This window comes from Myxocyprinus asiaticus, chromosome 33 (assembly GCF_019703515.2).
Source record: "Myxocyprinus asiaticus isolate MX2 ecotype Aquarium Trade chromosome 33, UBuf_Myxa_2, whole genome shotgun sequence".
Classification (NCBI taxonomy): Eukaryota; Metazoa; Chordata; class Actinopteri; order Cypriniformes; family Catostomidae; genus Myxocyprinus; species Myxocyprinus asiaticus.
This window is the reverse complement of record NC_059376.1, coordinates 11,157,931-11,404,878: the sequence shown is the minus strand read 5'-3', so window position 1 is coordinate 11,404,878 and position 246,948 is coordinate 11,157,931. Positions and strand designations below refer to the sequence as shown.

The window sequence follows — 246,948 nt, the reverse complement described above, 5'->3', positions numbered from 1 at the left end:
TGTCATGCATCCACAGAGCCAACCAATGTATTGAGTTGTAGTGGCAAGATTTAGGTAAAGGAAGCTATTGCATTGTTGTCCACAGCAGGCAAAGGCACAAAAGAAAATCAAATTGCATTATTCAAGCAGTGTTTTTACTAGTCGAATATTTAAAGCTGAACAAGTACTTCATTAATCGATTACTTGTGCACATCCCTACTTTCTTCTGTACAGCACAAATGGTCTTCAGAATGTTAGTGACTGACAGCCTCAATCACCATTTACTGTTTTTTGTATAGGGGAAATAGCAGCATCAATATCTTCAAAATTTCTCCTAATTTGTTTCACTGAATAATTTTCATTTTTGGGTGAGCTAACCTTTTAAATCTCATTTGTGTGTATTCTAATGTCAGAGTCAGTGCTTTATCTTAAGAGTTTAAACATTTAGCGCACAAATTTAAATCAGTTAATGTTCTAGTGCGATTATTAAACCGCAAAGGCTGCGCATGATGAACACATAGTTTGCATGTGCTGCGCGCCTCAAATGTGAGCTGCTTGTAAAAAATCCTAATGAAGCTTCCTCTAATTGAGAGCTGCACTCTCTATCAGCAGCTGCATTTCATTGCCATTAATGAGTTGCAGCCTTTATAAGTGACTGTGAGCATTTGCCTGAGCATGGCAGCAGTTCTGTTTGTGGGCCCCCTTGTATTGGCAGTGGTCATTCAAATAAATATTACTAAATGGATGTTTGTCTCAAAAGTGTTTTGACTGTCGCCCCATTGTGATACTCCTCCTACGATTCAGCATGCCTACACCCTTCAAATATTTTACATAGTCCTTCGAGATGGATTTGAGTATTACAAAGGCACAATATCACAATGACCACAGATCCACCAAATCCGTAGCTTCAGTCCAATGCCATTTAGATTATGGCCCAGTGTTTCACCCCAGCCATCCCATTGCTGAGAACCCATTGATGGTAGAGCTGAGGCAGCCCTAGAAGTTCTTCAAGGAATTGGGTCAAGACATAAAGTAGCTCAGTGATGGGGTTAACCAGATATCCTCAAGGAGTTATCAGTCTCTCAGTGGGAGCCGTCAATGGTTCTTCTCTCCCTCGCCTAATGCGGGTTCCCCTGTCCATGGACAAGCCTGCAGCACCATTGACCAAGGAGCTATGTGATTGCTGTCAAAAGAGCCAAGTTAAATTGTCCACCAAGACCAGATGTCACCAGGTCTTCGTAGACAGCCTTTCCCTGTTCGTGTCTAGGCTGGTCAAGAGTCCCCTCCTATTGTCCTGGCTAGTCTGCCTCAACTAGATCAGGAGATTTCCCCCAGTAGTGTCCTTGTTGATCGTCCTCAACCTCCTCCCAGCCCTGTCCTGGCTGACCTAAAGAGTTTCCCTCATTCTGTCCTGGCTGGTCCCAAATAAAGCTGGAAGCAATCTGCCAGTGCAGCCTTTAGCTCCTTCTTCACCCTCTAGTAGTAGCTATTTGCTAATCCATTACTTGCCTTCTAGTAGTAGCCAGCTGCCAGTCCCTTCCTTATCCTCTAGTGGCAGCCAACTGCCAGTGCAGCCTACAATTCATCCTCTGCTCTCTGGTGGTGACCAGCTGCTGATACAGCCTTCAGTTCCTACCTTGCCCTATGGTAGTGACCAGTGCCCAGTGCAGCCTTTAGTACTTACCTTGCCCCCTAGTGGTTGCCAGCTGTCAATCCCTTCCTTGCCCTCTTGTGGTAGCATACTACCAGTGCAGCCTTTAGTCCCTTTTCCCTCTGGTGTTAGTCAGCCGCCAGTGCAGCCTTAAGCCCCTCGCCCTATATTGGTAGCCAACTGTCAGTGCTGCCTACTGTTCCTTTATTTCCCTCTGGTAGTGGCCAGTACCCAGTGCTGCCTTTAGTCCTTACCTTACCCTCTTATAGTAGCCAGCTGCTAGTCCCTTCATTGTCCTCCAGGGGTAGCCAGATACCAGAGCAGCCTTTTGTCCCTTCTTGTCCCTCTGGTGGTAGCAAGCTTAGTCTATGCCTTGCCTCCTAATGGTAACCAACTGCCCTTACAGCTCATATGTGCTACCTCAGCCCCTGCTGGCACAAAGAATCCAGATCAGGCACTGGACCTTGCCTTAGCCCCTGCTGGCACAGAGAAGCCAGCTTAGTCCTTGGACATTGCCTCAATGCCTGCTGGAACAGAGAAGCCAGCTCAGTCCTTGGTTCTTGCCTTAGCCCCTTCTAGCACACAGAATTCGGCTCAGTCATTGGTCCTTGCCTTAGCCCCTTCTGGCACAGAGATACCAGCTCAGTCTTTGGTCCTTGACTTAGCCCCTGCTAGCACACAGAATTCAGCTCAGTCCTTGGTTCTTGCCTTAGCCCCTGCTGGCACAGAGAAGCCAGTTCAATCCTTGTGTCTTGGCTCAGTTCCTACTGGCACAGAGAAGCCAGCTCAGCCATTTCACCGTGCCTCAGTCCCTTCTAGCACAGAGAAGCCAGCTTATTCCCTGGTCCTTGACTTAGCCCCTGCTGGCACAGAGGAGCCATCTCAGTCCTTGTTCTTGGACTCAGTCCCTGCTGGTACAGAGATGCCAGCTCAGCCCTTGTGTCCAACATTAGTCTCTGCTGGTGGTGAGAAGCCAGTTATGGCCTCCTCAGTCTTGGCTACTCAGCTACAGCCTTTATGTCCTATCAAGCCTCCGCCTTGTGCCTCACCTCTTGTCCCAACTCTGCCTTCCCCCTCACCTGTGGTGCTTCTAGACCAGGGGTGTCAAACTCAGTCCCTGGAGGGCCACAGCCCTGCAGAGTTTAGTTCCAGCTCTGCTCCAAAATGCCTCCTTGTAATCTTGAAGCACTCCTGAAGACCTTGATTAGCTGCTTCCGGTGTGTTTAATTAGGGTTGGCGCTAAACTCTGCTGGACTGTGGCCCTCCAGGAACCTAGTTTGACACCCCTGTTCTAGAGTCATTGCCTCCTCCTTGTCCCCGACCTGTGGTCCCACCTCTGCCTTCACCCTCACCTGTGGTCCTTCCAGAGCCTTGGCCTCTGCCTCGTCCCTCGTCTGTGGTTCTGTCAGAGTCTTGGCCTCTGCCTCATCCCTCACCTGTTGCCTCAGCCTCTGCTCTTGCCTGTGGTCTCTGCCTTTGCCCTGTATCATGCTGGAGTTGGCACCTTTGCCATCATTACCTTCCTCATTGTCCTTATGGGGCAACGAGGTATGACAATGCCTCTGTACATTGTGTCTTATATACAGACTCTCCGTTACCTACAGGCACCTAGTCAATAGAGATTTTCATAAAATTACAAATATGTGTTCATATTCAGGGGTGGCTGTAGAAAATCCTAATGACTCTTCCTCTAATTGAGCCCCACCCACTATCAGCAGCTGCATCTCATTGCCACTAATAAGATGCAGCCTTTATAAGTGACTGTGAGCATTTGCCTGAGCATGGCAGCAGTTCCTTTTGTTCTTCTAGCTTGGGACCCCTTTTTGTTGGTGCTAAAACTGCATGAATGATTGGTTGTACCATGCAGATTCATCTCCATGTACTGACATTGGTAATTTAAATAAATATTACAAATGGATGTTTGTCTCAAAGGTGTTTTGACTGACGCCCCATTGTGTTACTCCTCCCATGATTCAGCATTCCTGCACCCTTCAAATATTTTACAGTGCTTGTGAATGTGTGGAGATGGTGTTGTGCTGACATATACCTTTTAGAACTCCTTGACTCATACACGAAAATCACCAACATGAGCATCACACGCTCTGTTTGTAGCAGATGACAGTGAGCAGAGCGTTAATTGAATTTGTAGAACAAGGCACATGCAGACTACATATTTATTAACTTAAATGCAGTCTTTTGCAGTTTAATAATCACATTGGGTCTGTAAAGAGGAGGCGAGAAGCAGCTTTCCTGGTTCAGGTAAGGATTTATTTTTCTCTTTGCAATATTCACTAAGTTGAACTTTAATCACACACCGCTTCACCAAAATAAAACTCTCATCATAACAAAAACTCTTGCTTCTTGTTCGGCTCTGTGGTGCCCAGGCTCTCTCTCTCTTTTCTACTTGCATTGTGGCTCTATTTATCCGCTCTCCCCGTGCTTACTGAAATTAGAGACAGGTGTTAGACATAATTTAGCTCAGGTGTAAGCGCCCTTACCGCTTTCTCTCTCTCCGGAGAGATGCTTGACCACGCCCCCGCTGCCACAGTGTCACTTAGCGATCCTGAAGTGAGAAGCTACCGTCAAAAACACACAGATACAGAAAAGGGCTTCAAATTAAAAGCTTCTGCTAAAATAAAAGCTTAATTTAAATAGAAAAAGTATGATGGAAATATACCAGCATTGTATAGTTATGAAATATTCACTGTACTCCTGCTACTACTAAATCAATAATAACTGATAGATCGATATTTAAGCAATATCTCACATCTATGATGCATCTGTTATGCAGCACTTTATTTGATAAAAATAATTCCAATGTTGTATTTTGGATTGTGCTGTGAGGTTCTTATAAAAGTATTTCATTTGATAAAAAATTATACAATATTATGTTGAAAATTAACTGTTCTATTTTCATTTGAAAATCAAGTTTTAATTAATTCATTTATTTAGTCACCATTTTAATTATGAAATTGAAATAAACTCTTGATATGAAAATAAAAAATAAGAAACAGGTAGCAGTATAGACGAGTACCAAAAAGGAAGAATTGGTACACCTACTAGTTTAAAAAAATAAAAATAAAAGGTATTGGGACATCCCTCATAAAATGTAATAGCTGTTTGTCTTATAAAAATCCCCAATTAACATATCAATCACATTTCCCTTTAGGGTTTAGCTAAAAGTGTGTCATTGGAGCATCTAACTTTAGCACACTGTCCAATCGCAGATGAGGATTTGGAAGGTGAGTTAAATATTCTCAGTATGACATCCAAACAGTACTGTAGATAGCACAAAATGGGTCAAAACTTAAACCAACGTAGGTATTTTTTCACCATCTGGGAGTACATCACTCAAATATGTAGATGTATGAGGAGTTTACTTAAGTCTTTTTATGTGTGCTGATTGTATTTATATTGTGCTAGTGTATTATATTGTTGTAAATGCCACCTCCAAATCATTCGACAACATGAATGTACTTGAAAATAAGAAAAATGTTGATTCTGCTAACCTATTGATGTATTTATTTGTTTAGTAATCAAACTTATTTTTGGCTGTGTGGTTATGTTGTCATTCAGTCATCTGTCAGAGTGTAAAGTATTCCTCAACAATCAAGATTTTACCTCCTGTAATATTACCTGGCAGGGGTAGAGCATATGGCCAACATCATAAAGGTAAATAAAAACTTTTCTTAATGAAACATGACTAATTTAAATTGCGACACTGCTTTGATATTGCATGTACTGTATATTGTGGTAAAAAAGGCAACTCTGCAAGTGTGGTGGTGGTTACAGCTGAATTTTATTACAAATATCATTCATTGTTTTGTTTTTTCTGATTAACAGTTTTTTATTGATTCTTAATATATTGCATAAAATAAATTACAATATACATAAACAGAATCAAACAATTATCCCCTTTTAACTCCCAGAGTATCATTCATTCTTAAAAGTATGCTTGTGAAATAAATTGTCCCTTGTTACTACCTGAGATATAAAAGAGGCAATGCATAGAGCGGTGGTGCTCATGCGGGAGATGTGGTTTGAGTCCAGCCTATTTTTCTTTGTTCTCCCCATCGTTTTCTGTAATCTCTCTACTTTGTCAATAAAATGCCCAAAATTGGCCCCACAATGCAAAACTCAAACATGAGCATGAGTCTCATCTCATGTTTAGCATCAGGCAATGAGGAGGCATAGCACGGCGTGGGTGGAGACTCTGCGCTACAGGTGGGCAGAGTTTGAGGCCATGAGCGGACTGCGCAGGATCACTCTCAACGACAACATTCTAATCGGGGACAGAGGAGTGACGGCACTGACCCGCGAGTTTACAGAGGACCTGTGGGTTAAAGGTTTGAAACACGCACTTAAATACTTAAAGTAAATCAGTACTTCCATCAATACCTCACCAACACTCATGTTTCCACATTTCAAATTTCTGTAGCGGTGGACATGCAGCAGTGTGGCATCTCCAGTGGAGGAGCTCGAGTTTTAGAGGAGATGCTTCAGCCCAATTCTACTCTGTGTGTGCTGGACATCAGGAGAAACCCACTGATTGGTATTTGATTCAAAACACTGATGCACACTTTGACTCAGATGTATTGAAATTCTGTTAAGGAATGCTGATCAGGGATACTTTTTGCCTTCAATATTCTACTACATAAAATGATAAAGGCACCAAGATCTGATTTTCAAACAGCACTAGTAGTTGACCATTGAGGTTTTTGTTTTTCAATGACCATGAGAACAGACAGGCTGATATATGGGTGTTTCTTCAAATTCATGCCCTTTTAGCGCTGGTGACTTCTAGAAAGTAATGGGTTTTTTTTACACTTGCTACTTTTTGAAAATTGTCTACTAACAATGTCCAACAGTGATAGACAGTACATCCATCACTGAAGATTTATGACATTGAATATTTCCACCAGTGTCATTTCCTGGACATCTCAAATTCTGTTTTGTGTTGAATAGTATTCTATGGTGGAAAATGACAGCTTGATTAGAAATTAGGCCCCCCTAATTAGGTGTTAGGAAGTAGGTTAGGAAATTAGGTGTGGTGGAAATGATGCCACAACAGTTGTCATTTTTGAAATAATTATAGAAATCATGTTCACACATTAAAGAATAAAATGGTTCATGTTTATTTGACTTTGTTTAGATAATAGTTTTAAACGTAGTAATTTGAATGTTCATAATGCATTTTCATTCAATATTGAAAGTCTGGGTCTAGGACAAGGCTAAATTACTGAAATCTATACATAAAAGGCATTTAAAAAGTAAAAAAATAAATGTTGAAGGCCTGATAAAACATTTTCAAATCATTTTTAATGTGACCTTCATCTATCGAAAAGTAAAAAGTTCATTTTAATAAAAATCAACCGCAGGGATATGAAATTGCCAGAAGTGTAGGAAACATTTTAATGTCTACTCAAATTCACATAAAAGTATTTCATATCATAATTGTGTACTATACATTGATAAGGCTGTCAGTAGATTTTGTAACTGTTTGTAACATGCAAGCATGGGTAGTAACTGAGGCGAATAAACCCAAAATACCCAAAATTGACTTGTGCCCAGAAACTATGTCTATTTTGCATGATGTTGTTCAACTCTGTGCTTTTTTCTGTTAGATAATAATATGGTGAAGGCCACACTCAGAAGAGTTCTTATGAATGCCAAAAGCCAAGACTCACAGGTCTGAAATCCAATTCACTTTTGCATGTTTAAATGTTTTAGATATTGAATTAAATGCATGTCTGCTATTGAATTTTTTGAGTTTGACATATGCATGTTTGGTAGCCTACATTGACTAATCCTGTATTAGTAGTTTTAATGTAGTAATGTTTTTTCAGAAAAGCAAAACTCATTTCCTGTGTGTTGTTGCTGTTTTTCAGCCAACCTCCTTCCCCTTTTTTTTTTTTTTTTTTTAGATTAACATTGTTTATTGATTCCTATACTAACACATAAAAGCAAGAACAAATACAAACAGAATCAATACTTAACCCCCTCTATTACTAACCCCCATCCCAATCCCCAACCCCACCCATAAGAACATCCCAGTGGTCCCACACAATTATAGACACAAAAACAAATATTAAAAAATACTTAAGTAAATAAAATATAATAATCACACACATAACCTCTACATCTCTCTCTCCACTGTCCCTCCCTGTGAGCCCTCTAAAAATGCCAAATATTTACCCCACTTTCCCATAAACAAGTCCAAATTACCCAATCCTCTAAGTACCCCTTCTTCAAACGCTGCCACCCTCCCCATTTCTGCACACCACTCCGGGAATGATGGTGCTCCGTCGGACTTCCAACCCCTTAAAATGACCTGTCTGCCAATCATAGCACTTGTCAAAATCAAATTTTTTTATAAATTTGTCCCCCAAATTTATGACCGCTCCGTCGCCCCAAAATACAAAGTATGGGGCAAAGCAAAACTTGAGTGCCTAAAACGTCAAACAAATAGCTCTGTACCTTCATCCAAAAATCTTGAATCTTAACACACCCCCAAAAGGCATGAGTTGTGTCTCCAACTTCTGACTGACAATGCCAGCAGTTGGGTGTGTCTTTAAGACCAAGCCTATATAATCCCTAAAGACACTCTTAATCAATCACGCCAGTTAAGGAGGAAGAATACTTGAAAAGCTTCGTATAGAATCTTTTAGATTTCCTTTCTACTAAAATATTCTTTCAGTAATAAGATGTTCAGTATGTTTCGTCTGAGTGTTTACTAACTTGTTCTCTGCAAGATCTCGTTGGTCCTCATCCATAAATTCTAGGTGCAGGCCACCACGGCCTGGATCAGTGGGGTACATCACATGGCGCACTGTGGCCCGGGCCGGCTTACAGAGGTTAGAACATAGAGGCGTTGTTCAGTAGCGCCTGATGAGGTTACATCACAGTACATATAAACTCTTTTTCAGAAGTGAATGACCCCTTAGAAGGAGGCTGCCTATTTGACAGTGCATTTATTTTTCCATTGAAATCAATAAGATGCATGTATATGTCTCTACATAGAGGTGTACCACAGGCAGAGGGGATGACAGACCAGAGTTTTCAAGTAATGAGATTTTTCTATACAAATTTCTTTTATTTTCCAGCTACTGTTGGTCAGTTTTGTAGTGAAAGTACATTGGTAATGAATGCATTTCGTATTGAAAACCATTGTGAATGTTATGGGGTTTTCTTCATCAGAATGCCACTTCTGTGAGGGTTACTGTGGAGACAGTGTCTGAGTCAGAGGAAGTGGAGAGTGAATATGTGCAGAGTCCTCAGGAGAAAATCTCAAGCTGCCAGTTCAGACGACTACAGACAGAAAACAATCGATTATAGGTACCTTAGTAACAACAGCCTCTCCGATTATTGCCTTCATGAGGAAGCTGTCTTGTTAAGTGAGGTTGACAAATAATAGTATTCTGCTGAATAGGATTCTACAGTTAGAACAGCTTGATTGTACAGTTTAACAGTGGCCTCTTGAGGTGAAACCTTATACCTTGTTAAACCTCATCTGGTGAATGAACCTCATCTGGCCACTTATTTTGTTATTAGATCACTGTTTAGGAATGCTGTTTAAAAATGTACAAGGAGGTACAAAAGCTTTTTTACTGTTAAGGATTGGATCTGTTGAACACATGACAGGCCATATTTTTTAAGAGAGCCAACAATGAAAGATAAATACAAAATAAACATTATAAAAAAAATTACAAAAAACTAGATATAACATTATGATTAGTATGAAAAAAAAAGGTTATTTTGTACTTCTAAAACATTTTTGCACGTCTGTTTTTGCAGTTTTAAACAAAAGAACTCACATTTTCATGTATGTTCTGTACATAACATATTCATACTATGCATATGTTGGTCAATTCCACGGAAATGCCAACCATATCATGCGAAAAAAGAAAAAAGGTTGTAATTAAAGGAACAAAACCCCCTTTTAAATTCTATATTGTATTTGTTTAAATGAGAACGAATAATGCCGTCCAGACCGCTAGAGTGCGCCGCTTGCTCACTCAGCACTGACTGAAGCGGTGAGTGCAGACTATTTTTTTAAACCGCCATATTGCGATTTCAATCTTAATTCAATCAATCATGGAGCATTAATGGATATTATACTGATGTGTCGGAAGTCAAATTCTGCTGGTTTCAAAGAGTTTTGGATGGTTTCCCTCATCATGTACCCTGTAGCTAAGTGGTTTGTCCGACTTTTACAATCACAATGGTCACGTGACACGTCCGTCTATGGCGGTTTTTCCCCATGAATGAGAAATAATTAAAATTTAATATTACATGTTATTAGAGCCAACCCTTCTACATATTGGAGATATTATTATTTCTGGATTGTGCATTTGAATTCACAGAGTTTTACAATGTGTGTTACTAATTATAAATCATCGTTTTTTCATATTGGTGTTTTCATGCTGATATGATATGCCTTTTTAATTTGGTCAATAATTGGCTGATAAATATCGGCAGCCGATACATCGGTGCTTCCTTTATATATATATATATATATATATATATAAACCCTTCATCTGGTGAATATATAGGCTTTAAATAAATTTGGTAAATATTTAAATACAGACATTGTAACTGAGCCAAGATTCTGTCATTTCAAAATAAGAGCCCCTTGTTGAGTTTTGGGCTTTTTTCACAGTTAAAAGTACCACACTGTGCACCAAATCTTAATTTTTTATTGCTGGTTATTATTGGGATTTTTTTTTTTTTTAAATGCATCTGGACCTTTTCATGTTTGTCTCTTGTAGTGTCTTTTTTTGTGCCTGTCATAGTTACAATTTTAAACTATCAGATGATTAATTGGTTACCAGCATTTTCCACCACTTTAGTTATTGGTATTGGAGTGGTGGTGGTATAGTGGGCTAAAGCACAGAACCAGTAAGCAGAAGGTTGCTGGTTAAATCCCCACAGCCACCACCATTGTGTCCTTGAGCAATAATACTCTAGGTTGCTCTGGGGGGATTGTCCCTGTAATAAGGGCACTGTAAGTTGCTTTGGATAAAAGCCTCTGCCAAATGCATAAATGTAAATGTAAAATCCACTAGTCAACCTCTTATATTCATACATTTTAAGTGTTCAAATACCTTTTGGTGCTGCTGTATAAATGAAGGATGAAGCGGTGCAGTTCCTTTCCTCACCCACAAGTGGAACTAGAGGAGTGCCGGTTGAGGCCAGCAGAGGAGAGGAAGGCCAGACTGAAGGCCAACTCTTGCCTGGTAGAGGTACAAGAATACCCAGTTGTTTCTTTTTTAATTTATTTAGAAAAATGTATGAGTAAAATGTATGTGACTTTGTTAAAATATCTCCGGCCTGTAGCTGTAACTGGAGAATGAGCGCCTGCGCAGTGTGAATCTCTCTCTGTCTGAAGCCCATCTCAGCACCTCTGTTCTGGAGGATGAACGTGTGCTGGAGAGTGTCAAGTCTTCCTTCTACAAATTCCACAACTTCCTAGACCTGCTGAAAGATGCTGGGTCTGTCTGATCTGTTATTTAATATTTAAAGTGTCTTACATTTTTCAACTACTCAATTTGACAGTGTGATTGTTTTTGGCACCATTTGGAGTAAATTCTAGAAAATCCCAGGCAGTCAGCAGTTACAGAAATACTCAAACCAGCCCACCTGGCATCAACAATCATCCATGCAATTATCTAATCAGCCAATTGGGTGGCAGCAGTGCAGTGCATAAAATTTGGTTTGAGTATTTCTGTAACTGCTGATCTCCTGGGATTTTCACACACAACAGTCTCTAGAATTTACTCCGAATGGCGCTACAAAAATAAATAAATAAATAAATAAATAAATCATCCAGTGTCAAGCAGTTCTATGGACGGAAATGCCTTGTTGATGAGAGAGGTCAACTGACAAAGTCAATGATAACTCAGATAACCGCTCTGTACAATTTTGGTGAGAAGATTATCATCTCAGAATGCTATTCTGAGATGCGGGTTGGCGCTGTTTTGGCAGCACGAGGGGGACTGACACAATATTAGGCAGGTGATCAGTGGATGTATTAGTGTCACAATATGTATTTCCACTTCTATAAATCATATTTTTATGATTATTTAAAAAAAAATGTCATCAAATTGTAGTTTACAATGACAGAATATCTATTTCTTTGTTTGTTACAAGACAAATGATTACTATATTCATACAAATTACTACTATGTCATGCCAATTTTCTGCCGAACACTGAATTATCAGTATTTCATATGCGTGTATACATATTATACATGTTATTTGTTAATCAAGTTGGCACTGTTGTTTCAATTATTAACTTGATTTATATTTGACATTGCTACTTTAAGCACCATGAAAGTGTAACACATGAACAATATGATATGACCATTGTGTACTTCTGAAATTATGAAGTTGTACATCTATTTAGACTCAGTAAGCACCTGAGAAAATACATGTGTAACTTGTGTATATATTGTGTTAAGTGTAGCTCAATACACACACACACACAAAAAACTGCACCACTGTTTTATTGCTCATATCTTAAAAATTAATAAAGGCGTTTGCACGATTTTCGGCGTACTTCTACGATTTATTTTTTTTGTAAACAAAATGACGTCACCGTGAGCAACAACTTACTACAAATAAATTGCGAAAGACGCACCTTAGTTTGCTGCCACTGAAAACGTAGCAAATGCTTTATAGCAAGTTGTCACAGTGATGTCACTGTGGTTCACAAAACGTCGTAGCAATACGCCAAAAATCGTGCCCTGTTGTTTTTTGGCCACCCTGCATGTTTGACAGCCTACTGAGTCTCATGAAATTTCATCGTGTAGGTAATGAATCCCGTTCGGTCATTTGTTGCATCATCTGGTCTTAAAATGCGCTCACACACGCACTTAAAAAAAAAAAAAAAAAAAGACCAAAGGTGTAGCCTAAGGGAGGTTAGGATTGAGGAAATCTCTGGCTTGAGTCCAACAGGGGTGTGTGTAAGAACAGGGTCAAGTAGTGCAATTCCATCTGACCACTTTATTAGCCCATTTAAAGCAGGCTGAATAAAGCAAATGAGGCAGGAGTACATAATGTGTGGTTTCTAGACAAGAACAGAAATACAAACTCTTCAATCAAGATAAATCTTATTTAAAATCACGGACGGGCGTCTCTCAGTCTATTGTGCATCAATGCAGGCATTTATAAATCAGGACCCATTAGCACAATGCTGCAGTAATTGGTTAATCAGCAGAGGGTGAATACAAATCAATAAGCAGCTAATTGGAAAGAAACTAGAACTAATGAGCAAATGAAATTAGAGCATATTGGTAATGCAAACCAGGAAAAGAATTGTAAGCAATGACAAAAATAAAAGGAAATAATAATCTTTAATACAAAAGGTATATATTAATGTTTGGCAAAATGGCAATGCATTTAATGGTTAATTGTCATAAAAATAAAATGAAAACAGAAACATTTTTAATGGACCAAAAATTAGGCTTCATTTTCTTTATGCAAAATATAACTTCTTATTTTTCCCATTTTTGGGGTGAAATATGACCTGGGCAAGTTCCTGACAGTTACTTGAAAGGTTTTGTGAAATTCACCCTAATATTTTTCCATTATTATAAAGGTGGGTTCACGCTAGACTTTGCGCTCCAGTTACGGTCCAGCATATCCAAACGCAGGAGACTGTTGAAACGTCACAGACTGACCTCTTAGCTCAGTACAAAATTACAAATTTCAAAGCTGCATGTTTTTATTGTTGCTGGAAAGTCTATTTTAAATGTTTTATTAGAACATTAATTATTATTTGTGATTTAATGTTTATTCAAATCAAAAGCCCATGAGCATGGCATTATGTTATATGAAATAATTTCACATGCTCAGTGCTTATGGAGGCCGCAGCTTTAGTCCTCTAATGACTCTTGTTGCTGTTGTACACAGATTACAACATGCACGAAGAATGTGAATTACCAAAAAATGTAAGAAAAATGTGAAAGTGGAGTTTGATAGTAAAAAAAAGACTTAAATATTTATCTATTTCACCCACACCTATCATATCGCTTCAGAAGACTTAAACCACTGGAGTCTTATGGATTACTTTTATGCTGCCTTTATGTGCTTTTTGGAGCTTCAGAGTTCTGGTCACCATTCACTTGCATTGCATGGACCTACAGAGCTGAAATATTCTTCTAAAAATCTACGTTTGTGTTCAGAAGTAAATATATTTATTTATTTAAATCCTTTAAAGTCTTCTGTTACATTTAGAATCTGTTTTTAGTTTTTTTTTTTTATTATTATTAATGCTGTTTAATTTCTAGTCCATAAAGTTGTATTTATAGTGTGTTAGCAATTCAATGACACTAAGCTTATTATACAGGGGTTTTATGTTTATTTTTGTATGATTTTGTTACTTTTAAATGAATTATTACTTGATAAATTTCATAACAGGTTATTTTATTTGTTTTTGTGATGAGAAAAACAGTGACATAATTTGCTTTCTACTAATTATTGCCAAATTAATTCATGTTTTTTTCTATACATAAAATTTATTTTTCAAATAAACAATGTTGCAATGTGAAATTAGATAAACTGAGTCTTTGATTTTGCTTTTAAACAAGATTTTGGGGTGCAACCTGGCTCAGAATCACTTTATTTTGTATGTGATTTGATAAATGTTATGCATAGTATAATTTATATATATATGTTAGCACATATACTTAAAGCTATTATAAATTGTTATTTTTTTAATTCTTGTTAATTCTGAATCCACAAATTATTGTGGTTACTTTAGTTATATTTCTACCATATCATGTTGTTTAAAATAATGTATTGAATTCTCATTTGTTGTCAGCAGTCATTTGACTTTCATCTGTTGATAATTGCACAAAATTTCCAGGTTGAGCTACTGTTCTCATGCACTTCACTGTGTTTAAAGGTGTGCTCAAAGTAATTTTTTTATGCGTGTCATGATCTTGGACTTACAGTACACTGACACCTAGGGGCGTATATGCAGCATCATTCAAACACAATAGTTTTCAGTTACTGATGCCATTTAGTCAGCCTTGATTAATTTAATCCATGAGTGAATGTGTCTAATAATAAGGGGGTTAATGAGATAAAGCATATATGGTAGTATTCAGCTGGTCATGTGATTCTAACATGGCAGCCCACATGAGGGGACCCTCTCCATTTAGATTAAAACAGCTTTTATAAGGTTACTGATATGACTGGTGTCTTCCTCTCATGTGAGTACATATTCTATACATATGTTTCAATATTACTACTCCGTTCTCTAGGAGAAAAACTTTTATGTGGAAAATGACTGAGTGCACCTTTAAGAGTCTTATTTCAAATTTTTTTATGTATCCGACCCTGAGGTGTGTCTGAAAATTCGTCTTATGGGATCTGAACCTCTGTATAACACATTTTAGACATACCCCAATTAAAATGGTGGGTAAGGAGAATATTTGAAGAAAAGAATAAGAGGTCTGTAGATAATTAGCAAATCGTCTGAGCAGGTAGATGACATGAAGCCATGGTCCAAGGTTAGTTGTGTTGATTTCATTAAAGGTGCACTTTTTTTGTTTATGTCATGTTGGACTTACACTGACACCTAGTGGTGTGGAATCAACATCATACAAACGCTATAGTTTTCAGTTACCAATGCCATTTTAGAAATTCACTATTCACAGTGAGCCGCGATTAATTTAATCCATAAGTGAAATTGTCCAATAACAGGGCGTTTGCTGAGATTAAGCGACCAATATTCGGCTGGTCATGTGATCCTAACATGGCCGCCCCCATGAGGAGACCCTCACCATGTAGAATAAAACAGCTTTTATAAGGTTATTGATATGACTGGAGTCTTCATCTCATGTAAGTACTTTGATGACGGATTTTATACACGTTTCAAAATTACTATTCATTTTTTTAAGAGTAAAACTTTTTAAATGAGGAAAAAGTTACTGAGAGCACCTTTATCTATGTTGAGTTGTTATGACAGCCAACAACTGCACAAGTTGAGCCTGAAATTATTTGTTACTCCAACTAATAAGTAAACGGTGGTTGATTTACATCGAGATCGCTCGTTTTGGTAGTTTTTACATTGCTTTTTGCGACCAGACACTGAAAACTGTCTATTAGAATCATCATGGCGCCTACCAGTGGTTACGCAGAAAAACTGGTGGAGAAACGTCACTGTAAAAACAGAGTCACGCGATTGGCTCATTTGAGTCGCGCGTGCACTCGCTCGTCCAATCGGAGCGCTTGACACTGACATCATCGCCTCTCCTCCGAGCAGCAGAACATGCGTGCAGCAGGTGAAAGCTCTGCATCAAAACAACATACACATGCAAACACAGAACACGTATCTGCAACTGACTGTTAAAGCATCCGAATCTAGTTGTCAAATATTCAGGAATTGTGGTTTAATTAGCAATGCTAATTGCTAATTAAACCACTCTCTTGGCTCTTTAAAGTCAGCTGTGATGTGATGCTGCTGATAGCATTGTTAGCATGTTATTGTTATTGAATGTGGTTTATGAACAGATACAGCGTTCCGTTATCATTACATAGTACTTACATGCAATAACACTTTTGTTTTGATGTTCAAATCAACCATTTGAAAGGGGTTGTTTCGTTAGGGCTCTTTAAAACTAACAGCTCATACAGGTACACCTATGCTCTATGAATGTGATGGGCAGTAGGAGAAGATGCTCCCCTCAAGAACTTTTCACTGTTGTGAAATTATATATTAAGAGTTTAGCTTGTGCATGATGCATCATCTAATATACTTTTGGGAAAATGAAATGGAAGCATTTATAAATGTAGCCTAGTTGTTATAGCTTAACATTGAATATCATGTAGGTATAAGGGACAATTTACTGTAGAAGAGCCATTCAATAAATCAAATAAGATTTGGTGCAAATCTTTGAAGCATCTTGCTTCACATTCTCATATATATGTATTATTATATAGCAATTGTTACTATAGCATATTATTATCCAATATAGTTATTATTTGGCTCTCTGGAGAACTTGATACTTTGGCAGTTGTGCCATTCTATGGTCAAATATTTTGTGAAGTGCAATTTGTTTATTGTGTGGTAAGAGACTGTGGATATTTCCAATCCAATGTCCATTCGTTTTTTTAAGTAAACATGTAATATTTGGGATCTTGATGATCACCCTGTTGGGGTTTGATTTGTGATGATGATCAGCTCACTGTATATTTTCCTCATTTTCACAAGAACTGTAAATCTACACAGTCATTTATGGATTTTTATTAAAAAAATGTATGACTTTTTGCACTGTGACAGATGCTGATGATCGGAATGAATGATCCTTAATAAATAAGAAAAATGGTAAGTCTCTCTAGATGTTTTATGTTTATAATATCTTGACTTGAGTTAAATCTTTGCATGAGCCATGTGACAGGTTTCTGCTGGGGCTTTCTTGTATTCCATATAGTTGGATGTTCAGTGTGTTCAATTCTAAACACCAGAGAAAACCGACTGTAACAGTACAAATAACTTGCACCGCAATGTTCGCTTTTAATTTTGGTTTAGTTTCACATGTGTATATGAAGTTTTTGAACTTGTTTTAATTTGTGATTCATAAGCTACTGGACGTGAAACAAAGAAATTCATACTCTGATTTAAGGCGGTCTCATTTACCTTTTGCCGGTTTAATTCCATGGGCAAAGAAGGCGTGGGTGGACGTTGAGCACTTGTGAAACGAGCAAAAAAACAAATTACCAAATGGCCTTTTAATGCTGCACTTTATGCTTAGTGAGAGTGAAGTTAAAAATAAACTCACGTGGGCCTGGGTAGCTCAGCGAGTAAAGACGCTGACTACCACACCTGGAGTCGCAAGTTCGAATCCAGGGTGTGCTGCTGAGTGAATCCAGTCTGGCTTCCTAAGCAACCATTTGGCCTGGTTGCTAGGGTGGGTAGAGTCATGTTGGGTTAACCTCCTCGTGGTCGCTATAATGTGGTTCTTGCTCTCGGTGGGGCGCATGGTGAGTTGTGTGTGGATAACACAGAGAATAGCATAAAGCCTCCACACGCGGTAACGCACTCAAGAAGTACGGAGGCAACTGAGATTCGTCCTCCGCCACCCGGACCGAGGTGAGTCACTACGCCACCATGAGGACCTAGAGCGCATTGGGAATTATGCATGCCAAATTGGGAAGAAAAGGGGAGAAAATCCCCCCCCCCCCACCCAAAATAAGTAAATAAATAAATAAATAAACTCACTGCTAAACTGATATCCTTGTCCATTGTAAATTATCAGTGTAGCTGTGTACGAAGCACCGCCCACACAGAGGTCACTGCCAAACCAAAGCAACTTCCGATTGGTCAACTTGGTGAATTTGCCGGTCAAAGTACACCAAACTTGAACTCCACGCGAAATCCGCGAGTGGAAATTCTTTGCCAGCGGAAGTCCATCATGCGGAATTCATAATCGCGCGGATTTCCATTGAGATAATTATATTTCGCCCACCGAATTTCACCGTGCGAAGGTAAATGTGACCGTGCCTTTAGAAGTCGACCAAATGTGGAGTTTGCCGATACTGATAAAAAAGGTGGTAAAAAAGGCAGATAACCAATTAATCGGCCAATAGTTTTTAAAAATGATTTAAAGAATAATAATAAAAAAATAATTATGACATGCACAGACAAAGATGCTTCAGGAGTCCAAAAGGAAGAAAATCCCAAATGAAGTTTATTCTTCAACCAAAATCCTAATAATAACCGGATTTGGTACAAAACGTGGAACTTAATTATTAACCTTACTCTCGTTTAACCTTATTTATAGAACTTAACTATAAATAAGGATGTCACAAACACTGATACTCAGGTCCGATACCGCAGCTCAATTACTTGTTCTCGTGCTCGTAAAAATGCTCCGAGACCACAAACCGATACCGTCTGATGTCCGAATGTCATTCCGTAAACATTCAGCACACAAATTAAAGTCACGTTATGTCCTAGAGTAATTATTAAACTGCAAAGCCTGCAATTTAATTAGATAAATATATAGTTTACATGTGCTGCACGCTTCAAATGGGAGCGCTTGTGAATGTGTGGACCCGGTGCTGTGCCAACGCTAGCTGCTTTTAGATGTTTTTGGCTCAAACACGAAAAACACAGCCTTTTGCAGTTTAATCACATTGGGTCACGTAGCCACCTGCCTATCCTGAAGTGAGAAGCTACCATCAAAAACACACAGAAACTGATAGGCCATTACTCCAAAATAAAAGCTCAGTTTAAATGGAAAATGTATGATGGAAATAGATTACTAATGTATAGTTATGAAATATTCACTGTAATAATACCACTACTAATAATAAATCAATAGTAATTGTATTATATTGAAGCAATATCTCACATCTGTGATGCATCTTTTATGCAGCACTTTATTTGATAAAAATAACTCCAATGTTGTATTTTGGATTGTGCCGTGAGATTCTGTATAAAAGTACTTCATTTGATAAAAATAGTACAATATTATGTTGAAAATTAATTGTTCTATTTTCATCTGATTAAAGTTTTAATGAATACATTTATTTTGACACCATTTTGATGATAAAATTTAAATAAACTCTTGATATGGAATTCAGAAAAAAATCAGGTATTGGTATCAGCGAGTACTGAAAAGGAAGTATCAGTTGTCACTCTCAAAAAATAATTTAGGGACATCCCTAACTATAAACAAGCCCAAAACACACAAGGGACTCTGACACAATGGTTAGGGCTGGCCCCAGAGGAACATGGAGTAATATTATTATTTTTTTTTCTTTACTATTTGCATCAATTTATGCAAATATCCAATAGCTCCAAAAATCAGTTTACCACTACTCTGAATGACTGGATGTACTGTAATGATGTTTCTCTTTCTGTTAATCACAGATCCGGATCGCTGCTCTCAATGCAGCCTCTCAGGCTGCCGAGGAGCATGAAGATGCCTTCAGAAGCACTAAACCAAGTCAAACCAAGGAGGCCCAGGTGAGTCCATCCTTTCAAACAGATGCTGTCCAATGTGACTTTTTACTCTTTATGGTAAATCTTAGCTGAATTACAAAAATGCCAGTATTTCATAGCGTACATAGCTGTTGATTAATGGGATAATTCACACAAAAAAACGAAAAGTCTCTCATCATTTACTCACCCTCATGCCACCCCAGATGTGTATGACTTTCGTTCTACTGTGACACAAATGAAGATTTTTAGAAGAAAATCTCAGCTCTGTAGGTCCATACAATGCAAGTGAATGATGCTTTGAAGCTCCAAAAAGCACATAAAAGCAGCATAAAAGTAATCCATATGACACCAGTGGTTAAATCCATGTCTTCAGAAGTGATATGATAGGTGTGGGTGAGAAACAGAACAATGAAAAAGTCATTTTTTTACTGTAAATCTCCACCTTTGACCAGCCCTGACCAGCAGGTGTCGATATGCACGAAGAATGAGAATCGTCAAAAAACTAAACAAAAGAAGAACGTGAAAGTGAAAGTGGAGATTAATAGTAAAAAAAGTGACATAAATAGTGATCTGTTTCTAACCCACACTTATATCGTTTTAGAAGACCTGGATTAAACCACTGGAGTCGTATGGATTACTTTTATGCTGCCTTTATGTGCTTTTTTGATCTTCAAAGTTTTGGCCACAATTCACTTGCATTGTATGGACCTACAGAGCTGGAATATTCCTCTAAAAAAATCTTCATTTGTGTTCTGCAAAAGAAACAAAGTTATACACATCTGGGATGGCATGAGGGTGAGTAAATTATAAGAGACTTTTAATTTTGGGGTGAAATATTCCTTTAAAGACATAATGAAGTCAAAATTGACTCTTAGAGCTGCACGATTAGTCATTAAACAGATCGCGATCTCAATTTAGACACCCACGCGATCTCATTTCTAAATGACAATGATTCTGCTAGATATTTTAATGTTCCAGTGGCATGCATTTGTAAGGCAGTCAAACTTAAATTTGAAATTCAGTTCAAGAAGCATTTTTAAATGTTGATCTTTTAAGCTTTATATGGCATCTACAAAACACAGAGCTCCTGCACGAGACACTGAATAAACTAAAATGGAACAGCCAAAGACGTTTGTCCAGCACAGTAATTTACAAACTGCAGGGTGCAGCCATGATTAGCTAGGAGTGTGACGGAATCTCTGCTCAGTTCAGTATTTTAATAGTCACAGATGTAAAAATAAATACCGGAATTACCAAGATCTGACTAAATTCACTACCCTTGCACTGTTTGATTACAGCCAGCGTAGGCAGTGTGTATGTCTATGCGATTGTGTCTCGTGATGAATGCAGCTCTCCTGCACAAGACTCTGTGCTGTTTTTAATAAAAAAATACCCCTCTTTATGCAATGTTAATGTAAGCAGAGCTGTTAATGAATTACCGGTGTAAACAGACGGGATTAAATCTGCACTGTCTTGACGAGATATATTAATGCAAACATAGCCGTTAATGTATAAGCAGACGGGACAAATATGTTAGATCTGTGTGTTGTCTAAATGTATATAAGCTGCATGCTGTCTGTTATAAGCATTCAGGCATTCTTACTGCATCAAATCAGTATTAATGCAGATCTAATAATCACACAGTAAAGAGTGTCAAACATTTAAGTAGTTTCATTTTGCATTATACTACTTTTGTTAATGTTTTCACATTATAATTTTTTCATGTTTAATTGCTGATGTTGCTGAAAAACTTAAAGCACTGTTTACACTGTTCTCTATTAAATTACTGGCTCTTGAATAATTCCTTTAGCTTGAAGCAATTTTTACAACAGAAACACTTTGTAAAATAACTGTGTGTTATTGCATACTTGCTTACCAGTGTAACACCAAGTTAACATAGAACTGTTAATGAAGCTTTTTTTCTGCTTGCTTTGCTTTTTACTTAGCATGTTGAGAAACTGGCTAAATCGTTTTATGTATTTTTTATGCACTTTTTTTATTTTTTGTTTTTTTGCAATAATAACAAGGAGCTGTTTTGTTTATAATGTATTTGTTGCGCCCTCTTGTGGACTTAGGACATTTTAAGTTTAAATATTTGATTTACAACTTGATTGCATTTTTGTCAGAACCTCTTTTAAATGACATGTTACTTTGTTTAGTACCCTTATGTCCAGGTTTTGTAAATCACTGAAATAAGCATTTTTTCTTCAGAATCATGAGAGAATCGTTATCTTTATTCTAAGCCAAAACAATCGTGATTCTCAGTTTATCCAGAATCGTGCAGCTCTAGACTCTATTTACTTCAATTCAAAATTTCCCTGGTTTGTGCATGATTTATCAGTACACATTATTTTTCAAAAATGTTTGTGAAAAATGAATTCTCTTCACTCTCATCTTTGTCTATTAACTTTCTTTGTTATAGGAGGCTGAAGCGTTTGCTCTGTATCATAAAGCTCTTGACCTGCAGAAACATGACAGGATTGAAGAGTCTGCAAAAGCCTACCATGAACTCCTCAAGACCGCACTGCTCAAGGAGGTTTAGCGTACTGCTCTATTAACATTAATAGCTTATCATTAGATCAGCATTGTCTGTTATCTTTACCTTTTCAAAGGAATTTCCAGAACATTATTTTTGGTGATTTGTGTTTATTTTTTATTTATTTTGTATTGCACCAGGCAGTGGCATCTGAAGATGAGAAGGTGGGACTTAAGCATCCTGGACTGATGTTGAAATACTCCACCTATAAAAACTTGGCTAGTCTTGCTGTGCTCCGAGATGATATTGACACTGCCATGGACTACTATGTGCAGGTAAATACATACAGACAGCATTTTATGGAAATATGTTACACATCAGCCTTTTCTGTCTGTATCATTGTAAGAGCGGTCCATCATTGAACATAGACTTAATGCATGGAAACAAATATTTTACACCGATCATCCACAACATTAAAACCACCCGCCTAATATTGTGTAGGTCCCCCTTGTGCCGCCAAATAAGCACCAACAGCTATTCTTCTCACCACAGTTGTACAGAGCGGTTATCTGAGTTACCATATACTTTCAGTTTGAACCAGTCTGGCCATTCTCTGTTGACCTCTCTCACCAACAAGGCATTTCCATCCACAGAACTGACCGCTCACTGGATGTTTTTTGTTTTTGGCACCATTCTGAGTAAATTCAAGAGACTGTTGTGTGTGAAAATCCCAGGAGATCAGCAGTTACAGAAATACTCAAACCAGCCCTTCTGGCACCAACACTCATACATGTGATTATCTAATCAGCCAATCGTGTGGCAGCAGTGCAGTGCATAAAATCATGCAGATACGGGTCAGGGGCTTCAGTTAATGTATCAACTACCAGAATGGGGAAAAAATGTGATCTCAGTGATTTGGACCGTGGCATGATTAAGTCTACAGTAACTCAGATAACCACTCTGTACAATTGTGGTGAGAAGAATATCACCTCAGAATACTATTCTGAGATGCGGGTTGGTGCTGTTTTGGCGGCACGAGGGGGACCTACACAATATTAGGCATGGCAGTGTTGTGGCTGATCGGTGTATGTTTCGGATGTGAGTGAATGTTTGTCTTGCAGGCTGTGATGCTGGATTCCACAGATGTGAATATGTGGTATAAAATTGGCAAGTTGGCCTTGAGGAAGGTGAGCATGCCTTTGGCCCGACATGCCTTTGAGGTGGGCTTACGCTGTAACCCGGACCACTGGCCCTGCCTGGACAACCTCATCACAGTCCTCTACTCTCTCAGTGACTACAGCTGTGAGTTATTAAACCTCAACAACAAAACATGCAAGCCCATTATGTCATTCTCATGCTCCACTGGTCCCATGGTTTCATACTTTAATCATGGTCCCTGTTACAAAGACAAAACCCTTTAGATTGATACAAATGGTGTGCTTGCACGTGCACTTTTATTCACAATGTTGATTCTAGATACCCTTTACAAATCATTTGATTAGAGCCATGAACCCATTTGTTTAATAATATTCACCATTATGTATACCTATACTGGCATGAAGGTTTGCAGGCCTTTACTTAAGATTCCCTGCACGCTAGCAGCTCCATCAAATTTTCAGTTAGCAGGTCAGTAACAGCAAAATCTTCCTTCTTGTCGGTTGTCTGCAGGTTGCCTGTACTACATCTGTAAGGCGCTGGAGATGGACTCAGGCTACACTAAGGGGCGAGTACTGAAAGAGAAGATCTTTGAAGAGCAGCCCTGCCTCAGACAAGACTCTATGAAGATGTTCTTCAAACTGTACGTGCACGCATGTCTTCCTACTAATTTTAGATGCATTTGTGCTAATTTGGTAATGAGACATTTACCGAATCAATGAAAGATGATATCATTGCATTTGTCATTTTAAAGGTGGAACTGTCAGTGACTCTGGTATTCATCATTGTGTGTGTGTGTTTGTGTATTTGCTGCAGTGACATGTCAGTGCAGTATGTTGAGGTAGATGAGGAGGAAGCTCACAGTATTGTAGAGGAGGCGCTGGAACTGAGAAGACAGAGACAGGCTAAATTCACACCACACCCATTCGCTGACCTACAACTGGTTCAGCCCATCAAATACTTCACGTGAGTCCACACCACTATAAGCAGATAGCCCACAGTATGCTGCTGGAATTCTGGGAATATCCTGGGTGATAATATAACTATTGTCTAAGGCCACAGCATGTGTGGCATGCTGTCATTCACCACAGACAGTAGTTTGGATTCCAAACAAAATGTGTTCACAGTAAATACACTTACAGTGGAAGCTTGCCAGGCCAGTATATGGAGCACAATTCTTGACAAAATTAGAAATATAAATGAAGAGGTAACATAAATCATTATAACTATCATTATTATTTTCATGGTGACATTGCATCTTCCCTTTTAAATTTATAATAAAAATGCTAATTGCTAAATAAAAGTGCTAAATGGCAATTTGAATGCATGGCTGCCAGTCAGGGCCATAACCACAATATACATAATCAGATATGGCCAGATTGTCCCCTCAATAATTGATATCCTTGTTGCTGTTCAGCTGCAGTCCATTATGCACCGCTGTCTAATTGTCATCAAGTTGTTATAGGAATAACATAATGGTTTAAAAAAGTTTACCGCGCTCAGAAGTCTAACACCGCTCGTCATTGTCATATGAGATAGCCAATCGAATCGATGAAGGTGGGTCTTAAGTTTAAGACGCTAAGCGGGAACCTCGTAGATTATTCCAGCGGCGCGCATCAGCAAACGTTTAAGGTTAAGAGTGTTTGTGTCATGTGAGATGTAAGTATCTAACTAAACATGCAATATTTGACCACTGTTTTATGATTGATATGTTGTACCAACAGACATTAATTTTTAAGGGTGCAAACTATACACCATTTGGCGAAATTCGCCGTTTTGAATTTAAAATGTCATGCACAGTACTTGATTTGTATGTCATTCATAACTGTGAATGTGAAAACATTAACGGAGTAGTTTTCAGCGAATCAGGCTTAAGACAAAGAGCGAATGTGTGTATATTGTAAAGGAATTGAATGAATGTGGTAATCTGGCAGGCTTTTGAAGCAGCTTTTTAGAAAATTCTGTAGACATTGTCTAAGGAAATTAACAATGAAAAAAAAAAAAAACACAAAGTAGAGCATTATTATCACCCAGATCAGAACTAGAACATGGTAAGACCTGTGACTTCTATTGTGCTTTTAGGTTTTGGCAAGGACAGTGACAGATATTCTTAACGCAAATATTATTAGGTAATAATTTAAAATCATTTTAAGATGTTCTAAATAATTTATTTGTCTTTAATTAATTCTGAATTTTGTACAGCATCTCCTAAGAGTCTACTTTTAAAAGTAGTCTTTTGAGTTTAATTTTATTTTGAGGATGTCTTGTCAGGTTTGTGCTCAAAAAATGAGCCACCAGTTAAAGGATTAGTTCACCTAAAAATGGAAAATGTACTTTTACTCACTCATTTACTCACCATTATGTTGTTCAAAACCCATATGCTGGGTTTTTCTTGGAACATAAAAATAGATATTTTAAGCAGCTATGTTCTATAGAATGACAGTTCCTGCTCACTATATACTGTTAAGCTTCATAAAGAACAAATACTATAAAGCAATATAGTAGTTCATATATGACAAGTGCACTATATTCCAATTTTGGGCCTTTATCGCATTTTAAGTCTTTAATCATTTTCTGAATGCATTCAGTGCCTTTACTATATTAAAGGACCAAAGAGGACCATTATATTTGTGACCTCAACACCCGTGATCCCCCACCCCCAAAATGGTTTTGTCCCCCCCAGTGTTCAAAACATGGTTACGGCCTTGTTGCCAGTATTAAAATAAAAAGTTGAATGTGAAAAAGAAATGGATTTTTTTTTTTTTTTTTTTTTACAAATCTTTTTCGTAATCTAAAATCAAGGGCTAAACGAATTTTGACAAAAAAAAAAAAAAAAACGAATTGTGATTATTTTAAGACTACGACTAACAATTATTTTAATAATCAGTTAATCTTTGATTATTTGTTCGAATAATCTGATAAAAACAGGGTTTTATTCCCCCAGTATTTTATTAGGGCCCAAGCACTGAAAGTGCGAAGACCCTATTGTTCTTCTAAGGATTATTATTATTAGGGCCCAAGCACTGAAAGTGTGGAGGCCCTATTGTTCTTGTAAGGATTATTATTTGTATTATTATTTTTAAAAAATTCAAGGTTTCGGGGCTTTTGTGGCACTTAACATGCGTCAGAGTCGTCGGCCCTTAGGGCTTGGCCAAAGTTCATACATAGCCGTGTAGAGGGGGATCTGTAGCGCATTATTTTGAGCTACAGTCACCAAACTTTGTACTTATATAGATCTCATCAAACCGGACAACTTTTGTGCTGACAGTCATAAACTCCGCCCAACAGGAAGTCGGCCATTTTGGATTGTTTGAAAAATGCATGTTCTGGAATTTGAAATACTCCTAGGGGATTCATGTACAGGTACCAAATGTGGGCGACATCATGCCATATCAATGCCATATCGAAAGGTGTTGCCATGGTGACACAATAAACGTAAAAAAAAATGGGAAACAGGAAGCGTCTCATATCTTCTGCGTGCATCGTGTGATTTACATCAAAATTGAGCTGTATGTTTGGCTTTGCGGGCTGATCACATTGATGTGACTATTTTGGGTCACGGTCATAGCACCACCACCTGGCAGCAGGAAGTGTGGCTCTTAAAACAGACTTTAAAATAGTCCCCTTTTATTTACCCAAATTGCTTCAAATTTTTTTAGAATAATGTCAAATGCCAAATGCATGTTTCCACCTTGCATTGTTTTCCGAAAGCCACCGGGTGGAAATGGACCCATGGTGCTTGGGCCCGTCATCGCTGCTTGCAGCTATATTTAAAACTTTATTTTTAAAGAACAGAAGTAATAAAGGGCATAAGGATTTGGTTCTATTGTTTGTTGCAGCACTAGATTATTTTAAAAATATGGCGATTGCGATTTGAACTGCGATATGATTTTTAACATAAAAAAAGAAATAAAAAAAAACTAGTAAGTGTTTCCTTTTGACCAAAATTAAGTAATGGCCAAACATGCTCTATTGCCAATAGAAATACTGTTCAAGAAAGGGTGTTCACACTTGAGTCCTTTTAAAAAGAACCAGTCTAAATAAATTTAAAATGCAGTAAAACATCATCTTCACAATGTATCTGTTCACTGTATACCTGTTTTTGTGGACTTTGTGATAGGGTCTCAGCCCATTTTTTATCATCATTTTTTGGAACTTAATGGTAATTTATTATTAAAGTATGAAATTATTATGGGAATATACTGTATTTTTAAATAATATTAACAAAAACAACTATTATTATTATTATTATTATTATTATAAAACTACAAATTTTATTTAATATTTTCTTAACCTGTGTGCGGCCTAGCTATGCAGGCCTTTATTTTGTCAGAATCTTTTATTTGGCTGTACACTGAAGGAAGACATTTGCAGAGAAATGCTCTCATTCACTCCTTTGTCCACAAAACCTGGTGTTATGAGGTTACTTTAGATTAGGATAATAACTTTAAGCGGCCAAGCATATTTGGGATCACACAGATGTGTAAAAAAAAAAATTCTACCCTTTTCTCCCCAATTTGGAATGCCCAATTCCCAATGCGCTCTATGTCCTTGTGGTGGCGTAGTGACTCGCCTCAATCCGGGTGGTGGAGGATGAATCTCAGTTGCCTCCGCATCTGAGACCGTCAATCCATGCATCTTATCACGTGGCTTGTTGAGCGCGTTACCGCAGAGACGTAGCGCATGTGGAGGCTTCACGCTATTCTCTGTGGCATCCACGCACAACTCACCACGCGCTCCACTGAGAGTGTGAACCACATTATAGAAACCATGAGGAGGTTACCTCATGTGACTCTACCCTTCCTAGCAACCGGGCCAATTTGGTTGCTTAGGTGACCTGGCTGGAGTCACTCAGCACGCCCTGGATTTGAACTCGTGACTGCAGGGGTGGTAGTCAGCGTCAATACTCGCTGAGCTACCCAGGCCCCACAAATGTTTAAATTTAATGCGCTTCGCTCATTATCTTCACACCTGCTTTAAGTATGTGTAACACTACAGTGAATAGAGCTGCGTACATACAGTGAGCACTGCAAGCAGCATGTGCAGACTATTTATTAAATTTAATTGCAGCCCCTCGTGATTTCGATTTTATTTCGATTAATCGTTCAGCCCAACTAAATGCAACAGTAATGTCACAACTCAAATTAAAATGCATTGTTCAGTTTGGGTTTTATGTACTATTGCTCATACTGAATCCAACAAACGACAGGCCATAGACTGGAAATCATTCATTTCCAATAAATAGTCGCGCTGGGTATGCATGGAGTTCCGATCATCTGCGGATGCGGAATTGAGTTTGCAACTCATTTGAGATTAGAATTCATTAAAAAATTTCAGCTTGTGCGACCAGACCAGTTGTAATGTTTTCTATGAACGTGAAGTGAGAAATATCAACACTTTTTTTCTACACTTTATTCTAAACGCCTGCGACTTGGACTGTTATGAATGGAAAAATGTATGATCATTGATGTTTGCAAATATATCAGAAAAGGCTTTTGTAATTTGTTATGTGATTAAATGTGTACATGTGTTATTTATTTCTGGACCTAAATCAAATCTGAATTTGTTCTCCTTATTTGCGGCATTATAATAAAAGTAATTATTATTTGTTGATAATATTGATAAAGTTAATTATTAATATAACAACCACCCAAAACATCCCCTAACATAGTGAGTGGGCAAGCACCTGACATTTTCTTGAGGAAGCGCTGTGAACGGCAACATTGTGAACATTTGTATGATGGATTCATTTCCAATCCTTTTTAGCTGGAAGAGTGTGGGTGAGAGTTTCCTGGCCATGTACAAACACCAGAACGCTTGCCTGGTCCCACGGCCAAACTTTGGCCGCAGAATCGACCTGTCAATGTATCGTGACCCAGACTGCCTCCTCCAAATTCCCACCAGCACTCCAGCTGCCGCCACGACAGTTTTAGACCCCCCTCAGCCCCCTGTGCCTGTCACCCTGCCTCAAGTCCCCTCTACCCCGCCTCCTAGTCCCAGCAGCCCAAACTCCAGTCTGCCCCCATCCACAGAACTCTTTGTCCAGCCGCAGGCCCAGCCGAGCGCTCCTGGAGCGGTACCACTGAATCAGAACGTAATCGAGGTGACCACCACAACCACAATCACCATTGCTGCTACCAATGGAACTGAGGATGCTGCTGTTGCTACGGTTACTTCTGCCGGTCAGTGTGAACGCATAACATATATGCATGTATGGACAAACACATACAATCATTCTCTCACATGTAATCTGTGATTAGATTCTTTTGGGCAAGGTTTTAATGGTGACTTGAATTTATTTTTTATTATTATGAAATAGTCACTCTGGTGTTACAGTGCAGATAGTGGGCTGAAATTCAAAGGAATGTTCTGTACAAGTTACACTTCATCGACAGCATTTGTGGCATAATGTTGATTACAACAAAAATTTATTTTGACTTGCTGCTCCTTTAAAAAAATAAAAAATAAAAATAAATAAATCTGGGTGACAGTGAGGCACTTACAATGGAAGTTTTTTCAAAAGTATAGCCAAAAGACATAAACAATATGCGTGTAAACATGATTTTAGTATGATAAAATCACTTACTAACCTTTTCTTTTGTGGCGGGTGAGCAAGAGACAGACACAGTGGGCGTGGCGTCAAGCCTCGGAGAGGCATTTATTAAAAATAATAATAAACATAAAATGTTCATAAAGGGAAAATAGTATGACAGGGGGAACGGTGTTCAAAATAAAGGGGGAATCTGGCATCCTCACGGTGCGATGGGGCTCTGTGAAGGGCGAAGAAGTGTCCGTGAAATGGCCCAGGCATGAGTGTGGTCTGACGGCCACACGCACTCCCCTCCTGGATTCGTGGCGCGAGGGGCGGTGGTGTCGTTAGGGACCTGTCTTCCCAGGCCTGTGGCTGGTGTGAGGGGAAGGCGGCCTGGCCTTGAGCCCGTCGGCCGTGGCACATGCTGTTCTCATCCGGGGACACATTTAACTCGCGCGGGGTTCAGAGGAGCAGGTCCGGCGACGCATCTATCTCGCCCGAACTCTCCCCGCTCTAATTCTGGGCCTGCGAGGATGCCAGTATGTGCACACATGGAGAATTGAAGCCGGCTCCCCAAGAAGAGGCACGCTCTAAGTTTATTTGGCATATTTGGTGATCGTTCTACCCTGCTGCCCAAACAAGGCTTACTAACTATGCACCTCTTCTTTCTGCTGCCCACTCCTGTTGTGAGCCTGGCTGAAGGACGGCCCTCAGAGGCGGGGTGACAATGACAAGAGGGAGGGGCAGGTCATTCCGCCACAATTTGTAAAATTGGCTATAACTTTACAAATTCATTGCCATAACGATGTAATGTCAACAAACCCTTAAACCCTAAAATGACTAAAAATGACAATTTTAACAACTTAACAGCTCAAATAATAAATTAGTTTTAACAGAAGTATTAATGTAAGTGCTTTAATACAATTATAAGCTTCAAATTTCTGCCTTTAAACCTTCCAAAAAAATTGGCCACATTCACTTCCATTGTAAGTGCCTCACTGTAACCTCAACTGTAAGTTGAGGTACCAGTCGAAATTATATTTTGTGGTAGTCAAGATTATGCCACAAAAGGCTGTCGATTGAGCTTAACTTGTATTGAACTCTGAATATTTAACTCTTATTATTGACCGCATGAAGTAGGTAAATCAGGTTAAGTTTGACTTGATATGCAAAAGGATTCAAGAAAAATCGGACAAAAAAATTACTACGGAAATGCATAACCAGAAGTTCATCCACCTAAAACAGAAGTCGCACTGCTTAATGGGATAGTTCGCCATAAAATGAAAATTTCATAATTTACTCACCTTCATGCCATCCCAGAGGTGTATGACTTTCTTCTGCAGAACACAAATTAAGATTTTTAGAAGAATATTTCAGCTCTGTAGGGCCATACAATGCAAGTGAATGGTGACCAGAACTTTAAAGCTCCAAAAAGCACATACATGCAGCATAAAAGTAATCCAAAAGACTCCAGTGATTAAATCCATGTCTTCAGAAGTGATATGATAGGTGTGGGTGTGAAACAGATCAGTAGGGGAAACAAAATATGAATGTTCAGGTGGACATTTATAGTAATAAAAGGACTTACATTTTGGTCTGTTTCTCACCCACACCTATTATATTGCTTCTGAAGACATGTATTAAACCACTGAAGACTTATGAATTACTTTTATGTGCTTTTTGGAGCTTCAAAGCTCTGATCACCATTCACTTGCATTGTATGGACCTACAGAGCTGAAATGTTCTTCTAAAAGTCTTAGTTTGTGTTCTGCTGAAGAAAGAAAGTCATACACTTCTGGGATGGCATGAGGGTGAGTAAATTTGAGAGAGAGAATTTTCATTTTTGGGTGAACTGTCCCTTCAAGGAGAATTTAGATAGCTTAGCTTAACACACATGTTTATATGAAATAGCTTATATAATTGCTTTAATAAGAGTGCCATCTGTACATTTCAGCTTTTAAATCCTCAAAATGCAAGGTCACGTTTACCTCTATTGCAAGTGCTTTGCAAGTTTCTTTAAAAAAAAAAAAAAAAGGTTTTGAAAAAATAATTTTGGTGGTAATCGAATTAAGCAACAAATGCTGTAAGTGGCACTTAAGGTGTATTGAACATGGAATATTGTTTTATGAGTGTTTTTATCCATGCTGGATGAAAGGTATGGAAATATGAATATGATATTTCATATTTTAAACAGCCCAAAGTAATGTCTAAAATAGTCCCTGATTGCTGTTTTATTCATATGAACTTTTATATTCATAGGCTAATATACATTTGCAGAGTTGCAATCACTATGACAATGATAATGACGTTGCTTAATCCACAGCTGAAGTAAAAAAAGGCACCAAAAGAAAACGTGTGATTGAGGACAATGCAGAAACAGCAAAGAGACGCTCAGCACGTGTCCGGAACACCAAATGCAAGAAAGAAGAGAAGATAGACTTCCAGGAGCTTTTGCTCAAATTCCTCCCCTCCAGGTCTTTTTTTTAATTTATTTTTTTACTTTTACTACTGTTCCACTTTTTTATAGAGAGGTTTTGTTCTAACCAGATGTTACTGCAACAAGCGACAAGCAACATGACATTTTGTTAGTTTTTGTTTAATTTTTTCCACGTTGTGCTGGACAACTCCATTCACAGTAAAATCTCATTGCTCAGAAATCCTTCTCCCCATAGTAGCTATATTAAACATCAAATATGTCTTGATTGGCTATAATTTTGTAGAATCACTGCAGCATTTTGCCTTTAGTGAAGACTTGTGATGTCTGGTTAGAACAAGGTATTAAATAGACATTCCTATGTAAGGTGAGAACTTGCTCAAAAATGATTTGTCATTTTGATTTTCACTTGATTTTTGAGTTTTTTTGTTTACAGACTGAAAAAGTTTGAAGATGAAGATGAGGAGAGTCTCAGTAACATGGATTCTCAGTGTGACGTCAAACCCGATTCCCAGTTGAGTCGTGGCACTGGCTCCAACTCTTCTGAATACATCATCTCTTATGGAGTCAGGTACGCAGATAAGATTATTAATTAAGATTTTCTCTTTTTTTAAATTTTTCATTATGTGTTTTTATTCTGGAGCATTACATTTTTCACATATTCTATCTGTCTTACTGACTGTTACTGTCTGTCTGTCTGGCCTTTATAATCTTCAACGTTCAAAGCTACTCGATACTATTTTATGGAGACTGAGTACAATACCAGTACTTGTTGTGATGTTGCAGCTTTCAAATACAATTCTTTGAGACTGATGATTTGAGAGCAGTGTGTTTATTATTATTATAAAAAAAAAACATTTTCTCCCCTTTTCTCCCCAATTTGGAATGCCCAATTCCCAGTGCGCTCTAAATCCTCGTGGTGGCGTAGTGACTCGTCTCAATCCGGGTGGCGGAGGACAAATCTCAGTTGCCTCCACGTCGGAGACCATCAATCCATGCATCTTATCATGTGGCTTGTTGAGCGCGTTACCGCAGAAACATAGCGCATGTGGAGGATTCACACTATTCTCCGCGGCATCCATGCACAACTCGCCACGTGCCCCACCGAGAGCGAGAACCACATTATAGTGACCACGAGGAGATTGCCCCATGTGACTCTACCCTCCCTAGCAACTGGGTCAATTTGGAGTCACTCAGCACACTCTGGATTTGAACTCGCGATTCCAGGGGTCGTAGTCAGCGTTAATACTCACTGAGCTACCCAGGCCCCCACAGTGTGTTTATTATAAATATTTTTAGGAACTTTTATTTAAAAGTCATCATTCATATATATATATATATATATATATATATATATATATATATATATATATATATACACACACACACACACACAGTTGTGCTCAATGTGAAACAAGTTTGTTTGAAGTCTTTGCAAATTTATTAAAAATAAAAAATGAAAAAAAACATCACATGTACATAAGTATTCACAGCCTTTGCCATGACACTCAAAATTGAGCTCAGGTGCATCCTGTTTCCACTGATCATCCTTGAGATGTTTCTACAACCTGATTGGAGTCCACCTGTGGTAAATTCAGTTGATTGGACATGATTTGGAAAGGCACACACCTGTCTATATAAGGTCCCATAGTTAACAGTGCATGTCAGAGCACAAACCAAGCCATGAAGTCCAAGGAATTGTCTGTAGACCTCCGAGACAGGATTGTATCGAGGCACAGATCTGGGGAAGGGTACAGAAAAATTTCTGCAGCATTGAAGGTCCCAATGAGCACAGTGGCCTCCATCATCCGTAAATGGAAGAAGTTTGGAACCACCAGGACTCTTCCTAGAGCTGGCCGCCCAACCAAACTGAGTGAACGGGGGAGAAGGGCCTTAGTCAGGGAGGTGACCAAGAACCCGATGGTCACTCTGACAGAGCTCCAGCATTTCTCTGTCGAGAGAGGAGAACCTTCCAGAAGAACAACCATCTCTGCAGCACTCCACCAATCAGGCCAGTATGGTAGAGTGGCCAGACGGAAGCAACTCCTCAGTAAAAGGCACATGACAGCCCGCCTGGTGTTTGCCAAAAGGCACCTGAAGGACTCTCAGACCATGAGAAACAAAATTATCTGGTCTGATGAAACAAAGATTGAACTCTTTGGCCTGAATGGCAAGCGTCATGTCTGGAGGAAACCAGGCACCGCTCATCACCTGGCCAATACCATCCCTACAGTGAGGCATGGTGGTAGCAGCATCATGCTGTGGGGATGTTTTTCAGCGGCAGGAACTGGGAGACTAGTCAGGATCAAGGGAAAGATGAATGCAGCAATGTACAGAGACATCCTTGATGAAAACCTGCTCCAGAGCGCTTTGGACCTCAGACTGGGGTGAAGGTTCATCTTCCAACAAGACAACGACCCTAAGCACACAGCCAAGATAACAAAGGAGTGGCTACGGGACAACTCTGTGAATGTACTTGAGTGGCCCAGCCAGAGCCCAGACTTGAACCCGATTGAACATCTCTGGAGAGATCTGAAAATGGCTGTGCACCGACGCTCCCCATCCATCCTGATGGAGCTTGAGAGGTCCTGCAAAGAAGAATGGGAGAAACTGCCCAAAAATGTAGCATCATACTCAAAAAGACTTGAGGCTGTAATTGGTGCCAAAGGTGCTTCAACAAAGTATTGAGCAAAGGCTGTGAATACTTATGTACGTGATTTTTTTTTTTTTCATTTTTGTTTTTTAATACATTTGCAAAGATATCAAACAAACTTTTTTCACGTTGTCATTATGGGGTATTGTTTGTAGAATTTTGAGGAAAATAATGAATTTAATCCATTTTGGAATAAGGCTGTAACATAACAAAATGTGGAAAAAGTGAAGTCTGTGAATACTTTCCGGATGCACTGTAGACAGGTGTGTGCCTTTCCAAATCATGTCCAATCAACTGAATTTACCACAGGTGGACTCCAATCAAGTTGTAGAAACATCTCAAGGATGATCAGTGGAAACAGGTTGCACCTGAGCACAATTTTGAGTGTCATGGCAAAGGCTGTGAATACTTATGTACATGTGATTTTTTTTTTATTTATTTTTTTTTATTTAATTTTATTTACAATGAAATGTAAACGTGTGTGTGTATATATATATATATATATATATATATATATATATATATATATATATATATATATATATAAAATCAACATTTAAACCCCACAACCCCCCTTCCCCGACCCCGCCCCTCCAAAAAAAAAAACAACCCTGTGGTCATATACATACATACATATACAAACATAAATACATATACATATATATATATACACATACATACATACACATAATAATCATACAAACTATAATACATTACTCTCTCCACACCCCACCCGAGAGCCCTCCAAAAACTCCAAATACCTGCCCCATTTCCGAACAAACTTATCCAAGCCACACCGTCTTCTAGATGACACCTCCTCATAAGCTGCCACCTTCCCAACCTCCGTACACCACTCCGGATATGGGGGCGCACCAGCTGTCCTCCAACCCCTCAAAATAACCTGCCGGGCGATCATCACACATGTCAGAACCAAGTTCCCTATATGGCCATCCCTAACATCGATGACCGCCCCATCGCCCAGAACACAAAGTCTGGGGAAAAATGAAACCCGAGTGCCCACCACATCGCACACAAAATTCTGAACCTTTAACCAGAATTTCTGGATCTCGACACACCACCAAAAAACACGGGCCATGTCTCCATCCACCGATTGACATCTCCAGCAGGTGGGTGTGTCTTTAAGACCAAGCCTATACAGTCTAGAGGGGGTCCAATAAGATCTATGCAAAATTTTGAATTGTATAAGACGCACCCTTGCATCACTAGATGCAGACTTAATGTTTTTAAAAATCTTAGCCCACACTCCTTCCTCCAATGCCAAGTTGAAATCTTTCTCCCATACTCTCTTGAGAGAAGTTAAGGCTCCGTCCCCCGTACTCTGAATTAACAGGGAGTAGCACACTGATGCCTCATGACCTTTTCCAAAAGCCGCAATCACCTCTCCCAAAGCATCTGCCTCCTTAGGGGGATGTGTGCTACTCCCAAAAATAGTGCAAAGCAGGTGGCGCAGTTGTAAATACCTATAAAACTGAGGTCTGGGGATCCCAAAATGTTGGACCAAGTTTTCAAACGATCTCAACACACCACTTTCATATAGGTCACCGCGTGTAGCAACCCCCCTCACAATCCATTCCGGCCAACAGAAAGGAGACTTGCCAATACACAGTCTTGGGTTCTGCCATATGCTCAAGGCAGCATTTACATAAGTGTCCAATTTAAACAATCTGGACACTTTAGTCCATACCGAGTGTAAATGCGAAATAACGGGGTGTAACTTAATTTTTCCGATTAGTTTGATAGAGATACTTTGTAATGGCGAAATAGGGGTCGAGAACTGCCTGTTCAATAACAAACCAGGGAGGGGCTCTCTCACGTGGAAGTAACCAATGAGCCAAATGTCTGAGACTGAACGCATAGTAATAAAACAAAATCTTGGGAAGGCCTAGCCCTCCTTTGTCTATCGGCCTATGTAACTTATTAAAATGCAATCTGGGACGTTTACCATTCCAAATGAAGGACTTCGCTATGCTATCAAATTCCTTGAAATAAGAGAAGGGACATCTACAGGGAGAGATTGTAGCAGGTTGATACATTTTAATAACATTAACCTTCCCAATCATCGATAAATGTAATGAAGCTCACCTGCTGACATTGCTCGAAATCCTTTTTATTAAAGGGTCAAAATTAACACTAACTAAATCAGACAAATTTGCTGGGAATAAAATCCCCAAATACTTAATGCCCTGTTTGGGCCACTGGAAGGCGCCCGGCTGGAAAGCCGTTACTGGACAGAAAGCTGTTAGAGCCAAAGCTTTGGATTTAGCCCAATTGACTTTGTATCCTGAGAACTTGGAAAAGGAATTAATAATTCTGTGGAGGCAAGGCAAATATCTAGTAGGTTCAGAGACAAATAATAAAATATCATCTGCGTAAAGCAGAAGCTTATGCGGCACACCTCCCGCCACCACCCCTGGAAAATCATCCTCCTTTCTTATTGCAGCTGCTAATGGTTCCAGGGCAAGACAAAACAATAATGGGGAAAGAAGGCAACCCTGCCGAGTGCCCCTATTCAAAGTAAAATAATCTGAGATTAATCCATTTGTTTGTACCGCTGCTACAGGGTGTCTATAAAGTAACTTAATCCAACCAATAAATGTAATCCCGAACCCGTATATTTCCAAAATCTTAAAAAGATAATCCCATTCTACCATATCAAACACCTTTTCGGCATCAAGTGAGATGGCAGTGATTGGAGATTGATCATTCGCTACTGACCACATGATATTGATGAGACGCCTGATGTTATCAGAAGAGCTGCGACCCCGAATAAACTCCACCTGATCTATATGTATAAGTGATGTCATAACTTTACTTAATTGATTAGCCAAAATCTTTGACAATATTTTTACATCTAGTTGGATCAGGGAAATTGGACGGTAACTTTTACACTCGTTTGGATCTTTGTCCTTTTTAAGAATCAGACTGATCTGGGCTTGTGTCATGGTTGGAGGAAGTTTTCTGTTCTTTAATGATTCAGTATAAACTTCTAAGAAAAGTGGAGCCAGTTCTGTAGCATAGGATCTAAAAAATTCTGCGGCAAAACCATCTGGCCCCGGAGCCTTGTTAGTAGGTAGGGACTTAATTACCTCGTCAAGCTCCTCCAAGGTTATCTCAGAATGAAGAGAGTTTTTTTGCTCAATCGTCAGTTTAGGAAGATCTAATGGTTCCACAAAGTTTCTAATATCTTCATCAGTAGACAAAGACGTGGAACTATAAAGATCAAGATAGAACTCTTTAAAGGCATTATTAATATCAATGGTTGAGGTGAATATTTCACCACCAGCAGATTTCACTGAGGGAATGGTAGAAAAAGACTCTTTCTGCTTTATATATCTAGCCAAAAGCTTCCCTGCTTTGTCACCTGACTCAAAGTATGACTGTCTTGCCCTGAATAACCAAAACTCCACTTTCCGCGACAAAATAGTACTATATCTACAGTATATTTCAATCGGGTCAATTCTCTGAGGCCATCAGCTGACATATGGCGCTTCAGCTCTGCCTCTGCACTTTTAATATTTCCTTCCAACTCCACAAGTTCTCGTGCTTTGGATTTTTTGATGAATGAGGCATACTGTATGATCCGACCCCTTAGAAGCGCTTTAAGTGCCTCCCAAGCCACGCCCACAGAGGATACTGAGGACCAGTTGGTCTCCATATAAACATTGATTTCAGTCTTTAACATTTGTTGGAAATCAGGATTTTGCAGAAGGGATACATTACATTAAGGCGCCAACTATATGATTTCTTTTTCTCTATATGTGGCCTCACCTCTAAACTCACCAGGGCGTGATCCGAGACTAAAATGTTTCCAATTGAGCAATCAACAACAGATGAAATGAGGGATTTGGATATCAAAAAAAAAATCTATTCTAGAATAAATCTTATGGACTGATGAAAAAAATTTATAGTCCCTACCGGACGGGTTCAAAAGTCTCCAAATATCCGAAAGACCAAGATTTTTACACATCCTGTGAAGCTTCAGTGTTGCTCTAGGGGGCTTACACACTTTTGCTTCACTATGATCAAGGATTGAGTCCATCAAAAGATTAAAGTCTCCTCCCAATATTATATCATGAGAGGTGCGAGTGGTTTGCAGCATCATTTCAAGATCTATAAAAAAGCCCTGATCATCAGCGTTAGGTGTGAAAATATTAGACAAAATCAACCTTTGCCCTTGAATTTCAGCTAAAACAATAATGACTCTCCCTAATTTATCTTTAGCCTGTTTGAGACATTTGAATTGTAGATGTTTATTTACCAGTATAATGACTCCCTTGCTCTTACTTGTGCCAGCACTAAAGAAAACATGTCCACCCCATATCTTCCCAAATTTTTCAGCTTCCTGCGGGGAGAGATGTGTTTCTTGAAGAAACACTATATCATATTTCTTACGTTTAAGAAAAGTAATAACCTTCCTTCTTTTTATGGGGTGCCCCAACCCATTCACATTCCATGTGGAGAGAGATAGTACACTTATATTAACAACTGACATATTGATATAATAGAAAAAATAAATTGTGTGCCAAAAACAAAATTATGAAGACCACATTCCCCATTAGTGAAACAATCAAACCCCGAACATTCCCCCGAACAAAACAAACAGAAAAAAGAAAAACGTGCGCATTAACCCCGCACACAACAGCGCCAACCGCCGACAATCCCTCTAAACTCAAAAGGTCCATGAACGCCCACGAGCCCCCACGACAACTTTGCCATCAGATTGCTAAATTTTGCCTCACAAATTGTGAGGCAAAATTAGATAACAGAAAATACTTTGTGAAATAAACCCAGTCAATAGGAAGAATGAACACAAAGAATGTGTGTATTCATTCACAGAACTGTCTCAAAGGTGTGATCATCCACAAAACAAATTCCAGCTGATATAAAACCGTTCAGATTCCTCGGACAGACAAATGATTGTTCAGTGAGCCAGCTGTTATGAGTTCAACGGATGACGTAATCATTCCAATGTCCCGTAAAAAAACAAAAACAAAAAAAAAACAACAACAACAAAACAAACCACAGCCAGCAGGAGGAATAAGCATGAAGAATGAACAGATGAATCAACAGCTGATCCAAAGGAATGTTATTCAACAGAACATGCTCCAGCCGCTAGGCGGAACCAATACAAAAAGAAACAAAACCGGCATCCCTGTTCCCCGGATGATCGAGTCAATTCACTCAGAGGCTGCATAAAAGTATATACCATGACTTACACAATCCGTCAGCTTTATAAATGACATCCTTTGTGTGAGCATGTAGATATTTTGCGGTCATCCATAGTGTACACTGTCAATCTGTCCGGGAACTTAAATGCAAAAGTTTCTTTAAGGAAAGTGTTATTCACAAAACAAGCTCCAGCCGCACGGCGGAGCCAATGCAAAAAAACCTAAAATGTCGCCCAGCTTCCTCAAGAGATAGTACAGCGAGTCAGGCCCACTCACATAAGAAACATCCAATGGTTTACTCAGACATTGATTCTATAAAAGATATTGCCTGATTTGGACATGTGAATACTTTGTGACCGACCTTCGTTTCTATTCTCAGTTTGGCAGGAAACGAGATCTTTTTCTGATGTAAGAGTTTCTTACATTCCTTGAACCGATCGCGTTTCTCTCTTGTTGAACTCGCAAAGTCTGGGAACAAGAAAATATTATGGTTCTTCCAAGAAAGCTTCCCTTTGCTCCTCGCCTGGCGCAACACAAGATCTTTATCGGATGATCTCAGAAATCTGGCCAGAATCGATCTGGGCCTATCTCCCTCAGCAGATCTGTTATGTCGAGCAGACTCGGGAAAAACTCGTCTAGGAATTTCACCATATCTCTGCCCTCCTCATGCTCAGGAATTCCAACAATTCCAACATTATTCCTGCGGTTTCTATTCTCAAGATCTTCAAGCTTTTCAAGGAGATGTTCCAGATTTGGTCGCGGGCGGATTAGCGGTTAATTCCCTCTCCGAAGATTCCAGAAAATTGATTCGTTTTTCAACATCAGTCACTCTTGTAGCTAACTCAGAGAATTTTGTTTCCATCGCTGTAATCGATCGACGTATTACAGCGAGATCCTCCAAATCAGCAAGAATCTTTGTCAACATCACCGACATGTTGGACATCTGACGCTGGATCACCTCTCCTGCCGCGCCATCCAAATCGAGTCCCCGGTCTGTAGGCCTGTCGGGGCTTTCATCCTGAACTCGTAAGTGTCTTTTAATGTCTCCAGAGCCTGAGGATTTTGACTTCTTTGCCATGTTTTACAACAAAGGGCAAATGTGCAACTGGGTGTATCAAATTTTACCAGATTATAACATGAGAATAATCGAAAATTCAGCAAAGTGCGCAGAGCTCGTCGCTCACACGTCTGCTCCTTGCATGGTGTCACGTCTCGTTTTTTATTTTTAATACATTTGCAAAGATTTCAAACAAACTTCTTTCACGTTGTCATTATGGGGTATTGTTTGTAGAATTTTGAGGAAAATAATGAATTTAATCCATTTTGGAATAAGGCTGTAACATAACAAAATGTGGAAAAAGTGAAGCGCTGTGAATACTTTCCGGATGCACTGTGTGTGTGTGTGTGTGTGTGTGTGTGTGTGTGTGAGTATATATAACCAATATGTAAAGGCTGTCTACCAAGGATTATTTGGCAAGTGTAAGAGGCAGGTCCTTTTTCATGAACAGAAGCATCTCTGCATGAAATCCATTTATTTTTATTTTTCCAAATTCTGTTTTATTCTTTCACAAATTCACAAATTTTTTTCTTAGTTCCATATTTGACAGTGTAATTCAACTTAATCATCAAAAGGGTGTCTAAATAAATGAATTCATTAACTTTAATCAAATTAAAATAGAATAAATCATTGTCAACATAACATTTTTAATAAAAGAAGTGCTTTCAAATGGAACCTCAGCACAGTCCAAAATACAATATTGGGGTTATTTTTGTCAAATATTGTGCTCCACAATAGAGGGTCACATGTGTGATATTGTTTAAATACAATACAGTTGCTATTGATTTATTATTATTATTATTATTATTATTATTATTATTGTTAGAGTGAATATTACATAACTATACTGTAGTGATGCATTTCTGTTTCTTTTATTTTGGATGAAAACAGAGTAGAGCCCTTTCAGTTTCTGTGTGTTATTGTAGATAATTCTCACCTCCAGTTTCTACATGACCCTACATAATTATTAAACCACAAAAGTCTGCCATTTAATTAAATGAATATGTAGTCTGTATGTGCTGCACGCTTCAAAGTGAATTAGTGCTCTGCTCTCAGTCATCTACCACACACACAGAGCGTGCGCGATGCTCATGCGCCGGCTTTATAAATTCGCCTTAAAACGCATAGCACATGCAGAACATATATTTATTTAATTAATTTACAGCCTTTGTGTACTGTATTAATAATCACATTAGGACTTATCGCCATTTTAATTTACATTTTTAATTTAAGAACATAGGCTGTAATGATTAGTCGACATTATCGACAATGTCGACAATAAAAATTTGTCAACAAAAATGTTCTTTGTCGAATAGTCGTTTGATCTCAGTTAACATAACATGAGATCACATTAAACTCTAATGATGACATGTGAGAGCAACACTGCAGCTCGTGCCTGATTGAGGAGAAAACACAGCTCACAGTCCAGACGCACTCCAAACTTTCCAAACAGCTTCAGTTGATGTAGATCGCAAAGTAAGAGGAAATTATACAATAAGTGCATACAGAAGCACTCTCGTTATGAAATAAAGCAGAGCCGGAGCTGCCGTTCCGCTTCAGCAAAACTTTTATATCAGAGCATCTTTAAATGAAACACCCTGGCATTATATCTTTAATGCATCTCTTATTAAAGTTCAAATAATAAGGAAGGTCATGTAAATAACTACAAACTCTGAAACTGGCATTTTTCTGTGCGGTCAGCGTCTCTTCTATGAGTTGCGTGAAGAAACCCAATCTAAGGGGGAGAGAAACTGCACCCGGCTGATGCATACACTTACTTTGGGTGCTATACTGCAGAAGAAAAATGTGTTATCTGAGAATGTTGAATATAATATAATTTTTTTTAAATATAAATTTTTTTAAATATATACAAATCCTTTCAAAAAGATACATTCACTTCAGAAGCTGCAAATAAGATACTTAGACTTGCTTTCAGAGAATTTATCTTGAATACTGCACTCGCAGAATGTGAAAATATACACTTATATACAAAATACATTTATATTCATGATACATGTTATATTGCTTTTAAAGTAAATGTATCATGTTTTAAGGATTATTAGATATTTTTAAATGGAAAACAAGACAAAAATACTTGATAACAATAGGATTTTTTGCAGTGAGTTTTTACTGAATTAGTATGAATAAAGTATTTTTTTTCCCCTTTAGTCCAGTGGATGTCATTTAGAGGTATTTTTAAAAGATGATTTTGTCCTCTTTATTGTTAGAAAGTACGTTTAATACAACCTTTTAAGTCGGGGCACAAGCTGAATAGTCGGTTAAGAGCTAATGATTAATCGTTGCAGTAATCGCCCGAATAGTCGAATAATCTTTCTAATAATCGTTAGATTAGTCGATTATTAAAATAATCATTAGTTGCAGCCCTATAAGTACATGAGCGCAGCATCGGACTCAATACTGATGCTGGAAATCCTGAATTAAAAGTTTGTCTAGATGAACTTAATATTTCTTGTTTGTTTCTTCTCCCCCTTTTTAAATGATCTGTTCTTCATTGATCCTCAGAGCGGAAGGACGTGCATGCCTTCCTGCTGGCAAACATGCAAAACGGTGGCATCCTGGAGCTGATGTTGCGTTATCTGCAGGCAGTGGGGCAAAAGTTCCTGGAAGAGTGGCCTGCAGGCCTCAGTGGAGTGGTGCTGGATATCTTCAACTGCTGGAGGAAACACAGCGCTGGGCTGCCCAACCCACTGCTCAGAGACTGCAGCAACAAGCACATAAAGGTATGAGACAGAGACATGTCAGAAACAGTGGTTATTTGGAAAGCTGATAGTGGGGCAGATTTCACCTGAAGGCTTTTTGCTCACAAAAAAGGCTTTTCAAACTGTTGGATGGCTTAAATTACATGTAGAGCCCCCGCAGTATTTATAATCTAACAGCCAGGGTATTCATGCGCAGTTGTAGGTATTTTTGCACATTTACATGCCGCTGTCGACAAGGAATGCTTAGACACAAAGACACGGGCTTTAATAAACGCACCTGATTATATTTTGAAGAACAGACGAAAGAAATGCCGGCGACGAGGGTGTCTGATTTGTGTCTCACGGAACACGCGCAAATGGCGAGTTCTCACTTTTTCCTCTGTCAGTCATCTGGGAGCAGTTTGTAAGAATAGTGTTGTCTATAAGAACGCTGATCTCAGACTATCACAGGATGCATATGCAAATTACTTGCAACGACACTGGTACTACAAGTGAATTGTCACGTGTGTCATAATTCAGTACAGCCCCAGAAATGATTCTTGAACAAAGTTTACACTTTAACCTCCATTTGTATGTTGCAAAATTGTCATTATGATAATAGTAATAATCTATTGTATGTTAAATTTTATGTTTTACATTTACATTTATGCATTTGGCAGACGCTTTTATCCAAAGCGACTTACAGTGCCGTTATTACAGGGACAATCCCCCTGGAGGAACCTGGAGTTAAGTGCCTTGCTCAAGGACACAGTGGTGGTGGTTGTGGGGATTGAACCAACAACTTTCTGCTTACCAGTTCAGTGCTTTAGTCCACTACACCACCACCACTCCATGTAAAATAACAACATTAGTTTGACAAGTTAAAATATGTTGTATATATTTGTTTGTTGAATACAAATGGACATAATGCAGCCTCATGCATGGGATCCTTTGTACTAACTAGTCGCCTAATAGCTCAGACAATGCACTGACTGCTCGAATGGTCATTTTAAATGGGTAGTTTTGCACATCCTTACCTTTTACCTGCAAATTATATATTACAGAGTGAAAAGAATAGTCATTTCAGACTCAACTATCATTCAGTAGACATTTATTTCTGAGAAAAAGGACTTTAAAAAAAATATTTTTATGAAGTTTTTATATAAAAACATCAAATCGCAATACTTACAAAATTGCAATACAGATACAGATACATATCGAATCGGCTAGGAAATATTGTTGTAATATCGTATCGGGAGGTCTGTGGCAATTCCCAGCCATAGTATTCATTGTTCATGTTTGAAATCACATGTACAACATACAAAAACCAAAACAACACACAAAACATCAAAGGTTAATGCACTTTGTTTTTGGAAGCAGAGGTGAAGCAGCAGGTATTTAAAAGTGTCAATTAAATGGATAGTTCACCCAAAAATGAACATTCTCTCAATTACTCACCCTCATGACAACCCAGATGTGTATGACTTTATTTCTACTGCTTAACACAAATGAAGATTTTTAGAAGAATTTTCAGCTGTGAAGGCCCATACAATGCAAGTTAATGGCAACTTTCAAGCTCCAAAAAGCACTAAAGACAGCATAAACGTAATCCATATGACTCAAGTTGTTTAATCCATGTCTTCAGAAGTGATATGATAGGTGTGGGTGAGAAGCAGATCAATATTTAAGTCAGTTTTTACTATCAATCTCCACTTTCACATTCTTTTTTTTTTTTGGCGATTTGCGTTCTTCGTGCATATCGCCACCTACTGGGCAGGGAAGAGAATTTATAACTCTCCTTAATAATGGTCTGTTTCTCACCCACACCTATCATATCGCTTCAGAAGACATGGATTAAACCACTGGAGTCCTATGGATTACTTTATGTTGCCTTTATGTGCTTTCTTGAGCTTCAAAGTTTTGGCCACCATTCACTAGGAATTGAATGGACCTGCAGAGCCGAGATATTCTTTTAAAAATCTTCGTCTGTTTTCAGGAGAAGAAAGTAAGTTATACCCATCTGGGATGGCACGAGGGTGAGTAAATTATGAGAGAATCTCATTTTTGGGTGAACTATCCCTTTAAAAAGGGTTCTTCCTCTAGAATGCTCACTGTAGCAACCTGGTACCTCATTTCTGTGATAACTGTTATGTTGTCTATAAGAGTGTTTTTGTGTTACAGGAAATGATGCTGATGAGTCTGTGCTGTCTGGAGCTGCAGCTGGAGCAGAGGTCCTTGATGAAGGGGAAAAACAGTGAGAACATTACAATCAATCAGGCCTTTGTGTTGTGCTTGGTATTAGTTAACTTATTAAGAATTAATTGCACAAATGTATTCAAACATTCTCCAGTGTCTCAGAGGAAGACTTTGTCTGGTGTGGGAAGGGATTCTGGGGATCTGGATGGTCCAGTGGCTCGCTTTCAGTCTGATCTATTTCTCTTGACCATGGCCTCCTCCCAGAAAGATCTGTTTGAAGAAGACTAGCTGTCGTTTGCTGTCAGAGTTCACTGGCTCAAAGCACGACACCTCGCCATTCAGGCAAGAGAACTTCAGTTGTTATAGACTCAAACATCGTTTCCATGTCATTTTATATTATATACTGTAATATTAAGATTTACATTTGATTTTAATGACTGATGTTCACAACATCATGAGTGCAGACCATAAACAGTATATGCTAAAAACATCTGTTTGTACTCTTGTGTTGTTGTTTTATTTCTTTGTGTGTGCTGTTAATAACATATAGTGTTGTCCAGAAGTCTCTGACCATTTGTGAAATGCTTCTATTTTTCTATGACAATTTAAGTGAAAAGTTGAATCGAAAAATGAATAGGAATTTGAGTATGTATTAGTATGTGGTATGTCTCTTTTTGCTTTAATTACAGTGTCCACTTGAGCTGGTATGGACTTCACAGGATTAAACTTGATGATCTATGTCATCAAGCATTATTTGAAAATGTTGTCTTTTGTGCTTCAATGGAAGCAAGGGAATCTGACCTTTTGTACAAAAGAATAAAATAAATAGTTCACCCAAAAAATGAAAATCAGTTCCTCACATTCATACCAATTCCAGATGTGTATGAGTTTCTTTCTTCTGCAGAACACAAATGAAGATTTTTAGAAAAATATCTGTTGGTCTGTTGGTCTATGGACATTCAATGTTATTCAATGCATGTGAATGGTGGCCAGAACTTTGAAGCTCGATAAGTACATAAAGGCAGCATAAAAGCAATCCATAAGACTCTTAAATCCATGTCTTCATAAGCGATATGATAGGTGTTTGTGAGAAACGGAACAATATTTAAGTCCTTCTTTACTATAAATTCTCCTCCCTCCCCAGTAGGTGGCGTTATGCACGAAGAATCTAAATCGCCAAAAACAAAGAAAGTGAAAGTGGTGATTTATAGAAAAAAGGACTTAAATGTTGATCTGTTTCTTATCCATACCTAACATATTACTTCTGAAGACATGGATTTAACCACTGGTGTCTTATGGATTACTTTTATGCTGCAGGTACAATATGTGCTTTTTGTAGCTGTAAACTTTTGGTGACAATTCACTTGCATTGTATGGACCTACAGAGCTGAGATATTCTTTTAAAAATCTTCGTTTGTATGATCAATGTCACTAATTTGCTTTTACGTTTGATTAGTGACCAAGAAATAGTGCAGAATCTTTTTTTTCTTCACCATTTTACATAGCTTTTTAATTTTTCTGTCCAGGTTTGCATGAAAAAACTAAATTTAATTTTCAATGTGGTCTTAGATCTTTGGATCCACCATATTAGTGTTAATGTGCTGCTTTAGGGTGACATGGAGGAGGCGCTGGAGTGTTACGATATGTGTGTCGGGCTGCTGAAGTGTCAGAGCAGTGAGACAGAAAAAATCACTATCAGCCTGCCCAACCTCAGCTTGGATGCCGCCATATCTATAGAAGAGGTACAACACTGGGACTCATACAAACAAATCTCACAGAAGTCTATGTTGTGTTTAAAAATGTATTTACCAACCGATGAAGTCCTCTGTTTTTGATACTGTACATTTAAGGGGAAAATAGTTAACCCAAAATGCTGTCGAAGTTTACCCTGCAATTGTTTACTTCCGCATTCCAAAACCTGGAGTGTGAAAAAGGTATATTGCGAGAAAACCGTTCCCGTTTACATACAGTTTAAGCGGCGTACTCATTCTCCTGTATACATGTGGCTCCGTCAGTAAGCAGCTTTCGCCACAGCAACTTAATTTTCCCATGCCGCTTGTGTAAACACACATGGCATCCAAGGAAGATTTCACTATTTTACTCTCTGTTGATTCTCTTTTATTTCCAGATATTCCAAAGTTGTTGCTATGTTTGTTTCCTTAACTTACTATCGTGACCTGCAGTTCAGTTGCGATGCAGTAGTGGGGTTTCCCTCTTACGTAAAACTCTGGGATTCCCCCACTGTTCCAGTTCATATATGCGGATGTTAGGAACTGTTGATATTTTACATTTGTGTGTACAAATGGGTTTTATTTGTAGTATATGTGATTTTCCCACTGTACTTCCAGAAATGTTGAATTCTTTCCACTGTTGACATGTTGTTGGGCACGACATGTTTTGTTCCACGCACACGCACTTTTCAAACACTCATCAGAACGCCACTTATGCGTTTACATGGCATCATTAAGCTGCGTTCTCCAGGAGAAACCTAGATGTGTTAAACTGCTTTCTCTTAATCCCTTATACGGCATAAGGAAAGCAGTGTTCTTGTTTACATGATGTTTCAGAATGCCACTTTCTGCTAAAACCCTGGAATAAACTGTTTTCTTAAGTGGATGTAAACATGTAAACATCACTCACTTTAAAGGGATAGTTCATCTAAAACTGAAAAATTTCTCATCATTTACTCACCCTCATGCCATCCCAGATGTTTATGACTTTCTTTCTTCTGCTAAATACAAAGATTTTTAGTAGAATATCTCAGCTCCTTGGGTCCATACAATGCCAGTGAATGGTGACTAAAACTTCGAACCTCCAAAAAGCTCATAAATGTAGCAAAAAAGTAATCCATATTACTCTGGTGGTTTAATCCAAGTTTTCTGAAGCTATCCAGTAATTTTTGAATGAGAACAGATCAAAATATAACTCATTTTTCACTAAAAATCTTGACATCAGCAGTCTCCTTGGCGATCATGATTTTAAGCTCGATTAAACTTTCTAGCGCTCTGCGAATACGTCAGGCGCTAGGAAGTGTAATGGAGCTTGAAATCATGATTGAGACTAGAGACTGTAATGGCAAGATGTGCAGTGTAAAAAGAGTTACATTTTGGTCTGTTCTCATCCAAAACCAAAATCGCTTCTGAAGATATGGATTAAACCACTGTAGTTGTTGTATGGATTACTTGTATGCTACCTTTATGTGCTTTATGGAGATTTAAAGTTCTGGCCACCATTCACTTGCATTAAATGGATCTACAGAGCAGATCTGGGATGGCATGTGGATAAATAAATGATGGGAATTTTCGATAGGTTTTGGTGAGAAACCTGAAATTTAAGTCAATTTTAATTGAAAAACTTGACACACTTTTTCGGTTAAAGAAATGCATTGTCTTGGTACTTGTAGTACTCTACATCTCATTGGATGTTTCAGTGTGTGTACACACTACTTATACTGTAAAATGCTTAGAATACTGCAGAAGTATGCGAATTGGGACACTGCTAATATTTTATTCTCGTTGCTTTATTTAGATTGAAAAGAAACTGAAGTCTCTCGAGCGATGTCAGTCTCTAGAAGAGATCCAGAGACTCTTTGAGTCTGGAGACTACCAGTCTGTGGTCCGTTTACTGCAATCAACACTGAGCTTTGGCCCTTGCTCAGCACAACTCAAACCACTAGATTACATCAGCTCAGCCCCTGACAGACCCGCTCAGCTGCTTTTGCTGCAAGTAAATAACACAAGTGTATTCTGAATAATGCTTTCTGTGAAGCCAATCTATAGAATAGAATGGAACAGAATTATAACATTATCCTTCTTTAATCATAATGCGTTTATTATGCCTAATAATATACCTTTTAATCAGTAAGTTACCTTAAAAGTATAATCTAAAAGATTACGTTACTAAGTACATTTTATTTCTATAGTCTGTAACCAGTACAAGATTACACCTCAGAAGTAATCTACCCAACACTGAGAACCAGAATGCTGTTATTATTAGCTTTACTTACATGTTTTAAAGTGACAGTTCACCTAAAAATGAAAATTCTCATCATTTACTCACCCTCATGCTGGCCCAGATGTGTATGACTGTCTTTTTCTGCAATTTAACACAATTTAAGATTTTTAGAAGAATATTTCAGCTCTGTTGATCCATACAATTCAAGTGAATGGTGGCCAAAATTTTTAAACTCCATAAAGCACATAAAAGCAGCATGAAAGTAATCCTTACAACTCCAGTGTTTAAATCCAAATCTTCAGAAGCGATATTATAGGTGTGGTTGAGAAACAGATCAATATTTAAGTGCTTTTTTACTATAAATCTTCACCTTTGACCAGTCCCAACCAGTAGGTGGCGATAAGTACAAAGAATATGAATCGCCAAAAAAACAAAAGATGTGAAAGAAGTGTAAGTGGAGATTTAAAGTAAAAAAGGAATTAAATATTGATCTGTTTCTCACCCATACCTATAATATCGCTTCTTAGGACATGGATTTAACCTCTGGAGTCTTATGGATTACTTTTGTGTCGCATTTCAATGCTTTTTGGAGCTTCAAAGTTCTGGCCACCATTCACTTGCATTGTATTGAACTACAGAACTGAGATATTCTTCTAAAAATCTTTTTTTTGTGTGTTCAGCAGAAGAAAAAAAGCCATACATGTCTGGAATGGCACAAGGGTGAGTAAATTATAAGATAATTTTCATATTTGGATGAACTATTCTTTTAACCGTGATTCGTTTGACCAAACATTTCATAAACTTTAAATTTATTTATTTATTTATTTTGGATTTTTTCCCCTTTTTCACCCAATTTGGAGTGCCCAATTCCCAGCATGCTTTTAAGTCCTTGTGGTCTCATAGTGATTTGCCTCAGTCCGGGTGGCGGAGGATGAATCCCAGTTGCCTCCGTGTCTGAGACCATCAACCCGCACATCTCATCACGTGGCTTGTTGAGCGCATTGCCACGGAGACATTGCGCGTGTGGAGGCTTCACGCCATCCACTTCGGCATCTGCGCTCAACTCACCACATGCCCCACCGAGAACGAACCACATTATAGCAACCACAAGGAGGTTACCCCATGTGACTCTACCCACCCTAGCAACCGGGCCAATTTAGTTGCTTAGGAGACCTGGCTGGAGTCACTCAGCACGCCCTGGGATTCGAACTAGCAAGCTCCAGGGGTGGTAGCCAGCGTCTTTTACCACTGAGCTACCCAGGCCCCCTATAAACTTTCAATTTTAAAAAGTGTAGCATTTTCAGACACTTAACCTGTCGACTTTGTCCATCATCTTTGTTTTTCCCAGAGTTCCCTGCTGCATCTGAAAGACTACAGCTCGTGTCTGGAGATGTCTGAAGTGTCTCTTAATGAAGCTCTGCAGCTATTAAACTCTGCATTACCCAGCAGCCCCTCTGCTAAGGAAGAATGGGTGTCCACTATCACAGCTCTGCTGAGGGGCATCGAAAGCTGCATTAATGACAAACCTGAACTGCTCAGTCACACCCCGCGCTCCACAAACCTACCCCGATTCGCCAACAACCTCATACAGGTGCGTATGGTTGGGTGGAAGTTTGTGTTTGTGTATAGAGCTGTTCAGTCATGACATCAGTTTGTTGGCCAACAAAAAATGAATCAAACGAATGTGGGCTTCCATGCTTGACGAATGACTTGTGAATAAGCTGACCACCATTTTTAAAGCACACAACCATTTCAAAGTTCATGTTAGAGGTATGACTGTGCAATCTGTGTTGTAAAAAAAAAACATTAAAAAAATGGCTTGAAAATGCTAATCCTGTTACAGGAACAGCTCTATTATGCTCATGCTTTTCATTGTTTGACAGCTGTGTGTGCATGTATTTGTTCTCTGTAGTTGATAGCCAGCAGTATGGTGTTACCCGATGACCCTAAGGAAGCTCATTTCTCATCGCTGTTGCCATGGATTCTGCTTTACCACCTCATCAAACAGGAAGAGGCAGCATTTGACTGCATGCTGCGGCAACACATGACAGATGAGTATGATGATGGTAAGAATAAAGAACCTTCATCGGTCAGGCCTTCAGGACTTATCATAAAATACTCTGAGTTTAGGACACAGCACAAGTTAAGCTTTATGGATAGCATCTTACCAGAAACAATAAGTTCCACTTGTCCCTCAGTTTGTTAAAGCAAACAAAAATTGTGTTTACTGTAATGCACTCACAATGAACCTCTAAGGGGCAAGGCACTGTGGAAAAATATACATTACAATACACCTTTTTGAGTAGGGCTGGACATTGATACAGATTTATCAATTCGATTCCAATTCACAAGCTTTCGATTAGATTTGGATTTGATTCAATATCGATTAATATGGATATATTTCAGTTATAATGCCCCTTTTGCTTACATATGAAAGACATTCTATTCCAGCTAATGCTGTTAATTATACAGGGGACCTTCTAACAAGGTACATTATGAAATTATACATTTTATTTTATTAGTTTTTCATAATTTTGGTCTTATTTTTACATAAATAAAAAATGAACAAATCCATGTATCCAATCAATAAATAGAATATTATATTGTACGTTATATTTGTTATTGCATTTTTATTATTTAATTGCATAATTTGTACCATATACAAGCATTTACATTGATTTTGTTGAACGCCTACTAAAATGGTACTGTCTCTTTAAGAAAACAGGCAGTTCTGTAAAGAGCCTCTGTAAATGAGCGCATATTAATGAGAGAGGACTCGAATGGCTTTTTCAGCTGTGCTGTACATGATTAGAATTAAATATTTATTTTTTGTTGTTTTTGATCAACAACTGACTGTAAAAAACAGAAAGGGTATTAAAACAGACATTGTTCAATGACAAATGGGTCACGTGGATCTCGTCTTTGGACACATTACATGGAACAACTTTTACTCTCAACGCACAGTCAAAGGATCTCGCTGCTGAATACTTCACTACTTCACCACTATACCACACAATCACTGGTGAGTGAAATCGGAACATTTACCAGCCAGTGGCTAATCACAGATATTTTTAGCCGCATAGCATAAAATTTGGTTGCAAATGCGAGTGATTTCCTCTTAATGTAGCGTTGCGCATAGAGTAAAAGATCAATCTTGGGATTTAAGAATTGATATTGAGAATGCGGTAATTTGTGGTGCATTCGGAAAAGTTTGGAAAAATTTACAGATTTTGCTGTTTCGGAAGGAAATTGATACTTTAATTCACCAAAGTGGCATTCAACTGATCACAAAGTATAGTCGGGACATTACTGATGTAAAAAAACAGCACCATCACTATTTGAAAAAAATAATTTTTGATCAAATCTAGACAGGCCCCATTTCCAGCAGCCATCACTCCAACACCTTATTCTTGAGTAATCATGCTACATTGCTAATTTGGTACTAGAAAATCACTTGCCAATATATCAAACACAGCTGAAAGCTATTTGGTTTGTTAAATGAAGCTTAACATTGTCTTTGTGTTTGTTTTTGAGTTGCCACAGTATGCAATAGACTGGCATGTCTTAAGGTCAACTTTAGGTCAAAAATGGCAAAACTCATCAGTCAATCATTGTTTTGAGAAATTAAGGCTATTCAATGCTTGAAATTGCCAAAAAACTGAAGATTTCAAACAAGGGTGTACACTACAGTCTTCAAAGACGAAGGACAACTGGCTCTAACAAGGACAGAAAGAGATGTGAAAGGCCAGATGTACAACTAAACAAGAGGATAAGTACATCAGAGTCTCTAGTTTGAGAAATAGACGCCTCACATGTCCTCAGCTGACAGCTTCATTGAATTCTACCCGCTCAACACCAGTTTCATGTACAACAGTAAAGAGAAGACTCAGGGGTGCAGGCCTTATGGGAAGAATTGCAAAGAAAAAGCCACTTTTGAAACAGAAAAGCAAAAAGAAAAGGTTAGAGTGGGCAAAGACACACAGACATTGGACAACAGATAATTGGGAAAGAGTGTTATGGATCTTAACCCCATTGAGCTTTTGTGGGATCAGTTAGACTGTAAGGTGTGTGAGAAGTGCCCGACAAGACAGCCACATTATGGCAAGTGCTACAGGAAGTGTGGGGTGAAATGTCACCAGAGTCTCTGGGCAAACTGACAGCTAGAATGCCAAGATCTGCAAAGCTGTCATTGCTGCTGTAGGTTCTACTGGTTGTTTAGATCAGTGTTAATATGAGAAATAATTAATAATTATTTATTTAGTTATTAATTAATATTTAAATTTAATAAAAGAATCTAACTCATTAAAACCTCATACGGGGCACCAGTAAATATAGTGCGCTACGTTCAGGAGCGGGTTTGGTTATTAGCAATAATTAATAATTATCAAAGATAATTATCAGTTATTACAATCAATAGAACATTGATTTGAATCAATGTTAGCTCTTTTAATCCTTCACATCACAAAGCAGTCTTTGGTTCTTTAATGGATAAACTCAGTGTGCCGGTCTCACCGCGATGGCGGAAATACACAACAGTCCAATGTGTTTGGACTACAACACAGCAGATCTCATTCGTGATAACAGTACATTACAGTAATACCTTGAGTATTATTAGCAGCAATGAGCGGACTCGGCGGTCCGTAAACTGTACAAGCAATAACCTTGATTCACAAGAATAACACACTATAATATTCTGTCTCTGCCCAGGCGTAAACCTCTTACTTGAATCGTATGAGGACACAGTTGAATGTGTGTTCATCCGTCCTTTAACTCCGACTCGGTTCCTCGAGGCTCGGGTGATGACGGGAGGCCGTATCCTCATTCTGTTGGCAGGCGGTACGGCTGCTGATTCTCGGTGGGCTGGCGGAGAAATCAGCGACGTCGACTTGATTGAAGAGGGAAGAGAAATCTTTTCTCTTCACTTCTGCAGGCAAACGGATGAAGATGCGGATTGCTCGGTGGTCTCCTTCGGATCCGTTTGAGTGTTCGGTGGAACACAGTGTAATCTCAACTCGTCCAGCGAGATGGAGATTGTATGGCCACAGTTTCAATTCGGATGTTACTTCCTTGTGCCACGAGGCACTTGTGCCTCATCCAGTAGGAGCTGAGAGTTCGATCCTTTAGTTAGCAAGGCTTCATGGGATTTGTAGTCTGTTTTGGACCCGCTTTGTTTGATTTTGGCACGGTTTTTATCAGTAAGATTTATGACAGTTTGTGGGCCTCAGTCAGGTTTCACGACTGTGTTAGGCCTGCCTTTGTCTTCTGTCTGAATACATGAGGCCCAACACTGCATGTGGAACTCTTTGAAGTAGTTTAAGAAGTTCTGAACATTTTTTTTCAAATTGTAATAGTAATTTTTCACGTTATTAATGTCCTGACTATACATTGTGATCAGTTGAATGTCCCTTTGGTGAATAAAAGTACCAATTTCTTTCCATAAGAGCAAAATCTGTACATTATTCCAAACTTTTGGCCGCCAGTGTATATTTTTTACCCACCCCTAGTTTTGAAGTCTTAAACATCATACCTCTTTATGTGAGACTAATATGATAGAATCTCTTACCAGCATTGTTTACGCAAAGTTATATCCAGTTTTCAACTCATGGTATGACGACGTAAAGGAAGTAAACACAGTAACTTTTGCATTATATCCATGTTAAGAAGGATACCAAGAAGGGACTTGGAGTACAGTGGCAAGAAAAAGTATGTGAGCCCTTTGGAATTACCTGGATTTATGTATAAATTTGTCTTAAAGTCTGGTTTGATCTTCATCTAAGAATCTACAATCATCTACAGTAATGAACAAACACAATCTGTTTTAACTAATAACACACAAATTATTGTATTGTTCTTGTACATATTGAATACAACATTCAAACATTCACAGTGTTGGGTGGAAAAAGTATGTGAACCCCTAGGCTAATGATGCCATTAAATGCTAATTAGAGTCAGGAGTTGGCAAACCTTGCATCCAGTTAATGAAACGAGATTGGAAGTGTGGGTTAGAGCTACTTTGACTTATAAAAAGCTCTCAAAAGTTTTTAGTTTGTTAAACACAAGAAGCATCTGCTGACGTGGACCATGCCTCGCAAAAAAGAGATCTCAGAAGACCTACGATCAAGAATTGTTTCTTTACGTAAAGCTGTAAAGGGTTACAAAGTTGTCTTGAAGAGCTTAGATATTCATCTGTCCACAGTTAGAAAAAATTGTCTATAAATGGAGACTATTTAGTTCTGTGGCTACTCTCCCTAGAAGTGGCCATCCAGCCAAGATGACTCAAAGGGCAAACCGCAGAATGCTCAATAAGGTAAAAAAGAACCCTAGAGTGACAGCTAAAGACTTGAAGAAATCATTGGAACTGGTTAACATCTCTGTTCATGAGTCTACTATACAGAAAACATTAAACATGCATGGTGTCCTGCCATGGAAGGAAGCCAGTGCTTTCCAGAACAAAACATTGCTGCATGCCTGAAGTTTGCCAAAGACCACCTTGACACTCCACAACACTACTGGGAAATGTTTTGTGGACTGATGAAACTAAGGTTGAATTGTTTGGGAAGAACACACAGCACTACGTATGGTGTAAAAAGGGCAGAGCATACCAACATGAAAACATCATCCCAATGGTGAAGTAAGGTGGGGGGAGCATCATGATTTGAGGCTGCTTGGGCTTGCCATCATTGAGGGAAAAATTAATTCACAAGTTTATCAAGATATCCTTCAGGATAATGTCAGGGTGGCTGTGCGTCAGCTGAAGCTTGGTAGAAGTTGGGTGATGCAGCAGGGCAATGACCCTAAACATCGAAGTAAATCCACTACAGAATGGCTTCAAAAAAAGAAAACACATCTTTTGGTGTGACCCAGTCAGCCCAGCTCTCAACCCAGTAGAGATGCTGTGGATTGACCTCAAGAGAGCCATTCACACCAGACATCCTAAGAATATGGCTGAGCTGAAGCAGTTCTGTAAGGAAGAATGGTCCAAAACTCCTTCTGAACGTTGTGCAGCTCTAATCTGCAGCTACCGGAAACGCCTGGTTGAGGTTATTGCTGCCAAACGAGGATCGACCAATCCAAGGGTTCAATTACTTTTTCCTCAGCACTGTGAATGTTTTATAGGATGTGTTCAATAATGACATGAAAGAATATAATTGTTTGTGTGTTGTTAGCTTAAGCACATTGTGTATCACATTTTATGACCAATTAACCAGCAGAAAACCAGCTAAATCCAAAGGGATCACATACTTTTTCTTTCCACTGTAACTCCAGTGGAAAGCCACAGGAATTACACCAGCAACTTGTAACTCATATGCCAAGAACAGTTTTCCCACATTTAAAAGGATGATTGAGACAACATAGATAACATAATTTTCTATAGAAGAATCAGTAAGCACTTTAACAAAAAATACCTCTTGTACAATTCTATTTTCAACCCTCAGAAAGCCTTGCCCAATGGAATTGCATTGTAAGAGCATTACTGCAATAATGCATAGAAATAATTTTGACCGCATCCATAGAGTCTTGATTGTATTGAATCCAGAACATGCCTTTTGAAGGTTTAGCGTACAAATAAAAAAAAAATTTCAGACCGTATGTGAACCGTGTTGTGTGATCTCTGCATTCTGTAGAGGATAATACTCCATTGCTGCCTTCCTCCCTCATGCTGCTGAACACAGCACATGAATATCTGGGCCGCCGGTCCTGGTGCTGCAACTCTGATGGCACTCTGCTCAAATTTTTTGTGAGTCCCCTTCCCCAATTCTTTCTTAGATGTCACATCATAATTACAAAAACATACTATTCTCTATCCGAACTGTTATCTGCATAGAATGAGCTGTCCCCCATCACAACAAACATCTTGATTCCCCTACTGGTGCCAAATGATTGATTGTTTGTTTGTTTGTGTGTGTGTGTGTGTGTTTTCAGGTGCGTGTGTTGCAGCAGAAGCTCTCGGGAGGAGAGAATCTGCCTTACAAAGAGGATCTGGAGACAGCACTAGAGCAGTGTTTCTACTGCCTCTATGCTTACCCGAGCAAGAAAAGCAAAGCCAGATACCTGGAGGAGCATTCTGCCCCACAGGTAACACACACACACACACACACACACACACAGTGATGTGTTTGACTGAAGCAGAGATGGATCATACTCCACAGCAATGTTGGGAAATTAATTTGACACTGTATTTCGCCAAGCTAGAAATGTCTTATAATTTAAAGTACAAGGGATAATTCACCCAGAAGTGGAAATTCTGTCAATGCTTTAATGAGCATAAACAGTCATATCACACACACATTTTGGGTAAAATAGTCAATTTTCTATCATATGAAATTTTTACCTATACTTTTCAGTTTTGAATTGATTTGTCGTATATTTATAATCAAAATTTATCTCAACTTAGTCCGCCATCTTGGAATTATTTTTTCCACCAAGCTCATCCCATTGCATTCTGGGATTCATTGCTACCCGGGAAGGATACATACGATAATACCTTAGAATTTGTGCCAAAAGCGATATCTTAGGAGGTAGCATAATTAAGACGTCTACCTTTTGGAACAGCCTTCGCGTCAGAAGCGTGCCTATGATGTCATACAGGGATAGTTCACACAAAAATAAAAATTCTCTCATCATTTACTCACCCTCATGACAGCCCAGATGTGTATGACTTTCTTTCTTCAGCAGAACACAAAGATTTTTAGAAGAATATCTCTGCTCTGTAGGTCCATACACTGCAAGTGAATGGTGACCAGAACTTTGAAGGTCCAAAAATGACATAAAGGAAACAAAAAAATAATCCATAAGACTCCAGTGGTTAAATCCATGTGTTTAGAAGCAATATGATAGATGTGGGTGAGAAACAGATCAATATTTAAGTCCTTTTTAACTGTAAATGTACACTTTCACTTCCACATTCTAGTCAGCCACCTATTGGTTGAGGCTGGTCAAAGGTGGAGATTGATAGTTAAAAAGGACTAAAATTACAAAATTTAACCATGTTTTTACTACAGTAACCATAGTATCACCAAAGTATTTTGTAGTAAAATCACAGTGGTTACTATATTAACACCATATTACTGTTGTAACTAGGGATGTGCGAGACTAGTCGACTAAACGGTTCTGAATGCTGCTAGTTGACACTGGAATTACTAGTCGGTTAATATTTCCCCCCATTAAACTGATCATAATTTTTACACATTTACGTTTGGCCTCTATATTTTTACAGAGGCTGCGCTTAAATTACTGTCATACTAATGTTACATATTTTAAATAGAATTAATAATACAAATATTATTTAAAAAAGAGGATATCTGGAGCAGATACAGAGTTTAATTTCACCTCAGGCTGTGCGTGCTTCTTCCCTCTCTCTCTCATGGCGCGCGCAAGAAAATGTCCTCTCACTAGACAAGCAAACTCAGCAAAGTAGTAATGAAATCAATTCGGTGGTGCAGGAATCGGCTTTCCAAACGTTTGAAAGTCCCAATGGATGTTTTCACATTTGAGTCTTCTTTAAATCTGTGCATGCTTGTACGTTATTTTTCCACTAACCGGGCTTTTTCAAGCACAGGATAGACGCCTCAGGTGAGTCAAGTCCTGTCTTTCACTGGACCATGTCGACGGGTTAATTTTGTTCATCCAAAAAATTATGCTTTTGAGTAAGTAGCCTAGAAAATAACTGTTTTAGACTAGGTATGCCATTTTTTTAATCTGCTGATTAAGAAGGCTTTTTTCAACAAGGTGCTGTCTACTTAACGTGTTAAACTATATTTTATTCAGTGTGCACGTCATGTTCAGAATACATTAGGTTTATTGTAGGCTACATCACAGGCCTATTTTTTCTATCCTATACATTTTTTTTTTTTTACATCGTAACTGTTGTTGGTAAATGTTCTTTACAGAACAGCTGTCATATTAGATCAGTGGTTAATGCACGACTGCACGGTGTGAAATACACGCAACTTTTCAGTGCATTTTTTTCTCTCTCGTAGATTTGGCTTAGTCTACCTATTAATTATTTTCAACAATGTCCTGACTGTTTTAATATGTTAAGTAACTTTTACTTGGTGATTTCCGTTTAGTACAGGCTTTTAATGGTTGTTCCATTGATCCTGCACTATTCATTAAATTGTTTTCAATAAATATGTCTGTTAAATATTTGCTAACGTTGATTCAGTGAATGCGTGTCATGTTCTATTTAATGTACAATGATCATAATTCAAGGCGAGCATGTCGCAGATAAATGCCCCTTTTCAGTAGAATTTAGCATCGGATTTGGAATAGATTAAGTATTTTAAATGGGTCGCATAAACACACTTTTTTTTTTTTTTTTTTTTTTTTTTAACTGTTTTCTGAAGGTTGGTTTCTCTTTAGACTAGTCGACTAGTCGGTTACAAAACTTCAGTTTAAATGACAGTCAAATTAGTCGTAGCACACATCCTTAGTTGTAACACCATGGTTAATTACATTAAAACTGTGGATACTGCCAAAAACATGGTTACCTCAATATTACTATAATAAAACCTACTTAATTTGACCTAGATCAAACCTTTTATCTCATCTCTCTCACCTTTACAGTGACCAAATCACTGAAAAAAATCAAGCTTTATATTCATTTTTATTCATTATAATAAGTAGTATTAACAAAAATATTAAGAGTGGAGACAGGAAACAGGATGGAAAAAGTGGAATGAAAGGCAGACTCAAACTGGGGTCGTCCGCACAAGAAAAGCACATCCACACTTTTGTTACCCCCAACACACCACTGCAGCAACACTAATGGTGCAGTTTGTCTTTAAGTTTGTGTTTCCACCGGACTATTGGAGTGCAAAAAGCAGCTGTGTGTTTGATGCACTCGCTGTTCTATGCTTCTGCATGCTCAGTCTACTTTTGTGCAGTCATTTGGTTGTTTCCCCTCACATAAACAACAACTCTATCTGCTGAATTGATCCAGTATAGTGTGACATAAAAACCTTGTAGCATTTGTCACTGTATACTACTACTTGTTTGAAAAAGTGTCTACATTAGTTACTGGAAAAGCTGTAATATTTTGTAAAATACCTGAGCTACTGTCACGTTGCTGAAACAAAGATAGTTTTGATACTTGTATTTAGTTACTCCCTAACAAGACTTCATTGTCTCTTTGGTTCTTCCCTTATATTCTCTCAAAGGTCAGTAGTTAAATAGTGAAGGAGTTTTGTCCCTGTGCTAATGAAGGTGTTGTGTAGAGAATGCTGGCGGACTGATTCGGCAATAATCCACTGATTGATTGTCTTCTGGCAGCCTGAATCACATTGATCATTTGGCCACCCACATACACCCATAAATGCAGCATTGCTCTTCATTTACTCAGAGAAGGATTTACACAGCACCATAACACCATGCTGAGGTGTTCTGCACGTATTTCTATGCATCCAGAGCAAAAGCACAGAAATTAGAGGTCGATCGATAGTGGATTTTGCGATACCGATGACTAAGGTGGTGGGATAGGCCGAAAACCGATTAATTGGGCGATAGTTTTTCATTTATTGATTTATAGAATGTCAAAAAATGTCTTGTTCTTTCCATACCATGACGGGCACAAACAAATAATCCTAAATGTATAAAATTAAATTTTTGCTGCATAACACGGGACTTTTAAGTATAAACAAGCCCGAAACACACCGTGGACTCTTATTTTGAAATGACGAAGTGATGAATAAACTATCGGCAATTATCGCCATAGATTTTTGCCGATAACGATAGTTTCTAAAGCAACTATCGGCACTGATTAATCGGTAAAACCGATATATCAGTCTACCTGTAGCAGAAATGACCAGGAAAAGTAGCCAAGTAAAGGAATTTTCCAGGTTCAAAACAAGTTAAGCTCAATCAACAGCTTTTGTGGCATAATTTCGACTCGTCCAAAGCACAAGTAAGCTGTTTTCACTGCAGTGTTCGAGAGTTTTCTCTGAAACCCTCCTCCTCCCCAGCACCACAGGTCTAGATCTACTACATGGGAATGAATGTATGTCTAGTTTTAAAGCAGCATGTTGTACATGCTTGATGTAGCATGCCTTGTGTTTTTCTAATTGCGCAAATGTCCTCATGCTTCAATCAGTATGTCTGTGTGTGTTCTAGCAGTAGCAAGTCACCGTATTTGTACAATATACTATCAATACGTCATACCCACATTAACATCGTAAATCCTTCCGAGAGCTGTCATGACTGAAATGGCTTTGCTGGATGATCCTTGTTTGCTGAATAATGGAGCCCATCAGTAATTCTCCCTTGAATGTCTGAAATCCAGCTGCCTTTTCTCCTTTCTGAATGAATTAACCCACAGTAACCCATAATCCTCTTTTATTGTCCATGTGTTATGTTTTAGATATCTTGCTCATTTCTCTCATTTAGCTGTCTCTGCTCGTATTAATAATCATTAAAAAGAATTGTCATCTTTCTTCAGCCCTCTTACAGGCACAGAGCACATTTCTCCTAAAAAAGTATTCTCATAATGTCACTGGGGAAATTGCGGTTTCTCTTGTTCATCAGTGGGTTGATAATTCCATCTTTTGTCACTTCTGCAGAATATTATTGTGATATTATTCCTCTGGAGGGAGAGAGATTCTGATCGCACTAAGAGAAAGACAATTAATTCATGCCCCTCACTTTCTCACTTAAAACACTTAAGTTATCTGTACATGCTTTTCTGTACATGCACTGTCCATGTCTTTCTATGTCTCTCATCTGTTCCTGTTTCTCTCTATCTGTCTCTGCTCTAGGTGGAGTTACATTGGAATGATGCCATCTTTATGTTTGAGTACTTCAAGCCCAAGACCTTGCCAGATTTTGACAGTTATAAGACAAGCACTGTCTCAGCTGACCTTGCCAACCTGCTGAGAAGACTTTCTGGAATAATCCCACGTAATGACGGCCCCACACTCACTGTAGACGATGTGTCTGCCTATATAGAGGGTGGCACTATCAAGGTGTGAGCTCACAGACTGTCCAAGAGCATTCTCCAGAGATTTATGTATTAGTATTTTATTTTTTTTTAAGAGGTAAGTAGAGTGTACTAACAATCCCTTTTGTCTTTCTCCAAGGTGCCAGCTCTTCCAGAATGAGCTTTTCCAGCACCCCCTGTGGTAAACGAGTTGTACTACTTGCTGGCAGACTACCACTTCAAAAACAAAGAGCAGTCTAAAGCCATCAAGTTCTATATGCACGACATCTGCGTGTGTCCCAACAGGTCTGATAAAACGGCACACATGCACCCAATAATCATTTAGCTTATATCAGTGAGAGTGATGTGTAAAAACTTAGTGTCCTAACCAGGTGTGATGTGACAAGTTTCCACTGTCAGATAATTTTTTGTCCTCTCTGAAAGTGTAATTGTTTGTGAAGCAACAAAGTCAAAGCCAGTCGGAACATATTTGATATTTAATATTCAGCGTTGTGTGGTGGGATTTTAAGATTTCACTGTGGGCTGACCAACATAATGAAAATGGAAAACAAGCCTCTGATAAAACGTCTTGTTGGGTTTAGATTTACAGAAGAGATTCACGTCTGGTTAGGATGCAGTGTAATGTTATGGTTTAATTATGGACATTACATTGATATTTCGATTTGTTAGTTATTAGTTTTAATGTTATTTTATTAAAGGACTAGTTCACCCAAAAATTTTAATTCTCATCTTTTGCTCACCGTCATGCCATCCCAAATGTGTATGACTTTCTTTTTTCTGTTGAACACAAACTAAATGAAGAATATTTCAGCTCTGTTGGTCCATTCAATGCAAGTGAATGCTGGCCAAAACTTTGAAGCTCAAAAAAAGCACATAAAGGCAGTATAAAAGTAATACATAAGACTCCAGTGGTTTAATCCATGTCTTCAGAAGTGATATTATAGATGTGGGTAAGAAACAGATCAGTATTTAAGTCCTTTTTTTACTATAAATTCTCCTTCCTGCCCAGTAGGTGGCGATATGCACAAAGAATGCAAATCGCCAAAAACAAAAGAAGAAAGTGAAAGTGGAGATTTATAGTAAAAAAGGACTTAAATATTGATTTGTTTCTCACCTATCATATCGCTTCTGAAGACATGGATTAAACCATTGGAGTCTAATAGATTACTTTTATGCTGCCTTTATATGTTTTTTTTAGCTTCATAGTTCTGGCCACCATTCACTTGCATTGAATGGACCAACAGAGCTGAAATATTCTTCACTTAGTTTGTGTTCAGCGGAAGAAAGAAAGTCATACACATTTGGGATGGCATGAGGGTGAGTAAATGATGAGAGAGTTTTCATTTTTGGGTGAACTATCCCTTTATACTTTATTTTGTCTTTTGCTCTCTATGTAGGTTTGACTCATGGGCAGGCATGGCTTTGGCACGGGCCAGTTGCATCCAGGACAAGTTGAACTCCAATGAGCTAAGGAGTGATGGGCCCATCTGGAAAAACTCTGGCTGTGTTGACCTGTTTCAAACGAGCTCTGGAAATAGATGGCACCAACCTATCCTTATGGATCGAGTACGGCACCATGTCCTATGCCTTACACTCCTTTGCTTCCAGGCAGCTTAAACAGTGGAAACGCGAGCTTCCCCCAGATTTGACCAAACAGGTACTTCTGTTTGTGTGTATGTGTATAATAAAAATGTATGTTCCTCTGAAAGTAAGAAGTACTGATTATTTCACAGCCATAACTCAGAAAACAAAGTGGAATATACGGTTCAGGTCCTGGATATCTAGTTAAAGGAATAGTTCATGCAAAAATGAAAATTCTCTCATCATTTATTCACCCTCATGCCATCCCAGATATCCGGGGCATATCTCATTTCTATAGGACCATTTAATGCAAGTGAATGGTGGCCAGAACTTTGAAGCTCCAAAAAGCACATAAAGGCAGCATAAAAGTAATCCATAAGACTCCAGTGGTTAATTCCATTCCTTTAGAAGTTATGTGATATGTGTGGGTGAGAAACAGATCAATATATTAGTCCTTTTTTACTATGAATCTTCACATATTACCAGTCCTGCCCAGTAGGTGGTGATATGCATGAAGAATGTGAATCACCAAAAACAAAAGTGGAGATTTATAGTAAACAAATCTATCATATCACTTCTGAAGACCTTGATTTAACCTCTGGAGTCGTATGTATTACTTTTATGTTGCCTTTATGTGCTTTTTGGACCTTCAAAGTCACCATTCATTTGCATTAAATTGACCAACAGAGTTTAAATATTCTTCAAAAAATATTTTTTTGTGTTCTGCAGAAGAAGGAAAGTCATAAACTTCTGGGATGGCATGAGGGTGAGTAAATCATGAGAGAATTTTCATTTTTGAGTGAAGTATTACTTAAATCTACTACGAAGTGCCTCAAACAAAACTATGAGTACCTTGTTAAAAAAAAATATATATATATATATATATATATATATATATATATATATATTTTTTTTTTTTGTTTTTTATTATTTTTTTATTTTTTTATTTTACAGTTATCTGAATCAAGGCCATTTTTTTGCTTTTCAAATTTTTCTCAAATGGTCTCGTGGGCCCTATGTGGCCCTGAGGCCTGACGTTCCCCACCTCTGCTCTAAACACTTACCTCAGCGTTGTGGCCGGTATCTGAATATTCGCAAACAGTATGTAATTGCACAGCTGTTTCGAACTTCTTTTTGGCTCTGAGCGAAGAAGCACTTCGATGTGAGTGTGCTGGGGCCTTTAAGGAACTTCACCCTACTTGCTTGTACAAGGATACTGCAGTACGGTATATATATATATATATATTAAATATTGATTAAAATATTTTTTAATTATAACAACGCAAAATATTGTATAATAGACAGACAATTTTTGTGTTTTTTCTTGGTGCGTGAGTACGCAATGAAATGCGTGTTCATTTTAACCCACAATCACAACCACAACTTTGGAGGTATGCTTGGGGTCATTGTCCATTTGAAAGACCCATCTGCGACCGAGCTTTAACTTCCTGGCTGATGTCTTGAGATGTTGCTTCAATATATCCACATAATTTTCCTTCCTCATGATGCCATCTATTTTGTGAAGTGCACCAGTCCCTCCTGCAGCAAAGCACCCCCACAACATGATGCTGCCACCCCCATGCTTCACGGTTGGGATGGTGTTCTTTGGCTTGCAAGCCTCATCCTTTTTCCTCCAAACAAAACATTGGTCATTATGGCCCAACAGTTCAATTTTTGTTTCATTAGACCAGAGGACATTTCTCCAGAAAGTAAGATCTTTGTCCCCATGTGCACTTGCAAACTGTAGTCTGGCTTTTTTATGGCGGTTTTAGAGCATTGGCTTCTTCCTTGCTGAGTAGCCTTTCAGGTTATGTCGATATAGGACTCGTTTTACTGTGGATATAGATACTTGTCCACCTGTTTCCTCCAGCATCTTCACAAGGTCCTTTGCTGTTGTTCTGGGATTGATTTGCACCTTTCGCACCAAACTATGTACATCTCTAGGAGACAGAATGCGTCACCTTCCTGAGCAGTATGATGGCTGCGTGGTCCCGTTGTGTTTATACTTGTGTACTGTTGTTTGTACAGATGAACGTGGTACCTTCAGGCATTTGGAAATTGCTCCCAAGGATGAACCAGACTTGTGGAGGTCCACAATTTTTTTTTTGAGGTCTTGGCTGATTTCTTTTGATTTTCCCATGATGTCAAACAAAGAGGCACCGAGTTTGAAGGTAGGCCTTAAAATACATCTACAGGTACACCTCCAATTCAGTACACCTCCTATCAAAAGCTAATTGGCTAAATGTCTAAAGGCTTGACATCATTTTCTGGAATTTTCCAAGCTGCTTAAAGGCACAGTTAACTTAGTGCATGTAAACTTCTGACCCACTGGAATTGTGATATAGTTAATTAAAAGTGAAACAATCTGTCTGTAAACAATTGTTGGAAAAATTACTCATGTCATGCACAAAGTAGATGTCCTAAACAACTTGCCAAAACTATAGTTGCTAATATTAAATATGTGGATTGGTTAGAAAAATTAGTTTTAACGACTTCAACCTAAGTGTATATAAACTTCTGACTTCAACTGTAAATATGATGATGCTAAAGACTATATGTAAAACGTCAACTAGTATTACATTAAAATGTGTTACCAATGACTTCATGCCTCATTCTATGTGTAGAATTCACAAAAGATTAGTAAAAGAAGCTGTTTTAACTATTCAGTGATGATTTCAGGTAATGTATATGCAATAGATGATGTGTGATTTGTAATGTTTACCTAGTGCATTCATGGCGCTAATGCCCTAACATGCTATACGCGGCCAAAATATGCGCTAATTACACTCTATTATTGTAATTTATGATGACACTGATACTGCTGCATAGATGGGTGTATAAAAGAGTTTAATGGGTAGAATACAGACAAAAGAATGATGATTGGAATATCTTGCTCAGATGTCTTAGCAGATGTGTGAATGGCTTTCGGCTGCAGGCGGCACATGAGTGAAGCAGCATATAAAACAAAAGAGTGAATGGGTGCTTAAGAGTATTTGAGTAGATATGATTCCTTTTATAGACTAATTAAAAAAAAAAAAAAATCGCATGACATGGTCTTGGAAAATGTCTCCACACGAACGATCATACAGATGTAGGAGTTTGCACCAGCTCGCTAATAACTCTGCAAGCCCGTGTGTTCATGTTGACTGATCTTACCTGACTGAACATCCTCTACCGATGACGTGGACCCAGGGGCATAGCAGTCATTTTAAAAGTTGGGGGGACACAGCTATCAGTAGGTGGCTCACACAGACCCAACACTTACAGTGCAGTATTTATATATTACAGTTATATGTTATAAGTATTATATTAATATATAAGTATTATATACTTGTAGTATTTGTAGTATTCTAGATTCAAGCATTGCAAATTAAGTGCAAAATTTAGCAACTTAACTGCAAAAATAAAGGGCATCTTGTGGAGCACTTGCTTCTGTTTCACACATAACAATAAAATATTTAGCACAAGCTGGTCCTTAAATAAATTTATTTAATCAATTACAGTTATGCCGGGGCCTGGGTAGCTCAGCGAGTAAAGACACTGACTACCATCCCTGGAGTCGCGAGTTCAAATCCCAGGGCGTGCTGAGTGACTCCAGCCAGGTCTCCTAAGCAGCCAAATTGCTAGGGAGGGTAGAGTCCCATGGGGTAACCTCCTCATGGTCGCCATAATGTGGTTCGCTCTCGGTCGGGCGCTTGGTGAGTTGTGTGTGGATGCCGCGATGGATGGCGTGAAGCCTCCACACGTGCTATGTCTCCGTGGTAATGCTCTCAACAAGCCACGTGATAAGATGCACAGGTTGACGGTCTCAGAAATGGAGGCAACTGAGATTCATCCTCCACCACCCGAATTGAGGCAAGTTACTACGCCACCATGAGGACTTAGAGTGCATTGGGAATTGGGCATTCCAAACTGGGGAGAAAAAGGGGAGGAAAAATAAATAAATAAATTACAGTAATGACAATTGTGCATGTGCATAATTTTATTTTTTACTCTTGCTTGTGTATTGTGGGATTTAAATTTATCCAAGTGGCTCAAGTGCTTTGACTACATTCACCAAAATACCTTCAGATCCATTTAATGATTCGTTCAGTGACCATTTCTGGTGAAGCCACCTGGTGTGATGTCTTGTGTGAAATGAGTTAATCAGTGAATCAACGATCAAAAGAAAATTTTAATCCTTTAAAATGTGTATGTCTACAGAAAAAAAAAAGAGTTTAGTAGAGGTTTTATGCATTATAAGAACAAAGAAAATCATAATTTCCCTACAGTTTGTGAGCTGCTGAGCATGACTTTTATCAAAAGACAACAATAATAGTCTCATAATAATTATGAGTTTCAATAACGTCCGTACGTTTTCATATTTAAAAAAGCGTGTCTACATATCTATTGACTTCTGTAACATGCCTAAGTGTTGTAAGAAAACAGCAGATCTGTCTTTTTTCCTACAGTTTGTTGACTGCACACCAACATAGAAGTAAAAAAACAGGAGCTGATATTAAAAATAGCTTAATCTGCTTAAATTGGCAAAAAGACCTGATCAAACTATTACCTCACAAATATAATGTAAAAAGCATAACTTAATGAAGACTGATATAAACTCCTCTTACAATGTGTGCTTAAAAGAAGGATTGTCCTTTGTTTGTTTTTCTGCAGTGCATTTCACGTAATGCTGCCAACCATGAACGATATGCCGATAAATAACTCTCGTTTGTGTGTTCCTCATCTCTAGATTAATAATGTAGGTTAACATCATTGCGATAAAATCATGGATAAATGAGCATTGTTGAAAGAAAGTTTGGCCTATTACGTAAGGGATGTTTCGGCTCATGAAACTCACCTGTGATTGGCTGGATGGTCTCTCAGTCAGCCCAAAGTAACAAAACGCAAAGAATACTGTAGAAAAAATCCACCATTTGGACTCGGCATGGGTTTTGGAAAAGTGCAGGGGACAAAAATCACCTTTTTTAAGGAGTGCGGGTGACATGTCCCCCATGTCCCCCCTGGCTGCTACACCCTTGCGTGGACCAATGGCAGTAAGAAGGTGTTTAGCAGCCGGTAAGACGTTTTCCTAAAATTTCGCTCTGGCAATCTATTACGAACCACCGAAACAAACTCAAAAACACCCTCTTTTTTTTTTTGGGCCAGATTTTGTTCTAAATGACGTCACACCTGTTTGTTCTTTGATTTCGTAGGAATTGTGCAGGGGCCTTTAATGTGCACCTGAGTTCGGAAAACAGCTTTAACACCAACCAAACAAACTGAGCTTGTTGACGTAAAATACAGTGACAGTTTTGTTGTCCTAATTTATGTCTTAATGTAAATTTCCTTTCAATTTAGTCAGTATTTCATATTTCAGTATGTTTTAATTAAATTGTTTAATTATCATCATGATGCATTTTTTTTGTCTTCGTTATCTGTAACGGAAAACAATAGCAAAGTTTTAATAGTAATTTTGTTGACTAGTTCAACAATGGTCGATTGAACTCTGGGCTGCACTAGAAGCTCTAGAGTGAAAACGCTTCTTGAAAGATGTCCTGTGACTATTTTTGTTGTTCACTGGATTTTTAAATTCTTGTCTCCCAATAGGGAAAAACGTCCCTCTGTTAACGATGAAGACTCTCTCTCCTCATTGGCTGGTGCAAGTTCCTGTATGGCAGCACTGGCCTCCTCATCTGTGGTGGCCGCAGTAACTTCTTTACCTGGCAGCGGTGCAGCAGGTGCGAGTTCTCCCCTGTATGTGGTCACTCCGGTCGACCACGATTACGTGAAACGTAAAAGCCTGCAGCAGAGGCACAGGCAGGGGCAGAAGCTCCAGCAGCAGCAGCAGCAGGACGGTACAGTACCAGGCAGAGAGTATAACTCACTCACTTACTCACTCATTTACTCACTCACTCACAGGGGAATGAGGATGATGAAGGTTCAATCACCACTATACGATTTAATGATGGGCTCTAGTGTACAGTAACATCTCCTCCCCCCCCCCCCCCCCCCATCTTACCCCACACTTACCATCTGCATCAGGCCATAGAGGAGCATGGGAAAATGGGCAACATTATATTTTCCACCAGATTTCTCATGTCTAGCCTATGGAGAAAATACATGCTTTTTTCCTATTTTCTGTTTGCTGTATTATAGAGCACTGCAGGCCAGTTGAATAAATGATGCAGCTAAAATTGTGTGTGTGTGTTGGTATGGATGTCAGAGTGTGTTTTGTATGTGTGTATTGAGACATTTGTGTGTGTGTGTAAAAAAACAAAAACAAAAAAACAATCGTGGCATTATGTAAACAAACTGGCATTTAAAGGGTTAAAATCCTGAAAATGAATGAATATTTGGTTGTTATGATCAGGACTGATGTTGGTTAAAGTCAGTGAAAGTGGAAAATAATATTAATATATAATATTTTTATGGCAGTTTTTTGATGCGGACATTTTTGTCCTGTTTTTTTTTTCTTTTTTCTTTTTTTCCCCTTTTTTTTTTTTCTGATATTGCACAAAAATAATATAATAATGCATCAAAATCTGTGTTGTTGCTAATCATTGATATATCCCAGACTGTGGTAATCCCAAAAAAAAAAAAACAAATTCCCCTTTATAATATGGAAAATAATTCTTTTTTTTTTTTTTTTTCATAAAAAACAATAGTGGCATTATATAAACAAACTGATATTTAAAGGGTTAAAAATCCTGAAAATGAATGAATATTTGGTAGTTATGATCAGGACTGATGTTGGTTAAAAAAATTAACTAATTGAAAGTGGAAAATAATATTAATATATATTATTATGGCAGTTTTTTTGACACGGACATTTTTGTCCTTGAAGGACCTCTGAGTAACTTTTTTAAATTGACGCACAAGGGTTAAAGAATATAGAATCTGTGTTTTTTGTGCAAGTGAGTTAAAAGCGCTGTTGCATAAATCTATTGTTGCATAAAATAGACCTGTGTCTATATTTATGCATGTATTTTGCTACCAGTATATTCCAAAACCGTCTCCCGAACCCAGCGTCTCTTTTTTGTGTCTGGATGATATAACATAAGGTACAATGATATAAATACACATGAAATAATGTACATTAAAGAAAAATGGGTATAGTATAAAATATGATGCACAACGTTAAGAATAACTTAAAAGAAAACACAGCCTTATTGCATATTTGTTTTGAATTGAGAGTTTCTTGGGTGTGGTGAGAAAAAGAGCACTGTTACAGAACATGTATTATACTATCCTTGCAATAAAAATAGCATTGACGTTTGGCAATTCATTTGGCTACACTCGTAGTAAAGTACTGCTGGTAAAAATAATTTGTATATAATATTTTTCTAAGAGCTTAGTCCAAACGAATTGCCAAACCTCATTGCTATTTTTAATGCCAGGAGAATATAACAGGCATAGTGATAAACATATTAAACAGTGAATGTTAAGAAAAACCCCCAGATGTATTATAAAATATGAGGTATCAGCACATTACATAAATATTCTAAATTAATATTATATTTACAGCTTCTATATCATTTATGTACTGCATATTTGCATTGAGCATGTTTTTGTGCATGAGACGAATAAAAGAGTACAGTACCTGTGTTTGCCAGTTGATTAGTGCTGGATTGTGGAGCAGCAGCGACTCAAGAAAAATGACAAAGCTCTTATCTCATTGGTAGGTCTGAAGAAAAAATAAATAAATCTGCTCTCTGGAAAAAAACAAACAAACAAACCTTTGGATAGTCAGCGGGCGATTTGTCAGACCAGGTGTGAATGGCGCCATAGGAATCCATTGTTCCTATTCAAAAGATCGGTCAGAACAAACATTCGCACCGAAAATTCTGGATTGGTGTGAATAGGCATTTAGTGAATAGGCATTTAGTGTTCTGATCTTTGTTATTTCTACTATTTTAACTTAGTAATGTTTGATAATCTTAGTATGTTGTTATTTAATGTAAGTTTCCTTTATTTCAGTGTATTAAGTCAGAATGCAGACGCTTCTACCTACACAAGCTCAACTTCATGCATTCCAAAATGTGTGAGACCGCAATTCATAACTCAAAAGTAATCGTTGCTTTCTCAACGTTGCCACAAGGGGCTCTTTAGCTGACATTAGTGGTAACTGTACACTTCTACAGTGAGTTTTCTCTTTCAGGGTTAAATTAATATTTTTAGAGCACCTTACCTGAATAATCAAACATCCAGTTTAATGGCACAGATTTTGGAAGGACTCTACTGTTACCACCACAGTAACTCAAGAATGCACGTTCATCCGGACCCGTGTTGACAGTGCCTTGGCTAAGCACTCGCATCTGTTTCCATGTTCTTGTGTCAAGTGTGTTTCTGGCCTTAGTGTCTCTTTATTTCAACATAAAAACTTGACTTTATTTCAGGCTTGTAAGTTGTGATGTATTTATTATATATTATGATAATACATAATGCTAACAACAACCATCGAATAAGCCTGAATTATGTCTGTCTTGAATGCTTAAAACTTCACAGTGCTCAGTGTCTGCTTGAAGCCTTCCCATCTTGTGATAACTTCCATCAGTGTTCAGATCTAGCAATGCCTTAAAAGGAATATTCTGGGTTCAATTAACAGCATTTGTGGCATAATGTTGATTACCACATAAATTAATTTCAACTCGTCCCTCCTTTTAAAAAAAGCAAAAATTGAGGTTACATTGAGGCACTTACAATGGAAGTGAATGTGGCCAGTTTTTGGAGAGTTTAAACAGAAATATGAAGCTTATAATTTTATAATTTTCTGTCCTTTTGTAGTTTGAAAGTGTGGGTTGGCTAGTACACTGTATTAAATATTGCCTTGGCCTGTTTTGGTGGAATAAATTCAGTATTTTTGAAACCGTGTCAGATGATGGGTTTGACCTACTTGCTAAAATCAATCTCTGCTTGGTGTGCTCATTTTGCTTCAGTATAGTTCTTATCTGTTCAGTCTTATCAGTCTAAAGGTGGATGTGGTTGTATTGGGGCTAAACTTCTGCTCAGCTCATTTCTTCATTAACATTGAAGTATTTGGCTTGCATGTCTGTAAATTGACAATGTTTTTGTGGTAAAGGCATAAACATACACGAAATCATGCTTTTTGATGGTAAATTATAAGCCTGAGTTTTGCAATCTTGCCACTTTGCTTTTATTGTGTCACTTGTGTTTTTATCAGTCTGTAGTATGGAAGCCTTGAAGTGCATGGTGCAAAAAAAAAAAAAAAAAAAAAAATAATGCGTTGCTTGTTATTTCAGAATCTTGTTAACTTAGTAAGTTGTTATTATAATAATCATTATTATAAAATGGAAAAGTATTTAATAAATTTAGCTGCACCATTATAACGATAGCCTACATAGTAACAAACAGTAATATTTATCTTCACATTTTTACTACATTTTTTGAAACAGCATGCCATGCGTGAATATTTCCGTGTGATGTTGCAAACAAATCATTGAGTAGGTGTTTTGAACTTGTATCTGTAGTATGGAAGTATATTTATTAACTAAAAAAATAAAATAATTTTTTTAAATTATCTTAAAATTAAGGATGACTTTTCCACATCAATTTCAACAAAAACTAGTTTATTTGTTCGAATTTGATCAAGGCTTGTTGCACGAACTTTTATTTAGTCACATCGAGTAGAGAAAATTTGTCAAAGTCATGGTTTTAATTACATTGAAGCAGCTTAATTTGTACCACTTTCTGCCAAACTTTTGTTGTTGTAAGTGTAACAAGGTGTGAACTTGAATAAAATAAAATACATTTTGCAGATGACTTTTAAAACAAGCATTTAAACCTGGAAAGGGGGGGCATCCATCCAACACGCAAACCACAATGACGGTGACACTCAACAAACATATGCGAAAGTTGATGCTCTTACATGAGACTCAAACACACCATTCTCAGTGCAAATACTGCAATACAAAGCAAATATTAAGACATTAATGCACTGTTTATACCCATACCGCAATGCATTCTGGGAACCTGACATCACATGTACTATTGATAATGGCCAACGAAAATAATTTAAGTTGTCCCAACGCAAATGGGTTGAGTAAACTTCCATTTTACACATTTAAATTGATTGCACACAATGAAATTAAGTTGTGATAAAAATTCAAGAATTGTTACATTAACTCATTTTAAGTAACTAAATTCAACAAGGAGCAAAAATTAATTTGAATGTTATTTACAGTAAGTTGTTCTTTTGACTTGGTAAACCAATTGCAAATCAGTCCAGTTTTTTTATGTATTTATTGATTCATCATTAAATCTTATATCTATCTATGAGTCGCACTGTGAGGAAATGAATAATGTAATGAAGTCATGGTTGTGTTATTAACTTAATTATTGCAATAATTCCAAATTCTTTATATAACAAAATATTAACATTCTGAAAAGTTATCAACCGAAAGGTAAAAAACAAAAAAACAAACTCTTTTTCCATAGCAGGTATGGTAAAAAGTAATTTGTCTGTCCGCACTTAAAGCGTAAATGCTGCTCAATGCTTCAATCACAGCCAATTAAAATATATGATGTTTAATATACAGCTACTTAAAGGGATTTTTGATCAATCTACCAACAAAATGTTGTGTTGGTTGTTGTGTTGCTCCTGGTTTGGACAAAAACATGGAAGAAATATCTTTTATCGCTTGCTGCTTTGAGTTGTGCCTGGTAAGGAAACACTGTTGTCACTAGATTTTAAGCGAACAATTTGTGGCTGTCGCATCTCATTGTCTCACTGATACCAACAATGAGCTGCTAAACTGTGATTCGAAAGGTGAACATTGTGACATGTTGCCCACGTTCCCCAATGTTTCCCACAGCCTGCTTTAGTCTCCCTGTCTCCCTGCTGCCTCCTGCCTGCTCCCTCTCTGCCTGCCTCTGACCTGCTTCCCACCTGCTGCTTCTGATTGGATGCATGATGGGTGAGCACCCTGATTCAATAAAGAGTTCCTACAATGCACTGTGCACTGCTCTGTGTGCAAACTGACATCTGAGCAAAGTGTCTGCCATGTCTCTTATGTGCAAGGGAGGTGATGAGGAGTGGGGTGTGTTTCAGACACAAGTTTTCTGGGTTGTTTCTGAAAATATTGGTGTGTGGATAAATTTAGCTTTTCATCAAGTCATTGATCAAAACTGGCTTGAGAATTCAAGAACTGATGATTTCTCTCTCCTCCTGTAATTTGATCCAAGAGCCTCTAAATAGGGCTGGCCGATATAGCCAAAATATCTTTTCAGCCTTTTGATGATATTCAAGAAATATAACCTTATAGTTATGTATTTTGCTCTTAAATTGATTCAGAAGATTACAATAATTGGAACCATCATTTTAACTACACAGCAATCGTTGTCATAGAGATATGGTAAAGGAATAGTTTACCCCAAAATGGAAATTCTCTTCATCAACTCACCATCATGCCATTCCAGATGTGTATGACTTTCTTTCTTTTGCTGAACACAAATGAAGATTTTTTTGAAGAATATCTCAGCTCTGTAGGTCTTCACAATGCAAGTAAATGGTGATCAAAACTTTGAAGCTCCAAAAGTACATAAAGGCAGCATAAAAATACGACTCCAGTGGTTAAATCCATGACTTTAGAAATGATATGATAGGTGTGGTGAGAAACAGAACTTTTTTTCTTTAAATCTCCACTTTCATTTTTTCATTTGTTTTTGGTGATTCACATTTTTCGTACATATTGCCAGCTAATGGGCAGGGAGGAGAATTTATTAAAAAAAGACTTAAATATTGATCTGTTTCTCACCCACAGCTATCATATCACTTCTGAAGATATGGATTAAACCACTGGAGTTGTATGGATTACTTTTATGCTGCCTTTATGTGCTTTTTGGAGCTTTACATTTCAGGCCACCATTCACTTTACGAATAGACGAATTTAGCATTAAATAGACGAACAGATATTCTTCTAAAAATCTTTTGTGTTCAGCAGAAGAAAGAAAGTCATACACATCTGGGATGGCATGAGGGTGAGTAAATGATGAGAGAATTTTTATATTTTTGTGTGAACTGTCCCTTGAAATGCAAGAGTTGTACCAACATACCTAGTAACAAATAGCAACATTTAACTACAACTTTCGAACATTTCAGACTCTATCAGCATAGTTACTGCTTAGGGTAAAATCAGTGATGCTCGTTGTAACTTGCAGAGTGGTTGTGAAACTCAACCACTGGTACAGACTTTAGGAAACTTAACTTCCTCAAACCAATTAAAAAGAGGATGAAAATCACAGCAATTTTCACATCCAACAAAATCATTGTGAATGTATAGGGCTCAGCCTTTCCTCTAACCCTACAAACCTGCCCATTTTTCAGCACAACAGAAAATTAAAACTGTATAGATATGAATGACTTGCAGGTTTTGAATTTGAATGTTCTAAACTGAAATTCCTCTACAGTAAACTTCTCACATGATCATGACTATGCGTGTGTGTCTCTGCTATGCGGCCAGAATCTTTGTATGGTACAGATGTTCAACCTTACACAACCACCAGTACAAAACTGCTGGCTCACCTGTCATTCTTCAAAAAGCAGAGCTTAATTTCTCCAACCAGTGAGCTACAGCTTTTCCTCCATTCAACACTCTAAAGAGCTCAATAGTGGCCTGGATTCCAGAAGTATCTTACATGTTTATTTTCTCTATAACAATTAAAAAATTTCTTCCATGAAGAGTTCTAAGCCATGGACCAAACCAACCAGCTCCAAGATGAACTTTTGATTTGAAGCAGAATAGTATTTTGTAAGCCTCTTTGCAACTTTGGCCCAGTATATACCTGGTTTTAAGATGCATTTTGGGTAATCTGATCATAAGTGGCCAGTCGAAACACATCACTGTTTAAACTTGTCAAATATACAACTCTTTTGACCACTGGTGTTCAGATTTCAACGGGAGGGACTCAGATTTCATGACGACATACATCAGTCACTATATCAATGTGTTACTGCGTGCTAATATAGTGAAAAAAAAGTAAATGAACAAAGGGAAAGCTTGAAAGAAATCGGCACACTGTTTCTCCCAATTAAATTTGCATTTATCTAAGCACAAATGTGACATTTAGAGCTAAATTCTCTGTTATTTTAGTGGAGTAGCTGTATTAACCGAGCTTCAGATGTGTGTGCTTCTTATCTGTCAGCATGTCGAAATGAGGAACACTGAAGATGTTCCGTAAAGTTCTTGTGCATGTATATGTATGCTGTGTTTTATATTATCATTATTATTTTTAATTTTCTGATCGGACTATTTCGCTTTAAAGCCGAGCATTACCGGCAAAGTTTCAACTCGTGTTTTTGTGCAGCGGTTGATTGATCGGTGAGAAGGCGGCGCTTCACTGCAGTTTGAACACGTTGCAGTTTACCATATCGTACGGACAGTGAATATTCCATATGCATGCTGCCTGTGGCTGAGGCAGTGTACTTATTTCATTTGAAATAAGCAATTAATGAATTAATTTAGCAATTAAACATATAATTATTTTTTTTTTGTGACAAAGATGAAGACACTCTACAGACGTACTGTGATGCCTTTGTGCAGCCATACTACGACCGTATTGAAAAGGCATTTCTCAAATGTATTTCCTAATGGAGACTCTGAATGCCTTTATACTTCCGGAACCCTACTATTGAGCTCTGTAGTCAGTCAATGTTTCGACTGGGTTTAAAGCTCATTTTTAATATTCAGTTTTTGGAATAAAAGCCTGGACTGCAGCATCTGCCTTTGAGGAAGGTGACCCCCATATAACAGTTTATTTTGCAGAACTTCAAACTGCAATAAAATTTCACCTTTTCAAAAGAGGAGTCTTTTTCCACTGCGCATTAAAAAGCACACTTCTCCAGACTCTCTTGTTTTATTGGTGAATTCCAGATCAGATCAATCTTTTCTACACTGAAATTTCTGTTGTTTTTAGTGTCCATCGCCTTCTCAGTACATCACAGTGTCAAGCACCTCCCTCATGGCATCTTTAAAGGAATAGTTCAACCAAAGGAAAATTCAGTTATAATTTACTCACCCGTGTTGGTCTTGTTGGTCCATTCATTTTGGGATTTTTCTCCCAATTTGGAATGCCCAATTCCCAATGCGCTCTAAGTCCTCGTGGTCACATAGTGATTCGCCTCAGTCCAGGTGGCAGAGGACGAATCCCAGTTGCCTCCGCGTCTGAGACAGTCAACCCACTCATCTTATCACGTGGCTTGTTGAGCGTGTTGCCACGGAGACATAGCGGGTGTGGAGGCTTCACGCCATCCACCGTGGCAACCACACTCAATTCACCATGTGCCCCACCGAGAACAAACCACATTATAGCGACCACGAGGAGGCTACCCCATGTGACTCTACCCTCCCTAGCAACCGGGCCAATTTGGTTGCTTAGGAGACCTGGCTGGAGTCACTCAGCACGCCCTGGGATTCGAACTAGCGAGCTAGCGAACTCCAGGGGTGGTAGCCAGCGTATTTTACCACTGAGCTACCCAGGCCCCCATGACTTTCTTTTTTTAATGAATATCTCGGTTTGTCTTTTCAGTACAATGGTAGTTGATAGTGACTGTCTTTAAAACTTAAAAAAGGATGCAAAAGTTTCATAAAAGAAGTCCATGCAACTCATGCATCATATTATAAGTCTTCTGAAGGCATAAAATAGGTTTTGGTGAGAAACAACCTAAAATGTAAGTTATTTTTCAGTGAAAGTCTTGACGTCCATTGAGTGTTCATGAATGCATGACAGAAGCTTGTTTACCATGGCTTTGGGTTGTTTACCAAAACCTATTGTATGCCTTTAGAAGACTTAAAATATGACGTACAAGTCACATGAACTACTTTTATGACACTCTTGGGTCCTTATTGAAGCTTTAAAATGAGTCAGTATCCACTGCCTTTGTATTGAAAAGACCAGGTTATTGATGAACATTTTTCCATTTGTGTTATGCAGAAAAAAAAAGAAAGTCATACGTGTTTGGAACGACATCAGGGGGGATAAATTACAAAAGCATTTTTGGTTTAACTATTCCTTAAACTCTTGAGCTCCTGTTGAAAACTCTTGCAGACCAACAAATAAGCGGTTTGGCAGTGTTGGTCTGTAGCTGTTAATGTTCTCTACTGGGGGCTGCAGTTTTGTGCTGACACAAAGTCATTTTTGTGATGGGGTGCGCTAATGATTTTCTGCCCTCTTTGCCAAATGCTGACACCCCCAGCATGCTCAGGGACCTTTTCTGCCTTTTCTGCTTGTTTGTGGGCAGTACAAGAGGAAATATATTATTTTTCTTTTCCAGGCTTCCTGAGAAGCACAATAGTTTGACGCACTTTCCTCTACCTCAGGAGTAGGCTGGTTTTCACCCCAAAACTCTTAGTAAGGCTCATTGCTGAAAGATTTCCAATTCCTTGAAGCCTGGCCCTGAGCTTTGCCCTGTAATCTGTGCCCTCATACCTAGTATAAACCCAATGTCCCTGTTAGTCCACCCAAGGAAAGATTAGTTCAACCAGAAATTAAAATTCTGTCATCATGTTCTCATCTTCTCATGTCTTTCCAAATATGTGTGACTTTTATAACTTTTCCATACAATGAAGAAAAAAAAAAAAGAAAAAAAAAATGGGGGTGGATGCTGTCAAGCTTAAAAAAAGACAAAAAGACATAATAAAATGACTTGTGTGCTATATACCAAGTCTTCTGAAGCCATTTGATAGCTTTGTTTGAGAAGTAGATGAAAATTTAAAGGATTAGTTCACCCAAAAATGAAAATTCTCTCATCATTTACTCACCCTCATGCCATCCCAGATGTGTCTTTTATCTGCTGAACACAAAGATTTCTCAGCTCTGTAGGTCCGTAAGTGAATGGGTGGCAAAATTCTGAAGCTCCAAAATTGCACATAATGGCAAAATAGAAGTACTCCAGACAACTCTGATGGTTAAATCCATGTCTTCAGAAGCGATATAATAGGTATGGGTGAGAAACAGATCATAAATCTCCACTTTCACATTCATTGTCTTCTGTTTTTGGTAATTCACATTCTTCGTGCAAATCACTCCTTACTGGGCAGGGAGAATTTATGATAAAAAAATTACATAGTAATTGATCTGTTTCTCACCCTCACCTATCATATTGCTTCTGAAAATCTAGATTTAACCACCGGAGTTTTATGCTGTGTTTGTGGATTTTGGAGCTTCAAAGTTCTGGTCACCATTCACTTGCATTGTATAAACCTGCAGAGCTGAAATATTCTTTTAAAAATCTTCATTTCTGTTCTGCAGAAGAAAGACAGTCATACACATCTGGGATGGCATGAGGGTGAGTAAATGATGAGAGAATTTCCATTTTGGGTGAACTATCACTTTTAAGTTATTATTTGCTGAAAACCTTGCCCCCTGCTACATCTCTCAAATGTTGTTCATTCAAATATGGTGTCACACACTAGGTTTGACATCACTGAAGCTAAAGGGCATTGGTCCTTGTTTGTTACATAACCGGACATGACTTCAGTATGCAGAAGTGTGAATGAGATTTGAGAGCTATGGTGGAGGAAAAGATCATCTGTGAATGACGACTTAAATTTCGACCTGTTCCACACACAAAGCTGTTGTGGGGCTTCAGAAAAAGAACTGTGTAAACTTTCTTGCGTCTTGTTCCACAGAAGAAAGTCATACTTGTTTAGAACCACATGAAGAGTAAATCATGGCAGAATATTTATTTTTGGGTGAACTACTCCTTGAATTAATTTGTAGAAATCTGGCACACTTATCCTCAGATGAAGAACACAATTTTCCTTTCTCTATGTTGAAATGCAAAACCTTTTTAGTCCGAGACATTTCATTAAGCCCACCTGCTCTTTAGGTGAAGTTCCTTTCCCTGAATTTGCCAGTCTAGCAAATGTGTATTACACAATTAATCTTGGGATCTCTGTATTGATTTGTTGATCGTGTACATTGGGTCACTCTGATTTGAATGAAGGTGACTTTAATTTTATGGATATGACAAAGGAAGGAGGAGGTACGTTTTGTTGAATGTGTGTAACTGTGTGGTATGTTTTTTTCCAAATTAGAGCAAAGTCAGGATAGTGTTGCCATCATGTCGGACTCTAGCTCCTTACAGGACGTCTTCATGGACCCCACCAGTTCACAGGACAGTTGCCACAAAGTGGATTCAGGGAAGTGTAATATTTTTCCAGAAGAATCAAATGCCAATGGAAAAGAGAAACCGGCGACAATAGAGGAAGCAGGTAATAATCTCTAGTTGCTATTGGCCGCATCGAAACAAAAGTTTGTGAGTGAAAAGTGCATTTGTTTGAGTGAAGTATGGAGTATATACCCAAAATAATCACCCTGATAATTTTGGGACCATTTTGTTTTTTGCCTTATGAAATTATGACAGTTAAAAACTGATATATATATATATATATATATATATATATATATATATATATATATATATATATATATATATGTATGTATATATTTATTTTTTTAATTAAAAAAAAAACATTTATTGTAAAGTATTTATACAGCACTGTAGTATTTTTGTTGCCTTTTATCATTGCATTTAATTACAACATTTTTGTACTGTAATAAAGTAAAACAATTTAATCTACAACCCCAATTCCAAAAAAGTTGGGACAGTATGCAAAATGACAATAAAAACAAAAAGGAGTGATTTGTAAATTCTGTTCACCCTGTGCTGTATTGAAAGCACTACAACAACACATTATTTGATGTTTTACCTTGTGAATTTAATAGATTTTTTTGAAAATATACACATTTCAAATCAGATGGTTACAACGCGCCCCAAAAATGTTGGGACAGTCGAGCGTTTACATTTACATTTATGCATTTGGCAGACGCTTTTATCCAAAGCGACTTACAGTGAACTTATTACAGGGACAATCCCCCTGGAGCAACCTGGAGTTAAGTGCCTTGCCAAGGACACAATGGTGATGGCTGTGGGGATTGAACCAGCAACCAGTTATGTGCTTTAGCCCACTACGCCACCACCACTCCGTTTACCACTGTGAAACATCACCATTTCTTCTGATAACACTTATTAAGCATTTGGGCACTGAAGACACAAGTTTGTTACATTTTGCAATTGGAATGTTCCCCCATTCATACATTATGCAGGTCTTCAGCTGTTATGGGGCCTTCATTGCCGTATTTTGCGCTTCATAATGCGCCACACATTCACAGTTGGAGATAGATCAGGACTACAGGCATGTCAATCTAGCACCCGCACTCTCTGCTTACACAGCCATGCAATTGTAATCCGGGCAGTAAGTCGTTTGCCGTTGTCCTGCTAGACAGCATCTGGATGGCAGCATATGTTGCTCCAAAATTTGTACATATCTTTCTGCATTAATGGTGCCCTCACAGATGTGCGATTTACCCATGTCTTGGGCACTGACGCACCCCCGCACCATGACAGACACTGGCTTTTAGACCTGATACTGATAACAGCTTGGATGGTCCTTTTCCTCTTTGGCCCGAAGAACATGATGGCTGTTTTTTTCAAAAAACTATTTGAAATGTGGACTCGTCGAATCACAAAATACGATTCCACTGTTCTGCTTTCCATCTAAAATGGAAAGCCCAGAGAAGTCGGCGGAGCTTCTGGACAGTGTTGATGTATGGCTTCTGCTTTGCATAGTAAAGTCTTAACTTGCATCTGTGGATACAGCGGTGAACAATTTTAACTGACAAAGGTTTACCGAAGTATTCCGGAGGCCATGTCATGATATCCATTGCAGACACATGACTATTTTTAAGATAGTGACATCAGACTGATCGAAGATAATGCACAATTAGAAGTGGTTTTTGGCCTAGCCCTTTACGCACTGAGATTTTACCGGATTCCTTGAACTGTATTACTATTTTGTGTATTGTAGAGGATGAAATGCAAGAAAATCCTGCCAATCTGTCTTTGAGGAACATTGTTCTGAAAGTGCCGCATCTGTTGGCAAATTGGCGAGCCTCAACCCATCCTTGCTTATGAAGGACTAGGTTTTTTTGGAGGCTCCTTATATACTATGACACGATTGCCTCATCCGTTTAACATCATCTGTTTCATATCACCTTGTTATTTCAACTCGTCAGACTGTTATTAGTCTTTTTTGGAATGTGTCGCAGGTATTAATTTCAGAAATTACTTATATCTTCAAAAAGCAATGCAGTTAATTTAGTAAAACATGAAGTATGTTGTCTTTATACGGTTTTTGCTTGAATACAAGTCAAAGTAAATTTACAAATCACTCCTTTTTGATTTTATTGTCATTTTTCATACTGTCCCAACTTTTTTGGAATTGGTTGTAATTAGAATCACTATTTGAGAATAATAGGAAAATAGGATTTGCAAAAAAATATCAAAAGTAAATAATCTGGATACACGAGAGTTTGTGTAGAAAATGTCCTTATTTGTCTCAAAATAATGTCACAATGCAAAAAATCTTAATGATCCTAAAAATAGGCTTAATATACTTGATGCAAAATATTAAAGGAATTGTTCACCCAAAATGAAACTTCTCCCATCATTTACTCACCTTCGTGACATCCAGATGTGTATGACTTTCTTTCATCTGCTGAACTCTAATGAAGATTTTTAAAAGAATATTTCAGCTCTGTAGTTCCATACAATGCAAGTGAATGGGTGCCAAAATTTTGAAGCTACAAATATCCCATAAGTCAGCATAAAAGAAATCTATATGCCTCCAGTGTTTAAATCCATGTCTTCAGAAGTGATATGATAGGTGTGGGTGAGAAACAGATCACTTTCACATTCTTCTTCTTGTGTTTTAATAATTCACATTTGTTGTGCATATCGCCCCCCTACTGTGCAGGGAGAAGAACTTCTAGCAAAAAATGACTTAAATATTAACCTGTTTCTCACCCACACGTATCATATCACTTCTGAAAATATGGATGAAAACAGTTGTATGGATTACTTTTATGCAGCCTTTATGTGCTTTTTGGAGCATCAACAGTTTGGCGCACATTCACTTATTTGGACCTACAGAGCTGAAATATTCTTCAAAAAAAATCATAATTTGTGTTCTGCAGAAGAAAGAAAGTCATACACATCTAGGATGGTGTGAAGGTGAGTAAATGATGAGAGAATTTTCATTTTTGGGTGAACTGTCCCTTTAATTCTCAATTCTTTCTTCAGATTTTTGGGTGTAAAATGACCTGCACATGTTCTTCATAGATTTCTTGACTCTCTCAATATCTGTTTATCCCAGTAGTAGATTATATTATTATATTATATAAGTCAGGGGTTTTCAAACCAGGGACCCTTAGGGGGCCTCAAGGGGGTGCTAGGAGGTCAGTGAAACATTTCAGGGAAAAGAAAGTGCAAACATTTTATAAAAAGGTTAACATTTGAAATAATTACTGTTTCATTCTGCTTTCTAAAGACTGGTCGAAAATCAGGTTAATATGATTATTCTATTAACAGCCAAAGGTTTTAAACAGTAATAAATAAAAACAAATCTACATAGTTTAAAACAGTATTTCTGAAATTTTTTTGAAAAATGTGTTCATCTCTTCTTCCATGCAACATACATACAGTATGTTTGAGAATACTTATGTTGTATTTAGACACTGTCACCTTGTAAAGCAATATTATCTGTAAAGCTGCTTTGGAACAATACAAAAGACAATTATTTAATTCTAATGTTGTGTTGATAATATCACGCTTACTATTTTTCTCACACCGTATGAATGGAAATGTATGCATTAAAATTAATAGCTGGCTTTATATTTTAAGGAAGAGGGTCCTTCGCAAAAGGGGATCATCATATTTGGGGTTCCTTGATGGCAAAAAATAAATAAATTTCAGAGCACCTGGTTTTGATCTCTGTCCCCTTAAAAATCCCACAGGCACCGTAGAGGACAAGAATATTGATATCAGCTCTGCCACTCTCTCTCAAGAGTCCTCGGTCACGCAAGAGTCTTCAGACAACACCTTATCCATCACCTCTCCTGAGGCCTCTGTCCCCAAAACTCCTATCACAGACATGCCCATCCATCCTCCAGCTTTGCCCCTGCACACTACCACACCACACAAATCCCACCCCCTGACGGGTCCCTCCAGCGAGGGCAAGCGCAAACCAGAGCCCCCTCCCCCATTGGAGGTGATTGAGGTGCCCAAGTGTCTGCCGGCTGGTCGGGAAGAGCAGAGGAAGACGCTGGTGGACGTTTGTGTGAGGTCTCTCTTCCTGTGTCTGAGTCGATTTCCACAACACTACAAGAGCCTGTACCGTCTGGCCCACCTGTATGCTTACAGCAAGACACGCAAGGTGCAAACACACACACATTTCCTTAGACTTTCACATGTCTGTTTGTCTTTAAAGGGATAGTTCACCCAAAAATGGTTATATCATTAGCTGGGTTTCCATCCAAATGTTTTGCATTTAAAACGCATTTCTCAAAATTAGACTAAAGAAAATGCTTATCATTTAATGTTTTCATCGACTACATTATGCGCATAATATTGAGGGAGCCTGCCTTATCATAATGGAGCAGCTGACCTCCTTGCTTCGGGGAGAGATGTTTTTGCAGTATTGGAGCAATTGTACATCATTTTATAAAATGCTGCCTGGAGACGCCACCGAATGACTGTAAAATCTCAAATAATTAGGGGTTGAAACAGCTGCTATGCCCATACGCCACTAGCCTCTGTATACCTGGGAACCAGCTTTGGGTTAAACACCTCAGAATCTCAAGGGCTGTGTTTCAAGAATTGTGTTCCTAGGTCTGACCTTTTGTCTGGCTAGTACCATTAAGCTGTTGCATACCTATAACAAGTGCACAAGTGCACAAATGGTCAAAACACATTATTGTTTGGCAAATTGTAAAGCACATTTTAACTAATGCAAAACTTTTTTTTTTTCTTTTTTTTTTTTATTCACTTAAAAATAGTTGGATGGAAACCCAGCCATTTTCACCAGTAAATGTGTCTCTTTGTGTGTGCTTGAAGCCCAGGCAAGGTAACTGGCACAACCCAGAGATAATAAGAGTGTGTTGAAAAATTTGCCCACTCACCTCATGGGTGCTAAAAGAGAAACGGTGCTAAGCTTAATGCCAGAACACCGTGTAACACCACTGACCACTAAACAAACCACTTATATTTGCATGAAGCCTCTAATGCAGCCGCTACAGTTTGTTTTTGTGTTACGGTTGATATGTGGAAGTACATACTGTACATGTTGCCACAGGACCAATGGGGACTTCCCACACTTTGCATTTGTGGTCAAGTAAAAAACCAATGTGCTGTCATGAAACAGGTTTTTACATACTCCTAAGAATAGAGAATTCCTCTCTGTAAAATAAACCTGCTGAATTCTAAGGAGAGCTTAATTCACTCTTCTGACCAGCTATTATAATTAAGCTATAATGTATAGTAGTAGGCCACGCTATATTGTATAGGTATTTAAAAGAGTAGTTCACACAAAAGTGAAAATACTCTCATCATTTACTCACTCTCATGCCATCTCCAAAGTGTATGACTTTCTTTCTTCTGCAGAACACAGAGATTTTTAGAAGAATATTTTGGCTCTGTAGGTCAGTACAATGCAAGTGAATAGTGGTCAGAACTTTGAAGCTCCAAAAAGTATATAAAGGAAACATAAAAGTAATCCATATGACTCCAGTGGTTAAATTTCTATCTTCTAAAGCGATATGATAAGTGCGGTCAAGAAACAGATCAATATTTAAGTCCTTTTTTAGTATAAATTCTCCTCCCTGCCCAGTAAGTGAAGATATGCACTAAGAATGCAAATCGCCAAAAAACAAAAGAAGAATATGAAAGTTAAAGTGGAGATTTGTAGTAAAAACTAGTAGTAAAACTACCATATTCATAATATAGCATGGCCTTGAGTGTCTTATTGCTTTTATAAACATTTATAATAAATGTTTTTAAATAATAAATATATTAAGGACACAAATTGTCATTTAAATATAATTTTATTACACAAATTAAGTGCCATCATTCTGCTAGAAGATACAGTCCCTGATGAACAATGCCTAAAATGTTTAATGTAAATGAGGAAATTATGAAAAAAAAATTTCCCCCTACTAGCGTATAACTGGTTGCTCTTAGTAATGTACAATTCATAAACAAATTATTCTTTTGAGCAGTTTCTATAAACTATTTTTCGAACATATTCACAAAGCATTCATAAATGCCTGGACTGTGAGTGAGAAGTTATAGATTTATGGTGTGGGACCATAAACAATGCAATGTTTGATGGGAGTATTTTCTTCAAAAAATGGTATTGATCTAAGCAAACATAATGAAGATCTAAATTGCGGTGACAGCATTAAATTGACACACATACATTTATATTAAACACAACCAAAACCACTCTATATTATGTAACTTAATTGATAATTGTGATAAAATACCATGTTTTACTAATTATTTGTCAATACAGAAAAACTTATTGGGAACATTTTGAAACGATAACAGCAAATGTTTTGCTAAAATGAATTGAATGTCTCAACTCAAGTTCTTAAAATAGTTGAAATAAGTTTTTTCCCCATATCACATTGTTTGTCTCCAATATTACATTTGCAGTCAATGTAACAATGACACTGATGCCCATTAGTGTTTGTTCGTACAACACATCATAGTGAGTCTTTATGTGCACATATTGTCTTATAATAGTTGTGTGTGTGTGTGTGTGATTTTCTTTTTATTTTTAGTTTCACATTTCTACAGTAGAAACTGAAAAACAGCAGCTGCCTTTGTAGCAAAGAAAGAGCTCTTTAGTGTCTTTTAAAAACCGCAGAAATATTATTTGCAGCACATTGATATCCATGACTGCTTAATGAAAGAGAAACACTCAGAGAGAAAGCAATGCTGTGAGTCTTATCTCCTTCACCGTGTCTGAGGGCAGACTAGAGCCTGCTCTCTGTGATGGTACTGTGCTTGGCATAACATTTAATATCGAGCCTGTTCCTCTCACATGCCTCTTACACACACCATTGCACAGAAAGTTGACTGTAAACCCATCTGTAGTGTATTGTAGTTTATGGCTCTGGGCTTTATTTCAGAAACTCCATTCCTTCTTTACCTTTTAAGTATGACCAAGATTAATAGTAATGGTTGCCTTAGTCTGCACCACTAATGAAACCTTTGCATACTTAAGGATATTCCTTTAAAATCACTTTGGACTTTGACTGAAAAAGCATTTTTGTGCAAAATCAACATTGAAAGCACAGTTTTGACTTTAACTCAGCCCACAGAGTTATGATAACCTCTACGGCAAAGTGTGTGTGTTTTAGTATTATCTATTCCACTAAAAGAAAGTGCATGTTTGTATACCAGGTTGTGTGTGAGGAGACACCCTGATAACATTAACTTCTTTCTGAGTCTCGAAATCACCTTATTTCCTTTCTCTTTGCATTTGAGCTCTTTGAAGACCGTTTCATGCCAAAAGACCCATAAAGAAAGACATATATTTAGTCTCCATCCTGCCACACTGAGATGTTGGTCTCTCTGGCTGATCTATGAGCAGAGATCATTCGGCTCTGAAATGTAATCACCCCGCAATGACAAGCCAGAGATTTCATAACCACCACAATGTGCTTAATCACGTCTGACTTGTTCCCAAGGCAAAAGCGTGGAAATGTAGCTCTCATATTTAATGAATGGGCACGAACTGCATTTGTACAGTGTGAAACGAGAAGTGTGTGTGTGTCCTAATAAAGATGTCAAGCTGCAGTGCTGCTATGTGTTCATTAGTGGTGAATTAATTGTGTGGAAATGGATTTCTCTATGGGATGATGCAGTGTAATTATATTGGAGAGTCACAGGAGCTGTGATTAGAAAGATTTGGTGTCTACTGCTAATCTTTTAGACTCTGCAGTCTAATGGGATCTGTTTCTAGGAGAGGTCGACCAATTTATCGCTTTTGCCAATTAATCAGCACCAATAGCTCCTTTTGGAATTAATCGGTTATCATCAGAAATCAACCATGGTAGTTTGCTGCCTTTTCCCCGTGGATGTCGCTGGAGGGTTCCAGAGTACAACCGCAGCCTCTTAAGGTGAAATATAAACAAACACAGATACCTCGTGGAAATATATTCTGTCTAAATCTTTCATCATTGAATATTTTCTTCTATGTTTATCTTCACTTTAATGCATATTTTATTTTGATTAGATAATCAAGTGTTCTAAATTGAAGCGAGGGCATGAAAAGACAAAATGTGACTATATGGAAATGTGCCCCGTCAGCACATACATCGTGTCTCCAACTTCATATCATGTGAATGGACATTATTGTATGTTTATTTACAGTTAATGTCAAATGTTTACATACACTGAGGTTGAAGTCATTAAAACTAATTTTTAACCACTCCACAGATTTCATATTAGCAGACTATAGTTTTGGCAAATTGTTTAGGACATCTACTTTGTGCATGATATAAGTAATTTTTTTCAACAGTTGTGTACAGATAGATTTTTTCACTATTAATTGACTATCACAATTTCAGTGGGACAGAAGTTTACATACACTAAGTTAACTGTGCCTTTAAGCAGCTACTGATTGGCTAATTGGAGGTGTACCTCTGGATGTATTTTAAGGCCTACCTTCAAACTCAGTGCGTCTTTGCTTGACATCATGGTAAAATCAAAAGAAATCAGCCAAGACCTCAGAAAAAAATTGTTGACCTCCACAAGTCTGGTTCATCCTTGGGAGCAATTTCCAAATGCCTGAAGGTACCACGTTCATCTGTACAAACAATAGTACGCAAGTATAAACACCATGGGACCACACATCCATCATACCGCTCAGGAAGGAGACTCATTCTGTCTCCTAGAGATGAACGTAGTTTGGTGCAAAAGGTGCAAATCAATCCCAGAACAACAGCAAAGGACCTTGTGAAGATGCTGGAGGAAACAGGTGGACAAGTATCTATATCCACAGTAAAACAAGTCCTATATCGACATAACCTGAAAGGCTGCTCAGCAAGGAAGAAGCCACTGCTCCAAAACCACCATAAAAAAGCCTGCCTACAGTTTGCAAGTGCACATGGGGACAAAGATCTTAATTTTTGGAGAAATATCCTCTGGTCTGATGAAACAAAAATTGAACTGTTTGGCCATAATGACCATCGTTATATTTGGAGGGAAAAGGGTGAGGCTTGCAAGCCGAAGAACACCATCCCAACCGTGAAGCATGGGGGTGGCAGCATCATGTTGTGGGGGTGCATTACTGCAGGAGGGACTGGTGCACTTCACAAAATAGATGGCATCATGAGGAAAATTATGTGGATATATTGAAGTAACATCTCAAGACATCAGCCAGGAATTTAAAGCTCGGTCGCAAATGGGTCTTCCAAATGGACAATGACCCCAAGCATACCTCTAAAGTTGTGGCAAAATGGTTTAAGTACAACAAAGTTGTCAAAAGTGGCCATCACAAAGCCCTGACCTCAATCCTATAGCACATTTGTGAGCAGAACTGAAAAAGCGTGTACGAGCAAGGAGGGCTACAAACCTGACACAGTTCTGTCTGGAGGAATGGGGCAAAATTCCAGCAACTTATTGTGAGAAGATTGTGGAAGGCTACCCAAAACGTTTGACTGAAGTTAAACAATTTAAAGGCAATGCTACCAAATATTAGCAAAGTGCATGCAAATGTCTGACCCACTAGGAATGTGAGGAAAGAAATAAAAGCTGAAATAAATCATTCTCTCTACTATTATTCTGAAATTTCACATTCTTAAAATAAAGTAGTGATCCTAACTGACCTAAGACAGGGAATGTTTTCTACCATTAAATGTCAGGAATTGTGAAAAACTGAGTTTAAATGTATTTGGCTAAGGTGAATGTAAACTTCTGACTTCAACTGTGTTTAACCTTTAATGATCGTTGAGATTTTTTAACAATCAATAAATCGGTTTAAAAAACTATCAGTTATCAACCTTTTCAACCACCTTAGGTATCGACAAAATAAACTGTCGGTCGACCACTCGTTTCTAAGTTTCAAAACTCTTCCATATTTGTGCGAGTATGTTTGGAAAAGCATACTATTAAAGTACTTTTAAAAAAACATATAATTCAACCACTGATGTGTACTGTGTAGCGATGCATCGATCTAATATCTAGATCATTATCGACTCTTAAGCACCGTTCACACTGCGGGCGGCATGTCGCTAGACTTTGCGATCTGTGTTGCTGGTGGGCGTTCCTACTGCTGCCGCCATTCTAACGTTATTGTTGGACTGCACAACTGGCCATAGTAGCGTTTGAAGTGCTGTTGACAGATGATACTGCCGATAAAACTAAAGATATCATTCTAATTTGACAAGGAATCAGTTCTTTTGTCTCTAAAAATGCACATTCTGCAGGAGTGACTGTTTTATATAACCTGCTGCAGTGCTTAATGAATCATATCATTAAACAAGACGAATGTTATATTAATATATGAATCAAACTCACTCAGAATGTCGACACTGTTTTCCACGCATCATTTTATTAGACCATAACTATGTATGTGGTTATAGACAAATTATACAGAACAGTGAATTCGCTCAAAGAAACATTTAAATTCTCTTTCTTGCATACACTCGAGTTGACTCCAGTATCTCACACTCACCCTGCCTGGAGACGGATGACGTAAGATCCTCTGTCTTCACCCTCATTGGTTGTCGCTAGCAAATGTCGTTCGTCATTTGCATGAAGTAGAAATTTTCTCAACTTATCTTGTCGCTTCCCATGGCGATCTCTGCCGGCAACAGTTGCGACAGCTCGTGTCTCACGCTCAACAAGTCACGTGATCCGATGGTCTCAGACACGGAGGCAACTGGGATTCGTCCTCCGCCACCCGGACTGTGGTGAATCACTACGCGACCACGAGGACTTAAAAGCACATTGGGAATTGGGCATTCCAAATTGGGAGAAAAAGGGAAAAAATAAATAAAAAATAAAACAAATTTAAAAAATGTTTTTTTAGGAAATTAGTACTTTTTGTCACATACATTGCACGCGAGGGCTGATAACGCACTGCTGTTTTCAGTTCTCAGAGTGGCTCGCAATATGTGAGCGATCCACAAGAACTACATCTCAGATGTAGATGCTCGATATTTTGGTTTGTTTATGACATGCATTGAGATCGGAACTGGAGGAGCAATTGAAAAGCATGTTAAACTATTGTGAACTAGTGCACAAACAGACACTCTAAAGTTGCAAATTTTCATTTTCACAGATACAAGTTGAAAAAAGAAAGAGAACTGGCTTTTCTGCTGAAGACTTTCACTGGAATTACTGTTAATTTTGCTTCTGCATTATCCAGTTGACTAAAAAATGTAAACTTTCCAAAATGAGCAGTATGCAATGTAGTATACTACTGTTATAAAAATTTGTGTTACCTACAGCATACTACAGTGCATCCGGAAAGTATTCACAGCGCTTCACTTTTTCCACATTTTGTTGTTACAGCCTTATTCCAAAATGGATTAAATTCATTATTTTCCTCAAAATTCTACAAACAATACCCCATAATGACAATGTGAAAGACGTTTGTTTGAAATCTTTGCAAATTTATTAAAAAATAAAAAATGAAAGAAATCACATGTACATAAGTATTCACAGCCTTTGCCATGACACTCAAAATTGAGCTCAGGTGCATCCTGTTTCCACTGATCATCCTTGAGATGTTTCTGCAACTTGATTGGAGTCCACCTGTGGTAAATTCAGTTGATTGGACATGATTTGGAAAGGCACACACCTGTCTATATAAGGTCCCACAGTTAACAGTGCATGTCAGAGCACAAACCAAGCCATGAAGTCCAAGGAATTGTCTGTAGACCTCCGAGACACGATTGTATCGAGGCACAGATCTGGGGAAGGGTACAGAAAAATTTCTGCAGCATTGAAGGTCCCAATGAGCACAGTGGCCTCCATCATCCATAAATGGAAGAAGTTTGGAACCACCAGGACTCTTCCTAGAGCTGGCCGCCCGGCCAAACTGAGTGATTGGGGGAGAAGGGCCTTAGTCAGGGAGGTGACCAAGAACCTGATGGTCACTCTGACAGAGCTCCAGCATTTCTCTGTGGAGAGAGGAGAACCTTCCAGAAGAACAACCATCTCTGCAGCACTCCACCAATCAGGCCTGTATGGTAGAGACGAAAGCCACTCCTCAGTAAAAGGCACATGACAGCCCGCCTGGAGTTTGCCAAAAGGCACCTGAAGGACTCTCAGACCATGAGAAACAAAGATTGAACTCTTTGGCCTGAATGGCAAGCGTCATGTCTGGAGGAAACTAGGCACTGCTCATCACCTGGCCAATACCATCCCTACAGTGAAGCATGGTGGTGGCAGCATCATGTTGTGGGGAGGTTTTTCAGCGGCAGGAACTGGGAGACTAGTCAGGATCGAGGGAAAGATGAATGCAGCAATGTACAGAGATATCCTTAATGAAAACCTGCTCCAGAGCGCTCTGGACCTCGGACTGGGGTGAAGGTTCATCTTCCAACAGGACAACGACCCTAAGCACACAGCCAAGATAACAAAGGAGTGGCTACAGGACAACTCTGTGAATGTCCTTGAGTGGCCCAGCCAGAGCTCAGACTTGAACCCGATTGAACATCTCTGGAGAGATCTGAAAATGGCTGTGCACCGACGCTCCCCATCCAACCTGATGGAGCTTGAGAGGTCCTGCAAAGAAGAATGGGAGAAACTGCCCAAAAATAGGTGTGCCAAGCTTGTATCGTCATACTCAAAAAGACTTGAGGCTGTAATTGGTGCCAAAGGTGCTTCAACAAAGTATTGAGCAAAGGCTGTGAATACTTATGTACATGTGATTTTTTTTTTTTTTCGTTTTTTATTTTTAATAAATTTGCAAAGATTTCAAACAAACTTCTTTCATGTTGTCATTATGGGGTATTGTTTGTAGAATTTTGAGGAAAATAATGAATTTAATCCATTTTGGAATAAGGCTGTAACATAACAAAATGTGGAAAAAGTGAAGCGCTGTGAATACTTTCCGGATGCACTGTATTTTACAAAGTAATTTTACACAACTGTTTGGCATATTAAGCCTTAACTACTGCATACTGTTTCACTTAAAATATTTTTTATAAAGCAGTAGGCAGTTTACCACAGGCATATTTATGTCAAGTGACTGTAATGTAGCATACTACAGTTTGAAATGTGTATCATTATATACAGTATACCATTTCTTAGAGTATTTAAAAAAAAATATAGACAACATACACTATATACCTTGCAGTATGCAGTTAAACATTATGCTAATATTCCATTACGAACATTGAGTGTGTGTGTGTGTGTAGTGGGCAGTGTTCCCCCTGACTCAGTTCAAATCATCACACACTCTCTCGCTCTTTTGCACACAGAGCTGACTGAATTTATTTGTGTTTTCACAGAACCTGCAATGGGCACGAGATGTGTTGCTTGGGAGCAGTGTCCCATGGCAACAGCTGAAGCACATGCCGGCACAAGGGCTTTTCTGCGAGCGGAATAAGACCAATCTGTTCAACGTAAGTCACAAACACACAGGCAGTCATTCATTTTTTTGGTAATATCGTAAATTTTGTTTGCTTCTAAAGCATAGTAGAGTGCCTGGAGTTATTAGTGATGTTCAGTATATGTGTGTGGAAGTTTAAAGCAAGTCTGCTGTTCTAACATGTGTGTGATATATATGATCATGAGTTCCTCTGATTCAGTGATGTAAAATCCCTCTACATTACCCCCCCCCCCCCCACACACACACAAATCCATAGAGATTACAGCCTCCTCACTGAAATGCCTAAAACTGGCTGGATTTACTGTTCTCACTGCACACCATGAGGTAGACAGATGGCATCACGAGTGTGTGTGTGTGTGTGTGTGTGTGTGTGTGTGTGTGTGTGTGTTTGTTTTGCATTTTGTTTTGTATTGTTGCTGTTTTTTTGCCTAATGGCCTTTTGGCACATTGGTACAGACCTTACAAAAATAAGACCAAAACATTTGTGTGTGTGTCTACTTTTATGAGTAGGTGCGTTTGCTTTGAGGAAACAGACTGTGGCATCATCAGGATTGGCACATGCCAGTATGAAAACATTTGGTCATCATGTCTAACTGGGCATCAGAGCTCTGCCCACCAGGATACACCAACCTTGTGCCCACCTGTCCCAGGCTTACGGGAAAATACTTGCATGCAAGAGCAGTGACGGCCTAGAGCTCTTGAACAATTTTGAATTAAATTTATAGGGTTTTATATGTTTTTTTTTTAGGGTTCCCACCAGTGTTATCACCGTTAACTCCCATGAAAAACTTTTCTGTTACTGAAATAAAATAAAAACATGCACAATAGGAAATACTGAAACTAAAACCAAATGCATTTTCACGACACCAAAAATAATAATAAAAAAAAATTAAAAATTAATTTTACTGTAATTTAGTTTTTTTTTATTCACAACCATTAATACCCAAAACATGAAAATGACACTAGATAACACGAGATGGTCCTGAGAAATTTAAAGTTAAAAATATTTAAATTATATCAGTTCATGCATTAACTTTGGTAGCACTAAAATAAAAATAAAAAATAAAAAATATACTTAATAAAACTAAACTGAAGCTAAAAAGAAAAACTAACAGTTATAGAACAGAATATTCAGTTTTGAAATTTTAATTTAAATAAAATTATTACGAAATAAAAAAATTCAGAACTATAATAAGCCTGGTTCCCACGGTTATGGAAAACTTGAAATATCAGGGAATTTTGAAAGTTGGATTTCTAGGTGATGCAAATGAGTAACATCGTAAAGTCATGGAAATTTTGACAGGAAATATGTATTTTTGTAGTTTTGCTCTCCTCTAAAATATTGAATCGGCTAGGTGTTGCTTTAAAACTTGCAGTAAGCCACAGTAATAACATCATTCTTACTGTTGAGGGAATTATTGGAGACATTTGTGCACTAATAAGCAATACACCGTGTCCTAACCAGACGTGACACTCAATAAAAGGTACCTTTTCTATGTTGATCAGAGTTTTTGTCCTAACCAGCTGTGACACTTACTAGGCGGTTCAGAACAACTTTATTTTGGCTGAGGACTCCCTCTGACGTGGAGATAACAACAGGAGTACCACGTGAGCATAAACAATGGCAATAGACTGAATTAGAATGCGACTCATAAAGTAACTTTGCCCTGTGTATGTATGCGATTGTATATTTATCCCGTCTGGGCTTGCCATAGAAAGCATATGCCAATATGCAGCTTCAGTGAGAAAATGATTTGTTTAATGAACAGACTGTTCCAACTGACTGTTCTGATTTCATTATAATTTATTAGTATTTTCATATAGGAAAGTCATGTGCCATGTCGCATCCTGTGTAGACAGAAAAATTGCTTGTTGCTGGAAACTTAACACATCCCATCTGGTTAGGACACGGTGTAATCGCTTCCATCTATTAATTCAGAAGCTTGGAAACTGACATACAAATGGAAATCTGCCCATGCAATCTCTAAAGTGATTTTTAAAAATCCTTATCCAGTAATCATGAATGACTGGAAAGGTCAAGGAAAAGTCAAAGAAATTAATTTGTGTTGATTTCATATGGGGAGCCCTGGTTCACTTTTTCTGAAAAATTAAATGGTTTATTTTAATTTTAAAAACATAGTCTAAAAGAGAGAGAATATATAGGATATACTGTACATTTGTTGTGTAGTGAATCATATTTAGGCTATCAGTTCACGTTTTCCTCCTAAAAACATTGGAGAGGCAGCTGTTTTGTGTGTTTGAGTGATATGGGTCAGGCTGCTCTAGTTTGCCCTGGGCTCTGGGTGCATTCACTGGCCCAAACTTAAACAGATCACCCAAACACATTTTCTCTCCCACATCCACACACACTCAGGCATATTTGCTTACGTTTGTAGCCACCTACTCTCCTGCTCTCTCTGGACCACTGACTCTCACCACAGCCATTTGCCCAGCGAAAGCTCAACTCCACTGAATACAGGGTAGTTAATGACAGTGCTGCCTGGATCATGTCTCATGTCCAGCTGTTTTCTGATCATTGATCATGGTACCAGTCATTCTCTAAATTGTTCAACCTTTCAGGACAACATTAAACGGCATTCACAATGCCTTTAACTTACAAAGTGGTGTATGCAATGGTAGCCATTGTGGAATGTCCGCTAGACTAAGCCATTGAATTAGACATGCCCCGGCGGCTTTCGCGCGCTCTCTCTATGTTTATTTCCATGTCTCCCGCTGAATGTGCTTGGATGCGATACACAATATGGAACAGACTTTCCGCCCGGGCCCAGGACGAAAGGTCCAGTTGTCCTTCCTTATCGGCAGCCTTGCTCAGGAAGCACATTTGTGGCGACATCATCCACTTGTGACTCTTGAGCTTACGGGAGCAAAGCATTAACAGCCTGTGCAAGTTTGTCTGGCCACGGCGTTCAAGCAGACAGGATTAAAGCGATAACGAATGCCATAGGAGTATTTATTGCTGCAGATATGTGACCATACTCCGTCGTCGAAAACACAGGATTTAAGCTTAACGTGTTATAAAGTTCCTATAAGAAAACGCATTTCAGTAATTCTGTAGTGCCAACTCTATATAAACAAGCACACGCTGTAATTGTCCAGCAGGGGACATTGTCAGTGCTAACAAAGCCGCACTTTCCTCCGATAATGTGGATATTCTGATATTCCTGAAGAAAAAAAAAACCTTGAAAAATACATTTACATTTAGTCATTTAGCAGAAGCTTTTATCCAGAGCGACTTACAAATGAGACACATAGCAAGCAATTTGTCATACAAAGTTTAACAACATCTGCAGTATAGGACTACCAAGTTCTCACAGTGGCTGGAGTAGTAAAGATGCTAGCACAGAAGAAAGAGACAGACAAGGATGTTTTGTTTTTTTTACAGTTAAGTGCAGTAGAAAGTGCAGTTAGTGTGGGTTGGTTAAGTGCTCGCGGAACAGATGTGTTTTCAGCTGGTTCTTGAATGTTGAGAAGGTAACAGCAGATCGTGAGGAGGCTGGAAGTTCATTCCACCACAGAGGAGCAGAGAAACTGAACGATTGTGAAATAGACTTTGAGCCTCTTTGTGATGCCTTCGTTCATAGACAGCAGTGAGCGAGTTGAAGCATAGACCTGAAGAAGTGAATTGAAGTAAGAGGGTGCGGTTCCATTGGCTGTCTTGAAAGTCAGAGTCAAAGCTTTGGATTTGATGCGGGCAGCTACAGGTAGCCAGTGGAGTGAAATCAAGAGTGGGGTGACATGAACCCTTTTTGGCTGATTGAAGGCCAGATGTGCTGCTGCATTCTGGATCATCTGCAGTGCCTTAATTGTGTTAGCTGGAAGGCTAGCCAACAGAGCATTGCAGTAGTCCAGTCTTGAAATGACCAGAGCTTGGACCAGAAGCTGTGTAGCACAGGGGTCTTCAACCATTTTCAGGCCAAGGACCCCTTGGTGGGCAGAGAGATGGAGCCAGGATCCCCATTACATATTGTATAAAATTGAGTGTTAGAGCCATATAAATAATCATTAAATGTTGCCCTGCTGAAAAGACCAGCTAAAACCAGCATAAGCATTTAGCTGGTCGCCCAGCCTGGCCTTAGCTGGTCAGGGTGGTCTTGGCTGGTCAGGATAGTCTTAGCTGCCTCCCAGTCTGACCAGCTAAAAAGTGTTCAAACCCCCTCTGAAACCAGCTAACTCAAATCAAATCAAATCACTTTTATTGTCACACAACCATATACACAAGTGCAATAGTGTGTGAAATTCTTGGGTGCAGTTCCGAGCAACATAGTAGTCGTGACAGTGATGAGACATATACCATTTACAGTAAACATCAGATTTACACAACACAATTTAAAATCTAATATACACATAATTACACATAACACAATATACAAATAAAAACATACAATGTACAGTATACAATACATACAATATAGAATACACATTATACAATAAAAATAGTATATATAGTATATATAAAATGTACAGTAGGTTGTATTTTACTCTATTGATATTCAGGCTGACGGTTGATAGTAAGTTGCCAGTGTGTTGTTAAGAGATAATATAATTATGACAGTCCAGTGTAAGATTAATAAAGTGCAGTGCTGATGTATTTTGATCGTGAGAGATCAAGAGTTCAAAAGTCTGATTGCTTGGGGGAAGAAGCTGTCATGTAGTCGGCTGGTGTGGGTGCTGATGCTGCGATACCACCTGCCTGATGGTAGCAGTGAGAGCAGCCCATGGCCCGGATGGCTGGAGTCTCTGATGATCCTCCGAGCTTTTTTCACACACCGCCTGGTATATATGTCCTGGAGGGAGGGCTTTGTGTTTGTGGGCGGTGCTATTGCCGTACCAGGCGGAGATGCAGCCAGTCAGGATGCTCTCTACAGTGCTGGTATAGAACCGTGTGAGGATGTGGCGGTTCATTCCAAACTTCCTCAGCCGTCTCAGGAAGAAGAGGCGCTGATGAGCCTTCTTCACAATGGCCTCAGTGTGGACGGACCATGTGAGTTCCTCAGTGATGTGGACACCGAGGAACTTGAAGTTGCTGACTCTCTCCACTGGTGCTCCATTGATGGTGATGGGGCTGTGTTCTCTATCTCTTCTCCTGAAGTCCACCACAAGCTCATTTGTCTTACTGACGTTGAGGGAGAGGTTGTGCTCCTGACACCAGTGTGTCAGAGTGTGCACCTCCTCTCTGTAGGCTGTTTCATCATTGTCAGTGATCAGACCTACCACTGTCGTATCATCAGCAAACTAACTGACCAGCCTGGCTGGGCTGGACGACCATCTAAAACCAGGCAACCAGCTTAAGCTGGTTTTAGCTGGTCTTTTCAGCAGGGATGTACAGCAAGGGTCTGCAACATTTTTGACATGAAGTGAGATTTTTAAATTCTTTGTAAATCCCTGTGCCAAACCTCCTCCAAAAAGAAAGAAAAAGACAGACAGATAGATAGACAGACAGACAGAGACAGACAGACAAAAAAACAGACAAACCCTTTCCATGCAGAATAAAACAACTTTTATAATGTTAATAAAATGGAGTCTTCATCTCATGTGAGTGATCGATTTTATGCATATATTTTAAAATGACTGTTGATTTCATTGAGTAAATATTTGTAATGAGGAAAACAATGACTGAGTGCACCTTGAATTATGTTGATTTGAGAGTCACCTTCTTGTGTGTGTGTGTGGAACGTTAAGGACCGTGTATGCCAGCTTGATAATCTCAGCAGTAACAATTTATTTACACCAGGCAATTACGCTATTGTTCTGAAAGCAGGCTGTTCTCTGCTCAACCGCACAGCATGACCAACGCAAAGTAGGCGCATTTACTCACGCGACCCTCCACTGCAGCGCTGCTGAACTTGATGTCTGTCACGCATTGAGCGGCTCGTGATAAGCAGTGGTCATGTGAAGGGGTTGTCCGGGCTGCTCGCTTCTGCTGACTAGCGCTGTTTAGTCACACATTAATATTTGGCATGCAGCTGCGAAGGACTTCAACATGTCGATAATTCATACTCCTGTCTCTCACTGTCGTTCGCTCGTGTGTGAGTGATTACTACAAATGCCACCAATGGTGGATCAAACAATAATTTGTGGACCCCCTGCGTTACCACCGCGGACACCTGGTTGAAGACCCTTCGTGTAGCATATTCAGACAGGAAATGTCTGATTTTCCTGATGTTGTAAAGCGTGAATCTGCATGACCGGGCGGTTAATGAGATGTGTGCAATGAAATTAAGCTGGTCTCTACCACCACTCCAAGGTTCTGGGCTGTTCTGGTTGGTGTTAGTGTAGTTGAACCAAGATTATTAGTGAGGTTGTGGTCAACAGATGGGTTGGCTGGGATCACAAGGAGTTCTGTCTTGGCAAGGTTGAGCTGAAGGTGTCATTCCTTCATACAGGATGAAATGTCCGAGAGGCAGGCAGAGATATGAGCTGAGATAGTAGAGTCATCAGGCTGGAACGACAGGTAGAGCTGTGTATCATCTGCGTAGCAATGGCAGGAAAAGCCATGTGCCTCAGTGACCGGTCCGAGTGATGTTGTGTATATCAAGAAGAGGAGGGGTCCAAGCACGGATCATTGAGGAACCCCAGTGGTTAGCTGGTGTGTCTTGGACACCTCTCCTCTCCAGGAGACCTTGAACGACCTGCCAGTCAGATATGATATAAACCATCTAAGCACAGTTCCTGTGATGCCCAGGTCAGAGAGGGTGGACAGAAGGATCTTGTGGTTCACTGTGTTGAAGGCAGCAGAGAAGTCAAGGAGGATGAGGACGGATGATTTGGAGTTAGCTCTCGCCAGTCGCAGGGTTTCAGCTACTGACAAGAGGGCAGTCTCTGTTGAGTGCCCTTTTTTGAAGCCAGACTGATGTCTGTCGAGTAGGCTGTTCCGTGAGAGAAAAGCAGACAACTGGTTGAATAAGACCCTCTCAAGAGTTTTAAACAGGTCCCCCTTGTGCCATCAAAATCAGAATAGCATTCTGAGATGCTATTCTTCTCACCACAATTGTACAGAACGGTTATCTGAGTTACCGTAGACTGTCAGTTCGAACCAGTCTGGCCATCCTCTGTTGACCTCTCTCATCAACAAGACGTTTCCGTCTCCCATTCACTCCCACTGAAGTCCCGCTTAGAACTCCCACTCAATGGATGTTTTTTTGTTTTAGGCACCATTCGGAGTAAATTCTAGAGACTGTTGTGCATGAAAATCCCAGGAGATCAGCAGTTACAGAAATACTCAAACAAGCCCATCTGGCACCAACAATCATGCCACGGTCCAAATCACTGAGATCACATTTTTCCCCATTCTGATGGTTGATGTGAACATTAACTGAAGCTCCTGACCTGTATCTACATGATTTTATGCACTGCACTGCTGCCACATGATTGGCTGATTGGATAATCGCATAGATGATTGTTGGTGGCAAACGGGCTGATTTGAGTATTTCTGTAACTGCTGATCTCCTGGAAATTTCATGCATAACTGTCTCTGGAATTTTCTCAGAATGGTGCCAAAAACAAAAAAACATCCTGTGAGGGGCAGTTCTGTGGATGGAAACACCTTGTTGATGAGAGAGGTCAACAGAGAATGGCCAGACTGTTTCGATCTGACAGTCTACGGTAACTTAGATAGCCGCTCTGTACAATTGTGGTGAGAAGAATAGCATCTCAGAATGCTATTCTGAGATGCGGGTTGGTGCTGTTTTGGTGGCATGAGGGGGACCTACACAATATTAGGCAGGTGGTTTTAATGTTGTGGCTGATTGGTGTAACTGCAGCATATAACTTGCAAAATCTGAGATTGGTATCGGCCTCAAATTTCCTGATTGGTGCACCACTACTGAAATCTGCTTATAATATTTTTCATTTCGGTTCTGCTGAAGAAGGAAAGTCATACACATCTCCAAAACAGCAAAATCTGTACATTATTCCAAACTTTTGGCATGGAAGAAATTGACTGGCCTGCACAAAGCCCAGACCTGAACCCCACTGATCACTTTTGGGGTGAACTGGAACAGCAACTGTATGTCAGGCCCCATCGACCAAAATCAGTTCCTGACCTCACTGATAGCCTTGTGTCTGAATGAGAGCAAATTAAGGAAATTCATACACAAAGTTGCACACATGTGGCTCTGCGCCCAAATTTTCAGTAGCCTGCGATGGTTGAACCAGACATCAGTCCTAGCTAAACAACATGTGAATAACATGCAACCTTACACAATGTTAGCCTTTAGAAAAAATCACTGTCACAAAAGCTACTAAACATTAAACACTAAGAGGAAGCAACACATGCTAACTAATTAGGTTTGTCCCGTAGTTAATGGCTAGTTATCACAATTCAGTAGCATTAAACCACGGTATTTAATAAAAAAGTTCATACGGTAGTGGAAAAATAATGACTGGATAAAAGAGCAACGTAAAATTTTGGGGTCACTCACCTTGATACCTTGTCCGTCCCACCCGTAATTCCGATTCCACGCAGTGGTCCTCTGCAAGTCTGGGGCAGTCGTGGTGTGTGCGCTTGATTCAAAAGTAAAATGGAGAGCGAGCACAAGAAAACGAAGCGGGAAACCCTTTTCGAGCAGCGTGCGGACGGACAGTCCACGCCGACTCTTCTGATGACGTCACGCATGATGCGCCAGTGCGGCAACCGCAATGATGGATTTGTTTTTTGGTTTGTTTGTTTTTTAGATATGTACATAATATAAATAACTGCATTGTATCTTAAATGTGTAAATCTTTCATTACATAGTCAATTTTGACTACAAATAAAACATGCAGTAGGCTAAATGCTACTGGATATCATGCTCCCAGAATTCAGTACAAAATACAATAATACTGTAATTTGCATAAAACAATTTTTGTTGTAAATATTACTGTAAAATTGACAGCAACTTTATATTATGCTACCAGAATTCATAGCAAAATACAATAATACTGTAAATTACAAAATACAATTTTTTTTTAATTACAGTTTTTTTACTGTAAAATTACAGCATTTATTTTTGCAGTGTAAACTAATGGAAACTATACTAAATGAAAGAACAAATTGAAAATAAAATGGAAAATAAAAAAGTATATATAAAAATTCAAAACTATTATAAACCTGCACCCTAGTAATTGTATAACAATGTGCTAAAAGCCACTATGAACACCTTAGCAACTGTATAGCAACATGCTAAAAACAACTCTGAATGCCTTAACAACCGCTATGCAACGCCCTGGGAACCACCCACAACACCCTGGATAGTGGCAGCAGTTTTTGCACAGGCAAGCAAAACTGTAAAAAATCTAATGGTAAATATTTTTCCCCACTAAGACCTTTGTTATATGAAAGGAATGTGTTGTAATGTTAGATCATAATAGGAAAGGGCTGTTTCGACCATTTTATGTTTTCACAGATTTAGATTTTCATGAACTTTTTTTTTTTTTTTTGAAAGGCACATTAACAACTAACTTCATACATGCTGCCACCTTTGACTGTCCATGCTGTTTTCTTTGCTGGTTGCCTGAACAGTTCTAATATGCTGTAATTTATGGCCATACTGTTTTAAGAAGCTATGTGTTCTCTTCAAGGTTTTGTCATTCTTCATGCTGCTCAGTGGAATGTAATGTGTAGTTGTGTAAGTTAAGGCAGGAGCAATTTAAAGCAACAAGCCTTTTGCAATGAAACACTTGACCTTAAACTCTGACCTTTAGTGGATTGAACTCTGCCTGAAGCTCTTCCGAATGAAAGACATGTCTGTCACTTACAAGATCAGGAGTGTTTGACAACATACTAAATTACATGTAAATGTTGTGCCTCGTTGTTGCCGTGTGAAGTGCTGGTATGTGAAAGCTCAGTATGTGAACATGGTCAGCATGATTTGCATGTAGATGTTCCTGTTAACAGCAGGAGGTTGAAAATGCCAGATGTGTGTTAACGCATGTGTGTGTGGTGTTGTCACAGTAGAAAACCACAAACATTAACAGAGGAGGAAGGGGAAATGAGTGCTGTTTGATGAAGGTACAACCTGGGTAACTGCACTTGTGTCTTCTCTGAGTCTGTGTATCGCTGCCTGCAGAAAAAGGGTTTTCCCTGAATAAAGGCTGATTTATACTTGCTGGGTGAACAGGCTTTGCTTAGTTCGCCTACAAATGATGACAAAATACAGTGACATTTTTGTTCTGCCAGTGTGTTCGTTTGCTGATATTTCTCCTGTTCGCACACATCTCTGAAATTCTCAAACCTAGGAGAACTCGTCTGGTCGAAGAGCATTGATGATTGGTCAAAACCAGTTGTGGGTGTGGTTTGGACGTGAGGATTTTACAATCGTGTGTGCCAGCTGAGTAGTTGTTACCTAGGTTACTGTCGTTAAAATGGATAACTTTGAAGCCTGTCTCTCAGAAATTGTGCAGAAGTATCCTTTTTTATATGATTCACTGCACAAATTCAACAAAGAAAGCGTGGCCACGACAAATGCGTGGAGAGAAATTGGAGGTTATATGAACTCGGGTCAAATAACTCGTCACCAAATGTGGAAGGGGCTCCGTGACTAGTTTAAAAAAGCAAAGCGATACAGTGCTAAAAGTGGCGATCCACGAAGAGAAAAACCTGCATTATTGGCATTACTTCCGTGGCTGGAACAGTACGTTAAACACTGTGACATCACCCTCAACAAATTAATTTTAAAACGACATAGTATAAACGGCGGCTTCGTTCGTCCAGGAGAAAAAAGTTTGGTGGCTTCCATAGTATAAATCGGGCTTTAGGGTCTCGTCTTGTCTCATCTCTGCTCATCTCATCTTGTTCACATCTCATTCTGTTACTTGTCTCGTATCATCTTGTCATTTCTTCTCTTTCATGTCTCGTCTTTTATCAGTTCTTGTCTCATAACTTCTCATCTTTTCTTATCTCTTGTCTCATATCATGTCTTATGTCTTCTCATTCACGTTTCATCTGTTTTCATCTCATAGCTTTCTTCTCATCTTTTATCGTCTCTTGTCTTGTGTTGTGTCTTCTCATTCACATCTCGCCTTGTCTCATAACTTCTTGTCTCGTAACTTCCCGTCTCATGTTGTCTCATCTTTTCTCGTGTTGTCTTTCATTTTGTATCATCTTTTTCACATCTTATCTTTTAATGTCTCTTCTTGTCTCATATCGTTTTGTATTTTCTTTTCGTTTTGTAACAGGGTTACAAAACCCTGTTTCGTTTTCTTCTCGTAACAGGGTCACCTTTTCTTATCTCTTGTCTTGTCGTCATCTCATCTTTTCTCACCTCTTGTCTCATGTCATCTCGTTATGTCTTCTCATTCACATCTCATCTCTTCTCATATTGTAACTTTTCTTCTCTTCTTATCTCATCTTGTATAGTGCTGTTGTGTGTTCTCATTCATGTCTCCTCTCTTGTCGTAACTTCTCTTCATGTCTCCTCTTGCTTTCTCTAATTTATTCTCATCTCGTATTGTCTTGCTTGACGTCTTGTTCACATCTCAAATTTTCTCATCTCTTCTTGTCTCATATTGTCTCGTCTAGTCTCATCTCGTATCATCTTGCTCGCATCTCATCTTGTCTCAACTTGTCTTCTCTCATCTCTTCTTGTCTTGTATTGTCTACTTGTTCACGTTTCATCTCTTCTCATTGCTGGTGTTTTCTTGTCTGTTCTTGCCTCATAGTGGTGTTGTTTTCTCATTCACATCTCTTCTCGTAACCTCTTCTTCTTGTAACTTGTCTTGTCTCTTCTTGTCCCGTGTGGTCTCATCATTTCTTCTCATTCATCTTTTATCATCTCGTGTCTCTTGTCTTATATCATCTCGTCATTTCTTCTTATTCACATGTCAGCTTCTCATCTTTTCTCATCTCTTGTCTTGTATCATCTTGTCTTCTCGTTTATGTCTCTTCTCGTAACTTTTCTTGTCATTTCTTCTGTTTCTTGTCTCATAGTCTTGTAGTGTCTTCTCTCTTCTCGTAACTTCTTGTCTCCTCTCATTTCTTCTCATCTTGTATTGTCTCCTCTTGCGTCTTGTTCATGTAATCTTTTCTTGTCTCATAACTTCTCTTCTCGTAACACCTCGTTTTATATTCTCGTTCTCGTCTTTTCTTCTCGTTCCTGTGTCATCTCTTCTCTTGTAACTTTTTTATCATCTCTTCTAGTCTCTTTTTGTCTCGGTCTTGTGTTGTGTTGTCTTCTCGTAACTTCTTGTCTCCTGATTTCTTCTTGTCTTGTATTGTCTCTTGTGTCTACTTGTTCATGTCATCTCTTCTCATCTCTTGTCTCATATCTTCTCTTCCTGTCTCGTAACATCTCGTTTTTTATTTTCGTTCACATCTCATCTTTTCTTATCTCTTGTTTCATCATCTTGTCTTCTCGTTCGTGTCTTTTCTCATAACTTCTTGTCTCCTCATTTCTTATTTCATTTTGTCTTATCTTGTGGCTTCTTGTTCATGTCTTCTCTTCTTATCTCTTCTTGTTTGATATCATCTTTTCATGTCTTCTTGTTCATGCCTCTTTTCTTCCTCTCTTCTCATCTCTTCTTGTGTCATATCTTCTCTTTTTGTCTCATACCATCTTTTCATGTCTTCTTGTTCATACTTCTTTGCTTCCTCTCTTCTCATCTCTTATTTTTTGTCTTCTCTCCTCCTCTCCTCATATATCTGTTTGTCTTCATGCACACCCTGTACCCTCTGACCCACACCAACATCCTGTTGCATGTTCTCTCTCTGTTTGTATGTATGTTTTGTGTGGGTGTGCACTGCTGGGCTGAGAAACAGAACTATTCTCTGATTTGCTGGCTGCATTCTAAAGGGGCCGTCTCTCCGCTTGTGTTCAGAGAAGGAGAGAAAGCACAGGGGAGGAGGGAGAGAGAGCACGAGCGAGTGCGTTGGGGCCAGAGCAGAGAAAGAGAAGCGTGGGTGTTTTGTTTTGCGATGGCAGGGCTGGAAAGAGAGGATAGAGAGCACACGACTGTTTGAGGCACACTTGTTCAGCTATCTCTCACCTTTTCTCCTCTCTCCGCAAGCGTGTAGCCCACTCCCTTGAGCCTGGACTATAGCTAGCCTTCTCTTGTTGAAAAAAATAAATTAAAAAAAATAAAAACAACCCACTTACTCACTTTATACTGGCGGAGCGTGGAGTAGCTCTCCTCGGTGATGGTAAGTTCCTTCCTATTATTTCCCCTCTTTGGTTTCCTTTTCCTGCTCCTTTCCCTGGTTTGTCAAGATATTCTTTGTTTTTTTTATAAGTAGGAATTGGAGGAAGAAGCTGGGAAAAAGGAATGCTTTAGAGTTAGAGTAGAGAGCATAGTGACAGAAAGTGTGAGCAAGCTTTGAGTGTTGATGCATGACGCAGGCAATAGTTAGCTAGTGCTCTTGTTGGCACCCTGCGTTTCGTCAACACGAGCAGCGGTAATGACCAGAAATGGAGTGATAAAGTGTGCCGTGTGAGTCAGAAAACTGGGAACCTCCTTGTTCCTGCTTTCCTTCTTTCTGCTTTTCTCCTCTTTGACATGCTGTTCTACTACCACGAGCAGTGCAAATGCTGCCATAGATGAGTGTGTGGAGTTTTGAATGCTTACTTGACACTTTTAGCAGTAGGTGAGGCTGGGGTTATGAGAGGGAATCCCTTGAAGGAGCACTCAATGTTCAGTCTCAATGTACATTTCTACAATTACACAGAAAATGTATCTGTTCAAAAAGGTTTCGCCCTGTTTGTCAAATGTAAAAAGTGTAAAATCTGAACTGTGTGACACAGCTGCTAATCAGAAACATGTCTTCTGGTGTTGCTGAATTCTTCCCGCTTGAAAAGCTCTTTGTATCGAAGGCAACTGTGTATTTTGGTCTTTAGATTTTTTTGCCTGTATAATGTAGGAAATTTCCACCATCTTAAGACCTTGTGGGTAATGAAAACAGACTTTCTTTGGCACTCAAGCTCAAAGGACTGGGCTTGCTTGTTGAGGGAAGACCCGTGTCTGCTGTGTTCGCTACAATTCAATGATTTTGCTGTCAAATTATATTGATCACATTAGTTGCAGCTGTAGGCCTGCAACGGACATGACAGCTTTTCTTCTTGCTCTGGACATTTCAGTTTACTCATTTGAAGGCTGATTGAACTGAATTTGTATGGTTTTAAAGCTTTTTTTCTGATAGTAGAGCTTCAATAAATAAGCACATTGAGCACGCCTGAAGTCGAGAAGTTTTCTTCTTTCATACTAATGGATATAATCTAATCAGATTATAATTCCAATGATTAGCTGTATTCAGCGTCTTTAATCGTCAAGGCATTTTATTTGCTGTGGAAGTAATGCTTTTAACTTCCTTTTATGACTTAAGACAAATGTAAACAGAGCTGTTCTTTATTTTCCTATCATCATGTTTTGTTGTCCCTCAAGTTATAGCTATTCCCAGACAAAAAGAAACTGAGAAATAATGAGACAGTCTCCACATGTATCAAATTCCAGGGTTACCCCTTAGACATTGTGTAAAACCAATAGTTATGAAAGAGAGAGGGATGTATTATATCTCTCCATTTTATGAATAGCTGATTCTCATGAACACATGGAAACTACATCGACTGCAGACTACTCAGCTAAACATAAAACTTCAGTATGTGTTATGATTTGGGTTGCCAAAAGTAACATTTTAAGCAATAATCCAGCAAAAACTAAAATTATTTTATACTGTAATTTACTCACCCTCATTTCGTTCCAAACCCGTTTGATTTTCTTCTGTGGAACACAAAAGGAATATTGAATAATTTTGAATATCTCCATACAGCAAATGTGTAGTGAACAGAGGCTGTCAAGCTCCAAAAAAGACTGAAGTTCACTATACAAGCATCATGAAAGTACTCCATACAACTCATGCATTATGTTCTGTAATAAATGTTATACATACTTTTGTGCTTTCAAGCATGTTGCCTCAGGATCAAACATCATCGGTTTTTGTGTCTTGTGACCAGTCAAATGTCACATTTGAAAGTTTTGAACATTATAATGGCATTTTGTAAAACAAACATTATTTATCATCAACATGAAAATACGTTTTATTTGTAATGTACTGTATATTATAGTATTAAAGTGGTCATGTCATGCATTTTTTATTTATTTATTTTTTTACTTTTAATATAGGTAAAGTTGACATGACCACTTTAAAAAATGCAAACCCATTTTATTACAAACCCATTTTTCTCTTACCAAAACATACTGTTCACAACAACAGTGCTGCTGTGGTAATACAGTAAGCTGCATTGCAAGAATGACCAATGACTAATGTGTTTGTGTGTGTAATCTGGCTGTAAAGCAGTGTTATTTGGACTGTAGTACAGCGGTTCAAGGGTTTTGTGCCAGAGTTACATAGAGTATCATTCCATCCACTGATCCACACCCCCTCCTGCCTCTCCTGTATCTATCCCTCAGGACAAGCTCGCTCCCACCTCTCCCCGTATCTGTTCATAAGGACACGCCCTCTCCTACCTCTTCCATATATGTCCATCAAGACATGCACCCTGCTGCCTTACTCCAATATCCATCCATCCTGACACGCCCCCTCCTGCCTCTCCTGTATCCATCATTCAGTACACAACACCCTCCTTCCTCTCTTTTGTATATGTCCTTCATGTCATGACCCCTCCTGCTTGTGTCTTGTTTATGTCCATCAGGACATGCCCGCTCCTGCCTCTTTTGTACACTCACCATCCACTTTATTAGGTCCACCTGTACATCTACTTATTCATGCAATTATCTAATCAGTCAATCATGTGGCAGCAGTGTAATGTATAAAATCATGCAGATATGGGTCAGGAGCTAAAGTTAATGTTCACATCAACCATCAGAATGGGTAAAAAATGTGATATCAGTGATTTAGACCATGGGGTTATTTCTGTAACTGCTGATCTCCTGGGATTTTCATGCGCTAAAGTCTCAAGAATTTACTCAGAATGGTGCCCAAAACAAAAAACATCCAGTGAGTGGCAGTTCTGTGGACGGAAATGCCTTGTTGATGACAGAGGTCAACAGAGAATGGGCAGACTGGTTCGAGCTGAAAGAAAGGCTACGGTAACTCGGATAACCCCTCTGTACAATTGTGGTGAGCAGAATAGCATCTCAGAATGCACAACACGTCGAACCTTGAGGCGGAGGGGCTACAACAGCAGAAGACCAAGTTGGCTTCCACTTCTGTCAGCCAAGAACAGAAAACTGAGGCTGCAGTGGGCCAACCATTTGTGTAACTCAGCAGAAATCCAGATTTTTCAGACCAGGCGATGTTTTTCCAATCGTCTACTATCCACTTTTGGTGAGCATGTGCCCACTGCAGCCTCAGTTTCCTGTTCTTAGCTGACAGTAGTGGTACCCGGAAGGGTCTTCTGCTGCTGTTGCCCATCCGGCTCAATGTTCGACGTGTTGTATGTTCAGAAATGCTTTTCTGTATAGGGCTGTTGTAACGCGTGGTTATTTGGGTTACTGTCACCTTCCTGTCAGCTCGAATCAGTCTGGCCATTCTCCTCTGACCTCTGTCATTAACAAGTTGTTAATGCCCACGGAACTGCTGCTCGCTGGATGTTTTTTGTCTATCTGCATGCCACACGATTTGCTGGGTAGATGATCACATGAATAAGTAGATGTACAGGTGTACCTAATAAAGTGGCCGGTGAGTGTATATGTCCATCAGGACATGCCTCCTCTTGCTTCTCTCTTGTGGCTCTCCATCAGGACACGCCCCCTTCTGCCTCTCTTTTGTATATGTCCATCTGGATACGCCTCTTCCTGCTTCTCTCTTGTATCTCTCCATCAGGACATGCCCCTCCTGCCTCTCTTTTTTATATGTCCATCTGGACATGCTTCTTCCTGCCGCTCTCTTGTATCTGTCCATCAGGACATGCCCCCTCCTGCCTTCCTCTCAAATCCATCCATCAGCACATGCCGCCTCTTGACTCTCTCCCATATCTATCCATCCCCTGTGTCCTGCTGGATGGGCTTTGGGTAATACCTGCAGTGAAAGGGCAAAATCCTTTTAGACACAAACACACACATTCTCAGCAAGCATCTCTCTCTGACTGCTGTTTCACATCCAAAGCTATGTGTTATGGCAGCCACTGATGCTGGTCTGTAAAATGTAGTGTTTATTGTTCAGAGGTGGAAAATCTGTTCTAGACAGAGCATGCCACTATTGTTATTCTTTCTCCGACAGGGTGCCGATGCCCAACCTAGAACTGTTTCGCAAGTTTCCACTGCCAAAAAATGCAGATCTGGGTTTGAAAAATCGACTTTGCACTGGCTCCTTAAACCAGTCTTGCCAGACTGATGCAAAACAGAACTAGTTCGTTCCCATTGTTATCAACAAAGCTGTCAACAATGGAAGCACCTCATGTGGCTATCTGATGTGCATTCAGATCCCATTCTTATGTTGCATAAAATAAATATAACATAACATAAACATAACATAACTAATGGACATTGCATCACAATATTATGATTGTATGATCACATTGAATCAATTTACTTTGGAGGTTAAAATATCTTTGACTTGAAAACAAAGACTGTTATGTATGTTTATTTTTGGGCTGGTTATATCGTAGCAGTCATTTGTCATTGTTCGTCTCTGAAGTCAGACAGCTTAAGCGTAATTCCAAAAACATTTCCAAATGCATTTGTATTCAAATACATGTGACGCAGATTATGTACAGATCATGTGATCCACTATTAGTCGACCAATACCCAACCCATCAACTAGTGACATAACTAATCGACTAGTAAGTGCGGGCAGCTTTTCACAGCTGACTTCCCAATATACAGTATGAAGTTCAGTCACTGCTTCTCATCAACCTACCAACTACAGCCCAAAGTTCTCCCCATAACCCTACTCATCTCATCGTCCTGACATGTGCTGATTTGGTCTTAATATGATGAATAGCAGATGCATCACTAGATGATGCTGCATGCAAATAAACAACCAGATCTATCTTTCTTGCTTCACATTCCTTTTTCCCTCTCCTTTTTCATTCCTGTATATTCTCTCCCCTACACCCACTGCCTCAATTTCCAGTGTTCTCTGTGCTATTACCTACATTTTCTGGAATGTCCAAATGTCCAAACATGGTTGTCTGCCAGCTCTAACTCAATCAGTCTCCCCTTTCCCCCTCACATTCCTGTTTTTAGGGCAGTCAGAAAGATTCAAGCACTACGGAAAACTGGGCTTCACTGTTTTGATAATTTAAATGAAAGACTGTTGAATGGATGCTTGCACCAAATTTTAACTTCTGCATGATTCTGTTTTAAAACTGACTATTTTCTTTAATTGATGTTTACTCTAAGAAGTTCTCTGCTTGTTGGAGACACAGCTGGCTACTTTGAAGGATGCATTATGCCAGAAACAAACTCTATGCAGTAGGGCTGCAGCTAATTATTATTTTGATAATCGACTAATCAAACGATTATTAGAACGATTATTTGGGTGATTATTGCAATGATTAATCATTAGCTCTTAGACAACTATTGAGCTTGTGCCCCGACTTAAGGTTGTATTAAACGTGCTTCCAAACAATAAAGCAGACAAAATCATCTTTTAAAAATACCTCTAAATGATATTCACTGAATTAAAGGAAAAAATTATTTTTATAAAGTTTAATTCAGTAAAAGATTATTAAAATTATTAAAAAATTAACTGCAAAAAAATTGTTCTCAAGTGTTTTTGTCTTGTTTTCCATTTAAAATAGTCTAAAAATACATTTACTTGAGAAGCAATGCATAAGATATTTAGACTTGCTTTAAGAGACAAATATAAGTGTATTTTGTCACTTGGTTATACTTCTGCGAGTGCAGTAAAGACAAAATATACTTGTATTCAAGATCTATTCTCTAAAAGCAAGTCTAAATATCTTATATGCTGCTTCTCGGGTGAATGCATCTTTTTTTTTTAAAGGATTTTTAGATATTTTAAAATATTTGTATTTTTAATATTATATTCAACATTCTCAGATAACAATTTTTTCTTCTGCAGTATAGCTGCTAAAGTAAATGTACGTTGTTTTAAAGGAGTTTTAGATATTTATATTGGAAAACAAGCCAAAACAAAAACAAATCAAAAACGTATTTTGTTGTAGTGTATAATGGGGCGAAGACTACCCTCTCTCACCTTTCTGTTCACTTCAATCCATCTTTAACTCTCAAAAACAAACTCTCTCTTATTAATAAAGGTGTGTATTGCCAATTTTCTTCACGATAAGAAATGCACAGTGACACACATATTATGATACAATAAGACGCGAGCCATCGCATTATAATCTAGCTGCATTAAGCGTGAGCACTCGAGGGATGAGCGTCCCCGTGCCAGAGTGTGCATCAGCCGGGTGCAGTTTCAGTCTCTCCCCCTTAGAACGGGACACTTCGCGCAACTCATAGAAGAGGCGCTGACCGCACAGAGAAATGCCAGTTTCAGAGTTTGTAGTTATTTACATGACCTTCTTCCTTATTATTTGAACTTTAATAAAGCTATTACGCATTAAATATAACTGCATTTAAGATGTAACGCCGGGGTGTTTCCTTTAAAGACGCTCGACACGCAAGTTTTGCTTCAGCGGAGCGGCAGCTTAGGCTCCGCTTATTGCACAACGAGAGTGCTTCTGTATTTACTTATTTGGTATTTTGGTATAATTCCCTCATACTTTGCGATCTATATCACCTGAAGCTGTGAAAGTTTAGAGTGCATCTGGACTGTGAGCTGTGTTTTCTTCCTCTCCTCAGTCAGGCAGGAGCTGCAGTGCTGCTCTCGCTTGCCATCATTAGTTTCATATGATCTCATGTTATGTTAAATGACAATTTTTGTTGACCATTTTTTATTGTCGACAACGTCGACTGATCGTTTCAGCCCTACTATGCAAGTATGCAAACACAGATGTGAATGCTTGGCCAACACATTGGAAGCGTACAGTTCTGCTGTAGGTGCTTCACACCCGATTCGCTAAAGGAATTATGCAGATCAGGTAATGATGCAAATGCGCCCACAAAATCAGTCCTGAACGAATTTTGCATGTGCAGTTCCGATCTTGCGGGCTCTAGCTGGACTGTGCAGCATCACTCCACTACTGTGATCCAGACACCTAAATCATCTCTTTAACATGCTGAAAGTGCACTTGACTACACTATGCGTCTGAAAATATGTCAGTTTCTTACACTCTTCTCCATCATTTGATCATTATCTAATGAATTACTCTTGATATGAATGATAAAAATGTACACCAACATTTTAAGTAGCCTCCATCTGGTGGTAATTGCACAATGTAAATTGCAGCAGGCAATTTTTGTAAGATGAAATGCAATCTACAATAAGCCTAACACAGAAAGGAGACGTGTTTGAGACGCGGAGAAAGGAATGTCAATGACTTAAAGTAAATACTCAAGACTCAGCACAATTTCAGAGCTGATTGCGCCTGCCTAAACTAGATTACGGGTGGTTAGTGAATAAGACGGAGAGTTCTGCGCTAATCTACCAAGCGCAAGAGTAGCGTAACTGTTTTGTTAATTTGCCCATATATGTTTATCTGAGTAATCTTTCATTCAATGTATAAGCTGCTCTGCCTCTGAAACAACTTTCTTTTTGTGCTCACATTACCAAGCCCTCTTATTTTCCAACCGTTCCCTGACTCCATTCTAGTCAATTCCTGATGGATAAATTCCAATCCCGTTCAAAAAATCTTTTCTTGTTGATTGTCTTCTTTCACTCAAGAATACGTTTGATTGAAATGATGTTTTATGTTGACTTTAACATGCGTTCTTGTGTTACTGTTCCTGTAACACATTTTTGTACTCAAGGGGCAGATTGAGCTACCTTCAAAATCCATTAAATCGGAGTTGTTGTTGTTCGGGTACCTTTAATTAACTCACTCAGGAAGGCTGTCTTCAAACTGTTGCTCCGTAATGACAGTAGTTGAATTGAAAGAGAACAGAGTTACACTAATGCCCGCTCTATCCCCCTTGTGCCATCGCTGGCACTGTATCCTTACCAGACACCAAATGAGATTCCTGTGACAAGCAATTTGTCTGTCCACACTGAACGTGACTCCACTGCATGTCGCGCACAGTCCCCGCTAGAGGTCGACCAATTTTCTCGAAACAGAGAAAAGTTTGGAAAATTTTATAGTCAAAAAACTATAAAACAGAAAACAATAAAACTGTTCCTGTGCACGTGCATTCACACAATGTACTGTGCTCGCGCTTGATCTTCTGAAGCAAAAGAACGGCTGAGCAAAAGCAAAAACTCAGGCAGCATTTTCACATAAGCTTGTCAATAACATGAAATGTATTTATTACTGATGATTAACTTATTAATCTCAGGGCTCCAGACTGTGACCAAAAATAATTTATTGCGACTATAATTTAAAATCTAGTCACCATTTGCGACAGTCGGGTTGTGTGCGTTCATATGTGGTTTCGTCAGATATCATCTTGTGAGTTACTGAATACATCTATAGAGCATCAGTGTGTCTCACGGCGCTTTTCACCCGTTCTGTTGTGATGACGAGCTCGCTGCACCACACGCAACAACAACAAATCCAGCGCGAGAGAGTTGTGACCAAATGACTCTTTTGAACCGGATCTTTTTCATGAATCACACGAAAAGAACTGAGGGTTTGCATCAGATTCACTTTCTCAGCGAATCAGCCGTCAGTGAGCTCATAACTGGGAGTGCAGACATTTCAAAATAAGAGTCCCTTGTGTATTTCGGGCTTCTTTATAATTAAATGTCCTGTATTGTGTACCACTTTTTTTCTCCTGGTAATTATTGATTGGGATTGAAGTAGCACAATAAACTGCATCTGGGATTTCATTCAGTTTGCACTCTTGTAGTCTCTGTGTCTGAGCCATCCGGTAACAGTAAAGAAATATATATATATATATATATATATATATATATATATATATATATATATATATACATACACAGGCTTGGGGAGTAACGGAATACATGTAACGGGATTACGTATTTAAAATACAAAATATAAGTAACTGTATTCCACTACACTTACAATTTAAATAATTGGTAATTAGAATACAGTTACATTCATAAAGAATTTTGATTACTGAAGAGATTACTTTGCATTTTATTGTCATTTGTTTCATTTAATATTTAGTCCTTTCAGATGGAAAACATTTATTCATATAAATGATGCGATCTAAAGTGCATTTGAACAGCGGTGAAATGCTTTCTTATGATGTGTTACATTCATACGAGCAGACAGAGAAGTAAGTTTGAAGTAAGTTTGGAGCAGAAGAAATAGAAATAAACCTTGTGTTCTATCTTGTTTCTGAACAGCAATCTAAATCGAGCAATTCTGTGATTTGGTGACTAAAAACAGCCAGTGGCTCCTAAGTCATTTTTTTAGTCTGGAGCCCTGAATTTACTTAGCAACAAAACCTCTTTGGAGCCCTTATGTTTATAACCTGACTTGAACAAATTGGATGCCCCTCTACCCCGAGAAAAAAAAAAAAAAAAAACGGATCTGCACGAATTCATAAGGGACTATTTTTTTAATCAAAACGGTAAATTAAGAGGAAAAGTTGACATTCTTGACTTTGGAACATTGTTCTAACTATTGGAACAGCTATTGTTAGCATCCTCTCCACCTTTTCAGCAATGCAGTTCTCCAGTGCAGTAATTAGTTGTAAACAAATTAATGATCACACCATCTTTGTTTGTTTTAAATGATAGATTTGTTTTGTACCATGACAATAATAAGAATGTGTTGATGTTTTAAATCCGCTTCTGAAGTGTCTGTCTCTCTGCATAGCCTAGTCACGTTGCACAACAAACTCCACGTGGAGTCAGTGATTGTTTTTATTTCACCTCTAGATTGCGCCGTTATACTGTAGAACCAAGGAGTTCAGACTGTAGAACCCTCCAGTGGCGGCCACAGAGAAATTAAACCAAAAATAACTATTGGAAACTATCGGAGTTGATTTGTTCCGATAGCCGATAGTTTAAAAACACATCTAATGGCCCCGATTAATCGGTAATTCCAATATATCAGTCGACCTGTAGTCTCAACCAATCAGAACATATTTGAATGAGAGTGCACTGTGTGCAGGGCTACCCAATGCATCGTCACAGAAATGGAAACTACCCGTTCTGTAAAATGTCTAGTTGTTGGTTGCAGTCACCCTTGGTCAGGACAAAGACTCGGATTAAAACAGAAGAGATACCTTTTATTGTCTGAGGCTTTATTGCGTCGTGTGTGGTAATGATACAGTGCAAGAATATGTACTTGCATTGCATTATGAATTGCATTATGAAACTTTACGAAATGCAACAACCCTTGAAATCGCCCTTGCTGTGATTGTTTTAGGACTTTACTAAAACCATCTTTACTAGTTCGTTGTATATTTGCTCTTCACCAGCAGTACCTCCATTTGGTCTGCCATTTTCCAACCATTTACACTTCACACACTATATACAAGTGATAAGAAGGAGAGAAGAACAGATTGAGCTGAAGGAAAAGGGTTAAAGAGATGGATTGCAAGAGGATGTATTGGAGAGAGAGAGAGTGGGTAGAGGCAGATCTCTCATCAGTGGGCAGATTTTCATCATGGCTGGAGCCCAACACTTCAAGAGTCAGGAACAGATGGCCTTACAATGAAAATATTATGCCTCCACCTTTCTCCTTCTCTCCTTTCTTTTCTCTTAAGCCAGGTTCACACTGTGCAATTTTTGTCAGGATTTTGGCATTTTATACAAATTTTGGGGATTGCAATTGGCAGATCTTGGATCGCCTAATATGATATGCTCACCAAAGATTAATTAATTGCCTTTATGATGTCTCTTGGCCTCTCTTGAAGATCTGACTGAGTCAGAAATTTTTGAATCGCAGTGCGACAGCTCTTATGATGGGCTTCTAACAAAGAACCAATAGGGGCACAGCAATTGATGATGTAGATGCCCAGCCACAACTCCAGACACACTTTGTTTTTGTTTGTTTTCTTTTTCTTTTTCTTTTCTAGGCAGAATATTGCCAGCATTAGCACATTGAATTTCACCTACAAGTATTTGAATAAACATCCACTCATTCCCCCAACCCACGCATTTTCACCTCTCGTCACTCATCATCACGCATTTTATGTTAATTGATCTACCCAAAGGTTTGTTTGGCACAATGAGAGATTTTTAATCCATGTTTGTGGGCTACTAAATCGTGCTTGTCATAATTGGCCCCTGTGTGGGTTTTTTTGGGGCAGTACTGTAAAGAGAAGCTCAACAGTAGCCTTGGTAGAATCAGTTTCCTGTGGAGATGCTGTTTGGGAAATGAGACTGAAGCCAGACCTGACAGCCAACTCTGGTTTTAAGGGTGTCCTGATACATGCCAGCCATACGCCACTCCTCTCTGCTAATGGATCTCTTCTTCTCTTCCTCAGGGCATCTGGCGTATTCCAGTAGATGACATTGATCGTCCTGGTAGTTTTGCATCTCATATGAACAGATCTATTGTGCTGTTGCTAGATGTGCTGTCTCAACTGAAAGATCACCACACCTTACTCAAAATCTCCCTCATGCTTCAGAGAACCCCTGACCAGGGAAAGTAAGACCACTGCATCTCTTTTTGTTGATTTTTATTTTTTTTATTATTTTTTTTATTGCTTTGTTTTTTGTATAGCTTTATTTTTTTTTATTTTGTGTTTTGTTTGGTTTTGTTTAGATTGGTTTGGTTTGTTTTATTTTGTTTTGTTTTGTTTGTTTGTTTGTTTGTTTGTTTGGTTTTGTTTGGTTTGGTTTGGTCCACAAAAAGTATCTGGACTTAAGCATTAAAATGTATGCACTTCATTGTATAGATAACAGCTTATTGATTCCCAACAACCAGATTGGGAAATGAATGAATACAAAAGCTGTTTCTAGACCTACCTAGACAGCATTTTTGGGTGTCATTCGAATGTTTGGGTAATGTTAAAACAATCTTTGGTGGCTTTTGGTTTAAAATGATTGGAGTCACAAAATTGATGAAGCCACACAGAGAGAGGGGGATGATAAACCCACAATAAGAACTAGATGCAAAAAGGTGGACTTGATTAGCCTTGTCTGAAATTGTTTATTGTTTTATGATTGTTGTTTGAAGTCCTAGAAAGCAGAATGGAAAATCCTTTCTGAAAATGCACAGCATTTCATGCTGAATTTGTTGCTTCATTTAGAAAGAAGCTGATTTTTCTTTCCAGTAATAAGGTTCATAAGAGCTGTGTTTCAAAATGGGCATGTCTTAAAGTGCATGAGCCAATCAGATGTAACCTCTTAAGCTGATGTAAAACAGGTTTACGTATGTGTTTCTGTTGTCTCCAAGATTTCTCCAAGATCTGTCTCCTCTTCATTTCTTGCATCATGGCCTTTCTCTTTTTTCCCTATCTTTCTTTTCTATAAAATATATTTGTGCAGTGTCACATCTGTTTATATATTGTGTATTATAGGAAGTACTTGCGAGATGTGGACCGGCAAGTTTTGGCCAAGCGAGCGTTTTTCTTCACTGTAAAAGTGCTGGAGGACAATCTGGATAAACTCACAGGGGTAAGACACCTACATTGTTTTCTTGTTTGTTTTTAAGCTTTAGTTTCACTTTGTTTTGTTCTCCTTTGCTTTTTGTTTCACATTTTGTTTTGCTTATTATTGTCATACCGCATTAGAAATAGAAGCTGAGCCATGGCCTTGGTAGCATTTGTTCGTGTGGAGACACTAGCGTGTTTAAGAAAATGTGACTAAAGCCAAATGTGATAGTCAAGGATAAACTTACATTTGTGCTAACTCATGAGCTATTGCCATTCTCACTGCTCAAAGACAGAGTGATGGAATCACTCAGCATACTTACTTTGCTTTCTTTCTCAAGGTATCTGTACTCTCCAAAGTCAAGGTAGTAGCTCTGTGCCACTTCTAAATTATCGCTTTGTTTGTGTAAATTCAATGCTGCATCAGAGCTGCCTTAAACTTTGCCATTATCATGACAATCAGTGTTTTTTCACCTAGTCTCCCTTTCTTACATCTGTATCATTCTTTCTCTCAGGTTAGTGATCCCCCTAAACCATCCACCACCTCTATGGGTGAAATGACCACAGCTGATGTGTCCAACCGACCCGCTGCTGTGGAGGACCCCAAATGCCCTCACACCACCCAGCCTAAAGCAGCTCTCCCTGATCCCCTTACCATCACCAAAAGTGAGACTGGACACCCTAGCATGCCACAGCCCCATCCAGCCACACTCCGTCTCTCAATGGATCCCTTGCCCCAGACTCCTGTGACAGGGGCCACCACTCAACCCAGCGTAGGTACTTCTGGGCTTGTAGAGCCTATGGAACTTGGTCCAGGACCATGGCCTGGTGCCTCAAAACTCATAGACCCTCAAACCCCCACTGATTGTGCCCTGCAAGAGCAAGCGGGCATTAAATCAGCAGCTGAGGAAGCCGAGAGGATTCCAGAGAGTAGTCGGGCATCTGAATTGTCTTTGGAGGAGTTAAGCATTAGTTCGAAACAGCAACAACTACAGAATCAGGCCAATCCTGTAAAGGGAACACTTACATTGGTCACAACACCAATGGCAAGCAACCCGACATCTTTGCCCAGCACCCCTGAGCTGGGCTTACCACAGCGACCCAACAGGAAGAGGAAACTACTGGATGAGGTGGAGTCGGGTAAGACACTTCTATTGGATGCGTACAAGGTCTGGCAGCAAGGTCAGAAGGGCATGACGTACGACCTGCAGCGCATCGAAAAGATTATGTCGGAGTCGTACATGCTGATTAAACAGGTGAGAAAGGATGTGAGAGAACCTGCTGTTGTTGCAATAACAATTATACAAGAGTTATTTCTGGTCCTCTAATCTGATTGGACAAGCAGCATTCCAAGAGTGCTGATATTTAATATAACAGCACTGGCACGCTTCACTCTTTCACTCCGCTTGTCTGTGTTTGCAGGGTTGCATATAGGCTGTTGCTTGGTTACACACAATAATTGGTCCTGCTTTGGCTTCATTTTGAATTATATTTGTTAGAAGAGCAAAAATAGACAAATAATCTGCCCATATTGTCTCTTAGTATGAATTCTTACTTTTTCCTGTAGAAAACAAAAGAAAACATTTTTAGAAGTATTCACATGTTTGTTTGCCTTATAATGAAAGTGAATAGTGACTCCAGGCTGTCAAGCTCCAAAAAAAACGCCATAAACCACGGTAAAGGTAGTCGATACGACTTTTGCAGCTATATTCCAAGTCTTCTGAAGCCACATGATCACTTTGTGTAAAATGCACATTTTATTGTCTCTAAAATCAAATCTTCGATGAGCGGAGTATACAACGGCCAAATCAAATATGGTGACTACAGCGTAGGTTGGATGTTAAAAACATCAAATCTCATTATTCTTGCTTATCTTGTGACCAAATGACATAACGTCAGACTTGCCCAGTGGTCACCGTATGGTTTGGGTGCTGCGCACTCGGCTCATCAATTATTTGATTTCAGAGTGAATAATGACTTAAATTACGGTCTGTTCATTACACAAAGTGATCGTATGGCTTCAGAAGGCTAGGAATATAGTGCATGAGTCGTATCAATCATTTTACTGTTGTCTTGTAGTGTTTTTTCTGTCTTGTTCAGTGCTTGACTGCCCTGAGTCACTATTCACTTTCATTATTCGGCAAAAAGGCGTATGCAGAAAGTTTTTCCCTTTGAGTTCCATGGAAGAAAGTCACATGGGTTTGGAGGAGTGTCAGAAATTTTGCATGAAGGGGCAATATTTGCCCTATGGATTTGACTTTTAGGGGCATTTTTTACAGTTATGAGGGCAAATATTTTTCTAATAATTTAAAACATAAGCTTTATCTCATCTGTTTATGGTCAAATATGTTAATTTAATTGATTCCTTAATATAAATTCTCACAATTGAATTTTCAATCTCTTACCCTAAGAATTAAATCAACACCAACTCATATTTATGCCACGACATATAACTAGGACTACATAGAACTATATCAGAATCATTATTTCATTCCTTTAACTTTTTGTTTGCAGACCTGTAATATAAAAGCAATATCACACTCATGCTGTTCATGCTACTGTACAAAATATCAGCATGTCTGTAATTTGGCCTTAGGCATGATTTTAGACAACATGGTCAGATATGTAGTCTGTTTTTGTTCCGCTTACAGAAAAAGTTCCAAACTTAGCCGTTGTCACCATTCAACGTGCAGACTGACAGTTGTCTGGCGGCATTAAGTACAACACATGCTCATGCTCGTGTTTCTGTTTAATTATAGTTTAAACATGACATGTCATGACAGTGTTTCTGCTGACAAGCATTCTCAGACTGGTGACACAAGGTTTTGCCCATGCAAAAATCAATTCCACAATGCTAGGGTTTTGTGGACTTACTAGCCTAAGTCAAAAGAGCCCACCCCCATGTCTCTAGATATGTCTCAGGTACCTCCTTCAATGTAAGTATGGAATTTATATACCCATTTTATTGTCTGCCAAATGAAAATCCCAAGTCTGGTTGCTTAGAAAAGCCATAGCACACCTCTCCTCAACAAGCTTCATGTTTTGAGGTGTCATTGAGCAATAGGATGAGCAATGAGCAATAGGCTTGTCTTAGCAAGCAGCACTAATTAAAGTATTCTTTTAGTCACCAAGCAGGCTGTAAAGTGGGATGCTTATTTCATGCATGATAAAACTATACAATGTTGTATTGCATAGACTTAAGCATCCCTGGGGAGAGAGAGAGAGAGAGAGAGAGAGAGAGACAATTGAATAAAAATGGAACTGTAGAAAATTATTAGTGTTGCTAATGATAGTGTAGCACACAAGCTCCATTACATTTGTCATCAATGTGGTGATTCAAGTATGCTATTGTATAAAAATCTGTAATGTCTTAAAAGAACAGTTTCTGCTCTATGTTGCTCACAGAACCTCAAAATACACAGTGAATATATAAATCAGTGTATGCATTACATGTTTGTGCTATGAAAATGCATTATATTGTTCATGCTTGGGGTTTGGGATTCGAACAAACCCCTCACCCTAAGTATTAAACTTGAATGCATAACTCATGCAGCTCTGTATCTCCTATGAATTTGAATGATACCTCAAATTGTCTTGCTTGCTGAGGAGAGTTGTGCTAATGCTTTTCTAAGCGATCAGACTTAAAATTTTCAGCATGAAGGCAACGAAATAGACAAAAGAAAATCCCTCACATTGAAGGAGGGACCCAAGCCACATAATAAAGACCTGGGGAATGGTGTCTTTTGATTTGGGCCAGTAAATAACCACCCATAACACCCTAGTAACCACATTGCTATGCCCTAGCAACCACCCACGACATGCTATCATCATGGCAGTAACTTTTGCATGGGCAAGAAGCACTCACTTTTCTTGTAATTGAAAAAAAAAAAAAAAAAAAAAAAATTTGGTTCTTAGTTAAAGGAATGGTTCACCCAAAAATGAAAATTCTCTCATCATTTACTCAATCTCATGCCATCCCAGATGTGTATAACTTTTTTCTTCTGCAGAACACAAACGAAGATTTTTAGAAGAATATTTCAGCTCTGTGTGTCCACACAATGCAAGTGAATGAAAGCCCCAAAAAGCATAAAAGTAATCCAAAATGACTCCAGTGGTTAAATCCATATCTTTAGAAGCGATATGATAGGTGTGAGTGAGAAACAGATCAATATTTAAGTATTTTTTACTATAAATCTCCACTTTCACTTTCACATTCTTCTTTTGTTTTTGGCAATTCACATTTTTCATGCATATCCCCACCTACTGGGCAGGGACTCAGGGACAATTTATAGTAAAAAAGGACTTCAATATTGATCTGTTTTGGTCACCATTAACCTGCATTGAATGAACCAACAGAGCTGAAATATTCTTCTAAAAATCTTCATTTGTGTTCTGCAGATGAAAGAAAGTGATTCACATCTGGGATGGCATGAGGGTGAGTAAATGATGAGAGAATTTTCATTTTTGAGGTGAACTATTCTTTAATTGGATTTCAAGAATTCAGAGGTACCCTGACAATTTGCAACATCTTTGTTTTGGAAAAAAACAAAAACAAACATATGCCTATTTTTCTCAATTCTAACATCTAGTGTCGAACTCTGTTTAATTATGTCAAGGTAAAAAACAAATGAGGGAAGGTGTCATTAAAATATGTTATTAGTCTGAGAGGTTAATGTCTCTAGCGGGCAGTGCACACACACACACACACACACACATGTTGGTGTGGCTATCCTTATGAGGACTCTCCATAGACATAATGATTTTTATACTGTACGAACTATAGATTCTATCCCCTAACCCTAACCCTACCCCTAAACCTAACCCCCACAAAAACTTTTACATTTTTACATTTTCAAAAGAAAACAAAATGTAACATTTAACGTTTAGTATGTTTGTTTTTTTTAAGCGATTTGAATTATGGGGACACTAGGAATGTCCTCAAACCACATTTATAGCATAATACCCTTGTAATTACCAGTTTGTAACCTAAAAAAGTCCTTGTAAACCACCCGCACACACACACACACACACACACACACACACACACACACACACACAGCACTCTTCTAGTCTATTATCAGCCTCTAGCTCACTAACAGTGTATCAGCTCTCATTTCTCCTGTCTCTCTCTGTATGTGTGTGTGTGTGTGTGTGTGTTTCTCATGCTACCTGAGTCTTAATGTAGTGCGCCTGCTGGTCTGTGCATGTGTTTGCATTTGAGAGTGTTTGTGAGTGTGTATCCTGTGGTTGTTTGTAATGAAGCACTGTTTTATATTCCCGGTGAAGAGCAGATGTCGCTGACTCAATGATTGAGATGACATTAGAATGGAGAGAGATTTTAATTCGGCCCCTGGACACTGACTCACGGATCAAATTGGCCTGTCTTTACCTTACTTTTTCTTCTCATTGAATCTTCCTTAGTGAGGAAAAGCTGTACTTGAAACATTTAACAATTCGGCAGCACTTGAAGCCTGCATATATAAAGCATGATAAAGTATAATGCATTCGGAATGCCTTTTAAAAATACCTTATTATCAGTTGTATGTTGTTATCAGTTGCTTGAACACTGTTTGAGCATCCCGACTAGACCAACCGAGAAACATTGATGCAACCAATAGACACTGATCAATTAAATCCCTATCAGTGTAAATGTCCCTTTACATTGTTATAATGGGTTGTAATGCATTAAACGTCAAAGTAAAGTATTACCAAATATTCTTTACTAGTTTGCTAAATATGAAAGGTATGTTGCAGACAGTAGGATATTGTAAACTTGCTGATGTGATTTGTTTACACACAGCTACCATAAACCAAAACCTTTAGAAATCAGTTGTCCCATTTGAAAGCAGGTCTAGAATTCAGTTTTACAGCATGTGATTGTGATTTTGTGCCTTAAATGTTTTCCCATGTTAAATCCACATCACAAACATTGATTTACTGTAAGCTCCAGGAAGTCCTGGATTAAAGCTTTTTGCAGCATCCACATAACCCTCAGATTAAACACCATAAAACATCACTTCAGCTCCACTACTGCTTCCTCTAGTGATGTTGACTAATGTCAACTGCCGAGACATAATCACCATAAAGCTCTTGTAAAGCAGTGTTATTTTATGATGTTGGCAAGGAAAGAACATGCTTGCATCCCAATTTGCATATTAGCTGTCCTATGTAGTATGCAAGATTCGGATTAGTGCACCCTTAATCATAGTGCAGACCTCTTGGTATGCCAAATACTAAAGGGGTGTGTAGTATTCAGTTACAATACTGCCCCAATTCTAGTGCACAGTACTACATATTTAAAGGCATGTACTTTCTCAATATTAGTGAAGTACATTCTTTTAGTGTTTGGTAGAACACAGTAAACCACTTGACAACTTGATTACAGTGCATCTGGAAAGTATTCACAGCACTTCACTTTTTCCACATTTTGTTATGTTACAGCCTTATTCCAAAATGGATTAAATTCATTATTTTCCTCAAAATTCTACAAACAATACCCCATAATGACAATGTGAAAGAAGTTAGTTTGAAATCTTTGCAAATTTATTAAAAATAAAAAATGAAAAAAATCACATGTACATAAGTATTCACAGCCTTTGCCATGACACTCAAAATTGAGCTCAGGTGCATCCTGTTTCCACTGATCATCCTTGAGATGTTTCTACAACTTGATTGGAGTCCACCTGTGGTAAATTCAGTTGATTGGACATGATTTGGAAAGGCACACACCTGTCTATATAAGGTCCCACAGTTAACAGTGCATGTCAGAGCACAAACCAAGGAATTGTCTGTAGACCTCCGAGACAGGATTGTATTGAGGCACAGATCTGGGGAAGGGTACAGAAAAATGTCTGCAGCATTGAAGGTCCCAATGAGCACAGTGGTCTCCATCTTCCGTAAACGGAAGAAGTTTGGAACCACCAGGACTCTTCCTAGAGCTGGCCGCCCGGCCAAAATGAGTGATCGGGGGAGAAGGGCCTTAGTCAGGGAGGTGACCAAGAACCCGATGGTCACTCTGACAGAGCTCCAGCGTTTCTCTGTGGAGAGAGGAGAAACTTCCAGAAGAACAACCATCTCTGCAGCACTCTACCAATCAGGCCTGTATGGTAGAGTGGCCAGACGGAAGCCACTCCTCAGTAAAAGGCACATGACAGCCCGCCTGGAGTTTGCCAAAAGGCACCTGAAGGACTCTCAGACCATGAGAAACAAAGATTGAACTCTTTGGCCTGAATGGCAAGCGTCATGTCTGGAGGAAACCAGGCACTGCTCATCACCTGGCCAATACCATCCCTACAGTGAAGCATGGTGGTGGCAGCATCATGCTGTGGGGATGTTTTTCAGCGGCAGGGACTGGGAGACTAGTCAGGATCGAGCGAAAGATGAATTCAGCAATGTACAGAGACATCCTTGATGAAAACCTGCTCCAGAGCGCTCTGGACCTCAGACTGGGGGGAAGGTTCATCTTCCAACAGGACAACGACCCTAAGCACACAGCCAAGATAACAAAGGAGTGGCTACAGGACAACTCTGTGAATGTCCTTGAGTGGCCCAGCCAGAGCTCAGGCTTGAACCCGATTGAACATCTCTGGAGAGATCTGAAAATGGCTGTGCACCGACGCTCCCCATATAACCTGATGGAGCTTGAGAGGTCCTGCAAAGAAGAATGGGAGAAACTGCCCAAAAATAGGTGTGCCAAGCTTGTAGCATCATACTCAAAGAGACTTGAGGCTGTAATTGGTGCCAAAGGTGCTTCAACAAAGTATTGAGCAAAGGCTGTGAATACTTATGGACATGTGATTTTTTCAATTTTTATTTGTAATAAATTTGCAAAGATTTCAATTATGGGGTATTGTTTGTAGAATTTTGAGGAAAATAATGAATTTAATCCATTTTGGAATAAGGCTGTAACATAACAAAATGTGGAAAAAGTGAAGCGCTGTGAATACTTTCCGGATGCACTGTATTACAACTGTAAAAAAAAAAAAAAAAAAACGATTGTCATAATCTGGTTGTCTTAATTAAACATTACTTGAAATTTCAGGTTTTGGGCTCATAACTCAAATACCTAATATCCTTGTGCTTATTTTTCTTAAAAATCCATAGACTTGTTAGAAATGTTAAGTGTTAATTACCCAAACTATTGAGTACAAAATTGAGGCTATGGGGAATACCCACAGTGCCTTGCACTTGAATGATTTAATTATGTTTCCTTAGTCAAAGGGAGTTAATCGGTTGTTGGCCTTTTCCACCAGCTTAGTTATCGTTACCTGCGAAATCCACTATCGGTCAGCCTCTACTTCTCAATATATGTTTCACAGAAGAAAACTGTAGACAGCTTTGGAAATGATGAGTAAATGATGGCAGAATTTTCATTTTTGGGTAGATTAACCCTTTAAAGTCAAGCTGTAGAGACTCAAATGGCGACGTGTGTGTACAGTATGTGTTTGTGTGAGTGTTGTTGTCTTGTGCATTTGTGAGTGGTGTGCAGTGTCAAGGTAGTTCAGTGTTTTCAGTCACAGGCCTGAAATCTCACACCACACCGACCAGACGAACAAGTCCTGACAGTGAATTCTCTCTCACACACACACACGCACACCAGATCTCAAACCTGCAAGAAAACACCGCCTATAAACTCTGCTAGATTGTTTGGGACAACTTGCTGTGGGTTTTTGAACATAGCTAATGAAACAGATTAATTTTAGCATTACCAAGCATATACAGTATTTAATGAAGGGCTGTCAATCAATGTAATTTTTGGATTAATTATTTTTAATTTGAATGAATCACATATAACAGTATTTGCTGAGAAATGCCTCCAAATAAAGACAATTCAGATATTAATTCAGAGGACATTATTGTGGCGAAGATGAGTAAAGCAGTGAACAGTTGTAGTAGTAGTATACTTGCATCTTTGGCCATTGCGTTGCATCTCGCGTCATTAATTGCTTGAATTAAAAAAAATAAAAAATTATAGCACTAAATTGTTACTTTAAATTGACAGCCGTAATTTAAAGGTGGAGTGTGTAATTTATGCTCCACTAACATTACCAAACAGAATTGCAAAATTCGAAATAAGGTTTCTCTAACACTCCCCTTCTTCCATTGATTTTACTGTCAGATAGTCCCAGCCCAAACTCAATGCTCAAACAAACAGAGCATGTTTTCATAGCAACACAGAGACACAGTGTTTTCACTTTTCAAGAAAAGCAACCTACCAATAGCATACTTCAAGTTTTCTCTGCATTTTATACTTGAGTAGGTAAGTGTTCGAACTTAAAAATTCACCTTTAAATACCTCTCCTTAAATTGCATAAAATCACTAACAGCTGTTTGATGGTAACAACATTTTTTGGCATTCAATACAATGCGCTGGATTTGTACCACCCACCGCCACCCCAATTAGCTTCCTAATAGTTGAGTCACAGATATTAAGTTATTTTCAGTCATGTAAAGGGGACATGTACAAATGATTTGGATCAACAAAGGTGCCTTTCACTCTCCTTCAATCTCTCTCTCTCTCTCTCTGTTGCTTCTGTTTCTCCCACACACACACTCTCAAAAAAAGAAAGCACCGTGCTCCAAGTATTTGACATAAAAACAGACACCAGGGATGCCCAATCTCAGCTTGCTCCTCTGGTTGCCATGACCACAAGCACTCCAGTGAGAGGTCTTTTTAGGTCATTTAGCTCTCCAACTCGACAACCTCCATGTGTCAGAAAGTTGGGAAGATAAAAAAAATCTACACTGGCGGCCAAATGTTTGGATAATGTACAGATTTTGCTCTTATGTAAAGAAATTGGTACTTTTATTCACCAAAGTGGCATTCAGCTGATCACAATGTATAGTCAGGACATTAATAACGTAAAAAATTACTATTACAATTTGAAAAAAAAAAATTCAGAACTTCTTAAACTACTTCAAAGAGTTCTCATCAAAAAATCCTCCATGTGCAGCAATGACAGCTTTGCAGATCTTGGCATTCTAGCTGTCTAATTTGTCCAGATACTCAGGTGACATTTCACCCCACGCTTCCTGTAGCACTTGCCATAGATGTGGCTGTCTTGTCGGGCACTTCTCACACACCTTACAGTCTAACTGATCCCACAAAAGCTCAATGGGGTTAAGATCCATAACACTCTTTTCCAATTATCAGTTTGCCAATGTCTGTGTTTTTTTGCCCACTCTAACATATTCTTTTTGTTTTTCTGTTTCAAAAGTGGCTTTTTCTTTGCAATTCTTCCCATAAGGCCTTTACCCCTGAGTCTTCTCTTTACTGTTGTACATTAAACTGGTGAATGTCTTTGAGTGGCCCAGCCAGAGCTCAGACTTGAACCCGATTGAACATCTCTGGAGAGATCTGAAAATGGCTGCTCCCCTTCCAACCTGATGGAGCTTGAGAGGTCCTGCAAAGAAGAATGGGAGAAACTGTCCAAAAATTGGTGTGCCAAGCTTGTAGCATCATACTCAAAGAGACTTGAGGCTGTAATTGGTGCCAAAGGTGCTTCAACAAAGTATTGAGCAAAGGCTGTGAATACTTATGGACATGTGATTTTCTTTTTTTTTTCTTTTTTTTTTCTTTATAAATTTGCAAAGATTTCAAACAAACTTCTTTCACGTTGTCATTATGGGGTATTGTTTGTAGAATTTTGAGGAAAATAATTAATTTAATCCATTTTGGAATAAGGCTGTCACATAACAAACAAAATGTGGAAAAAGTGAAGCGCTGTGAATACTTTCTGGATGCACTGTAAGCTTCATTTAACAAACCAAATAGCTTTCAGCAGTGTTTGATATAATGGCAAGTGATTTTCTAGTACCAAATTACCAATTTAGCATGATTACTCAATGATAAGGTGTTGGAGTGATGGCTGCTGGAAATGGGGCCTGTTTAGATTTGATCAAAAATGACTTTTTTCAAATAGTGATGGTGCTGTTTTTTACATCAGTAATGTCCTGACTATACTTTGTGATCAGTTCAATGCCACTTTGGTGAATTAAAGTACAAATTTCCTTCCGAAACAGCAAAATCTGTACATTATTCCAAACTTTTGGCCACCAGTGTATATGTGTTCTGAACTTATTCAGAACCGTATTTTAAAATGTGTGGCTACAATTGTTTCTGATAGCCAGTTCTGTCTCTATAGCTTGACTTTATTAGGATAGTCTACCCCAAAACGAAAATTATGTCATCATTTACTCATCATTTCCAAAGCTGTATACAGTTTTCTTCTGTGAACATACATTGAGAAGTAGAGGTCGACCGATAGTGGATTTTGCAGGTACCGATAACAAAGCAGGTGGAAAAGGCCAACAACCGATTAGTTTTTAAAATCAGAATGAAAAAAAATAAGCCTTTCCTTACTATGACACAGGAAAGAATATATATTTACAAAATACAAAATGCACAGCACAATTCACATTCACAAATCTGATTCATAAATCCAAAATACAATTCATAAATACACAAGTGATAGCACAAATAATGCCCTAATTGCCCACACAAATACTTCTCACTTAAATTTAAAACGTTTTTACAAATACGTATCTATCAAGTTCTTGCATCAAAACATTTGTGAATGTTGTTGCATTTATTTTTAGATCAGCGAATCTGCATTTGCAAGTTGTCATGTGTGTGGATCGCTTTGGATTTGTGTGGCTATTTTGAGACTTTCTTGCCAGGTTTCGATTCACAAATTATTTATTTATTTTATTTATAATTTTGTTTGAGGAAGTCCTCTTTACCCAATCGCATTGAGCTTTTAATCCACCAACATGCTTCGCTGAACTCTGGTGTATGTCGCCTCATGTGCATTCAGTCGTGGTTTAGTATGTGGGTAATAGATCTTTTTACCATAGTTATTCCTTCCTATGAGAAAGACGAGGAGAATTATCAGATAGATTTGGCTATTTTAACAATGAAAAACGCTCTTTCTAACACTCGTTAGGGAACGCCTCAGGCATGACCGATTGCGGAAGCTCTAATGAACACAACGTCTGTCAAGATTGACAGACCAATTGCTGCAGCCCTTAAGGAGTCCCACCTCCCAAATATAAACCACAGCTACCTGTTGCTGCCTCATTCCCACTCTCTTCCTGTGGAAGATTTTTGGAAGCTGTCCTCCGCAGATGTATTTGTGGATTATTGCTTAACAGTTTGTCGACGAAGCCACAAGGTAACGTCTGAATGCAATTTTTCTTCTGCGTTTTTGTTGAGTGGCAATTTAATTGTCTCTCCTCTCTCATGGGAGAAGAGATTATGGAGTAAGCCCGTACACATGGGGGGAGTTGATGGACGAGGCATCCTCAGCTCTTCCCCCGCTGTTTGAAGACCAGTTAGCGGGAGAGGAAGACGATGGCAAGGATGAAGTTCCCCTGTGCAAGTTGATCTGGATCTCATTGAAGTCTCTAGCAGAGCCGCAGCCAGACTGTCGTTAGAGTGGCCAACCCAGCTGGCAGGCCCAGGAGCTGTTTGAGATCTGTATGATGGAAAAAGGCTCCAGTCACATCTCCCGCCAGCGAGGCAATTTATTCCGGCCGTACCAGATTGTGTGGTTAAAATGAAGATATTTTGGGACCAACCCTTCTCACACCGGGTGCCCGTTAAGGGTTTCTCGAGACTGGATGTTCCCTCATGTAACTGTCGGTTGCGAACCACTTGAACCCATGTCGCTGGTCAACTTTCTCTTCCGCCGGGGCTTCATTGCTGGCAAAAACAGAGTGCTTCGCAGCCTCCATTTTTCAAAAAGTATACAGATTCTCAGCATTAGTGGTTTGGGTTCTTGATGCGACGTCTCTCCTCACGGCCTACCAGGCTGGGTTATTAGAGGTTATGGGACATCAGTTGGATTTGGGATCTCCCATCCCAGCACTTTTGGAGGTGATTTGCATAATCACGTATCTGAATTTGTGTTCGTCACGCAGCGCAGTTCAGAGCTGTGGGTGAAACATGGGCTTGGCTGTTGTGTGAGAAAGAGCTTTGTGGCTGAGTCTGTCGGGACTTTCAGACAATGAAAAATTTGAGTTTTTAGATGCCCCCATGGATCCGGATGCTCCACAGCTATGCGCCAACAGTACGACATTTGGAAGGAGGGAGAGACGTTTGACGTTTTGTCTCCAGAGAAAGCCCACACCACGATCTTACCAGCCAAACCAAGGAGGTTTCAGGGCCTCCGAGAGAGAAGGACAGTCTGTCTACCAGCCTTCTCGTCCAGCCCCAGCTCAATAACCGGGTAATACGGCTCCGCAACAGAAACCGGGCCACTCTAAACCCATAAATATACAGTAGAAGCCAAAAGAAGACCACTGTGGCTGCATGCTGTTGACCTGCAGAGTCATACAGTTCAGCAGTCTCAGGACAGAAGTTTACACTTTCGATTTTCACATTAATGTTTTATTTGAATGGTATCTGCAACATTTAATTGTCTTGTTTACATCAACACATTTATTTATATCTTTTAATATGATTATTAGTGGTTTGTCCAAAAAATAATGATAATTTACGATATGTTTCTTCTTAATAATTACTTTGTGTGGTATTGGAGATGAGTATACATTTATACCAAGTAGGCTACTGTGTACCTAAGCATTTTACAGCAACTTTACCTTATTAATTAAACTCTTTGCCAAACCCAACGTTAAGCACAATATCCCCCGAGAAGTTTGATTCATTAAAGCATAAAAAAAAACAATATAAGCAGCACTCCACACCGATCATGTCAAGTTTTTTTTTTTTTTTTTTTTTAATGTATCTTGGCTTGTTCTCTGGTGTTAACTCATCATTATGTCTCTGCTGGAGCTGCTGTTGTGATGATATGATGATGATTTAGTCTTGAATCCACTCAGATGTGTCTCAAACACACTAAACCACGTATCCAGTAGCATTTGGTCGACTGCAGCCACAGTGGTCTTCTTTAAGCTTCTATATTTGTTGGTTGAAAGGTGATGAAAAAAATTTCGGGTTTTTTGTCTTTGTCTAAAGTGCAAAAAACTACATAACAGCTTTTCGTCATGCTTTTCGTTGTAAGAATAGCCAAATCATTTGGACATTTCTCCCCATTTTTTCTCATAGGAATGAATTAGCAACTATGGAATCGATTACCCCCACGCTAAACCACAATCAAATGCGCACGAGGCAATATCCACCAGAGTTCAGCAAGATGTGATATGATTGGTGGATTAAAAGCTCAATGTGATTGGCTAAAAAGGACTTCCACAAAAAAATGCTATTGTTGAATCAAAACCTGGCAGGAAAGATTCAAAATAGCCACACACAAATCCAAAGCGATCCACACATGTGACGATTTGCAAATGCTGATTCAACAATCTATAAAATAAATGTAACAACATTCACAAACGTTTTAATGCAAATTAATTCACGAACTTAATACAGTTGAAGTCAGAAGTTTACATACACCATAGCCAAATACATTTAAACTCAGTTTTTCACAATTCTTGACATTTAATCATAGAAAACATTCCCTCTCTTAGGTCAGTTAGGATCACTACTTTATTTTAAGAATGTGAAATGTCAGAATAATAGTAGAGAGAATGATTTATTTATTTCATCACATTCCCAGTGGGTCAGAAGTTTACATACACTTTGTTAGTATTTGGTAGCATTGCCTTTAAATTGTTTAACTTGGGTCAGACGTTTTGGGTAGCCTTCCATAAGCTTCTCACAATAAGTTGCTGGAATTTTGGCCCATTCCTCCAGACAGAACTGATGTAACTGAGTCAGGTTTGTAGTCCTCCTTGCTCGCACACGCTTTTTCAGTTCTGCCCACAAATTTTCTATCGGATTGAGGTCAGGGCTTTGTGATGGTCACTCCAATACCTTGACTTTGTTGTCCTTAAGCCATTTTGCCACAACTTTGGAGGTATGCTTGGGGTCATTGTCCATTTGGAAGACTCATTTGTGACCGAGCTTTAACTTCCTGGCTGATGTCTTGAGATGTTGATTCAATATATCCTCAGAATTTTCCTTCCTCATGATGCCATCTATTTTGTGAAGTGCACCAGTCCCTCCTGCAGCAAAGCACCCCCACAACATGATGCTTCCACCCCCATGCTTCACGGTTGGGATGGTGTTCTTCAGCTTGCAAGCCACACCCTTTTTCCTCCAAACATAACGATGGTCATTATGGCCAAACAGTTCAATATTTGTTTCATTAGGCCAAAGGACATTCCTCCAAAAAGTAAGATCTTTGTCTACATGTGCACTTGCAATTTGTAGTCTGGCTTTTTTATGGGGGTTTTGGAGCAGTGGCTTCTTCCTTGCCGAGCAGCCTTTCAGGTTATATCGATATCGAACTTGTTTTACTGTGGATATAGATACTTGTCTACCTTTTTCCTCCAGCATCTTCACAAGGTCCTTTGCTGTTGTTCTGGGATTGATTTGCACTTTTCGCCCCAAACTCCGTTCATCTCTAGGAGCGGTATGATGGTTGCATGGTCCCATGGTGTTTATACTTGCATACTATTATTTGTACAGATGAACGTAGTACCTTCAAGCATTTGGAAATTGCTCCCAAGGATGAACCAGACTTGTGGAGGTCCACAATTTTCTTTCTGAGGTCTTGGCTGATTTCTTTTGATTTTCCCATGATGTCAAGCAAAAAGGCACTGAGTTTGAAGGTAGGCCTTAAAATACATCCACAGGTACACCTCAGTTTGACTCCAGATAGCCTATTAGCCAATTGCCTAAAGGCTTGACATCATTTTCTGGGGTTTTCAATGTTGCTCAAAGGCACAGTTAACTTAGTGTATGTAAACTTCTGACCCACTGGAATTGTGATATAGTCAATTAAATGTGAAACAATCTGTAAACAATTGTTGGAAAAATTACTCATGTCATGCACAAAGTAGATGCCCTAAACAACTTGCCAAAACTATAGTTTGCTAATATGAAATCAGTGGAGTGGTTAAAAAATGAGTTTTAATGACTTCAACCTAAGTGTGTATAAACTTCTGACTTCAAATGTATATGGCCTAAGAAGACTTGAATTTAGTGCACAAGACGTATGTACTACTTTTATGGTACTTTTGATGTGCTTTTTTGTACATTTATGGAGCTTAACAGCTACTGATCACACTTCCAATGTTTAAAAAAGAGCAGGTGTGAACATTCTGCTAAACTTGTCCATATCATACAGGTTTTGAATGACGTGAGAGTGAGTAAATTATGACAGAATTGTAATTTTTCTGTTAACTATTCCTTCATTTGTTTATGTAAGCTCTTGGTGTGTTGTCCAAACAGAACTTTGTTTTTGGTTTGTTAATTTTCAGGGCACCGTCATGCCATCTGCTAATTTTGGCACATCCAAGTGGTGGTACAGATTCTTTTGACCCAAGCAAACATTCATACTGCTTCCTCTGTTTGTGTATACTGCTTTTTATCCCTTATTACTTGATCTGATTTTGGTACTTCATTTGTGTGGGTCTCTTCTCCCAGAATCAACTGGTCATCATCAAATAATTTCTGAGAGCTTTCCTGGCAGGTTCAAACATTGTAGCTAATGAGGGACTGGACAGTGTTGTTGTTTTCTAGAGCAGCGTTTCTCAACTGGTGGATCGCAGGTCTATTGAGACTGAGAACAATGCCAAGGTTCTCCCATTAAAAATTTCTTGGCGGCCGCCAAAGTGAAATTTAGGGCTGGCGATGTAAATTTAAGGATAATCTCGCATTCATCTAAAGGCTTATCATCTGCACTTCGATATTTTCGCGGTGCGATTAAAGCTTTTGCACGAATTTAACAAAACTAGCTCGCGCTAATGATATGCTCTGCCCTCTGGTGCGCACGCGCAACAATCAAGCTCCCTTTGATATTGCGGCGCACAGACCTCAAAACTGATGTGACCCGTTGGAATTCTAGGGAGAGTTTTCTTTAAATCGCTATGGGGGACATAAAACCTCTCAAACAGTAGGCAGTCCCATTATGCTAAACAGCACTGAAGAGGAAAAGAGCAGCACTGTGCAGTAATAAGTTATGGCGTATTTTGACAAAAATGTTATAGTTTAATGTTAAAAAATCTATGAGGTCGAAACTATTAGACCTCATTTTTATAACAACAGTGGCAATTAGTTAAAATGTTTCGGCTACTACTTTTTTATAAATACTATAATTTATTATTATTATTATTATTTAAGACTAGCTACACTGACCTAACCATGTTAATGAGGAGACATCCATGGTCTTACCTGTGCTTATATGTCATTATTAAGTTTAGCAAATTATTAAGTTTTCATCCTGTGTAATATATGTTCTGTTTGAATGATGTATGAAATTAGGAAATAAATGGGATAAAGAAGATAATGGGCTCATATAAATAGTCTCTTCAATTTTTAAAAGGGGGAGAGAAAACTTCCTGTATCTTTTGTTGTTGACATCAACAACAAAAATAATGTCACTTGATTCATGCCCTATACTTGAAAACCATGAACAAAATGAATACATACAGGTTAGGTTTTTACTATGGTGGTTCGCCACTTGATGTCCAATGTAAAATCTGGGTCCCAAAGCAAAACCAGTTGAGAACTTTTCTAGAGCATCCTCTGGGCTTTCTGCATGTTCACATTAAAAATTCATTGAGCCGTTCATTTTCATTCTTTGTATTAAGTCAAGCTCTTTGTTAGTGCTTCAGGTACTTAAATTAAAGAAATAAACATTTTTTTTTTTGTTTTGTTTAAGGAACCAAATTTTCTTCTGCATACTTAAAACGGCAATATTCTACACTTTTGTAACATTTAGTTATTTTATTCCCCTGATGTGGACTCATGGTCTCTTACACCAAATACACTCATAAATTAATTTCATACAATCATTTTCCACCCCCTCTCTAACCCGAAGAATTAAACAGTCTGTTTTGTTACCGTACCTTTAAAGGGGTCATGACATGAGGAGTAAAATTTTCCTTGATCTTTTGATATATAAGTGTTGATTGTACTATAAAAACATACTGTAAGTTTCAGAACTCACTGCAAAAAGAGCATTTGTTGAAACAAAGTTGCCAAAACGACTCGTTCTCTACTTCCTCTACATTGTGATGTCACACTGGGGTAGAAATTTGCATCTAACTGCCTCCACAACAACACATCAACTTTACCTTATCAGTTCTGTGGCCCTGCCCAGTAGTTATGAGTAGTGAGATGACAAAGAGAGAGCAGGTCAGTCAAGAGTAGAGAGCCAGTCAGAACTGTGGGCATTTACTGTCAAGTCTTAAAAGGAGAAGCAGCACCAAAACAGAGCGTTTCTGACAGGGTCAGAATGAGGCTGGACAATGATCATATTTTACTAATATGTGACTGTTTCTTTTATTTGTGCAAAAATATTACAAGTAGTGCTGTCAGTAGATTAAAGTTTTTAATCGCGATTAATCTCATGATTTTTCATAGTTAATCATGATTAATCTCAGATTTTAAAAGTGCTGAAATTTGACTATATTTGCTTATTTATATACTTATTTCCTGTCAAAATGCATTTATTTCCTCCTTTGGAAAGGACACAGTAGAACAAAACATTATGTAACTAAAGCTTTATTAACATGTTTTAAAATTAAAGGGCTAGTTCACCCAAAAATTTCTCTCATTTACTCACCCTCATGCCATCCCAGATGTGTATGATTTTCTTTCATCTGCAGAACACAAATGAAGATTTTTAGAAGAATTTCTCAGCTCTTTTGGTCCATACAATGCAAGTGAATGGGTGCCAAAATTTTTATGATCCAAAAAGAACATAAGTCAGCATAAAGGATATCCATAAGACTCCAGTGTTTAAATCAATGTCTTCAGAAGTGATCATCTGTCAGTCTCCACTGTAAACTTTCACTTTCACATTCTTCTTCTTGTGTTTTTGGTGATTCACATTATTCATGCATATCGCCCCCTACTGGGCAGGGAAATTAATTTCTACCAAAAAAGTACTTAAATATTGATCTGTTTCTCACCCACACCTATCATATCACTTCTGATGATATAGATTAAAACACCGGAGTCGTATGGATTGCTTTTATGATGCCTTTATGTGCTTTTTGCAGCGTCAAAATTTTGGCTCCCATTCACTTGCATTGTATAGACCTACAGAGCTGAAATATTCCTCTAAAATAATAATTTTTGTTCTGCAGAAGTCGTCATACACAAATCCTTTAGACTTTTTCAAATTCTAAGTTGGAAGTTGACTGATTGATAGAACTACTATTCATTGGAATTTGCATTAAATCTGTTCCTCCACAATATTTATCATCATCAGGCTGTCTTTTCACTTTGGATAAGGAATGCACATGATTTGTTTCAGGGCAGCTAGCACCACGTTGAACTTCATATGAAAACCACAGCTTGTTCTGCTTTTAGCGCTGGCACTGCTGCTGGAAATATAATTCATCCGAATTGTCTGGTAATCATTAGCTGACGATTCAGAAGCTTGGCGGCAACAGGTACAAAGTTGAGATTGTCCAATTTGAGCGGAACGTCAACAGACCCTCTACAGGAGAACAAGCTGCGCAGCAGGCTTGTAAGAATTGACATGCTTATGTGGTAAAATGCTGACTTACAAAAGACACAAAGAACTTAACTTTTGTCACAAGTCCCATCAGCACTTGTTTTATAAGAGGTTCTTTCTCCGGCACTGTTGTGTGTTTGTTTGTAGCGTGTGTAGAGTGTAATGCCCCCGATGGACACATTGCAAGGGTTCCGCCCTCTAACAAGTGTTTAGAACTGACACGGTGCTGAATATAATGTCTAAATCTAATGTGCCCTAATCGCGATTGAGGAAAAAATTAACGTGTTATACATTTTAAATTAATCTCATGCGTTGACAGCACTAATTACAAGTGAACCTCAAGGAATATATTAAAATAATAAAAAGGCATGTCATGTGCCCTTTAAGACATCTGTAAGTAAATTACCTCTGTTATTAGGCCTGTCGCGATTATTAAATAATCGTCTGATCGCGGTTATTTGAGATAACCGTGATTATTGTGCACTTTAAATTCCAGTCACATTTCAATGCCCAAATAAGGGAATTTGAAGCGAATACACAGTATAAATACCATCAATGGGACATTTGTGTGTCATTCAGTTGAACTCTGAGTGTCACTGTGGCGCACCGCAGATGTCAACCAGAGCAGCAACTGTCCGGAAGAGCACGTAAACCACTTCTCAAGTGCTCTGATGCACACACTGTCAGCAGAGGCTTGCGCCAAACACCCATGAAAATATAAGCAAACAAATATAAACTTTGATAGTGAACACAAAGCGCTCCGGTTTCACTTTATTTTAACGATCATGTGATGGAAAATGTTCCTGGTCATATTAGGTTCATACATGCTGTTTTAATGACATGCAGTGACACAGAGGAGACATGCTTTACTCTTTTTCTGTGGAGTGATAAAATAAATCTCAAAGGTTTTGCTTCATGAGAAATAAGGGCTTGTGGGTTTAATCAACATGTGAATGGGAAGAAACTAGAATAGAAATAGTTTAGTATTGCATAATATAATTTTTGTTTATTTTATTTTTTTACATAAGTTCCAAATGCAACAGTGTAAATGTAAAATTGACCAAAAATAAAGTTGACCAAAAAGAGAGACTTTAGAAATATTTTGATATTCAAAACATTATTTTTCATGTCATTCATAAGTTTTTTTTAAAGCCTTAAAAGGAAATCATATTTCCCTATTTTATTATTTGATTCATATATTTGAAGTTAAATATGTAAAATGACTTCTTAAGGTTTATGAAGCACAAATACACCTTAAGAAATATGACAATTAATTGTGAAAGCCCTAAAAGAGACAATTAATAGTCAAGATTTGCAATCATTTGTTTGACACTTAATCATCAGCCAAATTTCATAATCGTGACAGCTATGATTGGCTAACCTCTTTGCATGTGAAATGAGTCACCACACCCCCTCCAAGTAGGTGAATACTGAATAGGCACTCTGGAAGTATTGGTCTTAGAAGATCTCAAATATGGAAAAACTCTATCTGTCTTTGTAGAAGCACTGTTTATTGTCTGGTTTGATATGTGTTAATGCTTTATTTATGTAATTTCTCTTGCTATCTGTTTCTCTGTAGGTGGATGAGGATGTAGCATTAGATCAAGCTGTTAAGTTCTGCCAGATTCAAATGGCAACGTCGGCACAAAGACAGGTAAGACACACTCACTCTGGTCTTGCGCACAGGCATATATACAGTGCATCCGGAAAGTATTCACAGCGCTTCACTTTTTCCACATTTTGTTATGTTACAGCCTTATTCCAAAATGGATTAAATTCATTATTTTCCTCAAAATTCTACAAACAATACCCCATAATGACAACGTGAAAGAAGTTTGTTTGAAATCTTTGCAAATGTATTAAAAATAAAAAACGAAAAGTATTCACAGCCTTTGCCATGACACTCAAAATTGAGCTCAGGTGCATCCTGTTTCCACTGATCATCCTTGAGATGTTTCTACAACTTGACTGGAGTCCACCTGTGGTAAATTCAGTTGATTGGACATGATTTGGAAAGGCACACACCTGTCTATATAAGGTCCCATAGTTAACAGTGCATGTCAGAGCACAAACCAAGCCATGAAGTCCAAGGAATTGTCTGTAGACCTCTGAGACAGGATTGTATCGAGGCACAGATCTGGGGAAGGGTACAGAAAAATTTCTGCATCATTGAAGGTCCCAATGAGCACAGTGGCCTCCATCATCCATAAATGGAAGAAGTTTGGAACCACCAGGACTCTTCCTGAGCTGCCGCCCGGCCAAACTGAGCGACTGGGGGAGAAGGCCTAGTCAGGAGGTGACCAAGAACCTGATGGTCACTCTGACAGAGCTCCAGCATTTCTCTGTGGAGAGAGGAGAACCTTCCAGAAGAACAACCATCTCTGCAGCACTCCACCAATCAGGCCTGTATGGTAGAGTGGCCAGACGGAAGCCACTCCTCAGTAAAAGGCACATGACAGCCTGCCTGGAGTTTGCCAAAAGGCACCTGAAGGACTCTCAGACCATGAGAAACAAAGATTGAACTCTTTGGCCTGAATGGCAAGCGTCATGTCTGGAGGAAACCAGGCACCGCTCATCACCTGGCCAATACCATCCCTACAGTGAAGCATGGTGGTGGCAGCATCATGCTGTGGGGATGTTTTTCAGCGGCAGGGACTGGGAGACTAGTCAGGATCGAGGGAAAGATGAATGCAGCAATGTACAGAGACATCCATGATGAAAACCTGCTCCAGAGCGCTCTGGACCTCAGACTGGGGTGAAGGTTCATCTTCCAACAGGACAACGACCCTAAGCACACAGCCAAGATAACAAAGGAGTGGCTACGGGACAGCTCTGTGAATGTCCTTGAGTGGCCCAGCCAGAGCTCAGACTTGAACCCGATTGAACATCTCTGGAGAGATCTGAAAATGGCTGTGCACCAACGCTCCCCATATAACCTGATGGAGCTTGAGAGGTCCTGCAAAGAAGAATGGGAGAAACTGCCCAAAAATAGGTGTGCCAAGCTCGTAGCATCATACTCAAAAAGACTTGAGGCTGTAATTGGTGCCAAAGGTGCTTCAACAAAGTATTGAGCAAAGGCTGTGAATACTTATGGACGTGATTTTCTTTTTTTTTTTCTTTTTTTTTTCTTTTTTATAAATTTGCAAAGATTTCAAACAAACTTCTTTCACGTTGTCATTATGGGGTATTGTTTGTAGAATTTTGAGGAAAATAATGAATTTAATCCATTTTGGAATAAGGCTGTAACATAACAAAATGTGGAAAAAGTGAAGCGCTGTGAATACTTTCCGGATACACTGTATCAGGAAATAATATTCACTGGGCTGATTTTCCTTCTAGAATGCAAATCCAATACTCTCTCTATTCACTATAGAGATTTAGCTGGAAAGTGAGCAGACTCACAGTCCGGATGTTTTCACATTTGGCTCTGCTACCTCTCTCTCTCTTTCTCTCTCTCTTGCTCTCTCTCCCTCCCTCCACACAAACACACAGGCATTTCTGTCTTTTCTGAGTCATTAATGAGCGCATTAATTATGCACTAATTATATATAATATGCATTAATTATGCACACCTTTTGCTACTATCCCTCCATTCTTCCCTCTTTTCAAACAATGACAACTTTTGTTAAGCAGCACAAAGAGAGAGTGTTTGGAATGGAATAGCTTGCTGCTTATTGTGTAGGATACACTGTATGCTACATAAAATTAAATTTTACTATTACTAAATTATAAATGTTATAATTTACACTATTGTTTATACTAACATTTATAACTACTTTATAAATGTTATCATGATTAAATACTAAATAATGTTTAAAATAGTAGTATGCTAAACCTGGAACATTTCACTTGCGTTTTTTTTTAAATTATTATTATTTTATTTTTATTTTTTTACATTTTCTAAAATTATAAAATTTTCATGATTTTTGGCCTGTTTCCTCTTTTAGGCTGAAACCGAAAAATGTCATTTTCAGCCAAAACTGTCTGTTGCCCAAAATTTCAGTGCTTTGCTAATGTTTAATTTAGCAAGTGCCATTTAGTTAGATACCCAGAAATGATTAAATATGATTGCTTTGCATTTTACTCCTTTTTTGTGTAAAATCAACTTTTGTCTGTTTGATGAAATAATTAGTCAAGAACGAAATGTTAAAAATCATGTTTGAAATAGCTTCTCGTCATTAGTGACATTGGAAATGGAATACCAAGTTGAGCACGTTGCATTTTGTGATGCAGTACTGTATCCCACACAGTATATTGCATTATATACAGTATCCCTACAACAGTAAACTCTGTTGTATATAGTAAATTTTGCCAAATGTAGTCGTCATTTGGGTATTCCATGTGTACATATAACTTGCATACTTTGCACATTATGCATTCTGCAAGAATAGAGTAGTATAGTAGGATGCCATTCCAAGCATACCCAAAGACAGCGAGAAGGTTATATAGATTGGGCATATTTTGGGCAGAGTTAAATAGAGCCCTGCAGGCTGTGTTTGTTTCAGTTAGAGTGCAGCTGTGTATGAGAGAGAGAGAAATTCAGATCTTCTCTCCTGTATGAGAATGTTCTCTCTTTTGATTAGCCATTGATTAGTGTGCTTTAACTAGTCTGGGCAAAACATGTAAGAGTCTCTCTCTCTCTCTCTCTCTCTCTCTCTCTCTCTCTCTCTCTATCTCTATCTCTCTATCTCTCTATCTCTCTATCTCTCACCCACTCAACCAGCCTTCCACCCTTTCCCCCCCATTCAATCACTTTCATTCGGTATTGCTATCACTCATGCTGTCTGTTCATGTCTCTCTCCGGCACTCACTTTGCTCTAATGCGCCATTACTAACATATTTTCTCTCTGATAACCAACAGGTCGACCATGTTGCTCCACCATTAGTTTGCAGTACACTAAAACAACTAGGGATGCACAATGTCTCTGTGACCAGTTCAGCACCAGCCATTCTTATTTTTTATTTTTTTGTAATATCAGCACTATTTATTTTCATATATACAAATTTTCTATGAAAGGTTTTAAAAGTGCAACAGTTAACCATCTTTTTATCCCCACTGGATGCCCTCACTGCAAAAACAAAATTCTGTAGGAAACTCCTAGCCCTGACCCCTAACTGCATTATAATGTTTATTACATAATAAAGTTTTACATTATAATGTTTAATTATTATTTCACTTTAAGCATGTAAAATCCAATAGATCGGAGTTTAGGTATGAATTAGTGAAAAAGCAGGCACGTTAGTATAGATTTACGTCTATACTCTCTGAAATCATATCAATTACAGGCCAAAAAAAAAAAATCAAATGAAATATTACAAATATTACATATAAAATGACCATACCTGCCAACATCGGATTGTGAAAAATAGGGAGATTTTTGGGGGGTGTTATGGTGCGAGTAACGGCAGCCGGTGGTGTTTTTTGTGCCCCCCTAGGGTAAGATGGTGCCCCCGTAGGGAGTAGGTGAACCATGTAGATTGCGTAATATACGTATAGGCAGTGACAGTACTGGTCAGTAATACTACACTGAAGATGAATAATACCAAGAAATTGCCCCTGTATTCAGATGGTCCTTTACCACATCCTTCACAAATTTAGCAATAAATGCTTTTTGAGTTATTAATAGTAAAAAGTGTATATCATTTCATATATGCTGAGAACTTTTCTGACGCATGACTTGAAAAAAAAAATTCTATGTAGTAGTAAAATAGTAGTACTACTACTATATGTAGTTATTTTCTTTATTTTAATTTTTTTCCCTTCACCTTTACTTCTTGTCTTTATGACTCAGTGATTGTATTCATACATTGTTGGATCTGTATAATTTTGTACATTTTATTGAATATTTATATTGAACCTTCTGTTTCTCAATCATCTGGATCTTGAACGATTTCGCCGTGACGCCATCTGACCAGCTTATGGGACAAATCGCGTCCCGCATTGATTCGATACGGGATGCATCATTTCATATTTAAATAAGGGACAATCCCAAACAAGTGAAGTGTGGATGCAGAAAATCGTGAGTTTATCGGGAGAAATTGTAAATCGAGAGTACAGCGGGTGGAGGGGTGGATAATCGGGAGTAACACGGTAAAATCGGGAGTGTTGGCAGGTATAAAAATTACAATGTTTTGCCACTGTTTATTTAACGAATTCCCTATCTTTCTCGTAACAAAAATATATAATTTATTTATAGATAGACAGACAGACCGACCGATCGACAACTATTCAATCCCGGAAACATTATACAGGGATAAGACGTTGTATTTTCATTGGCTGTTTCTCAATGTGCATTCTTTTGTGTTCTTACGTTCTCATGGACTTGTTCTACGTCATCATCCACTGCCGAAGTTAAATTCCAATCCTCAAGAACGCAATAACCGAGAATGCAGGAAATTACCCGGATGTGTCCTTGAAATTGAGGATGCATCGGATGGTGACTTGTGGGCAAGAACTTGGTACTACGGTGGCAGATGAAGGACATTTATCGTTTTGTTTTTCCTCAAGAGTTTCCCGCTGTAAGCTCGCAAAAGTCTGATGGCTCGTGAGAGTCGTTATACTCCGTCAACATTTGTTGTTTTTTGGCCATCATTTTAATATAGTAATAAACATGGAGAAAACGAGTGTTTACAGACTTTATTCTTTGAATGTGCCACTAGTCCTGCAAAACCTCACTGGTGTGACGATATTAATGCTGTCACTGGTGTTAATGCCAGTAGTTCTCTCACTGGATTAAAATGTGCTGTGACGGTTAATTGCGCAACAGGAAGATCGCAGAACATTTCAGATGCGTTCTAAGTCCTCCTGTCCTTCCAAGTTCGTTCTTCCAAGGTAGCTAGGCAAGACTTGTCTTCATAAGAACACAAGTCCATTCTCTGCTTTCTCTTAGAATTGAGAAACACCCATTATCTTGTGTCTACCATCAAACCTTTTGCCGACCGCTGTCTATGTTTAAAGTATCCCAAAAACCACAACCCGTGATTCTATCATTTTAACCTGCAATTGTGTTTTTACATTTCAAAACCCCAGTAAACGGGTCTAGCGACACCCCTGATTATAACCCTGTTATTGGCCTACATCCCTCTGCTCTATTTTTTATTGTTGGTCTGTGTACTTTTGTGTCCGATGGACACTTTTGGAGCATCTCACTTTGTTTGCGTAGCATCTCATTAGATTTCAGCATCTCTAGTCATGAGCGCTGTGTTTTTCAGGATGCTATGTCAAATTAAACGCAGTTTGAAACTTTGAAAAACACATCTCGAGATCCCCGCATTCTGTTGCGCTCAGTCCAGCTGTCATTGATTACAAAAGCGAATCTGTCTGTGGAAGGCTGAGCTGCCTGTTGCTTTCGTTGGTTTGACGAGGTGTGTACATCAAGGTGGTACATCAAGCTTAAATTGCTCCAGTCCTTATTACAAAATTTACGAACAGGTCGGATGCATGATTAAATGTATACATTTTTTGTGCGTTATTTATATTTATATTTATATCATATATATTTATATGTTATATGTATATAATTTATATTGTTGTGTGCAAAATAAATTTTCATCAATACTTTGGTTTGGCTATGTAGCAAAGTTATGCTGGTTAAGCAACCATCTTCTTTTGGTCAGTGTTTTTTATAGTATGATATGCTCACAACATTAGTGAATAGTCAATAAAATCAGATTCATCCTTTTTAGAGATGATTTGTTTATTCAGCAGGTCCTGTCTTGGTCATATACCTCAGAAGTGGTCTAGCTCTAAAGTATGCAGTGAAACAGGAAATGAAATGAGCCTGACAGTGGGAAGCGTGGGTTCAGACATTGGTTTGAGAGAGAGTGAGTGGGTGGGAGGGGGCTCATCAAAAAAGCTTCAGTGTATGTTGCATTATAGACTGCAGAGCATACCAGTCTCCATCTGACTATGTTAGTTTCGTTAAGACAACATTGGAAAATATTGGATGACTAAATTCAAACACAGCTGCGTAAACTCCTCATTTCATTCCAAATCATGTTTATCCTAAAATGCCCAGATTGAGAATTGGGTAATCTTCAGGTCCCAGCACAAACGGCAGACCGTTAAAGCTGTTTCTTACCAAATGTTAATTAGCGTTGCCATTTAGATGACGATTATATCTGAAGTGACTTTTACAGTGCACCTATCTCAGAGACACTTATTATAGGGAAAACAGATGGGGCTCGAGAGGTGCTTTGCACTGAAGCCCGTAAGAGCACAGTTAAGCCACTGTCACTAGGGCACGAGTCCTGAAGAGCATGCATACTGTAGAAGGAACACAAAATGATGTGGTCATGTAATATTTGCTTCTTATGACACTATTGTTTAGGGTAGGGTGGAAGGTCTTGTTGATTTAGAATCGATAAAGCATTATCTATACAACCTCATCTGTTTAGGTGAATATTTAACTCTCTTTTAGCAACGCACAGAGAACATTTCACCTTAGAACTGCGCAATACATGTAATGAACCACAAAATGTCATTTTGGAAAAATGTCGCCACAGTCATGTACGTTTTTTGTTTCAGAGGCATGGCAAGTTAATACATTTTACTAAAAGATTACGAACGGTTGTGGTGCAGTGTTGAATCATGTACAGCAAGACCAGGAATGTATATTAAGAAATTGATCCACAGTTTTCCTGACTAACCACTGGGCAGCTCCATAATTTTTTGCAATTATTATTTGCAAAGCAATGTAAAAACTACCAATACGAGCGTTCCAGATGGAGAACGACAGCTATTTTTAGTGTAAGGTGGGGCAGAATGAGTTCAGGCTGAACTTGTGCAGTTATTGACTGTCATAACACAAAGTAGTTTATTATATCCATGCAACTAACCTTGATCCATAAATTAGACTAGATTAGATTCATCTTTATTGTCATTGTGCCAAGTACAGGTACAGAGCCAATGAAATGCACAAGCATCCAACCAGAAGTGCAAGCAGCAATATAGATATATATACTCACTGAGCACTTTATTTGGAACACTGTACTAATACTGGGTAGGGCCTCCCTTTGCTCTCAAAACAGTCTCAATTCTTCATGACATGTTGGAAACATTCCTTTGAGATTCTGGCCCATGTTGACATGATTGCATCACACAATTTCAGCAGATTTGTCAGCTGCACATTCATGCTGTGAATATCCCATTCTACCACATCCCAAAGGTGTTCTATTGGATTCAGATCCGGTGACTGGGAAGGCCCCTGAAGATAGTGAAATCACTGTCATGTTCATGAAACCAGATTGAGATGACTTTTGCTTTGTGACGTGGTGCATTATCATGCTGGAAGTAGCCATTAGAAGATGGGTAAATTGTGGCCATGAAGGGATGCACATGATCAGCAACATACTCGAATAGGCTGTGGCATTCAAGCGATGATTAATTGGCATTAACGGTCACCAAAATGTGCCAAGAAAACATTCCCCACCCCATTTCTCCACTGCGACCAGCCAGGACTGTTGACATAAGGCTGGTTGGGTCCATAGATTTATGCTGTTGATGCCAAATTCTGACCCTACCATCTGTGTACCTTAGCAAAAATTGACATTCATCAGACCAAGCTAAGTTTTCCAGTCTTCAGCTGTCTAGTTTGGTGAGCCTGTGCGATTTTATTTATTGCACTGCTGCCACACAATTGGCTGATTAGATAATCGCATGAATAAGTGGGTGTACAGGTGAATAAAGTGCTCGGTGAGTGTATAATATATATACATAATTTATGATAAAGTGCAAATTTTAAAAGATGCAAATGGTAGACCGGTCAGTGCACATAACTAAATAGTATAAACAGAATATACAGAAGGTGCTTGACAATGAATGAGGTAGAAAAGGCAGGTAATTAATACATTGCAAATTAATTTTAAAAATACAAAATATATACAGTGGTTATATGTTTAAATGTGCAAAAATTACTGTGAAAATAACAAGTTTAACATAGTTTCACGTCATCCACCCACTCCTTAAAGGTGCTGTAAGCGATTTTAGCGTTCTGAAGCTTTCACGTGACTGCGCCGTTGAATTAGCCACACCCCCTCATTCCAAAATACCTCCCTCCAGTGATAATTTTGAGACCAAAATTAGGCAAAAGAGCAGCATTGTTTATTGCTGTGACTGTCAAATTAACAGTTGCACAATAGTGCCCTCAACTGACATACATTATGAATCATAGCCTCAGTGATCTCCTTTCTGCAGACTGTAGCGCAATGACGTAGTGAATTTAATCCACTACGTAGTCGACTTCAATGACTTACTGGATCTTTTTAATGTGCATGTGCACAGCTACATATTATATTAGATTCTCTTTACAATATTATATTATTTAGTGTTGTCAGTGTGGTACAGTGCATCCGGAAAGTATTCACAGCGCTTCACTTTTTCCACATTTTGTTGCTACAGCCTTATTCCAAAATGGATTAAATTCATTATTTTCCTCAAAATTCTACAAACAATACCCCATAATGACAACATGAAAGAAGTTTGTTTGAAATCTTTGCAAATGTATTAAAAATAAAAAACGAAAAAAAAATCACATGTACATAAGTATTCACAGCCTTTGCTCAATACTTGTTGAAGCACCTTTGGCACCAATTACAGCCTCAAATCATTTTGAGTATGATGCTACAAGCTTGGCACACCTATTTTTGGGCAGTTTCTCCCATTCTTCTTTGCAGGACCTCTCAAGCTCCATCAGGTTGGATGGGGAGTGTCGGTGCACAGCCATTTTCATATCTCTCCAGAGATGTTCAATCGGGTTCAAGTCTGAGCTCTGGCTGGGCCACTCAAGGACATTCACAGAGTTGCCCTGTAGCCACTCCTTTGTTATCTTGGCTGTGTGCTTAGGGTCGTTGTCCTGTTGGAAGATGAACCTTCGCCCCAGGCTGAGGTCCAGAGCGCTCTGGCGCAGGTTTTCATCAAGGATGTCTCTGTACATTGCTGCATTCATCTTTCCCTCGATCCTGACTATTCTCCCAGTTCCTGCCGCTGAAAAACATCCCCACAGCATGATGCTGCCACCACCATGCTTCACTGTAGGGATGGTATTGGCCAGGTGATGAGCAGTGCCTGGTTTCCTCCAGACATGATGCTTGCCATTCAGGCCAAAGAGTTCAATCTTTGTTTCTCATGGTCTGAGAATCCTTCAGGTGCCTTTTGGCAAACTCCAGGCGGGCTGTCATGTGCCTTTTACTGAGGAGTGGCTTCCATCTGGCCACACTACCATACAGGCCTGATTGGTGGAGTGCTGCAGAGATGGTTGTTCTTCTGGAAGCTTCTCCTCTCTCCACAGAGAAACGCTGGAGCTCTGTCAGAGTGACCATCGGGTTCTTGGTCACCTCCCTGACTAAGGCCCTTCTCCCCCAGTCGCTCAGTTTGGTTGGGCGGCCAGCTCTAGGAAGAGTCCTGGTGGTTCCAAACTTCTTCCATTTACGGATGATGGAGGCCACTGTGCTCATTGGGACCTTCAATGCTGCAGAAATTTTTCTGTACCCTTCCCCAGATCTGTGCCTCGATACAATCCTGTCTCGGAGGTCTACAGACAATTCCTTGGACTTCATGGCTTGGTTTGTGCTCTGACATGCACTGTTAACTGTGGGACCTTATATAGACAGGTGTGTGCCGCCTTCCAAATCATGTCCAATCAACTGAATTTACCACAGGTGGACTCCAATCAAGTTGTAGAAACATCTCAAGGATGATCAGTGGAAACAGGATGCACCTGAGCTCAATTTTGAGTGTCATGGCAAAGGCTGTGAATACTTATGTGATTTTTTTTTTTTTTATATATATATATATTTGCAAAGATTTCAAATAAACTTCATTCACGTTGTCATTATGGGGTATTGTTTGTAGAATTTTGAGGAAAATAATGAATTTAATCCATTTTGGAATAAGGCTGTAACATAACAAAATGTGGAAAAAGTGAAGCGCTGTGAATACTTTCCAGATGCACTGTATATAGCCTGTACGCTATATTTTGTTTGACAGGTTATATTAGCCTAGTGGCTACTAAAATGTAGTAGTTTAACTACTGATGGTAGACATCTGTGTCTGTATAAGCTTTAATGTTTAAATTCATCCATATAACAAATGTTATTTTCTCTCTGGCAGCTTCAAAGTTTGGTCTTTATTTGAAATACTGGATATATGCATTGTTTTGTATTTTATCTCCACGAAACTACTTGTGCCGTATTGTAATCGACCATAGCAGGATGCATAAAGATAAACGTTTTCTTCATTTTAGTCTTGTCATCTTAAGTATATAAGACATGTTATACTAAAATAAGATTTTAATCACAAATCAAATTAAAGAAGAAATAGGGCTGTATATGTTCTTGAAACAGAATCAAAGGAATGAAAAAAACAAAACAAAAACATAATAGTTATTATCCATACCAAACAATTCACTCCAAATAGTCAGCAACCTCGCATATTCTTTAGAAGACTGAAATCCCCGAAGCTCAAAAGTTATTAATACACTATACTGTACTATTAATACAAAAAAAGGTTTAAGGAAATACAGTCATTATTGCACTCTCTTTATTTACACATAACGCTACATACTGTACATGCTGAATAAAATGTTTGCATTAAAACATCCAGTATATCACGGCTCCGAACGTTTTAAATCCATTAAAACATAGATTTAATCCTCTATGTAATGGATGTCCGTGACATAGTAGATGAAATCCACTACGTCATCGCGCTACAGTTCGCAGTGAGGACCTCTTGCAATGATCCGCTCCAAATGAGAACAAGCAAAATGATTGGCAGGTGAAAGGTCTGTGGACACATTTTTGTTTACAGCTGTCACAGAGACCTGTGAGATATCTCAGGACACTTATTTCATTAATATCTTTAAGGGAGTAGGAACTTTTTTTGCATACTTTTCCATAAAAAATCACTTACAGCAACTTTAAAGGAATATTCTGGGTTCAGTACAAGTTAAAGGTGCACTCAGCGATTCCTGAGAAACACTGTTGATATTTGAACTCAACTGCTAAAACAAACACACCCCTCCCTTCAGTGCTCCTTTGGAAGCTCCGCCCCCCAAATTCATGCACGCAAATTCATTCCTTTTACCTCTCGGAGGTCTCTCCACTGCTGAAAAGCCTCGCCGATGTTGACGCGGCTCCTAGCCCTCGACTTATCATAATCATAGTTTTTAGTTTATATTCGTCTGACCTTTTTCTCTTGGTCAGTTTCTCAGCCATTTGTCCTCCTTGGAGTTTAGAAAGTTCGCATCAGCCAGATTTGCTGTCACTCTTCTAGTGAATTTCCCTCTCGCTCTGCCCCCACCCCCCCATCCTGTGCATGTGCAAGAACCACCCCTTGTTGCTGATTGGCTGGAGTAGTGTTGTGTTGATCGGTCTGATCCATTTTGTTTTTGTCCCATTTACAGAGCCAGGGCTGTGTACAAATACTAGATTTTTTTTTCAGCCCCACCCACAGAACGGACAGCTAGCAGACTGTGAGAAGATATCTGCAGAATTTGATAAAAAGTGTATCGGATTAGAATTACTGAGTGCATCTTTAAGCTCAGTCGACAGCATTTGTGGCATTATGTTGATTACCACAAAAATGTATTTTGACTCGTCCCTCCTTTAAAAAAAAGCAAAAATCGAGGTTACAGTGCGGCCAATGGGGGGCCAATTTTTGGAGGGTGTAAAGACAGAAATGTGAAGCTTATAATTTTATAGAAGCACTCATGTATTATTTGAGCTGTAAATAGTTGTTTCTACAGTCGTTTCAGGCTTTTAAGGTTTATGGCATTATGTCGTCATGGCAGCAAAGTTGTAAAATGGGATATAACTTTACACAGAAAAGGGAAGTGATTTTTTTTCCACACTGAAATCATGTTTACATGCATATTGTTTTTGTCTTGTGGCTATACTTTTGAAACAGTGAGTAGTTGAACATTTACAGATTGGCCCCCATTCAGTTCCATTGTAAGTGCCTCACTGCAACCTTGATTTTTGCTTTTTTTTAAAGAAAAGGTGGGACGAGTCTAAATTAATTTTTGTGGTAATCAACATTATGCCACAAATGCTGCCGATTAAGCTTAACTTGTATTGACCCTGGAATATCTCTTTAAACTTTGACAACTTTTGACAATGTTTTACAAATTTAATATGCTAAACATTGCATTATCACGCTAAGAACATACACTGATGAGAGTGAAAACAATGGAGACCAGAAAACATAAACAGTCTTAAGTCTTCTGCGTTCAGGAAAAAGGTGGATGGGGTCAATTTTGATTGCTCAAGAGCACAATGGCGATATGGATCAACCCTTTCATGGTTTGAACTTACAACCTTATGGTTCCTTGCTCTGATTGATAACCAGTATGCTACACCACCACCCCTCTTCTGACATAAAACCAGCCACGCCAAGTCCATGTGCTGCATCCAGCCCCTTTTACACCTACGTAATTCCTCAATTGATGTAATTGCTGAAGGTCCATTAACATGTTTGGTGTTCATTAACTTGCTGTCAGTGGTTCGCTGTCTCTGTGTGCTGTCTGCTGCTCACAGACAATAAAGAGCTCTCTCTCTCTCTCTTCTTTCATTCTCCAGGTGCTCTGAAATTAGAGTTGTCATTTAAGGCTTAAGGGGGAGACGAGGAGAGCTGCGGTTGTTTTGAGGCACGCTGAATGTTGGTGTTTGTGTCATCCTGTGGCTTTTAGAGTGTAGGAGAAAGAGAGGAAGTAGAAAACAGTACGATAGAGAGAATAAATATCGTTCAAAATCGCTCACTCTCAATTTATGTGTCGGTGTTTTCAGGGCTTTTGGGTTTTTTCATGACTCAATGTGAACAATATCATAAAAATCCATAGTGATCATTAGAATAACTTACCATGGTAACATACTGTAGTTCTGCCAACATACCAAGTGTCACTGTTACCATTGCTTGTTTTTAGGTTTAGGGTTATAAAACAAACTCGTCCCGCACCGTTTGTACGACAGACATGAATTATACCTTGTGTGCAACGACTTTTTCTAAATGTGTACTTTTTTAAAGGGGGAATTTACTTGGTTTGTACAATTTTGCACTGTTTCTGATTATTTGTCATTTGCTTTCTCCAAATGACTGTTTGGCTCCCCTAAAGCCTGTTTTCTTGCTATTACTATATTCAGCCTCATAGCTTCATTAGCATATCACTTTATCTGATATGCTTTTGCACACGTGAAGAGGTTAATACACAATGAAGCACACAAACTTGCATACATGTGCGCATGTGGCCGAACACGTTGTGTTGCGAGGTTTTGTATATTATAGCATGCTGAACCTTGCCCAAGTGTTTCCATAGTAACTGGTTTGTGCCAACGCACCTCCTGTTCTCCATGCAGCATAACTCTACACGTGTAACTGAACCCTACCATTAAATTAAACACCTTCTGTGGTGTAATGCTACATTTAAACAACCCTACGCTTTTCTCTCCTTTCTCCTCTAACTCAATGAGGACTGGCCTCTTTGAGTTAGAGCATTTGGCCCCCTAGTGGTCAAAAGATGGTGGTTGTTCATAAATAATTGTGAGCATATTGACAAACACTCAGTATGAATATTGAGGAAAATGTTAGAGTTGGGGTACTCGAGTTTGGACTCTGACTCGGATGCATTTTTACTCAGACATGACTTGGACTCATGCCTTTGGGACTCTGGATTTTTTGAGTCTAGCCGAGTTAATGAACACATCTCTGTCTGCATGCAGCTGTATTAGCCTCTAAAGTCGTAGATGTAGCCAGAGTTGTTTCACTGTGTTTAAGCAAACACACACATGCACACACATACGCACGTGTACAGGCACACTCATCAGCCATCCAATATGCTTGAATGTTACTACAGAGACTACTGTATAACATCGACTACCGAGGTGGCTGGCATGACGAAAACATATGGACGTGTATGTATCCAATTTAATAGAAACTAAACAAGGCAGTTTCACACGACACGGGACCTGACAACTGGTAAAATTGCGTGTGGCATTTTTGCAGCCAAGACGGTGCTCGCATTGCAGTTTCATCTTGGTTCAAAACTTACATGGCCCTAATATTAGCAGTGGGCTTTTCCATTGTTTCTGGATGTAGCATTTGCAGTCAAATCATGAGATGTAACTTCTGAGTGTGTGTAATTACTACTGTGTTGACACATTTGTATGTATTGTATTTTCCCAAATCAGTCGGCAGATAGAGAAAAAAGAATCATAAAGAAATCTCAGTATATACTATTATTTCTTTAGATAGGGGTAATTTTAAATAAAATTAAATTGAATTGACAAATTGAAAATGAAGTAGAAATAAAAACTAAATTCAAATTCGAAACATAATAACCTTGGTTGTAGTGAAAAAAACAGCTTTCACTTTCTTTAGTCTATGTTTGAGTGGAGGGGAAAAAGCAACAAATAATTAAAATGTCAGCAGAACATGATAAGAATTGTGTTGAAGGACAGTTTTGTCTTCATACACCCAGAGCATATGCTTTCATTCTGAAACCACTTTGAAGTCTGTTCAGCAGGAAACTAAAGTTGGGGGGGGGGGCAAAATCAAAAGTAACGGTCAGTATCTGGTGTGGCCACCCACTGCATTAAGTACTACAGTGCATCTCCTCCTCATGGACTGCACCAGATTTACCAGTTCTTGCAGTGAGATGTTACCCCACTCTTCCACCAAGGCACTTGCAAGTTCCTGGACATTTCTGGGGGGAATGGCCCTAGCCCTCACCCTCTGATCCAACAGGTCCCAGACGTGCTCATTGGGATTGAGATCCAGGCTCTTCGCTGGCCATGGCAGAACACTGACATTCCTGTCTTGCAGGAAATCATGCACAGAGCGAGCAGTATGGCTGGTGGCATTGTCATGCTGGAGGGTCATGTCAGGATGAGCCTGAAGGAAGGGTACCACATGAGGGAGGAGGATGTCTTCCCTGTAACGCACAGCATTGAGATTGCCTGCAATGACAGCAAGCTCAGTCCGATGATGCTGTGACACACCGCCCCAGACCATGACGGACCCTCCACCCCCAAATCGATCTCGCTCCAGAGTTCAGGCCTCGATGTAACTCTCATTCCTTCAAGCCCTCAGTCCAGTCTCTCTCAGCCTATTGCAGACAGTCAGCACTGATGGAGGGATTCCTCCATCAGTGCGTTCCTGGTGTAACCCGGGCAGTTGTTGTTGCCATCCTGTACCTGTCCCGCAAGTGTGATATTCGGATGAACTGATCCTGTGCAGGTGTTGTTACACATGGTCTGCCACTGCGAGGACGATCAGCTGTCTTTCCTGTCTCCCTGTAGTGCTGTCTTAGGCGTCTCACAGTACGGACATTGGAACCGTAAACTCAATATCAATATTTTAAGCTTATTTTAAACTTTACAACTAAGAAAAAGTTTGTCAATATAAATGTAACAAAAACACCTCTGTTGCCTTTCATAAACTCAGCAAAAAAAGAAACGTCCCTTTTTCGGGACACTGTATTTTAAAGATAATTTTGTAAAAATCCAAATAACTTTACAGATCTTTATTGTAAAGTGTTTAAACAATGTTTTCCATGCTTGTTCAATGAACCATAAACAATTAATGAACCTGTGGAACGGTTGGTAAGACACTAACAGCTTACAGACAGTAGACAATTAAGGAAACTAAAGAGACCTTTCTACTGACAAACACCAAAAGAAACATGCCCAGGGTCCCTGCTCATCTGCGTGAACGTGCCTTAGGCATTCTGCATGGAGGCATGAGGACTGCAGATGTGGCCAGGGCAATAAATTGCAAAGTATGAGTAATAATGATGCTTCCCTATGCAAGCACCACTAATCAAATACATAGTAACACCAAAAATGAAGGATGAATTGCTTTGCATAACAAGTTTTACAAACTGAATTTTTGGTGTTACTATGCATTTGATTAGTGGTGCTTGCTTAGGGAAAAATCGTTATTACTCATACATGGGGTTAAGGATTTGAACAACCCCATTTGGTGTTACTTTTAAGTAACTAACTGTTACTATTACTAGTCTATGTTTAGATTATGATTTTCACCTGACAGACCAAAAAACAATTGCAAAAAATACAAAATACCAGAACACCCTAGCAACCACCAGAAACTTACTAGCAACCACCCAGAACACTCTAGCAACCACCAGAACTTAATAGCAACCACCCCAGAACTCTAGCAACCACCAAAATCTCACTAGCAAACACCCAGAATACCGAAGAAACAACCACAAAATCACTAGCATCTTAGGGACCATCAAAAACTCACTAGCAACCACCCAGAATACCTAACAACCAGAAACTCACTAGCAACCACCCCGAAAACACTAGCAATCACCAAAATGTACTAGCAACCACCCAGAACTCCCAAGCAACCAACAAAACTCACTAGCAACCACCCAGAACACCATAGCAACCACCCAGAGCACCCTAGTGACCGCCAAAGTCACTAGCAACAACCCAGAACACCCTAGCAACTACCAAAACTCCCTAGCAACCACACAGAACACCCTAGTGACCACCATACCTCACTAGCAATCAACCCAACACCCTAGCAACCACCCAAACTCACTAGCAACCATCCATATCACCCTTGCAACCACCCAGAATACCCTAGCCACCACCAGAGTTCACTAGCAACCAACCAGAACACCCTTGTGACCACCATACCTCACTAGAAACCAACCAGAACACCCTAGTGACCACCATACCTCACTAGCAACCACCCAAATTCACTAGCAACTACCCAGAACACCCTAGTGACTACCAAAAATTACTAACAACCACCCAGAACACCCTAGTGACCACCAAAAATCACTAACAACCACCCAGAACACCCTAGTGACCACCATACCTCACTTGGAAGCACCCAGAACACAGACAAATGTAAAGATCTGGCTACTGACTAATAATGGAATGACATTGACTATTCTTTTATTATTGTTATTTTAACAGTATATGTGATTTTTTTTTCATTAGTCCACATGCCATCTAACCAACTGGCATGCCAAATAAACACCATCTTTTTCTACTATTTCTTACTATTTCTTAGTATCAAGACAGTGTCTGAATATGTTGGGCCCATGTGAAGAGGGGTCCAAATTAAAGTACATGAAATAGTCCAGTTAAGTGCCGTTTATAGCGTTCGTTTTTTCACTTTTTTATGCGAACGTGATTCTGTTCTTTATCTTACACCAAAATGTCATAGAAGTTTTAACTTTCTTCTTACTAAAACCTTTTATTGAACATTAGGACACTAAGCAACCAAAAGACCTGAGCAACACCAGTCCAGCACACAGAGACAGGGCGAAGCTCTCCAGAAACATAGTGCATGGTCGTTTGATCAGCTATTGGCTGCTTTTTGGTTTTGTTCCCTTAGCAACAGCTGGTTCTGTTGTTGTGTAGTTTGTTTGTGTAGCTCTCAGAGTGTCCCTGAGTGCTTCTCTCAAGACACAGCACCCAGTGCAGTTTAGTTTGTTTGCTTATTCACTCGCTTTCTCTGCCGTCCGGATCTGAAACGCTCATCTTGATTCAAAGATTCAAGGTTTTTGGCTGGGCAAGACGAAACACACGTTCACAGGTAGGCCTCACGTATGCAGCTGATTGGATGATCAAGTTTGTAGCATCAGCTTTTGATTGGCTAATTACTCGACAAAATGATATGTTTAGAGGCATGATTACAGTTATCATTTTCTTGCAGTTCTATGAGTTAAAATGCTGCTGGATGTGTTTTATTGAAGGCTTAATGCTACAGTTTATATGGTTGTATCGGCAGAGGCACATGTACTCATTAGTTCTATTCCAAAAACTAAGGCATCATAAGTAGGCTCTCAACCTGAAGGCTGTTTCAACATTTTGCTGCCTTCTAATTCTAAGATACCTGATTGTGGCAAATATCTACAGCAGCTTTTTATGTACCATTCACAGAGATTATAAATATGCTTATCTATATTTTATTTAGTAGCAAAAAAGAACAGTTCAGTCAAATTAATATAAACTCAATTAACATTTATGTGTGCTTTGTATTTTAATAGCTATATATTGTTAACTTGGCAACATGCTAATGTCAATGGGTGGTGCTCAATGCTAAGAATGCAGAGAACAGACCTGAATTTGAAGACCAGTCTTACAAGGCTATCTTATATGAATGAACTTGACAGAGTATAACGACTCTCACAAGCTGCCAGACTTTTGAGAGCTTAGATTGGGAAAGACTTGAAGGAAAACATGACAAATGTCCTTCGTCTGCCACCGTAGTGCCACCATGACTTCTGGAATTTCAAATGGGATCTTGCCCAAAAGTCACCATCCAATGCAACCTCGATGTTCAGCCTGATCAAGAACACATTCGGGTAATTGTATGCATTTTCTGTACTTGCATACTTGAGTACTGGAATTTAACTTCGGCAGTAGATGATGACGTTGAACGAGTCCACAAAAATGTAAGAACACAAAAGAATGCAGATTGAGAAGCAGCCAAAGTCTATTGGAATCAGTTGTGAATCAAGTATATGAAGAGCATTCCAAATAAATCCGTTATGAGGTTGGGTTTCTTTCTCTCTTTGGCCATTTTTTTTTTCTACCTTTTTGCCACCTCTATATATGCCTACTAAGGCTATGTTCATGGAGGGTGATACGAAGAGAAGACATGTACTGCATTCCAAATGGCATAAATGATACCTTCTCAAGGCACTTTGAAGGTAAAACAATAATGATGGTCACGCTGTATGATCATTACAAGACAATTTTCAATAAAAAATTACTTCAGAATTTTTCAGAGATCAGAATAACCGTTTTATTACACTTTTCAGCCCTCTGAAACTGTCACAGTGGAAGGTAAATTCTTTGAGGGGAATAGGGCATTGGGGTGATCACTTCTGAATGGAACGCACCCATATGTTATGTATATGTTACAGGGCAGCCAGTGCAAACCTCTTTAGAAATAATTACAGACATTGGCTTTACCCACCCAAAGAGATGTGCTACAGTGCAGTAACACACACTGGCTGCAAGCCACCACATCGCGATAAGGTATTGAATGTCCTGCTTTTTGAGTGCTTCAATAGAGGAAGGGGTCCTCTTCAAGAGTCTTGCTGTCCGACACTTTTATGCTTCAAAACGGGACAAAAAGCCTTCAAAACGGGATGTTTCGCTGCCTGCTAAAATACAGGATAGTAGGCGTCGTAATTTCAGCCAAAATATGGGACGACCCGGCTAAAATGGGACAAACACCTCTCGTGTTTTATGCCGTGGTTTGTGACGAATGTGTTAATCTTTGGATACTGCTCTCATGAAAAACAAGCAATGGCAAAACATCCATTGCTCAATAACAAGTTTGCATCGTTACTGTGACAACTAATGTGGATATGCTAGCAAAAGCGACTGCATCCTGCACAGAAAAAAAAATCTGATCTGTCCACGTATAACCTGCAGTTTGAATAGTCAGGCTAAAAAAATTGGAATTGAGGAAAAATCTGATTTTTGCTGCTGTGTGAACAAAGCCTGAATGTATCAGTCTCTCTTAAAAATATCAGAATAAAAATGATATCAACTCATAGCACTGCTTTTCCTCTCTCCCATCTCTCTCTCCCAGAGCTCCAGTGATGCGCCCAGCACACCAAAGTTCAGTAAAGACCAGCGAGACATCTTCTTCCCAGCATCATTTTCCACGCCGTGCCTCCAAACGCACACATACCCCATATCAACCCAGGACGGAGAAGCCAAGCTGAGCAAGACTCCTCGGACACTGCTTACACAGACACATACACACAGCACTCCAACACAGATCTACTGCCTGCCCTCCAGTCAACCCGACCAATCACAGCAGCGCAAGACACCTAGCCAGCCAATAGCAAGCATGGCCTTCTTGCCCCACACAGGTACTATATCAACACTCCCATGATGTCAGATTTTTTGTGCTTTTTCTTTTACTTTTTTCAGTTTTAATATTTTTGCAGTGATTTATTCAGAGGGAATTTTTGTCTAAAATAGTTTTGCGTTTCCTCTTTAAAAAAGCTGTACGTTCCCTTGTAGGAGTGTGCGTTCCCTTTCAATTATTTTATGTTCCCTTGCAATAGTTTTATAAAAATTAACCATGGTTTTATTAGTTACCATAGTTCAACTATGGTATTCATAGTAAAACCATAGCCACAAAATTTACCATGGTTTTACTACAGTTGTCATATTTTAACCATGATATTTGTAGTCAAACCATAGTAATAGTACAGGCAAACCAAAACCATGGAAATAAAAATTATAATCATTCTACAAAAACATGGTTAGTTTTACTATAACACCATATTTAATTTGTGGTACATATACATTTTTAAAACCATGGTTTCTACCAAAAACATGTTTTCACAATAGTAACACTGCGGTAACCATTTTGTTTTGTTTTTGTGTGGAAACCATGGTTTTAAAGGGATAGTTCACCCAAAAATGAAAATTCTCTCATCATTTACTCACCCTCATGCCATCCCAAATGTGTATAACTGACTTTCTTCTGCAGACACAAATTATGATTTTTAGAGGAATATTTCAGCTCTGTAGGTCCTTACAATGCAAGTGAATGGGTGCCAAAATGTTGCCGCTCCAAAAAGCATATAAAGGCAGCATAAAAGTCATTCATAAGACTCCAGTGGTTTAATCCATATCTTTTAAAGTGATATGATAGGTATGGGTGAGAAACAAATCAATATTTAAGTCTTTTTATACTGTAAATCTACACTTTCATATTCAGCCACCTACTGTTTGGGGCTGGTCAAAGGTGGAGATTGATAGTAAAAAAGGACTTAAATATTGATCTGTTTCTCACCCTCATCTATCATATCAATTCAGAAGACATGGATTAAACCACTGTCTAATGGATTCTAATGGATTACTTTTATGCCTCCTTTATGTCACTTTTGGACCTTCTGAGTTCTGGTCACCATTCATTTGCATTGTTAGGACCAACAGAGCTGAAATATTCTCCTAAAAATCTTCATTTGTGTTCTTCAGAAGAAAGAAAGTCTGCCATCTGGGATGGCATCAGGGTGAGTAAATGATAAGAGCATTTTTGGGTGAACTATCCCTTTAAAAACCATGGTACTTGTGAAACAACTAATCCTTCGTGTTCCTATAGTAAAACTGTAGTAACCATGTTTTTTGGCAAATTAATAGTTTTATTACCATAGTTTTGGGTTTCCTGTATTAGTACTTTGGTTTTACTGTAAATATCATGGTTAAAATATAGTTTCTGTAGCAACACCAATTTTGTGGTTAACCATGGTTAGTTTTTGTAAAACTATTGTGAGGAAACCCAAAATAAGTGTGAAACGAAAAATGTATTGTAAGAGAATGAAAAAACGATTTCAGAAATTAAATTCCCTCCCTGTCCTCTTAGAATCTTATATGAAATATTTAGTGTTGTGTATCACTTTACTGTTTTTAATTTATGCAATTTCAATTTAATGCAACAGTTTACAAACAATGCCCCTTGGTTATGTACAGGATGGAATACTAGCATACTTCTTACTGCATACTGTGCATTATATACAGTATACTGCCTACTGTTGTATAAAAATATCATGTAAAATGGCATGTAACGATAAACGTGTCCAACAGAAGTATGCTACATTTTCATTACATAACTTCACTACATTGTATGTTTAATTCAATGAGTGAAGTTATCATTTTGGGAATGTAGTATTATTTTGCATTTTTAATCCAATATTATGTAAAAAATTACTTTTGGCTATCTGATCAAATAGTGTTTTAGGAAAGAATAATTCCCAGTTGATATTATTCCTGGTCCATCCGTAACACCGGACATGGAAAGTCAAGTTGAGCTCACTGCATTTTTGCATAGAGTATTCCATGCATGCATGGTTGTACTGCACATTTTGATACATTTATTCATACAGAAAACTCACATACTGTGCAGAATATGCATAATGCATACTTCAAAAATAGGACAATTAGTGTGTTCACATGCCATTGTGAATATTCCCTTTAGCGTTGGTAGACGCTAGGTTGACAGCTTCCAAATGGGCCAGCAGAGGGTGTGTTTGTTCATGAAATCATTCACCCTGCTTATGGTGTACACTTTATGTGATCACTTCCTGCGGGATCAATATATCTTATAACTTTTTAGTGCTAATATAGCCAGCTATATCTCTTCCTCTCTCACTTTCCTGCATGTCTCTTCTCCTTTCTCAAGATATACACATAAATAGATAGATGTTTAATAGGTGTGTTTGGTTTGTTCTCATTCAGACCAATGTGTTCTGTGCTGCATGCTCAGTTGCTAAGGAAACAAGGATGAAGCGCCCGAACACATGATTGTGTGTCATGTGCACCATTAGAGAGTGCATATAAGGCCCTGTATGTGTCTCTTTGATCAGCCAAATGAAAGCGCATGCACTAAAACATCAGATTTGTGTTGGTCAGCTCACTCAGTGAAATTCAGTCACACTTTTTCCAGTATTAAAGCTTGTCAAAAATTCATTTTCTGCTCTGGCCATTATATCAAACTACATTAATGGTAAACGTGCACACTCAAACATACACACATATGCTGCATCTTTGAAAGTTAAAGTCAGTGTTAATTAGGCCTATTAAATAACACTGTCATTCTCACAACCTCAGTAACCCCCTTCCTTGGCAACAGTGTATTTCAGATGCAATACAGCTTTGAATGTAGCTCATCCAAACAGATTTTAAAGCTGTTTAATGGCGACACATTTCTGTTTGTGTCTCTAGAGGACAGAGAAGAGTCTGCTGCTCCTGAGGGTCTGCTGTACTGCCAGCAGGAGTCCCACCTGTGTCAGCAGATGAAGATGGCCACAGTCTCTCACACTCACAGCACACAGGAGTTCCCCACATGCTCAACACACACCAGCACAGGTAATGTCTGTCTGTCTGTCTGTCTGCCTGGGTGTGGGTGGATGGGTGGGTTTACATGGTGGATTCCTCTCATTTGTTAGTGTGACTATGCAATTACACTTGACACTGTTCATGAATGATGGTGAAGCTTTTTTGAATGATACAAGCTAAAGTAGTTAAGCTTCAGTCATGATAGCCTTATGATAAAGTACCAAACTGCCCTACAAGCTATTTCCAAAAAGTTGCAAACTACATTGAAATTGCCTTAGAGGGTGGATAAATATAAAATGTATATGCAGTATAAGTTAGGCTGTAGGGCTGGGTATTTTATTGTAAACATTATATTTATAATTGTTTTGATTATTATATATTGAATTATCTTTATTTTGAGGGCCTTTCTCAGCAAATATTGATATGCGATTAATTGTAATTAATTTGATTAACAAATCTGCATCTCATGGAATTCTTTCAAATGAAAATACATACTAATGCATTATTTAATTTATTTACAAAAATAGTAATTCCTTAAAAATCAGAGCTTGGAAACAAGAGCAATATTAATCTGAATTAGGGATCACAGAATCAAACTTTTTGAACACAGTTAGACCCACCTGTTTGTTGTTTATCACTATTTTCTAGAATAATACACGGATCAGCCACAACATTAAAACCACCTGCCTAATATGTGTAGGTCCCCCTCGTGCCGCCAAAACAGCGCCAACCCGCATCTCAGGATATCATTCTGAGATGCTATTCTTCTCACCACAATTGTACAGAGCGGTTATCTGAGTTACCGTAGACTTTGTCAGTTTGAACCAATCTGGCCATTCTCTGTTGACCTCTCTCATCAACAAGTTATTTCCGTCCACAGAACTGCCTCTCACTGGATGTTTTTTGTTTTTGGCACCATTCTGAGAAAATTCTAGAGACTGTTGTGTGTGAAAATCCCAGGAGATCAGCAGTTACAGAAATACTCAAACCAGCCCATCTGGCACCAACAATCATCCAGCCAATCGTGTGGCAGCAGTGCATAAAATCAGGCAGATACAGGTCAGGAGCTTCAGTTAATGTTCACATCAACCATCAGAATGGGGAAAAATGTGATCTCAGTGATTTGTACCGTGGCATGATTGTTGGTGCCAGACGGGCTGGTTTGAGTATTTCTGTAACTGCTGATGTCCTTGGATTTTCAAATACAACAGTCTCTAGAATTTACTCAGAATGGTGCCAAAAACCAAAAACTGCTTGCTGTGGTTAAGTGGCAGTTCTGTGGACGGAAACACCTTGTTGATGAGAGAGGTCAACAGAGAATGGCCAGACTGGTTCAAACTGACAAAGTCTACGGTAACTCAGATAACCGCTCTGTACAATTGTGGTGAGAAGAATAGCATTCTGAGATACTATTCTGAGATGCGGGTTGGCGTTGTTTTGGCAGCACGAGGGGGACCTACACAATATTAGGCAGGTGGTTTTAATGTTGTGGCTGATTCGTGTAGTAATCTGAAAACTGTTATGGAAATTATGTACTGACCAAAAATGTTAATCAAACCAAAATGACCTTTTTTTTTTTTTTTCTTTTTTAGCTTCTTCAAAATAGGTACTCTTTGTTTAGATTACAGCTCTACATGCTCTGTCCATTCTCTCAACTCAGGCTGTCAACAGAGAAACTAAACTAGAATTTTTTACTGAAATATTACCAAAATACGAATTAAATTTGCATTTTAATGGATAGTTCGTTAAAAAAATGAAAATTCTCTCATCATTTACTCACCTTCATGCCATCCCAGATGTGTATGACTTTCTTCTGCTGAACACAAATAAAGGTTTTTAAAAGAATATTTCAGCTCTGTAGGTCCATATATAATGCAAGTGAATGGTGACCAGAACTTTGAAGCTCCAAAAAGCACATAAAAGCAGCAAAAAAGTAATCCATACGACACCAGTGGTTAAATCCATGTCTTCTAAAGTTATTTGAAAGGTGTGGTTAAGAAACAAATGAATATGTAAGTATTTTTTTTACTATATAATACTAAATATACATTTACACAGCTCTCCTATGCACGTTCACAAGAGTTCTTCTGTTTTTTGCTTATTAGCAGATTTTGCTCCCTACTGGGAAGGGAGGAGAGAGAAAAAAGGAGGGATAAAGCAAAGGAAAAGAATAAATAAATCAAATTTGCACAATAGCTCAGTAGGTGGCGATATGCTCAAAGAGAAGAAGAAGAAGAAGAACTCTCGTGAAGGTGTATGGAAGGGCTGTGTGAAAGTACACACACCAATTTCTCAGCCACACCAATCATATCGCTTCAGAAGACATGGATTTAACCATAAAAATACTGTTTTTCATGAAACCAAAGACAAAATAATTTTCAGAATTTCCTCTTGCTGTTGCCCAAATTCTGTCAGTGTCTGTCAGATGGGATGAGTGGACAGGACAGGTTTCCCCAATAACAATGCAACTAAACCTTTTAATACCACCTTAATACTTTTTTTGGGGGGGGGAGTACTGCCTGTTTCCCAAACCAGCATGTTCTGTAGATCGCATGTTATTCATTCCTTTTATAACTTCTTTTTTACTGGGGCTGTTTGGCTGTTATGTTTAAAAGATAAAAAATCTATTATTGGCTAAATATTAATTTTGCTCCAAAAAGACAGAGAAAGTCACACAAGGATTTCTTGGAATGACTCAAATGTATTAGTGAATTGTTTCACACAAGTTCATTCTCTGTCTTTATTTCATTGGTTTCTCCAGACAGTGTAGACCAGTCAAAGCAGGGGGATGCCAGCCATATCCGATCCCGGATTCCACCTAACATGCCCAAACTGGTCATCCCCTCCACAGTCAATAAATTCCCCCCGGAGATCACAGTCACGCCCCCCACGCCCACCCTGCTCTCCCCAAAAGGCAGCATCTCTGAGGAGACCAAACAGAAACTCAAGGTGAGTGTTTTTTACATCACTGATACTGACATTTGTTCACTGTAGTCGATTCACAAATTGATCAGAATGATTCTTGAAAGAACCAGTTTGAATTTGCATGATTATTCAAAATCCTTACCAGTAATCACAAACAACTGGGAACGTCATGGCAAATCATTGAAATTCATTGGTTGAATGGGGTGGGAACACTGCTTTAAAATAAAAGCCTCTTGGTTTGATACAAAATGCAAAGAGTCATACATTTTGAAGTGCAACGTATGTGTCCCAATGCTTGGGGACACTGTAGACAATCAGAGTCTCTCTGTCTATTTCTCTCTACAGAATGTGATCCTGTCCTCTCAGTCGGCAGCTAACGTGAAGAAAGACACTCTCGCTCAACCGGATTTGGAGGTACAAGAGACGTCCAGTCAGGAGTCCTCTCTGGAAAGTGAATCAGATGAGGAAGATGACTACATGGACATTTGAACTCTAAACATCTGCTGCAGAACTCTGAAGCAACCCAAGCTGAGCTCTGAAATCTCCTTTTCTAATTGTGTAGCTGCAGCTGATCATTGACGGTTTCATCTCCGTCCGTTTTTCTACAGCGCGTTTTCTCTACTGTATGCATGTTTTTCAGCAAAAGGGCTTTTTTCCTACCCTGGCACTTGTGTCCTCTTGGTGTTTTTGCTCCTCTTCTGCTAAGCATGGACAGAGTTTACATGTTGTTCCGTTGTTTTTCGTTGTGTACGATCCTGCGAAGTGCCATTTTGCTCCAGCAGTTGCGAACATGACATAAAGCTATTTTGCGGCGAATTCAAAATTCTCTACTGATACATGAAAGTGTAATATGGACAATTTAATACAAAGAGTTTTTTGGGCATTAAACTCACAGAACATCAGAATGTTGTTTACAGATTTAAAAGGAAGTCAATTTTGCAGCTGTGTAAAATAAAAATGTTTCATATCTCTACCAACTTTCAGTGACATTGCAACCAAACATGGAATATTCCCCATAGGGATGTCAGCATGCAAACGTGACAGCTTTTTACCACCGTGTGGACTTTTATCTGTTTTTTTTTTTCTGCTTATGAGTAAATTTGCATGTGTTTTTTTTTTTTCTATTTTCAGAGCTGTGTTGCCTCCACGTATAGCATGCATGGAGCATTGCCATTTGGTCGGTCGTTCATGCTTTAGCGGTCAGATTTTTTCAAGCGGAGTTCTATATATTTAAGTGTATGATTCTTCACATCACCACAAATTTTTCTAAATTTCAAGATTTCAATTTAGTTTTCGATTTACTATCAATGGATTACTGAATCAGTAATCTGTTGTTTGTAAAAATATCAAAGAACTGACTTTAGGACTATTAGTTAAAGGGAAAGTTCACCCAAAAATAAACATTCTGTCATCCTTTACTCACCTTAATATTGTTCCAAACCGGTGTCAGAAATTAACTTTTCAATAAAGGGGCAATAATATCCCCCTGGATTTGATTTTCTTTTGCATTTTTTACATTTATGAATTTATGAAAAAAAAAAAAAAAAAAAATATATATATATATATATATATATATATATATATACTGTATAATCCTTTTATTCACATGCTTACATTTAATCAATTCATGAACAAAAGGTCTTCTTCTGAATATTTATCCTCCTAGCCATAAAAATTAAAGAAACATCAAATCATATTTTATGTGATAACGTGTATATCTAGCCTTAGAGTAGAATATTAAAGGGACAGTTCACCCCAAAATTAAACGCAAACACAATGAAGATTTTTAGAAGAATATTTAAGCTCTGTTGGTCCTAACAATGCAAGTGAATGGTGACCAAAACTTTGAAGCCCCAAAAAAGCACATAAAGGCAGCATAAAAGTAATCCATAACACTCCATTGGTTTAAACCACTTTTTCTGAAGATCAAAGTCCTTTTAACTATAAATTATCCTGCCTGGCCAGTAGGTGGCAAAATGCACAAAGAATGTAAGTAGGCAAAAACAAAAGAAGAAAAATGTGAAAGTTAACATTTAAAAAAGAGAGAAAAAAGGACTTAAATATTTATCTGTTTCTCACCCACACCTATCATGTAACTTCAGAAGTCATGGATTAAACAACTGGAGTGTTATGGATTACTTTTATGCTGTCTTTATGTGCTTTTTGGAGCTTCAAAGTTCCGGTCACCATTCACTTGCATTGTATGGACCAACAGAGCTGAAATATTCTTATCAAAATCTTTGTTTGTGTTCTGCAGAAGAAAGAAACTCATGCACATCTGGAATGCATGAGGGTGAGTAAATGATGAGAGAATTTTTATTTTTGGGTGAACTATCCCTTTAAGAACTAAAGCAGATGTTGTTGTTTTAAATCATAATTAAAAACAGAAATTCAATGCAAGGGCATTTTTTGCCCCTGTATTTGAATATTTCAGGGTTATTTTTGTCACTTTTGTCCCGAGGCCCCTTTAATTACTGACCCTGCATGAGGGTGAGTAAATGATGTTCTTATGTTTAGGTGAAATATCTCTTTAAATCACAAAGATTTCCTTTATGACTGTTGAAAGGAGCTGTCTATTGTGTAACCTGATTTCATGTTTTCGTTTGTAGTTTTCTGTGTTTTCATTCAGGTGTTGTAAAGAACAGCATCTAAAGGACTGAAGCATACAAGCCTGACAATATGTGACTATTATTAAAATTACACTTCAAATAAGAATGTGACCCAAACAAGTACAGTAAAGCTGACTTGCACCACCAGTTTGTTTTGTAAAGAATAATGCCGACATTTTTGAACATTACAGTCATACTGTTTGGTACCGCTGCAGCTATACCGAAACATTTTCTGTAATTTTTTTTATTTTTTTATATATATTTTTTTTCTTATAGGATGAAAAGGCCAAACAATGTTGCTGATCTATCGCATTGTTTTAATATCATCTAAGTATGGTTAACCATAAAAAAGTGCCCAGACATTAGCTATATTGAGGTTATGTTATTACATGGATATACCTTTACCCATTTTGTTTCGGTTTGGAGTAACGTTGCTTTACCTTTGAATCACATGAATACCATCAAGAAATATCCAGGTCATTTTCAGTCTGAAATGAAAATAAAAATAATTACATAAATTATATTTTAAAAAGAAGCTTATTTTAGGACTTTTTTTGTGTGTTGACATTATTTTCATGACAATTAAGAACATGCTTCTTTTACCTTAACGCAAAGTGTCTTATTCCCGTTAATGGAACTGTACTGTACAATTGTAAGCATACATCATGCTACTATTTCTTGTACAAATTGTATCAAGAATGTATTACAGTAATGAGAACAAGTTATTTTCTGCACTACAATAATGAGAATTTCTTGGGGAAATGTGCTTAATTGTCATAAAAAAAATAATGTCACAATGCAAAAAATCTTATTGCTGTGTACAATTTCTTAGTTCTTTGTTGTTTGCTTGTTTGTTTTTTGGGGGTAAAATTTGATGCTGATTTCATTGTGAAATGTCTCCCATTTAGAGCTTGTCTGATCAGATCGGATCAATGAACAGAATAAAGAGCGTTTTGTATGGAGACGTCACTCGTGGGTGGTGTTGGTAGCGTTACCCCCACAGATCTGCTTTTGATGATGGGAATCATTCCCAGTTCTAATATAAAGAAAATGTAGATGGGAGAATGTTTTTTACTGAAAGTTTTATACTTGTAAATAGCTACCAGTATTTTTTGAGTGCAGAATTTATATATATATATATATATATAGGAAGAAAAGACTTTGAAGAGATAACTTGCTTAGATGCAATGAGCAAGGCTGACCAAACTACCTGTGCACAGAAAAAGACATGTTTCTATTTTTCCTCTTGGTAAAATAATGTTTTGTTTAGTTGTTGGTTTTTGTATACTGTCTCTATGCTTATGTTATAACTGCAACATGACGGAGGAAGTGGATATATCCTCTGGCAGGTTTTCTGTGCTCTGTCGAGATGTATTGGGGTATTACTGTGCTCAGGCTTTTTCTCGGAGAAGGTTGATTAATCTGAAATTCTGTCTTGCTGCATTGATATTACAAAACCAAAAATACACTTAATGACCTTTTTACCTTGTTGTTTGGTGATTTGTTTGTGAGAGAGATTAAAGAGATAGTTCTGTCAACTGATTAATATGAATCACATATATCAGTATTTGCTGAGAAAGTCCCCGAAATAAAGGTAATTTAATGTAAACAATACATAATACAATTAATTTAAAAATAAATATTAAAATATATAGGGCCTGAAATAAATATAATTCAGATTGAAATATATTGCATTGTTGTTGCAGATGAATATAGCATTAATTAGACAACACAAAAAGTGGCTTTAGAAGTCAATATTTTTTGTTTTATTCCCATATCGTTGAACATAAGCCTACAGTTGACATCAGTCCAGTTTGCTGTTGAGGTTGTCAATCTGTCCTGTTTTCACCGGATTCATTCTTGCGTTCCGTCTGCTATTTTTAATTGTCGGTCTATGAACTGGATTTTAGCATCATAAACGCTGTGTTTTTAGGATGCTGTGTCAGTTTGTTTATTTATTGTGTTTTGTATTTTATCCCCAATTTGGAATGCCCAATTCCCAATGCGCTCTAAGTCCTCGTGGTGGCGTAGTGACTCACCTCAACCAGGAGGCGGAGGACGAATCTCTGTTGCCTCCGCGTCTGAGACCGTCAATCCGCGCATCTTATCACGTGGCTTGTTGAGCGCATTTCCGTGGAGACGTAGCGCGTGTGGAGGCCCACGCTATTCACCACGTCATCCACACACAACTCACCACGTGCCCCACCGAGAGAGAGAACCACATTATAGCAACCACGAGGAGGTTACCCCATGTGACTCTACCCTCCCTAGCAACCAGGCCAATTTGGTTGCTTAGGCGACCTGGCTGGAGTCACTCAGCACGCCCTGGATTCGAACTCACGACTCCAGGGGTGGTAGTCGTGAGTTCGATAAAATTTTTATCAGGAAGAAGTCGTAGTCCACATACGTCGAATGTGTCTGTACGGACTTGTGGACAGACACAAACAGTGCAATGGAGTGTACTTTAAAAGGCTAACATTAGAGCACAAGACGTAACGGCACATGGAAAACAAGGTATATTCTTGCCTTTAGAGCTATGCAATCTTGAGACTGTGTTCAGAGCGCAACTCATAATGCCAGCCTGGTCTCATTAAATTTATGTGAGCATTGCAACATTTTTGCAAAAGTGAAATTATGTGCTTCATTACACATTTGGCTACAGTTTTCAAGTGAAATGTCCAGCGGGGGGTGCCAAAACTGAGCGAAATGAGGTTGTAATCGGACAAGGTTTTTAAGGTGAATTTTAGATTGAGGTTTTAATAAGCAAAACATACCTCCCTAATCTAAAACTGTACCCTAAACCTAATTAAGTGTCAAAGATAAATGAGAGTTTAAAAAAACTGACATCCTTACCCTTAACCAACACCTATGCAAATTCTAAATAAAGAAAGCTTTCGCTTTCGCGCGTCTTTGGCTGGACTCAAACCGCAGCCGTTAAGCCCTTAGTCCAACACTCTATCAGGTGAGCTACCAAGCAAGCTAATGACATATGAATAATTGTGTTAATGTAGGTGGGTCTGTAATACAAGTTTTAAAATGTTTAGTTTTTAGATGATGGGCTAAAGTAAAAGTGTTTTGATATCATAACATAGCGGGTGGTGAGTAATAAAGTGAAAAAACTGTTTTTATAAAATCAAAATCAGCAATTGTACTTGTGATTTGTGTGACAATGATTAAACCACACAATTGTTGTAGCGCCTCTAGTGTTTATTTCACCAGGAAACTGCAGCGAAACGTAAAAAGCGGCACGTACAAGTCAGTTTGCAAAAATGTATATAGAGTAAAATTCATTCTATGAGACCAGGTTGCATAATGCAACGCAATTGCATTGCTGCAAGGATTGCTGTAGCAGGCATCAGTGAAAACTGTCATCGATGGTTAGTTTTCTCTTTCAGGTCCAGTACTGTAATGCGGAGCAACAGTTAGAAGAGAATTTTGCAGAGTTAATTAAAATTTGACAAACTGTCAACATATGTATAGCTAGCTACCTGAACAATAACATAGTCAGTTTAATGAGACAGTCATTTAAAGGTAACTGTATCACCCCCTTGAGTAGTGAGGTGTGTTACCACCCCAGTAACGCAAGAACGCACATTAAAATTTACAGCGGGACTGGACACTCACAATGCATTGGCCAAGCACTCGCAATTGCATACTTGCGAAAAGTATGTTGGCCTTAGGGCTTCAAAATACTAATAGTGAAATCAAAGACGTCATTGTGTGATGTCGATGTCATTGGAGTTTGTGACTGGTCCTTTGATATCAGCATATATTTCCGATAAATTTCTTCACTCAGTTAAGGTCAGTCAATATGAACACACAGAGTTGCCACCCTTTTATACACCCATCTTTGACGTATTATCGATGTCTTTAAAAAAGTATAAACAACCTTTTTCATGATATTGGATTCTTTTCACAAAATTCATCATTAACTACAACAACACTGAGTAACCGGTGCATATTATGATCATGTATAGCATTAGCCTATTGCATTAGCATCATGAATTCAGAATGTAAACATGACAAATTACACATCGTTTGCAGCATATATAATACTTCAAATGATCAGAGTGGTTAAAACAACTTCTTTTACTGATCTCATGTGAATTCTTCTCAGAATGAGGCATGTAGTCATTGATAACACATTTTAATGTCGCATTAGTCAATTTTTTTCATGTAGTTTGTTGACAGGACAGTGTGCGTCTCAAATTGAAATGCTTTTCTAAATGTCAGCCATAGCAGCGTGGCCGTGTGTTAATGTTTGCAAACAGTATACCATCTCTCGACTGTTTCAACCCTCTTTCTAGCTCTGAGCGAAAAATAAAGAACTTCACCGTCTGTGTATCGGAGCCTTTACAGGTTTGCCTAGTCTAGTTTGGAAAAAATTACCAATTCTGTTTACTTTAAATGAATATGTTCATACACTCTTTCAACACTTTCTCTCCACATTTTGACATTAGCTGCTGCTGAAATTAATGAAGGAATAGAAGTGATGACATCATCTCCTCACATCCCCTCGTAGCCCTTTACCCTTTGCAGTGTGAGTCTTCTTGTAATCCTTTTGGGTAGAAGACCACCCCGTCTCTTTTAGCCAGGCCATGTCAAATGGAGGGGCCGGGCCAGTGTGAAGCCCTCAGACATGAGGAAGTCCATTAAGACCCATTAGCAGCTCCCAGAGGTTTCTTATGAGGTACTGCCAATATGTAATTTACTCCCTTTGTCAGGCACACTACGCTGAGGGTTTGTTTTCTTACATATGGGACCAAATGTGTGTCAGATCTTTTTTAAGGGGATGTGGGGGTAGGAGGTGATTGTTTACCTCCTGTGTGTGTCCGTTGCCTCCACCCAATTAAATGGTTATGAGCCATAATGGACATTTGGACTTTCATCTAAATCAAGGCCAATCGATCAGTATGTTGTTTTGGTAATTATATTGTGTGCACTTAATGCATGCTGCAATGCACAGTTTAGATTTAGTGCTGCAAGGAAATTTGCCTTTGGTTTAGGTGAGCGAGCCAATCATTGACAGCCTAAGGGTATTTCTAGTTAACATCTTTAAAACAATTGTTTAAAAGATGTAAATCACTACTTACAGTATGTGCAAGGACGTCTGGGATTGTTGACTGAGTTAGTGGCATTTAAACTAGGGATTTTAAACTAGGGCTGGGTATTAATATAAATTGGATATCAGCTTGATTCGATTAAATCCTGATACAATTAGTTTCGTAATTCTGATTTATTTGTGTATATTCAGTCATAATGTCCATTTTGCTTACCGTACATATGAAATAGATTCTCTTTCAGTTAATGCTATAAATTATACAGGGTTCTTCTAACTTGGTGCTTTACAAAAATATTAATTTTAAAACTGAACAACAGGGCCCAACTATGCACTGAAAAAAGATTTGTTGGCTAAACAACTGTAACGTATTAAAATGAATAGCTTCTACTCAGAAATGTGCATATTTATAACATTTTTAGCTTTACTTAATTTTCGTTAACATGCACAACAAAAAATATCAATTTTAAGGTGAACTTAGGGAATTGCATAAAGTAAATGAATAATCTTGAGTTCCTTGAACTTCTTGAGCTTACAAATCCAGATAAATTTAGATTTTTAAGTACTACTAATTCAAACAATCAAGTACAGAACTGAGGTTGTGGGGAACATCCATAAGCCCTAGCACTTGAATAATTGAAGCATGTTTGTTCAAAAGGAACTTATGTGGGCATTTAATTAGTTGTTATTAAGAATTCATAGAGATTTTAGCTATTTTTAGTATTATTTATGTTGTTTTACTGTAAAAAGCTGTTTCGTGTAGAGTCACCATTAGGGTGATTATTGTTCCATAAGTGGTCAACTTGAATCCTGTTCAATTCATGTCATTTTTCCTTGTGCGTGTAAATATGCATAACTGAAGTGCAGCTTTATGTGCACTTATCTTCTTTGAGGAATCAAGTTTAATGCCTCACCTTAGTTATTATTTACTTTAAAGCCAAGTAATTTAAGTTGAAACAACTTGCTATTAGTTGCTAAATCTTATTCGTGTGCCACATTTTTAATTAAATGAAATGGAATAAACTGACACATTTGTGTATCTAACAAAGGATTTCAATTTGTGCTGATATAAAATGACCATAAGTTGAATTTACTTAAAAATTGTGGTGCAAAAATGCTATATATATATATATATATATATATATATATATATATATTAAGTAAATCCAACACAATTATTTTTTCTTTGCAGTTTAATTGCTATTTGTTTAACAGATAATCAACACAACCAAAACTGAAATGAAGTTTAAAGTAAATTATTCATTTTGGGTTATCAGGATGGTTCAAATCTGGATAATTTAAATAATTTGGAGTATTACTTCACGTTTCGCAAGTAACTAGAAAATCAATAGTTTAACCAGCCCTAACCGAACGATTGATAATGATGTGATAATGAATGATAATGTTGAAAACCACCTAAAATGATGGCTCCCATGGTCATGGAACACCTGGCAATATCAGGGAATTTTAAAATGGTGGTTTCCAGGATTGGAAAAGACATGGAAATTAATATATCTCAAAACATCGTGTTCCCACTATATGAAAACCTGAATGTATTAGGGAATTTCAAGTGATTTCCAAACCTGGAAAAGTGATCGAAATGAACAGTATTTGAAAGTTATGGTAATTTCTTAATTGACTATATATTTTTCTAGGTATGGCCATCGCTAAAATATTTCATTGGCCAGAAATTGCTCTTTGTGTGTCCAATCTCTTTAAAATTATTTGCGAAAATCCTGTATCACAGAATGTCTGGAAAATTTGTGGAATTGTATTGCTTAAAATGTGTAGGAACAATAATTAGGGCATTTATTTGCTCTAGCTGGGCCTGTTCATATTGCATTCCAGCACTTTCTATATCATTTATAAAGATTATACTCCATTGAAGGTGTTGTTGTGCACACAATGCACTTGAAAGTATCATCCGGTTTAACTGGCACACCGTTTATATGCAGTCATGCTGATGGCCTGTACCTGAGCACTTAAAGTGGCCAGTTAGAGCATCAAAGGGGAACATTGCATGGCTAATGCCAGGGGAAGGTGTGAGATTTCTCGTCTCGTCGGGAGGGGGGCTCGGCTCTTTATAGACCTCTCAGTCGTCTGATCCCGGCCTAGAGCTCCTGTGTATTGGCAGCTGTTAAGCTATTGAGTGACGATACGTCCACACAAGCCACAGCAAATGGCAGAGGTACACCTCCTGACTGCAACATCTGCAATAAGGGATCCAGAGATGAGAGATTTTAATAGTTTTTGGACATGTTTTTGGACTTGTATCACACTCAATGTAACAAAATAGCAAACAAGTGGCATCTGAAAACTAATAATGCTAGAGCTTTTCTCAGAACTACCTTCACTTTTTAAGCCATTTTTGCAATGACTTTTAACCAACTGGTCCCAAGATGATTTTTAGTGGATGTATTCACATCAAATTCACATAGGTGTCTTAGTAGAGTAACTACAGGTGTAGTATATTACACTTCTAATTAGTTCCACTAATGTTTGACAACCAGAATGTCCAATCAGTTGGATGAAACTTGCAAAAATGGCTCAAAAAGTGAATTTACCTCTGAGAAAATAACTAGCATTGTTTATTTGCGGATGCTACTTGGTTTGATATTTTGTTCCCAATGCAATTAAAAAATAAATAAATAAAAACAATTGTAAACCTACAGTGAACAGATCTTTAAATGTAATTTTTAGCTTTGATATTTACACATCATTTTATATAACTGTGCTCTTTATATTTTATTGTCTTGTATTTATGGCAACATTAATTTTACAGGCAAAATTTGTGATGCACCAAGTAATTTTGGAATATTTACCGTTAAATTCTCTTGTAATAGACAGATGTGTAGCTCTCTCAAAAAACAAAACAAAAAAACCATCATATTCCAAAGTAAATGATGGGCAATGCTTAAATTCTATTTCTGAAATAAAAAGAAAAATTTGTGATTAAATAATTCATACATCAGCGGGACTAATGTTTATATATAAAAAGAATTTCTTCCTCATGATTTGCAATGCATAAAATAGATCAGTGTGCTGATCTTGACCATGACATTGCTACTCCCTTCCTGCTGCTTGCAGACCACCCTCTCTCAGCTGTAGTGTCCCAAGCCCATCCTATAAACCCATAGCCAAACTAGATTCAGATCAGCTGCTCAGGCCCAAACACAAACACAACAGTCCCAGCGTGAGTGAAGCACGGCCCAGCGGGGCTCTCTTGATCCCTGTGGGGTCTGTTGTAAGAAACCTCTTGTAATGTTTAGATTTGACACCTCACGTAACCTTACGTTTCCTCTAAAGAGTAGCCATGTGTTTTCAGTTACACATTAATGATGTTTTAACCTGATCAAAGAGAATATGGACCATTTTATAACGCATTTCAAAGATTCCGAAGGTCAAGAAAAAGTCAACAAGGTGAAGTTTGACCTTTTGCATTTCAGTTTAAAGCATCATTGTCATTGCATGGGTTTCTGAAGTTATTAAAGGGATAGTTCACCCAAAAATGAAAATTCTCTCATCATTTACTCACCCTCATGCTATCCCAGATGTGTATTACTTTCATTCTTCTGCAGAACTCAATTTATGATTTTTAGAACAATATTTTAGCTCTAAGTCCATACAATGCAAGTGAATGGTGGCCAAAATTTTGAAGCTCCAAAAAGCACATAAAGGCAGCATAAAATAATCTATAAGACTCCAGTGTTTTAATCCATATTTTCAGAAGCGATATGATAGGTGTGGTTGAGAAACAGATCAATATTTAAGTCCTTTTTTGCCTGAAATTCTTCTCTCTGCCCAGTAGGGGGCGATATGCACGAAGAATGTGAATCATCAAAAACACAAGAAGAAGAATGTGAAAGTGATCTGTTTCTACCCCGCACCTATCATATCACTTCAGAAGACACTGATTTAACCACTGGAGTCTTATAGATTACTTTTATGCTGCCTTTATGTGATTTTTGAAGCTTCAAATTTTTGGCACCCATTCACTTGCATTGTATGGACCAAAAGAGCTAAAAATCTCCATTTGAGTTCAGCAGATGAAAGAAAGTCATACACATCCGGAATGGCATGAGGGTGAGTAAATGATGAGAGAATTTTCATTTTTCGATGAACTATCTCTTTAGGTTAAAATCGAGGAACGTACATTTTAGACACAATATGGGCAGTTATTTTGTCAATTTTTGCTTCGCTAACAAAAGTAGTTCCAAACGAAGCCAAAACAGCAACAACAGTTGTGCGTCACCGAGTTATGAACAGACTGTCTGGAACGCCATAAACACAGACAACTGGAGTGATACAAACAGTTTACATGCACACCAATATTCAAATAACTCCCAAAAATCAGCTTATTTAAACAATCTGTCGAAGCAAGAAATCTGCATTTACATGAGATTTAAAATAATCAAGTTATTCTCCACTTTTGACTTCAAAGAGTGAAGAGGCATGCGCACAACACCTGCGTACATTGGATAAGTCGGTAAGAATGCCTGTAAAGGCATTTAGATGTAAAGCAAAATCGGCGTAATGGAAAAAACATCTACCTGTGTCAATTTGGTTTATTATTACGCCGTTTATGACCGTACACCCATAAAGGAACACAGTTTAATGCATTTACATGACCACACGTTGTCTGCTTAAGCATAATCGGTGTAAGAACGTGCACGTAAAAGCGCTCAGTGAAGCATCCCAGTGATTTAATACTAAATATCAGAATACTTAGAACCATGCTTGTCCAATCAGGTTAGATAATAAGAGCTAATATGGTTGTATAATGATAACTATATCTATATATATATAAAAAAAAAAAAAAAAAAAGAACAGGGTAATTACAACACTTAAAATAATTAAAACATAGCAGAAAAAACTCATTACATAGTATGTGACAAATGTTACTGGTGTTTGGAAGTATTAGCAATAGCCAACATTTCTTACCATAATTAAATCCATCCAATGTATCTGAATTCCATGCTTATAAGCACCTTGCAGGTGTTAATAAGCTAGTGAATCCATGTCTCACATGCCTGGCTTTAAACTGGAGGCTGGTGTCCGATTCAACGACTGAGTTGTTTCAAATGACAGCATAGCAGAATGCATTATCTTTTCACACACTGGCTTATGCTAAGCTCATTTCCAACCTCTGGTCTTTTTTTTCTCAACATTATATGTTTTAGCATTGGATAAGTCATGCTTTTGTATCTCAACGGCCAATTTTGTATTTTATTTTTTTACATTTGGACTTGCCAAGTTTACCTGATTGTAACTTGTAGAATGAATGTAACCGTAATGCCACTGAGTTTTATACATTCTAACTTTCCATATCAAAACCATGCACACATTCAGGGGTAAGCTTGTTTTACCAATATCACTGTATGGCAGTGGTGTAGTGAGAGCAATTGAGGGTTGTGAGCCAAAAGAGAAGCTTATTGACAAAAAACAATTATAGTTTTCCAAGTGACTTTATATTTATGCAATCAGCAGATGCTTTTATCCAACATGATTTACGGCACATCCAAGCTACATTATATCAGTGTGTTCGCTGAAAATAAAATCTGTGACTTTAGTGTTGCAATAGGGTCATGTTTTACCGGCTGAACTAAAACTTTGTTATTTGCTTAACAACTATTTAACCCTTATATTCTGTTGAGAATAGCTTTACTGTCTTTATGTTTGGGGCCTCGAACGCAATGACCTCAAAATGTGAAAATAATAATAGTAATTTAAGAATGATCCTCTTTCCCTTCAATTCCTCTAACCTAATCAAACACAACAGACAGATATTACTGAAGCTTCAAAGAAATGTTTCAGGTTCAGTACAAGTTAACCTCAGTTGACGGCATTTGTGGCATAGTGTTGAGAAAATATAATTAGAGTTGTCTCTAGTATATGCTGTAACCAAGCATTTTACTCTCTCTCTCTCTCTCTATATATATATATATAAATATATTGTATATTGTATATACTGTAACAAAGAATTTAGCTTTATATACTATATATATATAGAGAGAGAGAGAGAGAGTATATACTGTTGTACTCAAAAGTTTGCATACCCTTGGAGAATTGGTAATATACGTACCATTTTTAAAGAAAACATGAGTGAGCAGGCAAAATACATTTCTTTTATTTCTTATGGGACTCATATTCAGCTGTAGGTTATAACAGAATGGCACAATCATAAAACAAAACATGGCAACAAAGAAAAAAATGAAATGACCCCTGTTCAATAGTCTGCATACCCTTAGTTCTTAATACTGTGTATTGCCCCCTTTAGCATCAATGACAGCGTGCAGTTTTTTGTAATAGTTGTCTATGAAGCCCCAAATTCTTGCAGGTGGTATAGCTGCCCATTCGTCTTGGCAAAATGCCTCCAGGTCTTTGGTCGTCTTGCATGAACCGCACGTTTGAGATCTCCCCAGAGTGGCTCGATGATATTATGGTCAGGAGACTGTGATGGCACTCCAGAACCTTCACCTTCTTCTGCTGTATCCACTAGATGGTCAACTTGGCCTTGTGCTTAGGGTCATTGTCGTGCTGGAAAGTCCAAGAGCATCCCATGTGCAGCTTTCGTACAGAAGAATGCAAATTGTCTGCCAGTATTTTCTGATAACATGCTGCATTCATCTCACCATCAATTTTCACAAGATTCCCCGTGCCATTAGAGCTCACACACCCCCAAAACATCAGTGAGCCACCACCATGCTTCATAGTGGGGATGGTATTCTTTTCACTATAGGCCTTGTTGACCCCTCTCCAAACATAGCGCTTATGGTTGTGACCATAAAGCTCTATTTTGGTCTCGTCACTCCAAATTACAGTGTGCCAGAAGCTGTGAGGCGTGTCAAGGTGTTGTCGGGCATATTGTAACCGGGCTTTTTTGTGGCATTGGTGCAGTAAAGACTTCTTTCTGGCAACTCGACCATGCAGCTCATTTTTGTTCAAGTATCATCGTATTGTGCTCCTTGAAACAACCACACCGTCTTTTTCCAGAGCAGCCTGTATTTCTCTTGATGTTACCTGTGGGTTTTTCTTTGTATCCCGAACAATTCTTCTGGCAGTTGTGGCTGAAATCTTTCTTGGTCTACCTGACCTTTGCTTGGTATCAAGAGATCCCTGAATTTTCCACTTCTTAAGTGATTGAACAGTACTGACTGGCATTCTAAAGGCTTTGGATATCTTTTTATATCCTTTTCATTCTTTATGAAGTTCCATTACCTTGTTACGCAGGTCTTTTGACAGTTCTTTTCTGCTCCCCATGGCTCAGTATCTAGCCTGCTCAGCGCATCCACGTGAGAGCTAACAGACTCATTGACTCTTTATACACAGACACTAATTGCAATTTAAAAAGCCACAGGTGTGGGAAATTAACCTTTAATTGCCATTTAAACCTGTGTGTGTCACCTTGTGTGTCTGTAACAAGACCATACATTCAAGGGTATGTAAACTTTTGATCAGGGCCATTTGGGTGATTTCTGTTATCATTATGATTTAAAAAGGAGCCAAACAACTGAGTGATAATAAATGGCTTCATAAGATCACTATCCTTAAATAAAAGACAGTTTATTTGCATGATCAGTCATATTTTCAAAATCAGTGCCAAAATTTCACAATTTCTTCCAGGGTATGCAAACTTTTGAGCACAACTGTATATAAGCAAAATTCTTGGTTACAGTAGGCACTTACAGTGGAAGTGAATGGGGCCAGTACATAAACATTAAAATACACACTGTTTCAAAACTGTAGCCACAAAATGTAAACATTAAACATTTTAACATGTTTCCAGTGTGATAAAATCACTTGAGTCTAATCTGTGTAAAGTTTTATCCAATATTACAGCTTTGTTGTCATAACGACACAATGCAGGTAATTCTTACAGTCTGGTAAATGCTAATCTGGTAAACGCTGCAACACCGGTAAATCCTTGGTTGTATTGCACTTAAATAATGTTTACATGAATAATGTTTATGCATTGTGGCTATACTTTTGAAACAGTTAGCATTTGAATGTTTGTGGTCTGGCCCCATTCACTTCCATTGTAAGTAATTAACCCCAATTTTTGCATTTTGTTTTATTAAACAGGAGCGAGTAAAAATAATTTTTTGAGGTAATATGCTACAAATACCGTTGATTGAGCTTCAGTTGTATTGAACCTGGAACTTTCCTCTGTCTGTTGTATTAAAAAAATAGGCAAAGACCATTCAGAAATATGACTGCTATCCAATATAGTAATGTTCCTGATGTTTGGGGTCAATATTACTCCTGCAAAAACAGAGTGTAGACAAATACAATAAAACAAATACAAATAAACAATTTTGCACTGCTACAGTGTGTACATCCATCAGAAAATCTTATCATGTGAAATTTTTATGCTTTTAATTATGTTTTTATACCTGGAGTCTCTGAGACCCCAAACAGAACATGAAGGTTAAATGCACAAAACAAAGTGGCTGAAGCGTTAGCTCAACCAAAACCTCTCGAAAAAAGTGTCCTGAAATGTTTATACAACCTTGAAACTATATGATAGTCAAAAGCTAAGCAATTAGCTTAAGCACTAATATAAGTGTGCTACTATTGGATTAGCTTTAGGAAAACTATAGGCTAGACCTGCACCAACGTGTGTGTATCGTCAGTATAGTGAGGAGTGCCACGCGTTATGTGTGACTAATACTGATAGCTTCAGGTGAAGGAAATGAAACCTGTACATCACACCTTCATGATGGAAAGATAGCTAAACACGTGTTTGGCTAATGTCTTCTGCTATTTTCTCAATTTAGGTCTCTCGATGTTAATCTCCAGAGTGTTGGTTTGGTGTGAGGGCATTTAAAACGTCCCTCTTCAATTTGCTTGGATGAATTTGCGTTTAAGACACATCCTCTTAGTTTACCTTATTTTCTCAGTCAATACATTCACAGCTTTTGTGGCCTTTTAGCTCGTAAAAAAAAAAGGCAACCCTGTTTTAACTGCTGCTAAGAGCAAGTGTATTAGCTGTCTTTATTGCATCCACAAAAAATAATGGTTTAAAGAAGTTTGCCTGTCTGAGTTTAATTTGCCATTGATCAATAGAGAAAAATGCACTTAAGACAAGAACAGGCCTTCACTTTGTGTAAAGTGTACTGCTAAAGTGTCATAACACATTTATACCAAATTAATAGCACATCTATAAATGTCTCCATGAGTAGGACGAAATCTGATATTATTATAATTCTCTGTTATATCTGCTGCAAAATAATTCAGCCGCTAATGTTACCATGGTAAAGTAATGGTATCAGATAGTAATATCATCATTACCATATTCAAATGCCATGGTATTTACATGGTACTCCAAGGTACTGCAAACGCTGCAATGTTATTTCCATAGTACATGTCCAGAAAACCATGGGAATACCTTGGTACTTTTTGAATACTGAGTATAAATATTGTTATCAATTCTTGCTGTAGAAGAGGAATCATTCGTAACCCAACTAAAACATATGTGATAGTCCATTCCATTCCCATCTGCTGTGGCCTACAAAAACCTTTACGTATTCAAAGTATATATCAACGATGCATCATTATGCAAATGGTCAATCATTTTTGGGGTCTTTTATGTAGGACGATATTTTTACTCTCAGTGCTTTGAGAGTGCTTGCAAATGTAGGAAATGGTGGTGATTAAGAGTCTGTTTTGCTGGAGTTAGCATTTAGCATAAGAAAGAGTTGTGCTAACAGTGCTCTATACTGGGGTGGAGAATCAGAACAAACTGTGGATTATGTTTTCTGTTGGCTAAACATCAGAACTAGTTGAGTATTTATCTGTTCTATCTTTCTCTTTCAATTTCTAGTCTAAAAATAGTTAAGCATTATGTACACTGGTGGTCAAAAGTTTGGAATAAAGTACAGATTTTGCTCTTATGGAAAGAAATTGGTACTTTTATTCATCAAAGTGGCATTCAGCTGATCACAATGTATATTCAGGACATTAATAATGTGAAAAATTACTATAACAATTTGAAAAAAAATTTCAGAACTTCTTAAACTACTTCAAAGAGTTCTCATCAAAAAATCCTCCATGTGCAGCAATGACAGCTTTGCAGATCTTGGCATTCTAGCTGTCAGTTTGTCCAGATACTCAGGTGACATTTCACCCCACACTTCCTGTAGCACTTGCCATAGATGTGGCTGTCTTGTCGGGCACTTCTCACACACCTTACAGTCTAGCTGATCCCACAAAAGCTCAATGGGGTTAAGATCCATAACACTCTTTTCCAATTATCTGTTGTCCAATGTCTGTGTGTCTTTGCCCACTCTAATCTTTTCTTTTTGTTTTTTTCTGTTTCAAAAGTGGCTTTTTCTTTGCAATTCTTCCCTTAAGGCCTGCACCCCTGAGTCTTTTCTTTACTATTGTACATGAAACTGGTGTTGAGCAGGTAGAATTCAATGAAGCTGTCAGCTGAGGACATGTGAGGCGTCTATTTCTCAAACTAGAGATTCTGATGTACTTATCCTCTTTAATTGTACATCTGGCCTTCCACATCTCTTTCTGTCCTTGTTAGAGCCAGTTGTCCTTTGTCTTTGAAGACTGTAATGTAACATTTGTATGAAATCTTCAGTTTTTGGCAATTTCAAGCATTGTATAGCCTTCACTGCTCAAAACAATGATTGACTAACAAGTTTCTAGAGAAAGCTGTTTCTTTTTTGCCATTTTTGACCTAAAAATACTATGGCAACTCAAAAACAAACACAAAGACAATGTTAAGCTCCAAATACCTCTCAACTGTGCTTGATATAATGGCAAGTGATTTTCTAGTACCAAATTAACAATTTAGCATGATTACTCAAGGATAAGGTGTTGGAGTGATGGCTGCTGGAAATGGGGCCTGTCTAGATTTGATCAAAAATGACTTTTTTCAAATAGTGATGGTGCTGTTTTTTACATCAGTAATGTCCCGACTATACTTTGTGATCAGTTGAATGCCACTTTGGTGAATTAAAGTACCAATTTCCTTCCGAAACTGCAAAATCTGTACATTATTTCAAACTTTTGGCCGCCAGCGTAAAGGATTGCTCATGGAACTTCTATCATAACTTAGAATCAGTTGTAAAATATCCAAAATAAGATACCACTTAGAATAATCTTACTGGATATACAGAAATTCCTATTTTAAAGTTTACTTGTTGCCATTTCAATTTATGTGGTTGGACCTTATTTGGTCCCATTATGATTGTTTCCAAATTGTGATGAAATGAAGTTTCATTAGCATCATTAGCACACCTGTATACACACATTCCGATAGGATTTTTTTTTACCAGGGATATTCCATTCATTATAATATAATTAATAGCATCCAACAGGGTTGAAAAAAACCTGAGACCACTAGTCTGTGAAAATGTGTTGCATTTTCTTTTAATAATAGATAACAGTATAGCTTAATATTTTGTATTACAAACTATATTACCAGCTTAAACGAGTAAATATTACTTCTTTATTTCACTCCATAACTTTTCTTTGTTTTAAAATTTTCAAAATCCATTTGTTTATTTTTTTTAAATATTTTGGAGTGTCTATTTGTAAATAGCATCTGCCACACAGTGCAGCTATTTTTACCCCATTAGTCTGGTAGAACCGCAGAAATATACAACAAACTGAACAATATATGTCGCTGCAGTGGCGTGGTGTGTAAAAAACGTTGTGTGGATGTGTACTGTTGTACTAGCGTTTGTCCCACTCTTTTTCCCATTAGATTTCCTGTTTCCATTCTTAATATTTCCTTTAATACTACTAAAAATATTACATAAAAATTAACATAAATGTTGATTTTATCACAGTGATTTGGTCACGGTAAATGTTGAGGAGTGCAGAGAAGGGTTTGATCCGGAGGCGGGGTCTGTCGATCGCACTCGTTCCCACGGCTCAGCATCACTTGTGTGTAGATTGCATCACTGTATTACTAATATTGTAGTAACCATGTTTTTTTTTTGGGCAGAAACCAGTTTTAATGCAATTAACCATGGTGTTAGTACAGTAACATGGTGGTAATATAGTAACCATGGTTCATTTTGTGGTTACTGTAAATTAACAAAAAATACCATTGTGAAACCATGGTTACTGAAGTAAAACCAAGGTTATTTTTTCTAAGGTAAGGTTAAGGTTAAGTTTAGGGGTTAATGTAGTGTGTCTGTATGACTCTAAATAAACACAATAAACACACTTCAGTGATGCCCATATGGTATGTTAGTATTTAAATATGGGTGCAAACAGTATCTGACACTATTTGCACCAGGGTGCAATTAGTATCTGTTATTTGCAGAAGGGTTGGGGTGCAAATAATATCTGCCACTATTTGCACCAGGGTTTAAATAATAATAATAATAATAAAAATCCCAGGTATAATAACATAAATGCAGAGCGTGGCCTGGCAGTTAGCATAGATGCTCAAGACATATAGAGCAGCGGCTCTCATGCTGGAAACACAAGTTCAATTTCAGTTCATGTCATACTGATGTCATCATGTCATCTTCCCTTCTCTCTCCCCACTATTAATTATACTTACTATATAAAAAATAAATACAAATAAATAAATAAAAAAATGCTGAAAAATCCCCAATAATTACAATAATATCATAATAAGGAAGAAAACTGGCAAGGCATGCAATCTCCAATTGTAGGCTATGCTACATTATTTTATTGGGCCATAAACATTAGAAAGCCAACGCATAGTGGCAGACCAACTGCCTTCATCATTAATTAACAATAATAAAACATTTAACCCTTTTCTTCAATTTGAAGACTTATCAGGTTGTAGATCTAGTGCATGTTCCTGCATTTGTGAACAGAGCCAGGCAAGCACTCATTTCAGCTTGCTTACAGATCCATAACAATAGTCAGGCATTAGGTTTGGCCTCCAAACATTATTCAGACAGACTTTCCCTACTCATGTTGGTTCCATGTCAGACATGAAAATTCTAGCTCATTGGTGCTAATAGGCTATGAAGCAGGCCCATTCTTTTGCTTCTCCTTTTTTTATCTATCTGTCTCTCTCTATGGATCTGTGCCTATGTCTCTCTGCATGAATAGAAAGCCTGCTGCTTTCTGAGGCCATTTCTTCCTAATGAGATTAAGCCTAAAAAAATGGTCATGTCTAGACACCTTGAATACACAACCCCCCACCCCCCGATTCATACATACACAGGCTCCTTCTCAGGTATGCCTCACCTGTAGATTTGCCCTATTGGGTTGCTTTCTGCCACAACTCTATAATGACTTTATGTGGTCCTGTTTCTTGACCTATTCTCTGATATGGACTCAGCTGTGTTCTTCATTTCAGATTCAAAGACATTTCTTGGATGTTCATGGCAAATCAATGGCAACCATTTAAATGGTTTAAGATAATAAATAAAATAAAAAAAAAAAAAACGGTTCCAATCCAAAAAATATTTTTAGCCTGATAGCATAGAGGATCATTTTAGGTTCTATTGTACTTTAGAAAATTAGCTATTGGTGCTTCACTTTTCATCTCAAGAACCAAATCTCTAATAAAAAGAACCTAAAATAACATCAAGAACATTTTTTTTCATGTTACAGCTAAAACATATACAGCTAAAAATAATATTCTATTCTTAAAATTATTATAATATATATATATATATATATATATATATATATATATATATATATATATATATATATATATATATATATATGTTTTTTTGTTTTTTTTTTTTGCTATTTTCTATTTGCTATTTTCTGCTATTTTCTATTTAAAGCTGTTTTGGAGAAATATGTATTTTTAAAAGCACTTTACAATTAAACCTGAATTAAATTGAATAACATTTTTGATTAAAAAAAAAAAGAGTTTGTGCTTCAAAGAAATACTGAAGAACCTTTATTTTATTTTATTTTATTGTAAAGTGTATGGTCAAAGAATTGGTCACAGCTGCTGGAATTTAACTTGAATTTAAACCTCAGTAGTTATGAAGGTTATGTTGGTTCTGTGTAGTCTTTGTTGTGTCTTTGATAAACGTTAGGCCTGTATATGTTTTATAGAAGTTTTAAAAGTGACCGTGGCTTTCAAAATTCAATGTGTAAATTAAGTTTAGAACATATGAAAAGCAAAAGTTCAGAAGAACTTCATACTCTAGTGATGACATCAAATTGCATTTCTAATTATTTACCATGGTTTGACCTGGTTGTAAAAATCGAGGCCTGGTGTCTGTAGCATTAGTGAGAATTAGCGGATATGTCTGTGTGAATTAGCAGACATGGGTGCTGAGTGTGCCAGGTTATGTTTGCGTGGATGAGTCAACACCACAGAAGGCAAATTCTTTGCTCTTCCTCACATTAGCTGGATTAATGAAGGGAATTTTACAGTTGATTTGGCGTGCTGTATACTTTGGGCTTGTACGTATTTGTTTAAAAGTCTTTTAGCAGTTCATAAAGACATGTTTCCTCTGCTTGTCCCCTTCCTGTTGGGACTCTATCAAGGTTCTGCTAACTCTCTTTGATTCTGCCCATCAACCAATGGGATCATGACATTGACTCATCAATGTCACTTCAAAGTCTGGGAATGGGGGCCAAGCCCCACCCACACCCAGAACCCACTTAAAGGTGCGGGACACCCCCTCTGCATCAGACATATAACACATTGGATCCCTTCATCCTTGGACTTAACTGCTCAGCACTTGTGTGCCATTGGAATTAACAAGACCCATTTAAGGTCATATGGAGAGCTTGTGCTTTAACTGAAACATCTAACTATTACTCATTCTGATCTCTCTTGTTTTTGGTGTATCTTTTGTTTTTTCTGGAGGACATCTTTCGAGAAGTCAAATAATGCAGTCTATCAGAGGTGAGTGCTTGTCTTAACCTGAATGTACCTACTCATGGTGTGCTACATATATTTTCCACAAATACATGCTGGGCTTTATTGTTAAATCTGTTTAAACATCCTTTTGCACTTTGTCTCACGTAAATACAATAAATAAAGTCCCAGAGTTATCTGTAAAACTTGATTGTCATGAGATATCTTCTGGTAAAAGAACTTCTAAAAATATTCCCTTTTCAAATTTTTCTCAGATCTCAAGCATAATTTCAGCCTCCCTCCTCCAACTTCTATGGCTGGAGCTAGTGACTCTTATCACCAAGGCAACATCCGAATGACTCTGGAGGATCCAGAGCTGTGGAAGTCCTTTCATGAGATTGGAACTGAGATGATTATCACCAAACCTGGAAGGTGCGTCTTGGAGCACCATGTTCCTCAACTAAAGCGCAGGGATCAGATCAGCTAAACTGACCTTAATGGATGCAAAACTTTCTAAAATACCTTAAAGTTTTCATTTTGAGAATTTAATGCTTGGAATTGACTGTTGAAAGCATGAACTAAACTTGACTTGATTTTGTGTTGCAGGAGAATGTTTCCACACTGTAAAATCAGCTTGTCTGGATTGGTGCCATATGCAAAGTACATTTTACTGGTGGACATGGTGCCAGAGGACGTACTCAGATACAAGGTTAGAACCTCATCTAGTCTTCATCTAATGTCCATCAACAGCAGGATTTGGAATTATCCAAGAACATTCCTCAACATATCAGTTGGCATCTTGAGAACTTTAAAGGCTTATCGATCCATTATAATGCTCTGGAGCATAGGTTAGACTAGATTATTAGTGTGCTACTAAAATGAGAATCTGCTGATCAATCGTGAACAGCTAGAGTGTTGGGGGGACGTTGTCACATTTGTCTCCCCAGAACGTCCTCACCACTGATTGCGCTACTCAACTTCAAAGAGCCCCAACTCTTCCTGTTTTTACAGAACCCACTGGGGGGTTTGCCCCAACACACACTCTTGTTCACACATAGTCTCACACTCCAACCCCCCCCCCAAGCAGCACCTTATGTCACGAGCAAAGCCAATGAAGTGATACTTATCATTAATGCTTGTAGAAGACAATAACCTTCATTAAAATGATTCTCTCCTTTATCCATAGTGGAACAAGGACAAGTGGGAGGTCGCTGGCAAAGCTGAGCCCCAGCCGCCTTACAGGACGTACCTACACCCGGATTCCCCTGCGCCTGGCAGCCACTGGATGAAGCAGCCAGTATCCTTCCTCAAACTCAAGCTAACCAACAATGCCCTTGACCAGCATGGACATGTAATTGCTACACTTCAATTCTTACATTTCTTTAATAGCAATTGGACTTTGAACTTGATTTTAATAAATCTCTCTCCTCCTTGTTCAGATCATTCTCCACTCAATGCACTGTTATCACCCGCGATTTCACATTGTACAAGCAGATGATCTGTATAGTGTACGCTGGAGCGTTTTTCAAACCTTCACTTTCCCTGAAACCTCATTCACCGCTGTTACCGCATACCAGAACAAAAAGGTATGAGTTTTAACCTTTTTATTTGGGGGGCCAAATGTAAAAGTTTGATTGACTGACCACTATTTAATTGTCCATGGTGGTTACAGCATATTTCCTTATGCCCACAAGCCTAATTAATAATATTTATGGATAACTGATGCTACAGTCAACTAGAACTTTGATTGATACTTACATTATTTTTCACAGATCACAAAGCTGAAAATTGACCACAACCCCTTTGCTAAAGGATTCAGAGATGAGGGTACAAACTCCAAAAGGTGAGATTTTGTTTCTTTTTCCTACTATTTTATATTACAAATAATTTTCTGTTGTTCTTAAACTTGAAGGTACAGCCATTGCTGACCATTTGTCATCTCTTTCCTTTTATAGACGAACAAACAGAAGTCTTGCTGATCCAGAGAGGACTGCAAAGAAGATGAACAGTTCAAAAGAGTCTGAACAGGGAAGTCCACAAGGTAATTGTCCAAACTCTGCTAACTTTATATTTGAGTTTATATGTATATTTTGAAGGGATTCGAGCCATTAACTCTTAGTTGAAGGGTTTAATTATCCTAGGTAGCAAGTATGAACAGTAATTGATGAAAATCTCATTAATTTTCAACTCTTCAGATATCCGTCAATCCTCCTGTGATGGTCTGGATGAAGAACATGTGGCTCGTAAGGAGAAGGAGGTAAAGGGTGAACGGTACTCTCCATGGGGAGGTGCATGCGACAGGGACACCGGCCACGCTGTCCGTGCTGACTCTCCTCTGGGCTCGGACCCTCGAGACGTGTACAGCTCAGAACAGCTCGTACCTGGACAGAACACATACCAGCCGTACAGGTACCTACTGACCTCAAACAAGACTTTAACTTGTGCAAAACAATATTTGGTCAAACTTCTACTTTTTTTTTTTAACATTGTTCATTTTACTGTATATCATTACAAAGTGATTACTGAGTATTACTAAAGAACAACATGTACTTACTGTGCACTTATTTTGTGGAGCTGCCTGTACTTACATATTGTTATTATTACTATAGTACTTGAAGGAACATTCCAGATTCAATACAAATTAAGTCCAATTGATCTCATTGGTGGCCTTATTTTGATTACCACAAAAGTTTTTAGACTCATCCCTTGTTTTTTTAAGAAACAGAATTAAAAATCACGGTTACAGTAAAGCACATATAATGGAAGTGAATGGGGCCAGTCCATAAACACTAAAATACACATTGTTTCAAAAGTATGGCCACATGATATGAACATTATACGTGTTAACATGATTTTAGTGTGATTAAATCACTTACTAACCTTATATGTGTAAAGTTATACCCAATATTATAGCTTCATTGCCCTGATGATGTAACAATATAAACCCCTGTAAACGTAAATGCCCTAAATCTCTGATTTTATCACTCTAAAATCATGTAAAATATTTACGTCTTGTGGCTAGACTTTTGAAAGTGTATTTTAACATTTATAGACTGGCCCCATTCACTTCCATTGTAAGTGCCTTAAGCCCCGGGTATACTTCATTTTTGTGCATTTGGGATTGGATTGCGCCTGGTCGACCGCACTGCCTTTCAAAGTGTACTTTTCTGACCATAAACGAATAAGAACGTGTTCGACGCAAGCGCACTACTACTGCTTTTCGTTACTTTTTAGTACATTCAACGGCAAACACATGCGCCGACAATGCGGACAGACGAGGACTGTCCGCATGACGAGAAAATCTGGGTGTACACGCACACTGTGCTGATGATGAAATTTGCATCACACATAAATTGCGCGAGCGCAACCCTGACAATCAAAGTATACTTTGGCCTTTAACTGCGTTTTTTTTTCTTTTTTTAAAAAGCGGAAGGTAAGTCAAAATTATTTTTTTGTGATAATCAACATTATGCCACAAATGCTCTCAGTTAAGCTTAACTTGTTTTGAACCTAAAACCTTCCTATAGTAATAGTAACACTATACTGTAAAATAGTGTTACCCAATATTTAAATGTTGTGAAGGTATTTTCTGACTTTGTAATATCTCAATGCAAGGTTAATCTTACAATGTGAAATTTTCACAGATTTCATGAATATGGCAAGTCCCCCTCGCCCTCCTCCTCCAGTGTGGGCAGCAGTGGTGGTTGTGGAAGTAGTGGCCGCTCCAGTTTTGAGTCACGTGTTCCTGATGTCGCCACTGTTCCAGATCCTGACTCTTCCAGCAAGCCCTCTGCCACTGAGTTCAGCCACCCCGCCTGCCCACCTCACCCCTCCGCTGGGCACCAGGACTACACAGGGGTGCTGAACATGGCCATAGCTCAGGCCAAGCCAGGTATGCTGGGCCACCATCCCCTCTACACCCCCTACTGTACTGAACAGTCTCTGGGACAGTGGAACGGAGCAGCATCCTCTCAATACCCCCCACATCCACCTCCTCACCATCACCTACCCACTGAGTACAGCACCCAGGCCGTACATCACAGCTATCACCATGGAAACGTAGGGGACTGGAGTCAATACCCACTCTTCTCTTACTCGTGCTGGTGAGTGGATGAGGATCCGCAGATGAAAGACTTGTGAATTCTGATGTCTGCACGGTTAGGTCTGGTTCTTCCCGCCGTGACCTGGATGATGGTGCACGTTGTTCGTTACCTGCAAGTACCAGTTAAACAATAGAACAGTAAGAGTTGAATTTAGTCAATAGGCACTAACTAAAATGTGGTTTCTGAGTCAACTTGGATATGCAAAATAACTAGATGGATTTTGATATATGAGTGCAAAAGGCAAATAAAGAACTTACTTCAGTACAACTGAAGACAAATCTGATCTGAGGATCTTTGTATTCTTTCCACGGTGTGAAATGGCGATGTGCTTGTCATTTAAATGCATATTGAAATGCTGTTCTTGAGGCTTTTGATACATTTTGACTTGAAAACTTTAATGGCTGCTTTCCAAGGATCCAGAATGAACTGGTTTTCCTTGTTTTGTTGTTAAATGTCTATTTATTTCATGTTTGGCTTTGCTGCTACTTACATATTTTTTGTTAATAGGGAGAAAATGCTGTAGTGTAAAATGCTGTGTGAAAATTGCAATATTGTATGTCTGAAATAAAGAAGTGTCAGTAAATATCTCAAAAGTCAATTTGATCATGGTCTCTTCATTTTTCAAAGAAAGAAATAAGCAGCTTATTAATATGTAGAGATATATTCATGGGGGCATTTACAAGTACAATTCTAGAGGAAGTGAAGTAGACAGTAAAGTTAATAAGAACACTTTGAAGGTCTGTGTTAGATCCTAAACTAGCTCTTTTATTTGGGGAATTTGGTCATGATTGGGTAGTACTTTTAATCAGGCCTATATTTAAGTATAGACATAAACCAATAACACAATAAACCAAATATCTTTGTAGTAACATTATTAAATTAACACAGGAATTTCTTTAAATTTAAAATTACTTTCATGGCATGATTAAATTAAATTTCCTGGCATTTGTACATTGGCAAAATATGATGGCATTTAATGTTTTTACTTTAAATGTTTGATTTCACAATCTTGCAATGAAAAACAAGTTCAGAATTTCCTCGTTTGTTAATTTCTATGAACTATGCCTGTTTTTGTTTGTCTTTCACTTTTTTTCCCCTTTTGTTGAGTCTAATTGGAACTCCACCCACCTCCATCTGCATACACACACTATTTGATATTGCATCCATGGAACACTTAAAGTAATGCCTTACATAACAAAGCATGTCATAGGCCACTCTGTGCCCATGAAAGAGTCTTAAGAGGCATGAAAATAGAGGTATGTCGGGGCTCTTTTCTCCACTCAAATGCAGACGGATGCTGATTGCTGCCCCGTCACGGATGTCAGCCGCTAATGACTGCCATAAAGGGGGGAGGGATGTGTATGTGTCTATTTGTGTGTCCTTGGTGGGACAATTAGTCTTTTAGTCAAGCTTAGCAGCTAGTTGGTACTCACATACAGTTTGAATTTACTTTTGAATAGATGACATCGTAGTTGACATAATGGCATGGCCATGGCCTAACAATACCAGATCTACCTCTAACTTTTATCTTCCCAGCCTTATTTCTGACACATTTACTTGCATGTAATCCAATTTTAGCATAACTAGGGACGTATATATAATTGTCTGCTACACAATGAGTGATATGAGTTATACCACCATAGTGACTGTTTAAATAAAAAAGTCATAAAATAATCATACAGATCCACCTTATTTTCCAGTAGTAAATGTGTGTATGTTTGATATCATACTTTAAGTTTCATACCATGAAAGTATTCTATTTCAATTTCTGCTACTTTTAAAAGATAAATATGGGCCTTTATGAATCATATCTAACAAATATGGTAATGTATGGATCATACATAACTATTATAAAAAAAATGCAAGGTTTGTAAAAGTATGTAAAGGTTTATCTGGAAAAACAAATTCATATATCTACAGTTAAAGTCAGAAGCTTACAAACACATTAGCCAAATACATTTAAACAGTTTTTCACAATTCCTGACATTTAATCGTAGAAAACATTCCCTGTCTTAGGTCAGTTAGGATCACTACTTTATTATAAGAATGTGAAATGTCAGAATAATAGTAGAGAGAATGGTTTATTTCAGCTTTTATTTCTTTCATCACATTCCCAGTGGGTCAGAAGTTTACATACAATTTGTTAGTATTTGGTAGCATTGCCTTTAAATTGTTTAACTTGGGTCAGACGTTTTGGGTAGCCTTCCACAAGCTTCTCACAATAAATTGCTGGAATTTTGGCCCATTCCTCCAGACAGAACTGGTGTAACTGAGTCAGGTTTGTAGGCCTCCTTGCTCACACAAGCTTTTTTGGTTCTGCCCACAAATTTTCTTTCAGATTGAGGTCAGGGCTTTGTGATGGCCACTCCAATACCTTGACTTTGTTGTACTTAAGCCATTTTGCCACAACTTTAGAGGTATGCTTGGGAACATTGTCCATTTGGAAGACCCATTTATGACTGAGCTTTAACTTCCTGGCTAATGTCTTGAGATGTTGCTTCAATATATCCTCATAATTTTCCTTCCTCATGATGCCATCTATTTTGTAAAGTGCACCAGTCCCTCCTGCAGCAAAGCACCCCCACAACATGATACTGCCACCCCCATGCTTCACGGTTGGGATGGTGTTCTTCGGTTTGCAAGCCTCACCCTTTTTTCTCCAAACAGAAGGATGGTCATTATGGCCAAACAGTTCAATTATTGTTTCATCAGACCAGAGGATATTTCTCCAAAAAGTAAGATCTTTGTCCCCATGTGCACTTGCAAACTGTAGTCTGGCTTTTTTATGGCGGTTTTGGAGCACTGGCTTCTTCCTTACTGAGCAGCCTTTCAGGTTATATCGATATAGTACTCGTTTTACTGTGGATATAGATACTTGTCTACCTGTTTCCTCCAGCATCTTCACAAGGTCCTTTGCTGTTGTTCTGGGATTGATTTGCACTTTTCACACCAAACTACGTTCATCTCTAGGAGACAGAATGCATCTCCTTCCTGAGCGGTATGACGGCTGCGTGGTCCCATGGTGTTTATACTTGCGTACTATTGTTTATACAGATGAACATAGTACCTTCAGGCATTTGGAAATTGCTCCCAAGGATGAACCAGATTTGTAGAGGTCCACAACTTTTTTTCTGAGATCTTGGCTGATTTCTTTTGATTTTCACATGATGTCAAACAAAGAGGCACTGAGTTTGAAGGCAGGCCTTAAAATACATCCACAGGTACACCACCAATTGACTCCAATTAGCCAATCAGAAGCTAATAGGCTAATTGCCTAAAGGCTTGATATCATTTTCTGGAATTTTCCAAGCTGCTTAAAGGCACAGTTAACTTAGTGTGTGTAAACGTCTGACCCACTGGAATTGTGATATAGTCAATTAAAAGTGAAACAATCCATCTGTAAACAATTGTTGGAAAAATTATTCGTGCCATGCACAAAGTCCTAAACGACTTGCCAAAACTATAGTTTCTAATATGAAATCTGTAGAGTGGTTAAAAATTAGATTTAATGACTTCAACCTAAGTGTATGTAAACTTCTGACTTCAACTGTATATATATATATATATATATACACATTGATTAACAACAAATCCCAAATTAATAAATGCTGATTTAGTTTGGTTCTTTCAGACAGTTCATGTAAATTAACATATTAATTCACTTTTGTTTAGCATCGGGAACTACAACAAATTACAACAAATACATTAAATTGCAAAAGATTTGTTTTGTGAAATGATGTGAAAAATCTTTTTCTGATAGGTTCTGAAAAGAAAATGTCTCGCAGTATTTTACCTAAGTGATTGAAGTAGTAGAGGAAATGAAACAGACTTGCTGAAAGGGTTTTTATGTCTATGTGAATGCATGAGAAAGTATGCAAGAAAGTGAGAGAACATAAAAATCTTCACGCTGTAATAACCCTCCGCAGACCATTTAACACTAAACTGAAGCCCTAAGAGCCCCTCTGGGTGATGTTAAAAAGAGATATCTGTTAATGCAGCAGAGGCTGTTAAAACAACATTATACAAGATACTAGTAGCTCTGGCATCTGGCACTGAGACACCAATTGCCACATTAACTGGACGGCAATTTGAGAAAACATTCTGTTATTTCACTCTGCTCCTTCTTTCTCTGTTTCTGTAGCCTAATGGTTATTTCTGCTTCAAGCTGGCTGTTCGTCATCTCGACCTCATCCGAGATGACGTTGAGTCTGCATACAGAAGGGAGGTTAAACAGCTGGCTGTCTGGTGCAGTCAAAACAGTCTGGAGCTGAACATGCTCAAAACGGTGGAGATGATTGTGGACTTTAGGAGGAACACCCCAACACTGATCCCCCTCACCATTCTAAACAGCACTGTGGCAGCAGTGGAGTCATTCAGGTTCCTGGGCACTACCATCTCACAGGATCTGAAGTGGGAGACCCACATTGACTCCATTGTGAAAAAGGCCCAGCAGAGGTTGTACTTCCTTTGCCAGTTGAGGAAGTTCAACCTGCCACAGGCACTGCTGACCCAGTTCTACTCAGCAGTCATTGAATCTGTCCTCTGCACTTCAATAACTGTCTGGTTTGGTTCAGCTACGAAATCGGATATCAGAAGACTACAAAGGTCAATTCGGACTGCTGAGAGGATTACTGGTTGCCCCTGCACTCCCTTCAAGAACTGTACACTTCCAGAGTGAGGAAAGAGGCTGGAGAAATCACTCTGGACCCCACTCACCCTGCCCACTACCTTCTGAACTATTGCCTTCTGGCCGGCGCTACAGAGTACTGAGCACCAGAACCGTCAGGCACAGGAACAGTTTTTTCCCTCAGGCTATCTATACTGCCCCATTGAGCAATAATTATGTGCAATTCACAGTCTAGTCTTTTTATATTTATCCAACACATCCATCCACAACACTTCTGCCATTACATTCCCTTGCACTGTATATAACAGATTTGTATTTAGTTTTGCACTACGTATGTGTATGTGTGTATGTATGTTTGTGTCTGTGTGTGTATATATGTATATGTATATATACTGTCTTATTGTGTATTCTATAAATACTTTATTTTCTATTAAATTTTTATTTATTTATTTTTATTAAATGTTTTATTATTTTTTATTATTGTCTATGTCTTGTTGCTGTTTTGTATTGTTGTGCACTGGAAGCTCCTGTCACCAAGACAAATTCCTTGTATGTGTAAGCATACCTGGCAATAAAGCTAATTCTGATTCTGATTCTGTATGATCGAGTCAAGCTGTGTAACCTTTAAAGTACTCCAATCAGCTGCAATACAACTGACTCCTCTTTATTGCCTCTTTAAATGCTCATTAATGACCTTTTACATTGCAAACGGATAACAATGTAGTAATAACACTAAAGTTGTAGTTTTTTTTCTTCAAAATATTACATAAAATTAGATGAATTGGTGTTAGCAATTACAGTCAGAAAATAAGTATTGTACCATTAAGGTATAAGTGAAAGTATATTTGTATTTAATATGAAACATCATGAATATTTTGCACAAAAATAAAAATATTCAGTGAATTATTAAAATATTAAATATTTCAAAGATTTAAAGATTTTTAATAAAGATTTATTATGCTGATGATCCTGATCATGACATTCAACAAAGAAATCAGAAATTTAGAGCCTAAAGTTTAAAGTGACAATAAGTACGATATATTCCATTTAGAAAACAGATACAACAAAAAGCTAATTGTGAGAAGCAGTACTTAAAGTACATTTCATAATATTTTACTTAAAGGAATTTTTCACGAAACATAATTGCTTTTTTAAAACATTTCAAAATGGGGGAATCTTGAATAACAGTTCACACTGTTAAAATCAATAACTTTCCATTTGTGCGGAATCCACCATTTCTCTTTGGAGTCACCCAGCAGCCAACACACTAGCATTTCAGCATTCACTAGATTATCCTGTTGACCACTTCCAAAACTGTAATTATTTCTTTGAAAATCCTGTTATTGCACTTAATTCAAATCTATTAATAAAAAGGCATTGGACTTACCAAAAATATCAGTAAAGGCACCATCATTTTAAACAAAACAAGATCACCTCTATTCTTAAAGTGCATGTACAGTGTTAGCATCAACAACAGTTTCCTATAGTTGCACTTGATCATTCAAGTTCAGAACAGAACAGAAATAAGAGTGTCAACATGACTACAATGGCACAAAAAGCTAAAACAGTCAGAGTGAATCTCACAAAAACTATCCAGAAATCTCCAGGTCGTATTTCAGCCCAAAACCAAAACCAAAATAACAGGAAATTCGATTTCTTATTCTTTACTTTTGATTTTGGGGTGAAATGACCCGAACCCGCATATTTCTTTGTAAGATTCAACCAGTCAGTAAAATAACCCCCAATACGAGGGAGTGTGATTTGGAGTTAAAGGAATACTTTGGGTTCAATACAAGTTAAGCTCAATCGACAGCATTTGTGGCATAATATTTATTACCACAAATTTTTTTTTTGACTTGTTCCTCCTTTTCTTAAAAAAGCTAAAATTGAAGTTACAGTGAGGCACTTACAATGGGAGTGAATGGGGGGCCAATTTTTTAACATTAAAATACTGTTTAATAAGTATAGCCACAAGACATAAAGGATATGCATGTTAACATTATTTGAGTGTGATAAAATCTCTTACTAACCTTTTCTGTGTGAGGTTATAGTCAATTTTACAACTTCGTTGCAATGACAATGTTATGTCTACAAACCCTAAAATGACTGTAAAAATGACTATTTACACAACTTTACAGCTTAATACATGAGTTTTAACAGAAAAATGAATGTAAGTGCTTTTATAAAATTGTAAACTTCACATTTCTGAATTTAAACCCTCCAACAATTGGCCACATTCACTTCCATTGTAAGTGCATCACTGTAACCTCGATTTTAATTTTAATTAAATTTGTGGTAATCAACATTATGCCACAAAAGCTGTCGATTGAGCTTAACTTGTATTGAACCCGGACTATACCTTTAAATAATCTTAAAAGGGATTGTTCACCCAGAAATGAAAGTTCATTCATTATTTACTCACCCTCATATCACTCAAAGCCCGTATGACTTTTTAAATACAGTATCAAATACAGTGTGATTTGTATCAACTACTTATACTGTGTTTTTATGGTGTTATTTTTTTCCGTTTTGGTTCTTGACATTTTGGAGTCACTATTCACATTCATTATATGGTAAAAAGCAGTGTGAATATTTTTCATACAACTTCATATGGGTTTGGAGCTACATGACGTTGAGTAAATATGACAGAATTGTTATTTTTTTGGGTGAACTATTCCTTTAAGAACCTGAACACTTCCAACATTCTTTGTAGCTGTTTATAAACAGGCCAACAGTCTTTTAGATTTAAAAATTAATATATTAATTACCCATAACTGTTCATAAATTTGTATTTTTTTTTTTAAATTAAAACTTGATTATGGAATTTCTTAGGATTCTTGAATTTAATAAAGTATATATCATTCCCTCACTTTGCAATTGTACGCGCTATTTGCATAGCACAAACACCATTAGTCCTCGCTGGAGTTGTCAGAGTCGTCCCAGTCTACCTCCTCCCATGATGCTTTAGCTCTCTGTTCCCAGCTGCGTGCATGGGCCACGGTTGCCTGAGGCAGAAGAACCACGCAAGCTGAAAGCCCGGATACGCGGTCCTCGAGGGCTGTTCCGCTCTCCCAATGGTCCTCCTCTGCATTATAAATGTGTACGTACTTCATGCGACTGCCCTTATCATGTGACCTTCCACCCAGGACGTATATGCATCCATCGAGAATGGCCATCCCTGGCTCTCCATGTCCAGCAGGCAATGGGCTCACCACAGACCACACATCTGCTGTTGGGTTGTAGCATGCCACCTATATAGAAAAAAAAAGAACTTCATCTTTGTGCTCAATCACTAGCTCTGCCTAGTGAGCTGCCTTGCTGTCCACTGTCTACATAGGCAGCTGCCTTCTAAGGCAACATCCTAACCAAAATAGAACCTGATATGTGAATAATTTGGAATGCTTTTCATTGGCAGCAACTCCGTACACTACACAAAAAGCATGCTTATGTGAAGTGCACGGGAGACTTGGCCAAAGTCCATTTTAAGGCAAGTCCGTCCACTCGGCGGCCATCTTTGGAACGGTCCCGGGCAGCTACTTTTTATGTAAACAAGCGGCATAAAAGTACAGCTACTATCTACTTGAATGGGGAGATCTTAAAAAAAAAAAATGGTTGGTCAAGATTACGACCTAAGAACATTTAAAATCAGCTGTAAAATCAGTTAACAATGGTATCTTAAATTGTGCTTCTTTAGCTCAGATCATGCTTATAAAGATCTATTATTCATGCTGGTACAGCTAATGTGCACGCGCATTCTCAAGTTGACTGACAAGCGATGTCTGTATCTAAAAGGTGATTGTCTCTTTTACCCGAAAGGCGGGACTTCCTTTTCTACATCCATTGGCCGTTGGGCCAATTTCTCCCATTCACTTTAATAACAGGGGTCTGTCTTGGGATAAATAGTCTTTAGGTGCACCCCAAACCACGCACTTCTACACTATTCTACGTCATTTTGTAGTCTAAGCAGTGCGCATAGTATGTTTACACTGAAAATTAAACAAACTTGATTCAGCTGTTAAGAACGATGCAGTAGGAGAGGCATGGCGAATCTGAAAAGTTTGTGTACTGTACTCTTAATGTGGAGTTTCACATGCGACAAGGCAAAGGGAAAACCGCACGAGCTGTGTAATGGTCCTTATTATCATTCACGGCGGCAGCTTCTCAGTCTCCGCCGGACATTGTCATCTCAGTAATAACACAAGTTACAAGATGTGGTGTAATTCAATCACCTTTATTAAATACCTCCCGATTAAACGGCATTAACAATAGTAGCACCTGTAGAGTCCAGAACGTGCTCTTTCTCCACTTCCCTTTCATCTCTTGCCCTCATGAGAGAGTGCGTGTTCACCTCATTAAAGTTCAAGCAGCAACAAGTGAAAAATTATCTATTAATATAATCATCCAACTAAATGAAAAGGCAGGGAAGGAGTTTATAAATGTAATTCTTTATGCAATATTAAAATACCATAATATACTGTAAAGTATAAAATGTAATGCCAAAAAATTAAATAAACAAATAAAATAAGGAATAATAATAATTATATGAAATAATGACAATTGATCAATAACTAAAAATGTCACATTAATTTTAATTGCACCTATGGGTTATCAATTTGTCTTCAGTTTGACACTAAGCTTCATTAGTGGTTCTTAATATATTTAATATTTTGTTAGCGTACATTTGTTTTAAAGTCTTATTAAAAAACAAACCTTTAAACTGGTAAACGGCGAATGCTTCCATGTAGTAAAAAAAATTAAGTGTTCCATTTGGGACGACACTACACTTTTAAAATTCATACACTACCTGGCTGAGTGCATAATATATTTTGTAAGTGCATACTGTATAGGAAGAACTTTTCCCGGTGGCCCGGCCACGAAACGGGGCCGAATGGGGCGCAAAACGGTGCCGCGATATGCCGAAGGGGGCTGCAACATGCACCTACCACCCAATCCCAATAGTATATACTGTATACTATCTTCTAATATACAACAGTTAGTTCCGGTCCTCGAATCTGATTGGACAAGAGACTTTCCATGAGCACTAATGGTCTCACACCATCAGCACTCGGACGTTTCACTGCGTGTATCACTCCGCTTGTGTTCGTGCCATTCTAAACTAAAGTGTAAGAGCAGTGCATATGTGTTAAGAGCTACTGTATGTGTGTCTCTTACATTACATATGTTAGCCAGCAGGTGGTGGCAAAAGATAATTTTTGTGTGTAATATGAGCCAGTTAGGTGATGTGAAGTGAATCCGCATCAGTGTTTACATACAACAGCGCTCCGTGATCGCTCATATTACTACTACACTACTAAAGCTAGGAAATAGCTTTAAACAGCTTTAAATGAACAACTTCAGCATTACGGCTCATCACAGCTGAGAGACGCAACAGACTGATTAATTACAGAACTCAAGGCACTTACCTCTTACCGGAGTTTCCACATTGGAGAGGACGTGCTTTTTAAAATGGCGGAGGACATTGCGGTTTCTATAGTGAATGACTCTTGCGCACCGGCTACCGCGAAATAGAGAGGAATACCCCCACTTGGACGGCTAATTTTCCATTGAGAAACTGATCTTCAGAAAGCAGACAGCATCTCTGCTTGGGTGTGGCAACAGGTGATCGCACACGCTCCGTCTCTCTCTCTCTCTCTCTCTCTCTCTCTCACTCACACACACACACACACACATACATACATCCTTGTTTTTCCAATAACTTGTTAGAAACAGCACAAGCCATGATACTATTTCTGAGGTGACATTTTTTATTTACTAACGGAAGCATCATTTGTTTTGAACCAGCAACGGCAGATTCTGATCCGTCGTGTAAGAAAGTTGTTCCATGCACAAATGCGTTTTTTATGACCGTACTCAGTTTTTCCTAATTTTTAAAAATGTACTTGTTCATTGAACTCGCAATCGTGCTATATGGCCCTAAATCAGCACTGCTGTGATTACCTATGGCACTCGACCTGCGGCTGAATCACAGCAGTGCTGATGTAGGGCCATATCGCACTCTTGCTCGTGTGATATTGCTTAAATATACAGTATATTCTCCTGAGACCCGAGTGTAACTGCTGTGTGCAATTTCTATTTCTCTTTTTGATTTGTAACTAGCAACCCCTAATAAATATGCAAAGTAGTTTTCCTAAAAATGTATATCCACATATGTCGTCATCTTTTTAACGGCGGATTGCAATCTAAGGTAGTACATTACCACCATATACTGTTGGCACGGACCAGAGACTCTCCCCTCTTTACCCCGCTTCCCCTACAGATTGATCCTGACCCACGTTTCCACTTGCACTGTGTGTTCAGCTCCTCCAGGTCTACATATGATATTCATATTCAGCGAAAATGGAATGTAAAATTGCAGTAACTAAATATCCAAACTAAGTAACTATGAAGGCATTTTTTTTGTAGTACTATTGCATTTAGCCAGTTTTTACATTACACTCTTGCTTTCCAATTTTTTTGTGTTGTTTAATTTAAAAATTTTACATGCTATGTATAACAGTTGCGAACTGTACATCAGAGCAGTTGTTTCTACCCTGATGGGGAGCTCAGTACCTTGAGGACGTCTCGTCGGTAACCGCAACCATCGTTGCTTCCTCCAATGACATAAGCCCGGCCATTCAGTGCTGCCATTCCATGCCAGGCGCGCTCCACCGGGCCCTCAGCACATATGCTCCAGTAATTGCCAGTGGGATCATAACAGTAGGTCTCCTTCAGATAGGCCATTCCCCGGCGACCACACGCAATGTAGATCTTGCCATCAATCACTGCTCCAGCGTGGGCATATACCTGCAGACAGAAGTAGCTTGTAAAAAGTCTTAAACAATATATCACTGCAGCTTTAACATACACCATGGATAAGTAGAAAACTCAATTCTAATATTAAAATACACAAACTGATCTCACTAATTTGATGATACTGAACATACTGAACTGTGTGTTTTGGTGCATTGTTACACAGAGTTTAGGGTGATATTCAGGACACTAGATATGGCTCAATTTGGGTCTCTGTTTCAATGCAAGTCTTTGGGATTTTTTTTTCACCGTTTTATCGCCACCCAAGGAAGAAACAAGTCTGATCGCTTAGGAAAGTAATAGCACACCTCTCCTAAACAAGCTACACAATTTGAGGTATAATTCATGTCTGAGGTATGATTACATTTTGATTTGGAAAAATCCTTAAGTATGAGCAATAGTAATAATGAATAGTGAATAGCAAGTATAAATAACTAGAGATAACCAATGTAGTTAAATATCAGCTATAATGGATTTCAATTGCAATTCAATTCAAAAGTCTTCTGTAGCTCAGATTAAATCGGTCACCTCTCGTTTCAGCGGTGCCACATATTCCCAGGTGTTGGTTTGAGGATTGTAACGCTCAACACAGTCCAATTCATTAGTGTAATCGCGTCCTCCGATGGCGTAGATATATTTATCAACCACACAGACACAATGATCCGCATGCTGTTGTTGTAACGGTTCAATCGTACACCAGCTGTTGTGCCTAGGATCGTACCTGTGAGAAGAAACAAGAAGAAACTTTAATGAATGACAGAACAGCCTGTACTGATTTCTGTTATGGCAAACACTGTTGAATGAAAATATTAACGGATGCACCGAAACTTCTGCCACCAAATAAATGACAAAAATGACATTTGTTGTTTGATTCTCTATTTGAATTTATGTTCTTTTGAAAAATATAGCAATTGTTTTATATATATATATATATATATATATATATATACACACACACACACACACTGGTGGCCAGAAGTTTGGAATAATGTACAGATTTTGCTCTTATGGAAAGAAATTGGTACATTTATTTACCAAAGTGGCATTCATCTGATCACAATGTATAGTCAGGACATTAATAACGTGAAAAATTACTATTACAATTTGAAAAAAATTTAAACTCCACAAACTACTTCAAACAGTTCTCATCAAAAAATCCTCCATGTGCAGCAATGACAGCTTTGCAGATCCTTGGCACTCTAGCTGTCAGTTTGTCCAGATTCCTGTAGCACTTGCCATAGATATGGCTGTCTTGTCGGGCACTTCTCACACACCTTACAGTCTAGCTGATCCCACAAAAGCTCAATGGGGTTAAGATCCATTACACTCTTTCCCAATTATCTGTTGTCCAATGTCTGTGTGTCTTTGCCCACTCTAACCTTTTCTTTTTGTTTTTCTGTTTCAAAAGTGGCTTTTTCTTTGCAATTCTTCCCATAAGGCCTGCACCCCTGAGTCTTCTCTTTACTGTTGTACATGAAACTGGTGTTGAGTGGGTAGAATTCAATGAAGCTGTCAGCTGAGGACATGTGAGGTGTCTATTTCTCAAACTAGAGACTCTGATGTACTTATCCTCTTGTTTAGTTGTACATCTGGCCTTCCACATCTCTTTCTGTCCTTGTTAGAGCCAGTTGTCCTTTGTCTTTGAAGACTGTAGTGTACACCTTTGTATGAAATCTTCAGTTTTTTGGCAATTTCAAGCATTGTATAGCCTTCACTGCTCAAAACAATTATTGTCTGATGAGTTTCTAGAGAAAGCTGTTTCTTTTTTGCCATTTTTGACCTAATATTGTCCTTAAGACATGCCAGTCTATTGTATACTGTGGCAACTCAAAAACAAACACAAAGACAATGTTGAGCTTCATTTAACGAACCAAACAGTTTTCAGCTGTGCTTGATATAATGGCAAGTGATTTTCTAGTACCAAATTAGCAATTTAGCATGATTACTCAAGGATAAGGTGTTGGAGTGATGGCTGCTGGAAATGGGGCCTCTCTAGATTTGATCAAAAATGACTTTTTTCAAATAGTGATGGTGCTGTTTTTTACATCAGTAATGTCCTGACTATACTTTGTGATCAGTTGAATGCCACTTTAGCGAATTAAAGTATCAATTTCCTTCCGAGACAGCAAAATCTGCACATTATTCCAAACTTTTGGCCGCCAGTGTTTATACATACTGTATATACAGTATTCTGCTCAGTTTGTATGAAGCTCTAAAATATTGAACATATTTTCAATAGCTTTCAATATTAAAAGTGATTTTTATTTCAAATACCATTTTCAATTGTTTAAAAACTCAGAGTTTGGACCAGCTGTACTGATTTTTTCCCCCGTTTCAGCTAATAGTTTTAATTTGATTTGTAAATAAATGTAATGCTTTTCTTGGCTTCTTCAAATGAAAAACAAATCCTAGCAACCGAACCAGTGTTAAATTAATTGGATATAAACTGTTAACAGTATACGTGTCTCTCTTTTCAAAACAAGACCTTATCCAAATGCTGCTCTGTCTCAACCAAACTGACTTAACTGGTTCAGTTCATAAACAGTGTTTGCAACAAAATGCAGCAATGTCTGTTTACAAAAGTAGCTTTACAAAACTAGGACATTTTTGACTGAATTTGTGTTGCTCTGAATGTATGGCTTTAATAGAAGTACAGAAATAAAATAAAATAAATTATCCTCATAATTTCTTTAATCTCAAAACTACACCTTTACATGAAACGACTGGCATGCATACTCATTTGTAGCTTTTCAGATGAACTTTAATAATCACTATATAAGATCTACATAGAATCATCAGGAGTTTAAATGGAACTGACAAAAGATGAAAAGTTTTTACTTTCATTGTGATAATGAGATATGACTTTATTAAAACTCAATTTAGATATGCATTTAAATTGCATAATTGCATTTAAATTGTAAAATTGCATTTAAATGTAAATAACAGTATACAAATTCAAGAGAGCATGTGACTCATTTTATTTTAATTTCTCATTGTTCACTATAGGACTGAATATGCATGCGATCTTCATTAATATGATTCAACACATTTGTATTAATTCATGTCTACTAAATCAGGGACTATTATGCAGTGAATCAGTGAATTATGCAAAAGAGAAATTAAAGTGAATCTGGAGCGTATAAAGCGGGTGCTGACACTTCTATAGAATAAGATCAACTTTTTCATAATGTTATTATAGCAAGATCTACCCATGCACAATATATACGTAAGCAGTGTTGTCATGATACCAACATTTCAGTAGTTGCCAGTGACATTTGATGATTCTTTTATTGTCACTATGCCATTACACAAGAAAAATGATGTGTGAAAAGCTTTGCAGCTATGCGTGTAAATACAATAATTATAAGTACACTCAACAGAATAACAATGTACAGCATAACAATGTGACAATGTACAGAATAACAATGTTCAGAATAACAATATAACAGTGTACAGAATACCAATATACAGAATGACAATTAGCAATATACAGAATAACAATATAACAATATACAGAATAATAATACACAGATGTCTACACAGTTTACATGTTACACAATACACATTACACAGTATACAAACTGAACAGTTAGAGGCAATTGCACTGAATTGAATTTAGCACAGTACAGAAGCACAGTATACATAGTTTACATAACGTGCAGTGATGTGTGGCATATACTATTGTGTTGCGATTCATTCTCAGATGTGCATAAAGGGGTAGATATTAATACTGACAGATGTGATATATACTGTATATACATATTGAATCCAGTGAAATCCAATGAAATTAGTGTTAATGACCTAGGGTATGGAGTTGTTAGTAGTTCAGGAGTCTGACGGCCTGAGGGAAAAAGCTACCCCTAAGCCTGCTGGTGCGGGCTCTGATGCTGCGGTACGTCTGCCAGATGGTAGCAGTGAGAGCAGTCAATGGCTTGGATGGCTGGAGTGTCTGAGGAACCTCCGTGCTTTCCTTACACATCGCCTGGTATAGGTGTCCTGGAGGGAGAGAAGCTCACCTCCAATGATGTGCTGGGATGTTCGTACCATCCTCTGCCACGCTTTGCGGTTGAGAGCAGTACTGTTCCCGTACCAGATGGTGATGCAGCCAGTCAGAATGCTCTCCACAGTGCACATGTAGAAAAATCTGAGGATGTTGTGACTCATCCCAAACTTCCTCAGTTGTCTCAGGAAGAAGAGCCGCTGGTGCACCTTCTTCACTTCGGCCTCTGTGTGGACGGACCATGTGAAGTCATCAGAGATGTGAACTCCAAGGAATCTGAAGCTGTTGACCCTCTGCACCGGTGCTCCGTTGAAAGTGATGGGGCTGTGTTCTTTGTCCAGTCTCCTGAAGTCCACCACAAGCTCCTTGGTCTTGTTGACACTGAGAGAGATGTTGTTCTCCTGGCACAAGTGTGTTAGGGAATGCACCTATTCTCTGTAGGCCGTCTCGTCGTCATCTGTGATCAGGCCTACCACTGTTGTGTCATCTGCAAACTTGATGATGACACTGGAGCTGTGTGTGGCCATGCAGTTGTAGGTGTAGAGAGAGAGTACAGGATTGGGTTGAGAATGCAGCCCTGCGGAGATCCAGTGTTGAGGGTCAGTGGGCTAGAGATGTTGCTGCCCGTTCTGACCACCTGGTGTCTGCCTGACAGGAAGTCCAGAATCCAGCTGCACAGCAAGATGTTCAAGCCCAGAGCCCAGTGCTTAACGTCAAGCTTGGAGGGCACTATGGTGTTGAATGCTGAACTGTAGTCTACAAACAGCATTCTCACATATGTGGTCCTTTTGTCCATGTGGGAGAGATCAGTGTGTAGAGTGAAAGCGATGGCATCATAAGTGGAACGGTTGCCACGGTAAGCAAACTGTAGTGGATCCAGAGAGGCAGGCAGCAAAGAGCAAATGTGATCTCTGATTAGTCTCTCAAAGCATTTGCTGATTATTGGAGTCAGAGCAACAGGATGGCAGTCATTTAAGCAGGTGATTTTAGTTTGCTTCGGTACAGGCACAATGGTGGAAGTTTTGAAGCATGTGGGAACTGTAGACAGGGAGAGGGAGAGGTTGAAAATGTCCATGAAGAGGACGCAACCCGGGATGCCGTCTATACCCACGGCCTTGCGAATGTTCACCCATTTGAGAGATTGGGTTACATCTGCTACAGAGACAGTAAGTGAACTAACCTCTGTTGTGTTGGCCGTGGGAGCTCTCTCAGCATAGAAGGTGTTAAGCTCATCCGGAAGAGAGGAAGCAGTATTTTTTTTGGAGTGTCTATTCTTTTTGATCTCTGTGATGTTATTGATTCCCTGCCACAAGCTTCTAATGTTGCTGGTGTTAAACTGTAACTCCACTTTGTCCCTGTACTGACGTTTTGCTGCTCTGATGGTTTTACGGAGGGAATAACTGGCTTGATTTTGCTCCTCCTCGTTCCCGGAATAAAAAAGCAGAGGTCCGCGCATTTAGTGCTGCACGGACATCGACGTTAATCCATGGTTTTCTGTTGGGGTAGATCCATATTGTTTTGGTTGGCACCACGTCTTCTATGCATTTCCTGATGAAACACATTACAGAATCTGTGTAGACCACGTGATCAAAACAGTCCTGTAGAATAGAATTCGACTGGTCCGACCAGTACTGGATCGTTCTGAAGGCAGGTGCTTCCTGTTTCAGCTTCTGCCTGTAAGCGGGTGGAAGAGTGGTCCGATTTGCCGAATAGTGGGCAGGGGAAGGATCTGTAACCATTCCGGAAGGGAGAGTAACAGTGGTCCAAAACCCACTCTCCTCACATGTTGCATGTAATATGCTGAAGTATCTGAAAGTGTTATTGTCCTTAAATTGGCTTTGTTGAAATCCCCTGCAACAATAAACACGGCCTTAGCGTTTCCTGTATGCTTATGTTCCCGTACAGTTCCTTGAGTGTCTGGTCTGTGTTGGCTTGTGGGGGAATGTACACAGCTGTAATAATAACAGACATGAATTCCCTCGGTAGCCAGAATGGTCGACACAGTAGCTGTGAGGTATTCCAGATCAGGAGAGCAAAAGGACTTGATAGAGTGCACATTCCTTTGGTCGCACCAAGTGTTGTTGATCATGAAACATACACCTCCTCTTCTGCTGCTTTTCCCTGAAAGGTCTTTAGCTATGTCTGTGCGGTGCACGGAGAACCCCGTGGGCTTGATATCTGTCTGGAACCTCCGCTGACATCCAGGTCTCTGTGAGGCAGATAATTCAGCAGTCCCGCGTCTCTCGTTGGAAGATTCGCGCCCTTAGCTCGCAAAGTTTGTTGTCCAGTGACTGAACATTCACCAGTAAATTGCTGGGGAGTAGGGGACGGCTAATGCGGTGTCTCAGTCTGAGAAGGACACCAGCTCTCCTTCCCCTTTTCCACTTTCATGGTCATGGTTGGGTGTTCCAGACAAAGGGCTCCGATGCCGTGTTTGTAAACGCAGCGTCGGCGTTGACGAACTCAAAGTCTGGTTTGCGATGAGCGACATATGAACCAATATCCAAAAGTGTTTGTCTGTCACAGGCAATAAGACAGATGACAAAAAAACCCAAAAAACTACAGCGTTGGGTCGGAGCTCGCAACATGGCTGCCATACTCGGTGCCATCTTTTTTCAAAACCCTTTGAAAAAACCTAAAACCCTTTTTTCTAGATACCAATTTCAATACCACAACAAATACTAATACTAACTTGTTAATTATGTAAGTACTGTTTCAAGAACTAATATAATTATTCAAGACAAGTCAGAATTAAAATAAGAACAAAGAAACAAATGAAAAGCAATTAATAAAAACAAATTAAAAACATTAGAACAAAAAATGTTAATTAAGAAATCTGTGCTTTTTAAACAGCAGTTTTTAACAGCAGTATCAAGTATTCAAGTAAACAAGAATTAAATGAAATTAAATGAGACATAAAACTACTTGTCTTCCCTGTATGATTATAAAACATTTGACCGTTTAGGCACGTATCTGCACCTCGAGTGCTCTCGGAGCACATGCGCATGGATTACAATCATCATTTGTGATGATATGCAGCTTAGTGCAATGAAAATGTTCAGATCAATTTGACATCTAAAAGTTCTTCAGAAGAAGCTCATTGGTCACTTGACAAGAATACAAGACCCTGTCTTGGCGACAGAACAATTGTTTCTAACAGTTTTGATGCTATTCCATTGCTGGAACCATTAACTCAGCAGGGAGTCCCAATGTCAAGTGATTAATGACCTCTTTGTGAAAATGCGCACTTTGTCTCCCTCTGCCTGGCCGGCGATTATGTTAATAAAGCTCACACCTGAAAATCACTGGAAAAATCTGTTAGTGTGGCGCCGGCTTAAAGCCTAAAATCCTTAAAGTGCACACACATAAGCAGCCTGTCAGTCAAACAGTGCACACCTGCAAAAGCGAGGAAATAAAAAGTCAATCCTTAAGATTTTCATTATTTTGTCTTTTCTCACTCTGTCAACTTTCCCTTTTGGCCTGTTATCGAGATCGATCAACGGTAGATCAATGTAAGGAGCATCTCTGTCTTATAATATAATGCGCTCAGATTTAAACAAACGAATCTGAACTCGGAGCACATCTGTTACTCTGAGCATGAGATGTGAACTACAGAACCGCTCTGAAAACACAGTAATAATACACTAACACTATACAGATAGCCAGGACAGAACAGCGAGCATAAACTTTGAAGCAAGCGGCACGAGCCCTTTGTGGTTTAATAATCTCACAAGGTCATATCGTGATTTCGATTAATTTTGCAGCCCTATACAGTATAAAAAAGTACACTATTGCAAAAGTACTTAAATCCTTATCCAGTTAACTTATTTGCTTAAAGGAATAGTTCTCACAAAAATGAAAATTCTGTCATCATTCATTCACCCTTATGTCATCCCAGATATGTTTGACTTTCTATCTTCTGAGGAACACAAAATACGTTTTTTGGAAGAATATTTCAGCTCTGCAGGTCCATGCATGTGAATGGTGACCAAAATGTTGAAATTCCAAAAAGCACATAAAGGCAGCATAAAAGTAATCTATACGACTTTACAGTGAAAAAGGAGCTACATTTTCAGTCTTTTCTCACACAAAGCTGACTAGATCACTTCTGAAGACATGGATTAAACCACTGGAGTCATATGGATTACTTTTTTCAAAGTTTTGGTCACCATTCAATTGCATTGTACAGTATAGACAAACATAGCTGAGATATTCTTCTAAAAATCTTTTTTTTGTGTTTGAAGATACTACAGTTACCCTAACCAGGACATGACTACTTTAAAAATGGCTTAGTAAAGCTTATGGAAAAAAGACTAAAGAGCTTTCTTTGGACTTTAGAGATAAAGTTGTGCACTGTTGGTACAATTATCAGGAAGATGACAAAACCACCTAGATAACTACCAAAAAATAAATAATAAATTTGTATTGCCCACAACTTTTATTGTGGTCATGGTAGTGCCATACTGTGGGCTGCTTCTCATCAGCAGGGACTGGGCATTTTGTTGTAAAACATGATGATGCACAAAAAAATCAAATAATTAAAAAACAAAATTTTTTCAGCAAATAAGCCAAAACTAGGCAGAAATTTCATCTTTTAGCCAGACAAATATGGAAATGAAAGTTAGAACACTGTATTAAGTAATGAGAAATTGTGATTCATTCTGTGTTGTAATCCTTTTGTTCAAAGAAAGTGAAATTATTTTCCACAGATGAGTATGTTCTGCATTTAAAATGTTGGAAATGGTTCATAAAAAGCAACCAGTGTCTGTGTATAATCTGGGTGGTGACTGAAGGTCTGACGAGGACTGCAGTAACAATGATTGCCAATTCAGATCACAAATACTTCCACTACCTACACTATATTCATTATTATTCTGTGTATTTTAAGTGAAAGGGAGTTTTTTCCACATTTTGTTTTTACTTTTATAAGGCTAAATCTCACGGCATGTTATTAATCTTTCCTAAACCTCCACCTTTTCTTGACCTAAGTCTTAGTAGAGAAAAGACCCACGTTTTTGCACTAATGTCTCCCAAATGTCTCCAATTGAATGGTCATAAATCAAAAGTAACCAGAAGAGGTCCAGTTTTGGGAAGTTCCTAAAAGATCTCTATCCATTAGCCTATCATGCGTAACAACAAATCAGTCACACATATGTCTATAATTGCTGTGTGTGCCTATAACTTAGTTAAATCACCTCTCACATTAACTGTATTCACACCCATTTTCCTGTTGGTTTTTTTCTCCATCTTTGTATATTGGCATTGTGGAAAATGTTAAACCTTCAGTAAAAACGTTTGAATTAATTTCAAACTCTGAGTGATTATTGGATTATTTTGGTCACTGATATGGATTTACAACAAATCCAATAACCTAATAACCACTCATTGGATTATATAGGATCACTGGATTATATTAGCCTCTAATTTGGATATACTGTCCAAGTCCAATAATCGCAAATACAATTCCACATTAACATTGGAGTGGAAGAAGAACAAGAAGGTGAATGTCCTACAATGGAGACAAACACCCTGATTGTTGAGGTTTGTACGTATTAGATGTACAGACTGCATATTTCAGCATATTGATTGAATTTTTATGTAACATACTGTATATTAATATATTAAATAAGGGAATAAATTAATAGAACAATAAATAAACAGACACATATGATATATAAAGAGGCACTCAAAAGTCTGATTACACAAAAGAAAATGCTTCTATTTTGCATTTTTCTAATGTAATATACAATATACTGTATATATATTTCATAACAAACAATATAATCAACAAAACAATTTAAGTGAAAAGTTGAGTTGACAAATTGACTCAAAATGAAAGTTTGTGCAAAACCTGAAAATGTTATCCAGCAGGATTTACAATTCTAAAACTTTACTTATTTCTATAGGTTTAATTTCCAAATTGAATGCCTGTGTAGTCTGACTTTTGGACCCCACTGTATATTAAAATTAACTGCAACATTAACATCTAACTAAATATAACACTAAAATAAATAAAGAGAAAAAACGTATGATTTGTAATTCAGTAAACTGAGAGAATTGGTAAAGGATCTGCATACTTTTGGATAGCACTGTATTCACAGCTAAACTGTCTTCTATCTCTTTGACTGTAATAAATATTTTATTTATTTATTTATTTATTTTTTTACAATTATTATAAGTAGTTCTCAATAATAAAACATTGCCCATTTATACTCAGGGTGACTTACCGCCAGCATCGAGCTTCAGCACGGAAGCCACTTGTGTTCTTGTCTCCACCAACCAAGTAGACAAAGTTATTAAGCACCCCAATTCCCATGTTGGACATGCGAGGAGCCCGATCTGCAGTGAGACTACGCCACTCCCCCCAGGAGGGCTGGAACACCTGGAAGCGCTCTTCATTGTCCACAAGTGCGCTGGATGAATACATGCCACCAAAGCCCAGAATACATTGGGAGCTGCAGCGTGGCTGAGTAAGTGGGGTTTGCATCACCGGCTGCCATAGCTCCTGACTGTGGTAACGCAGAGCGGCGGCCACACAGTCCCGCAGCGAGCACTGTTTTAATCGACTGTGCAAACGCTGTAGGATGTGCTTCTCCATTAGGCAGAACCGCACCGCTTCCAACATCCGCAATGGATCCTGATCACATGAGGAGTTGACGTTATAACCATCAATTTATTTTGGAATCATTTCCAAAGATTAAAGGAATAGTTTATAAATAAATAAATACAAAAATAAATAAAAATAAAATAAAAATTGTTTAATTATTTACTCACCCTCATGTCTTTCCACACTGTATGACTTTCTCTCTTTTGTAAAACACAAAAGGACAATTTTTGAAGAGTTTACTGGTCGCTCGTTTCCATGCAATTACAATGAATGGGAATTGGAATTTTAAAGTTTCAAAAAGGAAGCAAAAACACCAAAAACGTATAATAAAAGCAGTCCATGCAACCCATGCACTAGTTTTCTAAGTATTCTGAAGACATATGATAGCTTTGTGATAGAAACATTGAAGTCATTCATGAGAGCTCATGAGAGAAGTAGTGATGTCAGATTCATAAATTAATCGTTCTTTGTAGTCTGAACATTTTAATGAATCACTGATCTAGTTTACAAAACTGGTCTGAATGATTCATTCACGAATTGAAGAGTAAACATGTCACTGGAGGTCGCTTATCTGTGAATATTGACTTGCACAAAATATTTTTTGGCTTCTGAGGACTTGGAATATAGCACACAAGTGTAATGGACCACTTTTATGATGCTTTTGTGTCCTTTTGGAAGCTAGAAAGCCTCAGTCACCATTTATTGTACTGCATGGAAAAGTGACCAGTAAAGTCCTCAAAACTGCTCCATTTGTGTTCCATAGAAAAAAAGTCATAAAGATTTGGAATAAAATGAGGGTGGTGAATCCATGATTTTGGAACAATTTTGGGTGAACTGTTCCTTTAAAACATATATTTAGTAAAAACTAATCTGTTTCTCACCTGTAAGCACACCTGGTCCTTCTCCACTTGTTCAGGTGTGTAATGGTAATGCAGGGCTGCTTCAAACACCTCATTCTCTGAGCTCACCTCCAGATCATTGCTGGAAAGAATGCTCAGCACCTTTTCTGCAGGAAGTTTCCGATATACTGGTGTACGTGAGAACGTCTGGATATTTTTGAGGAGATAGGAGCGAATTTTCTCCCCGAGCTGATTCAGGCCATAGATGTCAGCTAGCTTCTCCACCTCCAGGATGTTTTCATCATCCAGCCAGGAGAACAGGAAGTCACAGCAGAAGCCAATCACATCTTGGATCTGGTTATTACAATGAGGGACAGGTGAAGGAATATCACTATTTCTCAATCTAAATCCTAATTTACATTACATAAAATTGGATTTTAGGGTTAATCGCACTAAATCTGTGAAAAACATGTAATGTCAAGTCATTTATTTATAACAAATGTTATACATATAAGCAAATATTCAAAGCAAAGGGTCAATAAATAGAAAAGAAAAGAATTAAGATCAGGACTGTCAATTTATTTTTTGTGAATAATGATATAAAAATAATGTATTAAAAACATTAAAGCAATTAATCATGCTCCCTGATCTGTAAGTAAATTCTGTACTAAAAGAACGTATTTTCCTACTATTGGAGCAATTCAAGCTTGAAGTAGCCTACATGTAACTGTGTGCTTTTACAAGCTGCTTCAGCAGGAGGCAGTCAGTGCGCCTCAACAAACCTCACAAGCAGCGCAGCCACAGAATAAAGTGTGAAAATTAATGCAAGGATCTCGAGACGCGATTTTCATAGTTTCAAATAGGGATGCCACGATTATACGGTTTTACTATTAACCGTGATTAAAAATGTCAAAATTAATTTAATCGTATGAATTTAGAATCCATGGTTAAAAACCATGAAATGCTTTATTTACACATGCCAAAAATATTATATATAATGTATAAATACATATAATAAAAGAGTTATTCATAAGATTTTGTAAGGCTAAATGTGATAAACTCTTGTGCATGTGTGGGTACTGGAGCTGTAGCAATGGTTACAGACGGTGTCCGCGTGGCGCTTGGCCAGATGTTGCAGACTGAACGTGAAACTGGGGGTACAACACACAAACTCTAAAATATAACAGATCTACCAGACTCATTTCCATCAAAAAACGTGACTTAAATCGTCTGTTTGTGAGCATTTAAATGACTGACTGAGGAAGACGGACATAATTTATATAGACCGAAGTCATAGAAAGATACACATTCTACAAATAGGACAGGATGCTCCACTAGTCGTCCAACAACAAACTAGTAAGTTTAAAATTTTAAAGTGAAAAAGGTGCAACTTTTGTAATGTTTAAGCGTGCTGACAGCGTACGGTGCACTGCGTGTAGTTACTATCAGCGAGTAAACTTTGAAAACTTGCATCTTAAATCGTCCTCTTTATTTAAAGCATTGCTTATATATATATATATATATATATATATATATATATATATATATATATATATATATATATTAACCACATTAAATGTCAATTTTAGTCATTATTGACTTTACATAGCCTGCTGTAAGCAGTGTTCCCGTTATTATGCAGAGTCCACAGGTTTATTTGTAAGGTGTTGTGGACAGTATTGATTCTGTTGCCGATTCTTTATATTGGGGTGTCTGACTGACAACTGACAGATTGCTTTAATAAACAGATGCAGAAGAAAAAAGTGTTGGATGCCGTGAACTAGGCTACATGTTGCGCACCTACAATAATCTTACATTTACACACTTTTGAAGCGCTGCGGTTACATTGAAGCAAATCACTGAGCTCGGGACACACATAAGCGGTGTCGTGCCCTAGATTGGAGCATCTCTTATTATATACCTCCTATAAATTTTTTGTGTTGTTTTCTTATTGTAGGGCTGCTCTTAGCATCCACATATCCCCCAGAAATACATTCAATCGTGATATGAAATGCATTTTTCTTTGCATCAGTGCTGTTGTATAAGAAAAATTGCAAATAATCATAAAAAACAGTTAACCACGGCATCCCTAGTTTCAACTACTTTTAACTTGACAGTGTCCTAAAACGTTTTATTTAAAAATAGCACAGACAGAACGCAAGAATGCATCCTGTGTTCAACAAATTCAACCGTAAAATGGATTACTATCTACTGAAGGGTTGCTCAATGATATTGAAATGAAACAAACAATATTTACTTCTCAAGCCTCTTTTTGTATTGTCTAATCAATGCTTTACTCATCCGCTACTGTAATATATTTGAATCTGAATATCTCAATTATTTTACTTATTGCAGACCCTTTACAGTATATTATAATTTTAATCATTTTAATTATTACATCTTGTTTATATTGAATTAACTTTATTTAGGGGCCTTTCACAGCAAATATTGATATTATTTGTGATTAACACAATTAATTAATTGTCATGTAAATAATTTGATAAAAAAATGTAATCGATTGACAGCCCTAATTAAGATTCACAATCATTTATTTAACCAACATCATTCATTTGACTAAAAAGGTGTCTGTCATATGTATATACTGTAGAGTGTTTTGATCATCACTATTACATCCTCTCAGACTGACCTGTAGAAGGGTCGCTGCACACAACACCTCCTGCACTGTTTCCAGGTCCAACTCCAGCTCAGAGGTGTAGATGAAGTCCAGAAGTTTAGTCATTGCTGTGTATGTGACCCCATGAACAGGGATCTCAGTTTGCTGCATCTCCCGCAAACCTCCAGCAAACATTCCCCTAAACACACAGAGAACCATATCATTTCAAAGTTTCAGATAAAACACAACAAGAATTAACAGTAATATGAGAGCACAAGGTGTTCCATACAACTAAAATTTGTGAACATTAAATTCAGTTGAAATCTTCAAATCTTTACAATGCAACACTGAATTTCATTATGCTTTTCAGTAATCAAAGTGAAAAATGACACATAGATAACTGACATGAAGTACTTTTGGCAAGTGAGGCATGCCATACTCCTAAATAATCTAAAACTATTTTATGATTATGCCTGCAGCTTATAAATTTGAAGTCAGAAGTTTACATACACCTTAGCCAAATACATTTAAACTCATTTAAATTGTGAAGTTTTTCACAATTCCTAACATTTAATCATAGAAAACATTCCCTGTTTTAGGTCAGTTAGGATCACTACTTTATTATAAGAATGTAAAATGTCAGAATAATAGTAGAGATAATTATTTATTTCAGCTTTTATTTCTTTCATCACATTCCCAGTGGGTCAGAAGTTTACATACACTTTGCTAGTATTTGGTAGCATTGCCATTAAATTGTTTAACTTGGGTCAAACATTTTGGGTAGCCTTCCACAAGCTTCTCACAATAAATTGCTAGAATTTTGGCCCATTCCTCCAGACAGAACTGGTGTAACTGAGTCAGGTTTGTAGGCCTCCTTGCTCGCACACACTTTTTCAGTTCTGCCCACAAGTTTTCTATCGGATTGAGGTCAGGGCTTTGTGATGGCCACTCCAATACCTTGACTTTGTTGTCCTTAAGCCATTTTGCCACAACTCTGGAGGTATGCTTGGGGTCATTGTCCATTTGGAAGACCCATTTGCGACCGAGCTTTAACTTCCTGGCTGATGTCTTGAGATGTTGCTTCAACATATCCATTTTCCTTCCTCATGATGCCATCTACTTTGTGAAGTACACTAGTCCCTCCTACAGCAAAGCACCCCCATAACATGATGCTGCCACCCCCATGCTTCACGGTTGGGATGGTGTTCTTCAGCTTGCAAGCCTCACCCTTTCTCCTCCAAACATAACGATGGTCATTATGGTCAAACAGTTACATTTTTGTTTCAATCTTTGAATAGATCTTTGTCCCTATGTGCACTTGCAAACTGTAGTCTGGCTTTTTTATGGTGGTTTTGGAGCAGTGGCTTCTTCCTTACTGAGCAGCCTTTCAGGTTATGTCGATATGTCCGGCCACAGAGTCCGTTCCCCTGTCGTTGCCAGCATTCCCAGCCACAGAGGACGTTCCCCTGCTGCTGTCAGCGCTTCCGGCCATGGAGGCCGTTCCCCTGCCGCTGCCAGTGCTTCTGGCCATGGAAGCCGTTCCCCTGCCGCTGCCAGCGCTTCTGGCCATGGAAGCCATTCCACTGCTGCTGCCAGTGCTCCCGGCCACAAAGGCATTCCATTCCCCTGCTGCTGCCAGTTTTCTCTGCCACAGAGGCCACTCCCCTTCCAGCAGCTCTCCCAGTCCTGGTCAAGGAGGTCGCTATGCCAGTGGATCTTACCATGTCATACCTGGCTACCGCCCTCCTGTGAGTTTGGGCTGCTTATGTTTCCATGCTCACCCCAGCACCGCTGCCGACCCTTTGTCAGTGGCCGGCGCCCAGTCTGACCCTTCGTTAGTGGCCGGCGCCCAGTCTGACCCTTCGTCAGTGGCCGGCGCCCAGTCTGACCCTTCGCCAGCTGCCACCGCAGCCCAGTCTGTCCTGTTCCCTGCAGTCGACAACGAAAGTATCCAGTTCCTTTCTGCCTCCCTGCCTGACCTCATCCCGGTCCTCAAGACTCCTCCCTGGCCACTGGACCCTGCCCCATTCCTCAAACTTCCTCCCTGGCTGCTGGATCCCACCCTCTAACTGGATCCTCCTCCCAGGCTGCCGGACCCCACCCCTCCTCCCAGGCTCACCTTTTCTTAAGCCTTCCCCCTGGTTTCCCCCACCTACCCTCCCTCCCTTGGTTGGTACTTCCCGTGCCTCCAGTCAGGCCCTGGACTGTTCTGTCTGCTTTTGTGTTTTTGTTTAACTACCTGCCTCTCTACTGTTTTTGTTTGTCTTTTGTTCAGGTTGGTATGCCTGGAAGTCATCCCATGGAGAGGGGGTAGTGTCAGGATCCTGACTTTCTAGTAGAGTTTTTGTTGTGTCAGGATCCTGTCACCTGACTTTCTGTGTTTGTCCTGTGTATCTAGTGTCAGGATCCTGCCACTTTGGTTGGTCTTGTTTATAGTTTTTGTGGCTGGATCCTGACACTAGTGTTGTGTGAGTGCATTTGGCTTTGTGGTTTCTCACTGCCATGTGCACTCCTGTCTGTTCTGTCTTAAGTGAAACCCCACCCCCTTGTTTATCTTGTTATTAGTTAATTTGCCTCATCTATCTTCTCACGTTACCCTCCTTATTTCCTTCCTTATTTAACCTCATTGTGATTTCTGTCCCGTGCCAGTTCGTTGTGATTGTTCACTCTGTTAAGTGTCTTCCTTGTCGGTTCCTGTCATGCCTGGTCTTGTCTGTTCCAGCCCAGTGTGCAGCCCTGGACCTTGGAGTTTTCCCCTTCGGGGTAGTTTTTGTTTGTTTTGTTTATATTTTGAGTTAAATAAAGCCCATCCTACTCTCTGCATTTGAGTCCTCGCCTTCTCTCTCCCCCCTCACCTGACAAAAGGGATCTCATTTCACCTTCTTTACCTCGTTCATTTTTTGGAGTTATGCCACCACTTCTTTAGTTTTCCTCAACCTTTCTTTTATGAATCGTCTAACAATAAAAATAAAAAAAACTGCAAAAATTGCAAAAAAATAACAAATAAAATAATAATAATAATAATAATAATTCTAATTGTTTAATTACCAAAAGTGTAAAGGGTCTTTAAGGACACGTGATATGTAATAGTGTCACAATATACATTTCCACTTCTATATATCATATTTTTATGATAATTTCATCTCTATTTAAGTTTACTATCACAGGATATCTATTTCTTTGTTTATTACAAGACAAATGAGTACTGCATTCATACAAATTACTACTATATCATGTCGGTTTTCTGTGCAATGGTGGTGAGTCATCAGTATTCATATGCGTGTACACATACTTATTATACATGATATTTGTTACTCAAGATGGCACTGTTGTTTCAGTGATTGACTTGTTTTCATTTGACATTGCTATCTGAAGACGAAGCAATATGGAAGTAAACTATAGCAAGTATATCACATGAACAATATGATTTGGCATATGTCATTTGAGTGTACTACTGAAATTCTGTAAGTTGTGCATCTATATAGACTCAAAACGTGCCTGAGAAAATACATATGTGTAACAAATGTGTAGCTTATCTGTTATGTGTAGCTCAATATGTGTTTGACAGACAGTTGCATCTCATAAAATTTCAGCATGAAAATCATGAATACCGTTCTAACATTTGTTGCATCATCTCTTTGATATATGAAAAATCAAACACCAAAATATATCAGAATATATTCTAATCTATTATTTTCTACTTGTCTTAAAATGCTTTGAAAATTTTACACTATCTGGGCATTTTGTAGATTCATTTGTGATAGATAATAATGTTTGGCAAAACGCCTATGCATCTAAGGGTTAAAGATATAAATTTTTACCGTACACATTCGTAATAATTTTACCCTAAAGTCATGTCCATGGACATTTTCTGCATCAACTACCCACATATAAAGTGTGTGACATAAAAAAACTTCTCAGCAATTATACATCACAGTTTCACTAATCATTACATATTTCCTCCTTTTGTAATTAGTCAACATCATGATGGTCTTCCATACCTGAAATAGTCACATGAAGCTGCCAGAAGGATACGGTGAGCTTGGATGGGCTTATCTTCTACCATAAGAACCACATCAAACAGAATCCCCCCTTGTCGCAGCATCAGGAGCCCCTCTAGCAGTCCCTGTGAATGACCATTGCTGCAATATTTCTGTCTGGGACAAGGCTGAGCAGAGCAAACGGCCCCTCGCCCTTCAGTTGTACAGGAGACCAAGTCATTAGCCATCTTGACTCAAAGATGCAAATAGGAAGTGAACCTGCTCACATTTTGTTTGCACTTCCACACTGCTGGTAAATGAGAAAGAGAGAAAGAGAGAGTTATATACACTACCGGTCAAAAGTTTTGAAAAACTTGACTGAAATGTTTCTCATGATCTTAAAAATCTTTTGATCTGAAGGCGTTTGCTTAAATGTTTGAAATTAGTTTTGTAGACAAAAATATAATTGTGCCACCATATTAATTTATTTCATTATAAAACTAAAATTTTATAATAATAAAAAAATATATATATCTTTTTTGAAATTGATGACTTGGACCAAATAATAAAGAAAAGCAGCCAATAAGTGACCAACATAGATGGGAACTCCTTCAATACTGTTTAAAAAGCATCCCAGGGTGATACCTCAAGAAGTTGGTTGAGAAAATGTCAAGAGTACATGTCTGCAAATTCTAAGCAAAGGGTGACTACTTTGAAGATAATAAAATATAACACAGTTTTGATTTATTTTGGATTTTGTTTAGTCACAACATAATTCCCATAGTTCCATTTATGTTATTCCATAGTTTTGATGACTTTACTATTATTCTAAAATGTGTAAAAAAAAAATATATATATATCTATAAAAAAAAAAAAAAAAAAAAAAAAAAAAAAAACCATTATATTAACGAATGAGTAAGTGTTTCAAAACTTTTGACCGGTAGTGTGTATGTATATATACAGGTGCATCTCAATAAATTAGAATGTCGTGGAAAAGTTCATTTATTTCAGTAATTCAACTCAAATTGTGAAACTTGTGTATTAAATAAATTCAATGCACACAGACTGAAGTAGTTTAAGTCTTTGGTTCTTTTAATTGTGATGATTTTGGCTCACATTTAACAAAAACCCACCAATTCACTATCTCAAAAAATTAGAATATGGTGACATGCCAATCAGCTAATCAACTCAAAACACCTGCAAAGGTTTCCTGAGCCTTCAAAATGGTCTCTCAGTTTGGTTCACTAGGCTACACAATCATGGGGAAGACTGCTGATCTGACAGTTGTCCAGAAGACAATCATTGACACCCTTCACAAGGAGGGTAAGCCACAAACAATCATTGCCAAAGAAGCTGGCTGTTCACAGAGTGCTGTATCCAAGCATGTTAACAGAAGGTTGAGTGGAAGGAAAAAGTGTGGAAGAAAAAGATGCACAACCAACCGAGAGAACCGCAGCCTTATGAGGATTGTCAAGCAAAATCGATTCAAGAATTTGGGTGAACTTCACAAGGAATGGACTGAGGCTGGGGTCAAGGCATCAAGAGCCACCACACACAGACGTGTCAAGGAATTTGGCTACAGTTGTCGTATTCCTCTTGTTAAGCCACTCCTGAACCACAGACAATGTCAGAGGTGTCAGAGGCTAAGGAGAAGAACTGGACTGTTGCCCAATGGTCCAAAGTCCTCTTTTCAGATGAGAGCAAGTTTTGTATTTCATTTGGAAACCAAGGTCCTAGAGTCTGGAGGAAGGGTGGAGAAGCTCATAACACAAGTTGCTTGAAGTCCAGTGTTAAGTTTCCACAGTCTGTGATGATTTGGGGTGCAATGTCATCTGCTGGTGTTGGTCCATTGTGTTTTTTGAAAACCAAAGTCACTGCACCCGTTTAGCAAGAAATTTTGGAGCACTTCATGCTTCCTTCTGCTGACCAGCTTTTAAAAGATGCTGATTTCATTTTCCAGCAGGATTTGGCACCTGCCCACACTGCCAAAAGCACCAAAAGTTGGTTAAATGACCATGGTGTTGGTGTGCTTGACTGGCCAGCAAACTCACCAGACCTGAACCCCATAGAGAATCTATGGTGTATTGTCAAGAGGAAAATGAGAAACAAGAGACCAAAAAATGCAGATGAGCTGAAGGCCACTGTCAAAGAAACCTGGGCTTCCATACCACCTCAGCAGTGCCACAAACTGATCACCTCCATGCCACGCCGAATTGAGGCAGTAATTAAAGCAAAAGGAGCCCCTACCAAGTATTGAGTACATATACAGTAAATGAACATACTTTCCAGAAGGCCAACAGTTCACTAAAAATGTTTTTTTTATTGGTCTTATGATGTATTCTAATTTTTTGAGATAGTGAATTGGTGGGTTTTTGTTAAATGTGAGCCAAAATCATCACAATTAAAAGAACCAAAGACTTAAACTACTTCAGTCTGTGTGCATTGAATTTATTTAATACACGAGTTTCACAATTTGAGTTGAATTACTGAAATAAATGAACTTTTCCATGACATTCTAATTTGAGATGCACCTGTATATATATATATAGAACATGTCTGACAGCTTTGCTCACGCTGTGTATAATGATAGTGTCAATAGTTGTCAATCGCCACTGAAAGTAAATATAAAAAGCACACCTCAATGAAAATAGAAAGCAGACCTCTTGTATTTACAGGAAACAAAGTAACTCCTGATTGTCAGAGCAACCACATACAAACAAGAACTAGGTCAAAGCATTAATGTTAATTATATAATAAAATTAAAACAAACTCTGGGGCTTTCAGAGGGAAATGCCCATCTTGGGCTCAAAAGAGAAAGCGAAAATAGGTGGTTGACAAAAAAATACTTTTGGGAAGTCGACAAGCTATACTACATCTAAAACTATTTTGCTTTGCTAATTGAGAGACTATATGGAGTTTTTGTACTCTAAACATGTAGTTGTCAGACAGCAGGACCATTTGAAATGATCTAGCAAGGCAAAACTATGATTAAAAATGACAATGTCACGTCTCTCTGAGCAGAAGTTGAACAGGTAAAAATATCATTTGTTTAATTCTCTACTAAAAGACGCTCAGAAAAACGCAACAGTTCGGATAAATACAATGGCAAATTACAAGCACACACACACACAAAGTTGTTTTCTAACCATAGCTGCAGTATGTGATCATCGCATAAACACAGAATGTCAACAATAAATTTTGTCGCTTTACCACACCTAATATGTAAGGACGAATCTTTCACCGGAAACGGTTTAAAGAAGATTGTGTCTGGCTGATGACATCTGTCACTCTGCTAATGATCATATATTGATGAAGATGCAGGAGTGTGTTTGTTTTCTGATCGCCCAGCTGACTTGCCCCGTGACGTCACTGCAGCCGCACCCACGCGCTTCCGGCATGGAGCAAAACAAATGACGCCAGCAGCCGCTGTCAAAAGAAAAGGGCACGTGCGCGTCTTTACTTCAGCTTGTATTTTTTTCTCTCTACAATATTCATTCAATTTCAAATGTTTATTAATTAATCCATGCACAGTAGAAAAGCGGAATTTATATGAGGCACGCAATAGGAAATTGGAAACTTTGATTTTGAAATATGGCAGTTCAGTTTTAGTTTCAGCAACTACTTGGCAGTTTCATTGGTGCGATGAGAAATCCAGATACATAAGAAATACAGATAAATAAAAGAATGAAAGCCGAATAATACAAGTTAGTGTCCGTTGTACAAAATAAACAAATCTAGCATCTTATTTCACATTCAACAAAATACACAGAAAAGTTATAGGAATAGTTTTTTTTATTTTTATTGATTGGTTTATTTGTATAGGAACAGTACAAAAACACGATTAAAAATAAATAAATAAATAAATAAAGATGCATTGTTCATAGAATTTATAGCACATGCAAATTTGCACCTCAGGTCCCTAGATAGGCTTTTTTTTTTTTTTTTTTTTTTTTCCATTTAGAGCTACATAAATCAAGCAATATAAACTATATATATGGCTAAATAAATATTAAAGGTTGCTCCCAACCCTGGTAACTTATAGAATAAAAGATTAGACCAAACATTAATTGAGAATTAAAAATGAGTACAGCTCTGGTTTCTTGTAAAGCAGCATTTAACCAGTATTATGAAAGATTTGATGTCTGTTACTGATTTTATTTCAGATGGTAGCATGTTCCAGAGTTGGGAACCCTTCACAGAAAAAGCCCTTTGCCCGAGTTGTTCTGCGATAGTCAACACTACAGTTACTATTTGCTGTGCTCCTTGTTGTTCTACTACCATCCTGTCTATTTAGCAATTTACATAATACCTGTGGGGCTTTATTGTGGAGACATTTATACACCAATTTTATGTATGACAAATTTATAACATTTTTAAAACTAAGAAAATTGTTTGTATTAAATATTTAAATGATGCACATGATTTGGTTTATTGTCCATGATTTTTAAAGCCTGATTGTAAAATGACATTATACGATATTTCAATGATAGTTTGATAATTCAACCAAGTGAATGGTGACCAGAACTTTGAAGCTCCAAAAAGTACATAAAAGCAGTATAAAAGTAATCCATAAGACTCCAGTGGTTTAATCCATGTTTTCAGAAGTGATATGATAGGTGTGGGTGAGAAACAAATCAATATTTAAGTCCTTTTTACTATAAATCTCCACTTTCACTCCACTTCTTCTGTTTTTGGTGATTCACATTATTTGTGCATACTGTATCACAACCTACCGGGCAGCAAGGAGAATTTATAGAAATAAAGGCCTTAAATATTGATCTGTTTCTCACCCACACCTATCATATAGCTTCTAAAGAAATTAATTTAACCGCTAGAGTCGTATGGATTACTTTTATACTGTCTTCATGTGCTTTTTGGAGCTTCCAAGTTTTGGTCACCATTCACTTACATTGTATGGACCTACAAAACTTAAATATTCTTCTAAAAATCTTCATTTGTGTTCAGCAGAGGAAAGAAAGTTGTACATCTGGGATGGCATGAGGTGATGAGAGAATTATTATTTTTGTGTGAACTATTCCTTTGAGCATCTAAAACTTTTACAAAGTTTTGTCATATTAATGCTTTAATGTTACAGTCACATTTATTGGCCCTGTTTTAATTTGAGGTTTAAGTTGAATTTGTTCCTCAAAAATGTAAGAGAAATAAAACTCTAAAATACTGAAAATACAGAATATCATATCATTTCAGTTGTAAATAGTTAAACAGAAAGGAATAAATTATATGACTGCAAATATATGAAGTAATGAGATTAATGGTTTTCAGATCAGATTGTAAAACATAATTCTTTACTGCATAAGTCTTGAGTACCGCCATAGTTTATCATTGCTATTTATTTATTAATCTTTCACAGATCTACACAGTGTTATAGTTCTATTATAAATGCTAAGGGTCATATATATATATATATATATATATATATATATATATATATATATATATATATATATATATATAAAATGTTAATACAAACAAATATAATATTGTTTCAGTCAAGAATAGCACAGACGTGCTTTCCTCTTTTAAAAACCACCAGAGGGCACTAATTCTCTTTTCTTCAGAGCAGCTCTTGCTAGTAAAGCCTTGCTCTTTAGGTTTGGACACACACACACACACACACACACACACACACACACACACACACACACACACACACACACACACACACACACACACAGTACATAACAGCATTGCCTACAGTAGCCTACAGTAACGTATATGCACCTTAAAGGTTGTCTTTTGCTTTAAAACAATAAACAGCCAGCAAGGCTTTGCAGAAACATTCTGTATAAGGCCCCCACCAGCCCAATAACAAAAAGAGAAGTAGAAGTTACCCAGTAAAACCTTGTTCTGCTTCCTTGTATCAAGTTTGCATTGAATTTAAAACAAATTTAAGCAGCTGATGAGATTACCAAGTGAACTGCTTTCTCTCCTTTTGCTTTTGCTGTCTCATAACTAAAAGAGCATTTTGCATATAGCACCCTAAGGCAGCACCTCTGTTTCTTATTCTTGCCTGTGTTCTCAAGAGATCTTTGTACTAGAATCACACAAGCTCCCCAACATCTGAAGTATGCAGCATCTGAATAAACTGCTCCTACAAAACATGGCTTTTCTTCCATGTGCTAATTATAAAGACACCCTGTTCTCACTCCTCTTAAAATATTCAGAGTTCTCACACTACCCTGTCATAAACCAGTCACCCACTCCACAAAACATTTGTTGGCGTGTAGGATGTCTTGTCTATACAGAATGATTAATTAGACTGTTATTTATCTTTAAACGCCCCCACTTTCACTAAAAGCTTATCAGCGTTTCCTAAACCTCAGCTTGTACCAGTGAGGTGTAAAATATGAATAGTTTACCGAGGGATACAGATTAGTAACTCAAGCATGAAAGTATTGTTTTCATTACCAATGACAGCAAACAAATGCGAAGCACCTGCAAACTGCAATCACTTGATCCATCTCCCTGTCTCTTTCTATATGTCAAATTACCCGTTTTAAATGAAAACGATGTCAACATGTTGCACAAAGACGATGGTACATTCTATAATGAGTTTTTACAAAGATAAGCATGCTATTCTGTTCTCTCTTAATGACCTGATGGTTCATTAAATTAGCTTTGCCCATGGAGACAGTACAAAGAGGTTCATAAAAACAGAGGATGATACATCTCGTGAATGAGTTCGGCGGTGTCGGGGGACGCAAGCACGTAGTGCATGTCACTTTAGTTCAATATGCTAAACAGCTTTGCAATGATAATTATTCATAGCTAATCGTGGCAACAAATGATTTGAATATGCAAAACTTGTTTTGTTGTCGCTCCTGGCCCACATAGAACCTCTTAAATCAAAATCCATCAACTTGGGTAGTATGCATAAGGCTGTTTTGAAGTAGTGTTTATCACAAATGAACCTTCTGTGAACTTTTTGAGTTGTAATAATAATCACATTACAGGAGACCAGCTTAGACCTATGTGAATTGCAATGCTGGTCCAGGCTGGTTTACACTAGTTTGTGATGGTATGGTGCTGGTTTATATTGTAGACTAGTATAAAACTTCAGTACCAAAACTTGTAAGCTGGTGAAGTTGTTCGGCCATCCGCATGGTCTTTCTGGTAAAGCTGGTTGTCCAAGAAAGTCTTGCTGGTTTTAGACACTTAAGTCACACTTTAAAAAGTATGAATTTCATTGCATAAGATAACAAAACTGTAAATCTGTATCTGTAAACAAATAATGTTAGACCTTTGTTTTCACATAACTAACTTCACTTTTCTTAGCCATTTAGTGCATATAGCCAAAGCCTTTTTAGCAAGTCAGTTCAGTTGGCGGCCATCTTTAGAACGCTCCCTGGCAGCAATTTTCTATGTAAACAAGCAGAATACAAGTGCATCTGCTTGAATAGGGAAAGACAGAAATCTCCAAAATGGTTGATCAAGAAAGATTATGAGCAAAGACAGACATAAAATCAGCAGTAAAATCTGACAACACTTGTATTATAAATAGTGTTTCTTTACCTCAGATTATGCTAAAAAACTATTTTCCGGCTTGTATAGCTAATGTGCATGTGCATTCTCGAGTTGATTGACAGTTGATGTCTGTATCTAAAAGGTGATAGGCTTTTTTTACCTGTAGGGAGGGACTTCCTTTAGACATCCTTTGATCGTTGGGCATTCCAGTTCTCCTACTCATTTTAATAGAAGTAACCGTCTCTACTTAATAGTCTCTGAAATAGCCAGTGCTGGGTAGTAATGTATTACATGCAATCTGGATTATGTAATCAGATTACAAAAACCAATTACTTGTAATTGGATTAATTTACATTTTAAAATACTTGTAATTAGACTACAGTAACTTTTTATAGATTACATTATTACATATTAACAAGGCAACGGCAGTAAATTGTTAATTATTTATTGATCAACCTAATCATTCTCTTTTTCAATCTTTTACATTTTTATTCTAAATCAGCACACCGCTGATCAGGGGCAAATTTAGGCATGGGCAATATGGGCAGCCACCTGGAGCGGCATCATGTGGGGCCCAGGGCGCCATACAAGCTAGAACCACTACTGCCGCTGATATACGTTCGGTAAGTCTTTGAGTGTTTTCAAATGAGAGGGGGATTGTGTGTATTGCAGTCAGAACTGATTCTCGCTACTAGCCTGCCAGGTGAAGATGGAGTGGTTTACCTCTGTATTTAACCACTGGATCTACAGAGATTTTTAAGAATGAAATCACACCAATGGTGTGCAGATCACACATTGAGCTTAATTGCTTCAAAGAATCTAGTAGATGCCATCTCTAAGGGTCCTGCCTGCAGGGTACACAGTAGTTCAACTGCAAAAATGTGCAGCAATATGAAACAAAACCTATCGCTCTACTGTTGCTGATGCAGTAGTGTCCACTGCATGAAACTTGACATAAACTTGAGACAACTGTTCCTTGTGTAACTCGGCGGATCTCTGTCTGCTGTTTTAAAATATTCTGCTCTTTTAGAATATTCTTTTTGCTCAAAATTTAATATCTTGCACCTCAGCTTTGGAACAGGTGATGGACTATCAGTAAGCAGTAAGGGTTAAAAGTGTTTGTGTTTTTAGATGAAAGCTTTGACTTAGCAACCTTGTTGCTGTTGATTTTATGATCACTAATATTCCTTATGTTGCTATTGTTTTATGCACTTAAAATTAACTTGATGCCTCAGTGTTTTGAATGATAAACTTTGGTCATGCACTGTCATTGCTGTTAGATTAAATGTTTCTTTAATTCATGTAATGTTTAATGCTCTTATGTCATAAGGAGCTCTTTTTGTGAGGCTCTTTTTGTTAGTAATAAAGAATGGAATACATTTTCTTCCTCTTTGTACTTTTATGTTAAAATGATTATCCTACTCAAATGCATGTGACATAAAATAAAACAGAATTAGGTTGAAAGTATACCAAAAGTAAAACAAAAGTAATCGGATTAGATCAACCCCAAAATGTAATATAAGGTTCTATTTTTTGTCATGTAATTTGTTAGCAGTTCCAGATTACAATTCACAAATAACCCACCCAGCACTGTATATAGCCGATGGTAACCCTTCACATTATTGTTCCCTTTGTTAATGGTTTATAAAGGGTTTCATTAATTACTAATAAGTAACTAATAAATACATTATAAAGCATTGATCTGCAGCTATAACAAGAGTAAAAAGGGCAACTTTCATGCAATATCTGCCAAAAAAATTAGCATTTTAACTTACAGTACATGTTATAAATGTTTGCAAAAACATAAAATGCCCATTTTCATGAGTAAAACGCAGAAAATGTATTATTTTACATGTATTTATTTACAGTTTGCTTTGAGTTTATTCATTACTGCAATGTCTTGATTCACATGTGAATTTCTCAACTAACCTAGTCCTAGTTACCTAAAGTCCTCTGCAAAAACACTTTTCATGTCTTGCATGCTCATTTGCAGCATATGTCATTTAATAAAACCTAAGGCAACTGATTAATAAATTCTTCATATGTGTCCACAATACAATAAGGTACATTTTCATACAATAGACTGAATATGCATTTATAACAAGTGAGGTCAAATAGCTCACTATTTGACAGGAATTGCATGAATTACTCCCTTTTATGCATGTTGTTATAACAGACATATCAATGATTTATAATGCGTCTGTAAATTACTTATTAGTCATTAATGAACCCCTTTATTAACCCTTAACAAAGGGAACATTCATGTAATTTGTTACCCATATATGCAATTACTTTTAACCAAACGGTCACTTTTAGTGAATGTATGAAGTCAGTTCCCCTTCCAGGTCACACCGATGTCCACTACAGAGTAACCACAGGTGTAGTTCAGCACATTAAATATGGACATGTTCCACTAATGTTTGACAACCAGAAAGTGTCCAAATAATATTTGTTTTAATTTTGAACAATTATATAATGTGAAATGTAACCAAATCATTTCTGTGAAATACTTTGCCTAAAAAGTGCCTCAGGATGGACTGGGCCAGTGAAGCCTCCAAAGATGTGTGCTCAGGGGCCTCGCAGGACCATGAGCCAGCCCCGTGTGTGCTGTATTTCTTTAAAATAAATGCCACTTGGTTGATATTATGTTATAAAATCCAACAAAATGCGTAGTTCATACATTTTTAAGTGTGGTTTAAGTGCATAAATACTTTGTAGCCACTGTGTAGGCCTATGTTTATTTACTTGCATGACTAGTTTCTATGACAGTGTTTATTGAAATGGTAATAACAAGGCATGTTGACTGAAGCTGTCTTTTACTTGGTCGTTTACATGCATGCTTCTGTGGAGTGAGACTTGTGTTGAGGAGCATCCTGTCTCCTTTGGTTAGTGTCTCACGACCTCTTGTCCGGTGCAGTGATGCAGATAAGGCTGTTACGTCATTGTCTGGTAAAGGGCAGGAAGGGAACGAGATGGAGGTGACAGTCAAGTGTCCCATCATTCCATGTCCTATTTCTCCAGCCCTGGAACGTGACGGTCAGCACTGGTTACACTCTCAAACACCAGTAGCAGAGAGCAGTTTGCTTTTTGATATCTTAAGGCATTAGCAAACACAGAACTGAAAAAAATTAGCTATTATATATTTTTTTAATGTGAAAATGCTTCCTCCTATTCCATCTTACAGTATTTTTAAATTAAGGTATAGCCACAATGACTGAATCAATACACCAAGGCAATTTCTAATGCGAATATGCAAAAAATATATACAGTTTCTGTAAAACAGTTAACATATTTTTGTTGCTTATATCTATGCACAGCCCTTTCTTTTTCAACTCACAGTATAACTCTTTTCTTTTTCTTTGCACAACTTTCTCATAGTGAACACACTTGCCTTAATTCTAATATTATTAGTCAATTGAAAATAAAAAAAGATCCTACTGTAAGTTCAATCATGAAACTACATGCGGCAAGCTGATAGGTCCTTTGACATGTAATCTGTGTCACGTTTTTTTAAAGAAAGAGCCCAAGATGCATGATGGCAATGAAAAGGGGTTTTATTGAAACAAAAACACAACTAAATACAAACAAAACCTCTCACTGGGGAGAAAATAATAACAGCAAGACAAAAAGGGAACTGATAACAAAATGACTGTGGAAAACTGGACGGTTTTCCACAGGAACACTCGACAGGACTGGAAACAAACACAACTATATGGCAGGGAAGACTAGACAAAATAGAGAATATATTGAGGAAGGGATGATTGAAGACAGGTGTTGCCAATAATCACGAGCAGTGCGAATCAGCGCTGCCATGACAACGCTGTTTGCGCTGCTGAGCAGCACCTGTGAGAAACACGAGGGAGAGAGGAAAACAACAGCACATGGGACAGCCTGAGAGATGGGTGGAGGAAACTGTCACAATACTGCCAAAACAAGTATAAAACAAGACCAAAGAGCCCTCCCCCCCCCCGACAAAAGAACAGACAACAGGAAGGGAGGGTGGGGGAAACAGGTGGATGGCACTTCATAAACACAGACCAGACAAGAAAAAAAAAACATGAGTCCAATCAAAACAGACAGGGTATAAGGTAAGGTCCAGGGCAGAACCGGCAGGACAGACCAGAATGGTGCCGGCAGGACAGACCAGGGTAGTCACGGCGGGATGGACCAGGTAGACACCGACAGGACAGACCTGGATAGCGCTGGCGAGATGGACCAGGGTATAGCAGCTTGGCAGGGTTTGGCTGCTGGACCTGACTTGGCTGCTGGACTAGTCAAGATGTCTTGACTTGACAAGGTGGCATGACTAGATGTAACAGTTTGGCTAGGCATGTCAGCTTGACTGGGTGTGTCAGTTTGACTTGGCGTGATGGCTTGGCTTGACATGACAGCTTAACTTGGCGTGATGGCTTGATAAGACTTGGCTACTTGACTTGGTTTGGCGACTTGACTTGGCTTGACAGTTCGAATAGGTGAGATGACTTGACTTGGTGTGGCAGTGACAACTTGACTTGAAGTGATGGCTTGACTTGATGGCACAAATTGACTTGACATGTCAGTTTAACTTGGCGTGATGGCTTGATTTGGTGTGATGGTCTGGCTTGGTTTAATGGCTTGGCTTGGCAGCTTGGCTTGGCCTGGTGGCTTGACAGTTTGAATAGGTGAGATGACTTGACTTGGCGTGCCAGCTTGACTTGACGTGAAAGCTCGACTGGATGAGAAGACTTGACTGGACAGGCTCATCGACGGCCACAGGGAACTGGACAAGCGGCTCCAGGATGGGAGTGAGGACAGGCGGCTCCAAAACGGGAGCGAGGACAGACGACTTCAGGATGGGAGTGAGGACAGATGGCTCCAGGACGGGAGCCAAATCAGACAGGGAAACGATCTCTTCGGCCGTGAGTACTCGCAGCGACAGGGAAACGGCCTCTGTGGCTGTGGGCCCTGGCAGAGACAGGGGAATGGCCTCTGTGGCCGTGGGCACTGGCAATGACAGGGGAATGACCTCCGTGGCTGTGGGCACTGGCAGTGACAGGGAAACAACCTCCATGGCTGTGGGCACTGGCAGAGACTGGGGAACGGCCTCCGTGGCAGTGAGCACTGGCAGCGGCAGGGGCTTCTAGCGGTTGCCGCCACCAACTCCTGCTGGTCCAACTGGCAGAGGTGGTCCACCAAATCCCAAAAGGGCAAATGAAAATGCAGGATGGCAAAGAAAAAGGGTTTTATTGAAATAAAAACACAACTAAATAAAAGCAACAAGACAAAAAGAGTACTGAAAACAAACTGACTAGGGAAAACTGGAAAAAACAGGAACACTCGATAGGACTGGAAACAAACAACAATATGGCAGGGAAGACAAGACAAAGGAGAGAATATATAGAGGAAGGGAAGATTGAGGACAGGTGTTGCCAATAACCATGGCAACGCTGATTCCGCTGCTGCGCAGCACCTGTGAGAAACACGAGGGAGAGAGGAAAACAACAGCACATGGGACAGCCTGAGAGATGGGCAGAGGAAACTGTCACAACAAGAGGAAGGATCATGACAATCTGTTAGCAATCAACTGGCAAACTCTCTTTGATTAACCCTGTAATGCCTGGCATATGAAACAATTGTCAGAAAATTCTAATTTTTTGACATTAAATTGTTTTTAGTACCATTAGACAAAATATTGTCAACTTCCTCTCATTGGTCTATAAATATGGATTGAAATGTATCACAGTTCAATTCAGCACATCAAATACAATATGAATAAAAAATAAAAATAAAAAAATTCAATAAACAATTTTTATCATATGTATTTTATGCACCAATCACTATAGTGACATTTAAAAAAGGGGAATTTTTAAAACTTTTTTCACTGGGTCTCAGGAACTTATGGTAAGATAACATCATAATAGCTTATAATGTAAAATAATGAGATCTTTATAATGACAGAGTAGGCTGCATATATGAAAATACACAGAAATATTAATTCACACTTTAAATATATCTTATAAAAAATATATGCCAGAATTTTCAAAGCTTTGTGATTTTTTTAACTTTTTTCATAGTGGGCATAAATGGATTGTAATGGTGATCAAGAGATATACCTAAAAAGCCTATTGTATCATATTTTATACATGTAATTCCAACATGCTTTTTCAATAAAATAATATAATTTTTTTTAACCAAGCATAAGTTGGTTATATTCAACAAATACTCATTTTAAAATATCAGTAACAATATAATCATTACTGTTACTTTTACTTTATTTTACTTTATTATTAAGACCACATGTTTAGGTCTTATGTATGTTTAATCGTGCAGCAGCAGCATGTCTGTGTATGTTCTAGCAGTAGCAAGTCTTTGGCCTCCTCGTTAGCATTCCCGCCTCCCATTCCGGCTGCCGCTTGTTTGAATCCTGCTTGGAGTGGGTCGAGCAGGACCAGTTACAATGACAGAACTTAAAATAAAAAATGTACTCTGTTTTACTTATTGTCATTACTTTATAAAACTCACACAATGGCTCATTCAAAAATCAACCAAATGAAACAAGAAAAAGATGAAGACAAAGAAAAAGAATGAGATGTATATCCATTATAATGATGTATCTTTCTCTTCACTGCAGTGATTTTTTCCATTAAAAATACACAATATGGCCAAAAGTTTGTGGACACCATATGTGCTTGATGAATATTTTATTTCAAAACCGTAGGCATCAATTTCCCCCTTTGCTGTAATAACAGCTTCCACTCTTTTGGGAAGGCTTTCCACTATACTGTATGTAGTAACATGGCTGCAGGGATTTGCTCTCATTCAGATACAAGGCTATCAGTGAGGTCAGGAACTGATGTTGGTCGATGGGGCCTGACTTACAGTTGCTGTTCCAGTTCACCCCAAAACTGATCAGTGGGGTTCAGGTCTGGGCTTTGTGCAGGCCAGTCAATTTCTTCCACGCCAGACACAGTAAACCATTTCTTTATGGACCTCACTTTGTTCACAGGGGCATTGTCATGCTGGAACAGAAAAGGGCTATCCTCAAACAGTTGCCACAAATTTGGAAGCACACAAAGCCCAAGCCATTACATAAAGAAACATTAAGATTTTTCTTTACTGGATTTAATGGAGTAACCAAATTCGTTAATTAGAAGGGGCTGTCCACAAAATTTTGGCCATATAGTGTATCTAAACATCCCTATATTTATTTGACAAAAATTAGAGGTGTTGTTTTCTAAGAAATCTAACAAAGGCTTATGCTAAAAACTATTTGTCAATGGGGTAAGGAAAAAACAGTTTTCCCTTTGAATTAGGTTTATTTTTCTTCCCCAATAGCATTCCCCCCCCCCCCCCTTTATTTTAAGCATAAACCTCACTAAATTTCTCTGATTTCTCTGAAACCAAACTTTTTATATCATTTTGCAGTTTTTGTCTGCAGGGGGTAATTCATCACCATGTCACAAGTGGACCATTCACCACAGCACGGCTATTGGAATACTTCAATGTCTTGTATAAGCACCTATTAATCTACCACCCCCAAATAAACAGTACAGGAGCTCAGACCACATGACCTATGCTGTTGTGCTTCGAACAATGTCATCTTCCACCAATTATAGTAGTGCACTGCACATATTGTACAACAATGATTCACTATCTATTCTTGATGTTATAACTTGCACCATATTCTCAATTCCTTGCTTTCAGCCTTGCAATAGAAAATGTGTTATTAACACCAATAAAACATGTTGCCTCTTTTGAGGCAATCCATACAGATGCTGCCAATAACATCCCATCAGAGGCTTGTCATTTTAGGCACTAGTGCCCCAGCTGTTTGGCCAAGGAACCAGACCAGTTGTCATATATGAAATGTTGTGGCCATATCCGAAATACAGGAAAACACCTATTTGTACATTGTGTACAATCTACAACCTGACCAGACCACAGTACTTGACAATGACATAGTATTTGTTACATTTTCTAGTTCTCCCCCACGAAAAAAAAAAAAAAAAAGATATTGAAAAAAGTCAGTGCATTGCTACTCAATGTGTGTAACATGAATGCTCTGTGTGTGATTTCTTACTGGATAGTTGGTATTGATGGCAGTGTGTAAAATAATTTTATTTGATAATGTGCATCCTGACCAGCCAACACTGGCTCAACCAATGACGTGATTGGGGCAGGACTATTATTTTCCGACCAGTGGCAGATTAGGGGAGAGTTCAGGAAACCGGTTTGAAAACAGTGATTATTTTTGCATCTCCATTTTGTGACACTAATGGTGCAGAAATTGCACACATCATCTCTTGACACTTTCTTTATCACTGATTGTAAATAGCAAAGCCATCATACCAATTAACCATTGTACTGTGAATATGCTTTCGTTCAGCCGAGATCAAAGAGATGGTAAATGTCAAAACCAGTTTTCTCTTCACTGAGACATAGCAAGTACTGTATATGTGCATTACTGACTCTTGTCTCCAGTGGAATATTCAATTGAACCTCCTGGTATACATATTTTCTCAAATCTTTGCTGTCTCTATGCTTTTACTGGATTTCCCAAGGGTACTTTATGGAAGGGAATAAGGTACAAGCATGCTATATAATGTCATAATAAATGACAGGGTGCTAAGCCACCCAGATAAAGTCTAGCAACGGCTACGAACCCAATACTGGTATAGACCTAAAGTCTTAAGGCACCAATATACTTCTAACGAGAATGGGTGTGACCTTTTTTCAAACAAAATCTGGCCAAAAAAACTTGTTTTTGAGTTTGTTGCGGTGGTTTGAAGTGGCAAAATTTTCAAGAAAACTTTTTACTGGCTGTAAAACACCTTTTTACTGCCAATGGTCAATGTGGGTGTGACCCGGTGCTCCACCTACTTTGACGTCATCATCGCTTTCCAGTTCATTTATTTACTCAGTCGAATCTTAGATCTTAGGGCTCAAGCCCAGACCTGTGCTCGAGCCCCTTCGTTATGGACAGCATGCCAGAGCTGTTTACGTTAATATGCTCCAGGACTATATGTCCCAGTGAACTCATGAAATGCTCAAAAAAGCATGTCCTTTCCCATAACCAGCGAATTACATACTTTTGTTTGTATTTGTTGTGGAAGTCTACAAATTGAGATACAGCCCATGACACACTGATCGAAGAACTGTTCTTTCCTTTCACCCATTGTGTGATAAATATATTTTTCAGTATTGTTGTTGTGAATTCATCCCTCTCTGCCCCTTGAGCAGTCTGACACAGCAATACATCAAATTGTGAGGTGTAACTTGTTTTTGATGGAGTCAGTCCATGGCGTGGAGCATTGTTCCAAAATATGGACATGTATGGAAAGCTTGTGCTTTGCTCAAGGGAGAACAAACAATTTGACTTTGTGCTCACATTCATTGATTTATGAATTTACAGAGCCACTAAGTCTCTCACTCTTGTTCTCCAGAGAGTTTTGTGTTTTATTGCTGTGAACATGTTGCTATGTGATCAGATATGACCTCACAAAATGATGGGGACTGTTTATACCCTAACAAGTGCAACAGTTGTACGTTAAGATAATTTTTTGGCAACGGGCAGTGCAAAGTCCCACTTGAGAGCTGTGTTAGATAATGTGTTCGATGCTTTTAGTTTTTCTCAGATTTTTTTTTTTTTTTGGATTATGCATGCAAAACCATAGTGTGTTAAAGTGCATGCCAAAAGTACCCAAATGGCATACTGCTTCCAGTATATCTTTAAAATATGCATGTGCCAAGGAGGTCCATAATACCTGGAGAGAGCTATCTGTTAACAAATCCATTAATTCTGCCCCATATGTACTTGACCTTCATTTACTCAGTTCCGGAATTTTTTTTTGTTTTTTTTTGGAGGCAATCACCTAAGCCAATCACCTAAAAATCTTTAAGATATTTAAAGGGTTAGTTCACCCAAAAAAAGAACTCAGTCATTGTTTACTCACCCCTGTATTGTTACACCGATCAGCCACAACATTAAAACCACTCGCCTAATATTGTGTAGGTCCCCCTCGTGCTACCAAAACAGCGCCAACCCGCTTCTCAGTGTAGCACTCTGAGATGCTACTCTTCTTACCACAACTGTACAGAGCGGTTATCTGAGTTACCATAGACTTTGTCAGTTTGAACCAGTCTGGCCATTCTCTGTTGACCTCTTTCATCAACAAGGCATTTCCATCCACAGAATTGCTGCTCACTGGATATTTTTTGTTTTGGCACCATTTGGAGTAAACTCTAGAGACTGTTGTGCGTGAAAATCCCAGGAGATCAGCAGTTACAGAAATACTCAATCCAGCCCCTCTGGCACCAACAATCATGCCACGGTCCAAATCACTGAGATCACATTTTGGATGGTTGATGTGAACATTAACTGAAGCTCCTGACCCCTATCTGCATGATTTAAGCACTGCACTGCTGCCACACGATTGGCTGATTAGATAATCGCATGGATGATTGTTGGTGCCAGATGGGCTGGTTTGAGTATTTCTGTAACTGCTGATCTCCCCAGAAAAGAAATGGAGGATATAAGGAGATGCTTGACTGAGTTAGTAACTAAGCTTGACGTGCTCTGTTGTTCACCAGGTCTGCCGACCTCCTCAAAGCAACACGGCACTGAAACCCCGTCAGTATGACTAGACGATGTACCCCCTCTCGTTAATGCCAAAGTTTACTTTGTAGGTTGGGAAAAGGGGAACAGTGTCCAAGTTGCTCCCCAAAACAGTCACTCCTAACATGCCACGCCCTCCTTTTCTGACCTTCTTAGGCGATCTGTACCGTAAGGGCAACGCCTGACATATGGGTCATTCAGCTCACACGCACTACTCGACACCGGTTCCGAAATAAGTTTAATGGGTTCCAACACCTTCGCGGAGGTGGCTAGAGCAAAGCTCTCCCTTGGCAAACCATTATAGACAGAGACCTCCAATGTAAGCATCACAAGCCACACGCAAGATAGGTCGTCTATCACAAAACGGGCCTGGATTGACACCTTTCAAGGGATGATGCTAATAGACCCTGTTTACATATGTCCCATTAATACGGAATCACTGTTAGTTGGCCAGGACCTACTGAACTGATTGGCTCCGCTCCTTGACCACCAACACTCGCCTACCATGATGAGGACCCCTCGCTCTACCTTACCGCTAACCTAAACATGTGTACCAAGACAAAGTACATTCATTGGGTTTGTCAAAATGCAACCCCTTTGTTAGAGAGGTGACTAACTACCTCTGCGGCCTAAGAGCCGAATTCCCTGAACAAGTGTCATGGTAGCATGTCCATCAAAGATGAAGGAACAGAGACAAAGGTAGAGTGAGCAGGCAATCGCTGGCTCGTTAACACACCAGCCACCGAAGTCCCAATGTCATACAACCACCATGATACAGCCACTAAACTAAGGCTACCAAACCAAATGGTGTTCTTAATGGTTCCCCAAGGAGCCACCGTGCACATTGATGATATTGTCCTCCATCATCTCAACGTCAACAAACATGACGCAGAAATTGAGATCATGGACGCATTTAGAGGTCACAGCCTCACCGTTGATGACACCCTTCAACAGCAGCTTCAGGCTGAAGGGATGAAATTAGTGAAGTTCAGTCTCAAACTGACTGGCTTGACCACTATATTTCCTAGTCACATAAGCAGATCGTCATCTTACCAAGAACACCCTATCAGTTTGGTTGCCCTCTGGCTCCTCCTTAGTGGTTGGATCATCGCAATTATTGCACACGCCATGTACAGGTACATTCAACACCTACAGGCCAGACTGGACTCACTTCTCATACAGCCGCGTTTTACACACCAGTCTGAGCCCATCCCACAGGTTAATCCCAATCATTTCCAAGGATATGCCTTTTAAGCTTTAACCCTCCTTTCCTCTAACATTTTGTTCCTAGTAACCAATGTCAGGTTCTACTTTGATTTTGTATTATGACCAAAGAACAACAAAGGATTGTGTAATGGTTAATGCTGTGCCTTCCAATAACTTGAAATGTTTATGTGTGATGAATGTAGTTTTAGATTTAGCTAGAAGTTCTATGCCCAGATGTGCCTCAATCTCTGTCCAAACGATAAAGTCTCTGTGAAATCTAATGAACTGTATGGACTGTGCAACCATTTTTCTTTCCTATCAGGAATACATGAATGGGGTAACCCACAGTTTACTGTGCCAAACAATTCTGGATTATTTTAGTTTCCATATCTAATCATTTCACTGTTTAGTTTGTAGTTGTAAGTCGGAAGTTTATTGACTGCATTGTATTAATTATTAATTGATATTACTGCATAAATAAATTGTTATATTACAAAGAAAAGTGTTTTGGTTTGTTTTGCATACACCTGTGTCATGCTGACGGGATGTCAGTGCTCGGATTCAAGCCTTCATTCATTGTTTTTTCCCGAAAATCGATATTCTTTGGATGTCGATTTTCCTAAGAAAACAATCTAATATTGAGACTGTTATACTATCTGGTTATTAGACCCTGATTCCAGGGTGGTGCCCGGTCAATGTTAATCCTTATTAATATTCTATTGATTTTTGATAATTGATAATTATCTTTGATGATTGTTGAATTGGAATGATCAATAAGCTAGTGTTAATTGTAATTAATGTTTCATTGATGTTAACAGTTAACGATTATCTTTGATAATTGTTGATTTAAAGGATTAGAAAAGCTAACATTGATTCTCATCAATGTTCTATTGATTTGAATAATTAATAATTATCTTTGATAATTATTAATTATTGCTAATAACCAAACCCGCTCCTAAACGTAGCGCACTACATTTACTGGAATTAGTGAGGTTTTATGTGAGGTTTTAATTAGTTAAGATTCAATTAATTAATTTAAATATTAGTTAATAACTACAGAAATAACTATCAATTATTTCTGATAGTAACAGTGATCTAAACATCCAGTAAAGCCCAACACATACCAGCTCCTTTTATACCCATATGTCTGGGGGAGTGGCATGCAAATTCCACTCGCCAATTCTCATTGGCCTTTTTCAAAGAGCAGAGGTGTTTCGGGCTCCCAGGGGTGATCTCTAGTGTCACTACATCGACACAACTTCAAGTGAGTGACAGATAGGGAACTCTGATTAACATAGAAAATATTCCTTTTATCATGTGTTGTTTGCCGTCAGGTTGGGACACAGTGTGACTGTAGCTGTCACGTATTCCCTGTGTTTTTGCTTAGACTTTTATTTTGAAATTCTTGTTTAGTTCCCCGTTCCTGTTTCCTGTTAATTTTGTAGTCCTTTGTAGTTTCTTTTCATGATTGGTTTTTCCCTGATTGTTTTCCCCATGTGTTTCTCGTTTCCTTGTTTGCCCATTTGTATTTAAGCCCTTGTTTCCCCTGGGGTTTTTTTTTGTCAGTCTTCACATGTGTTGTCACGTTCTGTGCCTGGTTTCCCATGTTTTGTTTCGTTTTATTCTGAGTACTTTATTTATCTTTGGTTTCCATTAAAAACTGCATTTAGATCCTCATTCCTCGCCTGCCTCCTCACAGAAAGAATGGATCTAGTGGCTGTCAGAATTCTCCAGAAGTCCGTTTGAGGATCATGTCCATGAGTTTTTAGAGCTGGCAAATGAAGTGCACTATCCAGATCGCTCTCCGGGCCGGTCTGAATAGTGCACTAAGGGAACTGATGCCTCCAGCTGATCCTCACTGGACGCTCTGCGAATATGTGGAGAAGGCTCAGGAACTTTGCAGTTCCCATTATACAGTGGATTATGGTGGGAACCCCAGGCCAAAACCATCATCTTCGGCTCCCTTCTCGAAGCCTTCCACGGCCCCTGTCTCGAAGCCTTCCACGGCCCCTGTCTCCAAGTTGTATGATCTGCCACTGATGTCAGTGCGTGGGTCCATGAAGACCCTACCTCAAAAATTGTCTGCACCAACGCCTGCCACGGCCAACGAGCCAGTGCCCACGCCTGCCACGGCCAACGAGCCAGCGCCCACGCCTGCCACGGCCAAAGAGCCTATGCCCACGCCTGCCGCGGCCAACGAGCTAGAAGCCTCATCTGTCCCAGAGCCTGTGTTGCCAGCCTCGTCCGTCCCAGAGCCTGCATTGCCAGCCTCGTCCGTCCCAGAGCCAGCGTTGCCAGCCTCATCTGTCCCAGAGCCAGCATTGCCAACTTTGGCCATCCAGTGGAGGAGAAGGAGAAGAAAAGTTTCTGTTCCCAAGTTTCTTCCCGTGTACACGACCACAGAGGTCATTCCCGAGTCTCTGCCCATGCCCAAGACCACAGAGTTCGTTCCTGAGTCTCTGCCCATGCCCACGACTACAGAGGTCATTCCCGAGTCTCTGCCCATGCCCACAACCACAGAGGTCGTTTCCCAGTTTCTGCCCATGTTCTCGACCACGGAGGTCATTTCCAAGTCTCATCCCATGAACACGACCATGGAAGTTGTTTCTGAGTCTCTGCCCATGCCCACGACCACGGAGGTCATTGCCGAGTCTTCCTGCGGCTCTACCCGCTCCCCCAGAGACTCCTCCTACAGCGACTCCGCCACCTGACCCTGTCCTGCGGCCGCCTCCCAGGCATCCCAACTCTGTCTCGGCCCTGTGGCCACCTCCCAGGCCTCCTGACCCTCTCTCGGCCCTGCGGCTGCCTCCCAGGCCTCCTGACCCTGTCTCGGCCCTGCGGCCGCCTCCCACGCCTCCTGACCCTGTCACGGCCCTGCGGCTGCCTCCCAGGCCTCCTGACCCTTTCTCGGCCCTGCGGCTGCCTCCCAGGCCTCCTGACCCTGTCTCGGCCCTGCGGCCACCTCCCAGGCCTCCTGACCTTGTCTCCGGCCTGTGGCCACCCCCCAGGATTCCTGACACTGTCTCGACCTTGCGGCCGCCTCCCAGGACTCCTGACCCAGTCCCCACCTTGAAGTCATCTCCTTGGTCTCCTGGCTATCCGCCTGATCTGCGCTGGTCTCCCTGGTCACCTGGCCATCTGCCTGATCTGCTCTGGTCTCCTTGGTCTCCTGGCCATCTGCCTGATCTGCTCTGGTCTCCCTGGTCTCCTGGCCATCCGCCTGATCTGCTCTGGTCTCCCTGGTCTCCTGGCAATCCGCCTGATCTGCTCTGGTCTCCTGGCCGTCCGCCTGATCTGCTCTGGTCTCCTTGGTCTCTTGGCCATCCGCCTGATCTGCTCTGGCCTCCCTGGTCTCCTGGCTGCCCGCCTGATCTGCTCTGGTCTCCCTGGTCTCCAGGCTGTCCGCCTGATCTGCTCTGGTCTTCCTGGTCTCCTGGCCATCCGCCTGATCTGCTCTGGTCTCCCTGGTCTCCTGGCCGTCCGCCTGATCTGCTCTGGTCTCCTTGGTCTCCTGGCCATCCGCCTGATCTGCTCTGGTCTCCCTGGTCTCCTGGCTGCCCGCCTGATCTGCTCTGGTCTCCCCGGTCTCCTGGCCATCCGCCTGATCTGCTCTGGTCTCCCTGGTCTCCTGGCCACCCGCCTGATCTGCTATGGTCTACTTGGTCCTCCGAGCCTGCAGTGTCGCCCTGGCTCTCCATCCCTCCGGCTCTGCCTTGGTTCCAAGCCTCACTGACTTTGCCTTGTTCCTCTGCTCCCCCCCATTGTGCCCCCCTGAACTACCTGTTTTCCCCCACACCCCATGGACAATTTGGTTTTTGTTTTGTTTTTGGAGCGTCTGGAATCCGCTCCTTAAAAGGGGGGCTCTGTCATGTATTCCCTGTGTTTTTGCTTAGACTTTTATTTTGAAATTCTTGTTTAGTTCCCCGTTCCTGTTAATTTTGTAGTCCTTTGTAGTTTCTTTTCATGAT

The 246,948-nt window shown here is 38.6% G+C and overlaps 3 protein-coding genes and 1 pseudogene across 5 annotated transcripts; 3 read left to right on the top strand and 1 right to left on the bottom strand.

Annotated features, from left to right (window-relative positions):
- Window positions 1–2,150: 2,150 nt before the first annotated feature.
- Window positions 2,151–11,223, top strand: LOC127424583 (centrosomal protein of 78 kDa-like; annotated as a pseudogene).
- Window positions 11,224–15,899: 4,676 nt separating this feature from the next.
- LOC127424582 (calcineurin-binding protein cabin-1-like) lies at window positions 15,900–171,761 on the top strand. Its single transcript, XM_051669937.1, is given in 37 exon segments — window positions 15,900–15,921; window positions 16,920–16,964; window positions 19,515–19,610; window positions 22,009–22,122; window positions 22,263–22,397; window positions 23,184–23,364; window positions 23,731–23,860; window positions 24,034–24,183; window positions 28,984–29,399; window positions 32,073–32,223; window positions 32,620–32,754; window positions 43,606–43,612; window positions 43,614–43,823; window positions 45,963–46,035; window positions 46,132–46,319; window positions 47,588–47,719; window positions 49,506–49,703; window positions 51,280–51,522; window positions 51,844–51,997; window positions 57,557–57,669; window positions 57,855–58,007; window positions 62,681–62,887; window positions 63,002–63,147; window positions 64,260–64,358; window positions 64,360–64,527; window positions 70,033–70,280; window positions 81,480–81,656; window positions 85,300–85,718; window positions 94,816–94,929; window positions 119,298–119,461; window positions 120,336–120,432; window positions 120,923–121,663; window positions 141,480–141,554; window positions 161,481–161,766; window positions 164,630–164,773; window positions 167,505–167,692; window positions 168,014–171,761. Coding segments are annotated over 36 exon segments (6,399 nt in total). The 5' UTR covers window positions 15,900–15,921; window positions 16,920–16,961; the 3' UTR covers window positions 168,158–171,761.
- A 17,318-nt stretch (window positions 171,762–189,079) lies between these two features.
- LOC127423969 (T-box-containing protein TBX6L-like) lies at window positions 189,080–194,783 on the top strand. Its single transcript, XM_051668705.1, has 9 exons — window positions 189,080–190,163; window positions 190,391–190,547; window positions 190,722–190,824; window positions 191,302–191,466; window positions 191,555–191,701; window positions 191,888–191,958; window positions 192,071–192,156; window positions 192,311–192,524; window positions 193,760–194,783. The coding sequence occupies exons 1-9, from the start codon at window positions 190,148–190,150 to the stop codon at window positions 194,220–194,222; spliced, it is 1,422 nt and encodes a 473-aa protein (XP_051524665.1). The 5' UTR covers window positions 189,080–190,147; the 3' UTR covers window positions 194,223–194,783.
- Window positions 194,784–199,495: 4,712 nt separating this feature from the next.
- Window positions 199,496–227,079, bottom strand: LOC127423962 (kelch-like protein 22). Of its 3 annotated transcripts, none has more exons than XM_051668687.1 (8): window positions 226,842–227,079; window positions 223,717–224,005; window positions 219,749–219,914; window positions 217,144–217,455; window positions 215,883–216,292; window positions 206,184–206,376; window positions 205,416–205,649; window positions 199,496–202,096 (listed from the first exon to the last, which is right to left on the bottom strand). In XM_051668687.1, the coding sequence occupies exons 2-8, from the start codon at window positions 223,941–223,943 to the stop codon at window positions 201,755–201,757; spliced, it is 1,884 nt and encodes a 627-aa protein (XP_051524647.1). In that variant the 5' UTR covers window positions 223,944–224,005; window positions 226,842–227,079; the 3' UTR covers window positions 199,496–201,754. The 3 variants fall into 3 exon arrangements, with proteins under 3 accessions (XP_051524647.1, XP_051524645.1, XP_051524646.1); XM_051668685.1 differs by having other exon boundaries at window positions 226,911–227,079; XM_051668686.1 differs by having other exon boundaries at window positions 223,717–224,002; window positions 226,911–227,079.
- Between the last annotated feature and the right edge of the window lie 19,869 nt (window positions 227,080–246,948).

Excerpts from the sequence above, each read along its gene's own strand:
- LOC127423969 (XM_051668705.1), top strand. Across the intron at positions 191,702-191,887 it reads CCGCATACCAGAACAAAAAG|ATCACAAAGCTGAAAATTGA; the intron begins GTATGAGTTTTA and ends TATTTTTCACAG. Across the intron at positions 192,157-192,310 it reads TGAACAGGGAAGTCCACAAG|ATATCCGTCAATCCTCCTGT; the intron begins GTAATTGTCCAA and ends TCAACTCTTCAG.
- LOC127423962 (XM_051668687.1), bottom strand. The coding sequence starts at position 223,943 with ATGGCTAATGACTTGGTCTCCTGTACAACTGAAGGGCGAGGGGCCGTT. Across the intron at positions 217,456-219,748 it reads GTGCAGCGACCCTTCTACAG|ATCCAAGATGTGATTGGCTT; the intron begins GTCAGTCTGAGA and ends TGTAATAACCAG. Across the intron at positions 206,377-215,882 it reads GCTGAAGCTCGATGCTGGCG|GTACGATCCTAGGCACAACA; the intron begins GTAAGTCACCCT and ends TTCTTCTCACAG.